This window comes from Leptonotus elevatus, chromosome 15 (genome assembly GCF_054856555.1).
Source record: "Leptonotus elevatus isolate MCC_2025b chromosome 15, RoL_Lele_1.0, whole genome shotgun sequence".
NCBI classification, from domain to species: domain Eukaryota; kingdom Metazoa; phylum Chordata; class Actinopteri; order Syngnathiformes; family Syngnathidae; genus Leptonotus; species Leptonotus elevatus.
The window spans coordinates 6,510,218-6,747,377 of NC_141253.1; the positions used below are offsets into that span (position 1 = coordinate 6,510,218).

The 237,160-nt window shown below is 38.2% G+C and overlaps 6 protein-coding genes across 14 annotated transcripts; 3 read left to right on the top strand and 3 right to left on the bottom strand.

Annotated features, from left to right (window-relative positions):
• Positions 1 to 13,467: 13,467 nt before the first annotated feature.
• On the bottom strand, positions 13,468 to 186,826 carry LOC147161782 (transmembrane protein 132C-like). Of its 5 annotated transcripts, XM_086096140.1 has the most exons (12): positions 186,767 to 186,826; positions 182,550 to 182,637; positions 155,949 to 156,102; positions 151,727 to 151,975; positions 98,511 to 99,435; positions 66,732 to 66,875; positions 38,991 to 39,180; positions 26,033 to 26,176; positions 22,465 to 22,673; positions 19,075 to 19,366; positions 17,144 to 17,335; positions 13,468 to 15,514 (listed from the first exon to the last, which is right to left on the bottom strand). In XM_086096140.1, exons 4-12 carry the CDS (start codon positions 151,770 to 151,772, stop codon positions 14,447 to 14,449), a joined length of 3,210 nt encoding a protein of 1,069 aa, XP_085952266.1. In that variant the 5' UTR covers positions 151,773 to 151,975; positions 155,949 to 156,102; positions 182,550 to 182,637; positions 186,767 to 186,826; the 3' UTR covers positions 13,468 to 14,446. The 5 variants fall into 5 exon arrangements, with proteins under 5 accessions (XP_085952266.1, XP_085952268.1, XP_085952267.1 ...); XM_086096142.1 differs by lacking the exons at positions 155,949 to 156,102; positions 186,767 to 186,826 and adding an exon at positions 184,935 to 185,027 and having other exon boundaries at positions 182,550 to 182,640; XM_086096141.1 differs by lacking the exons at positions 182,550 to 182,637; positions 186,767 to 186,826 and adding an exon at positions 159,711 to 159,814.
• On the top strand, positions 186,408 to 188,232 carry LOC147161783 (ubiquitin-conjugating enzyme E2 G1-like). Its single transcript, XM_086096148.1, has 6 exons — positions 186,408 to 186,618; positions 186,958 to 187,060; positions 187,155 to 187,252; positions 187,336 to 187,514; positions 187,600 to 187,696; positions 187,775 to 188,232. Exons 1-5 carry the CDS (start codon positions 186,576 to 186,578, stop codon positions 187,684 to 187,686), a joined length of 510 nt encoding a protein of 169 aa, XP_085952274.1. The 5' UTR covers positions 186,408 to 186,575; the 3' UTR covers positions 187,687 to 187,696; positions 187,775 to 188,232.
• A 320-nt stretch (positions 188,233 to 188,552) lies between these two features.
• On the bottom strand, positions 188,553 to 191,021 carry arpc3 (actin related protein 2/3 complex, subunit 3). The gene is made up of 7 exons (XM_086096147.1): positions 190,870 to 191,021; positions 190,449 to 190,548; positions 189,909 to 189,985; positions 189,580 to 189,648; positions 189,174 to 189,300; positions 188,893 to 188,987; positions 188,553 to 188,801 (listed from the first exon to the last, which is right to left on the bottom strand). Exons 1-7 carry the CDS (start codon positions 191,014 to 191,016, stop codon positions 188,739 to 188,741), a joined length of 678 nt encoding a protein of 225 aa, XP_085952273.1. The 5' UTR covers positions 191,017 to 191,021; the 3' UTR covers positions 188,553 to 188,738.
• Positions 191,022 to 191,045: 24 nt separating this feature from the next.
• gpn3 (GPN-loop GTPase 3) lies at positions 191,046 to 194,215 on the bottom strand. 2 transcript variants are annotated; one of them, XM_086096146.1, is made up of 8 exons: positions 194,047 to 194,215; positions 193,802 to 193,910; positions 193,519 to 193,686; positions 193,221 to 193,345; positions 192,848 to 192,963; positions 192,639 to 192,735; positions 191,849 to 191,977; positions 191,046 to 191,325 (listed from the first exon to the last, which is right to left on the bottom strand). In XM_086096146.1, exons 1-8 carry the CDS (start codon positions 194,092 to 194,094, stop codon positions 191,260 to 191,262), a joined length of 858 nt encoding a protein of 285 aa, XP_085952272.1. In that variant the 5' UTR covers positions 194,095 to 194,215; the 3' UTR covers positions 191,046 to 191,259. The 2 variants fall into 2 exon arrangements, with proteins under 2 accessions (XP_085952272.1, XP_085952270.1); XM_086096144.1 differs by having other exon boundaries at positions 191,046 to 191,977.
• Positions 194,216 to 194,731: 516 nt separating this feature from the next.
• On the top strand, positions 194,732 to 197,668 carry rnf170 (ring finger protein 170). Of its 2 annotated transcripts, none has more exons than XM_086096837.1 (7): positions 194,732 to 194,951; positions 195,048 to 195,222; positions 195,332 to 195,410; positions 195,670 to 195,784; positions 195,941 to 196,014; positions 196,133 to 196,264; positions 196,665 to 197,668. In XM_086096837.1, exons 2-7 carry the CDS (start codon positions 195,083 to 195,085, stop codon positions 196,932 to 196,934), a joined length of 810 nt encoding a protein of 269 aa, XP_085952963.1. In that variant the 5' UTR covers positions 194,732 to 194,951; positions 195,048 to 195,082; the 3' UTR covers positions 196,935 to 197,668. The 2 variants fall into 2 exon arrangements, with proteins under 2 accessions (XP_085952963.1, XP_085952962.1); XM_086096836.1 differs by having other exon boundaries at positions 195,067 to 195,222.
• A 1,099-nt stretch (positions 197,669 to 198,767) lies between these two features.
• On the top strand, positions 198,768 to 222,920 carry hook3 (hook microtubule-tethering protein 3). Of its 3 annotated transcripts, none has more exons than XM_086096715.1 (24): positions 198,768 to 198,933; positions 205,174 to 205,259; positions 205,434 to 205,506; positions 205,798 to 205,848; positions 206,763 to 206,895; positions 206,990 to 207,057; positions 207,231 to 207,293; positions 208,649 to 208,732; positions 210,957 to 211,120; positions 211,206 to 211,346; positions 212,091 to 212,178; positions 212,647 to 212,760; positions 212,867 to 212,977; positions 213,878 to 213,962; positions 214,073 to 214,142; positions 216,368 to 216,508; positions 216,726 to 216,813; positions 217,113 to 217,147; positions 218,162 to 218,244; positions 218,347 to 218,447; positions 218,531 to 218,635; positions 218,786 to 218,857; positions 219,148 to 219,284; positions 219,400 to 222,920. In XM_086096715.1, the coding sequence occupies exons 1-24, from the start codon at positions 198,877 to 198,879 to the stop codon at positions 219,410 to 219,412; spliced, it is 2,163 nt and encodes a 720-aa protein (XP_085952841.1). In that variant the 5' UTR covers positions 198,768 to 198,876; the 3' UTR covers positions 219,413 to 222,920. The 3 variants fall into 3 exon arrangements, with proteins under 3 accessions (XP_085952841.1, XP_085952840.1, XP_085952843.1); XM_086096714.1 differs by having other exon boundaries at positions 221,071 to 222,920; XM_086096717.1 differs by having other exon boundaries at positions 219,148 to 222,920.
• The last annotated feature ends 14,240 nt before the right edge of the window (positions 222,921 to 237,160 follow it).

Below are 237,160 nucleotides of genomic sequence, written 5' to 3' on the forward strand. Positions count from 1 at the left end.
CGCAGCTGCACCTTCTCAGACCGACATCCCTTTTGGGGCTCTGTTGCATTTTTGCTTAAGAAAACCCACATCGAGTAACGTCCTGCACCTTTTAGAAAAAGGGCTGGAACAGTGTGTGCTCTTCCTGATGCTCCGCATGAAACTGTCCTCTCCAACATCTCTTGGGGGGGATAAGTGGTGATTCAAATCTGACACAAATGCTCTTAAGTGAATCACACAGGTGAGCAACTACAGCGAGAAAAAAAAACGGTCACGCTCAATATGTAATAATAAAATGTCGAAAAGATGTAAGTAAAGTTTTTATTATTGTATTGATTTTTGTTGTTGCAAGTATTTATGTCCTCATGTGCAATAAAGATATATAAGTATTAACGCCTATCTGCTACCTTTTTTTTTTTTTTATATCACACATCTTTTGTTTGTTTTAACCACTACACAACTATTTTTTACTTTTATGAACATTTCAAGTCACAGACATCGCAGTCACGCTAAGCAAGACATTGAAGTAAAAAAAACAAAAAAACAGCGCAAGTAGAATCTCGGTGTCATTGCAGAAGAATCTCTAATCTGGACCATCAGATCCCCTATTGACAGATTTAAGGGATTGGGGTCATTGTATTGCAGGATTAGTAATGCATTAGTGGACCGTCTTTATGACAGTTTCCTGATTATGTGATCCAAGGGAGAAAATATATGCATACTGTATCTCTCGAGGGAACAGCCCCCCCCCCCCCCCCCCCCCACGCGTGGTCACATGACCATGGGCCGGTGTCTTGTTCAGCAGGGCCATTTACAAATGATGTGGATCTACTGTGTATCATATTTGACTAATGTAATAGTTAAAAAAAATACAACACAGAATTTTACTTTTTTTTTCCCTCATCACTTGGACGTGCGTCTTGTTCCACATTTCTCAACTGATTCTCACCATTCCAACCTCAACATAATCCAAAAATTCACGCCATGTGTGCTATTCATTTTCCTCATTTTCCTAACAATTCAGTTTTCCCTCAATTTCACCATTAGTCACCCAAAAAAAACCAAATCCTGATTCCAAATTTTTCACTAATATAGTTCCACATCATTCCACAATTTTCAACAACGGATTATATGATACCACATCATACGATACCATGTCATTCTGCAATTTTTTCAATGATGTGGAAAATCATTTCCATCATTTTTTCCCATTCAGCCTTCCATGCACTCTCTCTAGATATTGCATTTTCTAGGTAACTGATTTTTTTTCAGAAAAAATACTATATTACGTTAGAAAAAGAAAGCTTGATGAGTTGACATTTTTTGAGTCCTACCAAATATGGAATATTTCCTATCTTGTGTGGCCCAAAACGAGGCTGTGGAATCACAGGTGGCAACCAGGGAGGCCCAAAGAAGAAAAGTGCCATTTTCAACTCTTTTTGCTAAACTTTGCTGTGACTTAAAAACAACAACACAGACTTGTATTTGCCCTGTCACTTTGAAGAGGAATACACACGATGAACAGGCAATGTTTATTTGCTGCATGGACTTTCCTCAGCGACATTGCGGGCAAGGTGCAAGAGAGCATCCCCGAACGCATGCACAACATCTGTTCAACGCAACTTTGCACGCGCCGCGCGCGGCTGATCTTTGTGAGTCTTAATTTGTATATCAAACCCGCCAGCAATAACTCCACATCGACGCATCCTCTCACCCCGAGTGCAAGTGCGCACTACATCATGTTGCTGTCAAGACTGTCGGGATGCTGCCAGCGAATTATTCAAGCTCGGGTGACCCACCGAGTAGATCATTTGAACAAGTCATGCCAGGAAAAGCACAGGTATAATTGATAACAGGGATCCTGGCTGCATCCTGTTTATGCGTGCAAGTTTCATGAATAGCCTCCTCCAGTGAAGGATGCTTGCTTTTTTTTATCCGCAGAGCGAAGTGCCTGTATCATTTCTAATCTCATTTGACATGAACTCTGCCTGAAAATATGATTCTGATATTTCACGGAATCAAAATTGAGCTAAAGGAATACTACGGTAAGGAACGTAAACATTTTGTTGAGTTGTACCCTAAATGTTCCCGATCAGCGGTTTTCAGCGTCTAATTTTATGGGAGACACTATTACTTTACTACCGGTGATATGCTAATACCTGGTAAAAAAAATAAAATAAAATAAAATAAAAAACATTGCTAATGCATGCAAAATGAAATATCACGATTAGAAAGGTGATGATTATTCTGTCGTTTTATTTTGTAGGCTAACAAAATTAGCTACAGAATCTCAAGAAAGTCGAACATCAGTTATATAAGTAAAATATATTTTTTTACCTAGGATTGTTATAACAATGATAGAAATGTACAGCGTGTATAGGAAATAAGTGGCAAAATAAAAAAATAAAAAATGAAAAAAAAGGGGGAACATTTTGAAAAAATATGAAATATGTAAATGGTTGTACTGTAGTTAAAAGTTAGAAAAGAGAAAACAGCGAGCACACAATGAAACTTAAAGTGATAGAATTGTCAGCGCTAGTGTGTTTAAAACACTGAAAACTTCTCTGGGAGGGGCTGGGCCCAATTGGGTAGATGCCACGGACTTCCAACTTCCGGGTTTCACACATCAGCGCCGTTTCTGGCAACTGCTGGCTGTGTTCCAAAACTCGCACCTCCACCCCTGCACCCCCCCCCAACCGCACGCTCCCACCCATTGGCCACTTCTGAGCTCTCTGAAATGCTTCAGACAACCGAGACGGACACACTCGCATCGACGGGAACGCGCAACCGAGGGGCACATAGGCGAAAGCGTAAGTACTGGGACAAGGCCCACACGCGCAAACCGGAACCGGAAACAAAGTTGATGTGTGAAAACCCGGAAGTCGGAAGTCCCGCCTCCTCCATTGACACTGCACTGAAATAACACAGACATACAAACATGGAAAGTCGAAACACGTTTTGTCATATGGCATGACTCCTTCTTGAGATTGGAAGTCAGCCCTTAATCGTTAAAATCCTCCAAAATGTATTGCTGGAAAGTTAATCATTTTTGCGAGCAGAAAGTAACCCAATTTGCCCGCGCCTTCATCGTCATCATCACGCACAGCAGTGTTCAACCTGCCTATCGAATGTCGTATTTATGGCGCAAATTGACACAGGTTTGAACAAAAATGACATTGTAAGTGAGAAATGTATCTATTTGTATATTTTCCCAGCTGAAGATGGGAACTGTGCAACAATTTTGGCAGTCACTGTGGGATAAATAGATAAAGATAAACAGTCAGTTTTACATATAAAACATTTCAATTCAGATATTAGGCGCCATAGTTTGGACGTTGTATGACTCTCAGAAAGGCTAGCAACACGATTAGGTGATGTCATCTTCCAATGGATCTTATAAATGTATTCATGTCTGTCCAAAAAAAAAAAAAAAAAAAAAAAAGGCCCAGAGAAGAAAGCTTTATTTCGGAGTCCACATGTTCACCTCAGGCTTCCATCTGGGCACCATCTGGCATCGGTGCACTTGTCACCAGAAGTGATGGGTGCACTGTCTGGTCCATCTTTCGGAAGGCAAGGATGGCACTGTTGTTTTTGAGATATGCCATTTGATTGTCAGCATTACCGCGCATCTGAAATCGTGTAGGATAGGTTGCACCAATCACACAGCGGCGCACGGGGAGGTGCGCCCAGCAGGTGGTTGGCTTTCGCCTTCATCTGACAACTCGCAGATCGTCTTATTGCGGGCACCGTGTGACAGTATCAAACGGTGCCACCCTGGGTTGAGTGGCAGTGAGATGTAATTGCACAGTGTTGCATCGGAATTGAGAGTTTGAGAAACTGCCGTTGCATGTGCTGCTACGATTCAATGGAGGCGATTTCGATGGTGTGCTCATTTGGTTTTAACTTAGATAAGAAAGATAAGATTTGGTTTGAAAATGGCCTTTAGTTTTTTGGAACAAAAGATAAACAGAGGAAAAAAAGGACAGCTTATATAGCACTGTAAATGTATTGCTCCCTCAAAATACAGTCATTAACAGCTAAACCCCTGGCAACAAAAGTGAGAGCACCCCTACGTGAAAATTTTGCATTAACTCAATTGCTCCCAAAAACATATTTATACGTTTTTTTGTTTTTTTATTATTATTTTTTTATGCTAGAACAAACGGAAGGCTTTGATGCAGCCTCTGACCTGAAGAAGTCGTTTAAAGCAATTATAGTTATTACAAAAACGGCCAGCAGGTGGCAGCAGAGTATAAGAGATCATCTAGGGCCATTTTGCAACAAGCTCTTTTTCCCATTGTTTTAAACAGGTTTGTAAATAATGATGAAACTTAGCTATATTTTAATAATGCAATATTGCTGACTAACACTGGACTGGCCATCGCTTCTCTCTGGTTTTGTGTCACACCGATTTTTCACGCAACTGTGGGTGGTACAAACGTTTCATTTCTTTACCGTCACATTTGGAATTGTTGGATCATTTGGACCAGCTGCTCACAAACCGATACTGATTATGAATTATATTTGCCACTTCAGTTTACAAGCTTTATTGCTCTTTGTTAAATCAACAGCGCCTCTGATTTTTGTTGATATTCCAGTATAGGCATGGCAGTAGTTCATCTGGAAGGACTTCAGCTTTAAACAACAAAAACGTAAAAAAAAATAAAAAATAAAATAATAAAAACATCATGTTAAATTGCAAGTCATTTTACACTTGTCAGTTTTGCACTGACAGCTTTTTTTTTCTGTCTAACACAAATGTCTGAATATTTACAATGCATCCCAACAACAAATTGCATTTTTTTCACTCATCCTGTCAAAGTGAAAAGTACATCAGTTTTGCAAGTACACGCGGGTCTGTTCCGGCCGACAATCCTATGATGTATTCATAAATATTTCTTCCTCCATCTGTTCACATCCAATCACCAGGAAGGAGCTTGATTTGTTCAACTAATAGACTCTCACAGGGAGACGCCTCAGCTTGTCTGTTTGTGACAGTTTTCAACAAGCAGATGCTATCTGTCATGTAATTTTATTTGAACACTTTTGTGCTAGCACTCAAAGAAAGATGTTTTTTTTTTTTATAGCACGATAGTGTTGTGGCATGTTTTTTTAGATGCCCGCCATGAAGATAATGAGATATCAGTTTAATTACTTACGGTTACATGGCCTTAAGTGTCATGTCTGCATATAGTTATGCTATTATAATATATTAAATATTCTTACAGTCATACTTTTATCAGTTAAATTGTTTTATTTATTATTTTTATTTTTTAAACCTTCTCTTTAAAGGAGCACTTCCCAACATTCAATTAAGCAATGTATGTAAAAAAATAATGCTGAAAATTATCAATGGCACCTGGTGACCTGAAAAAAGTTCAAAACTAATAAGAAAAGCTTTAGGTCGCTAAATGTCCAAAAACATTGATTATTATCGAAATTCTCAACTCATTCATCTCACTGTTTAAGATTGACTGAAACACATCTGTAGTTGGAATTCAACGGCTGAACTGAAGCATATGGCTAACTTAGCTAGCCGTTAGCTGGCTGGCGCTGGCGCAGAAAAAGCAGAAGCTAACGTAGCAGTCTACGTTTTTGTTCAGCGTTCCTCTTTGTCAAAAAAGAATAAACAGATGGAACTCGCATCAAAGTCCTTTGACCACAAAAAAAAAAAAGGGTCAATATTGGCTCCAGTTGAGACGCGTTTGAGAGAATTACAAACAGGAAGTAGAAAACTCACCAATACAACAACAGAAGTAAACATTGCTGAATAGAATACGTTTTTCGCAGTCATCCACTTGACTAATGGTATTATCTCCTAATAATCCGCTTACTTAACAGTAACATAATATTTGTATTATTTTCCTTTTTTCCAATCACACCTCGTGTTGAAAATCGTCCATCAACAAGTTAGCTAATTCTTTGATGCTAGCTGAAATTAGCGAACGTGGTCTACCTACACGCTTTTATACACAAAAAACAAAAACTGTTACTCTCATGTTAAATTATTTAATACATATAGTGGCTTTTAATGCAAGTCTACAATAAGTAAAGGACATCAGTAAATTTGACCATATTGGTTGATTGCAATAAAAACAGATGAAAGATTTATCACTCCGCCGTCATGGAAGGTTTTAATGTAACTCTCCATGAAAATGCACATAGCACAACATATTCAAACCATACACGCTGTCAATCATAAGCTCCAGGTTAGGAACACATATGTATCATGAGGATAACAAGCTCACACACACACACAAACATTTTTTACAGTCATATAATTGTATGTTTCTTCTCTTTTCAGTATAGTGTGCTTAAGTACACACCTGTGTGTGTGTGTGTGTGTGTGTGAGTGTGTGTGTGTGTGTGTGTGTGTGTGTGTGTGTGTGTGTGTGTGTGTGTGTGTGTGTGTGTGTGTGTGTGTGTGTGTGTGTGTGTGTGTGTGTGTGTGTGTGTGTGTGTGTGTGTGTGTGTGTGTGTGTGTGTGTGTGTGTGTGTGTGTGTGTGTGTGTGTGTGTGTGTGTGTGTGTGTGTGTGTGTGTGTGTGTGTGTGTGTGTGTGTGTGTGTGTGTGTGTGTGTGTGTGTGTGTGTGTGTGTGTGTGTGTGTGTGTGTGTGTGTGTGTGTGTGTGTGTGTGTGTGTGTGTGTGTGTGTGTGTGTGTGTGTGTGTGTGTGTGTGTGTGTGTGTGTGTGTGTGTGTGTGTGTGTGTGTGTGTGTGTGTGTGTGTGTGTATCGCAACATTTACTGTCAGAAGCCAACCTGAGATGCACCGGCACTCCGAGGAGGTAAGGATGAGAAAGAGATGATTTTTTTTTTTCCCTCCCTCCGTAATTGGTCTTATTTTGTCCCCAAATGCTGCTTTCCTTGTCTGGTGTGTGAAGAAGGCTTGTGTTACGCTGGCAGACAGATGGTTTGTTTGGTGTCTGGAAGGAGACGAACAAAACTCCCTGCTGAGAATGCTCTTGGTTTAAAAAAAATAAAAATAAATAGAAGAAAAAATGAAGAAGAAGAAGTTTTTACAGTAAATGCAACTTTGGCAGCATAGAGTGTAGAATCAAGCTTATATATTTTCTTTTGGTTTATGTTACCGCTAGGGATGAACATAACATCTGAGTCAAGCTAATTAATCACTGCGAGTTGTAATGAATTTCATCTTTTTTTTTTTCTTTTTTTTTTTACAATAATATGTAATGTCATTTTCAGTCAAGTAGCAAAATGGCCGCCCCGAGATGGATTAAAAACAGGTGGTTAATTCATATTCCACAAACGTAACATTAAGTAGAATACCGTGTTAAGAGTAGTGGGGGTGCATAGAACACATCATTGCAAACTAAGACAATTTTCTACTGAAATGCTCTTTGCTTTATAGCTTTAATTCAGTGATTTCTTGGCGTACCACTAGAGGGAGCCTCACACTTCGAGAAACACTGCCCCTTGACTTGTGCCCGGCCGGATGAATGTAAATCTGGCACGTTGGGCAACTCTTCATTACTTGCAGGGCAGACATTGGTCCAACAGATGCAACTGCTTTTCTCCATAATGAACATTTTATATTCAATACAGATCAAAAATTGAGGCGACTGAATAAACTCACGTAGATACCATCCATCCATCTTTATAACAATCATTAATGACAAAAGTAACCCCCCAAATGCAAATTTGTTTTCATGTAACACCCTATTTGCATTTCAATAAACTGCGCGGTTGCTATCGTCCGTCGGATTTGTTCAAGTAAAAGGTTCTTGACACGGTGGAAAAGGCTGCAAAATTAATGTTTGAATGAGTGAGAACGAAAGGAAAAAAAAAAGCACGCCGACAATGTTAACATAATGGAGTTGGCCACGTTAACCGACGCACAAGCCACACACGCAAAAAATGGACGCCCCTTCACATTTGACGGTCGTACAACACAAAGAAAATGTGTCAAGCACTCTTCAAGAAAAAAAATCAGTGAGTGCATGAAATGTAGAAAGCAAGGATTCAAGGAGGGTGTTTTATTGATTGGAGCAAAAGGCATCCGGTGACACGAAAAATACAATGTCCTCCCTCTCAATTTAGTGCTAATGTTGCTTGTCACCTCTCGTAGGCAAGCCTATAATTTGATAAATCAATAAAGCGGCATCAAGATGAGTAGACTTGACATTTTGAAGGGAAGGGACACCCACCGTCTGATCAATTTGGAACGGAACATTAAACACAAAGCTTCCTTTCTCACGAGCATGCTGTAAAAATGGCGCAAAAGTATTGGGACAGGGACACATCTAACTGAGAAAGTCATTGTTTCCTGTTTTGCTGTCTATGTTATAAAGTGGACTAATGGGCTTGTCCCTCTAAATTGTGGGTAAAATGGAGGAACATTTCAAATGAAATAACACCGAATCGGCCCCTCAGGCATCTGCCCCCGTACGCCAGCTGGCCAGTCCGGCCCTGGACTCGGAAATGAATTGGAAGGTTTTATTTATTTATTTAATGTATTCTATATTATTGATTTATTACTTCCTGTCTTAAAAAGAGAAAATAATACAATCGAGTTGAATTTAATTTATTTATTTATTCATGTATTTAACATAAGCACAAAAACCTGGCATTCGGACAGGGGGGTGTGCAGACTTATTTTATACACTGTATATCTTTACTGGGATTTGCTTTCACCTTGTATCCGCGTTTTTCAAAAAATAAAAAAAATAATTCTATGCCACACTTTTGGCTTTTGCTCGAGTCTGAAAGTGATGAATTAACTGATTAAAAGGTGCAATAGTTTTGTGCATAAAGCTAAACCACAATTCTCCACAGATTTCAGGAAAGAATTTGGCATGCAAACATGGCCGTATTTTTCTCAATTTATTCTTTTTTTAGTCGCAACAAATCATAGTTGCTGAAATGTATGACACAAAACTGTGCTAACTAGATACAAGAATACTTGGCAAACAAAAAGCAAGACGCCTCACAATTCAATGAAATGCAGATCGTCATTTTGCATCTCTTCCATCGGTAGTAACACAAGTTCCACTTGTTTGCGAAGGTATCCTTTTGTTCAGAAAAACAAAAAAGTTCTAATATTTTCTCCCCTCAAGAGATCTCGTACCTACCACTGTGTGCGCGCATCTTCCCGTTGGCATTGTTTATCCTTTTTATCATTTCTACAGGCGGGAAAAAGACAAGTCAATAGTTTTTGATCAGCAACTCCAAACACAAACACAAACACAAACACAAACACAAACACACACACACACGCGCCGCCGCCTACTTAACAAAAAAGAAATGTTGTGCTTGCAATATTTTGTGGAGGAAGCAGAAATTCCGCCTTAAAAGACGACATGTAGTTTTGTTTGCATGCAATGCCTGCAATTGGGCCAAAAGGTAAGCAAAGATACAAACATCACTTCATGCTAAAGATAAAATGTCAATCCCATATATCCTGATGCTACTTCAGTTTACTCAGGAAAGCTTACAGAACCAACTAATTAAAATGCTACGATATGCAGCTTTGAAAGTAGATGACATTTTTGTCTCGGCAAAACACGATTCCGAAGTCATGTGACGAAAAAAAAAATGTGATGGAGGAAGATTATTGAACTGATAGCTCAGACCAATTTACATGCAATAATTAAAACTTATCTTTAATTAACAGACTATTTGCACAAACGGAGACTACAGAGTACAAACTTCTGATTGAACAAAAAATTTATGAGAGAAAATAATAGAAAACAGTAACATAATAAATTGGCATTTAAGATTTCATTCTAAAGTTGGTTTCTTTGTTAGATTAAAGTCAAGCTTATTAGCAGTATGTCTCAATCTAATCTTTGACAGTTTTTTGTTTTGTTTTTTGGAACAAAAAATGAACAGACTGACTGAAAATTAACTATCAAAAAAAAGAGCAGAGGACAAAAAAAAAGTACAGCTTATATAGCACTGTAAATTTATTGCTCCGTCAAAATAACTCAAAATACAGTCATTAACAGCTAAACCCCTGGCAATAAAAAGTGAGAGCACCCCTACATGAAAATTTAGCATGAACTCATTTGCTCCCAAAACGTATAAATACGTTCTATTTCAAATATTGCCATGGTCCCCAAAACATATTTCTAAGTTGTTGTTTTTTTGCTAGAGCAACCAGAAGGCTTTGATGCAGCCTCTGACCTGAAGAGGTCGTTTAAAGCAATAATAGTTATTACAAAAACGGCCAGCAGGTGGCAGCAGAGTATACGAGATCAACCAGGGCCATTTTGCAACAAGCTCTTTTTGCCAGTGTTTTAAACAGGTTTGTGAATAATGATGAAACTTAGCTATATTCTAATAATAATTTCTGCAAAGCTGAAACAGATACAAAATATACTTTTTTTTCCTGATGAAAGAAGAGACTCTAATCTTTCTTTTGGTAGGTTCCATGTTTTTATAGCAATAAAACACAATATTCTGACGACCTTGCAAAATCAGTTAAAATCCAGTAAAACAGCCAGGAGCGAAGGGGGTTGCTTCGGAGTGAAAATGGTTGGGAGTGAATGAGTTAATGTGAATAGTCCATGCACCATTTAGTACACAATCTCATTACATCCAATACAAGAGCTGCTTTTAAGTAACAGTTAAGGTAACAGATACATTAAAAATAACATTATAAACATGGCTCGGTATGATACAATGCACTACGCTGCTATTTAAACCCCCCCCCCCCCTGTTTAGTACAAACAACTCCATCCAAAGCAATCGTTTCCGCCTGGTCTGTCAGCATGACATTGTGCTTGTAATACCAAGACACACAAGTCCTCATTAATGTAACACACAAAAGGGGGCCAGAATACACATTATTACCCCAATGGACTCCCCCAAGGACACTGGAAAAAAAAAACAGAAAGTAAAAACAAAAATATCATCAGAGATAATGTAAGCAGAAGAGATGAGAGGTGGCCCTCAGTGTGTGTTGGCGGAGTTGCAGAAACATGTTTGGGAACAAATCTACGAGGAGCCGGGGCACCACGAGTGAAGCTAAAAATGACTTTTGTTTCCCATAATGATCGACGACTGTTATAGAATTACAGTCCGTGCCAGCGTTGTTAACTCTGGTGCTCCTGGTCTCGACTCGAAGAGAAGAAGAAAATAGAAGTGATGCAGTTTTTTACCGCCTCATAGTGAAGCATGTCGTCCATTTGGAGACACGCTTCCTTGTCCAATGGGTTAAGCAGTGTTGGTATAGCAACAGCAGGGAAATCAGTGGAACAGGTCGGCAACGGTGTGCCGGCACAGTGCGGATGGTTTGTACCGGTGACGGCCGTCTGATTCATTATAACTGATGAGTTGTCAACGTGTCGACTACCTGCCAGTTTTCCGACGAAGGCCCGAGTAAGAGTCGAGGAAGGTTAACACTGGAAGGAAACGAATACAAGGGCGATGTTTCAGACGGGAACATTGAGGCAGCAGTTAAGGATGGGATGTCTTTGGCACCGGGACAGAATTTCGAGTTCAGCAGACAGGTTGGGGATCAATAGGTGCCAAAGTATTTATTTTTTGGGGGGGCGTACTCTCTAAGTTGCAAGCAAAGTGTCAAAACAAGTGGACCTGATCCTGACAGCAATCACAGGATTTTCCGTATAGTGATGCAAAGAACTAACGTTAATTTTCATTAACGAAAAATATTTTCGTCAACACACATTTTTCACCGGGTGGAAACTAGACTAGACAAGACGTAAACCCTCATTAATAAACAATAACTGGGACTAAATCAGTATGCGTTTTCGTCGACTCATGAATACGAGACGAAAATGTACTTCACTTAATAAAAACTGGACTAAAAATCTATGGACGTTTCAGTTCATGAAGAAAGACGAGATGAAAAAGTACATTAATACAACGGCTACAATGTTCCAACAATAATGTTAATCTGACCGCTAACCAAAGTTATTTTAGTTAACTAAAACTAACTATATAACTAAAACAAAAATTCAAAAAACATTTTCGTTAACGGAATAAAATAAAAACGAAAATACTTTTTTTCAATACAAAAACTAACAAACTACATTTTACATTTACAAAACTAACTAAAACTAACATAATTATAGTGAAAATGTCCTTAGATTTCGTCTTTGGCAATTAATTTAATACATCAGCCTTTGGGGTTGATTTTAAATGTGATTTAACAATATTTATTTAAATATTAATAAGGACGGGTGTGTTGCGCAGAAGTGATGTCATCTAGCAGCAGCCAATCAAAAAGCACATTTCCGATGACGTCGCTCCCAAGTGCCATTTTTGCGTGTTTGACTTTTGGCTCCAATGGCTCACCTAATCCGAAACGCAATGCGAGGTAAGAGGGGCGTTGGCGTTTTTTCATTCCACCATGTTATTTATTAAATACTGCACACAAGTAATGAACATTAAAAAAAAACTAAAACTAAAATTAAAACTAAACTAAAACTAAGCATTTTTGAAACCGCTAAAACTAATAAAAACTAACGGAGCCGCCCTGAAAACGAATTAAAACTAACTAAATTTGAAAAACAAAACTCGAAAACGAAATAAAAACTAACCATAATGAAAATTCCCAAACAATAATAACCCTGCCGCTAACTAATGCTTGCTAACTTACTAGCTTCTACGCATTGGAGCCGTAGTAGCCACTGTAATTGTGTGTGAAGTTGTTTTTCATCAAAAAGATGAGAGAAATTTTCATGTGAAATAATCTTACCTGCAAAATATACATGGATAGTCCTGACTAAAACTCGACTAAAACGTTGACAGTTCTTGTTGACTAAAACTAGACAAAGACAAATAAAATGATGTTTTCTTGGACTCAAATAAAAAACGAAAATGCCAGATTTATAGTCGACTCAAATGTGCTGTTAGCCACTTTGTTCGTCATTTCTTGGGTTCACTTCACCTCAATGTTACGAGACTCGCATGTTCCATAACTAAAGGGGGCACAAGGTGAGTTGCATGGGAAATGCCACATTAACATGACGTCTCTAATTAGTTTGCCCTTTGAGAAAGAAGAGCACGTCTGTAATAGTCAGCAACGAGACTAATTGCCTGTGAAGGTTCCAAGAGTTTCAAGCGCTTGAGCAGTACTTGTGGCTCATACTTGGGTTAGATTATGGTAAACTTGATATTTTCAAATATTGGTTCGTGGTGGTGATGAGGTTCGACGTCACTCCGACCTTCCGCTTTAAAAGTCGACAATGTTAGCCTTGGCACAATATTCAACACTTTTTTTTTATTTTTATTTTTTTTTACAGTTGAGAAAATAATACCGTAATGTGCATTGTGCATACGGTTCGTGTGACCAGATTTTCAAAACTGGGCAGTTTTGTGATGACTCGGATAACTTCGTATATAACGTAAATAAACCAAAAATACAAGCGGTCAGACTGATAAATTATAGATAGGCCAATGAATCACACGTCAGAGTGACAGAGAGGAGTCACCTTCAGACACAATTCATTTCGGAAGGACGAGCTTGACGCGTGCTTGACAAGATGAGTGACGAGGCCACATTTCACAGTTAGTGATTGTTTGTTTATTCGCTGTCATGACATGTTTTTTTTTCAAGGAATCCAAAATTGTCACATACAGTTCTTTAAGTGCGCAACTTGGGCCATACAGATGGTACACCGGGACGGACTTATAAATAAGAGATTGTCTACGGTGCTCTAAAATCATAATCAGTTTATTCTATTCAATGAGTCAAATGAGTTGACTTCAAATGAGTGAAGCAACAGAATCAAAAGGAGAGAAGGGCGGCTAAGAACACAGTTCGAATCAGTAGCAACGTACATAAGCCAACCCAAAACTCTTTTTTTTTTTTTTTTAAATAATGTTTGACTGCAATATGACAATACCGACATGTCCCAAGGGTTATTCCTTATCTACACACCTTCATTCCAGGTACCAGATCCAATACACATTCCTTTCCCCCTCGACGCCATGCGTTGATCTGGTTTCTGGAGTCAAAGCAAAAATCGAAGAAAACGTATTCATACAAATTCTTACTGTACATATAATACCACTAAATAAAACTTTTGCCTTTATATAGGTAGAAAATTCCTCCAAGAATCTATAATTGCCGATTTGCAGTACAGGGCATACAGCAACTCTGCAAAAGCAAGCAGAACACAAACAATACAAGGAAAATATGATGATATCAAAAAGAAAATAAAACCAAAGTACAGGACGCACAGAATATGAAACGGAACCGCAATTAAATACAAAGAACAAACATTTAAGTTAAGCAACAATATCAAGTTCACATTTTGTCTTTTGTGGCGGTGCTGTGGCGAATAATTGATCGCGGGCAGTCGCTCTTCCTTTTCTCAGTGCCGTCACAGGTCCAAAGTTGTAGCCGCGGCGTGCGAGTGAAATACGACGAAACACAAGAGCCAGCGTCTGGTTTCTTCATCACCTTAACTTCCCGTCTTCATTCTGAAGGCATTCAGGTGAGTTTCGCTTAAAGTTCGCTGAATCACCGACCGGCTTCTAAGCGATGTTCTTGATAGCGTTCTCATTCAACTTCTCCATGTAGTTCCTAAGATCCTTGGAGTCCCCGAGCTCAATGTCTGGACAAACCCACTTGATCTCGCTGGTTTGCATTAATGCTAACGGGCTAAGGACGGGACATCCATTGCTGGATTTGATGTTGGAAAAAGTGGTGAATTTCACTCGCTTCCTCTTGGTTGTCGGGGAGTTAAGCGACTCGCTTCTGGGATCTCGACATCCTGCCGTGCTCGGATTCCCGTGCTGGGCGCCTCCGTTTAGCAGTTGGCTACCTTCCTCGGGGGTGCCGCCCAGCTCGTCCAGTTGCTGTTGCTGCAGGCACAGCCCCTCCTCTTGGCCCAACCAAACCCAGTCGTGGGAATGGGGCATGGTCTCCGTGGCCTCCAGAGACAGGTGCTTACTTCGGTACTTGTATGTGTAAGAGATGCAGTTAATGAGGAATACGAGGATAGCCAGGCAGAAGACCCCCAACAGGGCGTACATCCCGATCTCCAGGTCGGTCATGGCTCTTCGGGTCGGGAGATCGTCATCGGTGCTGCGACTACGCGGATGCTCAACCTGGTCCGGATAGTCTGCGATTTCACCTTGGATTTTCCCCCCCGTGTCTGCCGACAGGCGGCCCCCGTTGGCCCTCACCGGGACGTGGCCCCTGATGGTAGTAGCTCCACGGTTAATTAGCCCAGTTTCCATATCAGAGATGGATCCGCCATAATAAGGAGTATCGGGTCGGGTGCGCCGCTCTCCCGAATGTTTATAGAGCTCCTCGGGTCCGCCAAACCTCACCTGCACGTTGGCCATCCCAGTGGCTAAATTGGGGCGCCTCTTTCCATTCTGGCACATCTCGGACATGCTCATTTCAACGCGCACGAGCAAGCCTTGACCTTCGCCCTTTGCCACCACGACCGGCCAACTCCAAGCTGCATTGCGTTGCACCGCCACCACTCGCTCGTCCAGCGAAGTGGCTGTCAGGGTGAAGTGGGCTGGGTTGTAATTCTCGAGTGGAGTCATGGAGCCATCGCTAAACTGCAGCCAGGCACTGATGAAGGACTCCTAGAGAAATAACAGAGGAGGTTTTAGTTTTGTTAGAAATTCCACCTTTTTACTAAACATGTAAACAAATCATCCATCAATCGTCTATACCGCATATCCGTACACTTTGGGGCGGCATGGCTCAGTGGTAGAGTGGTCGTCTCACACGCAAGAGGTTGTGGGTTTGATCCCATGCAATTGTGACCACATCGAAGTACCCTTGAGCAAGGTATCGAACCCCCAGTTGCTCCTGATGCTGCGTCATCAGTAGGTGAATGAGTAGTCAAACGTAAAGCGCTTCGAGGTGGAAAAGCGCTATATAAATGAAGTACCCCTTTACTCGGGTTGCGCGTGTATTCGATCCTATCCCAGCGGACTTCAGGTGAGAGGTAGGGTACGGATATTAGGATTCATCCATTCATTTCCTTGCAAGTATCCAAGGTCGGGTCGCAGGGCCAGCAACTTAAGCAGGGAAACCCAGATTTTCCTCTCCCCAGCCACTTCGTCCAGGAGGCACTCAAACCAGATGTCCGAGCCGCCTCATGTGGCTCCTCCTCTCAATGTCCTTCCTGGATGACCGAGCTTCTCACCCTATTTCTAAGGGAGAGCCCGGACACAATTTGGGTCACTTGTATCCGGGATCCTGTTTTGGCGGTCACAACCCGTCGGTAAGGGTCGGAACGAAGATCGACCACCTCTTCTTAACCACAAAAGAACAATATCCCACATCCCTAGACACTTCTGGAGCCAGGGATTAGACCACCAAGGTCCCTGCCTCTGTCACCCACCACGATAAGGTGACGGCTCAGGGAGGGTGGTGATAGTGTGATATCATTATATTTCATTATGTATTTAACGTCAACAAGAAGTTGGTGTCAAGTAGAAACTTGGTACCCTATTTGAAAAATAACGGGAACAGTTTGGAGATAATAGCATAGGACAAACAAGATGAGGCAGTAACTACTTCTTGTGAACCCTCGCCAAGGCTTCAGTAACCCAGTATGCAAACAAACTCTGAAAATAACTCAGGAAAAACAATAATATGCACATTGCTTCAAAAAAATACAAAGGGAAGGAGAAACCGTGAATTGCAAGTGCATCCTAATTATATGACACAGAAGGAAATTGGAGAAAATATCTCCTGAAGACAAATATTATTTCCTCTCCAAGGGAAAAGTCAGTTGCCTGCTGCCATTTGAAATTATAATGATCACAATAACAGAGACGTTCACTGGTTGTCTATGCAAATCAAAGGCAAGCAGTCCCAATGTAAAGTTAATCATGAGAATAAAAATAAAAACACAGCTTTAATTACCGCCATGACTTGAACTTGTTCGCCAAACATAAAGAGCGCTTCACTACCGATACGGTACACACTATATATACCAAATGCGGTATTCTGTAGTGATGGCAAAATGAAGCTTCATGAAGCACTTGTGATATTTTTTGACTCCCCTAGATGGTGCTCTTGGTTTAAATATGAAGGCTAGTGCAAAGGAAATTGATTACATTTCCACTGCATCTTTCAACCAAGAGTGCCATCTAGAGGAGTCAAAAAATATCACAAGTGCTTTATGAAGCTTCATTTTGCCATCACTAGTATTCTGCTCTCACTACAATCACACTGAATAAAAAAAACAAAGGCTCTACCTGTTGGGCCGCTTCAATGACTTCCTGTGTGGCCGCAGTGGCGACAATGGCACTGTTGCTCCCTGGGCTGAGGTGCAGGGACAACGAGAGTCCGGACACCAACTGCACCCCGAGCTCTGTCACGCTCACTTTATCATCCAGCACCCTGATTGTCCTCTCAGCAAGGACCAATGATGTCAGAGGAGACAGTACCTGCAAGACACGGAACCAACACTTGCTTACTCCTACTTACAAATCAAATACAGTGTCTGAGGATTTCAGGTTGCAAACTAAGCCCAAGTTTGAGTTGATCTACGTGATTTCTACCGTCGTTTTAAATCGTTGAATTCTGAGCCACTCGGGGGGGAAAAAGTATTCCTTTATTTGTATCAGCGGAGAGCAAATAACATTGTTTAGCTGAATGAAAGGGAAAATGTGATGAAATCATGCAAAAAAAAAAGTCCTCAAGCTATTTTAAAATATGTCAAACTGACCGATACCAAGATCAGATGTTGACGTTTCAGAAGCGCATCTGTGGTTTTGGTGAATATCTTTCGAAAACATGAAAAGCTCACTCCTGAAGTCAAACCATGTGCTGGCTCAGCCTGGGGAAGCGATTTCAAATGTGCCTGTGGGCCTTCTGTTAGCATAACATTATTTCACATCAGTGATGATTTCGTCAATGCAAAATTTTCGTCACAATTATTTTTTTTTCCACGAAAATGAAAACTATTTGACACATTGACTGAAAACTTCGTGAATGGCTAAAATGAAATACACAGTGACAAAAATTCACAAAATCCAGTCACATGGGTGGGAGAAAAGAACCACTCAGAAACTGTTTGCTGCACTTTTTTTTTATGTTCAAATGTTTAATTTAATTGTGCAGCTGTAAAAATTAATCTCAGGCAATTATGCACCTTTTTTTTTTTGGCTGAAAACTAAGTTTAAATTTTTTTTTTTACAATTATTGTCAGTTCAACATGTTTCATTGACATAAAGTTTAATAAAGACACCGTTGTGTTAAATGTGTGTTAAACTACAGTTACATATAGGTGTGTTAATTTTCTGTATAAAAGTTGAAATGTATGCTGAAGTAAAACTGACTAAATTGTCAATTTAGTCAACTAAAATTGCTTTTCATTTTGTCGACTAAAATTGCTTTTTGTGGTCGTTGACTAAAATTGGATTAAAACAAAAATACAATCAGATGACTAAATGACTAAAAGTAATTAATTTTTGTCAAAAGAGCTGTAGAGCTGTCAAAATTAATCAATTAATCGACACGTAATTGATTATTATTAAATTAACTGACAACTATTTTATATCTATTTTATATCAAGTACTCCTTCTTGAAAGAAGACTGATTATCTTCTGTGTTTAACGAAAACAAGACATTTGTAAACATCTGTTTTTCCTTTGGAAAACAATGACCGAACCGGTAACATAGTACAACATTTACATTTTTTTTTTTTTTATCACTATACAAATACGAAATAAACACCAATCACTGGTTAATAAACAGTAATCAGAAAAATGTTTTTGTAATACACTTAATGCAAAATTAAAACAAATCAAATAAGTCGATTAATCAATTGAATAATCGATAGATTAATTGAAAATATTCGATAGTGACAGCACTAAAAGACTAACTAAAACTACATTAAAATTTCTTGTCAAAATTAACACCGTTTCACATTTAAAAGTTGGAAATATTATGCAATGGTGACAGTTTGGATAATGGATGCTCAGGTACGGTGGTGGTTATTGCTTGCGTGGCACCCTGTGCGAGACCCGCTTTGACCTTTAACTGGCCATGCGGCCACACACATGACACATATCAGAAACCACCACTAGGTTCACATAAATGTGGAATTCGCATTCCCTAGTAGCTAATGAGAAAATATGCCTAAAATACTCCAAGTGACATGTCACAAAAATGCCCACATTACCTGTATTTTGGTCAAACCGGCGCTCCGTCCAATTACGACTTGTCCCTCCCACAGTTGAGCAATCTTTGGGTCATCCAGCCTCAGCGAGTCCTTCACCAGTTGCGTCACGTCCACCTGCCAGTCGCTGCCTAGCAGGAAGTTCTGCTGGCTTTGCTCGTCCTCGGCGTCTTGGACCTCGTCACTTTCGGACACAAAATGTGTCAGAACTTGCAGGGTGGTGCTCTGGTACTGAGCTACGCAGGAGTTGTCGGTCCTCTCCTCGGCCGTTCCGTCATCCTCCTCCTCGTCGTACCTGGATATACACAAAGTACAGTGTGCCAAAGGTTGTTTTTCAAGGGATACACGTCCTTTAGCTTCTGTGGCATTTATTAGAGTCAAAGCTGCTGTGTTCCGTTTTGGTGCTGGCTGCATTTCTGACCACCCAAAAGTCAGAGGCCTCTCGCTATTTTCAAAAATCCATAAAAAAAAAAAAACAGCTTCAAGAGACAACCTGCAGCTGTGCTTGCATTCTTATTTTGTTCTAAAGGGCAGCTAATATTTTGCAATTTCTCTGTCATTTATTTGCTCGTGGCAGGTACCCTTTGGAAGACGGAAAAAAATGTTTATAAAGCTAAACACTGTGTTCCCTTGAGACAATTCTTGTTGGTTCTATAGGCTTTTTATCACAAAGACCTAAATTGGTCCTTTTAACCATCCCATCCATATTATAAATCGCTTAGCGTCACTATTTAACTCATTGTTTGCCATTGACGGTTACAGACGTAAAATATTCACTTTAATTATTTCTATTAGTTTAACATTTTTTCCCCGTTGTTAACAAGAGCATAAAAACCTACAGAACAGATATAAAATTTGTGATTAATCGGGAGTTAACTTGTGAAGTCATGCAATTAATTACGACTAAAAAATGTAATCGCTTGATGCTCCTAATTTTTAATAATCTTTTCTTCTTTTTTTTTTAATCGCGTCAGGCGATTAAATGTTTTAATTGTAATTAATCGCATGACGATTAATCATACATTTTATATCTGTTCTAAATGTACAATAAAAAAAATCTAGGTTTTCATACTCTTGTTAACAAAAGTGAATATTTTTTTTTTAAACTAATTTAAATAGTTCAAATGAATTTTTGACGTCAATAGCCGTCAATGGCAGTAAATGAGTTAATTGTGAAAATGTTTAAACGGCCTACATCTTTGGTTTATAGTATAAATTAGGAGTGGGAATCTTTGACTGTCCCACGATTCGATTCAATGCCGATTTTTGGGTCTGCAATTCGATGGACGGGCAAAGGATCGTCATGATCTACTCCAGTCTGACTCGCTAATGCTAATTAGCGTGCTACTCGCGGCACTTTTATCACTCAAAAGAATGGCCATTCATACAGCATCTTATCATTATTCACGGGCATATGCTCTTCCTACGCTGCAAAAAACACAACTTTTATTGGAATAACCTTATCATTAATCTTTAAATTAAGTCAAAATTAACGGACTCATTTTGACAACCCTAGTAAAACTATGTAAATATGTGTATTCGGAATAGACGAAATGATGGTATTTCAGGTTCTGCCTGCAATCTGGTGATCTCTCGCTATCAGGTGGGCTGGGGTGGGGGTCGGGGAAGCGCTGATGTGTGGGATGACGGTGACACTTTCCATTAGGTCTTTTTTTTCTTTCTTCGCTTTCCATTAGGTCTAACGAGTCGCAGCCAGTTGAGCAGAAAAAACAGGCTGACAGGTTAACATGCTCTGGCGCTATCGTTTGGCTTAAGTCCGATAACGGGGGCTCAGTTATCTCCTCCACATCATAGCAGTCGAAACCGAGGTACGATTTACGCCTGAGGTCAGGTCATGTTGGGGGCACTGAGTAAACCGGTCACAGATTCCGAGGGTTAAATGCATTTGTGAACATAAGGTGCGCATATGCGGCACGGGGTGATCCGTTTATGGGTTGTTCTTCGGCAAAAATGGACTCGTATGCATTCTCAATGCCCTGATGTGATCCCTGATCAGCAAGGGAGGGTGGGGAAATGGGGGGGCTGTATTTGTGTTAGAGTGCCCCCCAGTGGGGTCTGCAGCAATTAGAAATAGCAATATAATGTGATATGTCTGTCCGAGTGATACTAGTGTATTTTATTCATAAAGATCAATGAGACTATAAAGAATAAACATAAAAATGACATTAATACATTTCATAGATTACTTCAATGATAATGACTTCATTCATGACTACATTCTAATTGGCCAATTACACAAACTGAAAATGTTAAAAGCTTGGCCAATGGACAGGTCCAGAGCTACAATAGCTGTAAAAACTACAATAATGAGTGCTTTATTTACTACATTTGCATAATGCAACCATGGACAATAAGTAATAAATACTCTCAAAATCTTCATGACAATTAAAATCCCACAATTTACAATTTTATACCACTCAACTCAGTTCAACTTAACTTTATTAGATAAAAAACACACAACCACTGCTGTAATAAAGTATTTCGCGTGGTTAAATATTGCACACAAATCACACTACACAATAAAATAATAATAATAATAATAATTATTATTATTATAATTATAATAATAAAAAAACACTTGACCTTCCAAGTACCATCACAACCCCCCCCAAAAAGAAAATAAATAAAAATAATAATAATAATAATAATCAAAATACTGTAAGAGGCCCAAGTGCTCATCAAAAGCAAGGTGCAAGTTTTAGTCCTAAAAAGCACATTTATTTTATTAGCCACTGAAACATTATACAATTTGAAAATTAAAACTGTTCTTAAAGACTATAGGAAAAAAAAATATATATATATATATATATATCATAATTACATTAATATATTACATATTAAAATGAAATACAAATGTTATTATTATTATTTTTTAAACAAACATTTCTAAAGGAACAAATGTAAATGTAACATTAATAAGTTGAAAAAAACTCAAAAGTACTTAACAAATGTACTGAACTGGATTAAAATAGAGTTGTAGCCACTATATATAACATTATACCAGTGGTTCTCAATTTTTTTTCGACCACGCGCGCCCCCAATTAGAAGATGAAAACATGTCATGCCTCAACAATTTACCCCCATGACTAACGGAAAAAAAATTTGCCTGAAAAAAAACCCTGTTAAATGAGAGCGCCACTGCCACCTACTGTTGTGGATGTGCAATTATACTTTATTGTAGCACGACAAAAAATAACAATAATAAAAAAAATCTTAGGACTGCATTTATTTCAGTGACTAATCTCAAGAAAGCTTTTTGTCCAAGATGTTCCATCACTTCAGATGTAAAACAAACTATATTCATAAACAATAAAAGCAATTCACAAAATCTTTCAGAAACACAATCAATTTAACTCCGTAAGTGTCCCTTACCTCTTTTGTCCCACGGCGACAGGAACCCTCCAGCCCTTGACTTGGTTGAGTTCAGGGTCGGCCACGTCGATGAGCAAGGGGAGGCGGGGCATCCACACGCTCATCTCCAGCTGCGCACTCAGGAAGCTGTAGGCGAAGTTGAGCATCACCTTGCTCTTTCCTCGCGTCTCTTTCCCGTTTACGTACACGTAGTCGCATCTCTCCGACACCTTGGAGATCCAACAAAGCGGAGGGGTGGGAAGATGCGCACGTGAATACGCGTGTGTCGTGTTTGTGGGCGCAGGATGATATCATGGCAAAGAACCACGACGAGCGTCCAACGCGGCAGATGGCGCTGGGAAAAGAAACAGACGCGTCTGATCCCGCTAGAGGGAAAAACATAAGCTCAAGCTAAATTGGTGAGTGGTGGCATGAATTTGAGCGACAACCAGTTGGTTGATTTTCTCAGATGTACTTCCAGTATGGAGACGTACAATCCGCAACGTCACAGGTGTCTTCAAAACAGCAGAATCTCCCCGTCGGACGTTCCTTCCCGCTGCCAAAATCTGCAGTCAAATATTTAACAATCTGCCCGACAATTTGATTTGTCAGTTCATTTCGTCGTCGTTTGGACAACATTCACAAAAGTTTGGAACAAACGGGTGTTTCAGCGAGACTGTCGTCTGTCTTCCCGGCATAAAATTTGGCAGATTTACTCGGAGATGGTGTCACAGCATGGAAGAATTAAACTGACACCTTCGCTTCCACCCACTGTGTTATGTTGAGCTTTTGACAGAATGATTATTGTGCTTAACACAAAGGACTTTCAGAAGTTTAAGTTTGAAAATTGACATTTTGATCGCTAAAATTATGAGCGTGTCACATCTGAGGACGACGGTAACCTTTAGCTATACTGATTTCGTTCTGCTTCTTCATGGAATTAACATTTATTTTCATAGCCACATTTCGTTGTCTTCCATCATGTATTAGGAGGTTGCCGTCTTATATATATATATATTAGGGGTGTGAAATGCCTAGTACCTGGCGATTTGATACATATCACGATTCGTAGGTCACGATTCGATTCGACACCAATTAAACCCGATACAAATCTATAAATTGATTATTGCGATTTTTTTTTAACTCAAATTTAGAAAATATTAATCAGTAAATGTGACCATGTACACTGTAAGTTTTGTATAAACATGTATTTATTTATCCAAAAATTCAGGCTTATAACAGCCACTGCATTTAACAAACAAACTTGTACATGTACACTAAGATTTGTATGAAAATTATTTATTTATCTGAAAATTCAGGTTGCTCTCTGTTTCATGTTTGAACAGCACTGAAATAAAACATTATGGCTTAATGTTCCATTCATATAACATTCTTCCATGCTTAATGTGTGAATCCTAACCCTAAGTAAGACGTTTTTCCCATAAAAAAATTGATGTTTAAAAATCGATTCGGCCGCATATTGAATCGATTCGAGAATTGCGCGCTGTAATATCGCGATATATTGCCGAATCAATTTTTTCTAACACCTCTAATATATATATATATATATATATATATATATATATATATATATATATATTAGGGGTGTAACAAATATATATATATATTAGGGGTATTAGAGAAAAATAGATTCAGCAATATATCGCGATATTACAGCGCGCAATTCTCGAATCGATTCGATATGCGGTCGAATCGATTTTTAAACATCAATAAAAAAAATTATGGGAATATTCAACAAAACGTCTTACTTAGGGTTAGGATTCACACATTAAGCATGGAAGAATGTTATATTAATGGAACATTAAGCCTTAATATTTTATTTCAGTGCTGTTCAAACATGAAACAGAGTGCAACCTGAATTGTCAGATAAATAAATAATTTTCATACAAATCTTACAGTGTACATGTACAAGTTTACTGATTAGTATTTTTGAGGTTTAAAAAAAATATCGCAATAATCAATTTATAGATTCATATTGAAAGTAATCGGTATCGAATCGAATCGTGACCTATGAATCGTGATACGAATCGAAAGGTACTAGGCAATTCACACCCCTAATATATATATATATATATATATATATATATATATATATATATATATATATATATATACACACATACATACAGTATATATCTTATCCTGGCAATTACATATTCAGTAGCTCAGAGAAAGTAACAATGCAATGAATCCGCTGACAGAGCTTAAGTATATGCAAGTGAGATTTTAAATGCAAGATAGCAAGGTCACTGTCATTGTGTGTAGTGTTACACTTTAGTGGATGATTAAACCCTGCGAGAGAGCTGCGACTTCTCTCTGACACGCAAATCAGTAATTCCTCGTCTGCAAACACATGCTAGAAGGGCACTGGAAGAGCTCAGCCAAGGGTCATGAAATATTCAGCTCACGCTGGACTAAAATGCTCACATATAGACGTAGAGGGTTCAAAAAGATCCAGTGGGAAGAACATTTTTGGTTTTGAAATGAAAAATGGATGTAATTGAATAAATATGGTGTTTCATGTAAACACAGAAACTACCACATGAAGATTGGACTCTTTTTTTTCGTCACAAAAAAAGGTTCTACCTTATTCAATTTTTGAGTAATTGGCATTAGAACATGGGCTGGTTTCGTTCAACTCACCTATTATGAATCCCAAAAAATAGAGGAAAAAATATATATTTTAAGTGACAGCTTTAGGATGCCTCAAACTTCGGAATAGTACCTTTGTAAAAAATAATTAATTACAAATAATCAATAATTTTAAATTTGACAAATTTTACAAATTATTTGCAAGCTATATAGTAGTTGTTTTTAGTTGTGTTTGCATGTGTATGTACGTACATTACGTCGTCGCTTCTATTTTTAAACTTAATTAAAACTTAACTTAATTCTTAACTACTAAATAATCTCTGTCATCATTTCCCTAATTTGTGACACTCTTGTGACAAACAATTTGATTAATTACAAGCTGCTTGTAACAATCAAATTTCATCTGCTGGCTATAGTTATTACTATTATTTATTTATTTTTCCTTTCCCAGCTAAACGTTCAAAATGAAGCTGACTAAAACTTTTCTTAGCCCATTCTCATAAAAAGTATAAAAAAAAAAGGTAAAAAAAAAAAAGGTAGTTTTAGTAGAACAATTTCCGTCACTGGCGCTTCTCGTTAGGAATCCCCTTGATGACAGTTCTTGCAACAGATGCATGACTTTTTAAAACCCCTTCTACTACATCTACTACTACTAATGTATTCAGTAAGACGCATTCTACAATGATTCAATAGATGATTACATGACTCATGTCCGCGGCGCTCAGAATCTGTCTGAAAATTCTACGAAAAGACAATCCCTTGTGTTTCTATCAGGCAAGAAAAACTATTTGGTACATGAGTGGATTTCAATAATCCTGATACTATTCCTCCTGCCTAAGACTATTTCCCATCATTTTTGTTCAATTCAGTATATTCATCTCTTGCACAAAATAACCATGAAAAAAAGAAATGAAAAACTGTTCAGTGCCAGCAATAAATAACGACGTTACACAAGACGGCCACGCACCACAGTTACCTTAATAACCTGCTCATCGGTTGACCTGCATTCCACCGACTCGGTTACATCCGAGACCGCCCCGTCAGTTCCCACGGTGACAACCTTTACAGGCACAGCGACTGTACGACCGGTGAGGACGGCTGTGTTAAGGATTTCCGTGTCCTGTAAAACGAAATAGAAATATTGACATTTTAACGATCTTAGCGCATTGTGACATGCAGCACTGAAGATAAGTTACCGTCTTACGGTATAGTTATATAAAACATGACATGTACACAACTTGTGTAATACAGTACAGTTACACTATCTTGTCACTTTATGAACTGCATTGCGTATTTATTATTGGTGTATAGGCCTAATCAGCCTCAGGAGATGAGCATAGTCTTTCTGCAGCAATCAGCGGGAGCTCATTAAAAAAAACTTAAAAAAAAAAACGAAACAATAATACTGTCTGTCAAATTGCGCTCATTCCAGCGATATCACAAGATGCATTAACAAGCAGAAAGCATTAAATAGGTTGAATGAGATCAATTAAGACAATGGCGTTAATCCTTGAGCCCACGGCGTGATGGTGGGAGAGGATTGCCGTTCGCGGCTCAGTTTCACTAAAAGTTCTCTAAAGCTTTGAGAGGAAATCATTCTGACAGCTCTTTATTGTGTGCGAGGGTTTTGTCTGGTCATTAAAAAAAAAAGAAGGATTGCATTCAAAGCTTAAATGCAGACAGTTTGACTCTCGTTATTCATAACGGGTAGTTAGAAGCAAAAAAAAAAAAATAAATATATATATATATATATATATATATTATTATTTTTTTTTTTGCGACAGCCATCTTTTGCATTGCTGCGATTGGGTGGAGACCAGCCCAAAGTGACCCAATACGGGCGCGCTCTATAGAATATGAATGGATCTAAATGTATTATTGCACACAAGATGTCGCCATAGTTTTGAACGCTGCTTTTTACAACATCTCTTTTATTGTTTTAAAAATGTGCAGAATTTCACATGTTACTTCATGTTAAAAATGAGATAGCTCTTAATATGAAAATAAAAAAATGCACCAAGCTGTCACCAATGTCTTACAAATGCAATTATGCCATCTAGTGGCAGAAAAATGCCCTCCATCAAAATCAATATCACACTCGTTTTTTACAGTACTGTACATCTTTTTAATTTTATGAGTTATTATGAAATTACTGTACCAAAGACTAAAAGATGCAGCCATATTTCTATTAGTTTAACATTTTCCCCCACTTTCATGTTAACAAGAGTATGAAAAATTATTGTAATTTTATTGTACATTTAGAACAGATCCAAAATTTGCGATTAATCGTGAGTTCACTATAAAATCATGCGATTAATTACAATTAAACATTTTATCATCGCCTAACATCCCTTATAAGGAGTATGGTATGAAATGTAGCGGAAAAAAAATTCCCCCTTATGTTATGTAATGTTTATCATTATGTTTTCTCAATTAGCAGACTGATGAGTGAAAATCATTGTCACTGTATAATCAACAAAATAACTTTTGGTAAGTAACAACAACAACAGTAATATTATTATTAATATTAATAAAAATTCTAATAATAATGGACAGTAATCATGCATGTCACAAAGCACCACTTTTTTTTTTTTTTTTTTTTTAATATTATTAAAAAAAGAACCTGTACCCTTCTATGTTAGCTTCTCACACTTACTGCTAGCTAGCCGCTAACTCTTTAGCCATATACTTACAACCTGTAGAGGTATATTGTTATAAAGTACGAGTGTGGTACGTTTAAATATTTGACATAACCTTAATTCTCGAGTTCATGGTACGAGCTGCATCAGAAAAGGTGTCACAAAATATATCAATGTCAAGCTCAAACAGAGTACTTTTTCCATGCACTCATGGAGGATTTTTTTTTATTTTTATTTTTTTTTAATATATCAAACTAAAAATAATATTGGAAAGGTCAGGTAATATTGGTGCCATTTACTATGAAAGAGGATTTGTCATTTGTTTCAACTCTTCAACTTCCACTTGTATGACAATTAATAATCTCACTTAAAACAGTACCGTTTAAATGTTATGTGATAGCAGTTTTGCCTTTGGAGCAAATTAATTCCAAGATATTTGAACTCCATGGAAAAATTTTGATTTACAGAATGAAATTAGCAGATGCCTTCTTTCAAGTTTTATCTAAAAGAAATTAAAATGTTTTTCTCAAACTAAATTACAATCCGATACCTTCATAACAACTCTGCTCCATTTTCCCCCGGTGAACAATACACCCATTTTCTCATAATTACTTTGCAAGACTAAGTGTGCACATTTTTCTGTGTGACTATTAAGCAACCTATGAGAAAGTGCCCCTCATATGCGGCGTCTTATCTCTTTGTGATGGCTTTTTTGGCTCAATAAGCCATTACTGTTACGGAAGAACACAATGAAAAAAAGAGCCCCGGTAACGAGCATTCAATAGCGGCGTTTCAGCCAGGCAAAATATTTTTGATTGAAGACTGATATAGTTGATGTAATAGCCGGCACATCATCTCGAAATTAAATGAAATTCAGTGAGAGAACACAGTGGAGCCTTTTTTCTTTTCTTCTCCAATCTCCCCTGCGTCTCACTGGGCTTTGTCTGCCTGTCTGAAGTAAACCCCCTTCCTTGCGGTTTTGAGGAGCAGACTTGCGCGTCCGATTATACTCGAACCCATGATAAACACCCAAATTGGTGTATTATCAACACACGCGCAGCACCAAATATAAACCACAGGACCCCTTAACAACGACAACAAGAAGCAAGTCGTCTTCCTCAGCCAGCAGCTTATCTTAACAACGTCGCGATCGAGACTGCAGTTGATAAAAACGCCACAATGCCTCGGCGTAACTGGGGTACAATGGTGGAGAGTGTAGGGGTCGTATTGTTAGAAGATAAAGGATGTGTTATACTGACAACCGGCGGCGGGGCTACGGCACTTGGAGAAACGTCACTGTGAGAAGACGGCCATAGGATACGAAAGTCGTAATATTCAAAGCACTAGAATTGCTTTAATTCGGCAACGCTGGAGGATTTTTAAGCATGAGAAACCTTTTAATGGTTATGTGCAGATTCAAGCCTGGATTTCGACGAGGCCACTCCAAAACCTTTATTTTTTACATTTTTATTATTATTATTTTTTTAAGTCATTCAGAAATTGGCTTATGGTGTGTTTTCGACGATGGCGTATTAGGGCCACGTATGAATATATTTTTGGGTGGGGGGCAAATATTCCGATAAAAAAAAAAAAACTCGCAAATTTTCCACTTTAAAAAGTCATAAATTTGCGACTTTATAAAGTGGCAAATTTGTAGGAAAAGAACCCCCGAAACCGAAATTTGTAACTAGACTGATAGATGTCGGTTACTTTACTTCTAAATTTCCTTTCCATTTTTGGGCCGACTTTCATTTTATCAGGCAGATTCTATTTAGGTGATTTGTGGATTGGACAGGTCGGGACCTTATAAGGCTTGTGTGTCGTCTCGCCAGTGAAAATAAACGGAACAATTTTATTAGCCACAATAATTCATGATTTAAACATGGGGGCAAGTACTTTTAACAGAGGATTAGTTAAATATGAATCCCCTCCTTAATAATGTCAAATCATGGATCCTTGTCAGATCAGCTGTTTGCTGATTTTAACCATTAAAGTGAGGAAACTATGTGAATTATTATTTTTTTTTAAAGGGGGCAAATACATTTTTATGTCACCGTATAGCGTAGGGCAATTTCAAAATGGTCTTTTGTACAAGACAACCCCTTTATTATTGGATATCAGGCTACACTAATGTAGTGTCCGAGTTGCCTTTCTATTACATCACCTTTGTGCTTCACTCTCCAGAAATCTATTTACACAATTGTGTTACATTAATACAACAATTGAATGTAGGGTAATAAAACAAGAAATGGAATGACCCATTATTTAAAAAAAAAAGGTACATTCCTAACCATACAAAAATGTCAAAAGCAATCTTGGCCCTTTGCGATGTGCTGGTCTTCTGGTTTAGTTCATGCAGTGGCTAAAATATGAGAACAATTAGGGTTTACATCTGAATGTTTTTTCATATAAAAAGCAGAATTATGAAACCGCTGCTAAAAAAAAGTATATGAAGTCATGTCACCTGCAGATCAGTATTTGACTTTGCACTTAAAATGTGTGCTGCTTGCTGTGAATTTGCGAACCAAAAGCAGCAGGTTTGGCTTTGAGAAGCCCGTACGATCCGAATCTCAAAACGACAGCTCGGATTGTGGTATGTATAGCCTGCTGTGCTAAAGTGGCTTTCACCTATTCAATTCAAATCATTTATCAAAAAAAATAAAAATAAAAAAATCAATTGCTTCCTGCTTCCTACACCTACACAGCCCCCCCCACGCCACCAGTATCAAACAGAATGGCAACCCTCAGCCGCTTTCCGCAGATAAATGAAAGCAAGGGCAAGCGTATGGATCAAACCTATAAGATTAGATTTGATCTTTTGTCAAAGACGGTGATGCCACAGCGGGGGAGATAGGTGTTTGCAGAATGTAAGCACTGCGGACTCAGAAAATGGTGGCTAAGGCCATCCTGTGTTGTCCCGACACTTAGCGAGTTTCCTCCGGCTTTCAAGCCAAATGCAAAAAAAGAAATACAAAATTGACTTCCTGGGTTTGCCACACTCGTGTTGTACTTCGCCCCGACCGTCTGATAGTTCTGAGTGACGTCACTAGTTTGAAACAACATTTAGCTATTTGCTAGCAAAGATACAGGAGCGGATTGGGTAAGCTAACGTTAGCATGAGTTGTGTTATTTCCAAAAAATTTAACGCTACAGTAAGCATGGGCAGATATTAGATCTGGACGGTGTGATAACTTTTTGAAATATTATAAAAACACTTCAGCATTTTTTTTTTTGTTATTGAACACAATCTATTTTATTTTTAAACAAAATGTTGAATATTTGGTACATTAATGTGTACCATGTTAGGTTTAAATGAAAGAATAAATACATTTTCACGTTTGTCTTATGTTTTAATTTATATTAGTAAGTCACAGTGTCCCGTCACTGGTGAGCTATTTTTAGAACAGACCCGTGGGCAACTCATGTTTTCATTGGGGCTAACTAGTACCTGCTAGCACCAGTTTTATTTATTTAGTTTTTAGCTAATGCTCACTAATCAAAAGAGTCTCTTTCGTCTTGCGCCCTCCGCTTCTGGTGTGAAACTGCTCACCCCACCTCCTCTTTGGAAAAAAAAAAGGTAATTCATTTCAAAGTGGCGAAAGTGCAAGCAGCCTATCACATTGGACCTCGCTTAGACGTCCTCTCTGCTTCACACATGACAACCAGTATTTTTTCTATAAGCTCCCAGAAGTGGCTGATGGAATCCACATTGTACACAATTAGTGGAACGCCGACTCCCTCTTGTGGCGGTGTGCTAAGGAATCACTGAATACAAAATCCAAACCGTACACAATGAATTGTTTTTCTTATGTTTAAACTCAGCGTTGACGATTACACGCTGCGCATAATGTTGACAATATGTTAAATATACTTTTAAAACTTGATTTTGATGCAAACTAAGGGGCACAACGAAACTGCGTTTAATGTTGATGACAATGTGGTAGAAGCGCAAGGATAAGAGGTGCGGGCTGGAAAAGACACATCCGTGTTTCCCATATCTTTATAGTAAAAAGCTGAAATTATAATGCTACTCAAGACGAGTAGAGACGGATGGCGTAAGCCGCAATCAGTTTAATTAATTACCCCGGTTTCAGACAGCTTTAAATACAAGAAGCTAAGTAATTGAAGAATTCATATTTTGTAGCATGCTTCTGCAATTAAAGCCTCTTTGCATACATCATGTTCATGTTGTATACATGTTGCATTTTGATGAATGTTCAAAAGCGCGCTTACTTCTGAGAATGAAATCAAGTCAAAAGCAAACTGGGAAGGCAAAAAACACTTTTGCAGTTTGAGACACGAAAGGCTTAAAAAGCAGCTCGGGGCACTCTGCCTTGACCAGGAATAAGAAATACCATTATTGATTACTAAAATTAAATCAGGAGCTAAAGTGATTTTTTTCTATGCTCATTAATTAGATATTGATCCAAGACAACATGTTGGCCTAGTTATTGTATTCTGTGAGTTTTGGTTGCATTTACAAAGATTAAATATTGAGACTATTTTTTTACTGCACTGAGAGCAAGGAGGAGGTCATGTGTTCTCAAATGTGTCCCCCCCCCCCCCCCCCCCCCCGTGTGTATGAAACTTATTGCCTTAAGTTTTTGATAAGTTATTATCAGCATCATTTCTACCAGGCAATACAGTTCACCTCATTTAAATAGAGTATTTATTCGTGATTATATAATTTTTTTTCATTGTAAAGGGTGTCAAAATGGCAAAATGAAGTATGGAGCTAGGGACGCTGCTATCCGATGATTACGTTAAGTGAAAGAAAGAAATGGGAATAATTCAATCAAGCTATCAATAAGAACTTTTTTGGAGGCTGAGGGAGGCAGAAATACACTTCAATAATTTGTAATGGGTGAACTTTAAAGTACATCTGCATGAGAATCAATTTAGTACTGCATTTGTACACGGCGTAGCTGTAACATTTTTAGGTAACATAAAATCTGAACTGATCTGCATTTTAAAAGAAAACTATTTGACGATTCGGAGGAGGTATGTACTTTCTGCCTTTTTTTTTCTTTTTTTAAATGCTAATTGCTTAACATAAAGGAGGGAACTGCAGAGGTTAGCAAAGATAAATAAGTTGCTCCTCATAAAACCTGTCCACATTCAGAGTGCTCCACTGTGCAATACGCGCCTGGTTCAACAAATCACCGCCAACCTCCACTGACAAGACGCTGGAAAGAGCGAAGCAAAGCCAGCCAGCAAAAAATAAGCAAACAAACACAACTACAAATTATGGGACGGACAGGATTAACTCCAAATTAAAGTCTGATTGACGTTTACTGGGGCTGCGTTCGTGGCCTTGACGGAAGAAAAAAAAATGGATCATGTGGATAGGCCGTGAATTTGGTGTGTGGAAGTCTCTCCATGCGATTTATGCTGTCGAGATGTGAAAGACGCCAAATAGAGCTATATTAGACACAATGAGCGGAGTAGAAAAAGATGCAAACCTCTATTTATATATTTTATTGAATATAAATATTTGTAATTAATGAGATCTAACTGCAAAAATGGGATCAACAGTAAAACATAAATGCAAAACATGTGTTTTTTTGCTCCCATTTTTCGTGACCTTCTCAACCTGAATCTGTGTTAGTGAGCACTTCTCCTTTGCCGAGAAAATCTATCCACCCCAACGGTGTATTGGACGTCCTCCCAAATGATCTGAAACACTTTTGGAGACAGCTTAGTTTAGAAAATGATTAGCTCACGGGCAACAGCTGTGGTGGGCATTCTTGCAGTTCAGCATGCCCATTGGAAACAACCAGGAAATTTTACAATGGCCGTAAGGCACACCTGTGCAATGATCAGCAACTCCTCCTCTGTCATTTACAAGAAGTCGATTAATTGAAATTAATAAGTGAGCAGTACAGATAGTTAACTCATTCACTGCCATAAATTTATTAAAAAAAAAACAAAGATTATAAAAAATTAGGGGTGATTAACATTTTTAATTTTAATTAATCACGTGACTTTAACGAGTGAAGTCATTGTTATATCTGTTCTAAATGTACAATAAAAAAAAAGGTATTCATACTCTTGTTAACAAAAGTGGAATTTTTTTTTAACTAATTAAATTTTTGACGTTTATAGCCGTCAATGGCAGTGAATGAGTTAAAATAGACTCTCGAACCTGTGTCCCATTGACAACTATTTTTTTTTTATTTATTTTTTTTGCTGCTTTTCAAAAGAGTTTTTCAATTAGTTTGTTTATGGAAGTTTGATCTTTTTGTCAATTAGGCTTTCAGTCTGGAAATTGACTTAATCAATCAAAACTTCCACTTTTTGCCTCTGATGAAATTGTTTGTCATTCTGGCACTGCGTTTTGGGTTATCATCTTGCAGCATGATGTACCATCTAAATTGGAGCAGATGTTTCCGTAGACTTCTGGCTTCATTTTTTCTGCTGCCAATGAAGATAAGTCTGTTCCCAGAAGAAGCCATGGCAGCACCTCGGCTGCGTTTTACAGACGACCTTGTATGTTTGGGATCATCAGCACATCTATTTTTTCCCCTTAAAGCGTTAGCTTTTCCATCACTTTGGTAAAGGTTAATATTTGTTTCTTCAGTTCATAAATAATTTTTCTTCCCAGAGCTTTTCAGGCTCGTCTCTGTACTTTTTTTTTCTCTCTCTTTTTTTTTTATCTTAAAAAAAACAAAACACAAATATGAAACCTTCACTCTTGCCCTCTCTAACAGTTATTTGTAGCTTTCATAATGTGCCTGTTATCAACCTGTCCAACACAGGTTACTTAGTACACACTTTTTTTTTCTTTTTTTTTTATTGCCGAAGATGGGCGAGTACAGATACCAGGTTTGATTTGGGCTGATACCATCCTTATTTCAAGTTATCGGGTACCTGCGATGGTGGCCAATACCAATATCGGACGAAAGATGCCATACAATCACATACTGTATTTTGGTTGGGATTTATTTTTTTATATGCCACTGGATTATTTGTCTCATTTTATTTCGTTATTTAAATATCTTTTTTTGTGAGTCCTATACAAAACATGCATTTGAAATGAAAAAGATGGTAGAAGATTGTCAATAATTTAAGGGAATTTTAAAGAAAAAAATGCTACATTGGTGATATAGATATTTCTTTAAAATTATCTGTCATTGTTTTTTTTAGGGAATTTTTTATGTATCAAAAGTATTAGCGGTACTTGGTATTTGGTACTTGGTATCAGTGACTAATCAAGAGTTGAATACTAATACTGGTGTCGCTCTGAAAAAATCTCTAGTACACTCTAAAAAGAGAATTGTTGAACCAATTTTAAGATTATAAATTGAATTGTTGCCCAATTAAAAAAAAATCACTTCAATTGGTAACACACGATTGAATTAAGTTAGTCCAAAGTGAATATATTAAGTTTAACTAATTAAGAGTTCATTAAACTTAATATATGTACCTGAATTAAGTTAATCAAAAGTGACTCCAATCCAAAGTAATAAGTTTAATGAACTCATAATTGATTACATTTAATATATTGGCTTTGGACCAACTTAATTCAGTCATGTGTTACCAATTGAAGTGATTTTTTAATTTTTTTTTTTTTTTTTTTAAAGTTGATCAACAATTCAATTTGTAATCTTAAATTGGGTCAACAATTCTCTTTTTAGAGTGTATCAATTATATGAACACAGCATTTTTATCTTAGAAAAGCAGAATGCATTTTTTGGTGCAGCTCTTGCATTGCCATTCATCATTAAATGATGTCACTGTCCGGTGATAATAATGACATTACGGTGCATTACAGGCTTTCTGCATTTATAACCACCCCCAAACTTTTTGGGCTTCTAATTCAATTTCACAAATAGGGGTCACCAGCAGGTTTGTGTGTGCTTTTAAAAAAAAACACTTAAATGGCTATTACATCTCCACGAGGGGTTTTAAACGCTTAATGCACCTTTCATTTTACATTAGACACACAAAGGGCCTTTTCGGCTGATGAAACAATCTCAAGCAGCTCCGCTCATATTGTGTCAGACGTTGTCTTAACTCCCCGAACCCGCCGCGCCCAGAAAGTGAACTGCGAGGGAAGGATGAAGTTTACAAGTGTCCTCGTTTGCTCTCTTTGTCTTCATCTCGCCCTCTCAGGACGTTTGCTGTTCAGGATTATCAAGAGCGCCGACGAGAAACAAGCTTAGCGCGCATGAAGCTGCCAACCCGCCCAGAGAAAAGTGAGAATTAACGTTTCCAAAATAACGGGCAAAAAAAGATAGAGGTAAAATAAAGCCCTGTGTAAGCACAAGAGGATTTAATTAAGCTTTAAGTTGCGCCGAGGTCGCTGAATGCTGACTCGAGGGCACTTAACATGCAAGAGGATAATCTCACCGCGCAGCCCATTTATGACGTGTCCTTTTCAAAAACAACTGGTGCGCAATGTGATGGAAGGCTGCCAGAATATCAACGTCCGAGGTGTAAATTACACGCATGTGGAGCCGTCCCCCCCCCCCCCCTTTGGGCTAATCTGGCCCGCAGAGGACTCGGCCGCCTGTTAATTACGCTGTCATCATTGCTTTAGGCCATCCCGATTATGGCATCAATCTTGTGCAGGCGGCCTTTTGGTCGAACCACAATTATTCCAGATAAAGCCCTCTCTCAATCAAGCCCTGAGAAAACAAAAACACAAATGCTGGGCTTTTCTCGCTAATGGCTCTGATTATATTATGGAACAGCCAGCTGGCATCGATTGAATTGGAAAACGCAGCTATTTTCCAAGCTAGGAATACAATTCTAACGATAGCATATGGGGATGCGCAGTCAAATGCTACGGGGGCCACGCTGGATGTGTCTCCTAATGAGAGAGCATCGCACAGCACAGCAAGAGCCAGATCAAAAATTCATGGACGGACGTGATAAAAGCAGCTCACTCTTCACTTGCCGTGTTCTCCGCATGTTCCCGCCTTTTAAGTTGGTTACTAAAAAAACGCCCTCGCCCGGGCTCCCCCCCGCTGTCCACCTGATTGGCGCTGCGTCACCCTCGCTGTTGTTCTGTTCAGATCTCCCGCCGCACAAGGCAGGTAACGGAAATGTAAATTATTGTAGCTAGAAACTGAAAACCGGTCCTGTTACACTCCATCCCTGCAGGTGAATCTTCATCCTTGAAAATGCCGCTTTTCCACTGCGCATTGCTTGTGTTTTCCTTGGTTTCGAGTGAGCGGGTTTCAACTAGAAAATACAACCACAGAAAGCTGCAAAAAAAAAACCAAGAATGAAGGTCTCCTGTATTTACTTCTCTGCATGTGGCTGTTAAGAGGAGGAGACTGAAGGCAGCCAGAAAATGGACAGCTAAAAACATAATGGCGGCGCATGCAGCATCCAATTCAGGCGCAAGCCAAGAAGCACCCGAGGTCCTCCTACACCACTTAAGAACTTCCATCAAACTCTATTCCCATGAATATTTTATGAAAAACAACTCCAGGCCATAAATATAAAACAATCAAATGGAAAACAGCATCTTTTTGATGACATATTCTTACGCCGCCGCCGCATGTTGTTCATGAGTTTGAAACCGCTCTCCCGATTCTCCCGTGTTCCCCACGTACGTGTGGTGAAAGAAAGGTATAACCGGGGGAGGCGAGTATCCCGCGCCTTCAAAACGTTTGATGGTAATCCATCATTGTTCTGCAACAATCTTGCTAACAAAAGGCAATACAAAAAAAGAAATAAAAGAAGACATTCAAACAGATTTTTTATTTGTATTTTATGGAGCCACAATACTATTTAATTTTAATAATAATAATAATAATAATTATTATTATTATTTATAATATTTATATATGTGTTTATTTAGTTAATAATAATAATACATGTATTTATTTATATTTAATTTAAATATATAAATAAATAACATAAAATAATATAATAAAATCTAAAATAATATTATATATATATATATAATTATTTCTAAAATTATTATTATTATTAATTACTATTAATACTAATAATAATTAACAAAATGTATTTATTATAATATTAATATTAATATATATTTATTATTAGGTCTCAAGTTTCCTTCCCAATTTTAGATTTTAATTTTTCTTCTTGCCTGGCATTTATTTAAGAGAATGTCATCGATCTTTGTGAACTGTGGGCCTGTTAAGACCTTTGAGACTCTTGTTATTAAGTGCCATAAAAATGAAACTCTCTACCTTTTTATGTCCAGTCTGAAGATATTGCTTAATTTAACCATTCTTACGTATTTGATATTAGGGATTAATGAGTATCGATACCAGGTATCGGTATCAGGCCGTTACCAGGATCGGTCACCCTCTTGTAGCCATATTATAATTAGGAACTGGAAATGAGAAGAATATTAAATTGCCTTCAATTTCATGCAATTTTAAGGGAAAATTATATATTGGGATATATAGGTCTTTAAAATTATCTGTCATTCTTTGGGGGGAAATTTTAGGTATCAAAAGTATTGTGTTATCAGTACTTGGTGGCTTATCGAGTACTCGTACTAGTATTCGTCTAAAAAAGTGGTATTGAACATCCCTATTTAATATTTATTTAGGAACCAACATAAATGTATTTCAGAATTTTTACTTCCTTTGAAATATGCGAACAAATTGAAAAATTCAACAAAAACTGCACTGTCGTAGAGTCATATTATATTTGTTACCATCAAATTGTAATATATAAGAAAATAAATCATTGCAGTTCCACACCACTGTAAACCATGACCACAATCATCAACATATTGCTGTATTTTCCGACACTGTCAATCAAAAAGTAAGTGTATTTTTTTTTTGTATGTTCTCATATCTTGTGTCTCAGGATACATTATTTTAACAAAGCGACAGGGTGGTTAACAAAATAACTACTTCCTTAAAATATCAGTAGATCAGATTCATGACAGTTGCCTTGATTTTTTACAGAATGAAAACCCGAGTCGTGACTTTTGCCCGTCGAGCGTGTGGCAAAATGAAGCCAGGAGCAAAGAAATGTATTGAACGAGTTTGTCTGGCCTTCTCGAGTGACAGAACGCCCGAGACGCTTTATGTCTCCCGCTCAAGCCCTCCAGCAAACGGGATAATTGATGTTACTGGTGGACATCAAACTTTTCTTTCCTGACTTGGCGTTCCCCCACTGGCCGAACAACGCTATGCAACCGGATTGCGTCATGTTTCAATTTATGGGCAAAAAGTATTGGGACATAGGGTAGAACTCGTTGGACCATGTTTTGGACATCGTCTGGGATATGAATACTTGAAAAGGTAAACAAAAGAAGCAAAAACCAAGCATGCTCTTCATTCATCACCGGCTTACCATCGCGAGTGGTACGATGCCGCCCAAGTCTTGCGGTGCCAGGCGGATGAGCGTCTGCACTTCACTCGTCTGGGTGCGGGTGAGCGGATACTCCACCTGCCAAGTCACCTCTCTGCCGCCCTCGGTCACCATCAGCCCGTTCACCTCCAGATCCACCTGCAACACTCGCTGGTAACCCGCCGCCTCCCCTCTGGATATAAACGAGAAGGAAAAAGACGGGAAGTCAGGAGAGGATTTGGATTTCGACAAAAAAAAAAAAAGAGGACGGAGGGTGAACGATGAGCGAGTTACGCCGGTGACAATGGAAGATGGCAAGTCAAATGCAAAAGTGAAAAAAAGCATAATGAGGTAGAAATAAGGTGAGAGTCAAAACGGGGAGAGGAAATAACATGGGAATGGATGAGGTGAACAGACGGGCAAAAATAAATCGCGGATTAAGTGGAAGGCGACATGGAAAGATAAGAAGAAAGAAAAGGTTAGTGAAATAAATGAAACAAGGGAAATTGAGGAGAAAGCAAAGTGAGACATCCGGAGACGAGGAGGACCAAAATAATTGCTTTGAATGTGAATTTCTGAAAGAAAAATAGATGAGACCTTGGGACTAATGGCTTCAGATTGCCCTTCAAAGTAAACAACAGAACACAAAATTCTTCTAAATAACAGACATTTGCAATTCAGTGGCAAAACCATCAAGTTCGTATAATAGCCGGTTGTTGACAGGAAATGTATAAATTTATATCATGTAAGGTTGAACGACTTCATGTCATCCACAGTAATTGAATTAGGCGACTCATGATTTTGTTTATTAGAACAGTTAGACACATTTCAACCACTGATCTGTATATATGACTTGATAGCCCCGAGGCCGCCATATTACTCGATATTACGATCCTTTACATTTACAGTATTGAAATTGGAAAACATTTGAGAGAGTACCAGGGTTTTTCCTGGGATAGGCTCATGCCCCCCCCCCCCCCCTCGACCCTTGTGAGGACAAGAAAATGGATGGATGGATGGATGTGTATATATATATATATGTTGTTGTTTTTATTTCCATTTATATGTATTTTTTTTGTATTTAATTTTTGAATTACATTTTTTATATCTATATTATTTTCTCTTTTATTCATTCATTTGTTTATTTAGTCATTTATTTATTTCTAATTTTGGCAGCTTTGGTCCTCCATACACGTGTCCCACTGGAAAGAAAACTTTTACCATAGAATTCAATACGGTCAAAAAAAACATGCAAAAAAAAAAATAGGCAGAAAACAGTCCGTGCAGTGATCAACATGAAGTGGAAAATCCTGTTCTGTTTTTTTTTTTTTTTCTTGTTCAGTGTCATAGCACAACAAACAAGGTAAAAGAAGCATTTCAAAAGGAAAAAGACACATTCAATTACTATCTGATACATTTCAACCTGTCATAGCAAAAATAAATAAAGAGCCGCACCATAAGACGTCGAAGAGGAGGATGAAAGTGAGGCAGACAAACACAACAGGCCTGTTAAACACATTGAAATGTCCCCCCCCCCCCCCCCACACACTCCTAACACCTTAGTGGATATCTGCTGGCTCCGTGAGAAAGCGAGTGAAAAGAAAAGTCGGATGCGTCTCTCGGAGACCTGAGGGTTTTTGTCTTTTCTTTCTTTCATGCAGCAGTGATTTTGTGAGACTGGCAACAATGATACATCAAAAGGCATGAATATAATCTACAAGAGAGAAGCAACGTTGGGGGGGGGGGGGGGCATAGGTGGAAGACATGAAGTAGATACTTTTAAATTTATGGTTTACCACTGGGACGGTTCTATGTGTCTCAGTTTAGCCAGGTGGGCGTGGCTATTCATTTTAATGCTGGGATTTTGCTTAACTACAGTTGCACCGCCATGTTGTGGTGCTCAGCCATGTTAGTCAGCTTTTATCATACAAATGCCCTTTTAACGACATTTTTTCTTGTGGATCATGCACGATATGTGCGCGACCAAAATAGAGATACACCGATTATCAGCCGGGCTGATTATTAGCGCCGATATTCAGCATTTTAACGAATATCGGTATTAGCTTTTATTTTGTTTGTTTTTTTATCTGGCAACCGAAATTTTGGAAAACTTTAATTACTGTGGGAAACTATTTAATTATTTAACTTTTCTGCTAGAATTTTAAAATAAAATAAAAACTCCAATATTTAGCAAATCTTAAAATTTCTTCTATAAACACAATGCTAAAAACATTTCAATAAAGTTCACAGTTCGAGTTTTTTTAAACGAGTTTTATTGGTTGTTGGCATCCTTGACTACTAATAATCTGCATCGCTATCGGCCCTTAAGAAAACATTTTGGATGATCTCGAGACAAAAATATCAATATTGTGACATATCTTACATTAGCGATGCGCCACCTTCAAATGTCAGTATTAGCACTTTCCACTGAAAACAAATTATGCAAAATTTGTTTCCACCCATGCTTTCTGAAGTCTTAAGTCATTTAATTTGCCGATGTTAAGGATCACTGATTCCGTTGTCCAAGTTATGTTTTTATAAAAAATAACGATTGTTGTTGTTGCCAAATTAATGCTCATAATTCCCCCCCCCCCCACCATTTCATCCAGTAATTTTTCTGCTCAGGAATTTGGCACCGTTGTAAATTTCTGAAGATGCAAGTGATCACACAGAGCCCAGTTGAGTTTTCAAGTTAAAAATATGCTGATTGACCAATTCTGCTCCAGATGTGGAAAGGCAAAGTGGCTAATATGATTGATACAGTCTAAGACAACTTATTAACTTTCCACCTTTTTAATGACCTGGGTGTCGTGGTGTGTGTTATCGTCATTCAACGACATAAATAATTGCTCTGCAATAAATATGACAGCATTATCATTTACTTTGTGATTGACAGGCTTCCTGCCACAAAATGCAGGTCAGAAAGAAACAACAAGGGTGAAAAAAAGAACATCTGTGTGATAATGCTGTTTCAAGGAAGATGTTTAATTATATAACGTGCATGTAGCAATGTAATGAATTATGTAACTCTACCAACAGCTGCTTCATCTAAAACTTGACAGCCGCCTTTGCACCATAACTGATGTTCCCAAATGAACAAATCTGTCAAAGTCAGTTGTACTTTCACTGAACATTGTTCAAAGTATCATGTGGACTTTTTTTTTCTTTTCTTTTCTTTTCAAACATGTTTACTTCCAAACACAATTTCATCCCGACTCAACTTTCTTTGCACCTAGCAAGATAGTCATGGAGAAATTATTATTAACTCATTCACTGCCATTGACAACAATAGACGTCAAAAAATCATTTGAACTATTTCTATTAGTTTAACTTTTTTTTTTCTCCATTTTTGTTAACAAGAGTATGAAAGCCTAGAATTTTTTTGGGGTACATTTAGAACAGATGTAAAATTTGGTATTAATCGTGAGTTAACTAGTGAAGTCATGTGAATATTTACAATTACAAATTGTAATCGCCTGCTGCCCCTAATTTTTAATCTTTAAAAATATGTATAAATATTGTTTTTTTAATTTTTAAGAAAAGATTATTAAAAATTAGGGCCGTCACGCGATTACAATTTTTAATCGTAATTAATCGCATGACTTCACTAACTAACTCACGTTTAATCACAAATTAAAAAAAAAATTCTATGCTTTCATACTCTTGTTAACAAAAATGGGAAAAAATTGTTAAACTAATAGAAATAGTAAAAAAAAAAAAAAAAAAACCGTCTATAGACGACAATGGCAGTGAATGAGTTAATAGTATTGTCCTGTCAATTTAAATGTTGAAAATATACCAGTAGTTTAAATTCTTCCTTTTGCACTTGACTAAAACCAAAACCTGTTGCAAAACGGCTAAAAATAGACAACCGGAAGCACAGGCTGTCTAGTTACTAGAGATGCCAACAAAGTAGATGGCCATGGCGAGGGTACAAAGAACTCCTGCTAGCCATCTGGCAACATAGAGGGGGGGGAAAAATAACACATTTTTTAAAGAGCAAAATTTAATACACATCAGTTAAATATATCCGGTGGCCCTAGAAAATAACCTTAAAACCTGCATGCTGTTACAGGAGACCTTTATTTTGGTGACATTCGAGTACTTAATAGATCAAAGAAGAAGCATGCATCTAACAAAAATATGTGCTCCTATTTCAAACCGCAAGATCTAAGATGCTTTCTTTGTACACAAAGCCCATTTCAAACGTCACAAATATGTCTACTATAAACCGGTGTCTGCTTCTTCTTTTTTTGTGTGTGTGGCCAAAATCCATTCTTCTCAACCGGCACAGACGACACAGAACCACCATTGTGTCAAACAAATGAGCAAAGAAACGAGTAAAAATGAGTAATCTATACTATATTTGTACGATACAATGTACAGCTAATAATAATAATTTATTAACTTTACCTCCATGCACAAAGGACTGCAAAATCAAAAGTTTTATGACATAAGGATATTGTAACAGCAGGTTGTACACCTGCACTTTCTCTGACAGCCATTTTTCTCCCAGAAATCATGCTGAGAAGTTGTTATGGAAACACAAAGCCGCTGTAAAAAGGTGTGGGTGCAGTGCTGAAAGGTTTTCTGTACTTTTTCATATTTGGAGTAATTTGAACAAAGCACATCACAGGCATTTTATGAATACACCTGGGAAGTAGTTTATTAGATCTAGGTTGTTTTAGTTAAATATCTAAAACAAAAATTGAGGGGGGAAATCGTTAATAAATAACTAAAAACAAAAATGCTTTAAAAAAAAGAAAGAAAACTAATTGAAACTATATTTTACGTTTAGAAAACAAACTATAATTATAGTGAAAATGTTCTTTTGTTATTATTTTTGGCAATTAATTTAATACATCAACCTTTGTGGTTGAAGTTGTATTGTTGCCAGTGCTATTGTTGTAATTCAAAGTCTGTGGACTGTTTGTGGATGGTTGTTTTCAAAATAATATTTTTGTTCAATTTTTACTACACAATACTTACATTTGTGGAGAGTAAAAGAGATCTGACTTGTCTTCGTCTTCCCGTTATTTCATTTACCGTATTTACACAATTGGTGACCCAGATGTGCGCAATAATGACCTCAATGCAATAGTCATGTTTTTTTTTTTTTTATCTTGCACAAAATACACACACACAAAAACGAATACAAAACTACACAGTAAATTCTGTAGAGTAAATTTGACTCTATTTAGAGTAATTTGATTCTGTGGGCCGACGACTCATTAGCAATGAGGAAAATTGCTTGAAATTAGCAGCCGGTAGAAAGCAGACAAAAACCCAGTTTGGCATCTGATTCAATTTCAACATTATTTTAACTTTCATATACAGTTATAATTCATGAAGTGAAAAACTGGTAAGCGGTCTAACAAAAAGATGTACTTGACAGACCTGTCCAAAACTGTCCGAATTGAAAGCAGAGCGTTCCTAATGTTAGCAACGTTGCCTTATGGCAATGTTCTGTTCTGCTAAAACAAACGCTATAAATGATGAATGTTTGTGATCTTCACGGTGATTTAAGCTCACTGACTTCCAGCGTTATCTACACAGTGACAGCGTAGACCGGGGCTGTGCATTTGTTGTTTTCTCAGGATGTAATCACTGTTCTCTCTTGCTTTCTGAGCACGGTTTTCTGTGATTACATGGGTCATTTGCAATTGCAGCTGTTCTAATTACTTGTAGTTCATTTTGCACAGCTGTGACACTGTAGAGTCCTTCAAAAACTTTGCGAGCAGCACTCTTGCCTTTAACCATCGACGAAGTTACTACCTCTGCCGAGCAGGTTATGTTTTTCGACTTGAAAAAAGACACCGTGCCAGGATTTTTTTCTCTGTTGGTGAAAAGGAGAGCTTCACATATAGGCGGGCTGAGAAAATAATTCATAAATATATTTGAAAGTATTAAAGAAAAAAAGAAAAAAAAACGCAGGACGGGCTTAACTGGAGCAATACATTTCCGAAAAATCGCACTTAATGATCAACATTTCGTAATGTTAAACTTGGGTTTAAATGTTGCATTGAAATTTCTGTATGCGGCGCTCAAATACATTTTGGGGGACAACCCTGGCGTAGTTACTCAGATATACAATTTTTTATTATTTGTTGTCATTTTTTTCAAGTACCTTGTGTATGATGCTAGTATACTCAACACAAGTATAAATGCAACACTTCTGTTTTTGCTCCCATTTTTTTTACGAGATGAACTCGAAGATCGAAAACTTTTTTACACATACACAATATCACCATTTCTTTCAAATATTGTCCACAAACCAGGCCAAATCTGTGATAGTGAGCACTTCTCCTTTGCCGAGATAATCCATCCCACCTCACAGGTGTTCCATATCAAGATCCTGATTAGTGCACAGGTGTGCCTTTGACTACCCACAATAAAAAAAAGCCAAGTCAGAAACTGCACCTTTCAGAGTGGCCTTTGAGTTGAGTTGTTAGGGACGCAAATTAGTCAAACGGCTATAATCCCATACATATTTACATTTGTGAATATTCATTAATATGTCCTGTCCCATTTAAAAAAATAAATAAATAAATACAATTAAATGAGTGTATATGACAATATTTTGATTAGGTTGTCACAATGAGTGCGTTCATTTTGAGTTAATTTAAAGTTCCTTTAATGCCACTGATTTTCTTACACAATTCCACTCGCAAGGCAGCAGACACGTCCACGTCAAAATTGATCAGTAATAAATTTCATAAAAATGCATACATTTGTGGAGACTGGCTTCAAGTTGTAATTTACAAATTTGAAAACGTGGAGAATTTCACAAGTTACTTCATGTTAAAGATTAGATAGCTCTTAATATGAAAAGAAAAATGCACTGAGCTGTCGCCAACATCTCACAAATGCAATTATGCCATCTAGTGGTAGAAAAAGGACCTCAACACAAATCAATATCACACTTTTACAGTGCAGTACATCTTTTTAATTTGAACTCAATTTTATGAATTATTATGAAATTACTGTATCAATGATGTAGCCATATTTCTATAGTTTAACTTTTTCCCCCCCCACTTTCATGTTAACAAGAGTATGAAAACGTAGAAAAAATATTTTATTGTACATTTAAAACATTTGAATTCATACAGATTTTTCCAGTAGCAATTTTGGGTAAATAAACCCAAAATCGTAGCTAATTCCTCATTGATAGAGCAGGACACAAATGTCATTAGCCGTGCACTCTTGACCAAGACAACATGTTAGGCCAGAGCTCAGGTGGTGCCAGCTGCTCCATTTGGATCAGGTCAAATGTAGATTTGCATCTACATCATTACCTTCTTGTTACGCGGCGGATACGAAGGTCGCAGCGCGTTAATTGTGGAGTTCAACAGTCACTGACCTCACTTTGTGAGTATGAAATGAGATCACGGTGGCGAAGGGGGTCATTATAATGTAATGATTAATAAATTACAATCTTCGGGAGCAGAAACCTTGCGTGAGTGTGCATCTGTGTGTGCGTGCGTATTTCCCATGGGGATCGAGGCTCCCATCTAATGAGTTTTACCACATCGGGTCTAATATCTGTCTCCTCCCGCTGGTGATTCTGATCTGAAAGCCTATTAGAAGTGTGAGAAGCAGCCTTACCACCGCTTCTATATGGCCTGTGTTGATTTAGAACAAAATAGTTCAGTATGGGCTTTTTAATCAGGCCTTTATATGCCCTGGTGGGCTTTTGGAGGATAGTAGAGCAAAGTATTTAGGCCTGCTCGGAAAGTGGGACGTTTACTTTTTAATCGGTCTCGTTATCGGCAACGAAACAACAGAAATATGAACCACCAGGCGGTTGTTCCAAATAGTCGCAGACGGCTCACGCGGTCCTCCTGACCTTGTGTTTATCGAGAGGTGGGGAAGGATTTCCATCCTCCAGGGATTCCTGTTTAATGCCGAGACAAACATAAATGTTGACATGTGACAGATAATGAAGGAGTTCATTCAATTGAAACCATGTCAACAGGCAAAAGGAATAGAATAGAGTAACCAAATTATGAATGTTGGAGATTTCCCTTCGGATCCATCAAAGCAATTTACTTCAGTCTTGTCCCTGTCAGTGTGCATTAGTTTGCTTTTAAAGGAGGGCTGCAATGGAAATATGGATGGGATCAGGGATACACCGATACCACAAGTATTATCATCACCGATGCTAGTTTTGGTTCATTGCATCGTGTGGAGAAGAAGAAGAAAGGAAGCTCAGCTAAATTGGATGTTTGGTTTGTACTGTCTTTCTCAATTTTAAATGTAGTGGAACCTCCAAATTCAAATGCCTAAATGTGGTATGTTTTGGAATTTAACCGTGATTTATTTTTATTTTTTTAAGAATATGCTTCTAGGGAGTTGATTTCCTGTTGGCAAAGTAAGCAAAGCCCAAGGTATGTTTGAGGAACTTTTTTTTTTTTATATAAAAATTATAAAAGGCATTAAAGTATGTACTGATTAAGATGTGAGCGGTCTGTGACATCTATTCAATTTTGCATTTATGCACGCTATAAGATCTTGTTTTGTGTGCTTCATTCATTGTACTCTTTACTTTTTTATGATTTCTTTCCTTTTCAACCAATTTCTCATAGCTTGGTTTGTCAAAAGCATATGATATAGCTATATTGTTTAAGTAAAAAAAAAAAAAGGATGAGTGTAAGACAGGAAGGACACAAGAGTGGTGTCAAGACGGAGAGAGAATGTAAAGTATGGCGTTGAAGGAGAAAGGGAATTATCAGTATGAAGGATAATGAGCAGTGGAAGCCACAAATGAGAAAAGAATGTGAGCACGGATAGAGGATTCCTTCGTTATTTCTGTCTCCTCCTCCCTTTCCTCTCTTGACCAATTGTCCCTTCTTTCCTCATGCATCCAGCCTTCTTGTTTCCTTTCTTTCTCAATGCCATCTTTTTACAATACTCCTCTCAAACGGTGTGTGAAATGAATGAATTAGGGTCTGTATGACACAGCTGCGGCTCAATGTAGCAACCACTCAAAAGACAACTTTGCACCATTGTGCACAAACAGTCAATCATCGCTTAAATAGGAGCATCCAGGCAGCCATTTTGATTCGATTGAAAATGGGAACCACCAAATGTGGAGAAAACAGCTTTGACCTGGCTACGTTGAAATGTACTGAAAAGTAATTGGAACGTATTGTTACAGTCGTTTGAACATCTTGATAAAGTCCTTTGAATGTCGGGATAAAGCCGTTCAAATGAATTGGTAAAGTCGTTCAAACGTGTTGGTAAATTTGTTCGAACGTCTTGATAAAGTCCCTTGATAAAGTCGTTCAAACAGAATGATAAAGCCGTTCAAACGTCTTTGCAAAGTCGTTGGGACATCTTGATAAAGTCCTTTAAAGGTCTTGATGAAGTCGTTCGAACGTCTTGATGAAGTCATTCAAACATATTGGTATAGTCGTTCAAACGTATTGGTAAAGTCGTTCAAAAGTCTTGATAAAGTCCTTCAAAAGTCTTGGTAAAGTCGTTCAAACGTATTGGTAAAGTCGTTCAAGCATCTTAATAAGGTCTTGCATGTCTTGATAAAGTCGTTCGAACATATTGGTAAAGTCGTTCAAAATTCTTGATAAAGTCGTTCAAAAGTCTTGATAAAGTCGTTCAAAAGTCGAACGTGGTAAAATGTAGGCCAAATGGTAAAAGCAGCATTTTTTTCCCCCTATCGCATTAGGCCAAAGGGTATTTTCCCATAATGCCATGGGGTAATGCGACAATTGTACATGCACAAGTCAAAACCCCGTGGTATTGACTCCACCAGGTATGAATTTTTCGTCCTTTGAATGATGACAAATCTGCTCATCCGGTGAGAGACCAGCTGTGGTCTGATGTCCATTTTAGGGACATTTTCAGGCACACTTAACGTATCGGGTATAAAAAATAGTGACTCGTACTAACTGATTTTTCCAATTAAAAGGTGTCAATAACAACACTACAAAAGGGGCCTAATAGAAGACATGCTAGTGAAAAAAAAAAAAAAAAAAAAAAAAAAACACTATAATGAATCACACGCAATGTGCATTTCCAATGTACAAGTCAAACATAAAATTTAAACCTTCATCACCACACAAACTGTATTCCTTTGGTACTCGCCACAGTGCACATTGTCACACCCTTAATCCCCTTGTCATTCAACGGGGGAAAAAAACACTTTTAACAAAATGTATTTGGAGCCGCAGAGCCACCAAAGCCTTTTAAACGCTGGCCACTACCAGTCACGCTAAGGAAAGTGATTACAATAGCCTATAACACAATCAATCACTGTATAAACACTGCTTATTCCCCTTTATTGATTTCTGTGAGCCGTCAGAGTGTTAGTCAAATTCTCGAGAGGCGCTCATCCTCTTATCCCGGACAATAAGATTAAGCGGTATAACTGGCTAATCTCCCACATAGAGCGCTAACTCCCCACCACAAATGTCACTTTTTCATACATATAGATAACAAAGGATTAGATTACCATGTCCTCACCGTATTTACCCTACAGTTGCCGCCTGCTGCTATAAATCCCGTGATGTGCACGCTTATCAGGTCTCGTCTGTTATGTCCCCACTTAGCTTCTTTCAAAAAATCTATCATCTCCACTTGTAAGACATTACATGACGTTCACCATAATATCTAGAACTGTGCATCTGTTGGAGCATTTGAATCCACATTTCACCCTTGTTGACACACGCACACCGACGTCAAGAACAATCCGGCATTGCTTTGTGGAGAGAATTCCGAGAAGGACAACAAAAATGTAGGTATTGGTCCCAGGCACTGATTAGAATGCATAGCATGTAATTGGAATACCCCAAGTTCAATTCCTTTGCTCTGTATCGAATCAAGATGAGCCTCTTCTATCCTGTGTATGGTTACAGAGTAGATGCTATTGAACTGAGGCAAAATCTGAAATTAGGAATCTGTTCAAATTGATGTTCCGAGATAAATGTACCGATTTGTCTCCAACTTTGATGGGAAGATGTTTAGGTCACATGAAAATGGTAAATATCCGTCCATTCACACACTACAGTTCCTGCCGTTATTACGCATAGCAAGGTTCTTTCGAGTCAGAAAGAAACAAGCTGATAATGAAGTATTGGAAGAATACAGACACCATCCAAATCCAGATTGAAAGTAATTTACTTGGTTCAGTTATGTGACAATCACTCATTTGTGAGTGCTTGAATTTTATTTAAAAGGAAATAAAAAAAGAACAATAAAAATGCATTTTCTACCAATTGTGCTGTTCTATGTCACATGTGAGTTGCAAGGAATGGTCCATGGTTCGTGTATGGCGCACATTAAGCTTTGACTTTGAATAAATGCCATGATAGTGACCCCATTGTGTTTTGATTTACAGTACAGTACAGTTTTTTCTTTGTCAGGGTAGTCTGGAGAGCAGTGGAGTTCAAGACCTCCCTCAGATTACAACAACAAACCCCACACGCCCGTGCACAAACCAACATAACCCGATATGAACCTGCTCTCAGTTGTGTATATCAAACCTGTGCACAGTATCAGGAGAGGGTTAATAAGAATTCTGAACCAATCATGACCCCTTTATGACCTGAACCCTTACATCTCCTTCGCCTCATTAATCTACCACGCAAACAGTAACCAGACATCTTCAATAGACACACAGAGAGAAAAGCACATTCATGACGGTGGAAACTCAACCCTCAACAATTTGAAGCATGACCAAGATTTGATGATGGACATCAAACCATTATTAAGTGTGACATTCACATTAGCGAGAACTGAACATAACATACAAGCTTAGGTGATGATTGAACTGGCCGAGCAGAAATGTAACAGCAAATATCAGACACGCAAGACGCACATCAGGAAAATAATGGAAAAGACAAAACGTAGAACAAACAAAATAGGATTAAACAACCGACAAAAAAAAAACCTACAAAACTGAACAGGTATCAGAAACCAATCACACTTTTGACAAGAAGCAGCAATAACTGAAATATTTGCTATATTAGCTTCCCTAGCTAGCAGCTAATTGATGAGCTGCTCAGGGTTTAAGCGGGACGGTATTATTTTGAGACTTGTGTCCCGAGAGTCCTGGTGGTTTTATCCTGCTTTTACGCAGGTCCCGTCTCACAGTCCTAGTTGCTTTTTTTACAGTCCAGTTAGCAAGCCAATTATTTGGGCAGTGTGTATGTCAATCACACAATTGCCATGGCGATTCATACGACTAATCACTAACAGGCATGTTTTCGTCACACCGGAATTAGAAATACTTCTGGCTTCAGTGTTTAAGAATCATGGGAAATGTAGTCCTACTAGCCCAATGCTGCAATCAAGACCCAACGCAAGCTGAGCTTCTCTGACGCCATATCACGCATGTTACACTGCGGGACTGGCGCAAGGCGCATTGGCTTAACCATAGCATTTAGCATTAGCTAAAGCAATAACACAACCAACATGTCACCAAATTGACTAATGATTGAATTTGCTATGAACAGTTCCTGGTGAGGATTTGATTTTCAGCAACATTTTTGTGCCCCAGATGTTTTAGTTTTGAAAATCTGGTCATCCTATAGCTGCTATATCCTTGTCGCTTGTGTTCAGAAATCTTAGCGGACTGGACCAATGGGGCATTTTGGGGCATTGCTTAAGGGAAATTGAACTCAAGTCAAATCAGCTCCTAACCACCTTCTCTGTCTCCATTTCTCACATTAAAAACACCAGAGCCTAAAACATGAGCTTTGCGCTGTAAGAATTTACCAACTTGAATTTCAAATTTGACGTCTAAATTCAACATCACACACACAACATGAGGAAATTGAAGGTGGATGTCCACGCGCAGAAAATTCCATAACAAGTTATCGACTTATAAAGCGCAGCTAAAAAAAAAAAATGTTTTTAAAAGCTCTGAGACACGAACTGTGGTCCGTGATTCAGGAGCTTGATTTATCGGAAGATGAAGTGGATCAGACGATCTGAGTCTAAGGTTCCGGGGGCAATAGACCCTGCCTTATCAAACAAGACCAGACTCCCTGGCCAATCTCCACTTTGTCTGTAGGCAAGGCCTCACACCAGCACTGGCTTTGGCTGCTGATAAAGTGCAAGCGAGGAGGCACAGAGCAGCTTCGATAGGCTTTGATTTGACTATAAAAATGGCAAGTTCCAGAATAAATACCCCGAGAAACGAGACAATCTGCTTTTAAAATCGCTGCTGCGCAAGTACAAAGAGAGTTTTCTTTTGTCAACACCAGCCTTTCCTCGATCTGATTGCGGGTCTCCGCTTGAGTCAATATTGGACATCAAAAGACTGTTTCATAAATGTGGCTGCACGACACAGCCGAGAACAAGCCGGCAGATGTAAAAAGATAAAGACAGAAATTGACTTCCTGACTTCACACTTCAGCCTTACCTGGATTATACGGGCGTGCCAAGGTTGAAGTCTGAGTCCCGAAGGGTTCAATCAGAGATGTTTTACTTCACACATGCGCACAGTTCACTGATAACATTTGAGTCCATGATATGATAGAACCCACTGTAAATATCTAATTTATGTCTTGAGGTGTTCAGGGAGAGACTCATATGAGAGAAAATGAATACAGTATATCACAGTATATCCGAGAGGGAGGGTGAGCTATCAGTCATTACGCTGAGATTAGATTAATTTTATTTCATTAGTGGCAGGGTGTCAGTCTGGATTTCCATTAAAGATGACGGCCCGGGTTGCGGGACAAGTCTCATGTGTTGCATTTCTGATCACACGATGACACGCAGGATTCATACGGCACTCATTCAAATTAAATTAAACACGATCAATAGTGCGATTCCCTCACGTAGTTGCAAAGCACAGACTGAACATTGAAAGCTTTTCAAATAGAATGGAGGGAGTCAGAAGAGAGCAATTCTGAATGCATTAGTGGCCTTAGCGGTAAACATGGGAAAATAAGATGCCATGCCATGGATGATTGCTTTATAAAGGATTATGGAAGGTATTTAAATAAAGTATCAGGTAGCATATATATATATATATATGCTACCTTCACATACAGCAGACCACATTACATTTGTCTTAACTGAAAGGGTAATTGCTTAGTCTCTCTTATCTACGGTTTCTAAAGTATTTTTCAAAAAAGGCAGCTCACGTCACTTCAAGGACATTCCGGAAAAGGAAATATTTGGCCGCTCGTCAACACAATTTTTTTGTTCACTGAAAAAAAAAAAGAAAAAAAAAGAAGGTTTCATTAAAAGTATTCACTGACAATCTAGATGAAGGCAATGTTTTAAAATGATGACTGACAAGGGAGTAGTTTTGCTGAATCAATGTGCAGCGATCTATGAACGGAGGTCAAAATCAGGTGAATGAATTTTATGAATGAATGCAACTTGGTTTGTGAACATCATACTGTGGGGTTTGTGGTAAAATATTTTACATTGTTAGGTATTGTTAAAAGCTGAACGAGCAATAACTGCATCGAGCCTTGGACCCATAGACCATCATCGAACTTTTTCATTCTTCTTTTGTGGTGCTTTTTCAGCCTCCACCGCAGCCTCTTTCAGTTCTTATTTAAAAGGGGAGCCAGGCCCAAATTATTATTATTATGTTTTTTACAATTGTTCTATGTGCCCCTAGTTTAAACACAGCATTGAATACCGGTAATATCGTGTTTGGAGAATAAAAATTAAGCAGCAAAATCCACACGTTTGTATCCATTTTAGGGGGGCGGCCATTTTATCACTTGCTGTCATCTGAAAACGACATCACAGTTAGATGCTCAGGGCTCAGGTAACGACCAATTACGGCTCACCTGTTCTTCTGAGTATGGTCATGTGACGTTCACAAACTGAGCCGTGACTGGTCGTTGCCCGAGGCCTGAGCAACTGTGATTTCACTTTTCACTTGACAGCAAGTGGCAAAATGGCTGCCCTCTGAGATGAATACAAATGACAAAAAAGGCAGCACCTGCAGATATTTCACGGACGAAGATAATGGCCAGTGAAGAGGGTAAAAAAAGGTTGGCAGGATTATGACTTTAATCTCAGAATTGTGACTCTAAAGTGAGATTTCTGACTTTGTGACGTAGAGCTATGAATTGTGCGGGGAAAGTCAGAATTCTGAGAATTAAGTCAGAATTCTTACTTTGAAGTCAGAATCCCGCCAACCTTTTTTTTTCCCTCTTCACTGGCCATTATCCTCTTCCGTAAACAGAAATAAAGTGTTCATCTGTTTCCTATCTTGTAAAATAATCGTTGATAATGAATCGGCTATGTGTCTTCACATAGATGAATGTCATTAATCATCGCGCAACGGAGCATTCGTACGAACAGCAGGAAAGGTAATTAACGTTTATGCATCTTGCAGAGGCATAAGGACTTTCCACGATCGGCATCCGATTGCAACGAAGGGACCGTTGATTTAACTTGAGCTGTAAACGCCGGCCGATTGGTCCTGCTCGGCACCGCCATTGATTGCAACGCAGTCACTCGCCATTTGAGTTACGCTCGGCGCAATCAGAAAGAACAGCGCCAGGCTCCCTGACCGCGCCGGCGAACCGAAGAGAACTGAGTATCGGACTTCTTTCTTGTTCAATCTTCACTCATCATTGTTCTGTCAATGACTCCAGTTCCTAATTACTCTCAGGCATGAAATAAAGCGGCCTTATAGACACATACTCACTAACCTAAACAATGCATGTTTGCGCGGGCTTGCATCTCATTGCCTGTCAGCAGTGAATAAACACACCCTTCTTTATTTGAATCTACGGTTATCTCTGCAACCGCGGATTCTCAAATTATACAAGAAAAGCAAATTTGTAGAGCATAATTCCATTATCGAATATAAGGTGGCAGCGCTGCACATAGTAATGCATTCATATGTGAACAAAAAATGTCTCCAAAGGCGGAATTTTGACGAGAGAAGCCCAAAAGTAATGGTCTTGCATTTGATATGACAAAGGGGGGAGAGAAAGCTAATAGAAATGGGAAGGAGTGATGAGACTGTTTCCACAACACGTACACAACGCAGCCTCCAGCTAGAGTATTATTACCATGTCATGGGAAAAATCAATCAAACAGGGTGACCGTGTTTGTGACGATTCAATGCGTCATTCATTATGAGAACATATCGCCAGATGTGTTACATAAAGATAAAGGAAGGTAGTCAATTGTAAAACTTCAAAGAAATGATTCGAGTGTTCCTAACGAACATAATTCTGCGATTTTTTAAAAACTCATTCACTGCTATAGACGTCAAAAATTCATTTGAACTATTTCTATTAGTTTAACATTTTTTCCATTTTTGTTAACAAGAGTATGAAAACCTAGATTTTTTTGTACATTTAGAACAGATATAAAAGTTGTGATTAGTCATGAGTTAACTAGTGGAGTCATGTGATTAATTATGATTAAAAAAAAATAATCGCCTGACGCCCCTAATTAAAAAAAACATCTTTACATTTTAATTTTATTTTTTTTAATTTAAGAAAAGATTAAAAAATAGGGGCGTCAGGTGATTATTTTTTTTAATCGTAATTCATCGTATGACTTCACTAGTTAACTCATGATTAATCACAAATTGTATGTCTGTTGTAATAAAAAAAAATAATAATTTTGATTTTCATACTCTTGTTAACTAAAGTGGGAAAAAATGTTAAATAGAAATAGTTTAAATGAATTTTTGACGTCTATAGCAGTGAATGAGTTAATCAAAAATTTTCCGACATTTGACCCCGACATACTGGCCCACAATTTAGGAGGGACCAGTCCGTTAATCAATTTCGAATATAGATAGCAAATGGAAACATTATCAGTAAACATCAATGTTAGAATTAAATGTTAGGCAAGAGCCGACGGGCCTATAGTCTAGATTTTTTTTGTCTCGGAGATGTGAAAAGGAATGAGAGTTGGCGCTAAAAAGCAAAGTGAAGTGAGAGAGATAATTAAATGGGACTGGAGAATTGAACACATCTTTGTCACCTCTTGGCTGTTAGCACACCATAGTTGCTTGTTTACTTTCAAAGCCAGCTTGTTATGAATGGTTTGTTCTCAGATAAAAACAATCTAACTAAATCTTGTCATTTTGACAATATTATTGCATATGTTTTGCTACATTTATTGTGGCTATGCCGGCAGCATACAATTAATACTTTATCTTTCAATTGACTTTGTAAGCATTCCGCTTAGCATTCAGCTTCCAGCATTCCCACGCAATTTCTGCAGAAATTGCACTTAGTCTAGTTTATTATATAATTGATTCAATATACAGTATACTTGTATCTCTTTTATAGTTTACTGCATAAGCAAAACTAGGCTACAAAAAAAAAGTAGCGTTTCATGCTTTGAATACATTTGCACAACTGCTACTAACTGGATTGAATGTCACATTAGTAGATATTGTTGTTTATAATTTGCAAAACAAAAATGGAAATATTTAAATGTGTTTTACCCTAAGACACATGAGGCTTGTAACAAGAGATAAATGAATAACACACTCAGTTAGAACTTAAAACAAGACAGAGCTAAGGTATTTACGAAGGATTTGTTGCCCAGAATGTGTTTCTCCATATTCATTAGGTGCTGCACTACAAGGTGTTGCGCTAGATAGACAAGAAGAATAGTGGTGGCGCTCAATGTTGCGTTGCCGTCTTTAGGCTCACGCAATATGTATTTGAAGGTGCTCGGAGCTGCAAAAGTGGGAGGAGAAAATGGAAATACATACAAATATGACCTGGAGAGGCTCTCTTGAAGGAAGGAGTGATAGAAAAAGTTCACAAATAGTTCAGAACTCCACATGGAAGACAACGTACGGTGAGGTACGGGCACTTTGTTTATAATATTCACAGACCTCTGTTTTGTAGTTTTAATGCATATATATTGAACTCCGGGCTTTATATATTTCTCTACCGGATAGAACTTTCGGGATTATTGATGTTATACAGTATGAAAAAAATGCCATTGTTGTAAAAAAAGAAGAAAAAAAAACAAGACCATTTTTGATCGTAAAAGTGGGAAGCAATGAATGATTGTAACAGGCTAAAATGTAATTCCAAAATTATGTGGTTTCCAAAACATGTCAGTAGTTACAAGTCAACCCTCAAATTTACCTTACACCTTTCAATCAGCTGTATTAGCAAGGTCAAAGGTCAAAATTAAAGGCTTTTAAGTGTGCCTTACAGTGCGGAAAATACGATATATATATGTGGTATTTTTGCTGTAAAAAAAGAACATACAGTGAAAATTCCGCAGAGAAATCCCGCGTATACATGTCATCCCTGTACTATAAAGACCAAGATTCCAAAATAAGAAGAAAAAACTATAAGAGCATAGACTAGTCAGGTTTTTTAATTTGGTTTGATCATAACCTGTATAATTGTCTTCGAGTATTAGGAAGATAAGGACTACAATGCATTAATTCCAACTGTGGCCCATTGAAAGTGAATAATTCCAGTCGGCAATTTGCACGTGAATGGTTTCTCTGACTGCTTTCCACTGACATACCAAACGGAAAGATGGTTAACTGCAAGGATCTTTAAAGGAATTCTGCCTTTCTGCTGTCAAAGTATGCTAAATATTTGAGACCAACAGAAGCTTCCAACCTATCCCACTGATACTCGCTTCCTCTGTTTCGGCGAAAGACCCGCAGAGAATTACAGTGTGTCATCTCTCTCAACAGATGGCTGGGGCCAACACAGAGCCTTGACGACACTGACGCTTTAAAGTGAGCTTCAACCTGCCGTTGAACCTACTTTACTCTCTTTCATGCCAAGCCACCAGTCCTCAAAAGCTGCATTAAAAAACGAATTCACGTAACATCAAGACATAATTTGACTGGAGGTGAAAGTGGGTTTCATGACATCTGCCAAGAAGGTGTTACATACTATACAGAGTGGCCGAAAGATTGTAGTGTGTGTCTATTTGCAATTTGCTTCTTGTAAATTCACTTTTTTGCTTGTTGGTTTTTTTCACTGAAAAACTCAACTTGTCTACAAGAGAGGGATTTTGCTCTTGTTGAACTGTACGGAGGTGTCAAACTGTCAATTACTCGAGATTTTTGCTTTTCGCAACAGGGCTCTGTCCTCTGCCCTGATTTTTTTTTCAAGGACACACTCAGACAAAAACGACTCGAGAGGCACCTCACGAGTTTAGCTTGACGGCTTGTTTGTTTTCTCCATCATCTGATATTTTAAACTTGTATTACGATGGGTAATTTATTTGTAGATGTTTGCAGACATTTGGGTGACAATTCTAAAATGTAAAAGGCAATAACAAAATCAGATCACAAATTCAGAATCTGTCAAAGTGAGATCCAAAAAGACCCTTGGTTTCCACAGGCCCAAAATCTTTGACACACCAACATTTAAGACTAAAATCACTTAACGCCTGACCAAGTTTTGAGGTGAATTGGTGTAATTCAGCTCAAAATGACCTGCTCTCTATATACATTTCTATCCAATATTCCAAATTCATAGTTGATTAAAATGATTTAGATTATGCTATTTACAGTACGAAGATCCCTGGTGCATGAGTAATTCTCTAAAGATTCATTTTGACTGAAAAAGTAATTTGGACGGATAACACTGGGGAACACCATTTTTGTTTAGTCAGGTCTGACAGCTGTTTTTAACACATTTTTGGGTGCAGAATCCAAAACTAATCTCAGTTTTTCTCTATGACGTCAAAAATTGGAAATATAGATCCATATTTTCTTCTTCTTTTTTTTTTTTTAAAGTGAAATAACCCAAAGATGGAATTGTTTCAAGCTTTGAAAAGTACATATACAGGGAGTTATCGGAATACAGCCGAGTTCCGTTCCTACGCTGGCGATGTAACCCGAATTTCACCGTTAAAGCCGATATTTACATCAAAATACTTTGGACAGTAATTTTTTTTACGCGACCCGAAAGAGCCTGTACCAATATTTCGTGTCTCCGCACGAACATTCATTGCTGACGGCTAATGGCAACTTAAACACGGAAATGTGACACGCCTAATGGCCGATGGATGTCCGTTGCTGGAGAAAACAATAGCACAACTTTAAATAACTTTAAAATGGCGTGATTACTGTGGGAAATTACCAAAAAAGAAGGTAACATAAAGGAATAGAGCTGAGAACAGTATACCCTTGGTTATAAGGTTAAAAGAAAAGCCAGCTAGCATAATTCTTATGCTTGCGTTCCGTTATTGATAGTACCGCACTGTCTCAACTGTGACAGCGTTGCCAGTAGCTGTAGCTGAGTCTAATCATAATCTGCTCTTCTTACTACAGTCTTTCTGCAGCTAATCAGTGGAATTTTGCTGATCTATGGAGAATTAGAATACAAATCTAACACAACAGATTTATTTTTCAAAATCTTCCCTAATGTGATATAACCTTAATGCTTAAGGTCTGTTCAAAGCTTAGCCAGGTTAATCACATTTGACATGTTAATCCTTCTTGTTGTCGAGTCTTTTTAAACTAATCTTCCACTATGACTTTCTCGCAACAGGAAACCTGCCTTGCCAGAGCAGGTTATTTAAATGTGGCGGCTCACTTTTGTGATGTTAGTGACTTTGGAGCCATAAACATGCACGAGCATTCTATTTGTTCACTTGTTTGTTTGAGTCCAACAGCACAATGCGACTACGAGCATGCACGCAGATGGGACTTAGTCCATATTTATTGTAGGAAGGAAGAAAACATTTGAACACTGCACATTCTTCCAGCCTAGCACTCACTGGCATAATTGCAGTGTCAACTTCTGCATATCTGAATAAGCACCGAGGGGCAGTTGGGAGGTGTGACCTGAGGTAAACCATAATGATCAGTCTCAGACATCCTTGTTACTTCTTCTACTGCTGATCTGAGTAAACATAAATTAATTACCAGTTGAAATAAGCTCAGTTGCTTTTCATGATAAATCGTGTAACAATAATAATTGAAACGAAAGGTCAGTCAGACATTCAGAATTATTTCTTTACTAGGCTCAGTTGTGGTTCAGGGTTTTGCAATAAGCAAAACTGCATATATTGCAGACTTGTCCAAAAACTTCACGGCTCGTCAAGGCAACAGTGTGTCTGAGAGGGTCAGCAGCCGGAAAAAAATATATTGTCCATTTCATTTACTTTAACTCCCATGGGTCTTTCCTGATCAATATGTCCACTGAAGATTAATGTGGAGACTTTGGAAAGGGGATAATAAGGTCAATGTTAGACTGATTTTGGTAATTGTACATTAGCTTCACCTGCTGACGCACGTTCATCTTTATGAGGGGGCAAGTTCACCATGTTTGGGAATTTGGCAGCTGTAGCGGAGACTCCAGACCAGGTGAAACCAAGTCTAAGTTGTGGCGCAGTCCATGTAATTTGGTTTCGGTGGATTTGATCCAGACGCAGGCAGACAGGCTCAGCGCTGCTCTGATGTGTGTGGATATCGATCAGGGGTTTAAGACGGTTTCTACGTGTCCACTTTGCAGTGGCCAACTTCACACCATCCGCAAATAGAAATCTTCTTGCCGTTCTTTATAAACATACTTTGCATGTTGATCTCCTGCATTCCGCCATGTAGACCGCATACCTCACAGTCATATACCACAATGGCGTAACCACCCCTTTCTAACTACTCAGTGCCATTCAATTTTATTGTTTGAATTGATCTATTTGAAAGGATTAAAGTCAAGGTTAGCAGCACAGTTGCGCAGTCAATAGCGCAATATCTTCCACACAATTGAAAGTTCTCGGATTCAAATCTTGGTTCAGGCATGTTCGTGGGTTTTCTCTGAAGGTGGATCTGAAGCTCAAACATGAACCTAAAACATTACAGATTGCTCCATGTCAGGACGATTGCATCAGTTTGCTTACAGGCAACAAGACACGTTAATTGACCTTTTTCATCTTCCTGACTGAGCAGGTGCTTTTTACCCGATGACCAAGGTGCTGCTTTCATAATGCATCAGCTTGCTTTATTACCGCCTGGAGACCCAAGCGGTCAAGCAGCAAGCTGCTTGGAGATAGATGTGCTTCAAATGGAACCCTCCGGAGAGACATAAATAATTTGATTACTTATTCTTGATCCGGCTTGTGATATGTTGCCTCGATGTAATGCACACTACCATTACGTGCTGAATATTAATAACACAGCAGTCGTTATTGGTATCTCTGAATGGTTGGAGTGAGTAATTCCCCACATGGGAAACTGGAGAGACATTTTAAGCACGTTATGGAGGATGGACGTGTATTTGAAGACACTGTGAAAAACTCAAACTTATTTTTTTCTTTCACAAGTGTGAGATTCAAAAGTAACCACTAATTTAAATGTAAATTTGAATATTTAGGGATGTTTGATACCACTTTTTTTTTTCAGATTAGAAGAAATTGATATCAGCACGGGTATTCAACTCTTAGTCACCGATACCAATATCACGAGTACTTTTGATACATAAAATTACCCCCCCAAAAAACGAAAATTTTAAAGACGACCTATAAATCACAATTAAGAATTCTTTCATAAAATCACATCAAATCAATCATTATCAAAACATTTTTTTATTGAACACATACACAAAAAACAAATGAATTTAAATAAATACATAAATTATTAATAGACATCTGTCAGACATGTGTGCCTTATATTCCTGATCGCAAAACGTCCACTCTCGGATAACTTTGAATAAGGCCGGGTATTGGACCGATACGGGCGAGTATTGGTATTGGTACTCGCCCATCCAATTAATTTTCCATCGTAGTTCTTTGACTTGCACTTGACAGTGATTTGTTTTCATATTGGGTGGTTCTTTATAGGACTTACAAAAATAAAATAAAATCACTGCCCCTAGAAATGGCATAAAAAAAAACATCCAGTCTTAAAATTGCTTACATTTTTTACCCATTGAAATCAATAAACATTATTTATTTAATGGTATTAATTTGATATTATTCAGGGACACCTCTGCCCACAGCAGTGTTAATTGTTAATATCCAACTATTTGTAATATTTTCTCAGACCATACCGTACCAAGAACAACCTTGCAATCCTCGCTGTCTGCATACAGATGCCCTCAAATAAAATTGCTGACCACAAACTTTTGTGACCGCAATCAGCATTTTTGGCTGAAAAATGCTGGATTGCCGTCTGAAGAGCCTCTATGGGCACACTGGGGTAATGAAATCCAAAAGGCCCGGAGAGGATAAAGCACAGTCATACTGGCTACACATCTTATGAAAAACAAGACTTTAACTGTATTTACTAGAGACAGGGAATTGACATAATTTCAAGTAAAAGGTGAAAATATTACATTGTAGGCACCAGAAAGACATCAACCATTGAAGTGTGCTGTTTTGAGGGCCTTTTCAGTTTTGGGCCAATAGAAATGCCCATCACAATACCCTATGAGATAATGATAACTTCCTTCTTTTTTTTGGGACATACAGTATATTCAAAGGATACATGGTAAGAGAAGGATTCTGTTGCTCGGATAGGGCCTCTCCTAGCATGTACCCTCACAAAAAATATATATATATATCCGAGAGCTAATTAAAACTGTTTAAAGAAAGGATTTGTTTATAGGAACAAAGATACAGGTTCGCATGGATGTATAAGACAGTTATGTTCCTTCGGAGGTGGCGTAACGCAAATGAAGCGTCATGAAGCTTCATGAAGCACAACATTGGTTGGTTGGCCCACTTGGTTCAAAAATGTAGTAGAAATGTAATCAATTTCAATTGCACTAAGCCTTTTCTGTTTAAACCAAAGGCACCATCTAGAGGAGTGAAAAAAATATCGCAAGTGCTTCAATGAAGCTTCATGAAGCCTAATTTTCCCATCATTATACTGCAGTCTATTATTAACCTATGCTAACACACTAATTAAGTCAGAATTGTAAAATAAAACACACACTTTTAAGCCATTAAAATAAACTACCAAACGAAAATCAGTAAGAATTAGACTAACTAGTTGAATGTGTGCCATTCTTATACTCCAAATATCATGTATTGACGCACAGTTCAGTGTAATGTCTTGTACAATTGTCTGCTAAAATGTGGTTGGACCACTGGCAGTGAACAAAAATGCCTGTAAATTTAAAAAATGAAGTCAGGCACAAACTTGAAAACAAAATGGGGACAAGGACAGATTGAATTAATATGAAAATCAGTCATGAAAATAAGCAAGTATGCAAATATGCTTTTTTTCCCCCCCGTGTCCAGCCAGCCAACGTCATTGAAATTCGGAACGTGACTTTGCGATTCCATGCGGCGTAACCTGGAAATGTTGTAATTACAGAAAATATTTCTATGTAAATCACTTCTAGGCCGCCACCCAAATGATTAATCTCTTCAGAGTAGCCATTGTTTGCAATCATTTTAGATTCAGTTCTTCACACGCAAACACACCTGCAGCTGTGGCTTTTGTCTCCTCAAACTAAGCGACGTGGTTCTGTTTGTTTTGACAGGCATCAATCGTATCAAATTTGTGAGATTGAATTCCAGCATTCTCAACAATCCCACTGCCTCAATAGTTTTATCTAGAAGGAGCATAAACTTGTTCTACAGTAATTGTTTTCCTTTCATGGCAAAACTGAATTTCGAGCCATGTTTGCTGCAATAAATTCGCGTCTCATTTATTTTTCAGTCCTAGTTTATTCACATGTCAATGTTATGTAAAGGACCATGCAAGAAATTATGACTTAAAAATGCATAGTCGTAGTGAAATTTAAAATTGTCAGGTCATGGGAATAAACATTTTTTTTAAAGTACACCTGGTCGGCCAGAAAACTGTACCATTTAACCGTTGTTAGGATTTGACATGTTAATTACTATCCTTCCTTTATGAATCGTAACAATAAAACTCATGAAGCCTGACTGTGAGATGACGCTAACACCATTATGTCTCACTCATCTCATCCTTAAACTCACAGGTTCTGGCAGTCGTGCAGCTTTTACTGCGGACAAAATGAGCTTCAAATGACATGAGTCATTAGCCGTGCTGGAGGACTTGTCTTTTCAAAAAAAAAAAAAAGGGGCTGCAAGGCTTCAGATCTTTTTAAGCCGACGCTAATGAGATCAAAGTCAAATCCATAGTGACTACTCGATGACGCCATTGATATTTTTCAGTACAGTACATCTTTTCAGATGAGACAATGACATGTCTCCCAGCCGTTACCTTGTAAACATTCAAGTGCTATCAACCATAGGCACCAACTCAGTTGCAACATTTTACGTATAAATAGCATTCATGTTATGTTACTGTAGGTGTTGCGAGTTCTCTTATGACACAATTGGCACCTGTGAACATAACATTTTGGCAACAGAGATGGAGTGCACCTCGCTCCTTTCCAAGGGGGCGATCACAGAGATGATCTGACCAACCAAAGTTAGCGACGTAAGGCTAAACTTGGGTGACTTGATTTTTAAAATTAAAAACCGGGACACTACAATGTCACTGAAAATCCAATATACAATAAATTCTTACCAGGAAGTACTTATAACAAATTTAGTCGTTAGTCAATCTGGTGACCGGTGGTTGTGGTTCGTGGTCTTTAGCTAATGCTAAAAGCTATCTTGGTTGAAAGTTCAGTGCTAACCATGTCGATGCACTCATCATTGTCATTTACCTCGCGGTCTCCAATTGTACGGTAAAATTGTAAACGTGACACCAGAAATGCTCAGCTCGTGTTCGCAAGTAACTGTAGAATTATGCTCGTAGGATTACATTTCCCAGGATTCTTAGACAGTGCTGGAGGTAGTTCTAGTTCCGGTATTATGAAAACACGGATGAGTTGCGGAGGAGAATGAGAACGTGAAAGTAAATAGGAAGGAATTTTAACATTGAAATTACTTTTTAATTGATTCATCAAAACAAGACTGTCCCGGTTAAACCGTGACGGCTGGTAACAGGCTAACCGCTATAATCAGCCACAACACTAGCTAGCAAAAATCGGCACATTTTTCATACTCTCGGATTTGCGCAGATTTATGAAGACTGCTTCACAGAGCTTTATAGTCCAACCAACAGTGCTTGACTAGCCTCTGTAAATGTGTCCGTTTGGAAGGCGAGATGCTCAAAACACATGAGTAGTCAAACTTGAAGCTCTAAAAGTGATTGTGAATAGTCTGTGTTTTGAACCAGTAGCCTTTATTCTCCCTTCGATTCCAACAAGTGCGGGCTAATTTAGACCCCCCTACTTAACCTGAATGATGGCTTTTCTTTACTGAGCATGAAATGACACTTTAAAGTTTGAATTACTGATGAGAAAATTGCAGAACTGTCGCACAGGATGTTATTTGGCAATGATTAAACGTTTAATTAATTTAGCTAATTGAAGGCTTTCAGACTCAATTGAACCAATTGTTGGTGTTCCATGTCCAACCTGTCGAATGGCTTTAGCAACCTAGCTGGTTACAGTTCAGAGCTTGGCTCAGGTTTTACTGTAAGGACATTTTCACGTTCTCCCTGAACTTGTACGTCTTAAAAACAAAAAACATGATGATGTCGTATGAGAATTCAGCTACCGCCACAAAGACCTCCATTACTGCAAAATTTTAAAGAAAATAAATATTTGATTAAATGTCTCCAAATTGATCAAAGAAATGCCAGGCACTATATAGATAGAGTTTTACTTTTCCAACTTTTGACAGAAAAAAATTATCTATTTCAGATGTTCTAGAACAAATGCATTTTTGTATTGAAGACAAAAAAAAAGCTGACTTTTGTTAGATGTCACATTATCATCTCAGTGCTTGAGGAAGTCTTTTGTCGGCCAAAAGGATGTCAGAATACAATACCAGGTTCAACGCGGTTGACCTTCATTTGAACAGCTGTGTACCGTATGACTCATGGCCTCTGCAGAGGAGCTTTGAGGGAGATGCATGTAAATGACAGGAAACCTTTTGTTCATCAATGTCATCTTCTGGAGGCCATCAGATCAGTCGAGGTTGTTCCATTTCCTGTTTTCACTTGCCATTACTAAGACGTCATCAATACAATGTATGACTTAAAATGCATGTCACCACCATTGAGGCAAAAGTAGTTTCAGGTAATAAATCAGTTAAAACCGCAAAATAACAGAATACTGTAGTCTGTTGTAATATTACACACCGACTCGTCTAAAGCTTCTTCCATTTCTGAAAATGCACTACAGTTTAAGGAGTTTACTTTAATATTGCTTTTAGAAACTAGCATGGTAGTTCACATTGCAGTCGATAACACGCACTCAATGCGCCATTCACATTGAGTGATAATTGAGTGGTTAGCAGCCCATGGTGTCGTTTACCTTTCGATGGATGGAAATGAGTCTTTCACAGCCTTTTTTAGACTGAGCTCAAAGAATACAAAAAATATCTGATTTGATGACTTACACTTATTTTTCTTACGGACAAAGTCGTGCAGTGCTGTAAAGTGTCTTTGTATTTCTCACTGTATTTTGGAGGGATCTTACCAATGCTTGCTATTTCATGGTTTTCTAAGGATCATTACACTACAAAGAATTTTGAACAGACAATAGGGGCAGATGTTCTAACTACTCATAGACCTGTTGCTTTATTCATTGATGTTGATGATGATGATGATTTGTCTGGCATTTTGTTTGGGCAGACCAGGTGATATAGTCATTACTACATGACCCATTATACTCCATATACTTGAGAAGTTACATTTGAATACGGTACCTAGGAATAGGAATAGCAAGGAATTAATGCAGAGTCATGCTCCCTTTCGGTTGTAGCTCCTCACAAATTGAAGAAGTCTTGGCATTCAAGTATCTCTGACTTCTATCGATTTCAGAAGCAGACGAGGTCAGTCAGACGTACCTTTGACCGAAGCCGTTCTCCTTTCTTCGGCAGTGCAGGGTGACGACTCTGTGACCTTCACTTCTGACATCCTGACTTACTGTCCACAATACCGGATTACTAGCTCTGGCCCCCAGGAATGCCACACCGTCTTTCAGTTTCACCCTGGAAAACAAATTAGTTCACATGGTTGGAAACAAATACACAGAATAATATGTGACAATCACATTAAATGTCCGTGAAGCATTCTGTGACGCAGTTTTGGAAGCCTCTTTTACATTGGCTGGGATGGGGAGTTGAAATCAACCAATACATTTGCCAGCTTCTACCGTGGTATCAGAGGCAGCACTCCGTGTTTCAGGTGATAGTGGCCACAACCAGAGTGTGACGTTTGCTACCAGAGACTATATTTTCATATTTACGCCATTCGGATTTACGTCCGCCATAAACACAGAGTGAATATGCACTTCGGACACTGCGACGAAAGAGGAGATGCCTTTACTAAAGGTACAGAACTCACTGCACAAACACTCATCCTACTTTAAGAAAGGAAGACATGAAGTCAGCAGTTCCACACTTATTTGATCCAACAAACATTAATTCATGCAAAAAGTAGCAAACTGCTGCCAAAAATTCTTTCTACGCTTGGACCACATCCATTTTGGACTACATGACGAATCTTTTATGAGGGCTTCATTCAGACATTAATTTGGTTATTCGTTTGGAAAACTGAAGCGTGGAGCTGCAATAAGATAAAATAAAAAAAATCATGTTTACAACTTAAAATAATTTTTATTCAGTTTTGAACTTTGTTTACTTTAAACACAATCGGTTTAATCGGTTTAATGTCTCAAAAACTTGTAAGTGGGGTCATTCCTGAGTCAAAGTACCACCGTACAAAAATAAACTCCCAAAATGTTGCATCCCAATCTCAACATTTGACGTTGGAAGCTGGTTACAAATGTTTGCCTTATAATGAAACCCCTCATCCTTAAGAAAGAACTTGACACGAGACTCGACAAAACAGTCAAGAAGATGGAAACGATAAGCAAGGCGGATGTGAAGACAAAGAACTAGAACAAGAACAGAGTGAAGATTAAGAGATATCTTTTCACCAAACAGGAATGTTGGGTATCTTCCCCCGCTACTTTTAAATTATTTGAGTCTGCCCTTATTCGGGAGCTGTAAAAGACACTAAAGTGAGAGGAGAAGCTCAACATTAATAGGGACTAATGATATAACCAGAGTCTTCACATCCTCTGTGCTCAACCTGGTTTCTTTGATGGTATCCAGGCGACAGAGGCGATAATAACTCACGTGTCGCTCACTGCTCCTGATGGATGTGTTCAAGCTTGTTGGCGTGGAGGAGAAGGGAGAGCACTGATTAGCGTCTGGCCTCCTTTTTTTCAAAAGCCTTATCCACCTTATCCACAGCAAAGTAATCATCGACTCACATACTTAGCTTTGGTGAAGGACTACAAGGGGATTGATCATCTAAAGAGCTGAAGTCTTGTTTTAACTAACCCTGGAGTCAGAGCTGTTAGCTGACTTCTTAAACAAGTCAGAGGCATTGATGGTCTCAAGTCTTTGGTGTATTTAAGAGTGTGGCTTTTGTAACTAAGTGCTCAAAGTGCATGCGGTTCTACCAGCTAGTAAATAAGGATCCTACAAAACAAGGTGTTGTAAAAATTTAACTTACAAAGTCTTCCATCGTTCGTCTATGTAAAGGCTGTAATGTCAACTGGAGGAAAAATGATACCAAGCCTATACAAGCCATAGTCCCCAAAAGTATCTTGACCTACTGTCAAGTAGAACCTCCATTTTGCCCCATTTACTGTAAGATTAATCAACAACCAAACGGCTATTTATTTTGCTTATCCGCGATTGGGTCGCAGGGGCAGCATCCTAAGCAAGGGAAGCCCTTCCCCAGATTTTCCGGGGGGGGATCCAGAGGTTTTCCAATGGCAGCTAAGAGACAGTCTCTCCGCTGTGTCCTGGGCTGTCCCTGTGGCCCGCTTCTGGTGGGACGTGCCTGGAATACCTCACTAGGGAGGCGTCCTGGAGGAGCCCAAGCCAACTCATCTGTCTCATCTCGATACGCAAGAGCAGCGGCTCTACTCTGAGCCCTTCTTGGATGACTGAGCTTTTCATCCCAACTCTAAGGGAGAGTCAGACAACCTGCGGAGTAAACCCGTTTCGGCTGTTGTAGCCGTGATCTTGTATTTGAGATCTTGTTCTTTTGGTCACGACTCGCAGCTTGTGACCCAAGGTAAGGGTGCAAATGTAGATCACTGCAGAAAATCAAGATCAGCTCCTTCACCACCAAAGAGTCTGTATACTTGAATTCCTCCACTTGGGGCAGAACTTCCACCCTTTTCCAACTGATGACCATGTTCTCAGAATGAACAGCTGATTCTCATCCCAAACAGCAATTCTACACCATTAACGATCAATTATCCAAATATCACGTCCCTCCCTATTAGAGTTTGGCAGGGTCCTAGAATTATGACTACAAAATGCACTGAATGGCGAGCGCGTCTGTACCAGGTAGCAAGAATCGAGCAGAGTGTGCCAGGGATGTGCCACAGGCTGCCCCATTGTGCATCTGGGAAATGATAGAGTGAGAGCTTGGTAGACTAGCAGGGGAAAAACATGCATGAAAAATGCATACCCTTGTCAGTGTCATCTGTAGACAAAAAACAACATCGCTCTATCGCAACACATTGAGCCAAGTATGAGCAGCCAATGTGCATGAGCTCTAAATGATCAAACAGAACGTCGTAATGAGGTTGGGCTCTCTAATGTAATTATTGGTGAGGGAGGGCGCAGGCAGAGGCAATAAAAGGGATGGAATTTGAAGGGAGGTCCACTTTTCACATGCATCAGCATATGGAGTTGCATGATTAATTCCATGAAATCCCGCCTCAGTGGGATGAGTATTTACACACGAGAAGAGATTGTCTGGAGCGACAGTTTGCTCGGTAATGACACACTTGGGTGGCAGCTGCCCAAATAATAAGTCGACAAGTCACCTTGCTGCCGGGCATGCTTCTCACATGCCGAATGAAATACTGGTGCACATTAATATTAATGTACCGTACACAATGGGAAATGAAATGGAATATAAACAATTATTTATGAAGTCAAACACTGACCAAGGGTCCTGCATGCAAATACATTACACAGCGTAGGCAACGCTCGTTATCATTGTGCTGTTGCCGTTTTTTTTTTTTTCCAATCAGTGCTTATGCAAAAAACGAATGTAGGATTAAGACCTTTGCTCTGATTATGCTTTTACTTTTTGTCTTTCAGCTTGGAATACAGAAGGTCAAAGGAAGAACAACACATATTGCAGTAATGGAATTACTGGAACTCGTACTGTATTATTCAAATTTTAAATCTATCATAACATTTCTGTTACTGCCCAAAGCCAGCTGGGATAGGCTCCAGTGACCCCCGCGACTCTTGTGAGGACAAGCGGTTAAGAAAAGGGATGGATGGATAACATTTCTTTGATTCTCCAGTTTTACGTAAAAGATGTGGGTGCCATATCGCTTTCCTTACTAAGTAGCCGTCAGTAAAAAGGGTAATAGCCACACTGATTGTCATAAGAAAAAAAATCCTTGACTAATGGGCCCTTTGATAAGAAGTTAGCGTGGGATTGAAAGGCCCACTTAAGAAGAGTGATGGACCAGAACCAGAAGAACATAGTTTGATTGTTAGGGCTCTTTTTCCGTGCCCACTGCAAGTCTATCGGTGACGATGAGTGGAGTTTTCTTTCTTTTGGCATTTTGCACGGGTAGAAGTCGAAATTTGGTCTGTTGTGCGCCATTGTGTGATGGAATGCAGCCAAAGAATATTCTCTTTGCAACTTTTGAATAGCTGTCCACTGTAGTGACCACTGTCCCCGAAAGGGTTAAAATTGCAAAAAATAAAAACAAACTTAAATTTAAGGCCCAATTCATTCAGACAAGGAGCATAAACGGAAGGCGAATCGTTTCCTGTGCAGACATCCAGAAGATGGGAGGATCATTACACAAAAAGCCACACTGGAGAACAGAGAGGGAACCAGATATCTTTAAGCACTCACAAACAGCCACAGACACACCACGGCGCGTGTCTATATCTGATAAAAAGTTAACACACTGGCGCGGAGTGGGACCGCCGCATTGTGCTGCCCTTTCGGAGAGATAAATGGAAGTGAGAACAATTGCTCTGGTATCAGCTGTGTCACAAAGAAAACCACTTTTGGTTACTGCATCAGGTGCTGACTCCAACAAAAGGTAGAGATGGATGAAGGGGATAACTGCTGTGAGATTAGCGACAGCTCATTCATATACAAATTGGGCTTGGGCTTCTTTAAAGGGGAGACATGGAAAATGTTGTTTTAATTGCCTGTCTCCGAAATGCTGGCCGAGCCTTCAAAGTTTGAAACAACACAAGTCAAATTCTTGTGAGCTGCTGCTGTGACGTTAGAAAATGAGTCTGGGAAAAGCCTTTTAGATTTTGACCCAATTGTTAAATCACAGTCAGGTTAATTAAAATAATCCCACCAAACCACTGTGACTTGGCAGCTATCTTGGTAAAGACTAAAGAGCCACCAGCCAATCAGATGACATGAAACCGTTTGTGCTAGGGCCAAAAGCTACACAGACTACAGTATTTGATGTGCTGTATTTTTTTTGATCTTGTATTTTATTATATATATATTTTGACTGAAACATGGCATTGCCATTGCATTACAATAAGTTAATTTAAATTTGCTGAATATATGGCATATGTCTCCTTTAACTGAAACTGAGGAAACCGTGGAATTCTAAAATCAACACATGTAATCCCCTCCGAAAATGGGACATGCGCTTTTAGTAAGAGAATGACAATACAAACAAACAAAAAATACTTTGATGCTTTTGTTATTTCAGTGGTTTAACTCCACTGAGAGATGGCACTGCTCTTGATAAACAGAATACTTGCTACAGTCTCTCCCGCTTCTCTCTCATGTTAAAAAATAATAATCCTCTTCAATATTTACATAATGGCGACTAAAGACAGGTGAACAAGCCTAAACATCAGTGCAATTAATTTGCGCGCCACTGGCTTTGTGCTGGAAACACTGAGTCAATTAGTAGTTGTAGGCGGGGAGTATTTCAGGCAGTAGACAGATGCTGAGATAAAGAGTGCGCTAATTCAATTAATGAGTTTGAGGCTGTTCCACCCATTATCAGGGCTAGTTAAAAGTGCTGGTGCGTAGCAATGCGTCTGCAAAACTGTAGAAAAGATTCATACTAACAGATTGAAGCGGGTACGAAAGACAATGCGCCTGCACTCGTCGTGCGCGTCGCAAACATTTTGTCCAGTTCACCCTCTTCCAGGTTTCTTTACCTCATTTGATCAACAATGTAACGTTTGAGTCGATACATCACGACCTCGAGTTTGAAATTGTTTTTATATGACAGTTTTACGCGCACAAAAAGGTGGTGTTAGTCACCCAGCTAGCTGTTAGCGTGTTATGCTGCATGGTGTACAGTTTCTATGCCTCTAATGTGGGGCAAAATTCCAACGAGCTTGTAAGTCAAAGTTGAGACCTTTCTGCTTGACTACTTTTTCCTGAATTAGTGTACGTATTGTTTCTTTTGTTGTTTTAATTCCGTCAAATGCAATGTTATATGCCCTCTTTTTAAAATCGACGGTTTTTAATTGTGCATTGACGACGTTTTTAGCTTACGTTACGCACAATACATTGTCCTTGCCTATGCCCATGAGCTAAAGCGTCAGTGTCATCCGGTGTCAACATTGATCCCCCCCCCCCCCCCCCAAAAAAAGAGAAACAAATTCATCTCTTTTTTTTTTCGGACAAAAACAAATTCATCTTGTTAAACTGTTTCACTTTCAGGGAGCGAGTTGGACGATTAATCCACTTCGCGCTACAAAATGACTTCATTTAGTGGGCTCCACGACGTGCAAAAATGCTAAATGAAGCCAATGGATGCAAGGTGTGGACTCATTAGCCGCATTAACTTGATGGTCAAGTGGGAGCTGCTGTTTGCACACTTAATATGTGTCATCAATGTTTCATTTAATCACATGAGCACACCTGGAGGTTTGCGGTGACATCTCTCGGCTTCTCTCGTTCTCTTCGACAATTTTTTTTTTTTTAAGATCTGTTTTTATATACATTAAACATGTTTAAAGATAAGTACTGGAAATGTGTAAAGACTGACAACAATTAAATACCGAATTATTGAACTTATTATTATTATACTTCTCAGTTGCCCGAATATTGTGGGTGGGGCTTCTCAAGACAGAAGCAGGAATGTTTTACATGTCACCAACAGGTTTTGTATTTAAAAGTAGTTACTGTTAATCTTAATACTATTGAGATTATTATCATATTTCATTATTGTTTTATGGTCGTTCCTTATGTAGAGCACTTTATTTCAGCCATGTTTTATAAATAAAGTTAAGTTAATGAGGATAGATTGCTCTGATGCACTCTAGTGATTCCAACTAGTGTGCCGTGCAGCCACACTATGAGAGACGGGAAATTATACCTATTTCTTTTGTAAGGTTTATGTGTTTTGAAATTGACATATGACTAAAAACTAGCAGATTCAATCCATACAAAGCACTAGTTTAATCATATAGACATATTATATTGTTTTGTTTGTTTTTGTCCCAAAGTAGCCAATCTTCTGCATGTGATGGATGGCCAAGCTTTAAATGAACAAAAATATTATTTTTCCAAGGAAGAAATAAGCAGATGGATATTGATGCCAATGACAAGAAGCAGGAAGGGATGATGACACCTATGGGCGTGACAGCGAAACACCCTTAGCTTGGCTCTGATCATAAGGATGGAAAATGTAGAGAGAAAAAAAAACATTAAAGAACATGGTCAGTCTCGTGGCCTACATTTAGGATGCGATGATCCTGTTTGATGTTATGGGATTTGGAGGCCAGTCAGAGGATTTCAGATTACCATTTTTTTCCCAAGCGCGTGTCATTATTATGCCTAGATAGTTGGGCGTGTTTGCTGCAAACTTTTTTTATTTATTTATTTTTTAATGATGTCCCCTTCTGTAGATTATCTGAAGGAATGAGGTCATGCAACAGTTTATTTTTTAATGGAGGAGGCGGGGATCGAACCCGCACTGCGAACATGTCTCCGGTTTCGAGGCGCTATTAGTGAGCTAAAATTCTGCACCGCCGACACAGCTCAAGGAGCTTACTTGAGCTCCCAGGAAGTGAGGTAAGTACAAAGCTGACCTACTTATTAAAATATATATAACAATTACAAAACACGCCCACAAAACCGATGTTTTTGTTTTCCTTAAATCGACTTGGGAGTAGTCCGAAGTCTACTTTTCGTGGTACCACGGTGCACTCTACCTCCCATTTCTCGTGGAGGTTTTCATGAATTTATATCGTAAACCGAGGACCCCCTATCATTTTTCAATTCTTGTCCCACTGTTGGGTCCCGACCCATCAGTTGAGAATTACTGATCCAAGGACCATCGTGTTAAACAGATGAGCCGGTTCTGATCCCATATTTGGACGTGAGCAGAAAGGGGCCAAGCATTTTTAATCTCAGGATGCAAAAGCGACAGATTATAGTCAATTTGTAAACCTACCGTTGGATAGGAGGTACAGATTAGCAATGATCCTGTAGGCAGTTACGATATCGTCGGCCATAAAATAGCTCTTTTGCGAATATTTAAATCAAATTAAGCTGTTTAGCCCAATTACAAAGTTGCCTTAAAGGGTTTTAATAACGTGCACATTATTTTTAGATCCTTTGAGTTTGATGAGAGGAAAGAAGTCTAACGCTTTATTAGCGTCATGTTGAGTCTTGGTGAATGTCTAAAAATTGTGAGCTTGAAAACATGCCCTCCTTTATTAAATATGAGATTAAATCCATTTTAAAATGTGCTACAATGTTTTAAGCTTGTTTTCAACATTTCCAAATGTGCTGAGCTGTCAAAATAATCAATGAATCTACTACTTATCGTTTATCAAATTAATCATTAATTTATTTTAATAATTGGTTAATAGTTTTAGAGGCATTGTTCAGCTACGGAAGTGTGTTGCATTCACTTGATAAAACAAAAACAAATTTTTTCAGTTTTTAATTATACTCTGAAAAACCAAATATATATATATATATTTAAAAAAACTGAAAAACTATTTTTTATTCTTTTTTTTTTTTTTTTAACCTCTGAACTCCTTAATTACTTTAATTGAGCAAGTAAGTGATATGATTGAAGGTACGTTGGCGGTATGCGGAAAAGTGTCTGTCATTTGCGAGTCTGCAACAAATCACTTGGAGTTCAGAGATAAAAAAAATGAATAAAATAAAACCCAGAAAAACAGAGCACCCGCTTCTATTTTTGCCACCCCCCCCGCGTTTTTTAACTATTTTTTTTCTGTTTTTCAAAATAATTTTCCTCCTGTTTTTCTGAATAACCCCCCCCCCCCCCCCATTAATATGCAAATAATCAGTAAAACTGAAGAAAAAAAATACACCAAAAACAAAGCTTCCCCCAAAAATAAAAAATAAAAATTTTTAACAGCTCTATTTCCAACTAATCATTGGTAATCACGTGTGTTGCAAATGGTTGATGATTTATTACATTAATCAGAATTGTTGATCTGGGAACAAACACATACATAAAAACCTTCTAGTACTAATGCTGCCTTAATAGGGCTGTTGCTGAGTGACACTAAAAGGACCAAATGCTTGCTCAACCCTGACTTAATCTCCAAGTGATTTATTGACTGACTGACACAGTCGCTGATACTCGCTTTCAGCCTGCAGAGGTCTAGTCAGGTAATCAGGTTCAGGGGTCAAATGTCAGCATGCGTCATTTGGATGTCCAGACAAGGAGGATTATCAATATTCCTGATGGATGGATGGGCGGGTAGATTACGAGCTGGTTCGAGCCAGCTCGAACCTCTGGCAGCCGGCGACACCCTCTTGGTGCCGTTTGTGACATTTATGCCAAGGCGTGCCGGGAAGGCAGCCAGTGACACAAGTGAGATGGCGCAGCCTTGCAAACATAACATTTTCGACAATGTCCATGCAGAAAGTGTCACAAACTGTTTGCAAATGGACCTGGAGAAAACACACTGAATAAAATAAATGGTCATGCTCAAGGTTGTGCACGCATGCATGAAACTAGAATGGCAAAAACAGAAATCCTATTTGAATTGACGATATAACAAACTCACAGTCATATAGTCTTTATCCTCTGTGAAAGATGACTATTATCGCTGTACTGAGAAGTTGAGACGCTGCATTTTAATGAACCAGAAAGTGACAAAAATTGTTTAACAATTTTTAAATCCCATTTAATTATGTCATTCCTATGTTTTAAATTCATATCTCAAGGCACTACTGTATATATATATTGCACAACATCCATTATCATTATTTTCATCATCATTATATAAAGGTATCATGATGTCATAGGTCGTTAGTGCATCCGCCTGAGAGGACCTGGGTTTGAATTGCCGCTAAACTAAACCCTGTGCATGCATGCGTGGATTTTCTCTAGGTACTCTAGACAAGCTGTATTGATGAGTGATGGAAGGATTATTACTTTATTAATTTATATATCATTGTGGTTCATAGTAGACGTGCACTTGATGACGCACAAAGGGAAAATAATCCTAATTTGGATCAATGCAGATTTGTACAGACATGTATGTCACTATTTTTTATTATTTTTTTTTTATTCACAAGGTAACAGCAAGGCAAACACAACTACCTTGGTGGAGGTAAATCAAATCTTTAACATGCACACGCTCTGGACTGGAATGTTCAGGATAAATGCTTTGTACAAAACATTAAGGTAAAGGTTTGCTGCTGAAACCACCTGAGCGTGATCAGTAGAACATACGGTGTCTATCTAGCAGTGCATTAGCCTCATTTGGACTTCATTATATGCTTCAGTAGGCTGCAATACACATGGAGAGAGATAGGGAATGGACACCAGTCATGACACATGCGGCAGGTGAAATGTGGTTATGTGTGCGCATACGTGCGTGCGTGAACACGAGAGAGAGAGAGAGTGAGAGAGAGAGAGAATGTAAGAGAAGCTGCAGGGATAATTTGAGGGTTAAATGATTGACTATGATTGGTACCCAGAGGAAGGCCACAAATATTATTTGCTGGCTGCTGTGTTTTGTAACAGTGAGAGACTATTCAGTAAGTGAGAGTATATACACAATACGATTCCCCACTCTTCACAAAAACAAAAAAAAAATTAATCCATTTAGCAAACGTGTTGGAGCACATGACTGATAAGCAAGCAATACAGGTAGCAGTATAAGGATGGAAGGATGGATGGATGGATGGATGGAAGGTTTGATAAAAGGATGGATAAATGAATGATGATGATGGATGAATGATGGATAGAAGGATGGATAAATTAAGGATGGATGGATGGATGGACGGACGGATGGTGAATAATGGTGGATGGATGGAAGGATTGATAGAAGGATGGATAAATGAATGATGATGATGGATGAATGATGGATAGAAGGATGGATCAATGAAGGTTGGATGGATGGATGGATGGACGGACGGACGGTAATTAAAGGTGAATGGATGGATGGAAGAATGGATGGATGGAAGGATGGATAAATGAATGATGATGATGGATGAATGATGGATAGAAGGATGGATAAATTAAGGATGGATGGATGGATGGACGGACGGATGGTGAATAATGGTGGATGGATGGAAGGATTGATAGAAGGATGGATAAATGAATGATGATGATGGATGAATGATGGATAGAAGGATGGATCAATGAAGGTTGGATGGATGGATGGATGGACGGACGGACGGTAATTAAAGGTGAATGGATGGATGGAAGAATGGATGGATGGAAGGATGGATAAATGAATGATGATGATGGCTGAATGATGGATAGAAGGATGGATAAATGAAGGATGGATGGATGGACGGACGGTGAATAATGGTGGATGGATGGATGGATGATTGATGTATGATTGGATGAATTATGGATGATGATGTATGGTGGTGGATAGAAGGATGGATGATGGATGGATGGATGGGTGGGTGAATGGACAAATGGTGGATGATAATGGATAGAAGGATGATAAAAGGATGGATGAATGAAGGATGGATGAATAATAGTGGATGGATGGATGGATGGATGATTGGATGAATGGTGGATAGGATGGATAAATGAAGGATGGATGGATGGGATGGTGGATAGAAGGATGGATAAATGAATGATGATGGATGAATGATTAAATAAATTATGGCAAGAAGGATGGATAAATGAAGGATGGATGGATGGACGGATGGTGAATAATGGTGGATGGATGGATGGATAGATGGATGGATGGTTGAATGGACAAATGGTGGATGATAATGGATAGAAGGATGATAGAAGGATGGATGGATAGAAGGATGGATGGGTGAATAATGGACAGATGGACGGACTGACTGACTGACGTAAGGAATGTACTAGGACTATGCTGTCCCTCAAAGACAGAAGGTCAGCTAAAAAACAAACCCAAATTAGTTTCCCCCATTTTAAGAGAATGAATACGAAGGTAGGCCAAGATGTGACTGGCACATCTGTCATAGTGTCAGTTATGGCCCATTCAGTCTGTCTTCCTACTTTGTGCAAAGAGGCAAACCAACAATTTCTAAATCAATCTGCATGACGTCTGAGCGAGCAGCACCCCAATTTGATCGTCATTTTTGCAAGATGAGAATAGGACAAAAGGAGCTTTCAGTCGTGACATGTTTGCTTCTTGGACAATTTGTCATATGTCTACAACGTGGTCAATCACTGCCACTCCTTCAGTTGCAGTTTGCCAAATTTGTTATTTTTTGTTGTTTTTTTGCTTTCAAACTTTGGGGTTTATTCGCCCAGTTCAGGTAGCTTGTTCATTTTTATTGGCTCGATCTTCAGACAAAAAATACAAAATTAATATTTCTCTTCCGATGCACATTTTCTTGTCAAAGCGTTTTCTTTTTTTCTTTTTATTATCAAAGAAAAACAAAATGAGGCCGTCTTATTCAAAGGAGTCATTTCACGACAGTCTCCTCTGCACACCTGCGCAAGCGTGTAACACCCCAGCGGCAAAGTGTTACTTGCCAGCAAGCTTGCAAAGCTTTGAAGGGAACGAAGGTAACGAAGGGAACAGTTTCTTTCTTCTTCTATGCAAATACACGTACAATATTAGCTTACAAATATTACAAGATGGAATGGGAAGGGTGGTGTATCTTATTATCATCATCATGCTTCATGCCTAACGTGCAGCACGACTAATCGTATCAAATAAGGATGAGGCTACACGCAGGGGAGGGGCGGCTGTGAACCAGAAAGGTGAAATGTGGGATGACAAGAGGAGTTATAATAATTTGGGAGTTTTAATTATAGGTAGTTTTTTTATTTCATTTTGACTTATTTTTTTTGTAATTCAGTTAGTTTATATTAGATTTTAGAGCAAGTATGTCAGTTTTTAGTTTTAGGTTTTTTTTTCCGTTTTAGTCTTATTGTTATTTGTCAAAGGCCAGATAAATATATATATATATATTTTTTTTTTTAAACGTCACTAAGGGTTGTGTAATATTTTTTTCTGAAAATGCTTTGTTTTAGTTTAGTTTTGATCAGTTTTAGTTTCATATTAAATATATGCCATATTTGTCGAGTGCAAAGTAAAAATAATTAATTTATTTTTCATTTTTTTTAAAGCACTCAGTATTGTGTATTATTAATTTATATTTTTTGGACAATGATTCGTTTTAGTTTAGTTTTTATTAGCTTTAGTCTTAGTTTTATTTTAAATACATGGTGCTATTTGTTGAGTGCAATATAGGAAACATGTAACTAAGTATTGTAAAATATGAGTTTAGATTTTTTTTAATGTTTAGTTTTAGTTTAGTTTATTAGTTTTAGACTTACCGGTAGTTTTATTTTACATATATTTTGTATTTGTCAAGTGCAAGACTAAAACATTTCACTAAGTAATGTGTAATAGTAGTTTATATTTTTGGAGATTTGTTTTTGTTTTAGTTTAGTTTTTATTAGTTTTAGACTTAGTTTTATGTGTATGTTAAATATATGGTGTATTTGTCAAGAGCAAGATAAAACAACTTACAAGTTTTAAGTTTTGTCTAATACTTTGAATTTTTTGAAAAAAAGATTTGTTTTAATTTAGTTTTTATTAGTTTTAGTCTCAGCTTTATTTTTATTTTAAATATATGGTGTATGTGATAAAAGTCACTAAGTGTTGTGTAATAATAAAGTAAACTACTGTTACTTGACGCACAATATTACCAAAATAAATGCATTTAAAATGACCCCCGAAAGTTCATGTATATTAATTTACAAAAATGGAAACCATTATATTTGAGATATTTTTGCAATCATTTTAGTTAGTTTTATAAACATAAGATCTAATTGCAATTATATAAAGCACTCACATTTTTGAGAAGAGCAGTTTTGTGGCATCTTTGAATGAAAAGCACTCATTTTCATTAACAAAAATTGTTGTTTTTCAATTTTAGCTCGGTTAGTTTTTGTGAAACTGGAAACGGAGGGACATTTTGATACCTAATAATAGTGAACCACTGAAACGCGCAATGTAAATCAATGTTCATTTCCGTTTTTAACAGGTGTACAAATAATATATTTCTTTCTCTGCCTACGTAACTCCCTAAAAATCTTGTCATAAGTGGACTTTTTCACATTATGATGTTGAAATCCGCCGTGCGTGTATCCCGCCACTTGGGCTGCACCATCGCCGCGAGCACTGCTACCACTTCACACAGCAGGGCCGCCAACACGTTGACTGCCACTGGATGTTTATACTGATCCCTTCATGGAGTGCTCATATGCCTGCGGGACCCCCATGGACCCGCAAGCTATTTTACTGCACTGCAGTGACCATGCTGAGGTGGAATGACAGCGAATTTCCACAGAGCGTAAGAGAGTGGCGCCCAAACCACAGCGTTGAGAACCACAACGTGTCATTTGAAACCATTTTTATTTCACTGGAATCTTTTAGTGGCACACGAAGAGGAAACAAGCACAACTTGCCATTGTTTGAGTCACAAGGATAAGTGCTTTTGCTTTTCATAGCAAGAGAATGAGACTACATTTGACCTTGTTGGCGAGTGTATTAGCTACACTTGTATAGTGCCACAAAATAATGTACAAAAGCTGCTTGGAAAATTCTACCTTCAAAAAAAGAAAAAAATGATGCTGTTTTTTTTATCGACACTTATGAGAAGTACTGATACCCAAGATAGATGTTATGTCTACATAAAAAGGAGCAAAGGTGTTTTGGACTACTTTTGCTTTAACCTTCAAGAGGTCATTCATACGAATGTTCATGTTTCATCTGACAAGTCCCCAGCATGTGGAAAGGCATCAGATAATCCTCGGAGACCAGAAATGATTAAAGCAAAACACACTGGCGAGTGGTGCGTCATTAATTAAGTAAATGAAGCATACCCAGGTGTCGTTATGGATGGAGAAGGGCACAGTGTGAAAGTTAAGCATTTGCACCACCATACAATGGCAGAAAAATATTCCATTCCAAGTATCCGTGACGACATCTGTTGCCTGCCATGACTGGCATACGCTGCGCCTAATAACAGAACCACAGACTCTGAACAAGAATTCCATACAGATTGAAGCGTAACTGAGTCATGTCTCTGCAAAATGAGACTGCTTATAATGTGCCAAACATACGGCTGGCGGGCCAGAATTGGTCTGTCAGGGAGTCAAATCTAGCCCGTGAGGACAGAACACAAACTGCAGTTTTTCACTAAAATTAACTGTTATTGCTTATTTTGTCCACTGGGTGACACACTGGTGACCACTTAGGTGACATTCTGAAATGTGGCTGTTACTCAGGTTTTGATGCAAACATTTTGTGCCAATTTTTGTTAAGAAATTACAGATGACTGCAATAAGATTATTATTATTTTTTGCACTGCCTGAAAATGCACCAAAAAACAAGACAAAATATTTGTACCTGTTATTTATAGATTATCAGGCCGTGGACATACTGGTGCGGTCTACTTGAGATCAAATTTGGGTGGAATGTCCTTGAATTAAAATTTGTTTGACAGCCCTGGTATACGTGATCTTTGAAATCAACCATGCTCCACTTAAAAACATTTTCTTTTTGTTCTATAGTGAAATATTTGATTTTCACAGTCTTGAACGATGTACACTAGAAGGCCCCAAAATTTATTATTTATAGATTATAAAGCTGTGTGTAGGTAGAGTGGATCAAAAATCTAAACCAATGTGATCAATGGGGAATTTCCTCATACAAGGGATTTTTTATTTTATTTTTTTACATTATTCCCTTTAGATTTATTGCATTTAAGAAGTCATTCAGTTCGATTTCAAAACATGTCCAACCTGTCATGCCCAAGGTCCACCCTGCTGTCTATGTCTGAATAAGGATGTGTAGCCTACTGTACATATGTAATAATGGCTTCCGGTGACCTATAGGTTAACAATGATTTTTGATATTCAGGTTAAGGTCAGAATTCATGTTTGTTTACACCGGCTTGAGTATTTCCGATGGGTTACACGGCACGAAAAGAGGACGAATAAGAAAATAGACCGCATGCGCACAGCGAAAAACAATGCGCCGTTCAATCGAGGTATTCCCAATGCGTTTGTATGTGCAAGAATTCGGGTTATGAAATCGGTCATATCATTCGGGTTTTAGCATATTGGGGTTACTGGGCGTGTTTACATGGCCTTTTATTGCCCGCGTGTAAACGTAGTCAGTGTTAGTTCTGCTCCTCCTAGCTTGTGTATAAAAAAAGATAACAACATTTACTCAAAGATCACATTGTTATGTTTAGTGTACTTTAATAGCTTGTATATGGACCACAGCAAGAGGCCAACGCAGCGCAGATATTAAAAGAAAAATATTAAAGCGAGTGAATTACTGTTGGTGAATTTGTGTCACTTTGTGATCTGAGAAGGGAGACAAAAGAGAATTAAAAATAAGTCCTCGGGGATATTATAACACAGCTTGTGCAGACAGAAAAATTATATGGGGCGCTATTGCCAGAAAACCCCCCATTTTGTTGTTGTTTTTTCATCTTGGGGAGCAAACTGCAAAAAAACTAGAGGGTGAACGGGGTGAAATACTGGTCTAAGGGGTCTATAGTATCACAACGCCAGAGGAGCCCGGCATGCATTGTAGTGACACGGCCATCGGGCTTTTTGAGCCGCATGTCAACTCAAGTGTTTGACACAGATGGTAGAAGAGCCTAAAAAGCTGTTGAGGAAAAAAAACAAAAGGGTCTTCAGTCCAGAGTAAAAGCACCACCTTTGCTCCAACAGCCTCAAACAAACGTAAAGAGACAATCATTGCTTCAGACAGGAGACACAGGCAATCAAATCATACTGGACTGGATTGTGCTTCTTTAGCAATGAGAGACAAAGTCGTTGACATTTTTCTTTTACATCATCTACATGATTAAATAAAAGTTGGTGAAAAATAGAAGTCAATGTTAAATGACTGTATATTAAGGGTGTAAAAAAAAAAATGTTTTGAACCGAAAATTCTTTTTGGGATTTAAAAGATGTGAACGCATCAAAGTGAACGGAATCGTTCCACACAAAATATACCTATCAATTTGGATTTAACTTTAAAGTACTGACAAGTTAATTTTGAATGTATGTAAAATAACAAAAAATACATTGTATCATAGCCTTCGGAAATGAGACGTACCTTATCGAATGAAGTCAAACTGAATCGAATCTTTCTACTCCTAAATAGAACCGCTCTTGAATCCGTATCGAAAACAAAGTTACAGCCAATCATTTTTTTTCTTTGTAGCGTTTCTTTTTGTGTGTGAAATGTGCCTGGAAGAGAATGTGTAAGAGCCTAGTCGAAGAAGAATTTGTCACCATTTGTGTCAGACAATAAAGTTTTCTATTCTATTGAACAAAATGCTCTTGATGAGTTATATTAATGTCTTTTCATCAGTTTGGAAAAAAAAAATCAATGACTTGACCTATATGTAACCTTTATTATTATTTATTAATAATTATTATATTTAAATTGGCTCTCAAGAAATCTTCAAGGAAAATATATCTTCTATTTGGGGAGGTGGGGGGCTGCCATTTGTTTGAATGACCCTATGAACAAAAAAAACACCTACTTCCTCCTTGACATGTAAAACTTTTTTTTTTTATGTTTAATTCATGCATGTATTTGCTCTCATCTGACTCACCTCTCTTAACCGGTACTAAACGATTATTAAATGTACCACGTTTTGTTATGCCATTGACTAAGACGTCTGATCAACTACTCCAATCTCGGCAGATGTTTTGGATCTCTTCAATGTAACTTCAATGTCAAACTAGTTTTAATCACAACGTTCCAAACCTTTTTCAGGTCATAAAGTATGCCAGGCTTTGCATTTGTATTAAACAAGAAAAACATACCAACAGCGGTGGCTGGTCCTTGTATGTTCAAAACCCCCCCATTTTCTTTTTATTCTCAAATTGCTGCATTGCAATTTTTTCACTCTTCCATTATTTCGACACAAAGAGCTGAAATTATATTTGTACAGCAAGAGTAGTAGACCGTAGACAAAGTCCATGGAGATCAAATAACCGTTGTTTCTCAGCATTATTGATTTATTGCTTGTTCTCGACATGGCCGACTTGAGATTTTCAAAACTGAAATGTTCAGCACAACTTGAATAAAAAGAAGGATAAATGTAGTGCTTTGTCTTTGTCACTATCTTCTTTTGATTCAGCTTTTTGCTTATTTTTATTGTTACCCATTTGTTCTTGTTATATAACACTACGTGACTAGTTTTTTGATTCACGACATTTTTACATCATTACGTAGACCTTGCTAGAACTGTGTGGAACATCCTTTTCTCATATATATATATATATATATATATATATATATATATATATATATATATATATATATATATATATATATATATATAGGAACTGAAATTTGATGAATTAGATTAGACATGTTTTATACATATATATATATATATATATATATATATATGTATAAAACATGTCTAATCTAATTCATTCTAATCTCTCTTGTGTGTGATACTCGCATATCAGAGAGTTGTTTGTGTCCCTTGCAGCGCAACAACAGAAAACTGAACGCAACCGCTGTCATCGCAGATCCAAAAATCTCTATTAGAGTCCCGTCGCGGTGTCAATTGGCGCGGCGGACAATTTCAGCATCGCGACTTACATCTTTATCTCCCTGTGGGTATTCAGCGGCATCACCAAGGTGCCTACCGATGTTTACATTACCACGGCAATCCCTGCAGTCAGTAGAGAACGCTCATGTGTGGACACAACAATTTCAATATTATCACTGGCAGTAAGAGCTTCAGGATCCGCTGTGAGCAAGTCAGATGTGCCTGCAGGGTTGATGAAGGCCTTATATTACCTTCCCAGCTGTCTGGGGAAGCAACAGCTCACTTCGTAAGGACGTGGCTCAGGGACTGGAAGGTCCTCGCTTCCGATCTTGCCATGGATGGGAAAAATAAGCACATTGGGAGTCGTTTTCAGATACATGGAGCTTATCTGCTGATTGAGCACTGTCAATTTGCATTTTGACCCTTGCCATTAAAAGGACCAAAACTCCCAAAACCGCTCAAGGAACATCATTAAAAAAAAATAATAATACACACACAAGCCGGCACTTGCATCATTCTCTAAACCAGTACTGTACACACAACCCCACGCACACACTCGAGCAGATCAAGGCTTATCCACCCACATTGGTGGTAGGCCCACAGGATGATGAAGGCTTGGATCCAAAGTACCAGCTTATATCTCCAGATCAATGGCTGACCTCCCAGCCATCAACAGACACACTGACCAATACTACACAGCTCAAAGCCCAGCCAGAGGCGCTGCTCCAAAACACACGCTGAATATCACATCGCTCTAATGATCCCTTCCCGGAGGGCTCCTTTTTGCTTGTCCCATTTCTCAGCCGCTCCCTGTAGATTTATTTTTCATTATTATTTCTGCTATGTCTGAAAAGGGTGGACAACAAGAGTGATGTAAGAAAAAAAAAAAGATGGAATGTAACATTTTGACAAGTATATCAAATGTTCAGATATCAATAACATGCTTTGAATTCTTTACAAAAATGAAAATGTATTTTTTTTCTTTAGGATTAGTGGGCTTTATTTCAGACTGTTGTCTGATGTCTACTGTGCAGTTTTTTGTCCATTTCAAGCTCCTTTGAGCTCTTCTTATTCTTATTATTGATACTCTGTAGTGTCGTAGTTACGACCACATCAACCGAGACTATATTGAGACTAGAGAGTAATGAGACCGAGACAAGACGAAGACTTTTGGAGGTCGAAACCCGAGACAAGACCAAGACTTTTGAGCTGGTCGAGACAGACAAAAGACCAAGACTTTTGGAGGTCGAGACGGAGACAAGACCAAGTCTTTTGGAGGTCAAGAATAAGGCTTTAAAAAACCACGCACACAACATTCATAAATTCGATTACATTATATTTCGCTACAGCCGGGTGGAAAACAATAGAGGATAGAGTTGTCTTTATCGTCACTGTGGCAACTTGCTTATTTGACTGTTTGAATATATGCAACTTTCTCAGTATGTGTGGGTGAAGAAAGTTAGGGCGAGTTACTGCATATTTTCTTTTTTTAGGGATTAATGTCAGTCCAAAAATATTTATTTCTAAAAGTCTATATGACAAGCACAACATTTCATCATTTTTTTTCTCCCTTACACGCTCCCTATTTCTTTGCCTCAAGTCTTGCATTAAAATATGCATGATTCGGAGTTGGTGTAACAGCTGTCAAGTCGGGGTGATCAAACTAATCAAAACAAATCCTTATGAGAAACATGGAGGATAAACAAGTGATTAGAGGGACAAGCTTGTGATTGTCTGCAGGAGAGACAGAGCGGCAACTCGGAGCTAGCCGGTAGAGCTTATTCTGCCGCAACATAATCCATGATTGTCAGCCCCCTACAGCACTCCGTTCATCATCTGCAGCTCGCCGTGTACAAGCTCAAGTTAACTTGAGCATTTGCCTGTACACATTTGTGTAAGAAATGTTACAAAAAATGAAAAATAATTGTATTTTTTGTCTTAATAGTCTACTCAAGATGCTCGCCGTTGTCTGCTAAAATCGGTTATATACTTGGATAAACAGATCATTCAATTCTAATCCTGATCTGAAATGATTAATAATAGAAATAATAGAAATATAACATATTCTGTGTTTTTTTTGTTTTCTGAAAAAAATGCTAAAAATAATAGGGCCCTTATTTTAGGAAGGTAACAAACTACACTTACCGATCAAAGAAATGTAGTCAAGTACCCTTTCCGAATATTAATAACTCATAGTAGCGTGTCCTAGTTCACGAATCAACACTCCATTAGCTCTATGACGACGTTATTTCAATCCATGTTGCCATACAGCTCTTATTGCAAGCCCCACTTGCTTTAATTGCATAAACTAATAAATGAATGAATGAATGAATAAATGAAATTGAAACTGTTTAGTTTCATTATTGAAGCATATTACTGTCTATATAAATAAATAAATAAATAAATGTGTAAATAGCACATCCTCAACATTAATGACTGTTTTATTAGTGTTCTCCTCTGGGGAGGATTATTTTTCCTTGAACCAGAGCTTTGTCCACACTCGTTAAAAAAATAAAATACAATAAATATAGGAAATTGAAAAATGTCCGTTGAAATGTAATTGTTTGGATTCAAGCTCGTGTCGGTGTCATTTTCTGTCTCCAACGTTTGATGGTAAATATTAGTATTATTGCGTTCCGATCAAAATTTTTGCAATAAAGAAATAATAATAAAGAAATAAAACAATAGAACTAAAACACCTAAAGTTTTGCAATAAATAAATATATATATATTTTTTTTTAAACAATATAAATAAATAAAAAACACCATTGGGCGATAGAGTCTCACTGTTTAGAATGCATTTAATTACTGCATTTATTTTATTTTTGAGGGCACAATGTTTATCTTCACAAGGTGTGCAAAATCAATCAAGGTGATTTAAACTTTGGGATTTTGTGCAACCGTAAAGGTTTATTTTATCAGAACATATACAATCATGTACATTGTGATGAGCATATGAGAGTAATTTACAACCCTATTTGCTTAGGCTACGCATTTGCATAAACCGGGGAACTAATAAGCTTCCAGTTTCACAGCTAACCACCCCCAAGTTCTGATATGCCCTAGCCTATTACAGTAAAATCCAGTGAACAGGACATTTTTTTCGATATGCAACTATCGAAAAATGTCCAACTTTATTATATATGGATTCATTAAAAAAAAAAAAAAAGGGAAAAAAAGCGGGTGTGCACGGGATTTTATTATATATGCAGTTATACTAGAGTGTACGACGCCGTATTAGGGCCACGTATAAATATATATATTTTAGAGGACGGGGCAATATTCCGGGTAAAAACCCCGCAAATTTGCCACTTTATTAAGTGGCAAATTTGCAACTTTATAAAGTGGCAGATTTGCGAGAAAAGATAGATGTAGCGTACTACTCGGATGTTTGTGCAAATACATTTCGGTTGGATTTTCAAATAAGGAGATAGTAATTGCTTTAGCAGAGATTAACCATATGACGTTAAGCATTTACACTTTGAAGCGTTGGGTGCTTCCAGCGACAAAGACGCCTTTGTCCACACATCCTGCGGATCAAGCATTTAAGTCAATTTGTTAAAATGTATATTTACTTGTACATTTATGTTTCCAGAATTATTATTTACACATTCATACATTTTGGCTTTTTTTTTTTTTTTGTAAAAGTAGTTAAGTTGATGTGTCGAATCTCCTGCTCTCCGTCATTCACTTGCATTTACCTAAAGTATGCTAGCTTCTAATTGGTTAGTGTTTAGTCAGCAGATAGGGGATCAGGAAGTGTTGTTCTAGCTGCTGTGTATGACGAGTTTAAATTAAGAATGAATCCATCTCCATCCTGCCTTTTCATTTTATAAACAGTGTCCCATTAACCACCAACGAATCCTCACATTAGACTATAGCTACACTATGTGTATTTCTCGTAAGTTTCTGAGGGTTTGCTAATTTGCTAATTTGCTACTTTATAAAATCTTAAATTTGTGACTTTATAAAGTGGCAAACTTTCCAGTTTTTCCTCTTAATATTAAAGCCCCCTCTTCCCCGAATAAAAAAATAAATAAATATATATATATATGCTGTTGTAAGAGTGAACTTTCATATTCATACTGTGAATTTTTGACAGTTTAAAAACCTCTCCAGTCATCCACAGCAATCACGTTTGCCCCCTGTTTTTCCGCAACTATCCCATTTTGTCCACAGTAACCTGACACGGGCTTGCTGTGGCCACCAAGAACATAAGCGTAAACGTAGCTCCTGAAGATTTACTCTTGAAGAGCGTGATGTATTTGAATATTTCATATATTTGAATTGTGAATTGCATATTCCTTACCCCAGTGAGGGCAGAAGGCGTAAAGACCGAAAGATAAAAGTCAGAGTCCATCAAAAGCGAATTGACATAGTTAGGCATATTTCCACAAATCTGAGGTTGATCAAACATGCAGCCAGGCGGAAAGCTAGTTTCTTCCCTACATGCTGGACATGCTTCAGTAATCCTTCCACACAGGTTTAAAATGGGAATTGAGCCAGTGCCGGTCTGCGTAATTCGCGCTACTGCCTTCAGAAGGAGCATGAAACACTTTCTCAAGTTCAAAGCAATACCAGAGCAAAAAAAAAAAGGAATAAAAATGTCACCTATGACTCTGTCGATATTCCTAGTCTTGAAGGCAGGTCTAACTGAATGCTACGACACATTCGTATGACCCTCTGTCAGCAGCATACCTCTGGGACAGGCAGCTTTTTTTTTTTAAAGGACGATGGACAGAGTGTGAACAAGAAAAAGAAGACAAGCTACAGGGAAATGGCAAAGCAATAGATTCTAACCTTCCAACATTCAATACATTCATCAATTTGAAACCAAATTCCAGAAAAGAAATGTGACGGAAAATCATTAAGTAGAAAATACAAGCATTCAAATTACTTGCTGCAGGCAACGTGTGATTGCTTTGGTGGCAGCGAGGTCCGACGGAGGGTCGGATCTACATAGCGAGCAATCCCCCCCGGGCTGCAAACTGCTAATTACTTATTAATGAGTGCATGAGAAAAGTTGGTGTTTTCATCTGTAAACACTAGTGAAGGGGCCGAGTGAGCAAATTGTGGGGAGTAAACAACGTAAATGAAATCTTTAGGTGATTACACTGACAATGACTTGTAAGCAGGTTATGCAGATAACAGTTTTCAAATAGTCACAGTTTTTTTCCCCCTAAAAAGAAATTGTCACTTCCGTCCTTGCTGCTCCTATAGAATGTAGTGCACCTAATAACTAACACACCACACACTTAACGATCTGTGAACCAGCAATCAGTCTCGTCGTCCAACCTCAAGTATCATGCAATCAAACATGACCTGACGCAGTGCTCGGATTAACCCGTGAAAGGAGAGGTTGCTCAGTAGGCCATTCAGACACACTGGACTGGACTAGCGGTTATCTGGTACTCCCTCTCATTGATAGTTCGATTGTGAGACTTGGAGGACACATAAAAACTTTTCTTTCTTTTTTTTTCTGAACTTCTGTTTGGATGTCATTGCCATGCGCCTAAGTACAGTGTTTTATGCGTTACTAAATGGGATCAACTCTTAATTTGGGGAACAAGGAAATCTTATCCACAGAACAACAGTCACAGTTGAACAATTAACAGAGGCACCTTTTAAGAGTGTAAAAATGGTTGAAAATATAAATACAGATATAGCTGTGGACAAATCAATAGTGATTCCAATAGAGAATCAGAATTTTTGGATTCGCATCAAAACGGGTCATAGCATTGTCATGTCACAGAAGAATGTTGAATGGCCACACTCACATCGGAGTATGTGTGACATACTATAGCTGTATGTGGAAGTGTCACATGTTGTCGTGCATGTACTGGAATACTTAGCTGGCCCAGCTAGGCATCTAGCTTCTCATGCCGTCACAGCAGCATACGACAGATTAGTTTAGCGCTAGCTAGCTTGTACGTCACAAAACAGATTGATTTACCGGACCAAAGCAAGAAAAAAAAAACTGTATTCTGGATCGGCGAAAACAGGTTAACTTAGCAATAGCTAGCTAGCTGGTAGGCTACGATACAATACAGATGGATTTACCAGACCAAAACGAGAAAAACACCCTGTATTCTGGATCGGCGAAAACAGGTTAGCTTAGCAATAGCTAGCTAGCTGGTAGGCTACGATACAATACAGATGGATTTACCAGACCAAAGCGAGAAAAACACCCTGTATTCTGGATCGGCAAAAACAGGTTAGCTTAGCAATAGCTAGCTAGCTGGTAGGCTACGATACAATACAGATGGACTTACCGGACCAAAGCGAGAAAACACACCCTGTATTCTGGATCGGCGAAAACAAGTTAGCTTAGCAATAGCTAGCTAGCTGGTAGGCTACGATACAATACAGATGGACTTACCAGACCAAAGCGAGAAAAACACCCTGTATTCTGGATCGGCAAAAACAGGTTAGCTTAGCAATAGCTAGCTAGCTGGTAGGCTACGATACAATACAGATGGACTTACCGGACCAAAGCGAGAAAAAACACCCTGTATTCTGGATCGGCGAAAACAGGTTAGCTTAGCAATAGCTAGCTAGCTGGTAGGCTACGATACAATACGGATGGATTTACTGGACCAAAGCAAGAAAACCAACCTGGATTCTACCATTGGCCAGAGTACAAAGCGAGATTCTGGAAATTTAAGTAAGACAGTTTAAACTAGAAAGGTAAAGCTAGAATGACGTTGCTGCATTAATGCACCAGTGTACACTCCGGTTCAAGCCAAAGATAGTTACGTATTTAAATAAGTGAACGAATGAGGCTTTGTGAAGGGCTTTGTGTAAGCACTACATAAGTGCACTTCATTTACCATTATCTTGTGAGGTCAGTGGGTGGGGACGAAAATGAGCACCCAGTACCAACCTCTGTTGCGCCTTTGAGAACCAGCTCAAAATTATTATAAACATCCCTGCCTCTAGCTACCTCACCAGTCGAATGCTTGATGCAAACCCTTTCAGGCTGGCACAGCAAGAAACACCTCATACCTTCGGCAGTCCAATATTAGCTCTTCATTTGCATTCATCAGCAAAACCCTCCCCCTGCCCGGGGGAATCTAGGGAAACATGTTGGATTGTTTAGGCAAAAATTACAGTACAGCTGGGGAAATTTATCGTTTGAAAAGCCAGCTAATTTGTTCAGGAGGAAATGGTGTTTTCATTTGCATGTCGAATGAGGAATAGCTTGGAGAACCCTTTCCAACCTGTTGCGCCGTTCTCTCCGAGGCTAATGAGGCACGGAGCAGGGAATTGCAGATTCCGCTGGGAGCCTTTAGCGTGATAAACACACCATGACTTTACAGTTGGCACGAAGCAGGTCCGAGCATGTAATGAATTGGGGTGTCACTATACTGTATGTGCGCATGTGTCTGCAAATCTGAGTGAATACATGTGGGCAAGATTTTTGTTCAGCTGGAATCAAAAGCCTGTAATTACATTCACAATAATTGCATTTATTTGGATTAGATCAAATACATCCAATTAGCCAATAAGCCAGGGAGAAAATTGTTAATGGAAGAGCCTTTTGTTCAACTGTGATGATTTTCAATGAGCTGATGGGCTTTTCATGGACAGTCATACTCTTATTTACAGCCTTTATTATGATGGTATTACCGAATGGCACCATCTCGGAAAAGTTATCATCAGTAAGTACTTATGTAACATTTAACCTACACTACTTTAGCCATCTAATGCCGTCCCATTAGGAATGAGCTCTTATTAGGAATGTGGATCGATTTCACATTTCCTTTCTTTTCTTTGGTCCTTCCTCGGGTCTCCTGACAGCCTCACGACTCTGGCTGGATTCTGAAGTGTTCGGTTTAGGTGAACGGTATGGGATTTTTTTTATAGGTTTTAGGTGAACTAATGCATACACACTCACACGCACGCACACACGCACATACAAAATAAAAATGTATAAAAAAAAAAAAAAAAAGAGAGCTATGATGATGACATGTCAAATCGGTAAAATTACCAAATGAACTGAGCTCTCCAGAAAGAAAAAAAATTAAAGAAAAAAAAGGAATGTGGATCGTAATCAGGTAGTCGATTAACTGATCACTGATCAACAATTCCGTCACTTTTGTGCAAGTAGAGGTTGATTAAAACTGTTTAAAAGCAAATGAAACAAAATGGGGTGCACTACTTGGCCTCAAAGACTGCGGCTTTCACTGAAGCAACCCACTTCGCTCCAGGATGTTTTACTTTATTTTGACTGATTTTGCAAGGTCCATAAAATATTGTGTTCTATTGCTATAAAAACATGGAACCTACCAAAAGAAAGATTAGTGTGAAAAAAGTATATTCGTATCTGTTTCCGTTATGTAGCAATTAGCATTCATATATAGCTAAGTTTCATCATTATTCACAAACCTGTGGAAAACACTGGGAAAAAGAGCGTGTTGCAAAATGGACTAGGCTGATCTTTTATACTTGTTTTTTGTAACTACCATTGCTTTAAGCGACCTCTTTAGGTCAGAAGCTATATCAACGCCTTCTTGTATGCTCAAGCAGTCAAAAAAAAACACAAAAAAAAACACAAAAAAAAACCACAAAAAAAAACACAAAAATAAAACAAAAATAAAAAAAACGTTTAATTTTGGGAGTGCAGGACAAAGTGTTAAAAAACATATTTATACGTTTTTGGGTTTGAATGAATTGAGACAATTTCAGGTATGAAGAAAGTTCAGTGACAACTCAGACAGCGGCAACTTCTCCTGTACAGCCGGTACTGGTAATTACCAAAACGGCGAAATTCCCTTCACTGGGCTGCTATGACATACAGGCATCAACTAGAAAAACAGCAGATGTGCATGCGGACCACAGCCATTAACCTTAACTAGGCCTGTCCGTCTTAGTATTCATTTATCACAAGTAACATTGTGCTCGAGGAGGAGATGCATCAGTGGGAGTGAAAAGACAATGGGGATGAGATGGGAGAAGGTCCAGACAACATAGTGTAAATTGTTAATGATGCCTTCACTGCTGGGAAAAACAGGACGCAGCTATCCGTCTATGGTCACACCCACACAAGTCCCAATCGTATTAAATACAACACGTGGAAAAGAGAATGAAGACAGAACTTGACAAATGACGGCGGCTGAAGGACCGCATCATGGAGAGTAAGCACACACACAGTCCAACCCCCACATGCAGAGATAATGCACACATAGCATTTCCAACATCCAGATCATCACAGGGATTTAGGCCACATGTACATCTAGGATAAAAATAACTCAAGCCTTATTTGACTTAAATTCAGATTTAAAAAAATTATTATAATAATAATGATTTTTTTTTTTCAAGATGTCTATACTGTATATTTAAGTGTGTTATTTCCATCGATATCACAATCAGATTTACTGGCGAAATATGTAAAAGCAGACAAGGAATTTGTCTTCACAATCACAACACGTCAGAGAAACATTAAAATTAAGAGGGAGTCAGATAGGGAAGCCTGGCGGCTCGCTAATTAGCGCCCCGAGTTTCTTAGATGGAAAAAAAGGTGACATGAAGGATGGAAGGAGGTATATATATATTTTTTTTTTATAATTAATTCTGCGTGTCTGTATGATAAAAGATAAAAGTAAATGCTCAGAATGAGTAAATATTGGATTATCCACGAGAGCAATTACCGAATTTGGTAAACTTGCAGTCAAGTACTGTATAAAGTAGTCTGCAATGTTCAAACACTTTGAAGTTGAATGTTTTGGCTGCTAATGAGGTAGTTGTGTTTGCATTTGAAGTGTTCACTTTCCCAAAAAGGGAAAAAATAAATAAATAAAGGGTAACTTCTAAACAACTGGTGGGTGCTAAGGACACCAAAAGAGCTGGAGCAAAAATATGAACCTTCAAGGTCCAATTTCCAGGCGCGCGGTGGAGAGTGTGATTAACACACGGAGAACGCTAATACGCGGGAGTTCATCATCACCGGAGTGAGAGAAAAAGCAATGAGGCTTTTTTGGGCAGATTTCCTGCTCACCCGGGGTTGACAAATTGCCGAGGCACCTTGTCACAGCACCACTTTGAGGACGCTAACGGTTTCATCTTTCATGATTTAGATCTCAGGCGTACAGGAAGCCCAGCGGAAATATTCCGTACGCCTCCATTTGCATCAAACAACGCGGAGCAATTAAAGTCTGTTGAATATTATTCCATACAAGACGAGGCTCGATGGATCAATGACAGCCGCTTTGGTGCGGAATCACCTCAAACAGAGTGCGCTGAGACAGGAAAATTGCAAGGGGAGTGCATTAAGCAATCCTCACAAATTGCACAAAGCTACAATCAAGGTGTTGGCCAGTCAAAACAAATCATTAGAACACGTTAAAATGATTTGTTAGGTTATGACCGCACAACTTAAATCTTCATTTCTTACAATAACCACTATTATCCACGAAGATTATTGTTGCAGCAATGTACAGTTGTGTTCAGTAGCAATACAATTAAAAAGCCTGTAAAGTGAATTCAGAGATTTGTTTCTAAATACATTTCACGTGTTTGATGATAATTGCTGCAAATGTGCAAACACTGATAACTATGTGGTACTTATTTGTGGAGAAATAACGTTAAAACTGTTTTTCCAGATTTTTTGGGGGGGGGGGGGGCGTGGCTAAAACAGCGGCGAGAGATGCAGTTCGGAAGTGGTTAACCGGCACAGTTACGATTAAGTTTGCTAGCTTAGCTAGGCATACATATAGGAAGAGATTTGTCTCAAAATTATTCACATAAATATATTCGTGATTTTGACATCCACAATTATATCCGTGATTTTCACGTGTGCTTGTTTATGGTAAATAGCGTTTTAAGGCGCCCAATGTGCTTTACAATGCCTCACATTCACACATACCAATGGCCGATTGCTGCCTTGCAGCATTGGGAGCAAATCGGGTTTCAGTGTCTTGCTCAAGGACACCAAGGGTGAGGCTTGAACCCACAACCTCACGGATGGGAGACGACCACACTCTACCACTGAGCCATGCCGCCATCTTCATGTATGTGACTTACCATTTGTAAAAGCTAATTTCTGTGAGTTGCTAAATGTGCATTTGTGGAACACCGTGCACGTGCATTTAATTTTTTTTAGACAACCATCACGCTGTTTCAAGTCACACACACAAGTTCACACATATTTCTCCTTCTGTTCTCGTTTAAAACTTGAAAATTAAAAACAATGAGGTTGACCATAATCCGCTGGGAACACTATGCAAGGCACAAAAATACGGAACTGTCCCAGAAAACCGGGACGTTTGGTCACCCTAGGCAGAATGCAAGTAAATATTAGTTACAATTACAAGCGCCGTCTATTTTACCCCCTACTTGATTTGCAACCCTACGTTTGCCGGCGTGGTAGGTGAAGTACATGGGCCAAATAAACAAACAAATGCCAAGCAGGAGACTGGTTGGTGTCATGGCAACGTCGCCAGCGATCGAGAGGGTGCTGTGGCAAATCAAAAGCTTATCATGCGCACATATTCTAATCTCTAATGCCACACACTAATCCCCAAATTTGTCCACTACTGATAATTCGGATGAAGCACACTGTAATATTTTCAAAAGCAGTTTAGTATGTTTAAGTTTTATGTGTCTACATTTGGTGACCCGCATTTTACGTCTTCATTGACAGTTTAACAACCACTATAATACCAATCATTTGTGTTCTTGGTTCAATTCATTCTCACGCCATGAAGAGAAGATGCCACTCTTTGCAACGGAACCAGGTTTTTTTCCCCATATCAGACTTTATACCGCTTGATGGAAAAATAAGAATAGGCATTCAGACTCATTTGTGTTTGTCAGCCTCGTATCGCACCTACACACATGCAGCCGTGGCATTAAATAACCCGATTAGTTCCGCACTGTCCCCTGAGTCATTTTACATGAGTCACAAGAAGCATCAGTGATTCTCTCATATGAATGAGTCGCAACAACACCGTTCCACGCACTGATAATGCTTCGAAAACTGTAAATGTCACTGGGCTTGGCTAAATCTGTGGTTGTTTTTCTAACTCCTACTAAATCATTTTTAATTGATCGTATTATGATTACTGTTGAAATTAGTTTGGAGGATCTGAGTGACGCATTGTTAAGTTGAGCATGCAGACAGTCAGTACTAGTAATACCAGTAGGTACCGTTAGGTGCCAGGTACTAGTAGGTACTAGTAGGTACCAGTAGGAACTATTGAATACCAAGTACTAGTAGGTACCAGGTACTAGGAGGTAGGGATGTAACGATAACAGTCACAATATTAAAAGCAACACATCTGTTAAAAAAGTCAGGTTGATTTCCATTTGTGCAGCTCTAGCACCCTCTGGTGGCTAGTTTTTTTTAGTGCAGTTTAATTCTCATTGGGGATGTTTTGGCCCTTCTATGTTTAAAATCCACGCTAATTGTCAGATGAAGGGGAACGTAATATACCTGTGGTTCAAGTCAATATGTGGAGGAACTCAATGTGTGCGTGCATTAGCAAGTAAGTGCCTCAACATTAAGTACAGGGAGTCCTCAAGTTACGGCGGAGTTACATTCCTACGCTGGCGATGTAACCTGAATTTTGACTTAAGTCATATTTCACTGTTAAAGTCGATATTTTCATCAAAATCCTTTGTACAGTAATAAAAAAAATAAAACAGTTACCGGAACTAGTATTTCGTGTTTCCACACGGACGTTCATTGCTGACGGACGGCAGAGCGGAGCTAATATAAACTTAAACACGGAAATGTGACGCGCCTGATGGCGAGCCGACCTGCTCGATGGACGTCCGTTGCTGGCGGTAACAACAACACAACTTTAAATAACTTTAAAATGGCGTGATTACTGTGGAAAATTAACGAAAAAGAAGGTACTACGGACGAGGCACTGGCGCCATAAAGTCGAAACGTCATGGGTCGCATATGGAGTAACTTGAGGACTCCCCTGTATTGTTAAAGATTGTAGGTAGTTTATTTACATTGTGTTAGATACAGAAGCACAATCAATATGCTTTATTTTAGTATGAGCTCTTTTTTTTTTTTTTTTACAATATTGTGATGTTTTTTTTAATATCGCCAACCTCCCCACAATATTGTGATAATTATCGTATCGTGGGCTTCATATCGTGATAATATTGTATCATGATGTTTGTATATCGTTAAATCCCTACTAGAAGGTACTATGTTCTGTAAATTATTATGTACCAGGTACTAGGAGATACTAATAAGTAGTGATGGACAAATGAAGCTTCATGAAGCAATTGTGATATTTTTTGACTCCTCCAGATGACACTCGTAGGTTTAAAGATCCAATGTAAAGGGAATCACTAGCCTTTATCTTTAAACCAAGAGCACCATCTAGAGGAGTCCAAAAATATCGCAAGTGCTTCATGAAGCTTCATTTGTCCACAGTTCAGAAAATGTGATTATAACTCTGAAATTAAAGTCCCTTTGATTAAGGTTTCATATGAGACGAGGCTCAATCATCAATCAATCAATGCTAGCTGCTTTTGGGTAGAATCACCTCAAACGGAGTTCCTTGTATAATGCACAACAAGCGACACACGACAAGACTCGAAATCGGCTTCAAACCGCTTACCTGAGGGTGAAGATCTGCACTGAAGAAATTGTCGACAGAGCCAGAAAAGCAGATAGGGTTTCTCTCTGTCGGATGGGTTTGGAGGGCACCATGACCAGAAAGTTACTGTCCAGTTTCAGTTCCGTTAGTGGCTGAAAAAGCCGGACACTCCCAATGCGTTGCATGGGTGTATGCCCCGCAGAATAGCCCCTGGGACCGTGCTGCTCCGTACGAATAGCGCTACCTTTCCGGGAGTCTTCAGCGTTGCAATCCCCGGCGTTGGTGGTTTGAACCATGTAGTAGAGCTCCACGGGAGTGCCTTGAGCCTGCTCGGATACCCTCTGCCTACCTGGCCTGACGGTGGGTGGGCTGAACCAGCTGGCAAGAGGCTCCAGCTCAGCAACGCAAATCCCCAGTTCCCCTTTCAGTCTGCACGTCCCCCGCACCTCTTGAGTCTCATGGAAGGCAAACATCCTGATGCATGGGAGCTTTTGGATGGCGCTGTAATCATCCCAGTCCCTCCCTGCGATGTAGAATAAAACTTGGACCTTTGGCCAACTGGGGTGAATCCTCTCATTGATGATGTATGTGTGAATCTTCCAGTTAAATGTAAAGAGCGGTATCTGTGACGGGGATGTTGGCGCTGATGATAAAGCGAAAGCGGGCCAATTGAACGGCCCGGGTTGAGTCTGCAGCATCTCCAGCGGCACGGGCTGCTGCACAGACAGCGGCCCGTAGCTAGCGTTGACAAAGGGCATCTGCCGAGCCTGGTGGATGAAGAAAGACTCTGTACGGGCCTGCAGGCTGGAATTCCTCATTAAATCCTGGTTTGCCTCCTGTAGGAAGAAAGCTGACTCAGCATTAAGGATCCGGTAGCTGACAGGCAGATAGATTGGCATTGGGTTGTACCTCTGCAGGCCCTCCAGAATCGCCTTGCTGTCCACCACTAAAACAGAGAAGACACAGCAGCAAAAAGAGACGTTATCTATTGCTCCGGTGTTCGGATAACTGATACTTGATAACACATATATCTGTAATATAAATAATACAAGACAGCCACGGAAATGCTTTTACAGGCCTTTTAACTCAAAGAGCCTTTTTCGAAACCTTATCAACAAAACCTCAGCGAGCCGTGAAATTAAAGTATAATATGAGAAAATGGGAAAGTAACACACGACCTTGTAAGGAGCAATTCACAGCTACCATAACATTTGCATGCATTCCCTACAACCTGAGGCAATCATAGCGTTCATTAATTCTATTGGAAAATGTTAAATAGTCTATAGAGATTATTTTCTTGGGATGCGGCACGTGAATGTTTCAAAAACATATATCCATCGTCATCTCAACGCTTCTCATTATAATTTTTTAAAGCAATGTGTTATTTTTAAGTTATATTTTTTTAGGGCCCAACTAATTAATCGGATACGCACTATCTATACTTTTTTAATTAATCTGCTGATTAATTGGTAATCAGTATTTGTTTCCTCAACGGCCTAAAACAAAAAAATTCATTTTCTTCCTGTATTCTCACCAATCTCTTTGTATGGTCAGATTATGCATGGTCCCCAATATCTTAAAACCTATTGCATTTGCACAGGAAACGTGATCGACATAGAAAGACAGTCTATTGTTTTCCCACAAGGAAACTCGGAGCTGATTAAAACGCAATCTGCGGAGAGGCAGTTTACTAAAGATCCATAGGAGAGATCAAGAAACCCTTTCTCACTCAGAATATTTAATTGGCCGCTTGCAGCATATAAAATATGGGAGTTTGATGGATGCCAGCAAATGCATTTTTATTCTCAAACAGACAGACATACAATTTTAAACAGTTCCAAAGTGAAAACAAAAGACTTATGTGTTTCAAGTAGACGACTCAGCAATCAATTAGAACATGACCTCAGAGTTTGAGGAAATATGGTTTAGATACAGAGCATAACAGGTGTGAAATTATAAACCAGCGTAAATGTGTTTGGTGATCAATAACATCACTAACAGCATTTCTTTGTCCATCAACATCATCAGGTAACATAGTTCCATGAAATCTTTTTTGCAAAACCACATCAGCACCAGCACCAGCAATCATGCTTAAGGTATATGAACTGACGAAGAATTGTAGTCAAGACCACACCAACAGAGACCAAGACAAGAGCGTATCAAAACCGAGACAAGACCAAGTCTTTTGGAGGTCGAGACCCAGACAAGACTGAGACTTTTAGAGGTCGAAACCCAGACAAGACTGAGACTTTTGGAGGTCGAGACCCAGACAAGACTGAGACTTTTGGAGGTTGAGACCCAGACAAGACTGAGACTTTTGGAGGTCGAGACCCAGACAAGACTGAGACTTTTGGAGGTCGAGACCCAGACAAGACTGAGACTTTTGGAGGTCGAGACCCAGACAAGACTGAGACTTTTGGAGGTCGAGACCCAGACAAGACTGAGACTTTTGGAGGTCAAGACCCAGACAAGACAGAGATGTTTGGAGGTCAAGACCAAGACAAGACCGAGCTTTTGGAAGTCAAAACCGAGGCAAGACCGAGACTTTTGGAGGTCGAGACCCATACGAGACCGAGCTTTTGGAAGTCAAAACAGAGGCAAGACCGAGACGTATGGAGGTTGAGACCGAGACAAGATTGAGCCTTTTGGAGGTCGAGACCCAGACAAGACCAAGACCCAGATAAGACAGAGACGTTTGGAGGTCAAGACCCAGACAGGATCAAGAATTTTGGAGGTCGAGACTCAGACAAGAACGAGCCTTTTGGAGGTCAAGACTAAGAAAAGGCAGAGACTTTTGGAGCTCGAACCCAGACAACACCATGATAAGTGACATTTTACAAAGACAATTTTAAACAAAAAGATTCTGGTTTTGGAAATCACACTTAATCATGGACGAGTTTACCGACATTTTTTACAAATTTTTCAGAGGTGCTGCGTCTTCAGTCATCTTCATCCACCCTCTGTGTGCAGGGGGTACACACCAGGAATGCAGCACCTGGTGCGTTTCTACTGCAGTAATAGTGACCTGGTCTTGATCAAAAATCCCCAGTCCGCCCTGTCCGACACGAGACAAGACCAAGTGAAAATGCCTTTGATTCCGAGACTAGACCAAGGCCCATAAAAAGACTGATCTGGAGATCTACAACACGACGAACGGAGCAACCAAAAAGTCACAGTTAAAGAGTTTTCCCAATGTTAATAATAAACATGATTCATTAGGAGACTATACTCTCAGTCCACCAGGCTATTCAAGAGTTCATCTTGGTCCAGACATGAATTAAAGAGACTTCTTCCTCTGTGCTTTGCAGCAATGGAGCCAAATGGGTTTCTTTGTGGATCAATTAGAGAATAAATATCTTAACCTTCTGCATCTGTTTTAACTTGCAATTCTAGGCGTAATGGAGCAGCCAAGACTTTTTTTTTCTAGTTTATTACACAGGTCAGGCCCTGGACTGAGTTTGGCTGGCAAGAAAAAAACTTTAACTTATTTCCCAACAAATGCGCAAATAATGAGAATATGGCCTTTGTCTCAGCCACTGAAAACGCTCTTGCTTTATGCATGATAATCAGGCCTCAGGCAGAACCTAATTACAGATCTATTCAATAAAAAAATATGCATCAGTAATACATGTCAGACGTGAGTGACTTAACCATGGAAATAATAAGCATGAATCATACATCTTTTTGAATCCGAATTCATGCCCGTTCTCTTTCTTCTAACTACTCGGACTAGAGTATATCTCCGATGTAACCATGGACTAAAAAGACCTTCAGTCAGACAGTACCCTGTGAGTAATGGCAGTTTAGACTTTGACGCCCCTGATTTGAAAGATGACAAAACGGGGCTCAATCTCAAGGGAGCAAACGGGTCCAGATTGTGGAGATGGGAAATTATTCCCCCCGTTTCCGCGTTTTTCTGGTGATTATGACACACTGTCCTAGTTTGTACTTACTATGACGCAGATGAAACGAAATGCCTCTTTACAGCTGGACACGAGTCAAAACAATTGTAACTCCAGATTTGGTCCATTTTATGACACCACTCGGGTCGTTATAAATAACACAGGCAAAGCCGGTTTGATTTGCCGCCGCGAGTTATCCTTGGATTTCGTGTCAGCAGCTACTGTACTTGTAAATCATGCATGCTGCCGGACTGCTTCTGCAAATGAAAAAGGAAATGATTTGTGAAGATAAGTTAACCCCCCCGTGGTAAATCTAGGTTGTAAAACTCTTGTGAGCAGAGGATTGCCGGGTCCTGACAACGCGCCAGCAGGCCGGCGAGAAGAGTACGATCATGCGTGTGAGCTGATCGCATTGTTTCTCAGAAGTTGCGTGGGAATGCTGCAGTCTAGTGCTGTCGCTATTGAACATTTTTAGAATCGATTAATCTATCGATTATTCAATCGATGAATCGACTAATCACATTTATTATAATTTTGCATTAAAGTGTGTTACAAAAGCATTTTTTCCCCCTGATTACTGTTTATTAACCAGTGATTGGTGTTTATTTCGTACTTCGTATTCGTATAGTGACTAAAAAAAGGGGGGATTAATGTTGTACTATATTTTGTATACTGTAAAAAAAAAAAAATATCTTTCATTTAAGGGGCGGCGTGGCTCAGTGGCCGTCTCCCATCCGTGAGGTTGTGGGTTCGATCCTCCTCCTTGGTGACCATGTCTAAGTGTCCTAGAGCAAGACACTGAACCCCGATATATGTAAAGCGCTTTGGGCGCTATAGCTAAAAAAGCGCTATATAAATAGCATTCCATTCCATTGCCACCATAGAGCTTTCATATGAATTTTTTTCCGCTCAAGTCAAAGCAAAAAAGTCGTCCAACAACGGCTCATATTTCAAAAACTCACCAGTCGGATCACTCGTAAGTTACAGTTAGTTCAGTTTCTTGTTCTATGGTCATCATTGCACACAACTTGATGACTGTTCAGAAATGTGGGTTCGACGTTAAAGGCGTTTGACTTTGGAGGTTCCACTGTATTAAGTGTAGTAATAAAAAGCATGTCTACGCCCAAGGGAGATGTGTTTAGCTTCAAATCCAATCACCTGTTCTCCTCCCTTGTGAGCAAAGTAGAAATATAATCCTCTCATCTTTCCCGGCTCCTTCTCGTCCTTATCCTCCGCCACGTGCGTGTCTTTAAAAGCACTCCCTGATCAAACATTTGAAGTTGTCCCAACTTTCTCTGACACATTCGCCAAACAGATTTGGTTTAATCAGATAGGCGTGATGGAGGTGAGCGCGCAGACGTGGACGCGCGATAAGAGGAAGCAGGGGTGATTGGAATTGGACAGCGTGAAGATTTGATGAAAGGAACATATGATGCGTACATCGCTCACGCCTCGAGTGATCACTCAACAATTAAGTCTTGTTTTCTTGTCAAGACAACACAACCGTGGCGGAGCGGTTCATTGCTCGCCGATTGTGAGCCATATGTTTATACTGTCTCCCAGGAAATAACCCCGAGTGGAAGGAATTGGAAATGTATGTGTTTTCCCAGTGGCATTAATATCAGCTTCAATAACAATCAAAGCATTTAATGCATATTTTACTGCAAGCCGTTTTCAAAGCACATTTCCCCATGTTGCCAGACGTTTTTGAGCATTTTGACCCAAGGCCAACAGAATATTGTGGTCTGTGACCATGTACCAAAAATGCTACTCTCTTTTTTCACAAAAAAAAGTTTTGCTGATTGCTTATGAAGGAAATTGAAAGATAAATGATGCGAAAATTACAAATGTTGCATTGCAAAAATAAAAAAGTGAGAATAAAACGCTATAGAATTAAATAAGAATAAAGAATCCAATAAGATAGCATTCCCACAATTGATCGCACAATTTTCCGTAATTAATCGCGGTTAATCTACTTCTGCTTCTACTTTTTAATAATCCGATTATTTCCAACTCACTAATTGCAAATGAATCACACGTTTTATATATGAATTTATATTTGCTCCAAATGTGCAACTGTGTATAAATTGGACTTTGAATTTAACTGCGTTGCTACATCTCAATTTTTATTTATTATTATTATTTTTTTTTTGTGGGACTTGTCAGTTCTAACGATTATAACAGTGGTCCGGTATACTGCATATGAGTTGTAGAACCAAGTGTCAATAACAATGCTTAAGGTCTTGGACATTGGACTGCACTGTTGATAAACATAATGATGCTTATAGTTTGACCCAGGAAGAGAATATAATTAAATCTCTTCAATATTATACCACGTTATTGCTACAATTTTGTCTCATCATACTCTGAACATGATTGGCTTCACCTCTTAACTTTCACCTTGTAAAAAATAGACAAGAATTTACTGAAATATTAAATTTGGTGTTTGTTGACATTTTCCTCGGAGGCAACTTCATTTCTTGTTCAGAAATACCTCAAGGGACCTTTGAGTCATGCTCCTCAGCGGCCCCTCCGCCACTCAATTTGAGAGGAGACATTTCACATTTCTTACCTCAGGACAATTGAATTTCAGGGTATGTTGAAGTTCATGGAAAAATAAAAAATAAACATATATAAATGTCAGCAGCTGATCACACAAAATGCCGTCGGCAATGTCAGGACGTTTCATAAACTTGTGAGACATTTGAATAAAATATCAAACAAAATGGAGACATCACTTGAACCACTGAAAACCTGCCCATATTCGAACTCTAGCTTTTCACTTATTATTAATCCTAAACAACATGAAATTTGGTCTTTCAGGGTCCTAACTTTACACCCCTCTCAAGCACCTTAACATGTCAATGCTGGGAATCATCCTCTCGTTGTTGTTCCACAAGAATAGAAACACACAGGGACACTAATCACCCTAAGAGACCAGCAAATGCACCCGGACACAGCACGAGTGCCGTAGCGGAGCAGAGCGTCCAATCCAAGCAGGAGGTTAATCGGATCCCATAAAAGCAAGGCACACCTCGTCTTTCATCGCTAGGCAACACGTTTATGCACTGATCGATAGGTGGAATCATATTTTCCCTTTCAGAGAAATGAAGGGAAATTAAGTGATGTCACCAGTAGTGATGGACAAATGAAGCTTCATGAAGCACTTGTGATATCTTTTGACTCCTCTAGATGGCACTATTGGTTTAAAAAGGCAGTGGAAATGTAATACATTTTCATTGCACTAGCCTTTATATTTCAACCAAGAGCACCATCTAGAGGAGTAAAAAAATATAGTAAAAGTGCTCCATGAAGCTTCATGAGGCGTCATTTTCCCATCACTAGTCACCAGACCAACAGAGATGAAGCATGCGTCAAACTATCCCAGCAATCAATCAGCTCAATCCGTTGCCTTTATGGAATTGGAACTAAGGCCAAACTGGAAATCTCTTTGATAGTTTAACATCTAAGCAACTTGTGGGTGAATAACTTCTGGAAAGTGAACAAAAAGATGCGTGTTATTTGAATAATTTTTGGTTGAGCAATGTTTTTACGTACAGTATAATTTAAACGTTTTACTGGATCAACTCGAGTTTTTATCCATTTACACTTGAACTCTATTATGATGGTGGCAACATTACCAGAATTTTGACGGTTGAAAGTTGGACAGAGCGCTGGAGAAAATGGAGGAAAAAAAATATTTATGGTAAATAAATAAATATTTCTTTTTAGAACCAACCCCAAATTTTTCTTTAGAAAACGCTGATAAATATTCACTATATGTTTTCCACGAAAAATGGGGGGGGGGGGGGAGATCCCAGAGGGGGAAAAAACGGGGAAAATGAAAAAAACTAGAAAAAAAAATTGGGTGGTGAACAGCGATAATGCAGGGGGTCAATTGTAGTTTTAAGGTGTAATATCACCATTCACCACTAGATGGCAGACATGACACACTGGGAAATTTAAAGAATAGAAAATTACCATTAATTTCATGCAATGTTAAGGAAAAATGCTATATGTTTTTGGAGGTGGAAACTTAAGGTATCAAAAGTACTGTTCATTGATCATCACTTAGCATCTATGTATTGGTGACGACTCACAAGTTGAGTACTCATACTGGTATTGTTCTAGAAAAAAATATCGAGCATATCGAATATTAAGGTCAGTGAATATTAAGGAATTAAGGACAATTTGCTGCCTGTGCCATATATTTGTGATCTGCTAAGTACTAAAATGTCAACATTTAAACCCAGAAGACTGTTTGTCATCAACGGATTATCCTCAATATTTCAAATGACGCGAATGAAATATGTCAAATGACAGCACAACTCACCACGGAAAACAGAGAGTCTACATTTGCTCTTGAATTTTCCTTGTTGAATTTAAGTTGGCATGGTTAAAAAAAAAAACAATGTTGAATGTGATGTTGCCTCCGTCATCATCTCTTTTCACTCCTTGGAATGAAAATTCTCTGCTTCAATGAATCCTGAAGACAGAGCAGTGCGTAAAAAAAAAAAAAAGAATAATAATAAAATAAAGTAAACCTCCCTATTGGGCATTAGTTAAGCCAAACTTGGGAAGACTTGCAGCAGCTTCCAAGCATCTCTTGCCGTTTCCCACCGCTCATTCTGCATCGTGTTCGGCCCGCAGGGGTTACCCGGCAACAGCGCCTGCACAGGATAGCTTTCTCCCTTTAAAGACCCATCGGGGACATGAATGGCCTTTTTATGCCGGTTCAGCCCGCCGCCTGTGGCCGCAGTGCGTGCGCATTTATACAGTGTCAGGGAGACAGGAGGTGAATGGCGGCGTGGGGACACACAATAGAGCCATAGGTTGTTTAGAAAGGATGAGCCATGAGACGTGGGCTCTCCAACGAAATGCCGCTAAATGCGCTGAGCAGACCAAAGGAGCAGTTAGGATCGCAACCAAAGCGCCCAAAGGGCTAATCCAAGGCAACACTAAAACCATGCAGACCCATTTAACACCTTAGATTACCTTGGAGAATTTATCAATGTGACTAACTCCTTTTTCCCTTCCCCAGTTACTACTCTTTAAAAACGACTCAAATGATGCGGGGAGGTTTCTTAGATGGAGAGAGACTTGTGTCATAAATAATAAAATCTCCCTGTGCACAAAATTCCTATCACTTCTTCACCTGTTCCATACGCTGGGGATGTTTTTCAGTGCAAATGTTAAGTAATCAAACCAGAGTTGGTGAGTATAATGCAATGAGTTGGCAAAAAAGGAGAAAGGTGAGCAATGGGCTTGGCATTTGAAGCAAGGTTACGCAGTAAGAAAGTCAATAGACTCTGGACAACGGCCACTTCCTTTAAATAATGCAAACCTCAATGTTTTCCCATTTGGTCCGGACGAGGGGCTGGGCAGGAGTTCTATTTGATTGCTTACTATGTTGAAAAACAACACGCACAAAAGAAAGTAAATTTAATTTGCAACAGTACAATTCAAAAAGAGTTTTCCGTGACTATTTTTCATTAGGCAGCCAAACAAGTCTAAAGCAATGGTTAAAAAAATTCATCTTGTCTACAAATCTATATCGTCCTGTGGTTTTTCCTTTTCTTTTTTTAAAGAAGCAATGGAGATCAGGAAACAGGGACCGGACACACTAAACAGGGACGAAGGAACTTTTCAACTTTACCACACATGGGATCCACTTTGGAGATCATCGAGCGACAGAGGGCGTAGGTACATCAGCTGATAAGACACGTCACAACTGTCGGTTCGACAGCTTCTGAGGAAGGCGGCATTCGTCACCGAAACTAGTCAAGGTAAAGCACAGCCTTTTTTTGACGTAAAAAAAACAAAAACCACAGGACGAAGCCTAAAGCAACTTTCCAACGCCAAATAATTAGATGATGATTCCGCATTTAATCAGGCAACTCTGCTCCAAATCTATAAATGACCATAGGAGTCCAATTAGTCGGCAATCGGAACACCCTGAGCTGAAGCTCTACACTGCTATATGTGTAGATTAGGGATGTTTGATGCCACTTTTTTCCAGACCGATACCAGTACGAGTACTCAAATCTTGAGTAGTCACTTATACGATACCAAGTACCGATACTAATAGTACTTTTGATACATAAAACTTCCCCAAAAACAATGACAGATAAAAAAAAATTAAAGTCCATTATCCCACTATAGCTTTTTCCTTAAAATTGCATGAAATTAATGGCAATTTTTGATTCTGCAAATTTCTAATTACTGATCGTTACTGATATCGGCCAACGGTAGACATGTTCATTTATATTCATACCTGCACAATTTTGCATTTTCAAAAGTATGTGAAATATGTATATGGAATGTAACTTTTTATAATTGTGTGAATGCTGAAAACACATTCTACTTTTTCTTATTTCGCCATTTTTGATCCAACTGCTTCTACATTTTTTAATCAATTAAAACCATTCGAACTTAAATATGTTCTAAAAATTTGTGCTTCACAGGTTATTATTTTTCTCATTCCAAACATTTACAGTGTTCCCACAATTCAGTATTTTTTAACCCAAAAATCCCAATTCATTTCCAGTGAGAAAATAAACAATTTGCTTCCATTTGAAATTCAAAACATTGCCCCAATTCCCACATCGTAAAAATATATTATTTTTTTAAAACTAAATATTGCACATTTTTCACCAACAAAATTCCTCCTCATTTCTGAGGGGGAGGTCACGGCTATAGCTCGCATCGTTCCTATTCAAAATTCAGTATCTTTGCTATTCAAAATTCAATTCCGCTCATTCAATTTACCTTGCCATTCAATCTGCTATATATCACCCGTGCAAAACCTTTCCTCATAAGTAATTTTTGACATGTCATATTTTTGATCCACAAATTTGCCATTTATTACAAATGACACATTCAAGAAATTTGTTCCCATTCTACATTCAAAATGTTCCACACCTTCAGTTCACCTGGGAATCATTTTCAAAATTCCCACATTTCCCACAAACCAAAGAATGTCATATTTTTCACCCATCTGTTGCACTTTCACCAATATCATTTTACCTAATTCTGTAACTAAATAACATTCAATATCACATTATTCAATGCATGCATTTTAACTACTACCATTCAAGATCGTTCTGTATCATTTAATATCATTCCAAATCAGTCAATACCATTCGACATAATTCCATATCTCTCAACAACAATCCAACTTATTCAATACGATCCCACGTATATTTTTTTCATTCAGCATTTCAATATTCACACACAATTTCTCCAAAAGTAGTTTCATCTAGTAAATAACTTTAATTATCAATCATCAGATTAGAGCATAAAATCCATTGTCAAAGGTTTTCTGCAGTAACGAAAGAAAGTAAGGACGATCGGCTCATGTGTCGACTTGTGTGTTGTAAACGTTGGCTCGTGTCCTCGAGTAAAATGTAAGGTGTGAAACAGCTGATCGTGAAAAACATGAATAATATTAACATTCGTAATAAAACACATTTTCATTTTATGGCAGTTTTGACAGTACATGGAGAAGTCTTTGGAGCCTGCTATATTAAAAAGTCATAATTCTCATAAAGAGCCTGACAGTGATTTTATGATGATGTACTGATATTGTACCGTCAGGGGATAACAACAAAATATATTGCGATATTTTGTACGCACGTCAATTTCCAAGCAGATTCAGCCAGTCTATTCATAAAACATACAATTTGTCCCAGAGTTGCTCAAAAAAGGCCAAAACACCAACGATACAAAATGGAGCTGGTAAAGATGTAACAAGTATGCATGTTGTTAGTAGAACACACGTCAGGCGTTGCGCTTCTGGCACAGATATAATGCAGCGTGTTGATGGGCAGCACCGGAGGAGAGATGCATAACAGCGACTAGAACGAGGCGCTAAACAGCGCGGAACGGAAGCGCCCGCTCTATCACGGCCCGCAGGAAGTCAAAGGCACGCACCAGCACCGGCTCGGGTAAAGAACAGAGAGTCATTTCGCAGCTGCACAGAAAACTCTGAAATGAGATGAACTCTGAGGTCTCCTCCTGCAGCAAGAGATGCTCACGGCACATATTTCTTTATCCACGTCTTTCCCACTCCCCCCCCCCAAAAAAAAAAAAAAAGCGCCATGGAGAATTGTGTGTCTTTTAGCAAGTGTGCCGATTGGGAAATGCGAAGAAACTGGAAATAGCTATGCCAGAAAAAGGCTGTTGATCATTCAGTTTCAAAGCTCTGGTGCCAGATTTTGTGACAGAAATGTAAAAGAAGTTTAGTCAGACAGAAACTTCATGATCACTTTATGTTTTGCAGCAGGGAAAGAAAACATTCAGATGGAGACACAAATTTTGTTTTTCAACAGTTTGAAAAGTTGTTTCACTTTCACAAAAGCTAAAACAGCAAAGAGGACAAAATGGTGGGCAAACTCGGTCCTCGAGGGCCGGAGTCCTGCAGGTTTTGAAGGTTTCCCTCTTCCAACACAAGCTGATTCCAATCAACACGATCGTTATCAGGCTTATGCAGAGCTTGCCGATGAGCTGGTCATATATCAGCTTTGTTGGAGAAGGGAAACAATCTAAAACCTGCAAGAGTCCGGCCTTCGAGGACCGAGTTTGCCCACCCTTGTTCTAGGTTGATCAGGTATGATATCTAGTGTTGTAGTCAAGACCACACTAACCAAGACATTATCGACACTAGAGACTATCGAGACAAGACCAAAACCAAGACCTTTGGAGGTCGAGATCGAGACAAGATCAAGACTTTTGGAGTTCGAGACCTCGACAAGACCAAGACCTTTGTAGGTCGAGACGAGACAAGACCAAGACTTGTGGAGGTCAAGAGCGAGACAAGACCAAGACCTTTGAAAGTCAAGACCCACACAAGACCAAGACTTGTGAAGGTCGAGACCGAGACAAGACCAAGACCTTTGAAAGTCAAGACCCACACAAAACTTGTGAAGGTCGAGACAAGACCAAGACCTTTGAAACTCAGGACCCACACAAGACCAAGACTTGTGGAGGTCGAGACCGAGACAAGACCAAGACCTTTGAAAGTCAAGACCCACACAAGACTTGTGAAGGTCGAGACAAGACCAAGACCTTTGAAACTCAAGACCCACACAAGACCAAGACTTGTGGAGGTCGAGACCAAGACCACATAGAATTGATGAAAAATCACCCCCAAAAAATTGTACACCAGACTTCCAAGATTTTGAAAGCGCTTTTATAAAGTCACCAAATTCACTCACACTTTTGGGGCACACACATGCAGTTTTCTGGTTGAGAAACAAACACTCTATAAAATAAGTTAACACTTGCAGACACTTCATACCGAGGATAGCGGTGCTGACTCTGACCATCTGAAATGTTTCCTAGCTAGAAAAAGCCATCAGCTAACAACATAAATGATGTAATTCTGTTTAAATATTACATTTCGACAAAGTACTGTATGTTATCACACTTCTCTAGCTTGTTTTAAAATGACATACATAAAAAAAAAATAAAAAAAATCACATCCTTTACTTTTAAGAGGTGATGTGATTCAATTTACGGGGGGCTTGAGCACCCTAAAAAATGGGCCATAACCACGCTTTGTTGTTGTTGACCATCACAGCTCGTCTCCGCTTCTAATGTGATCTCTTGTTAAAACAAACTGTTTACTGTGTACAATAAGAATTTATAGTCTCAAACACCAGTTACAAGTGTTTTTTCCAATTCAACCTGAATTTCTATTAAATCAATCTTGGTTCTATTTGGCGTGAAATAGACATCGAAGAGAGGTCCGTTTAAGGCATGGCTACGATGTGATTGATGTGGATGCCGCATCAGGATGGAGGCCGCCGCCGCCGCTCGCCCCACACTGTCGCCCACTCACAGTCACGTCCACTTCCCAAAAGGCCAACATGGCAGCTGTCAAATTTCCAAATGCTAAACTTTCAAAGCGTCAACACAATGTTGTGGAGGTGAAACAATTAGATTTTAAAGCACTAACATAAGAGCAGTTTGGAAATGCAGTGAAGCTCTTAGTAATGCGATTGCTATATCTCAAGACCTTTACTTTTACAAAAGGTTGTTAGACGCGTTTTACATTTATTGAAAGAGAGCGTGAGAGGAATGTTTGTTCTTCTCTTGTAAATGCGAAGGCCGCAGAGTTGAGCTGTTTACCACAAGCAGCTAATTTAATTTTTAATGCTGAGGCCGGGTGCATTTTCTGAATATACGGTTTAATCTAAAAGTCATAAACTTTTGTGGTTTGTTTGCTTGAGTGATGATGATGGTTTGTTTTGGTTTCTGCTGACCATTTATTTCCACATCCAATTTGAACTCTCGCATCTGGTTGGCGCTCCAGCTGTTCATCATCCAGATGCCATCTCGTTTGCCTTTTCTGAGTTCGCAGTGTAAACTTCTTCATCTCTTAGGGGGTTATCAGGAGGGTACTGTTTTGTGTGCTTGCATTAAAATATTAATGGTACTAAAAATGGGCATAGGCTGGCACAGTAAGAAGATCAAATGTCTTGGGCTATGGTTGACCGCAGCTGCTAATGAGCACTAGCGTAGCGTGGGTTGCCATTATCAGGCCTCCAACATGTCAGCGCTCTGAGTGTCAATTCGAGCAGTCCGCTACATTACTACATAGGCAAAAGCACTACTTAAAAGTAAAACATGTTGTCTCAAATGTGCTGTTGAAATTGTATTTTTACCTAAATGTAAAAGGAAGTGCAGTGGAGGAGGATAGGGAATAATGAAAAGTATAAATGCAATGGACTTTTTTTTGTTTGTTTTTAAACCCCAAAATTCTTGGGGAAAAAACTGATAACTCTACAAAAAAAAAATCCATGAAAATAGGGTTTCAATCCCTAAACAAAACTAAAAATAAAAATAAAACTAATAATAATTAGTTTTTTTTTTTTTTTTTTTACAGTCAGACTCCTCAAATTAGGCAAATAAAGAAAATACCTTTGTTACTACTATGAAAATGTATATTTGCATATATTTTTTTAATACTAGTATCAGGTATCGGCAATTTCAGGAGTTTCCCTAATGACCGGTCCATTTTCAGTACCGTTGCATACCACCCACCCTACCTCCCATTTTTGGACCAGTTGTCCCCACCCCCCTCACGTTGATAAATATTAATCGGCGCATGTGCCCAGCCGCCGTGCCCACTCCTTCCCCTCGGCAAAGAATGACGAATATTAATCATATATATATATATATATATATATATATATGTATATAAATAAATAAAACACCACCGTATGTCCGCCGTCGATGAATAGGATTCGCCTAATCTCTGTGACTGTGCTATCGGTGCATCTATAACATTTTTAATAATTAATTAAATGTAAATATAAATAATACATCAGCAAAATTTAAAAATTAAATAACAACAATGAAATCTAAAATTGTAAAGTTCAAATTGAATGTACAGTCAATCTATAGTTGGAAATAATTGGAATTTGTCCTGGTTCAAAAGTAAAAAAAAAACAGGTGGTATGTTATATTTTGATTGAAACTGTCAGACAGGTACACACTTCACATGGTCTCTAATATTTTCACTCAAGTTGCCCAAAAAAAGTAGAGTGGACTGTCAGTTTGTCAAAAATATTTTTGTCAAAAATATTTTTCTCAACTCTTACTTTTAAGCCGTGTGTCCACCCTGCGCGTTCCTAATGAGCAGACTTACACTTTTTTCCTCTTGATGTTTCTCTATCAGCAGGTGCACAAGCACATTTGTTCCAACACGCATTAGTATTCATATCATGTGTTTGGGTGTCCGGCAAGCCGAGCAGGCTCTTAAGAGAAAAGCACTCTGTTGATGAGAAACAGATCAATATCTAAGCAGCCTGTTATCGTCCAAATCCAAACTGGCAACCCCGTAAGATTCTCCCTGCAATGATAACGACCTCTGCTAAACACAGACGCGTAAACAGGCGCCTGTTATGTAAGCGGAGATGTTTATTGTGTTCACATCGATCACGCTTAATAAGAAAAGAAAAAAAACAATACGCATATTCAAGAAACACAAAAGAAAAATAGCGGTCAAGTTTTTCCATCAATAGCTGCAGTTGATAAAAGACTAAAAAGGCGGCGACTCAACGGCGACTTGTAATTTAACAACCCAGCTGAGCCGTGCTGTGGCTCCCTTGACTGCTACCGAGCTCCTGTTTGGGTTTTAAATCCTCATTCGTGCAGCAAGAGCAGTCAAAGATAAAAGCACAGTTGGTCTTTGTCACACCAAGACAACAGTCATGAAATGTTAACAGCTTGAAGCGCCGCCTCATGCTTCGAGAAGATGAAAGAGTCCCAGAGTAGGACTCACCTTCAGCAAGCAAATGAAATGCAGACATCAGTTACCTGTAAGTGGGACGATGTTTGTCTTGTAATGTAAAAATTTATACAACAATATAATAAACATCTACGTGTCTTTCTGCTCCAGAGAATGTTATGACAGTACAAAAAATAAGTCATAATATATTTGTTTAAAAAAAAAAAGAAAAAGTATTTGGATTAAAGAATGTAAGCAGATAATTGGAAGTTTCAAGAAATCAGAACTGGCTCATCCATTAGGCAATACAGTATAGGAAAATGCTAACGATGCTATGGCCTTCAGGGGGTGCCACAAAATCGAGTAAAACAAAACTGTTAAACAATTAGTCATTAAAGCCCAATAAGGCAGCGTAACAACGTATTTGTCGCTACTTCACTGGTGACCTCTGACACTGACCTAGCACAAGTTTGCAAACTTGGTCGTTGGACCGCAGAGACAAACCATCAGGTTAGCTTAGCACTAGCTTGCTGGTACAATAAAACACATATTTATTAAAACTTTACTAAAAGGAAGAAGAAGAAAAAACACTCTGGGTTCTGGCGTTGGCCAGTGTATGGCGAGGGATCCAAGAGGTTAAAGTAAGTTATTTTAAACTAAAAAGGAAAACCTTTCCATAGGTTAGCGTAGCTGCATTAGCACGTCGATGTGTACTGAATACAACGATATGAGGTTTGGTACCAACATATGGTGTAGATTACTATTTACCGTTCCACATTATGATCAAATTGAATTTGTCTTTTTTTTTTTTTATTATAATGCGTTTTTCGGCAAAAGTACATTTAGTAACTTATTTGAGTTGATTCAGGACTCACTGGTTAAACGGTAAACCAAAAGCTTTCGGGTGCGAGTCCGAGCGCTGCTGTTAACTCATAAAATGGAAACGCTAATTTAGATTCAAATTAAGAGCAATGTCCACTTATTTCTACAACTAATGATCATTTCAAATAGATTAAAATTAAACGTGAGAATTTTTGGGGTATTTCGATGAAAGGGTTGCGTCTAAACATTTGTAACTCGGTGAAGTTTTTCTCTGTATAACCTCAGTGGGCAGTTGACTGAAATGTTCTGACGTAAACCTTAGTTTTCTCTACGTTCTGCATGTAAAAGAAATCTCAACAATTAATAAAAAAAAACTGTATCCTGCTGGGATATAATTATGTCAAGTACGTACTTTGTAAGATTACCATGAGGAAAGTAGCAAAAGTGAAAGTAAACAACCCAGGAACAAGAAATTATGTTTTAAAAGTTAACTTCAGCCCGGCTGGGTGCAGATTTTAATCAACCCCCCACCCCCCACCCCCCACTTCCCAAGCAGCCACTCGTCCCTTTTTGGCAGTCTGTCATCGGTTCCAGAACTCTGGCCCGGAATCTCAGCAAGGACACTGTTCATAGTTGAGTAATCTCTCCAGGGCTCTCATTCTCAACTCTGCGTCAGCGTGAACTCATTTCTGAGCCACATAGGATGTTTCTGGCTCCTTGTTGGGAGCTGAGATGAGATGTCTTCAAAGGTCACAGTGTTGCCCATATAAGGGAAGAGCTTGCGGATCCTTGTGTGTTTGTGTGCACAGGGTAGTGCAAGCGCCGAAACATGAATCCTAACTCGCTTTTTGTGTACATGTGGATGCCAGCAAATACCTCAGAACATAAGATGGTCCTGCTTTATAGGATTTGTGTGTGTGTGTGTGTTCCAGATCTGAGCTCAGCACCCCCTGCTGAGAGCAGCGGGCCGTGCCGAGGAGGGCGGCACGTTTAGCAGTGCACACATTGCTCGGTGGCATTGGCTATGAAAAAAAAAAAAATTGTTTTTTAAACAGTGGGCAGATCAAGGCAGGGGAAAGGAGGGCTGAAAAATGTCCTCTCAGAAAGCTTCATTTGAATTTAAATAAGCAAATCTCAATGTGAATTTGACCGAAGTCTATTTTCTTCCCATGAGGCACACCAGTTGCGAAGACGAACTATTTTCTCTCAGCTAAAAGAGAAAGAGGTTTCAAAACACCGACCAACAGCTTCCACTGGCAAGATTTAAATAAAAAACATAATTATAACATTTGTCAAGTTCTAATTCGTTTTTTCTCGTCCACCACCTCCATATTTTAACCTGCAATTATAGACTTCTAAGCGCTCGGTGGGCGGCAAATGCTGTAAACACGGTTGCTCCCATTTTCACCTTCTTAGATAATGTGGCGGCCCGCGTGGTTAAGTGTCGTACAGCCGCCACACGGTACACAGCAGGTGAATGTTCACTCAGAATAAACCGCCGTTTGATGTATGAATAAACAGATGAGTTGCAAAGAAGAAGAGTGTGGGACGCTGCACAAGAAAAAGCAAGATGAAATATATACAGTGGTCGCAGTAGTAGTACTTTGAGTAGAAGAAAGTGATGACACACACACACACACACACACACGCTTATGGCATCTATAAGCAATTATGATCCTTACAGGGGGGGGCGTCAATTACTTGTGGGTTTTTGTGGTCCATGCCAAAGCAATAAAAATTGTGATTTGCCACCATCTTGTGGCATTTTAGTGCCGAGAAACTAAGTGGAAGTGAGTTGTGGAGATTCATTTAGACAAATGTAGTGCTTTGCCACCCTCTCATGGAATCTACAGGCAATTATAAACATTTTGGGCGGGGCATACATTTTTTTTGCAGATTTCATAGGGTTTACTGCTACTACTACTTGCTTGCAGACTCAATTACTGGTTCCGAATTTTCAAAGGAAACATGGTGGAGCAGCTTTTCATTGTTATGCTGTATGAAAATGAAATAGGTGGCCAACAGAAGTAAAGCCAGTGTCAAGTATAAATACTTTTTAAATCCAGGTTAGAAGCATTGCTTTTTCTCCAAATTCCTTTTTAGACATTTAAAAAATAAATGTAACTATATCGTCTTTTAAACATTTCAGAAAGATGATTGTCTTGTAAATGTATTAAAGTGGTGTCAATGTACATTATTTTTAGTAATTTTAATAAGCTACTTTTGTTATATGAATTATGTTAGTTGACAAGGAATAAACTACGATGGCAGGTACGATTAAGTGCATCATTAGTGTGGAAAACAAACAAAATATGATTCCTCGCATTTTACGGGATGTTTTGTCACGTAAACACTACATGAATTTTGCTTTTGAAATAGATTAAGTTGGGCCGCACCAAATGACATTTACAAACGTGCACGGTTTGAGGTTCATTGCTCTTTTAAATGAATGTTTGCAACGTTCCACCCCGCCAGTTGTGCAGCCGACACTTAATTAAATCTAATTCAATTCACTTCAGTCAGTGTAATTCTTTTAATCCATCTAGTTTAAGTAAAGTTTGCATATTCAAATAAAGGTCAATCATGGAGCTCACGCAGTGTTGATAAAACATCGCTTTGCATCCCGACATCATTTTTTGTTTTTAAATTAACTTTTCTATTCCAGCTGTCTCACCCGCACTTCCTTTAATCCTAGCCCTCTTTTCGACTCCCTCTGCGCTCTAATCGCAGGGACGCTGAGACGCTGCGGTTCAACTCTCGCAGAAAAAACAAACAAAAGAACACACAGAAAGAAGAAAACACTCTACATGTTTACACCCAATGCCCTGTTATGAGTTTCTTAAAAGGGAAACATCACAAACATAACTGTAAAATCAAAACAAAAGACAATAGCACACACCAGCACTGCAGTGATCACCGAGGGAGTTCAAACAAATCGCTGCGCAGCACGCTGCGAGGAAGCGCACGGCGGCTGTCTCGGTTATCGTCACGGTCAGCTACCTTCCCCCCGCTGCGCTCCCTTCGCCGTTTTCCCAATCTACAAGCGTCAATATTTACAGGGCGCCAGAGAAGACGCTCCCCTACCAGCCTCCCGAAGACAAGCATCACGCTTGCACCTGCTGCCCGGCTAATTAGACGCATTTGGCTTTTATTTAAGGCAGACTTCAAGGTATCAGAAAAAGCGCAATTTCGCCGTTTCAGCCAACGAGCAAGCGCACGCCGACGTGTGGGCATCCGTTTATTTAGTCGAAGATCATACGGAGCATGGGCTTGTCACCGTTTCATCTGGTCATTAACTAACAAATATACAGTTCCATTTTCCTTCCCACCGCTTTGCTTGTTAGACATATACGGTACATCCATCCAGCTAACTTATCCTAAGCTAACCTTGGGCAAGAGCCAGGTACACTTTCCACTCTCGAGTTCATACCTTCAACTTTACAATTAGATGAAGCTAGAATTCGCCACACGCCGAACAACGCGGCAAAAAAACAACTGAACTGGATCATCTCGAACTGGACTAATAAAATGGAGTCGGCAGCTAACCTGCGCACATGTAAACGACCTCACTGGAACTAAAACCGAGACCCTGCTGAATGTTTTAAAGCTGAAGCCAAGATATATTTCGAATTTTCATCAGTGCCTTCCTCTGTTTGTCTAATGTGTGTTATTGTTTTTTTAACCTAGCAACATTGCATCGGCTAGCATCTCAATTACATTTTTTTTCAATAAAGATGGACTAAGCAAACTGCTGCTCAATCTTCTCAAATATGCATCCCTAGTGTTTGTTTTGATCAAAGATAACAGCACCAGCTTACATCATAACTGAATTCAAATCAAAACATTAGCCGGAGAAGCAGTCTTTAGCGGTCTCAAGGTTAGCAAGTTAATATGATCACAGCTAATGTTCCTTGAGGCGCATTCATTGCAGATGTGAGGAAATGTAAATAAAGACTAAATACACTGGAAGCTAACACCCACTCATAACTGAGACTAAACAAAAGAGCTACTTTCTTAAGCAACTAAATATGTTCACCAAAATGTATTTGTAGCAAAAGTGTGCATCTTTACCTTACAGTCTTTTGCATTCCATCGCAACAAACATTATATTTCCCTGCTAAACCCCCCAAATTCTTGATCCATGCAGTGACATCATGAACTGGCAGTTGTGGATAGAATAGGTTTGGTAATGTTCCGTTGAGTTTTTGTTTTGTTTAGTCCTAGTTTGGCGAAACTATCTGGAGCCAAAGCAGCCATGGCACACATGGGCGCCGCCATAAGCAAAGCCCCCCCTCCCCCAATCCTATCTTGCTAACTGCCAATTTAAAAAAAACTAACACAGCTGCTGCTAGATTTGTGATTGGATGCATGAGTCGTGAGCTGGAAGGGCAGCAAGACACACAAAAATCTTCTGCCTTCTGCCACGGAACTTGGTTGAGCACAACTTCAGGTTGACCAGACACTGAGTCCTCGAGTTACGGATGAGTTCCGTTCCTACGCTGACGTTGTAACCCGAATTTTGACTTAAGTCGGATTTCACCGTTAAAGTCGATATTTACATCAAAATACATTGTTCAGTAATTCTAAAAAAAAAAAAAAAAAAAAACATACTTGTGCGAGCCGGAAGATGCCTGAACCAATATTTTGTGTTTTCACAAAACACGGAAATGTGACGCGCCTGATGATGAGCCGACCTGCTCAATGGACGCCCGTTGCTGAAGGTAACAACACAACAACTTAAAATAACTTTAAAATGGCCTGATTACTGTGGGAAATTAATGGAAAGGAAGGTGCTACGGTGAGGCACAGGCACCATAAAGTCAACGTAGGTTGTGTACGATGTAACTCGCGGCCTCCCTGTACTAGTTTGAGGCTGTTTTTGGCGCAGTTAGGACCAATAATAACCTTTTGTTTTGTCTCAATTAAAGAATTAAAGAGATGCTACAATATAATTATATACATACTGAATACAATACAATAAAAAAAATAGTCAATACTTTTTTTGACTGAAAATCGTGAATCTGCAAATGTTCCCACAAATAAACGAGTACGGCTTCAAAAGAAAATGTATGCATATGTGAATTTGCAAAATGGCTAAATAATAAAATTACTGTCAAGCTAAGACACAATAACATAACTGAGGAGCCTGTGAGTACCGCACCCTAAATAATGCAATCACCTTTCTCCCCCCTCCCCCCACCCAATTCATGTATTTGTCAACTACAGGAAAAAGTTAGTCATGCCTCTCAGAATAGTAGTGGTGGGAAAATGAAGCTTCATGAAGCACTTGTAATATTTTTTGACCCCTCTAGATGCCACTCTTGGTTGAAAGATGCCGTGGAAATGTAATCAATTTCCTTTGCACTAGCCTTTATATTTAAACCAAGAGCACCATCTAGGGGAGTCAAAAAATATCACAAGTGCTTCATGAAGCTTCATTTTCCCATCACTACAGAATAGATCATAAAAATAACTCAAGAGTAGTATGAGTTATTTATATCTGTCGGCACATGAAACTTGAAGAAAATATTTAAAGGGGGACACATTATTACAGTTTGTATTATTGTCCTGTGGCAGGTGCTTAATATTTTTGAAAATTTGAGAGGAATCTTGTCTATTTCTGCTGAAACATTTGTATGCAACAAACATTCCAGAATGTCTTTGAGATGAGCAGAAAATGGAAAACTGAGCTACATCCACATTTCTCATGTGCCTTTTCAATACATTTGTAAGCTATAACGTGTTGTAAGCTCTCCGCCTGAATGAGCGCACTTGTCGCCACGCATTCTTTTCAATTTCATTCATTTCACCTGTGTCGACACTGGCGTTTTTTTTTTTCTTTGCTCCGCTCACATCACAGGAGTTTACCGCTTCACACCGCGGCTAACAGATACAATCTGACATGTTTCAAAACATCTCGTCGGTGTGCCATGTCAAATTCTGTCGTCCAGAACCTGCTCACGCTACAGGAGAATCTGTCATGCGTTTGAGGCGGTCCGGGGGTTTGCCGTTAGTGCTTTGGATTGGAGGACTATGGTTTTTCCTTGGGCAGCATGGTGGTCTAACTTTTCTAAGAATATTTTTATCTGGTTTTATCATTTGATTTAAAATGAAATTGAAGTATAAATGCAAAACAGTAACCTCCCATTGCCTTAACTTCATCCAAACAAATCCAAGCTTGCGAACAGTTCAACCTTTTTGGATATCTGTGCTAGTCTACTTCACATTGTATTATATGTGCTATTTTTTTTTTATCTTAAATTCCCTTCATTTATTTATGACTGTGTTCTGAATCTTAATTTTGTTATTGAGGAGGGAGCTGTAGACGTTGCTAGTTATGTATGCCTGGGGGAGAGCGCGACTGTCAAGACCAATTTGAGCTCTTCGGAGAAGGAGCAAAACAACTTCAAAAGAAATTCCTCATTATCAAAGATCAATGTGTCACCACAGAACAATTAGCAGAGGTTACCTGATTGTTGCAAGCAATTAAATATGTGAAATTGCATGTTCCAATGGAGCTGGGCACTGGGATTAGACTGGGAACAGAATTTAATTCAATTGCTCTGTAGTGGGAGAATTACCTGCTGCCTCGTGGTATGTAGGTAAGGATGGATGTTTGACTCTTAGGAACCAACAGGAACTTTGCTTTTTTTTTTCTTTTTTTTTTTACAACATTCCCTTGATTTCTTTACGATCTTGACTTACTTTGATTGCTGGTCTGTAGCTTTTGAAGGTGAAAATTTGGTGCCAGCAAGAATACTATGAAATCACAAATTACACACTTTCTCCTCTAAAATTATAGCCATTATTAATATTAACGAGGAGGAAGTGCTTGTAAAATCACCGAAAGGCAAACGTACGATCTAAGTCTTCAATAATAATGACTGGAGAAAGGTAAAGTACACATTGGTGCTAGGAGATGAAATGAAGGAAAATCTGAGAAGAATTATGGTAAAATCGCGTCAGAGAAAAGAAAAGAGAGAAGGGGAGAGGGAACTTTGCTGTGTTTTGTTTTTAGTGTATTTTATTATTTATTTATTGATTTGTTAATTTTTCAACCCAGTAGTGTCTAAGGAAAATAATGCCACTTTATATATATATATATATATATATATATATATATATATATATAAACACCTCCAGCTTCCGAATTTTGTGAGCTTTTTAGCCGAGTTACGAGTTAGCCACTTTTGTTTTGTTTGTTTGTTGTTGTTGTTGACTGGTGAATTGCACACTGTCCAGCTGCTATGCTATCCCACTATTTACAGAGCTCATATAGCCATCTGTTATGCTTATCTGCCATCAGCGACATGGGTTTGATTCAAATGAGACTAAACCATAGATGAGAGCCAAAAAAAAAAAAAAAGGACATTTATTTTGGGGACAGGTGTTTACTTGTTCTAGTGGACAAAACAAAACTGTTTATTGCAATTTGAAGATATACAGTGGTGCTGGGATGATGGTTTAAGAAATTGTAATGACAATTAAGATAAAACGATTTAATTCAGGGAAGATTGGGACTGTGATTCAGGACACGTGGCAACCATTCTGATTAGCAGCCGGGCGGCACCTTGCGCGACATTTTTTTGATGTAGGACAATCTCAGCCGTTTTCAATTACACACTCCAGCAGCCCTCTAACTACCAAAACCAAACTCATTTGCATGATTGAAATATAATTATGTTGTGTTCTGTTACAATGGATCACCCCCAAAGTCCGGCCCCCACCCTCAAGTCGAAATCAATCATCAGTAAGCAGCCAACACAACTTTTTTTTTTTTTTTTAAGTAAAGGTTTAAACTTCCTTTAAAAGTTTTTCCATTTTACCAATCATTGCAACAGATAAATGCCTAACTGATGCATTTCAGTTGACGACATATAGAATTTTAATGCAGTAAAACCTTTAAAAGATCTTCGTGCGCTTGCACAAAACACACAAAAGCCTCCAGGGGAAAAGAGACATGCTGACTGCACAAACGTACTGTAGAGCGATTACGAGACTAGCGGGGGTCGACTGGATTTCTCAAACGCCTCAAGGGGTTGGAGGCTTTTATCCAACACTCTTCACAGTTGTGGAACTTCTTGTACCTACGACAGTCGTCCGCCGCAAACATCTGACTTATCCACCTCAGGACAGCTTGTGAGGCCACAAAGGAGTGCTGATAAAACAGTTGATCTACACAACAGAGGACTTTGTGAACTCCTTTGGAAATGTTGGCCTCAAGGGGAAGCTCCTCTGTGAGCTTAACATACACACCATGGGTGTGTTTTATTTGTGCTGCTGTCCAGTCCATCGACGCGAGTGGGGTAAGAAATCACACCCGATGGTAACCGGCGTGCCGGAGAGCTCCCCACTAACTGGTGAGTCAGTCACCATTGCAACAGTTCAAAGCAGATGGTGGCCAACTTGATGTCAACGTGGCAAGATTCGTGTACATAAGGTTTCCGTTTGGTTTGTCACAGATGTTTTGTTAGCATTCAGACATTTAACATTGTGGCATCATTATTACGATGACTTGTTATTTCTTTATTGCATGCCCACATCCTCTCACGTAGCACACCACTCCACAGTCTTGCTGGGTCACTACTTGGGTCAATTTGACCCAACTTTGAGTTGAACAAAAACATGGGCTGTTTTGTACAAAACAACCCAAGTAGGGTTCAATTCCGGTCTTGAGTTTGACCCCTGTGACTTAGGCTACGTTCACACTAAAAGGTCTAAATGCTCAATTCTGATTTTTTTGGGTGAAATCCTTTTTTTGGAGTAAGCGTTCACATTACATGTTAATTGCAACCTCAGTCTCTCTGCTTTGTGAATGGTATGCGACCGCAAAGTAAAAAAATAAATAGATACGATGTCACTCACAACGCTGTGTTTGCGGAAGTGATACGTACGGTCCAGCTTGTCATGTCCACGGGCTTTTATAAGTCGGTTGTCGGTGCTCATATTTTTACCATCTCATATCTACAGAGGAATGATGCGGGAGGAGGTAGAAATAATACCTCTCCTTTTTTTTCCTCCCCTAACGATGACGTCACGTTATTGCCGCGCATAATTTTGGTTTAAAAAAACAAAACAAACAAAAAAAGGACCGGCCCACTATACTTGACCTAACAAGACAGTAAGTTGAGTCAATTTGACAAGTAGTGACCCAGCAAGTAGTGACCAGGGCCTTGAGTTTGACACCTGTGATTTAGACCAAAACACCCAAATTTGGTCGCAAAATGGACTGACCCGCTACTTGGGTCAATTTGACCCATCTTTGAGTTGAGTTGTACAAAAATAATGGGTTGTTTTGTACCCGTTACTAAAAATCAATGGGCTTCCCGTCATGACAGCCAAATGTGTGAGTTTAAAAATCAGTGTCAACATATACAAATTTGAGCTCCAACTTAAATGACCATCTTACAGTATGTTAAATACTTTATTTGGCTTGCAGTTAGGTTGCATAGCTACTTCTATGTCTGCCTTCTTAATTTAAGAGGTACTGTATACCAGATGGCTGCTATGATGATACCATCAACCTTTCGTGGGTCACCGAGCAGCACTCTGACATTAGTCTGCTCCCCGTTAGCAACATGCTGGTCACATACCTGCACCACACACACTTGTGTAAAGGTGACTTTTTTCCCCCCACCTGATACACAGATGGTATTTACCCATCCACTCAATTATTAGTGTCTGGGGGCACCGCAGTTGTAATCATTCAGCAAGTGGATTCTCAATTACTGGTGTGTATGTGTGCACTCGTGTGTGTGTGTGTGTGTGTGTGCGATTTAGATGGTTCTCGTGATGCAGCACATTTGAAAGTGTATGTCGACTGTCCCTGCATGTTTGACATAACAGGTGGCCCACCCCGTTGCTTGTGCCAAAACATGTCCCGTCTAAATAAATGAATGCTACATTAAAGGAACATTTCCATTTTTTCTGCACAGCACAAGTCTTCACAAACAAGATGCAATACTCTGTGCCTTATGGGCAACTTTGCAAAAGTAAAAAAAGGCCCATACGTGAAACAGTACATGGCTATGAATAAGAGCACTATTATTGATTAGGTTTTCAGAATATTCTGCTGAGTCGTACTTTGATTGTGTGGCCATCTGTGCAAAGAGCCCGGAAGGTTGCGCTGAGGAACAATACAGTGAACAATGTATTGCCGCAAGCTCCTATTACCACCTTCAACTATTTACTCAAATTTACAGGAAAGGTTTACTTACTGCTGCAAGGTTGGCAGCTTCTGTATTAATAACAAACATGATGGTAAATAAACTTATAGATTATACGGCAGCTTGCTGAAGTATTTTTCTTAGAGCAAAGTGTGTGTTTGCATATGTATGTGTGCGACTGTCAGGGGTCGTGTGAGTGTTTCTGCTCTCAAAGGGAAAAGGGAGTGCTAAATAAATAAAAATGCAATGCGGTATGTCACCTGCTCCACGTGGAAGCAAACAAATGTGAGCCGTGAGGAAATAGAAGGTCCTCAGAGTAATACAATGTAAAAACAACTCCCCACCGGAGGTAAGTATTAACCCATTATTGTGCAGGCTGTGAAAGAATCACTAGGTACATTTCAGTTGTATTTAACGTTAAAGTATAATACATTTAAATAATTGCATTGCATTTAATCTTAAACTGTCGTATGGTGTTCCACATGGTTCAATGCTGGGGCCTCTGCTGTTTTCATTGTGTACTTTTTAGGAACCCCCCCCCCCCCCCCCACCACCACAATCTCATTATTGATAAACACTTGGGCCTGTGTTCATGTCGGTCATGATAGGGGTATTTGAAGAATCGGAATCAGATGTATTGGTCAAGTATGAAAAAACACACAAGGACTTGGTTTTCATAGTCACAACCTGTCCAAGAAACACAAAATGTAATAATAACTTACCGAAGGGAGGCAGAATGGGAAGCCTGGCAGTCTGATAAAATTGGTGCCCCGGGTGAAGAACTAAGTATTTTTTATATGGAGCAGACCTCATCAAAACAATGACTCTAAATTGCCCATGGATGAATATATTTGTGGTATGTATGCCTATATGCACCTTCTTTATGTTTACTTTTTTTTTTTTTTTTTACATCTTTTCCAATTGAATTGTGTACCCGATAAAGTGGGCGAAGAGCTCCCACTATATTCCTTAATTATTCTTCACATATCTGCCCCTCCCATGCTACACAATGCAAGTAAAGCACATCATCTATCAAGTATGTTTTTGCATTAGTCTTGCCAACGGACAGCTAAAGCAAGGGTTCCTAAAACACAGCTTCCTCTCCAAAAGGTAATGAGGTGGTGCTGCTGCGTGCGCCGAAGCCGAACTTCCAAATTTCCAGCAGGTTTCCCCAAAGCCCGCCGTTTGTCAGAGTAGACAGCGGGGTCTCTTTGTGCTGCTGCTGCTGCTGCTGCTGTGAGGCTTCCTTCACAGCTCACTAAAATATGGTTCTTTAATGCATTTGGCTTTGTAGCAAGTCCCTAACTCGCCATTGGTGCAGAGAAGAAATGATACTTATTAATTTGTTTGCTTAATAATTGCCTCGTTTGCATTTTTTTTTCTCCCTCCTCAGCTTCGGTGTCAGCCACTGATCGATTTCATTTTGCTTCTCTAATTCACTTTTGGAACTCAGTAGCAAGCCACACTGCAGCATAGTTGAGCTGCTTATTGAAATGATTCATCCGTCTTCAGACTCAGCTGAGCTGTAGCTTATCCCAGTTGACTTTTGGCGAGAGGCGGGGCAAAGAGAGGCCAGTGAGGCCATTAAGTGAGGGCCCAACGTGTTAAGGTAGATTTTACTTGTTCCAAAAGTGTCAGACTTTTATAAGAAAATGACACAAACGCACTGCTACACTTGTTCTCAATCTTGGGTCAATGATTTCAAGGTTATAGTAAATCTTTTGTCTTTCCTGACTTGCCACTATTTTTCATCTGTACTGTCGCAGATATTTGGGGAGTTTTCTATTTCTTGCAAGATTTTTGTCCCTTCCATTTATCCTCCATTTTATGAGGAAAACATATACCTAATATTTCTCAGCATTTTTTTTTTCTTGAAAATTCATCAAGTGTGGTCGAGGGCCACCAGCTGCCATCACTGATAATGTAAATGAAAGCAGCACGCGGACTGTAGAAGTAGTAGAAGAAAATATATGTTGCATTTATAATACTCTGACAACAATTTATCCAAAAAGTTACGTAAATATAAAAGTAAAATAAAAGCATTACTACTCACTTTTTCATAAATAGAACGTGTGGTCACCCAAAATGTGTCTTTTTCATGTTTTTTTCTTTTTCTTAAGTAAAAATGACTCTTTTATTTTGAGAGAAACTTAAAAGATTCATGCATAAATGCATTTATATAAAAGCATATGAACATTTTCTTTTTTTATATATATACATAAATTGTCTAATAGATTAATAGTTTCATGTTATCTCTGCTCAAAAAGTAGGAAAAATACAAATTAGTATTGTTAAAAATATGTATGACTGCATGATTGAAATATAAGAACATCTTTATGTACAATTAAATCCCATTATTTAAAAAAAAAAATCCATTTGCTACCCATTGAATAAATATTTGAAAGAGTGAACGTGTGATGAAAAGCATATGATTCAAAGACATCAACTCATTTCGAGAGAGTTTTTCTCTATGATGAGCTTCTTTCCCAGTTTGTAGCGCAAATGCCGGGGGGCATTTTAATGTACCACCCACCTCACTCACCGCATTATTTTTCACTATAATGCTATAACACTAAAAACATGACCTGAACCAATAAAATGTTCCATTATACATTTTTTATTTTTTTTTAATCAGCTCAGAATAGCTTATCCTGCGATCCTACTACTGAGACGGGCTTTCAGCACAGCTCGATGCTCTAACCTAAATTATTATACAAAAGAAATGATATGAAAAAAATGGATTTCTTTATTTCACACAGCTCCTCATCAGACACTTGTGGACACAGCACAGCAGCATCAAAGCAAGAAAATCCATTATTTCCCATTCTGCCTTCTTCAGTCACCACATACATTCCCCCAAGTTTTTGAAGGCACAAATTATAATTAGTCTACAAAGACTCGCTGAATATTCAGTGGTCCATTCCCACTGTGTCTTTTCACCACAATGTACAATGTAATGGAAATAGATGGGTACATAACACAAGTCGGGGGCAGATTTTTGATTAGCCGGGCTGCATAAAAATAGATTAGTATACATTATGGAAATAGATTCATTTCACTTTCACTGCAGAGCTTTGAAGGACGCTATTATTATTATGTAAACGTACTCAGTCTCATATAATAACATAATGAGCATGTTAAATAAGATGATGCTTAAGTCAATTTTGTGCTATACAGTACTGCTACTGCTTTGTTGGGATAGTAAATGACTTTTTCTTTGCTTGCAAATTTTAGTTTGTGTCGTGAAAGAGGGAAACGCAATTAAGCATTTTTTTGCTTATATTTTGAGTTAATTAGTATCTTATATTTTAGGCAAAACACTGTTATTAATTTAAATATGCAATATTTGCTCTTTGTAATAGACTTTTTACTAGGCATGTTCGATACCACTGTTTTTCAGACCGATACCAGTACGAGTACTCTTAGTCACATATACCGATACCAAGTACCAATACCACTAGTTATTTTAATATTTAAATTTATCCCCCAAAAAAACAATGAATGATCATTTTAAAGAAAGACCCATATATCCTAATATAGCATTTATCCTTAAAATTGCATGAAATTAATGGACATTTTCTATTCTTCTGATTATAAAACGACTACAAGAGGCTACTCATTGTGGTCATCCACTATCGCATGTACTGATACCATGAAATAAGGCCGGGTATTGGCCCAATGCCGATAAGAAAAAGAATCCACGCCCTAAATGATTAATACAGTTACAGTTGATTAGACCGATCAAGTAATTGGAATAACACTGGAAGTCATGATAATCAGAACAAAAGGAAAATGCTTATACTGCTATTGGCCGCCATCAGTCCGATACTAATACATGGGTAATTGTAATGTTTTGTTTTATGTCACCAATTTGCCTAAATACTTTGATATTACACGGCAGAAAAAACTATGGATTTTTATTTTTTTTTCAATAGACAATGTGTAAATTAAATTTGGCTACAGAAAATGAGTGTTGAGTTCCAACAGTGCTACACTCCTACTTGTGTACCTCAGATTTAGGCATACTATTGCACGGTAGCCTGGCACCACACTAGCACAAAGCACCTGTCAGTATTGAAAAAAAGTGCGCTGTGATTCCATGCAGAAACCTTTGCACCGCAAGTCCGATTCTCAATGAGAAGCCTGTAATGCTGCACCTGCAGAGTTAGATTAGCCCTCAACCTGCTCTTTCCCACTCCCCACACACAGACACACATTCTATTCTCCTCTGTAATACCCTATTGGGAAAAAAGGAAAGAAAAATATCATTATAAAAAAAAGAGCTGCAAGCAAATTGAAAAACAGCGTCAATTTTAACCATGAATATTAATGCACATACCTTATCTCATACAGTTTTCATGCTGTGCGCGGCGGCTAATTCATCCTTTGATGATAAAGAGAGGGAATGAATGCGCTTAAAGGAATGCCATGATCCTAATCGACTCACCGACGACACCTTTGACAGCTGACGACTTATTTCACAATAAAATTCAGCAGCGTGATTGCTGCAAATGCAACTCGACAACATGGAAACAGGGGCGCTTGACTGACAACTACATGTCTTTTTTTAATTCTCCCTCGATTAGATGATTCACTGCTTTCTTTAAAAAGCGCTAACCTAAAACAGTCACTCATTGTGCAGGTTTAGCCATTGAAAGCTCAGCTCAAAGCCCCAAGATAAATAATGGATGCTACTTTTCTTTATGTAGAAGTTAAACGGCAAACCGCATTTTTAGAGGCTTTAGAACTTTAATTCCACAGGACCTGTTAGACGCTGCTGGAGGATCAGCTTGCTACTGTTAGCTTAGCCTCAGTCGTATAGCTTTACTCTTCAGAGTTATTAGGCATAAGACACAATAAATTAGCTAACAGTATTCATGTTGTAGGTGTTTAATACATTCTGCAACATGAGTGTGAATGTTGTTTTTGGTTTATAAGCCCCATGATTGGTTGGGTGTACCCTGCTAGCTAAACCTGCTATCGAATAAACCGACCAATCAACAAATGGCAACTAACGCGATACTTCTCACAGTCATGCTTTTCATGAAGTCAAACCCTGGCAGCATGTTAAGTGGCGTACCCTTGACCAAAAAATAAAAATAATTACAGTCTTCGCTCAAAGGCTACGAGGTCAAAAACTTCGCCCTTACCAAATTGAGGCCTTTCAAATGATATCTGACCAACTTCATTAACCAGCTCGACCCATTTCAAAACCACACGAAGGTTTAATATACTGTAGCAAAGTGACTATGAATGTAAAGCAGCGCGGTGCCAGCCGGGGCTTTGATGAGGAGACACGACTTTTGGAGAATATGTCGGGTCATCAGAATCCTGTGATTGCGGCGGAAAAAATGCGTTAGGAGGGTCCAGGAGGGGCAGAGCACAAAAAAAAAACATCTCTAAATGTAAATGGAAATCTAATGAGCTCACCAGAGCATAATTTAATCGCATCTACATATGAAAGCATCTCTGCACTGTACAATATCAGGATGGGAGTTGTCGTAATTAGCTTTATAAGATTGAAAGGTACAAGCCCATTTTTGAGGACCAAACCAACCTCAGATACTATACATATACATATATATATATGTATATATATATATATATATATATATACATACAGACAAAAGCTGCTCTTTAAGCAAGGTCAGTCTCTTTGGTCAGATTATAATGTAAAAACATTTACAAGATATGAGTTATTTGAACCGCACTGATGCAATAAGTTGTCACTTGTTTCTTCAAGCGTCTGCTCCATGTTAAATATGAATGAGGTTTTTTTTTTGTTTTTTTTGTTTTCATGAGCAACCACCAGGTCAAACTAACAGTTGTTGCCATTAGTGGGTGGAGAATATATCAAAGATGACTTACTGCATATGTATTGTGAAAAATAACTTTTTAATTGATGTGTGGAAATTCATTGGGTCTCCGGAGTGCCTGCCCACCCATCAAGTGTAAACTTGCAGGGGTGATAATCTCCCACTCTAGAAGTCTGAAGAAGTTCGGTAACATCACAAAAACTTGCTTGATTTGTTGCTAAACACATGATATACACATTTTAAGAATCACTGCTCTAAAGTGATAATGAAAAGTTGCTAAATATAGCAACAAAGTCGCCCCGTTCACTATTATAAATCGGCATTTGCAAGCGCCAGAACCACTCACCAAAACAGCATGATTTGAACATGGACAGTTTAAAGTGGCTATTAAGTGTCCTGTAGTTCTTTATCCTCTGTGCAGTTTGACCAAAGAATATCAATGACATTTTATTACGACACCCGGGAACTGAATTACACATAATATGTTCCTTTAATATCTTACAAAAGGCCATATATCACCCAAACAGCAAGCCCTTGCAAAACCAATCCCTGGCTACAACTTGGGGTACACCTGCACTTTTATAATGACATCCAGTATGTCGTATAAAAAAAAAAACATCTCTGGGTGCAGAGGACTGCAGAAGACTCAATGCATAGCAAGTCAACACATATAAAAAAAAAGCTACGTGCTGCTCACAAGGAACAAACAAACCAAGTCTTGCTTTAGAGTATTTTTTCTCTCTCTCTTTAAAAACCCTGATCAATTAAAACATTGTTAAATTGTCAGATGAACGTGAACATTTCATTCAATTTTATCCTATCGAGATATCATCTAACCCTTCATATCGTCTCATTAAAATAAAAAAAAATCAATACCAGGCAGCAGATCTCCCGGGGAGGCTGACTCACATAGGAACTAAAGCAGAAAGGATAAGGAAAAGAAAATGAATGTGCTGATGAAAGTCACACCCTCACACTGTGAGGGTAAAGACACGAGGGGACCAGCGGGCGAGCTCATCCGTTAGCTTAAATTAAAGTGGCATGTGTCTTCCCCGTGCTTTCTTGAATCGGGAAGCACACGTAGCGCGGGTCCCAGTCGCAAACGCTGGAGAAAATCCCGGCGCCCCGAGAGGCCGCCAACTGTTACCGAGAGCCCTCACCAGTGTTCACTCACTCAGCTTCAAGTTCACAGTGAAACCAAACGGATTTCATGTCTCTGTTTAAATCCTTCAGCTTTGGATACACTTGGCTCCCCACCCTTGAACAAACCTTTTAAGAAGTAATTTATCTTTTTTTTTTACAGAGGCACTGGGGCCAGATTTCACCCTGGACATGCTTAAAGCAGTATCGAATTGGTCATTTGTGGGGAAAGGGGTGAGAGCCAAACAAGAATGACAACGGGGAATCATGTATAAGAACAGTGGAAACTTGACCCGGTTCCATTTATGAACCTGGTACGTTTAATTTTTTGTTTCCGAACAAACATTCTTCATCTTAGCATGACCACGAAAGGCTAAAAAATACATAAAGATCATTGGCTCCAACCTTCGGGTATCTTTCTTTTTGCCTAAAAGGGCCACCACGATGAAACGTAAAAGCTGTGCTAAGCACAGTCAGCATAAACACACAAAAAGGCGGGGCACGGTGATTTGCTACTAAAACTAGTGTTACTTCACCATCAAAAATTCAGTTTGAACCTATTTCTTAAGACGTCACGTGACTATTCACAGAGCATTGCTCCACTGTGGCAGGATAGTAGCGGCGCAGCATGAATGGACGACAATGGGGAGCAGGGATAAAACTAAATGAATTCACACTCACTTGGATGAAAAGGACATGGTATACATGCGCAAGATGGGCAGGTTGGAAAATATTACCGTTGCCTATGAAGCACCAGGAGTGCTTTTTTTTTTTCTTCCAACTCTTAGCAAAGACTGGCGGAATTTCCCCCTCACCTATTCTGGTGAGTGCTTGCGATTATACAAAGGCTTTACAAGTTTGTACAGTCCGTACAAAGTGAACAGCTTTACGCAAGTCTTGCAGTGTTATTAAGGTATGTTAGCAACTTAGCATCTGCTGATTCAACTGTGTAATGCCTATTAAACCGTAGCAGCACAAACGAACGAAACAGAGTATTTCACCCACATGTTGCCTGTGGTGGGAGGCTAGCTTCGCGCAGGTTAGCATCTGCTGGTTCAGCCAACGTGTCCAAAGTCACAATCACGTTTTTCGCCATCATTTAATAACAAGACAATCAAGCTACATCTAAATGACTAACTGATTCAGTAATTGACTCACCTGATATGCAGTGATGGCTACACAAGCGATATCCACCACGATGAGGAGGACCCTTTCTATGGCTGCTATGATCCGTTGGCTACACATTTGTTCCTATTTTGGTAGCATGTAGAATGTGCGACCCTTCTTTTGCCTCTTCTTGTTGTTGGACCTGGTCCACAACAGTTGCCTATCATTGTAAAAGTGTGGCGTTTGCGTTTTCTGTCCTGCCAAAATGGTGGAGTTTACGTTTTACGTTCGCATTGCATTGTGGGATGCATGACGTCAACATCCAGATCTCTATATTGCACAGAATTGTGTTCAATGGATGGACTAATCAGTCAAATACCAATACAATACATACAGGTAATTATAGCTTCAGTATTTTTTAATGCCTCTCAGAGGAAAGAGATTTCAATGCAGTATTATGTTTTAGATTAAGATATTAGTTTGGAAAGGGTGCGTAGAAGTGCTTAGCATAGATTAAAGTCTGGAAACAGACATTATGGCCCACAAATGATCAGATATTTAAGATAATCTGATCAGACAATTTGCCAAAGTCTTTCAATCAGATGCATGTTTACAAAATGATTGAGCTGCAACCAGATTTGGCAACGGCGAAAGCCTTGAAAATTGGAATGAACATAAGTGTAGCTCAGTAGCCCCCCACTCGATGTAGGACGGGAAGGGAAGGCACAGCGTGACACGCTTCGCCTTCTTCGGTTTGCCGCTTATTCGAGGGCATGCGGGCAGGCTGAGCAAGCGGCAGATTGGCCATTCCTTTTCCATTTGGATTGATCCCGGTGAGAATGAATGTACGCCGCTCTGGTAATTAAATTCGAAAAGAGAAGAAAGGCCACAGATATCTGTAGATTCTAAGTAATGGGTTTGAGGGCGACGGGACAGAGGATGCAATGGACAAAGTGGAAATGTAGATAAAGGATTCTATTCAGGATAAAGGGTACAAAGCATGATGGGTCAGCACAACCTGCTGGTATGAGGCCAATGTCTTGTTGTGGACGTTGGAATGATAACATTAAACCAAAGAGTTGAAGGACATCATTAAATAAAGTGGAACACCCTTTGTATAATCAAAAATGTAAACCTATAATAAAGATTTTCCTATAGCGGCAATGCAATCGTTTGTACAAAAGCACACAATGCATCTTCATAACATGTACTTATATAAGGTTTAAACCAATTAACATTAGCATTCCGTAAGAAGAAAGCATGTGTCCTTTAAATAGTTCTGAAAAGGTAATGAGCAAAAAAACCATTTTGATTTCCACATACCATACACAAACACCAAACACACACACACAAACACACACATATCTTATCAGTGGAATCTATGACATGATTTGTCCTCATTGGCTGATGACATCTGCTCCTCCGCTCCACAGATTGCAATTTGGGGACCTAATAAGGCCTAGCAACTGGCCATCGGTACACTTTATTCTAACTAGAAATTGTCAAATTGCCATTTTCAAGGCTTCTCACAATTTTCAGCTCATGCCTGGCCTCAAGCCCACAGGGTGGATCAATATCTGTGTCTGCTTCTCCTGCCCAATGCATCACCCCGCTGAGGAAACACGCTCGCGCGCGCGCACACCGCTACTGGAAAGCAATCGACTACACCACAACAACTATATGAATGTGTATATGGCCCGCCGAGCTATATCGTTAAAGTTTGGGGAGCAGCAGTCTGATCTTCACGGCTCTAATAGATGCAACTCTATGTTTAAATAAACAAAAACTATTTAAATTATTTTGTCGCTTGTGTGTGAATGCTGTGACATATTGTCACAAGGTAGAAGGCCAAGGTAAAAAAATAATTTGACAATGACAAGACGCTGAATCTATGGATAGTATGCATATTACACACAAAACATATTTGTATATTTTCCATTTTTCTTTTAGTTTTACTATTCTTATTTTGGCTTGAATATCTGTATTGAAATGTGTGGCTGCTATGACCAGAGGTGGGTAGTCACACACTACTCAGTGGTAAATATTAATTAATATATATATATATATATATATAGATAATATTTATATTATTTATATTTATATTTATATAAAATAATTCACACAAACCTCACTGGTTTATAAGCAGAGGTCAGTACTGACGTCCGTTTTGCTGATGAATGACGAGAACCTTTTTTTTTTTTTTTTTAATGACGGACGAAGCACTGATGAATGTGGCTTTTCGTCCGTCAGTATAATCGTCACTAACCAGGTAAAGTACAGACAGACCTCTCAGTCAGTACTGATGAAATGCCCACCTCTGTCTGTTGGTCCTAAAATAGTGATGAGGAAGTGACCGAAGCGTACCGGTAGTTAAAATAAAATAACGGAATGATGGACTGACAATTACATTTTGGTGTGCCTTTTAAAAAAATAAGAAAAAAGAGGGACTGACGATGACGGAAGGGTGCCCAGGGTGCTGACGAATGACAAATGACGGACTAGGAAAATTGTGTAAAATGCCCGCCTCTGTTTTTAAACCACAAATGTAATGCTAATTGTGCAGGCCTTAGCCTGTAGTGTGACGCTGGCAGAGTTAGTTGATGAAATCACTAAGACAATCTACAAACAAAAGCTTAACTCCATGAGTTCTTGTTTTCCCCCCTACAGACACAGCTGTGAATATTGTTGGACATTTTCTTTGTCTTACTTTCATGTTTATGCTGAACTGGCGAGATATTTTAAAATGACTTCCAGAGCTAATTTCTGTTAACCCTTCTATAGCATTTATAATAAGAGAAACAAAGCTAAATATAAATAAACATTGTTAGGATGAATGTACATACATGTATTCCACATTTTCTCTTTTAAGCATTGTGAAGCATTTATTCTGTGAAGAAAGCAAAATGGAGTATGACTCATGCTGTAACCTTATCACAAGATGACAACTGGAACATTTTGCTATTGAACTGTTGAAACTCTGACTTTGAAGCTTTCAGTGTTGAAGAAAAATATGTCTACATTATTATCTGAATGATTATTTGTATCCGTGACTGCTTTGGGGTTGCTGTTGTGTGTGCATCCCCTTCCCTTTAGAACAGCAACCGCTATGTAACTAGGGAATATCCAATAAAAAGAGAGGGAACGGCGAAGTGTGTCCAGAGCGCAATAAGAGACTGTAACTGGGCACATCTCTTTCCGTTCTCCTCACGAGCAAAAATAATTTAAACCTCTTGTCTTCCTTTCTGATTTGTTGTTTATTAAATGTTCTAATTTGCCAGAACCTGGCAAACATGGTAACAGCACAAAGTAGCACACAAGCAAAAATACTACATATAATAAAGGTTTTCCTATAGTTTGAGGGAATGTGATGCCATTTAGCAAAGAAGACCATAATCAGAAGAAGAAATACACTAAATACAGTAGAAGCACAAGTCAGCTTGAAAAGTGCTAAAGACTTTTCACTATGGCATGGAACTATTCTTTCAGATTTCACTGGACTTTCTGTCCTTCTTCACAGTACATCCTGCATAACAAACATTGGAAGTATTTTTTGGTGACAGCCTTCTGTAATGTTTACCTCTCTGGAAAGTAGTGCGTCTGCAATTGGTGAAGCAATTGCATCCTGCGAACCACTTCCCTATGGGTTTTGAATGTGAAGTGTCCATCAAGTCTAAAATGATCAAGTCGATGATTATAATCATCCACAATCCCACCGTGGCGGGATTCAGTAGAGAGAGAGGTTGTTGACAAATTGGTTTGGCAATTTTCTACACAGACACTCAACTAAGATTATCAAGGGTTTCAAACCCACTTTTTTTTTTTTTTTATATACACCGTCCTAACTTTTGTATGTGCCTACTTGTTGATCTGACTGGCCTGTAATGGATGAGCCAGATATCAGATAACGACATTCAAACGTCTCGTCTTTGCTCTTAGAAAGTATTTGGTAGAAAAACATCTAGCATACCATCTTACAAACATAGAATAATAAGATGTCACTGTCTACAAAATCAGAATTGATCACTTTCCAAAAATGTATTTGAAACAACAACATTATGAAGGAATGCCCAATACAAGGCAAATGCAAGAAAATATTTCTGGCAGGCAGATTTATGTCCTTAATTGAAGACGCTACGCTCGAGTGCCTCTGAGAGGAAGGTTGACGTTTGCAAACATCTGTTCCCGTACGACTCCAGCCTGCTACCAGTTAACCTGATATGACAGACGCCTCTCTCTCAGATAGCCCGTAGCTAGTTTTAATGGCATCTCCATTTAAGCAATCAGCTCAAACTCAGACAGACTACATACTAAGCCACCCACCAGTGCTTCGTTAGGCTGTTTGAGATAAACATGGGTTGACACATAGACTGATTCAAACAAACAAAATCATAATAGGACTAACGCAAGTGAAACCTTGAAAGGATCGGTCACGTAATCTAAAATTCAACCACAATGGTGGAAAAATCTGTTCAAACCACCCGTCATATACGACAAGTGTGTTTTGCTTTTTTCTATGACCCATTTAATCCTTTTGTGATACATACCAGGTGCATCAGAAAAAGTTCCAGGACTGGCGTAAACTAAGGGTGACAGGCGATGAAAATTTGTAATTGTAATTAATCGCATGACTTCAATAGTTGACTCATGATTAATCGCAAATTTTATATCTGTTCTAGAGGTACAATAAAATGTACAATAAAATATTTTTTCCTAAGCTTTCATATTCTTGTTAACATAAAAGTGTAAAATAATGTTTAATAGAAATATGGCTGCATCTTTTAGTCATTGATACAGTAATTTCATAATTCATAAAATTAAGTGAAAATTAAAAAGATGTACTGTACTGAAAAAAACGAGTGTAATATTGATTTGTGCTAAGGTTATTTTTCTGTCACTAGATGGCATAATTGCATTTGTAAGACGGTGACGGCTCAGTGCATTTTTCTTTTCATACTAAAAGCTATCAAATCGTGTTAAAAAATTAAAGAACTTTAAATTAACTCAACATTAATGCGCTAATTTTGGCACCCCCAGTGCAAACATATTTCAAATTCAATCTATAAAAACACACTTTCCCAACCCTCTCTACCAGGGCTTGACGCACTCCAAAAACGATTCTTCTAGGATCTTCCGCATTTCATTAGTCCTGATCGTTGTCTACGTCTGCCAAACAGGCTTACATTGTGACACAGCTGTGTAATGCTCCAGTCTCCACTTTATTGCAGAAGTCTGTTTTCTTGCTTCTTCTGCTGAGTCTCCCCCCCCCCCCCAAAAAAAAAAACAACTCTCCTCACCATATACAGGAGACCATCATTCTCCTCCATGTGTTCATCAATAGCCTGTGGTTTACGCCTGTGGTTTTCGCAGACTCTCAAGATAAAATTCTGATGCCGAAACCGACTGCCCCAAAGGCAAGTACAGCCAGTTACACTCATGGGAATAAAAATAGAGTATGTATGTGTGTATGTGTATTCTTTTAATATAATATAGAACTGAACGTGGCTGCTGATGACAGTAAAGCAAAGCCAACAATAATGAAACAACAGAATTTTCAACAGTAAGTAAGTCTTTGGTCATTATTGGGCTCCCCTTCTTCCTCATCTTTCTTTTTTTCCATCTAAGAAACTCGGGGCGCTAACTGGCAAACCGTCAAGCTTGCTGTTCTGTCTCCCCCTCTTTCATTGCAATTGTTTGTGTTTCTCGGACGGATTGAAGCAGTGAAGATACATTCCTTATGTGTTTTTTCTTTAAATCTAAATTTGGTCCAAGTATAAGCAGCTTCTTTTTTTTTTTACTTACTGAATATAATACCGTATTTTCACAACTATAAGGCGCACTTAAAAGTCTTAAATTTTCTAAAAAATAAAAATAGAAAATAAAAAGCGATGGTGCGCCTAATATTGAGGTGCGCCTTTTGTGTGCAACGAGTTCCGTAAATCTGTAAATGTTATTGTGCGACTTTGGTAAGCGCCCCGCTTGACCCGCCGACAGACAGCGTAGCAGTGCCAACATATTGCCTGAATACAGGAAATCCGGCCCTGGTTGAAGACTGGCAGGCATGAGAACCTGAAAGACTCAACTGAAAGATGATGTGAGTCTATTGAGTTCTCATGCCTGCCAGTCCTCAACCAGGGCCAGGATTCCTGTATATAAGATACAGTAGGACGTCTTGGTGCTCATTGCTTTCGCTTTATGGAACTGCTTGACTAGTGCGAGTTACGCCACAATTTGTGGATGGATTGTGCATGCACGCTTGGGCTAAACGTGTCGTCTTGCACTAATTGTGCTTTCCCAAAAGCCGGCATCATTTCTGAGGAGCCACACACTAACGAGACTGACTGAATACTACAATGACGAGTGGGAAGCTGGCGTGTTTGATTCGTGGAAAAGGATTGATCAAAAGTAACGAGAGTACATTATTAAATACTTCTTGTACAACTAAACTCACTGTTTACATCAGGGGTGGCAAACTCAAATTAGCTCAGGGGCCGCATGGAAGAAAATGTATTACCAAGTGGGCCGGAACGGTAAAATAATGGTGTACAACTTAAAAACAATTGCCGTCAATTATACGCAGATTTTTGGTATTTGTGGGCCAGCCCTAAATTACGGAGCTCAACTGTAATCATATTGTTCCAAAAAAAACAAATATCACAGAAATGCAAATGGAACACGGCAACACTTTGCCAGTATGAGTTCTGGATGTGTTAAATCTATCTGTTTTGCATACATATTGTTCCCAAAATTGTGTGCCGCAGTTAATGAAGTTTTAAGGACGTTAATCCTTGTCATATGTATTTGTGTTACCAGTTATTGAATTTGTGTCGTATTTAACACCTTTATGTCGGTACATTATTTTTTTACTTTTTTTAAACAAACCGTAACTTTAAGTTGTGTGTAAAATAATGGCATCCAGGACGATTCCGTGCACAAGTTGCATTGCTCATCTGAGCACTGCTTGCGAATGGTATGTTTTTATTGTGGCCGGCTGAATAATTGGTCCGACATTACAAAAAAAAAAATTACTTTACAAAATCATCTCGCGGGCCAGATTAAACCCCTTTGCTGGCCTGATTTGGCCCGCGGGCCGTATGTTTGACACCACTGGTTTACATTGTGGAAAAACTTTGATAAAGTACAACCAAACTCAGTTTTCTTGAGCTAGCGTATATTTAACCACGCCTAATGTGTGTATTAAATACAGAAATAGCACCCGTAACTTAGACTGCGCGCCTTTTATTACGGTGCACCTTATGGTCGTGAAAATACGGTAGTAAACAACGCCAAAATTAAATGTCCCTTAACAGGTTTTATGGTAGCATGTTTGACCCCTGAACGTTTATTGCTATTTCCATTATCTTCTATGGTAAGAAAACTAAATCCAAAGAAGGAGTTTCCCTCCATTTTGGTGAACTGGCAGACAGTAGACATATGACAGATGAACTAAAAAGTTGTTATGGCAGCAGCAGGAACAGATTTTATGACAGCGCAGCCCACCGGGGCTATTGTTGATGGAATCAATCATGTTCTCCTGATGGACCAAACGGCACAAGGCAATAGCTTCTTGCTCATAAAAGTGGCGGAAGTCTCCTATCACTACTATATTTGGCACGTACGACGTTTACTCACACGAGAAAACAAAAGAAAACAAAATTTAAGAGGCCTTAAAGCGATGTCGCGCCAAACCACCCAAGTGACAGAGTCGTGAAATCAGAGGGCATGAGCTCAGGGACGCGAGCTGGTCATGCGAGATATGTCACTGTGCCATTCTGTTTGATTTGCAGGGTGTGGGGGCGAGCTCGCACTTGCGAGTGTTACGTTAGTTATGCTAATCGTCGAAAGACCTCCCGCTGATTTGCGATCCCTTCCCAGTTGGTGCCCTGTGAAGATGTCTGCCCGCAGAGACGGATCTTGTGTGTTCGTCGCAGAGTAACTATGTTTACAGTTGGGAGCCACGACTGGTGGCTTTATCGGGGGATGGGGGGAGCACTTCGCGCGTCGAGGGACATTCATACAGCAGCCAGGGTTTGATACACCGTGTACACACTCAGAAATATTTCATGGAAATTTTTGCCATGTATTGGATATTGTGTATAAGGCTGTTTCCCCACTTTTGGGGCTTTTTTTTGTGTAAAAAGAAGGGATGGAATAGCGCAAACAAAGCCCATCCATCAATTTTCTGTACCTTTTGTCTTCTTAGGGCAAACTGGAGCCGATCCCAATTGACTTTGGGCGAAAGGCAGAGTCTAAGTGCTAACGCCAATTTTCATCTTTTATTGTGTCGTGCTGTGTATATTATCTTAATAATGGTCTTTTTGTACATTAGAGATACTACTCTAGGTAATAACTCTGCCTTCAAGTGAGCCGTGGCACTCGATATGCACTTAGAGTGAAATCTTTCTGACATTTAAAGTAAATATCCTACTTGTCACTATGCGTCACTGGAACAGAGAAAAGAAAGGATAAACTATTTGTAGTAAATAAGTAATGTTCAAAGTACATATTATGTGAATTTGCATAATAACCCGCGGCTTAATTGCAACAAATCTTGCACAAACAGGATTATGATAATTTTGGAATTTTTATCGTAGTTACTTTTTAGGCCAAATTCTAAAGTGGATTTGTGGTCAGAATTTCTGCTGAGAAGTATTAAACCCATTTTTTTTTTATATATATATATATATATATATATATATAGCATTTTTTTTTAGTATATATAAATAATAAACACTTTGGGAATATGCCAATATGGTTGTTTCATTCCGAGAAAAAAAAAAATCCATTATTACACATCGCATTTAACCTTTCCCATTAACACACTCAATTGCTGACGTTTAAATCTTTTTTTTTTCCCTTGTTGTCGTTTTTCTCCTGGCAAGACTGCTCATATTATGTCGTCAAGAAAAATAACACCTATAATAATTGGTTGTTGTTCTTAGTGAAACACAAATATGCTGTAAATGTGTAAGATACTGTAAAGGGTAGAGTGATGACGCATTCTGTGGATATTTGGAATTGCAATTGAATACTTTAATGTTTTATTGTTTAAATTTTATATATATATATAAGTTGTTCTAGCCGTTAGTTTGTTTGGTTTTTTTTTCTCTTTTTTTTTTTTTAAAGAGCTCAGTATTGTTCATTCGGAAATAACATCATCATTGCTCCTTTTTTTTATATATATATATATATATATATTTTTTTTTTATTTATTTATTTATTTATTTTTTGTATGTGGGTGAGTATGTGTATGTGCGTGCGTGCTGTTCACCTCAAGAGACCGTTATGATAATCCTCAATAAAATGACTGGCACTGTCAGCTACTGTAATCATTTAATGTAATTAAGCTAATTAAAGCCCTCCACGACGTCTGCAGTTTTATGCTCAGAAAAAGGTGGTTTTAAAACACAAAATATCTTAAATGCACATTTGCATGCGAGCCACAATTTTTCCATTTCTGCAATAATACGTTATTCTTTTTCTGGGTCAATCCACACATTGGACCGTTTTGAAAACCAAATGTTCTCACAATGCATAGCACAAGGATATTATTCCTTTATGAAATAATGGTCCCATCTCTAGATACAATATTCCTTCCCAAGATTAATATCTTTACAGACTACATGACAGAAAATCGTATCCATCACCTAGGAGGAAATTTAAATCATATAAAAGTATTCAATTGCAATTCCAAATATCCACAGAATGCGTCATCACTCGACCCTTTACAGTATCTTACACATACACTGCATATTTGTGTTTCACTGAGAACAACAACCAATTATTATAGGTGTTATTTTTCTTGACGACATAATATGAGCAGTCTTGCCAGGAGAAAAACGACAACAAGGGGAAAAAAAATTATTTAAACGTCAGCAATTGAGTGTGTTAATGGGAAAGGTTAAATGCGATGTGTAATAATGGATTTTTTTTTTTCTCGGAATGAAACGACCATGTTGGCATATTCCCAACGTGTCCTTCAATTAATACGACCATGTCCAAAGTGTACTTCAATTTTTGTTAGGTCCCCATGCTGCCCACTAATCCATATTTTTTATTACCTTTATTTTGAATGTTTGTAATTGTTTATTATTTTTAAGTATGTTTTTCATAACGATGCCCATGCATGTACTCACCGTTTGAGTAGAAACCGACACCAAGTACCGATACCACTAGCACTTTTGATACATAAAATGTCAAATGACAAATAATTGTATTTATTTATTTTTTTAATTAATTTCAGCACATTCCTAACGTACATTTAGTTTTTGTTTAGACTCCAGCCTTTGTTACGAGCCATCCAACATGACATATGGCTCACTGGTGCAGTGTTTGCTCGTACTGCTCCCTGGAGCCTGCTGTACAATACTCTGCTGCACACAGGCCAAGCCAGCCTTCATCCATCACTGCATGGTGCTGCACTTCCACTGGAGTTTGGAAATTGCTTGGAAAAAAGTTCCTCGGTTACATCTCTGTGCTAACAGGGACTATGATAAATGTAGTCAGTGAAAATAAGACATCAAATTGTGATGCTGTATTTAATATGCTCGTTTCCGAAGCCATGGCCTTCCTGTGTGGAGTTTGTATGTTTTGCCCCGTGCTTGTGTGGAATTTCTGCAGGCATGCCGACTTCTCCTCCCACATTCCAAAAACATGCATGCATAAATGAAGGGATACTTGACTCAGTGAATAATAATAATATTGTGTCCAGATTGAATTTAATTATTTTTTATGTACAATTAATATAATTAAAAACATTTTTTTCCACTTGCTGTCGACTGAAGATGACATCACCTGTGCTGAGGAAGTAGGTAACGACAAATCATGACTCAGTTTGCTTACCAAGCCCAGAAAACAGGTGAGCCACGATTGGTCGTTACCTACTTCCTCAGCACAGGTGATGTCATCTTCAGTTGACAAGTGGAAAACAAATGTTTTAAACATAGTAATTGTACTTAAAAAATAATGAAGTTATCAAATTAACTCTGGACAAAATATTAACTTTTTACTACTGAAAATGACTCGAGTCAAATGTCCGTTTAAAGGGGAGTTGGCAATTGTCAAAAAATAGATACAAAAAAAATAAAAATACTTTCAGTGAAATAACCCAAGAATGAGATATCTTTGCCCCCATCTTGTTTGTCGAATTTGCTTTACTGTACAATAAACACCTTGCCAGAAGAAAAACAAAAACCTAACCTGTGTCTTTGTACTTCATTAGCTAAGTAAGCTTTATTTAGCACTTTTCACAGACACAGGTCACAAAGTGCTTTACAGGGTTTTAAAAAAAATAGCATAAAACATTTCACACAACAAAAAAAACAATAATATAAGACTATGGATGATTACCCACATCTAGAAAATAGAAAATTACAACAACAAAAAAGAAGAAGTAAACAAGGTTGAACATAGAATTTGCCCTTCGGAAGTGGAGCACGCTGAGGCAGCTGCAAGGATTCAAAAGTGACGTGAAGTAAGTTTATTACCTGTATTTTGTTTTTTTTAATTGATTGTACATTCTAAAAAATATACATTCTTCCCAAAGTAGTTAGCTTTATGTTTTACATTTACTATAAATGTTTTAAGGCTCTAAAACCCTTCACCGCACAAGTTTATAAACTTTTGTCTTCAAGGAATTTACATTTTTCTTTTGTTTAAACATTCTCAATGTTCAAACCTTCATACATTTTATAAAATAGGTACGTTACTGTAAAAAAAAAAAAAAAATGCATGCAAATTTGCACTAAAAAAAATCCGCAAAACAACGAGACCACGAAAAGTGAACCGCATTATAGCGAGGGAACACTATTTTAAACCAATAGCATTTAATGTTATAATAACAGTCCATTACGAATAAGTTAGCGACCATGGCTAACGTCAACTTGTTTACAGTGCTAATGCTAGTTTAGTATTGTTAGCGCTGCTGTTTTGCGGAAGCTGGATATGCGTTCTCTGTGACCATGACAACTAACGCAGTTTCATAATTGCTGACCATAATGAATGGCCGTATTTCAGAAACATGGTCATGTGACATGTTAGTGACGGGTGTGGCTCTCGTAAGACGTAGTGACGCGAGGCTTCAATCGAGTATTGCACACTCCGCCTTAAAGCGGCCAAAAAGAGGGTACTTTATTTTATTTATTTTTTGCTCCATGCAAGAATATTTCAGAAAATCATCTTATATTTCAAGCTTCAGCTATAATAGCAAACCCCCCCTTCTTCAAGTTGAGGAGTTGTTCAAGTAATATCCCCCAAGACTTTAACCTCCAGAGTTTATATTTCACAGCTGTAATGTTGGCATAAGATCATCTGTTTTAAATCTCGGGCTTTCCAACTCTTTCGTCAGTCTCCCACTGAGCTAACCCATGTGAAGCAGCCTGGAATAAGCATAATCCACAAAATCCACTCCAGCCTTAAGAAGAAAAAAAAATGTATGCGTAATAACTCCAACTGAAAATCAAATAAATAAAGATCTAATTCGGGAAGATTCCAAGCAAAGACGGGGCAGGGCAGTGAACTGCGAGTGTGAATCCAACCAAAGCACATTAGCGAGAAACAAAGCTGAACAGACAAAATCTTAATGTACGATGCAATAAAAGAAAGCACAGTGAGCTCCATTATGCAAGGCTGATTTGACTGGGGGCTCGTTGGAAATGTGTTAATTGGGGCTCATTAAAGCCTTTTAATTCAAGAACGACCCATCAAACATAAATGGCCTCCTGTTATGGTACTGCAGAAAACTAGTCAGGTGTTGCCTGAATACCCTCTCTGGGTCGATCGCACCAGGATTGTTTTTGTCTCATCTTGTCTGTCTTAAATTAAGACTAAAGCGGACAAGGCACTCATTTTTTATATTAGAGGGAGAGGAGATGAAGCAGTGCTCAAACATACGCCACTTAAATAGGCCGCATTTAAGGAAAATTGTACCAATTTGTTTGGATTTTTTTTTTTGATCCAAAAAAAAAAACAGAGTAACAAATAAATAATAAACCACACGCATATTTTTTTTTTTACGCTTTTAAACACTTTTTAAACATTGGATTAATCTTTTGACCACTAAAATTAGGTTTAATAAAACATGATACCAGTATCGCGAGCCCTCTTGTGGAGGTTTTACGATCAGGAACTAGATATTAGAATAATAGAAAATTGCTATTCATTTTAATGATTTTTTTTTGTATTGATATACATAGGTCTTTCTTGAAAATTATCTGTCATTGTTTATTGGGGGGGGGGGGGGCGGGGGTGTTATGTAAAAAAAAAAAGTACTAGTGTATCTGTGGTACTCAAGGGTTGAGTACTTGTACCGATATCGGTCTGAAAAAAAGTGGTATCGAACATCCCTAATGTAGATGTTCAGACTTTGAGGCTAAGCGTGACTTTTTAAGAGTTTGCACTTTAATGTAATGAAAAGAAATAAGAAGAGCGCCACCTACTTGTTCTGGTTAACTTTCATGCTATGTGACGACAGCCGGTTTGTAAACAATGTATATATTTTACGCGGAATGGAATCAGCGTTCTTTTTTTCGTATCATTGATTGTTTATATAACACTGAGAGACACGTCACTTAATCACAGCCAATGTAGTCTTATTCTAATTTGGAACAATGCCCTTTCAACAAATGCAGTCAGAAATTAATTAAAACTATGCAGCATTCAGAAGAACAGGAGAATATTTGAAATCCAAATTATGTTTCTGTTACGCTAATGTGTTAAGGATTGGAAGACTTGCTAATACAAATGTGTAAGTGGAGGATTGAGAGAAGGACTTTTTTTGTACCGGTGAAAAGCCTCGTTCGTCCTCATTAACCATCCTTCGATTTCTGCCCTGCTGAAAAGTCATACCTTGGCCAGCCTCTCCCCCTCGAGACCTTTTTCTGTCCAACAAAGAAGTGCCCGGCCACCAGACTTTCATACACCTACATATATGACAGCTGACAGTGTGGCAAGTCATCTTTATGGGAACATTTCCAAATGATTTGACGGCTTGTGTGACAGCATGCCTGAAAGGATCCACTCCGCAATTCGCCTGTCAGTGTATACACTTAACGGAGAAACCTACAATTTGGCATATGGTGCTAGAATTACATTCTTGTATTATTTTCCTTCTCTTCTCTACATTGCTCTGTATATCGTACATGCAGGTATCAAAATTTGAATAGTGGTCACCGTGTGTTTAGGTCAGAAAAGGCGCGCAAACTCTTGTGTCACTTAAGCACCTTCATGAAATGTACACCTAAAGTAAATATTAGGAATCGGGAATAGTTTTCCAAGAGAAACATTGACAATATAAAGTACAATTTCTATTACCGATCAGCGGTTGAGTTTGAAGAAAACAATAACCGATCAGCGATTCAATCAGAAGAAGGAGCAATGTATCTGTTTAACTCATTCACTGCCATTGACCGGCTATAGACGTCAAAAATTCATTTGAACTATTTCTATTAGTTTCACTTTTTTTTTTCCACTTTTGTTAACAAGAGTATGAAAACTTAGAAAAAAATGTATTGTACATTTAGAACAGATATAAAATGTGTGATTAATCGTGAGTTAACTAGTGAAGTCATGTGAATAATTACAATTAAAAATTGTAATCGCCTGATGCGCCTAATTTAAAAAAAATAAGAAAATATTATTAAAAATTAAAGGCATCAGGCAATTAAAAATTCTGATTTAATACAATAAAAAAAATCTAGGTTTTCATAAACTGATAGAAATAGTTCAAATTAATTTTTGACGTCTATAGCCGTCAATGGCAGTGAATGAGCTAAACAAGTTTTATAATTAAATCCAATTTAGTTAAAAAAAAAAATGTTTTTTTAAAGTAATTTAAAAGATTTTTACTTTTACTTCAGTCGACGACCACCCTTTGTGGGGGATAGGGACTGAATTGCTTCAAAATTTCACGCCTTCCTGGGAATATATCAGTTGATTCCACATTACTTACAGTTTTTTCATAATTTGTTAAATATCAACGTTTCTTTTTTTGATTCATCATTCACACTACAATTAATGATTTGTAATTTTCACATCATTTATCTTTCAATTTACTTCCTTAGCATTCTGCATGCATTCAAATGTTAGCATTCAGCTATTAGCATTCTGCGTTCAGCATTCCCACGCAATTTCTGTAGAAATTACACTTTGTCTAGTTCATATTATAGTTTTAACAGAACCTCTCGTGTTCCCTCTTGCAAATAAAAAAGCTGACCAGACAGCAGGCTGTCCTTATTTTGACAGCAAGCAAGCAACCAACAGCAAGTGCAAGTCGTAGGGCACTCCATTTTGAATCACAATCTATTCATCATAAAGTCTAAGAAATTGAAGATACCTTTGAGAGAAAGCAAAAGTCTGCTTGGCTTTAGTCAATATTTGCTACGGGTTATGAAAACATCACAGTATAGATCAAAGATGTGAGATTGGTTGTACCAGAAAGTCGGGTTGTTGAAACGATCAATACGTGGGTATTTCGTTCGCCGCTCACTATGCTTTATTAGCTATTCACTTTTTGGCGTAACCGCAGACAAAAAGGTTGGAGCTATCTTACGAAAGCTTTCAACTTGCACTTTGAATACCTCCACCATACGGTAATGTCAAAATGTGGCCTCAAAAAAAAGCAGCGTTTGGAAATGTAATGTATCTATTTGCTACTGCAGGCACTCAAAAGAACATAAAAAAAACAATGAAGCAACAGAGAATGAAGAAATGTCACAGCCAACCACATTTTATTTCACTAAAGGCTCTCAAATCATTTGTGATACTGCATCTATTAAAAAACGTATTCAACAAACTAATTTGACTCAAATACCGTCAAGCCATCAATCAAAGCGTTTAAAGAAAAAAAAAAGGATCCAATTAAAATTGTAAGCTGCCACAAAGAATGTTGTTGGTGGCAGACAGCGATGAATTCAACATCTCCAAGGTTACCCGGGAGCGAGCCAACAATGACGAAACGTGACAACAACAACTCCAGCAAAAGATGAGGATCCAACAAAGACTCAACTGAACCAGGAAACAAACTCATGTTAAGTTAAGTTAAGTAAAATTTTAGAAATTCTAGATCAACACTAGACAGGACAAAGACGCCATCGCCAACTACTGGCCTGGCATGTATATTACAGGTCTTCTTCATGTACCAACTCCTTGCTGTTGTTATTTTATTTTCTAAGTTATTCTAAATTAACTCATTCACTGCCATTGACGGCTATAGACGTCAAAAATTATTTTTGAACTATTTCAATTAGTTTAACATTTTTTCACTTTTGTTAACAAGAGTATGAAAACCTAGAATTACTATATATATATATATATATATATATATATATATATACACTATACTATAGAAAAACTAGTGAAGTCATGCGGTTAATTACGATTAAAAATTGTAATCGCCTAGCGCCCCTAATTTTTAATATTCTTTTCTTTAAAAATATAAAATAAAAGATTATTAAAAATTAAACAAAAAATTTGGTGTTTTTTTTTTTAAAGGAAAGATTATTAATAATACAATTTGTAATTGACTGTAATTAATCACAAATTTTATATCTGTTCTAAATGTACAAAAAAATCTAGGTTTTCATACTCTTGTTAACAAAAATGGAAAAAAAAAATTTAACTAATAGAAATAGTTACAATGATTTTTTTAAAGTCTATCGCTGTCAACGGCAGTGAATTATTTAAAAATAAAACCTCTGAATGAGGGAAGTGAAAATAACTTTGTAAATGTATGATCCAGACATATAAGCTCACTTATATGGGCTGATTTGGCAACATTGGATGACAATACGTTCAATTGACAATAGACAGCAAATCATCTTGGGATCTGACATTCAACTATCCCGCAGCCAAGATTATTCCGTCCCTCCCAGTCTGCATCTCTTGCACACTCAGCCTTCAACAACTCGCCATCACTCATGTTGGAGACAGTTGTGAGGATCAAGCTGACACACAAAATATTTGCGCTACAACCGGATGCTGAAGTGTGCTGGATTAGTTATTGGCCAGGGCTGGAGGCTCCCGAGAAAGGTGTCATCGGGCTAATAGCAGACCACGGTGAAGTCTGTAAATGTGTTTTAGTGGCCAATAAACTGCATATCCACTTCACAAGACAAAACACGCGTACAAGAACGACAACAAAAAAAGATCTGTACATTTTCTGTATTGCTTGGTCTTGCATCTCCAATTGACTAGAAGTGATAAAAACGAGACTGGACACGTCAACCTCTTGTTCATTGTGCTGCATACAAACAAATATTTTTAATTCAATTTCACGTTTCGACCACAAGCAAACTGCGTTTTAGGAAACAGGAACAGACTTTTGAATAAACCTGCATATTTGTTATTTCCATGCGTGCCATTTAACGACAATTTTGTATGTTTTTTGATCGCATGATTGACTGTGGTCAGTCCAATCTTGTCTAAATCGGATTTTGCCCACCCATGCCATGACCCTTAAAAGGGCAGCATACAAGAAAGGATGAAAACTGCATGAATGCTTTGCCTTATCCAAAAAAAAACTGTTTTCAAGAATTTAGAGATGAAAATGCATGCAACTTTATTACCTCACATGTCAAAATGTTCTAACCATGCAGTAAAAACACAACCTGCCCCCCCACCCAAAAAAAAAAAAGTTAAACAGGTAGGCTACACAACCAAACCACAAATTTATCTTATTTCTTTTCTTTGCAGCTTTCTGAACTGCAGCACCCTGCATCACATTTCTCACACTCACGCACGCGCGCACACACACACGCACACACTCCAGGCAACTGTCACAGCGCATTCATGTTAATATTACAAGTCATTTTGTATTCTGCCACAACAGCTTACAGCTAATTACGAGGCTCATAAATTATCTACGTCCGCTCGGCTGAAAGGGAATCATTTGCATTTCATGATTGTTCCCCGCCGACTCCAACGACTCCATTAAAGTTAAATCACATGCACTATTCCTTATTATGTGGCCATATATTTTTACGCGCCGTTCTTTGCTAAGTAACGTGCACGCAAGTGTTTTCCGAGCATGTGTGGCATGTGGCTGAGCTTTCCTTACCTGTGCACAAAAGTGCTGCGAGTCCCACGCGCCGAAACAGCTCCATGTCCCTGGGCTTTGTTGTTCTCTCGTCTTTTATTCGGGAAGAGCCGCAGGATCGCTCCCAAAAAAAAGCACCGAAGCTTGACTACTTGGCACGGAATTTATCCTCTCCCGGAGCTGGTCTCCATTTGAAAGTGAGCAGATCTTCTACCTCGCTGTGCCATGTCACACGAGCGGATGCAAGTGGCATTCGGCGTCCCCCGGTTCCTGAAGTCGGAATAAAAAAAAAACCCACATGCATTAAGTTAGCCTCTTTATCACATGCATTATTATTTATTGAACTGATGTTGGAGTTATATTTAGAGATAAGTAGCTCAGGAGGGTGTTTTTTAGGCTGTGCGTAAAAACGCACTGGGTTTTTTTGCAATTTACCTTCCCGTGTCGATTGCGTACGTCGACTCCCCTCTTGTCACTTAGGAAAATTAAATCGGATCCACTAAGTTCGCATTCAAAAGTCAATCGGTGCCCAAAAAAAAAGAGGTCATCCGCACTCGCAAAACAATGCAGGGTTGTTGGGGTTTTTTTTTGGTGGAGGAAAGACTCCGTCAACTTTCCACGCGGGGAACAAACAATTCGTGCACAGATCCGTGGGTTTGGATCCTCCCTGCACCCTGTGGCGCTGAATCGGAGAGTGCGGGTGCTCAAACTGAGGGCTTGAACGCATTCCAGGCTCGGATTGGCAAATTGGAGCGCCACGTCATTGGGCCATTTAATTCGCGGCTAATATCATCAAACGGCAATCTTTGCCTTTGAAGTCTTTTATTTTTTTTTATGTAGATCTTAAAATTACATTTAACAGAAGCTAACATCTTTTTCGTGGCTTTTTTTATTTAATTAATAAAAAACATATAAATTAATTGTGCATAAATTGCCTTTAGGCCTACATCAGAAGATGTTTTAATAATATTATATGTTGATATCTTGACATAAAACAGGCCATATTATTGATTTAACTCCAATCTGCCATCTCGTACAATACTAATTATTTTAGACAGTATCATAACTGACCGCACTCTGGGTTAAATAGAAGACAATGACTCATGGAGAAAAAAATATATATATAATAACACTCCCTGACTCCCATAACTGGATGAATCATTAGAATCATTATGAGAGAGTGTTGCAACTGGTTGGGCCAATTGTTGTATCGTGAGAAGCAACAGTGCCCCCTAGAGGGAAACTCTAACAGCAAGCAGCTGTCCTCCGTTTGCTCCAATGACTCATGACAGAGACAGCACTGTAAAACCCTACGAGCCTGGCTTTTGAACAGAGAGAGAGAGAGAGAGCGAGAGAGAGAGAGAGAGAGAGAGAGAGAGAGAGAGAGAGAGAGAGAGAGAGAGAGGGAGAGGGAGAGAGAGAGAGAGAGAGAAAGAGAGCGAGAGAGAGAGAGAGAGAGAGAGAGAGAGAGAGAGAGAGAGAGAGAGAGAGAGAGAGAGAGAGAGAGAGAGAGCATATTGTTTGTTTGTAATGAGTCATTTCCGACGCCGTCCAAAAGGTGGCTTTGGTTGTACCTGTGATATTGAGAGTGTTTTCACATTTTTGAGAGGGTGACTCACAAAGGACATTCATATGTAGATGTGAATAACGTGCCTGAGACAACAGCACAGGTGACTGACTACCAAATGCAAAATAGATTTAAAACAATCGTGACAAAACAAATGGGACCGCTACTTTTATACCTAAAGGTCCCCAGAAAATGCTATTTTCAAATTTCAGCATCGAAATAGTGGGGCCCAACACAAAGTGATATTTTTCTTCATGAAGTCCTAAATTCTTCACTGTGTCCGTACTAAAAGACACGGAAGACGTACACACACACACCGACATCGTAACTCCAGTGTTGTTTGCCGGTGCCTGGGGAAAGTCAGGCTTTAGTAACTTTCTTTCAGTCTCTTCCAGCAGTCTCGTATTGAACCTCGTTTGGAACTATTTAGGCCCTTCAGGGCCACCATATTTCCTTGTCTTCCGCAATGCAGAAGTGAGCCAAATAAGCCAGTGTCAGCATGTAACAAGTCAAATTGTCTCTTTGTGGCATCACTCTGTCCATGTCCACCATCCGTCCATGTTGTGCTGACTATCCTGCTCGGGGGGTCACACGTGAGGTGGAGCCAAGCCTTTAGTTGACTTTCGGAGGGAGGTAAATTTGAATATTGCCCCCCCATTAAATTTTTTTTTTTATATATTCTATATATTTATATATTATTTAGTGTTTTAAATTAAATTACACAAATTAAGGGAAACATAAAAAATGATGGTTTTATAATTAAAGAGGCTGAGTGCCTCAATATTTAACTCGCTAAATCGTTGGTGTTCAATCTATGGCCTGGGGGCCATTTGTGGCCTGCCAAGCATTTTTAAGCGACCCACAGCATATGCTAAAAAATGAATTTTGCTTGTAGACTGTATAACTTCTTTTTTTTTATGCAAAGAGGCAAAAATAACTATTTACAATGACACAAGTAACCACATTTCTATCCATAACACTGTGGTGAACAAAGATTTAAAAATGGTCAATTTATGACAGATTGTGCCTGCTTTGGTTCTGAATGTATGGATTGGATTTGGCTGCTGCTCAGTCCAGGGGCAGATATTTTCTAGTGTGTCTCTAGCCACCCCAAAATCGTATCTAATCTTATAGTTCTGTAAATTCAAAGTGGCCCTTGCATCCTTCAATTTTTCTGTATGTGGTCCCCAGACTGAGAAAAAAAAAGTTTAGTTACGACCTTCGCCTTGTCCAATCAGGGGTTACCACAGTGAGTCACTTCCATGATGGGAATCGAACCTGCGCTATCTGCAGAAAATATACAGTCCTAGATGTAAACCTTCCAAGCACTGTTATATATTATCAGATATTTTACTATGTAACATGCTCAAGTCACAATGTAGACTTTTGAGTAGGCATGTAACGATAACGGCAATATCATGATATCGCGATATTAAAACTGCCACAATATTGTCGTCGTCATGTCACGATATTAGAAAAAGTTTAAAAGGTCAGGTTGATTTTGATTTTTGAAGTTCTAGCACCCTTTGGTGGCTAGTTTTTTATGCAGTTTAATTTTCATAAGGGAAGTTTTGGCCCTTCTACGTTTAAAATCTACCCTAATTGTCAGATGAAGGGGAAGGTAATAAGATTGTGAACTGAGCCAACACGGAGGAACTCAATGTGTGCGTGCATTATAAGTAAGTGCCTCAATATTAAGTGTTATTAGAAATTGTAGGTGGTTTATATGCATTGCTGTTATGTAGAAAAGCACAATATTGTGCTTTTTTCTAGTATGAGCTCTTTTTTTTTTTTATATCGCGAACCTCCCCACATTATAACGATAATTATCGTATCGTGAGCTTCATATCGTGATAATATCGTATCGTGGTGTTTGGATATCGTTACATCCCTACTTTTGAGTATGCAATGAATGAATGTCCCAACCATTGGGAAATTCACTTACGGCAATATGTGCGCTAAACAACAGTTAAAGGTCATCAAAGGAACACAGTGACCCAGCGGACGTTGGCGGAGACGGGTTCTCCCTTAATCCGCCTCTCAAACTTGCAACACTCGACTCCTTCGGCTCAATACAAGCAGAATGAGATATCAAATGCGTATCGGATTCAGAATTCCACTCTCGGAAGACGTCGCTCGAGGAAGTTGAGTCAAGCGGAGGAGTGGATGTAAAATATGAATTATGACTGGTTGCTCTTTCATATACTGACATACAATACTTAAGCTGCATTCAGAATAGCGCATTTTCACACAAGCTGTATTATCATATTTGCTGTACACTTCTTTCATAGAATATTGATCTTTTAATAATGGGAGGGTTATGAGAGATGATGGTTGATAACGCTGATATGTTTCATTCGTATATGTATACTTAATACCATATTGACTTTGTAGTTCCTCACTCATTACACATAATTTTTCACATCCACAATGAAGATATCCAACATTAAACATGTAAAGCTGCAGCAACCAGCCCTTGTCTATTGACATATGTAATCGCTGTTTCCTCTTTACAAGCCATCTGTTATAGACGTGTTACATGAACCCGCGTCATGTCGCAGTGTGTCGCCTAACAGCTTAAAAGCCTGCGTGGATTCTCTGTCATTAAGGTCACGGTAACCCAGTAAAGTTGAATAGCACACAACAGAATTCTTTTTTTAGTTGAAGACATTTCACCTATTATATCCGTAGCGTTTTTGGCAGTTGTACTTGTCCAGCGGAGAGCCATCAATAATCCAAAGCGGTCACATGTGAGTCCTTTGCTCCGAAATGTGTTTGGCAAGTGACCGACTTGCATAGCAATGAAGTCATTGAAGAGTTGTTCACTTGACTGAAAAAAAAAAAAAAAAGAAAGCTCGTAAGAGGTTGGAGTTATGCTGTGAAAAACAAAATAACACATAATAATAATAATAATAATAATAATAATAATAATAATAATAATAATTTCTCCACACTGGTCATAGAAGAGACAATTCATACCAATTTTGTTTTGGAATTTTTGGGGGTGAAATTATGGTGTTTAAAAAGTACTGTATTGTCACGTCGATTTGCATATCTGTAAATAAACTACTTCCTGCCATCAAAAGCCCTTTCACAGCCTTGTTTTAGTTATAAAGATTGTGGTCACAAAAGCAAAAAATTATTTGCGTCAAAGTCACTGTCCTGCTTGATGTACTTTTTTTTTTTAAGGGAAAAAAAGGCATTTATTTTTTTTGGTTTTGGGTCAAAAAGCAGTGTTTTTGGTGAAACCAACACATGTTCTACTCACTGTAAAAACAAACTGTAATATAGCAAATTTGTTACTTTTTATTTTACAGTTTTTTTTTAAAAAAGCATCATTCAATTTACAAAAATGAACTCTGATTTTACATGTCAAATGTACCGCTTTTTTTTTTGTTTTTTTACGAGGAAGATATTTTCTATTATTTCACAGTAATTTTCTGGCACCCCCGTTTTTTTTAACGTTTTTTTATTTTTATTTTTTTTACAGAGTACTGGTTAATTCTTCCGTAATACAGAAAATAAAACTAGAAACATTTTTTAAGTGAAAGTGAAAATATTCTGTGGGTCTTGAAAGATCAGTCAAAATGCTATAAAACTGCTAGCAGTAAATTAGTTAACAAAAGAGCGGGGGGATGTGTTGTCCAATTGTTTGTTTAGCTCACAGGCTATTTCTTAGTTTATGGAGGATGATGAAAGACAGCATGCAGTTCCATTTTCTAATGTGGACACTGTGGATGGTTCCATTGACAGGATAGCGACTCAAACCGTGAAAATCAATTGCTGTGGCCACACTTTCATCAGGATACTTTCCCAAATTTAATGAGCTCTTTCTTGGCAAATGTGCCAATCAGCGACGAAAGTTCATGACTTCTGGTAGTAAATGGGAGCTATACTGGAAACTAGAAGAAGTGAATTTTCATTGACGGGTAAAACGAATCTTGTAGTGATTTGTTGAAATGTATCATATCCTCAACAAAAATCACAAGAGGCCTTAAGATATGATGTAATGCAAAAAAAAATATCTCATTAGTAGGGATACAATGTACCAGTATCAGCCCGATACATTTCAAGGTATCGGTACTCACAACAGTGGCCAGTATTGGCTGCCCTTTTATGGCCGTTGACTAGGAACGAGAAATTAGATTATTTTGGTGGGAAAATTATTTGTCTCAAAAGTACTAGTGCAGGGTTGTTTAAAAGCATTAAAAGTCATTGAATGGGTTTTGCTAAAAATTAAAACCTTAAGTTAAATAGCATTTAATGCGATGTCAAGAGACATTAAAAATGTAAACACTATTGATATAAAAACATTGTTGTTAATGTTTTATTTAACATACAACATTGTGCATAGGATTCTCTATAACACAATTTAGCATTAATAAATGTAATAAAAAATATATATGTTTACTGTCACCAATGTCAAACATGAAACATTAATACTACCTAGTGGCAGAAAATTACAACAACACAAATCTGACTCTTCTTTTCATTCATTTCAAATAACTATGAATTAATTACTTTCAATTTGCTGTGTCAATATTTTAAAAGATACAACCACATTTGTATTTGGTAAACATATCTGTTAAATTATGTTAATTAACAAGAGTATGAACATCTTGGGAAAAAAATATTTTATTGTATATTTAGAACAGAATTAATTTGTGATTAATGGCGAGTTCGCAATGGAAATTGTGATTAATAAAGATTCAAAATTGTAATTGACTAATAAACAGTATGCATATACAGTATGTATGTATGTCGTATGGATGTTTGTGCGTGTGTAGTAATATGACGTGGGAATTAGATTAGTTTAAAGTCTAAACCCTATAGCGGTATCGGTACTTGGTATCAGTATCAGTGTAGTCACTATCACCAACCTGTGCTAACATAGTAGTAAAATCACAATAACAGTAAATATTTGTGTGAAAAACTTCTACTGTAGATCTCGGATAATGGATAACGATGCCCATTCGACTTAGATTTCCTTACTTTACTTCATAATCTAAATTATTGTTGCGCTCCAAAAAATGTCCCTTCTCCTTGAAATGCAAATTAAGCGTACTGTGTCAATGTAATGAAATGTAGCGCGCCTCATCGGGTGATGTTTGCTAAGTAGCTTGTCCGCACACAACAGTATTATGACGTGCACTAACAGCTCATCCCTCTTTGAGCCGTTTATCAGAACACAGCACGAGGTGATGTGGAAGCAATCCTAAGAAGCTCAGCAGAGTAAAGCAAAGATGAAATATTAATCAAAGTGGCGTTTTTTTTTTCTATCAAATTTGGAATTGGGCAGATTTGCATGAGAGCAGCTGACCTGTTACATTTCAAAACCAGCTCACTTCTCTTTTTTTTTCTTTTTTTTTTTTTTCTCGAGTGTAGTCACATTTCCGTTATACTCCAACCTATTTATTAATTAAAGGTCATTGCCAGAGGTCAACTCGCTTATGAATTGTGGTTGGAAAATTGTCGAGTGTCCTTCACACGGCAGCGGCATCGCAACCGAAACAATATCGTAAAGCTTGATGAGTGAGGTGATGCAGGGGGGGGGGGGGGGGGGCACACTAACAGCATGATGTTGTAAATAGAAATAAAGTGCTCCAGTGGAACACATTTTCGCTCGCTGTGTGATGCACCTTTTAGATAGCATTGAGTTCACACAAAGGAGCAAACGCAACCGCGCACCAACGGGAAAAAATGGGAGCAGCTGGGGGAAGGAAACACATATTGTGATTGAGCTTGTGACAAAGCTAATCACGACTACAGTGCAATTTATTCATAAGGCACGGTTATAATACCGAGCCAGGGACTCGTTTCAATGTCCGTGAGGATTCTTTGTCATTCTGGTCACATAGCCACCAAGGGTTGAATTGGGGGCAAATAGTCTCGGGTGTTCCACCTCTCATCCGAGCTGTAACTGGATGGAGGTTGAAAGTTCATTGGGGAGCCATTTGAGATGTTTCACTTTAAAAAATAAAAATAAAAAGTTTAATAATGTACTTTTTTCAGAGATGGTAGATTTGTACTCGCATAAACATGTCATTAATAGTTTTAAAAATCCAAACTGTTTAATTGCTAGCCACTAGTTAGCATTCAGAATTCAGATAGCTTGGGCTAGGTTATAGCTAGCTAGTATATTAGCCTGCTTATTTTGTATATCAAAAAACACACGTAATTCCTGACGGGGAGCTATTTGAGCTGTTTTACCTAAAAAATAAACTTAAAATTATGCACATTCTTCAGTGACTGTAGCTTTTAGAGTTAGAAATCCATCCGGCAACTAACATGGGAACTCATTCAGCATTCAGTTAGCTGGGGCTGTGTTTTTGCTAAAATAGTATATTAGCGTATTAATTTTGTTTAAAAAAAACAAAAATAAACAACAAATCTGATAAATAATACATTACCAAGACATTACATACGACTGAAATTTACCTGACAGTGGCAACAAGATAACCTCTCTCGTGAAATAGGACAAGCAGGTAGCATTAGCATCAAGGTAGGGGCTTTCGTGAGTAAAGCACACATCCATTCGTCCATTTGTTTCTGATTTGATCACAAAAGTGAAAATAACAGTTGCCTGGTTTAAAACGGAATTATGTTTGATTCTTGGGCAGGGGAAATGGTCAAACTAATACTCCTTTTGTAAAACTGAAAAATCATGGAGAACAATGTTTGGTATTTCCTTGTATAGTATGTCTGTCTGTTTGTTACTGAAGATGACTATTTACATATATCACTCGCAAAAAAAAATAGCGGTATAGAAATGTGATGGATAATTGCATAATCTTGTTGAATAACAAACAAATAAAAGGCAATCATGACAATATAACAAATTAATACTGGTCCCCAAGTAGATGGGATAAGTGCACCTAGCATAACAACTGCTGTGTTGTTGTTTTTTGTCATTTTTAGTCATGATTTTTTTTTTTGTTTTTTTAGGATGTCTGACCGTAAAATATTTGTCAGAAACCAAAACGACATTGTAAATAAACTGAGAGGTCACTGCTGAACCGATAGAAGCAAACTATTTTCTTCACCTGTCTGGTACTTCTGATAAACAACAACAACCACACAACAAAAAAAGCCTTATGATAAGCAAAAACCATAAAAAGCATGCAAGGGACACTCACATACATACATTAATACACACACTAAAACAGCCACAAAAACAAAACAAAAGATACTCATCAGTAATCTTTAGCTTTTTTTGTTATTGGGCCCTCTTCTTGGTGCCAGCTTACGTTCTCTGGCTCATGTCAGAGTGGAGTAATTAACATTTATCAGTCTCTAGCAGACCTTTCCCACACAGGAGAAAATGATATGTAACCTGCAACGGTCCTTTCTCTCTCCCACTGCAATGTTCTCTCACCCTTTTAGCCTTTCGGGGTGAGGGTTCCGACCAAGGCTTCCTCAGCTATTCAGTAGCGAACACTGATTCACTGGCAAATGTATGATGATGTGCTACCTTCAAAGTTTGCCGTCAGCTATCCTGCGGATTGACTTAATGAGCAAAATTCGGATGTATTGCCATGATTTTTAATTGACTGTTTATTAACAACCCTAAAAAAAAAAGTGAATAATCAACTATATTTTATACAAAATATTACCAATTTCTCAAAATTTTACCAATTTCAAACATTTCTAAGATGTCTTCAGGACATGTCTGACATGCTTGTGTCAAAATACCGCAAGGATCAAGAATCACAGGGGACCTTTCACCCGCTATGCTTTACAAATTAGCCCGTTTTGAGGGGGTGGTTGACTTTCATGACTGTGACAATCAAGGGCGGAGCTAGGTGGTTTCGGCCAGGTGAGGACTAAAAAGGTTTTCACTCATGGAGGCGGCACTTCGTCACCGAGCCGCTGAATTACACATGGTGATTAATGCAAATGTTTTCAGTAACTGAAAGAATAAATTAGGGGAAAGAGTACAATTGAAAAACACACGAAAATTAAAATCTTTAGAAATCTATTGTTTTGTCATTGTTTACTTGTTTATGGTCACCATTCTGATTTGGATTTGTGTCACTGTTACCTTTGAAGTAGGGGTGTTCCATATCATACCGTCTACGATATTACCGGTGTATTTTTTGGGGTGATAAAAATGAGAAATTGTTTTTTTTCCTTTTTCTTTTTTGGTATGTGCGTGAGTATGTGCGGGAGTATGTGCATGTGCGGGTGTGTGTGTGTGCATGTGTTTTATTATTTCATTCCATTCCGATTGCTATATTTGCAATTTGTTTACATTTCAATTGTGAAAAAAAAGGTGTCTTAAATATTGGCTGCAATTAAAGCGCTATTATTCCGAAGCACCAATCACAAATCTATTGTTCAGTAATTATTAGCAAGATCGTCAAAAATATCGTCACCGCCAATTTCTTTGAAATATCGTGGTATCACTTTTAGGCCATATCACTACCTACTTTGAAAACTGGCATATCGGCTGCTGCTGTTAATCGTCACTGATGACAACATTAACATGAAGGCGCCTTTGCTTATTGAAAATCAAATACGCTGCGGTTAGGAAATAAGTCCCTCCTTTGATTGAAACATTTAGACTAATGCACAATTCATTCATTCGTCGCATTGCCTCTGATATGAATTATCACATACAGCACAGTCAACGTTGCATGATTCCAAATTTCAGGTAGCAGCAAAATGTAGACACTTAATTAGAGAACACTGTTAGGGAAATGTTTCTTTCCACTGTTGGTTAGAGGGCATGGAAAGGTCATCGCTATTCTACCTTCTGTTATATCGATTAGCATAACTGCGCTATGAGCCACAGGTTGAACCCGAGTGGATCGTTTCACATAACATTTAGATACTTGATGTGCTGTTTGCCTCTCAATTATTGACTCGTCGAGTGTGTAGGGTACACACATACTGACCCATAGTTGTGTTATTTTTATACACTCTAAAAACAGTTGGGTTAAAAGTAACCCAATTATGGGTCAAAAATGGACCGATCCACTTTATGGGTCAATTTGACCAAAATTTGAGTCAAGACATGAGTCTTTTAATGTAAAACAACTCGTAAATATTGGTCAGATATTGGGTCAAAAAAATCGGGTTTTTTTGGTATAAAACAACTCAGAAAGTTGGGTCAAATTGACCCATAAAGTGGATCGGTCATTTTTTTAAATCCATAATTGGGTTACTTTTGACTAGGGGTGTTAGAAAAAATCGATTCGGCAATATATCGCGATATTACAGCGCGCAATTCTCGAATCGATTTGATATGCGGCCGAATCGATTTTTTAACATCAATTTTTTATGTGAATATTCAACAAAACGTCTTACTTAGGGTTAGGATTCACACATTAAGCATGGAAGAATGTTATATGAACGAATCATTAAGCCTTAATATTTTAATTTCAGTGCTGTTCAAACATGAAACAGACTGCAACCTGTTTGTTAAATGCAGTGGCTCAGTTATAAGCCTGAATTTTTAGATAAATACATTTTCATACAAATCTTACAGTGTACATGTACAAGTTTACTCATTAGCATTTTCTAAATTTGAGTTTGTAAAAAAAAATCGCAATAATCAATTTATAGATTTGTATCGGGATTAATCGGTATTGAATCGAATCGTGACCTATGAATCGTGATACGAATCGTATCGTCAGGTACTAGACAATTCACACCCCTACTTTTGACCCAAATGTTTTTTGGAGTGTGTAGAAAGTTAACCATGTTCAAATTTACAGCATAAAGAAAAAGTGGCTACCCAGTAGGATGTTCTTCTTGAGTGAATTGAGCTCTTGTAAAGTTTTACTGCGAAATGACACATTGCCACACAATGGTTGCTATTTTTGTGCCACGTCTAAGGATACATTTTCCCGAAATTTTTATCCAGGTCAAAACTGTATCACCTTTACGGCATTCAAATTTTGAGGTTGCACTGCATGATTCCTATTAATGAGTTTCCACTCTGCTTGTTTTTTCCCCTACTGTATTCTCACGAAAACAGGCTCTGTAGTTGAATACCTATTATGAACAAACTAAACACCTTTGTGTGGTCGAGGACATTGGACATTGGAAAAGTGTTGAACTGCAGAAGCAGCACGTTTCATAATGAGTCTGCAACAGTAGAGCGCACTGCAGCAGCATAAAGAAAAAGGAGCCCTGTTGCACATTAACGTCTGGAGTGGTTTACGGAGCAGATGAAAGCCTCAGACTAATCACATTTGCCAGGAGCTCACTATCTTTCAACCAATACAATCTCAGGGATTTACCTGCATAAACAGCATTTCCTCTTTAGCGAGGCTCTCATCAGATACAAACATGTAAATTACTTTGATACAGTCATGCTTGATATGCAAAATCAGAATGTTGCTTTTGGGCAGGTTTTGTCACATTTGCATTAGAAGAGGTTTAAAGCAAAAAAAAAAAAAAAACCTGCTTTTGCCAGCAAAATACGAAAACAGATAAACGACAATCCTGCCTTTTTGTACCGAAGACACTGTCGCACTGCATTTGTGACACAAACACAGCAAGCCAGTAACACAATAACACATTAGATGAATATGGCCACGCTGGATTCACAGCAATTAAGATTCTCATTAATTACAAGGAGCTATTGAAAAGAAGAGCACATGGAAAGATTCCTGCAGCAAGATGACGCGGAATTGCAAATGCAAGATTTAATCAGGTTATTCTGACTGGAAGCACCTATTAGGCCCGTCTTGCGGAACAAATCTACCTGCTTGTTTCATTCAAGAGGCGCAATGCAATAATGGATATTTTGATGAAACATAATTGCTTCAAATTGGCAGCTGCACCAATGCTAGTGTCCTTTAGCCTCCGTTTATTACGTGACAATGGTGCAGGCTCTCACAGTGTGGCGTTTTATTTAGCAGAAATGCTCTGACCTGCTTATACAATCCATACATACAACCGCAAAAGCACTGAGAACTAGCTAGCGAAAAATTACAACATACAGTAACGTACCATTAAAAAAATAATAATAATGAAAATGCCTTCAACTCTTTTACCGCCAAAAACGTTTAGTGACGTATACTAAAATCCCAATGAATGCCGCCAAAAACGTTAATTGACGCTAACTACGTTTTTAGTTTTTTTCTCAATGGGCAGTGCAACGTCTTGTGCGCCGCTGGTTTGTAAATGGGCTGGAAAAAAACCACCCAAAACACCCACTAACTATGGCCAGCAGGTGGCAGCTTTGTATCTCTTTTCAATGGGCCCCATTAGTATGGAATTACACTGAAACATGACCAATCTGATGAAATAGAATGTTTTCAAGGATGACGTGAATGATCAAAGCCTTTGTCACATTAAATCTAATTCACAGAGCGTCGCTAAACAAAACATTCGTGTCAAAGTCACTGTTGCGCAAAAAATGTATCTTAACAAAAAGCTTGTTTTCTCCTTGTTTTTGCTATTTTCGCTTGATGTCACTCAAATTAACTATTTTCAAATGGTGATTACTAAAGACATTATTAACATTTAATTAAAACTAATACTAAAAATAAAAAATAAAAAACAAACTAAAATTAAGCATTTTTTTAGCCCGGACTCAAGAATTACAATATAATTATCCTAATATTTTGGAAAATATTTTAACATTATTCCTAATAATTTATTTTTGTAATACTATTTTTTTTAGTGTTTAGTTGCTATTTCTCCTTCAACTCTCAATACATGTTTTCTCGTCTTTAAATACCCTTTGCTGTAATATTCATAATAAATCTGTAAAATGTGCTCCTGTCCTTTTCTTTATTTTCACTGCTTTTCTGGTGGATTATGTTGTTCATAATTTTCAAAATATAATTACTCACATTGCAATGGAAATAAATAGAATTATTTAATACTGTCTGTGCTTATATAGACATAAATTCACCAAAGCCATAAAGAAGACTTTCATTTGTTGTTACTGATGATGCCCACTTCAAGATATATCACCACTTATACAGTATAAATGTAAAGGTACAGCAAAAATGTGTTGCATACTTTATATTTATATATGACGACGATGAGTACAGTATATTAATGTTAACATTTTAAAAAAAAGCCGCTACAGGTGAATTTATTTCAAGCATTTGACTGTACGCATTTTTTTAATCAAATTTTTAAAGAAAACTATTTCTCTGAATACGTTGACACAAAGCCTCAAGCTCTGTGCCGTCTACTTTATGTTATTATGGGAGGTTTGGCCATATGGTAAATATTTTAGAGATATTCAAATGTGCATCCTAAAGAGCCGCTCAGTTCAATGGGGAAAGGCGGCATCTGCATCACGACGGAGTCAACCATCTCACCCTCCAGCGATCATTAAGGAAAGACAAGCGAGCGCTGCACCTTCCGCCCAGCAGGGAACGTTCAACATCACATGCACAACCTCCAACAAAAGGTAACGGGAAAAAGCACCGAAATTGGACTGTATAGAATTCTAGGAGCGAATAAGTAAGCCAGAATGTTCATTTTTCCTCTAGAAGAAAAGTTAACACCAGATGAAGTACAAAGACATCATGCATAATGTTGAATAAATAATGTAGGAGACATCTTGGGGAAGAGTGTAAAGCTTAAATGACAAGGTGCCGCAACAAGAAAGCGAAAGTACAGGAAGATAATTGAGGGCATGGGGGGGTGAAAGCTCCCTGACAAGATAAAGGAACTTTTTTCTTTTTCTTCCAACCATTTTAGTTGCATGTCTGTTTCCTTACGAAAGGAATCATTGCAAAGGTATGATGACATCAGGGTTAAATGCATTGTGCTGCACATTAAATGTAACACTTCATTAAGCACTCTAGAACAGTGTCATTGAATGTCATTGGTAAGATTATTACCAATATAGGGCAGAGTTACATAATACAGGTTGTTTCTATAGTTTGTTTTTCATTTGGTTTGACGATTCGGTTTTTAAATTATAAATAGTTTTTTTTTTATCGGAACAGGTTTGTTAGTTTATGCTAGGTTTTTTTTTTTTGAAAGAAAACCGCTTCATTTAGCTTGTTTTGATTAGTTTTAGTATTTGTTTTTGTGCAAGATAATTTTGATAAATAAAAAATGTAGCATTATTTTTTTTTGTAATTATTTTTATTAAAACCACTCTTTTTTTTTTTAATTGTGTCAACATTTTTTTCAATTTTTGTTTTAGTTATTTAACTATTATATATAGTATATGTATAGTATAGTACACGCATATGCATAGTTACAAAACTACGCAACCAATTTTATATCTGGTTTCCAGGTTAAAGCTAATCTTCTTCTTTTTTTCAAGGTATTCTAAATTTATTTCATTTAAGCAATTAAATGTCTGTTTTCGAAAAACAAATCTAATCTTTATTGAATTTCATCACAAAACTAGACAACTCCAAGATATACATTTTCTTAGATAGATAGATAGATAGATAGATAGATAGATAGATAGATAGATAGATAGATAGATAGATAGATAGATAGATAGATAGATAGATAGATAGATAGATAGATAGATAGATAGATAGATAGATAGATAGATAGATAGATAGATAGATAGATAGATAGATAGATAGATAGATGTTTCATTTCATTAAGGAAGAGAGGCCTCCTCAAGGCCTTCATGTCACAGCCGCAGCCACAAGATCCATCATTCTTCTCAAACTCTGCTACAGTGGCCGTCTGATCAACGATACCGCTAATAATAACTGCCACACTGCCACCCCCGTCTCATCATCCCGACTGACACAGCTAGGGGCACCTTTCCGCAGATTGCCTCTGCAGATTAGAACTGCATTAGACAGGCTATTTACAAACCTTAAATCCCCCCCGGGCCCCCCCTTCATTTTGTTTGCCTACCAAAAACACCCCACGGACGACATCACAACCTTTTTCAAAGTGAGAAATCACTGCTTCGTTTATATTTCTCTGGTGGATTCTGATCAAAGCGGACTCGGGAACGGTGGTTTGTTGAGGCAACCCTGCAGAGAAGATGGTCTTAGAAGTTTGAGCTTTGGGAACACTTTTCCCACTTGGTAAGCACCATTTATTACATTGCTCCGCCTATACCCCTGTGGCATCATTGACACATAGTTAAAGGTTAGCTTGGAACAAAACCACTTGCCCTTTTACTCTAATAAATATGCAGGATCCTTGACTTCGCAGCAAGGAAAAAGAGTAATACCCATACACACCTATATGTATCATGTGTGAATATCTATTTTACACACAGCATGTCTTCAGCACCATCCGTTCCGCTAGAGGCTCGCAATGGTGTGACAGAAGCAAAAAAATAATATTTTTTATTTTTATTGTTTATTTTATTTTTTATTTTATTTTATTTTATTTTATTGTATTTTTTATTGTATTTTTTTATTATTATTTTTATTTTTATTTTTTAAAGACCCATTAATCACCTAGCCTGGCATCCCGGCCCAGTGCAGCTCTCAGTTATAACCATCATTAGAACAAGCAGGCCTATTGCATCCCAGCCCTCCCCTTGACTTTAACACTTAAACATTCATCACCTACATCAACGAGGACTTCTCATTTAAACTGAAACAAAAGAATGTGTCCTTTGTAATGAAATTTAAACGATGGTGACAATGAATGTTACGAATGAATGATGACGGCTCCCATTATTCTGCCGAATTAAGTGCATGATCAGCTGCAAACTGCATATTCATGATGAAAAATTTCACACTAACCAGTTAATCAGGAAGGATGACATTCCTTTACAATGAATATTCAATATGAAGACCATTGCACGTTCTTGTTCATAGTTTAGATGTGGAAGAGTGAAAGTGACCGATTATTTTGAAGCAATTCCAATATAGCATTTTTATTTTAATTGTATAAAATTAATGGCAATTTTCTATTCTTCTCATTTCTAATTCCTGATTGTAAAATGGCCACAACAGAGTGGCCAATACTGGTATCGACTGCTCATGACGTAAAAAAAAACATCACAAGTGCTTCATGAAGCTTCATGAAGCACTTGTGATGTTTTTTTTTAGCTCTTCTTTTTTCTTTTTTTTTTTTTGTATGTGGGTATGTGTATGTGCGTGTGTGCATGCGTGTGTTCATGCGTGTGAGTGTGTGTGTATTCATTAGTTCACCAAAAAACTATTAAAAACTCTCATACCGTTCACCTAAACCGAACACCGCCGTCAGGAGACCCAAGGAAGGACCAAAGAAAAGAAAGGAAAGTGAAATCCAGCACCGACCAGCTCTTCTAAATGGCACTCTTGGTGCAGTCGACAATTTCCATTGCACTATCCTTTAGATTTAAAACAAGAGCACCATTTAGAGGAGTAAAAACAATAGCTGAAATGCTTCATGAAGCTTCATGAAACATTTGTGATTTTTTTTTTTTTTTACTCTTCTAGATGACACTTGGTTTAAAGATGCAGTGGCAATTTAATCAATTTACATTCCACTATCCTTCATAATTCAAACAAGAGCACCATCTAGAGGATTAAAAAAATAGAACAAGTGCTTCATGAAGCTTCATGAAGCTTCATTTTCCCATCGCTAGTGTTCTGTTGATAATTTGGATAAACTGAAGCCTTGTAAACATTGGCTGCACCTGAAAAGATAAGAATAGAGATCCGTTTTATCAAAACAAGTCTCAAAGGTTTTGGACCTTTTTAAATCCTTTCCGTCATCTCTTTTCCCAACGGATATGCAAAACAAAACATTTTTTGAAACAATGCATATGGCATAGTAGATTAATTGTCCAAAAAGCAATATTTATTCAGTATGGAGCGGCTGGCGTAAAAAATAACTTCTCCTTCTATGCAATAGGTATTTAGATAGAAATGATCTGTTATGATAATGTAATTCTCTTGTTGTTCATATTTCCCAAAGGGCAGAAAAGGTTGTTTTGAATTTTCCAGTGCCAATCTGTCCGTGCAAGAGGAGAGAAATTACTTGAATGAATCTCGTCTCGGGCAGTCTATTATCGGTCCGGCTCTCTCTTGGAGATTTCACCGCCCTCCGACTCGTCCCGATAGACAAAATGGAAAAGCAAAATGTCATATTTCCTCCACCACTCTTTAATTCATGAGTCCTCTGCCTTATCAGACCACTGGAGTCTTAACCTGTTTTACTTTCCGCCTGCGTCCATTGTGTGTGGGTGTTCTTCCACCCCTGAAGACTTCTGTCTTTCCCTTACCGAACACCGCGCGGGCCAAGGGTCCCTTGGTTCCCCTGTGGGACTGATAACACCTCACACGTCCTGAGTAAAGGGGATGGAGTGGGATAAGGCTTTCAGAATTCAGAATTGCTTTTCTTAAATTTGATTAGCATTTCGTGGCATTCCATTTTCTCACCGTGCTCCAAGGGCAAGAAGTTTGCGGATTATGCGGTCTACTTCACATGTGCCCGATGTACGTAACAAATGCATTAAGCCAGGGTTGGAAACCCGCGGCTCTGGGGCCGCATGTTGCTCTTTCATCCTTCTGCCGCGGCCCTCTATGACTTTGGAAAATAATATCAGAATTTAATTTTATATTGTTTTTCTTTTAATTTGTTCATTTTCTTAGTTCGACAATTATTCTGCTCTTGTAACATTATGTTTTCTAAGTGCAACATCTGGCGCTGAGATTTATTGAGCGATTCGCCTGCCAGTAGGTAAACAAAAGATAAAGCCAAGAAGAGAACATTTTGGGTAGCAGATGTAATGCAATCATTTAAAGCAATTGCAATATACTGTAATTCTTTCACCTACCACTAGAGACAGCCAACACTAGGTGCTCGTACCACATTTTGAGACTTTGGCTGGTTTAGACCAGGGGTCACCTAACTCGGGTCCTCGAGGGCCCCTATTCTACAAGTTGTAGATGTTTTCCTTCTCTAACAAGCCTAATTCAAATGATCAGGATCACTATCAGGCTTTTGCAGAGCTTGCTGACCAGCTAATCATTTCAATCAGGTGTGTTGGAGGAGGGAAACATCTCAAACATGCAGGATAGGGGCCCTTCAGGACCAGAGTTGATTATGCCTGTTTAGATGTTTCCTCTTCCAACACACCTGATTCAAATGATCAAGCTCATCAGCAAGCTCTGCAGAAGGCAAATAACAATCTGAATCATTTAAATCAGGTGTGTTGGAGGAGGAAACCATCTCAAACATGCCAGATCCAGGCCCTCGAGGACCAGAGTTGTGACCCCTGTTTCGATGTTTCTCTCCTCTAACACTCCTAATTCAAATGATTAGCTCATCAGCAAGCTCTACAGAAGGCAAATAACAATCTGAATCATTTAAATCAGGTGTGTTGGAGGAGGAAATCATCTGAAACATACAGGATAGGGGCCTTTGAGGACTGGAGTTGGTGACCCCTGTTTAGAAGTTGCCCTCCTCTAGTACACCTGATTCAAATGATAACGATCCTGATCATTTGATTCAGGTGTGTTGGAGGAGGAAACCATCTGAGACATGCAGGGTAGGGGGCTTCAAGGACCGGAGTTGGTGACCCCTGTTTCGATGTTTCCCTCATCTAACACTCCTGATTCAAATGATGCAGAAGATCGATAACGATCCTGATAGAGGGGAATCAAGCTGCGACAAAATGTTTTTCGGGGGCATAAAAAACGGCCGTTGGCCTCGGGCATCTAGCGAGCTTCACACGCCACTGCCGCCGCCCGCATTAAGCAAAAGTATTGAGTACTGCCGGCAGCTACAGTGCGGTGGTGTTAACCTTTTAGTCTCATTATTGAGGTCACATTTTCAAAGTATGGTCTACAATTTCTATCTGCAGCATTATTAAGATTAAGAGCCGACAGCGTGAGAAAAGACAAATGTGTGATCATGCCGGTTTCGGAGAACAGCCAAATAATCCTGAGGGTGTTTGGAAAAGAATGAAAAAATATGGTATTGCAAAATGCAAGCTGTCAGTGGAAAATATCCCACACTCACAATTTTCAAACAGACTTTCTGAGTCAGCATTGGCCTACTCCACTTGCAATAGGGAACACACGAAGTTTGAGACGCTGTCATCTTGCGGGTAGCGTTAAATAATCGGGTTGATGTTTTCACCAGGATGCCAAATGAGCGATTAGCACATATGCCTCACAGTTCTGGGTTCGAATCTCAGCTTTGATTGGAGGCACTCCGACTTCCTACCATCTCTCGTCCAACCCGGTTGGGATTGACTCCAGCTCAAATGGTGTCACAAACGACCCACGCATAAATTGTATTTTTTTTTTTTTTTACTTTTTAAAATTTGTTTCTACATGCCTCGTAGCAGTAATGATAGTAGACAGCATACCAGAGGTGGGAATTCCCTTGATATTGACGGAATGTCCGTCAATCCATCAATAATTGATGCCCTCTTTGTTAACTAATAACGAATGACTGAAAACTTGAGAGAAAAAAAATGTGTCCGTCAATATAATCGTCAATAACCGGGTCAGTACTGAAGACTGAAGTTGGGTTTGTGACGCGGCAAAATTCTGCCATTTCATAGCAGAGACCGCGCCAACTGCGTTCGTTGTCCGCATTTTTCGTACCGCGCACCTACGAGAATCACGCGGATCATGAACGCACAGTATATAATGTAGCAAAAAACTTAGCATATAGTTCTTAAGATCTGTAGTTTCCTATGGTCTGAAGGGGCCGTGAAGGCAACAGGTAAAAGGATGCTGGAGTGCAGGGGTGAGGGGAGAGGAGACAGACTATAAAAGATATGCACCCGAAGTGGCAGATTGATGACCAGAAATGTATCTGACCGGTGACATTTACTGATCCTAAAATAATAATTTTGCAATGACTGAAGCATGGTTTAAAATAACGTTGACGATTAATGGATTGACGACTATAGTTTGGTTCGGCTTGAAATAATGACGTGTTAACGATAACGGACGAATGACAAATAGCGGATGCACAAAATTCACTGAAACGCCCTCCTCTACAGTAAACATTAGGGGTGTTAAAAAAAAATCGTTTCGGCGACATATCGCGATATTACCGTGCACAATTCTCGTATCGATTCAATATGCGGCCAAATCGATTTTTAAACATACATTTTTGATGGAAATATTCAACAAAACATCTTACTTGAGGTTAGCTTTTAAACCAAGAGTGCCATCGAGAGGAGTAAAAAAAATATCACAGATGCTTCATAAAGCTTCATTTGTCTGTCTGGTTAGCTGTTTAGCTAGCTAGCTAGCTGGCCCATTTAAACCAAGAGTGCCATCGAGAGGAGTCAAACAATATCACAAGTGTTTCATGAAGCTTAATGTGTCTATCACTACTGATTAGTATTTTCAAAATTTTGAACACAAAAAAAATCGCAATAATCGACTTAGAGATTCGTATCATGATTAATCGGTATCTAATCGAATCGTGACCTATGAATCGTGATACGGACCGAATCGCCAGGTAGGAGGCAATTCACACCCCGAGTATACATATTCCGATTTACATAAAAGCAATGCAGTTAAATGAGGATTCAGATTTAAAGATGAGGTATGGACTCCAATTTAGCTCCAAATGCTAATAAATTGATTGCAGTAACAAACTGCCAGCCAGACGTTAAACTACCACAATTACACCAAACCTTTTTTGACAGCCAATTTGGCAAACAGGAATTTTGCCCCCATAACACGACTGCAGAATATGTTTAACGCCCTCAAATTTGTTGTCCGTGACGTCAATAGACTTCTTCGGATTATACTGCCACACTAACATGACACGATTTGACATCGATGAGACACGAGCAAACCGTTGATGTCTCTGCTGGTCATCGTTTCTACAGCGCTAGTCTTAATTAAGGCCCCGGGTGGGCCCGACCTTACCCCAGATGACTTTGGGCAAGATGCCAGATACATCTTAGACTCGTCACGAGACAATCAAAGGGATTTTGAAGTAACCGTCACCTTACATCCACACCAAACTAGAGTATTTAGTTAACCTAACATTCATGTCAACCTTGAAATTAACTCATTCGCTGCCATTGACGGTTATAGACGTCAAAAATTCATTTGAACTATTTCGATTAGTTGAAAAAAAATCCACTTTTATTAACAAGAGTATGAAAACCTAGAATTTTTTTTATTGTACATTTAGAACAGATATCAAATTTGTGATTAATCATGAGTTACCTCATGAAGTCATGCAATTAATTAATTATTTTTAATTGTAATTAATCGCATGACTTCAATCGTTAACTCGCGATTAATCATAAATACAATTTTTTAAAAATCTAGGTTTTCGTACTCTTGTTAACAAAAGTGGAAAAAATTTGAAACTAATAGAAATAGTTCAAATGAATTTTTGACGTCTATAGCCGGCGATGGCAGTGAGTGAGTTAACTGAAGCATAAAAGTCATTAAAAATAACAAACCATACATGCTATTGAAGACTTATTTCTGTCCACCTCTCTATTTTCTGTGAGGACGCGGGTGCCAATTGCAGATGACTCGGGGCGAGGGGCAGGGCGCACTCTGGACTGATTGGCACTCAGTCACACTGTGATTGCGACGGCCATTGCAGCTGATTGTGCATAGTTGAAAATGACCTACCGTTTTTCACATTGCTTGTCTTTAACTGCCGTTTCTGATGACTGGCTGGCTTTGGCTGCTGTACTTTATTTATCATTTGAAACCTCAACGAGGACTCTTTGCCATCACTGGTAATCTTCTGTGGTTTTACATGATCGCAGAACTGAAGTATCATGAGATACGTGCAATCTAGAAGATACAGCAGCTCCAACTTTGAATTTTTCTTCAACTGTATCTTGAAAACAACGATAGAATTATTTTGTTCGATTTAGGAATGATCATGTGCGACCAAAAATAAATCTGTGACTTTTAATTTGATATACATTTAAAGACAGGAGTTTGTATCGCCCACAAGACCGCCAAGAGCCCATGGAAGCAGAGATCGGGTTTGTGCCGTCTCACAACTATTAGAGCTGGGTATCGATTCTAATTTCCTTAATCGATTCGATTTGCTTCAATACAATATTGATTAATTATGGAACATCAGTTCTTAAATATCAAAGACATGATAAAAGCTCCGCAAATTAAATGTTGCGGAGGCAGTAACTGGTTAAATTATTTTGTTTATTATTTAAAATAACACATTATAATCGTTTGTGTTACACAAACACTGACATCAGCACGGATGGGATGAACATATTTTCATAATTCTAATTCAATCATTTTAAATATAAATTAAAAAGATTCTGAAATGTCTTAAGGCGCAATAACAAGTCAAGTCTTTCATAAATGTAAGAAAACTTTTTTAAATTCATGTGAAAAGTAAATTTCAAGAAAACAATGAGATACAAAAAAAAGTCTTTAAAATTCTATTTTCTTATGAATGTATGAGAAAAAGAGATATTAAAATAATCGATTCATGGTTTTATAAATCGATATCAGGCTCAAAAAGGAAAAACGATTCAATATCGATTATTCGATATATTTTTTTAACCCAGCACGAACAGCTATGTAAAAATGTTACGCTAGTATGTAGTTGTTATATTTTGACATCATGTGGTATTTATGACCTAACAAATTATTAATAACTGTAATTATAAAAATCTATAAAAAATCGATACAAAATTCCTACAAATATATATTTTCCTTAAAATTGTACTGATGTGTTGTTTTGTCAAGATGGGTGATTGTTAGCCTCATAACTTTGAATTAAATATGTGGTGCGACCATTGTAAAAAGCTTTCTATGATAGATGTATGTCCTAAATTATAAATGTCCTAATTTAACGTTGAACGTAATAGTAAATAATAATAAAGAATAAATACTTTAAATGTTTTTATAATAAATTAACTTTGCTAGGTCTGTCAATGAAACTCATGTACAGTAGTAAATGATATTGTGTTTTCCACATGATGGCTTTAGTTTTTAGAGGTGGCAAATCCAAGTCCAGAAAGTAAAAACACTGCCACAATTTGGCTTTAGCCTCAGGTGCCATCTAGCTAGCTAGCTAGCTAGCTAGGTATCTCCCTAGCAGGGTAGCTAGCTCCCTAGCAGAGAGCTAGCTTACCAGTAGCTGATGAATCATAGGTCACGATTAATATTCTACAATATTGCCATGTGCGCGTGTGCATCCAAAGCTGACTGCAGACACAATAACGTCTGGTCTTAACACTTAATAAGAGGACAACATAACATCATGTTATTCTTAATATGATAATGCACGTGATGATTTAAGCCGTTTGCTTTGACAGCTGCATGCAGGATGAGGTGGCAAGTGTGAGCTATTATCGTGGCACGACTTCCCATCAATCATAGCAGGCGGAGTCATGTTTCAAATGATAAGAGGCACGGCTGCCACGACCGCTGAGCTATTTGTCTTGTCCTTCATTATTGTCCATCTCCATTTGCATTGATTGGCTGCGTAAAAAATGAATGACGGGAAAGAGACCACGCTCGGAACTCAAATCGCTTCTATCGTAAACCATCTTTCCACGTTGGAAATGAATGTCAAATCAAATTTGTAGTAATATTAGTTGTTCTTCGCAGTCTCGCAGAGGATAAAAACAATATGGGCATATAGTTTGTCCAAATGTGTTGCCTCTACAGTTTGTGTTAAAATCTTATTAGCCTCTCTATGGTGTTTCCCATTTTATGTTAGCATTAAGCTAGCTGACAATTTGTTTGTTTACAAACTGCTTGTTTAGTTTGACCGTAAAATTAAACTGGGAATGGCAATAAACAGCTTGTATCTCAAATTTTTGCTCACAAGTCGACGTAAAAAAAAAAAAAAGAAGACTGACACTGATGATTAGGGGTGTGAATTGCCTAGTACCTGGCGATTCGATTCGTATAACGATTCTTATGTCACGATTCGATACCAATTAATCCCGATTATTATTGCGATTTTTTTTCACCTCAAATTTAGAAAATACTAATCAGTAAACTTGTACGTGTACACTGTAAGATTTGTATGAAAATGTATTTATTTATCTGTTTCATGTTTGAACAGCACTGAAATAAAATATTAAAGCTTAATGTTCCATTAATATAATATTCTTCCATGCTTAATTTGTAAATCCTAACCCTAAGTAAGACGTTTTGTTGAATATTCCCACAAAAAATTGATGTTTAAAAATTGATTCGGCTGCATATCGAATCGATAATATATGTAATATCGCGATATATTGCCGAATCGATTATTTCTAACACCCCCTACTGATGATATTTGGTAGCCTGTCTATGGTGTTCCCCATTTTGTGTTAGCATTAAGCTAGCTGACAATTCGTTTGTTTAGTTTGACAGTAAACTTGAACTTGAACTGGGAGCGGCAATAAGCAGCTTGTATCTCAAAATGTTGCTCACAAGTCAACGCAACAACAACAAAAATCTGCCAAACAACAGCTCTCATCTCAAAGTAGACTCGCTCGTATCTCAAGGCACCACTGTACTGTGTTTGAGTTAAGAGGACCTCTTAGCAGTGAAATTAAACAGACGCGAATAACGACCCAAGTTTAGGCCTGAGTCCAGCCTCTCTCGGTCACAAGGAGGTCAAGCGGGCCACATCCATCAGCATGAAAATACCGGATAGACTCCTAAATGGCCTCTTCCGAGCCCTTGACCAGATCCATTGGCGTGATTTGTGGACAGTGGGGCTATTTCAATACCCGTCTGTGGCTTGATAGATGGGGCCTCAGCTTGATAAAGGGCCAATTTACCATGGGGCCAATAGCTATGAAATTGCAGTACCCAGCATTCATTGCAAAACAAGGCTGAATGGAGGAATAGCTCGTTATGCAAAGTAGAGACGCAGGCTGTGGCAGAAACGATGACTGCGTTTGATCGGAACGCTACATTCAGTTTCTTTAAAAACAACATTTTGACATGTAAATGTCAGAAATCAAAATCAAAATAATCCAAAATGTGCCATAATTGATATCAAGCACCCAAATCAATAGGCCCATTTGAAGTCAAATAGGGCGATTCACTTCAGCTTTATCTGACAGCTTCTCTCTCTCGACTGGAGTGCCCACTGGATAACTGCCGACGTATACGGGGAGACGCCGTAATCTAAAAATCAGTACACACAAAAAAGATTTGAAGCCGAGTCCATTCTCGCTGCGCGTTGTCGGGTGGAGAAAAAAAATCTGCCTTTTCTGCCAAAGTACCTGGATCAATCTTTTAGATTTTAAATTACACCAAAAGCACCTGCACATTGGTTGAATTCTCCCGGGAAATGTGTTGTCTTCGGGGCTGCATATATATCGTTTCAATTGTATCGAGTCAGGATCCCAATATTGGCTCAAGCCGCAGGGAGCTGCATCCTTCCTGGTTCGTTCCTGCAGCGCTTCCATTGTAATTAGGAACATATTTGCTTTACCTGGGAGGTTTGAAGACAAGGACGTGTGGCCACAGGCAAGACAATTCATTTGGTCATTGGTCCTTGTCGCTGAAAAATCCACTTTGATTTAGCCGGTTTGAAACGATTGCCGCGCCACAACGCCCGATGAAAAATACTTTTCTATAAAATAGGGGTGTCAGGTAATTTTTTTATCGTAATTAATCGCATGACTTAAATAGTTAACTCACGATTAATGGCAAATTTTATATCTGTTATAAAATGTACAATAAAATAGTCAAAAGTTTTCATACTCTTAAAATAATAGTGGGGGGAAAATAATAGAAATATGGCTGCATCTTTTAGTCATTGATAGTCATTTCATAATAATTCATAAAATTGAGTTAAAATTAAAAAGATGCACTGGACTGTAAAAAAAAAACAAATGTGCTATTGATTTGCGTTGAGGTCATATTTCTGCCACTAGATGGCATATTTGCATTTGTAAGACATTGGCGACAGCTCAGTGCATTTTTCTTTTCATATTAACTCATTCACTGACAGCCATTTTCACTGAAGCAACCCCCTTCACCCCTGGCTGTTTTACTGGATTTTGACTGATTTTGCAAGACCCACAGAATACTGTGTTCTATTGATATAAAAATATGGAACCTACCAAAAGAAAGATTAAAGTCTCTTCTTTCATCATTATTGTGAGTAAATTAGGTTGTTTTTTTTTCAACATGGCCCTCGTTGATCTCCATTGCTCTGCTGCTACCTGCTGGCTGTAATATCTACCATTTCTTCAACCATTCTTTGCCGTTCAGAGGCTGCATCAAAGCCTTCTGTATGCTCCAGCATAAAAAACTTAGAAATACATCTTTCGGGCACTTAAACAATTTAAAATAAAACGTATTTATATGTTTTTGGGAGCAAATCAGTTAAGAGCCATCTCACATTTAACATGAAATAACATGTGAAATTCTGCACATTTTTAAAACTGTAAAATACCCCAAGTACTGTATATGCATTGTTATTAAATGTATTACTGCTAAATTTTGACGTTAAAGGAACTTTAAATTAACTCAAAATTAACAAATTAACACACTAATTTTGACACCCCAACTATAAAATGTTATTTTTGTATTGAAAAAAAAACTGTAGTTTGTTATATGTATGTGCACAAATTAGAGGAAAAGGCAACATTTAAGTAAAATGACGATGTAGAAAAATCAGGCCAAGATGCCAGAAAAGGAGGCAAGCAGAAGGTGGGAGGTGGAAATGTAAAATGTGTGATTTCCATCAGTTTTGTACAAACATCGTGAATAAGTTGAGTGCCAAGGCTTATTGGCGTGAGAGCCTAAATGTGATTATGCTAACCCTCGTTCTGATTGCAACACCTGCGCTCATCATGTTGTCAAGTAATAACCTCAAATTCGGCGTCTCAGACAGAGATTATCCATAATCTTATTTGTGCCCCTTGAGTCTCGATCATACTTGGAAAATTCCCGTGTGCACAAGCAAAAACGGTAAATTAATTTGCATGGGTTCTTTTTAAGCAAACACCTGTTTAGAGCAAACACTGAATCCTTTCGCACCAAACGAAATTGGACATCTTGGAACAATTAATACCCGCCCAAGCAGATTTCTGATGAAACCTGTAGCAAGAGTAAGAATCTCTTATGTCATCTTCCTCATCATTAGCAGGAATTTCAGCAGAGGTGATAAAAGTACTCACACTCTGTACTGATCTAGACATACTGTACATACATATTTAAAAAAAGACTGATTCAACTAGAAGTATTACTTCAACTCCTAGATTGAAGTAAAAAAAAAATCACAACAAATGTATAATGTCAAGAATATAGAATACTAAATTTAATACATTGGCACACTATTATATGGTGTTCAAAATAAGTACAATATAAGATAAACAAATCATGTTACAAGTCACATTTTGTAGCAAGGTTATTTCATTTCATGGTACAAAAATATTTTTGTTTGTCATGTGAGGTTTGGAATTAAGACCCAAAGGCAGACAAGACAAGGGAGGAGTCTTTATATACAAAAATACAAAGTAACAACAAGTGTAGGGATAAGAAACCCTGTTGTGCTGAGAGAAACCTTGGTTAAGGAACCTCAACGTATTGACAAAAGTGTCATTCACTAACTCTTGCTATGGCAAGGCACAATTCTATATTAAAAGCATATATGACAAAATAAGAGTGCTAGACAAACTAAGAATAGCTAATAGCATAGCAACTGACAACATTCTTATCATAAGGTACATTTGCATAAGACCAGACAAACTAAGAGTGGATAACACATCATCATCAAACATTATCATAATAATAATAAAACGTCTTTGTAGCAAATATGGAATAAAAATGAGTCAAAATGAATCAAATAAGACTAATACCTCCCATAGCAACTGTATCACAACTATTAAATAAAAGACTAGACAAAATAAGATTGGCTAAGACTTCCCATAGTAACTGTGTAGCAACTACAAAATAAAAGACTAGACAAATCAAGACTAATACCTCCCATAGCAACTGCATAGCAACTAAAAAATAAAAATGACTACACAAAATAAACTAACACCTCCCATACAAACTGTATAGTAACTACAAAATAAAAAAAATACTAGAAAAAATAAAAGTGACTAATACCTCCCATAGTAACTGTATAGTAACTACAAAATAAAAAAAGACTAGACAAAATAAAAGTGACTAATACCTCCCATAGTAACTGTATAGTAACTACAAAATTATAAAAAGACTAGACAAAATAAGACTTATACCTCTCAAACCAAATGTATCACAATTACTCAATAAAAATAACTAGACAACTGATGAATACCTCCTATAGCAACTGTATAGCAACTACACTAAACAAAATAAGAATGGCTTTTCAAGGCAAGCCTCTCTCAGCCTCTCTTTCTCTCGTCTCTTTTTCTCTGTTTATTCTGTCCGCATGGATGATCTGTGTAACATGATGCATTAACCAGGGCAATTGTGTTTTCATCCTGTAATCTTGCAAATCAATCTTGTTGTAGCTTTTTACGCGCACGCATAAATTGGAACACCGATAAACACCGAATGGCGTTCATTCATGACCAGCCACCAACTGAGAGGACAACAAGGGCATCTATTTCAGGAGCCCGGCCCGAGGGGCCCATATTTTATTTTACAATGTTCTGTTTTAAAACAAACCAAACACCACGCGTGGTGTCATTAAGGGCCTGTACTGAAACAACCCCACAACACACATTAAATGGAGGTTTTACGGAGACGTTTCATTTATCTGAAGTTAAACATCAAAGAGGGCTCCTCAGGGTGGGGACATAATGTGCACTCAAGTTGGGAGCAGTATGATTTTACTTGTAGAAGGATTTACAATATTTCCTGTCCTCTGCTCTAGTTAACATTGTGCAACTGTGACTATGTTTTCCCCCTCGGGAAAATTAATGATTTGGGTTCGATAGTTTGTTTTTATTTAGATTTTTGTTTTTGTAATTTTAGATCATTATTGACTTGCTGCACAAGTAAAGCTATGTTCAAGTAAATGGCACACATTTTTTTTTTTCGGGAGGTGTGGGGGTCAATGTTTTCTAATAAACCAATAAATCTAATGATTGCTTAGGACTTTTACAATGATATTCCATATTAAAATCACATTTGGTGTTCCACAGGATTCAATTCTGGGGCTATTTTCATTGTATCTGCTGCCCCTGGTTTTTATCTCTTTTTTAAAGTGATCGCTGAGCTGAGACTTTTATGTAAACAGATATTCCATGTGGATGTGAGATGTGTTGGTTATCCTGACCAGAATCCAAGTGAATTACCAGCTATTTGTTAATCATTCTTGACTGGGCCCATCATTTCCGGACAGTTCGTGGATTTCCATCTATGCTCATGTGGGAGGGGGGGGGGGGGGGGGGTTTACATCAAGGCAGGATGCAATCAGTTTGGCAGGGGGTTGCGGTCTCCCCCTGCAGGGGTTTAATGCTCCATTATTTAAATGAGGGCATATCAATGGGAAAATAAGCAAAATCAAGGGGGTTATTAGACAGGTCAATCAAATAGAAACACCAGATGTACAAAAACTCACGAGGGGTGATTGGGGCCTTTCAAAACATGCTCATTAGAAATGATAGCTGGTCCAGCGACTGAATTATAAATGTGTCGTTTTTCAAAATGCACTCACTAGAAAAATAAGCCCATAAATCGTAATGTTTAACTAAACTGCGCGTATCAGGTTTTGTGAGGTGACTTCATGCGTTATGAGCCTGCATTTATATTTCTATAAACATCGCGGTCTACATCCTGACAGTGAGAAAGCAGTGAGACTGCAGTGTTGCTGCGGCACTCTCCCCAAAGATTATACTGGACGTAAAAAAGTGATGTTCTTATCTTACATATTTACTTTGCAGGGGTAATGAAAAGTGTTGAGGGTGTTGGAGTTTTCCCTCCTGTGTGTTTGACTTGTACAAATGTGGAGAAATCTTTCACGCTCACCAGCCACGTTTGGGATGATGGAAAAAAAAAAAGGAGATAGCAAAAAGTGAAGTTTCGGGCAGCACGGTGGGATTGGAATTGCTTGCTTGAGACGAGATTCCTCCTATTTTCCAAAAAAGATTGAAGACTTTCAATTGTCCGTAAATTTGGATATGAATTTTGTTTGTCTATAGTGTGTTTACATTATTTGAGTAGTTTATACAAAACAAGTGCCCCACTCAATGACAGAAAGCTCTGGAAAAATGAATGCATGGATGTTGAGGTGAAAGGTAATCTTGACTGTTTGAAGTCGCCCGCTTTCTGTTCAAAATCTGTGAGACACTGCCACCTATTGAAAGATGCCAGCAATGCAAGCTAAATCTTTTCAAAGCTTATTCCATCACTCACGTGGCACATAATAACAAATAAAACTCAATTACTAGTAATTGAGTTCTATGCACCTTGACCATGGCCCCAGTTCAACCTTGGTTTCATCAAACTATGACATATTTTCCCAAGCACACAGCTCTACATTAAAAGGACACCATACCTTCAGTGAAGCCTGGTGGTGGCAGCATTGTGCTTTGGGGCTGTTTTTCTTCAGATAGCAGTCAAACCAGCACAAAACCTCCAAACTTCTGCTAGGAGGGGGGGGGGGGGGGGTGTAATCAGAAAAAGTCTACAAGAACATCTGGAATTGATTTGCAGTTGTTTGTGTATACATATATACACACACATACATACATATATTGCATTCAACAGGTTTTCAAGATGTCATTCACAGTAGGTTATGCAATATAATACCATATTTAAAATAGTTAAGATAACTGCCATTTTTCCTGTATTTACTATTGACTCATTAACTGCCATTGACGACAATAAACGTCAAAATTTCATTTGAACTATTTCTATTAGTGTTTTTCCACTTTTGTTAAAAATCTAGATTTTTTTATTGTACATTTAGTTTTGTACATACAATCTATGATTAGTCGTGAGTTAACTAGTGCAGTCATGTGATTAATTACAATTAAAAACTTGAATCGCCTGACGCCCCGAATTTTTAATAATCTTTTTTTAAATTGCTTTTATTTATTCACTGCCGTTGACGGCTATAAACGTCAAAATTTCATTTTAACTATTTCTATTGGTTTAACTTTTTTTCCACTTTTGTTAAAAATTTAGATTTTTTTATTGTACATTTAGTTTTGTACATAAAATGTATGATTAATCGCGAGTTAACTAGTAAAGTCATGCAATTGATTACAATTAAAAACTTTAATCGCCTGATGCCCCGAATTTTTTATATTTTCTTTCTTTTTCTTTTTTTATTCACTGCCGCTGACGGCTATAAACGTCAAAAATTTATTTAAACTATTTCTATTAGTTTAACTTTTTTTCCCACTTTTGCTAACAAGAGTATGAAAACCTAGAATTTTTTTATTGTACATTTAGAACATATAGAATTTGTGATTAATCGTGAGTTAACTAGTGAAGTCATGTGATTAATTACAATTAAAAACATTAAATCTTTTTTTTGTATGAATTTTTGGCAGTGAATGAGTTAAGTGATGATAATTGTTGCTTTTGTGAGTCTAAGCGAAAAATGTTCCTTTCTTCCAGGGTTCTTCACCCATAAACACTGCCCGGCTGAAGTCCAAATTCCTATTGATTGGGGAAGTAATTGGTTCCAGGCAATAAATCACGGAGGCACTTTTTACAACTCTATCATATTCCCCAGAGCAAATCATAAGAAAAGCTCGCTGTAGCAACAACTGACGGAAGTCCTTTTCATGTTTGTGCCTTTCTTTCGAGCAATTTTCAACCACAGATGCTCTTTTAGAAATTTAAAGAAGTTATGTTCCATCTCAATGAATAAAATATAAACTAATAGCTCCGAGGTCATGCGGAGTTACTTTTTTTTTCAAGAGTCTGCAATTGATAAGACACTTCAATTAGAATGGTCAATAAAGAATGAGCATCGAAGTAAAGTGTGATCAACTTGAATGAAAATAGTTAATTTCTTCTTGTTCCTTCTTTTGCCATAAAACAACATAGTGCATTCCACAAATACTGTATAATGAAATTCATAACACCAACATACTCCCAATTTAAAGAGCAAGACACTTCCAATCCCAGCAAATTGTTTTACATTAAAGCGATGATGATTAACGGCGGTTACAAATGAACAACATTCAGTGACCTTTGAGACAACCTTTATTGAAGACGCCTAACCTTTTCTTTGAGAGAAAATTCTCATTCCCTGAATCTGTCTGAAGAATAATAATGCGCTAAAGTTTTTGCCCTCGAAACACCAATGAATGCTCTAAGTCACTGCTAAAAAGGTGTTATACTTAGCCAATTAGGAGTATATTTGGTTTTGTTTTTGTTTGTTTGTATTTATGTTTTAGAATTTTGGTACGTTTTTTATCCAGGTAAGGCAATCAGCAAACTCACAACAGATTGTACAATGCTGCCCTGGTAGTGCACTCGGCCCTAAGTGAAACTAGTAGTTGAAACAATATTGTTCTACTCATGCTCTGAATTGTTTTACTGGTGAGGACAAAAATTGTACCAGTACCATAAATTGGATATATCAACAATATCAAATTAATTAATTATCCAAAAGCTTTCACAACAGGCAGTGAATCTGACTGACAACGTGAGCTACTAGCTAGCTAGCTAGCTGCTAACTAGCTAGCTGCTAACTAGCTAGCTGCTGTCTTTCTTTCTGCTTTTCATGTTGTCAACTAATTATTACGCCTTTCTTTATACTATAACAGTACACTATTTAATATATATATATATATATTTTTTTTTTAAATGAGTTGAACTTTTCGATTCATTTTTTTAGGAAAATGATCAATACAACATTTACATCTATATTTTCTATACTGTACAGTAGGTTTGGTGTGAACAAAAATGTACTCCCTCCAACCTTCGAGGCTGCGGTCGTCTGGTCTGCAGCACTGACAGAGGAAACCCTGCAGTAGATTAAAGCAGCTGGCGGCAAGAGAGGGCCCCCAAGGAGTAAGTAAAATATTTTCTGATATATATTTCATTAGAGTGTTGCCTTTTCTATGAATTCGTGATTGGGTGCCTGTAGGGGGGGAAGGGGGGGGGGGGGGGGCAAACTAACAAGTGAAGACATCTCTTGAAGTGAGTGGAGTGCCACTGGAAGCTTGAAATTCCCTGAGGAATCAGAAGTTGTTATATGTGGGAGAGCTTTGTTTATGATGCAAATGTATGTTGTTGTTTTTTATTCTCCTGTGCGTGCATTCACAGCTTTGTTCATGTGTAGTATATCCTGTTTCTTTCTTTTGCTAGTTTTACTATATTGTTAAAAACCTCCACAAAATAAATAACTCATTCATTCATTTAGAGTAGTGCCATCCCTGTAGATGAGGCCATGAATGACATCATTGCCATATCACTAGAAAATAACAATATAAATACATCGTTTAAAACTAAAAATGGTGTAAAAATGCCACACATTTTTGTCCATCATTAAATTCAAGGTAGCTGACGCTGAAGTATGACTGCTTAGCAGAGGAAAAACAAGCGAAAGAATACATTTGACATCTTAGTTATATTGAAAGATGAAGAGCACGCACATATTATTATATTATTGGATTGAATTGTGTGTTTTTTAATGATAGAACATTGAAAAAATCCATAACTTCTACATATTGATATAAATTTGCCCCATTTTTTGGGGGATCTTACAGGCATGAATTTACTGTTGTATTGTTGTTAAAAGTACACTTCTACAAACACACGCACACAAAATATTAACCTTTTTCTGTTTATTAACACAAAGCTCACTAAAACTTGTGACTCAATTGGTATTTCTCACAAATTTCTTCAAAATACTGAGGTTAGGGTTAGTCCGTCTGATGTTAGTTTTCTAAAGTAATTTTCGCGATCCTTTTCAGTCAGTCGGCTTGTGGACGCCATTCTTTCGGCTTCGAATATGCGCGCGCAACCCGATGACGTCCATTTGTTTAAAACAGGAAAGGAAATAATTAGCGATTACCTGACCTATGATTTTATTAATAAAATGTATGTTGATGTGATAGAACATATTTTTGGCATATTATTGAAAACAATTTTTTAAATATATATATATTTATATAAATTAACATTGAAAAATCAATAATTTCTACATACTGCTACAGATTTGCTCCATGTTTAGTCTTGCAGGCTTACTTTACTGTTATATTGTTAAAAGTACCCCCCACCCCTGTTCCCAACATACACACACATAAAAATATTAACCCTTTTCTGTTCGTCAACAAAAATATGACAAAAAATTGTCACTTAATTGGTATTACTCACATATTTCTTTAAAATACTGACAGCGTGGTGACCTGCTAGTCATAAATGAGAGAAATTATTTCGGTCATCTCAAGCTTCCTGTGAGCTTTTTTTCACTACTAGCTCGTGTGATCGGCGTCATTAGAGAACGACGAAACGTGGATGTTGTCAAATGTCTTATTTATCGGCGTCTGTTGCCTGACACCGTTTAGAGAAAGTACCTTAAAATAGCAGAGTGGTAACGTTTTAGTTAGGGGGGAAAATGACGGGTCAGTCGGCATTGTTGCTACGTAAACAATTAGCAGGTAAGTTAGCAAAGCGGTGCTATCGCCAACTAGAAGCGCAGCTCTGTGTGATGCATTTTAACTACAGCATATACGTTTTAAGATTTTGTTTGGTTGAGACGCAGTTTTGTATAATAGTGCGATAGCTAACAAAGAGTGGACCACTTACAAGTTAGGCTAGCTGCTGTTGCTCAATCACTGGCTCACACGTGAAATTCTCACTCTGGGCACGAGGACCAGTGAAAAGGACTCGATCACAAGCTGTTATAAAGTATTCAGCATGTGTTGTTCACGTGCTATTCGCCAGTATATTATCACATTACCGGGGCCACGTCTCAGCAATCCAATATGACCTTTCAGATCTGAACAAGAACCCAGTGGAAGGCTTCTCGGCCGGTCTTGTGGATGACAATGACATTTTTCAGTGGGAAGTGGTCGTCATTGGACCCCAGGACACACTCTTGTAAGTGACGATCCTCCAGTCATTGGCAAGCAAATTGAAGTGGTTTAACTACTCAATTTCAACTGATAACTTCTATGTTTGCATTTTTTTGTAGTGAAGGAGGGTTCTTCAAGGCCACTTTAACCTTTCCACAGGATTATCCTTTAAGACCACCTAAAATGAAGTTTGTCACAGAAATCTGGCATCCGAACGGTTTGTGTTCTTCAGCTACAGTCTGCTTCGTACACAACCTGGGTTCACATTTTAACCGTCATACATCCATTTTTTTGGGGTAGTTGCAAAGAATGGTGAAGTCTGTATTTCCATCCTGCACGAGCCCGGAGAAGACAAGTATGGCTACGAGAAGCCGGAGGAGCGCTGGTTGCCAATCCATACAGTGGAAACCATAATGATCAGCGTCATCTCCATGTTGGCGGACCCCAACGGCGACTCTCCCGCCAACGTTGACGCAGCTGTAAGTTCGTGCCTGTTGCCAAAGTCAAGCTTTGACACCTTTCAATATAAAGACTAAATTCTCATATTTTGTGCATGGCTTGCAGAAAGAGTGGCGTGACGATCCCAAGGGTGTTTTTAAGAAAAAGGTTGCACGTTGTGTGCGGAAAAGTCAAGAGATGGCTTTTGACTGACATCTCATAAGTGAGTGCAATAACTTGAAACGCGTTGGAGTTACACTCAAAATCATGTTAAGTTTGATTGGGTTGTTTTGTGTTTCAGATTGTAGATTTAACAACTCGCGGGAGGGAGAACAGAGTCCACTTCTGGCCCGTCAATGAGAGATGCGTTCTCCAGATTTCAAAAGATGCAACAACTTCTCTGCACAAGTCATCTTTTTTTTTTTTCACTCTCCTTGATACATGCAGCATATTCAAATTTTAGTTTGTCTTTATAGGGCGTATTTATTTTGAAATGAGAACCAGCAAAGAGGTTTTTGTCTTTTTTGAAGTGGGGGGGGTTACAGTACGTCTGCCACACTGAGCCATACAGCCTACAGTGCCTTTAAAAAAAAAACAAAAAAACTGAGGGCTAGTGTTGTGGAAAAATAAAAGGGCATATTAGAATATAATGTAGCTTTATTTACCATTTTTGCTCGGGCAAGTGTTAATAGAATAGTTGTGTTTTACGTTTGAGAGGATAGTACAGTGTGAAATAAAGTGAACCGTCGTTCAAACTTGTTTTTGCTTCCAACTTATTTGAGCGTGCTTAACGTGCATCAGTTTTAACTGCAAAAGGCTTGGTGGGGAAAAAAAATCTGGGCTATACACTAATATACAAGATTTACAGTCATCCTGGTTAATCTCTCATTTCTGGTTCCATGTGATGAAAATATTCAGAAGTTTCTCGACTAAAAAGGTGATAAAAAGCAATCCAGAGGCTCTCGATTAGTGTGAAGGAATCTGTGCCTTAAATTATGACAAAAATAAAAATGCCTTGTACAATTTTACAGTACCGCAAATGTGACTTTCCTTAAAACATTTAACAACACAGAACAACATTGTCCCACATCCCTAATTGCTTTATTGAATTAAGCAACAGCTCAATTGAACGTTCACTTTTAAGTGAGGACACATCCTTATCAACTCAAAGAGTATAAAATTGCACCACAAAAAACACAACTCCGACCTTAAGAAATAAAGCATCCATCTGTCAGGCGCAGACGAAAACACTGCACACTGCTCGTTTACTGTCCTGGAGCAGACAGGCTCTTGTTCATGAACTGCTTCTTGACGAAACACATCCACCACTGAAAGAAAAGAGACCAGAATGGTCAGAAGTTTTTGAGAGCAAAACATCTGGACTACGGATTTCCTTGTATGTGTACAAAGTAGACTCACCTTGCTCGGTTTGTCTGTCTGGGGGTCGAACACACGCTCACATAGCCTCAAGCCGGTCTCCTGTCTGATCTGCTGGAGGTACAACCTCATCGTGTCTGGACAAGGTTGGAGAGTATTATCATTCATGTGCTTTTGTTTAATCGTTGGAAACGTTCTTATCTGGATCCTCTTTCATGCGCGTAAAAAAAATAGCACCACAATCGCAAACTAGACTAACCAAACTGTACAGTTTGCAATTTATTGTCGGTTCCTCGAGTGTGCTTTTGAGCCCCGTGTCTCACCATCTTCCTGCCTGTTAGCTGGCTTGGCATACATGGCGTTGAGTGGAAAGCCAGGCTCTCCGGGAATGGGAAAGTTGGTGATGCCGAGCGTGTACATCTCCTTCTCCCCTTGGCCCCTGGAGCTGCACTGCAGAGTAACACGCAAACATGTCGACTTATGTGATTATGATTATCAAAAAATGGTTACATTAAAACACTAAAAATGAGTCTGTGGATTTTGTGTCCATATCAAAAATGTATCAGACATGCCACACAAACAGACCATAGAAATGCATATTTATATATTTGCATAGAAATCTTGAGGTCCTTTGCATTAATTTGTTTATGATAGAATATCTTTGATTGTGTTCAAATGTTTACATTTTAACTTAAATGCAAAGAAATATCAGCTTTGAATATGATTTACCTTTTGCAGCTTCTTCAGACACTCGGAAATATAGAGTGTGATGTAAATCAACGTCCTGTCTGCCTCATTCTGGGAGGGGGGGGGGGGGGCACACAAAGTAAACATTTGATTTCATTCACAGAGGAGTAGTGCAATTCCAAACATTTTTTCAACTTCCACTCCTGCCAATAAGAGGAAGCAAGCTTGGGCATGTTAAGGAATTAAGTGCACAGCTACTTCATCGCAACATGCATGAGCTGTAGTCAGTGAAGAGCTGTTTTGTCCTTTCACATTCTGTGTGATGGCTTGAAATGTGGAGTAATCGCACAGTGCTCGTGCAACGTTCTCACCTTGATCTCGTAGTTCTTGAAAAAGACATTAGCCTTGAAGTAGTAGATCGCCTCATCAATAATGTCAGAATCTATGCCTGAAATGGACAAAAACATGCTATAAATTTCTAAATTATGTGTCAGACTCATAAGACAACACAAGCACTTTTAAGTCATTTAGGAAGACTATCGGGGCCACACTGGATGGAGGAAAAAAAAGTACATTTTTAGGGTGGGGATGAGTTGAAATCAGGCATATATGGAGGAACAAAAATGCCAAAATACATAAATAAAAGTGAAAATAAAAACTTAGATAAAAAACAAATCAAAAATTAAATGTGAAAAAATATATATAAATGGAAATAAAAACCACAACAAATATATAAACGCCGTGAAAAGGAAGCATTTGCATTGCGGAAATATCAGAAATGCCCGGATGTTCAGAACTCTCAATACAGGAAGTTACCCACAAACGACTCAATTTAGCTACTTTGAGGAAGAAATGGCTATCTTGCGAGCAAATAAAATCTTTCAAGGCAATGAAAGGGCGAGCTTACTCACCATCTCCTCTCGCCGGTCCCTTAAACTGTGTTTTCAGGGGCAGTAACGCCATGTTCCCCACCGTCCTGGTGTTCTCCTCCTGCATGGTCGAATGATACGCCTGACAAGAGAGGTTCAACACAGCTGCTGACATGTTCCAAACTTACAGCGGCTGCTCGCATCGCTGTCGAAAAGTCGCACGTTTTGCTGCTACTACTTCGGAATAAAACGTTAACACTAACATTCCTAACAAGGTTCATCATCACTAGATGCTGACCGAAGCAGTTACAAGCCTTTTTTTCATTTAGGGGCGATTGCTAACCTTGCTAGCCTATGATGCTAACATCAAAGCTAGCGAACTCAACACTGTCTTGAGTTCGGTACATTTTGAGTTCAGAACTGTATTTACTGCCTATGACCACGAAAAAATGAATGCACTTACCGGCATGGTGAAGGACAAATAAATGAATTTAACCACTCGGCGACCAATTTTAGAACCGTGCGATGCTGCTTCCGCCTTTCCCACCCTTCTGATGAAACAGGAAGAGGCCACGCAGCACTTTACAAAATGGTCGCAAAGGGGCGACATAAACGCTTATTTACTCAAGAACGGGAAGATGCAGTTTGGATATTTATTTATTACTAAAATATAATATTTACAACGTATTTTTCAACAAAGCGTCATGATAACATCCAACAGGATAAAGGAAAAAAGAAAGAAGAAAAAAAGACAGCCACTCAACAAAGTATTTTATCTACTGGCCACACTTCCTGTTCTTCATTTGCCTATTAGGGAGTTAAATGGCAAAGTTAAGTCCTGAAATGACATTTCTCAGCTTTCCACTTGGCCTTGGAAAAACTCATCATAATTTGTGTCGCCAAGGTCTTCATCGGTGTCCTGTGAAAGAGGATAGAATGGGAAGTGAATGCCTATTTCATCAAAATTGTACTTATAAATGCGGTCCCGGATTTACAACGGCCCAAATTGACAGGATTTTCAGGACATGAATGAGGCGCAGCATTATTATTTTTTTATCTGGTAGCAGAAGAAAGCACAAGACACCACAGCTCTACTTAATGTTTTTGTTTCATTTTCAAGACAAGACTTTTTCATGCAAATATTATAATTATGACATGTCAAAGTTACAAGCAGCATGCAAAGAACTAGTTTGCAGAGCTGTGTACGAATACAAAGTCGCATCTTACAAGGAGACATGCTTAATTACCAGCATACGTAATATTTTCAACTTAATTTATTTAATTGATTGTCCTAAAATTATTATTTACTCCAGTGTCTTTAATCCTGCATTCGCGTAAATTAATCATAGGCTACAGATTCAGATAACCTCGCCCGCAGTGTGACCTAAATTCCGTCGTAAATTAAGGACTCGTCTCCCTATAAAAGGAATTATAATTATTACCTTTGGCTCCTTGACTTCCAGATCCTCTCCGTACTGTATAGAGAAGTCAATATGTTGTAGTACAATATTAATACCTTCCTCATCGGTCCGGTCAAAGGGCATAAATCGCACCAAACTGTAGTCATCAATCTGGAGACAAACGGAGAACTTTCAACACACGACCGCACGTCATCCTCTTGGGATGGAATCAACTCATTAAGTTAGATTCTGTTCCAAATCATGGGTACTTTGTGCAACTTAATTTCTAGAGCAGTAGCCACTTGCGTGATCAACCAATGCAACAAACGTGATTCTGGCAAATTATAATCCGAGTAAAAACACAATCACAGCAGAGGTGCAACGAATAATTGACATATAATAGCATAAAAATAATTAATTTTAAGAATCAATTGGAGACTTTCCTGAATTTAAAATGGTTCATATCCTTGGAAAAGTAAATATTCTCAGATGTATGTATTCCTCAGTAAAAAGCAGACTGTTTATTTGGGGAGGGGGTGTCCTCAAAATAAACGTTTGCAAAAATCAGATTTTACTTTGGAAAACAATGATCAACTTTTTTGCTTATTTTCTGAAACATTACAGACCAAGCCAGTAATTCAACCAGAATTATTATTATTTTCTACAGTTATTTTTATTTATTTTTTATAATGAATTGTTTTGAAATAAAGGCATTGAAATGAAAACTTTTTTTTTTAAATCCAATTTGCCAAAAATAATTAACAGATTAATCAATTATTAAAATAATCACCATTTACATCCGTAAATGACAGTATCAGATAAACTGCCTTACCAGTTCACAAATAGCTTCGGTCAGCTTCTTGAACTTTTTACTTGTGATGCTGTCAGAGTTATCCCCCATCATGGAGTACATATCTGGATCAAGGTACCTTGGGAAAACACAAGGCTGCATTTAGGGGACAAACCTTAGTAGAGTTTAACGTACTACAAGGTACCACGGTGCATTTACTTTACTATTTGTTTCATGTAAATTGCATTTACTGTTCAATTTCTTTCTTGGCTTTGGGACTGAGCAGATCCATTTTTGTCATGATGTTTATTTGGGGAATCTCCAAAGACACCATGGCACTCAGTGCCGCCATGACTCCCGAGATGAACTGTAGTCAGAAGAGACATTAATGCAAATACACACACGCACGCACGCACACACATACACACAAAAAAAAGAGCAATGATGATGACATTACCGAATGAACAATACTGAGCTCTTTAGAAGAAATAAGGAAAAAAATAATAATAAATAAATAAAAGAAGACACATTAATGCATTTCACATTCTAATCGTGTCAAACTAAGAAGAACATATAAAATGGTGTTTTTAATCTAAAAAATCTAAAAAATAAATAAAACACAACCTTGAAAGACTCCACCATGAACTGGGAATCCACCAGGAAGACACCACACACCCGGAATTCCCACTGCTGTAGCTGCTCCACCAGCTGCCTCATGACGGGGAGGTGAGTATACAGCTCAATCTGACCTGGAAAAGGCAAAGATGTTCATCTTAAAAATGCACATCTACAATAAATGTACTTATAACCTTGAAATGATGATTTGTGTATTACCCCCCCCCCCCCAACAAAAGTCAGAAACCTTTCATTAAAGACACCTGGGAATGGATTTAACTAGTGGTGAAAACGCATTGCATGTCACCTGGGCAGTCAAACAAGATGTAATCATCTTCTACGTGACCCAAGGCTTCCTCCAGCCAGTCAAAGTTGTTGGCAAAGTATTCCATACAGAAGACCAGACCACCATTAGGGCCAAATCTAAGAGATTGATCTTCCATCACGTCGTCTACCTGGATGAGTTCACGGATGTCTGACAACAGAGATACCGGGAGATTTTCATAACACAAATCATATTTGGTCCTAATATCAAGCTTTTGATCTACTGAGTACTGGTGGAAAGTGTGTGATGTAGTGGAATTACTCACCTGCCATAACAGGGTAGTCAAAATGTTCTGCCGCGGGGTCAAGATTGACCACTTGAACAGAACGGTTCAAAGACTCAAAGTGTTGGATCATCGTGGAGCAGTAGGTGCTCTGTAAAGTCAAACAATAACAAGTAAAGCACGTGTATCTTGAATTGTTGTTAGCTGAAGTGCTAACAAGCTAAGGCACGATGCCATCTCGAATATGTGCCTCAAACTGGTATTTAAAGAATCGTCTGATAACTTACCTTACCGCTACCCGCGGGACCCATCACTATCTGAGCATAACGAGGCATTTTTTTGCCACGAATAAATAAATATGTTTGTAAAACTAGTTCCCTGTTCGAGATAACAGCATTGTTTTTGCTACGAATGAAGGCCTGGTACTTCTTCGTAACAGTTTGATGAAAGTAATATTACTGATGAGGCAAACTACTGCCATCTAACGTTAAAACGGTGAATTGACAGCACCGCAGCTATGACCAGAGATGTTCAAAGAATAAGATTACATACTAGGGAAATGCGACGGTGTAACAAGAGCGACCCGGAAAATATCCGTGAAATGGTCCAAAGTGACGGACGTCACCTTATCAAATTAAATTAAAATAATTATTTTGAGAGGTTCTACTGTACTGTATATACAAATGCAATAAAATCCAGACATCACATTGAAAAATATGTAGAAGACGGGAATAATAATAATAATAATAATAATAATAATAATAATAATAATAATAATAATAATAATAATAATAATAATAATAATAATAATAATAATATTATTATTATTATTATTATTATTATTATTATATATATATATATATATATTTTTTTTAAACGGTTTTACTAACGGCGCTATGGGATTACCTCATACTTTCCAATGGACGTCGTGCTCCGCCGAACCAGAAAATCTCATTCACAGAACATCTTCGGTAAGACTCAAGACGCTTTAAAACGATAGTGGCTTGCTAGCAGCTAGCAGCAAATGTAAATGATTTAGCGTACGAGGTCTTTTGCTATGCTTACCAACGATTGCCATTGTTCAGTTGTAATCCTAACATCACAAGAGACTGCATTTACTGGCAGGCAATGCCTCATAATCCTAGAAAGTAACGTCTGTACAGACCAACACTTGGGATAGTTTGTTGCAAAGGTGAGTAGAATTAGTAAGAATGCCAACCTGGCGCACTTGCATGTTGGTATGTAGTGTGATAAGCAATTGCGCAATATTTATGCTTATTCACCCCAGTAATTGAGTTAATGATCAGGTTATGAGTGTGGGTGATGGAGGACAATCAGTGTGGGGACGTCAACTACCTCATCCAAGATGAAGACACGTTAATAGAAGGTGTGAGCAACCAAGTTCTGTTTGTTGTGGTGCTCACCATCACCTTCCTAGCAGGCATCCTCACGCTGCTCTGCAGGTAAGCAAATTCAACTAAAAACAAGTGTTTTTTTGCATGATTTGAAGTCATATTGCTCAGTTGTTTATGTTATTGACGACATCATATTTATTACATATTGACATTTCAGAGAGGAGCAGCAGCAGAATATTCATCCGGAGAATCAGGAGCATGTACGGGCTGTCCGACAGCAGCTTCAAACGGAGCAGGTTTGCAGGCACAATAGGGGATGCAATAAATATGGATGTCATACAAAAGCGGAAACAGTAAAATCACATAAGTAAAACAAAAAAACGATCAGTAATAATAGTTGTAGGATTCTATTTGAATTGGCTCCTTATTTTCAACACTAAAAACTGACATCAGCAAAAATGTCACTGGTGTAATATGACATTTGTAATTCTAGGTCGTCTGAATTATAGCAATGTGAATCTTTACGTGTTTTAATTTGAATTTATGTATCCCCAGGAGGAAAATCCCCAGCCGGAACCCAGGCAACAGTATTATAGAGACATGTCTTGCCCCGTGTGTTTACAACAAGCTGTCCTACCCGTTGAGACCAACTGTGGTCATCTTTTCTGCGGTATGTGTGATATTGTACCGCCGCTGTTTGGTGGAATTGACCCCGTAGTTTTTACCTATGGATAGGTATAAGAGGAAAATGTTCCAGTTGTATTCAACGCTTAACTTGCCTTTGCTTTTATTGTAATTTTAATGTAGCTGTCCCATCCCCATGTAGGTTCCTGTATTATAGCCTACTGGCGGTATGGCGCCTGGTTGGGTGCCATTAACTGTCCCATATGCAGACAAATGGTGAGACTTGACACATCTTATTTCTTTTTTTTTTTTAAACATCTTTTAATCTTGGATTTTCTTCAAAGTAAGCTACCGTACAACTTGTATCATTTTTTCCTCTCCTCCCTGTGTCCAGGTGACATTGCTCTTCCCGCTGTTCCATGAGAACGCCGGTCCTCAGAGGGTCCAAGATGGCGAGGCAGAGCCTCAGCTGATCTTAAGAGACATCAACGACTACAACCGTCGCTTCTCTGGCCAGCCGAGATCTGTGAGTTTTAGCAAAAATAATACACAGCGAGGCCTCTGGCAGGTACTCTTAATACGCTTATTGTACAGTAGTAGAACATCTGACGTCAAACAGTTCTAAGGTCGTCGCATTTTGCGGTCAGACGAGTCTAAATTACTTTCGTCTAGCATCACTGTCAAGCACATTGTTGCTTAATGTTGTACATAATAGTATGTGTTATGGATATGGATGCATATCAGTGCCCTTCACAACTGTGCTCGGCATATCGTCTCGTTGTCGTGGAGACAACCTTCATCTGCCGGCTGTAGAAAAAAAAAAGTCCAGACATCAGATGTTTTGGGAGCAGGCCAACAATAATAACTTAATAGAACCGAATTATGAATTTGTGCTTATTGTCCTCTTTTCCTTCTATTTCTCTCAGTTAATGGACAGGCTGCGTGACGTACCCACCCTCCTCCGCCACGCTTTCAGGGAAATGTTCTCCATGGGCGGCCTGTTCTGGATGTTTCGAATCCGAATTCTCCTCTGTCTGGTCGGAGCCCTCACCTACCTGGCCTCGCCGCTCGACATCCTCCCCGAGGCGCTTTTCGGCCTTCTCGGGTTCATGGACGACTTCTTCGTCATCCTCCTCCTCTTTGTCTACATCTCCATCATGTACCGGGAGGTGGTCACGCAGAGACTGAACGGCTAAGGCGGCGCTCGCCGCTAAAAAAAAGACGCTCCCTGCGCTTTTCGCATCCAGGAAGTCCAAGCTCATTTTTTTTTTGGGGTGGAGGTATACGCACGTGTGTAAATGACAAAAGGGAAGACTTTCAAAACTGCTGGTTTGCTTTGCTTATTTGGTAGCCAGCGGGCTCAAACCTTCAATGGAGGGGGACGAGAGAAAAAAAGTACTAATTTACTGTATTTCCTCAAATTGTGGCGGTGTATGAACATCATTGAAGGTGTGTATTTAAAAAAAAAATTAAGCTGTGGGGTTCATTTTTTCCGCTTTGGCCAATACAAAAGGGTGATTGAAAGGATTTGCTTTACACAAAAGGCCACACAATTTGAGGAAATGCAGTGTTATCATTTTGTTTGGGACTGTGGATTATGTTGTGATGGGGCTTTTTTTTACAGTGGATTCAACACCAACAAAAACATGTAGTATATGGGGCTGGTCAATTTGTTGAATTGGACAATTCACCCACCAAAATGTGCGACTCACAACCTGTTAAGCATCTCTACAATTCTTAATTTGATTGAATATTCAATTCATGTAAAATCGCCAACTATCCTAATCAATCCTATGTTTCTACTTGCATTTTTTTCTATGATGTCGCACCTGTGGCTGTGAGCTGGTGCTTTCGGTATACTGGACAATTGGTCTGTTTTGTAACCTGCAATTGAAAAAATAAATGTGATGTTTGAGCAATGTGCAATTAATACATTTCTGACATATTCTTTTTAACTGAACATGCCACACCAAGTGGCAGTCATGACGAGTTGACAATAGTTTCGTGGCACACTCAGGTTGGTGGGAGGTTGAGAGGGGTCCTGACATCTGAGCTGAAAATTGCTGCAGGGTCCATCTGTTTTGTAGATTAGTGTGGTAACATGTAGCATAAAATCTTTCAAGTGATTCCGACTTCTCTGATGACCTGTTCCTTGAGGTGTTTTGGATACTGTGAAGTGTGAACTGGTTGGGCAAGAGTCTGTCGACACTGTGACTCGAAATATGTCAAAGCCGTGGCGCATTCCGCACCACAATTGTTACAGTCCAGCATCAACCATTTGATATTGTACCAATGATTAATAGTACAACTCATCATTTTGGAATCAGCTATGAAATTCCTGCTCACTGGGTATGATACTTCATAATTGAGAAATAAATTGTTGCAATAAAGCAGAGAAGATAATACAGTTCCAATGCCTTTTTTTAAATATATTTTTTTAACGCCGTGTTAGAATAAGACAAAGCAAGTAAAGTACAGATACTGTTTTTCAAATGTGAGTAAGAAAAATAAATATTCAAGTACATATTACTGAAAAATCTACTGACAGTAACAAAGTATTTGTACTTTATTACTTATCACTGCTATACATTACTTTTTATGATATTTTTGTTTGGCAAATGATGTGTAAAGCAACATAATTTATTACCATCAAGCATCCCAAATAGATTTAATGACAGTGATGGATTTGTTTTAATATTTATTTGTATGTTTCTGAATATATATATATATATATATATATATATATATATATATATATATATATATATATAATTTTTTTTTTACATATTATTTTTCTCTGTCGTAGAAAAAAGAAAAAAATATCCGAAAAACAGAAGAAAAATATTCTGGGAAAAAAATGAATATATTATATAAGAGAAAAACATTGTTACGAAAAACTGGGAGGGGGAGCTATTCTATGAAAAAACTAAAACCAACAAACAACTAAAAAATTCATACTGTCCAAATAAATTCTAATCATTATTCAAATTGAAATAGACCCCGCCCACCCAGCCAGCCTGAGGCAGACGCCGGTGTCGGATTGTGAGACACCCAGAGAGCGAGAGACCTCGGCAGCGTCTGAGGTTGCTAGTAACTTTAGGCTATTCATCATCTAGATTCCGTCTGCTTTTATTTACGATGTCTACATCGGGGCCCTTGGATCGAATGGAACTCTGTGAAAGCCTTCTGACATGGGTAGGTCATCGACCACAACGTCCGGTATTGTTTTTTTCCCACCCTCTCCGGTGCTAGCTAGCTAGCATGCGATGCTAACGTTAGCTGGCGAGCTAACAGTGGGTGTCAAGGAAAAATGACACGAGCTCACACCGCTTACGTATGCAGGCCAGCTGTTGGCTGCCTGAGCTGCTGATGTGTTGTGTGCTAGCCGCTTGCAAACCGTCTAATCTAGCGAGATTTATCGTTTCGGTCAGGCGGATTTTTGGCCAGGTGTCATTTCCGAACAGATGTCATCCAGTTTTGTGACAGCCGAGTCAAGAGATTCAGAAAATAAACACGAAGAGTCTTGCGCTCTTCGGGATCGATCGTAGGACGTTTCACCAATCCACCCTGTTTTTTGTCTTTTGCTTTTTCCTCCCTTTAAGGCTCCAGTCATGCAATTGCTGTCTTTTGTTTAAGAATAAGAACCAAGTGGCAAAATTAATCTTTAAAGCAGCATGTGAACCGCTTATGCTCATGTTTATATGACTTAACTTTAGTTCCGAAATAGTAGCACTGACAATAATAATACTTCCCACTTACTTCGCAGTAATGGTAAAAAAAAAACTATTACTAATAGCATAATAACACTACATTTATTATGTGTTTTACTCAAGTGTACCCATATTTTATAATGATAAATAAAAGTAAAAAAAAAAAGTAGTAGTCCAAATAATTACTCGAGTAAGTAGTACTCATGCACTGAGTAATTGGTGAGTAACTTCTGAGGTGTTATTTATTTTTAATTGGAACAAAAATGTAAATGGACACAAATAGAAACGAATATGCAACAGATATTTTGCACTCCATTATCACTTTAAATGCGCATACAGTAATCACACAAAAAATGGCTTTAAATCAACCTTTGTTTACACTCATTAATCATCATAATAATAAACTCCCCAGGCAGGGATTCCATAGAACACTGCAACATCTTTTGTCAAGTTTGTGTTTAGCCGAGTTCTTGTGGGCTGGAATGTGGACATTTTATACAGACACAGATATCAGTGCATGGCAATGGCATTGCTGTTTGTTTTAATGGTGTGTAAACGGGAGGTCAGGGGTGTTTTGACTTTTCTGACCTTGATTCACACGTTCGTTTTCTTTGTTCTTTCTTCCATGCTTCACTTAATAGTCATTTTGAAATGTTTCTTCTGTCCTCTATCCATTTAATTGGTGAAATTAAGTCAATCATTTCAATCAGTTTGATAAGTGGAACAGAGTGACTGCATCCAAGTCTCTCTGACAAACCAAAACAAATAGATCACACAAACAATTGATACAGATGAAAGTAGCAAGCGGAATGTAACTGTGACAGAGTAAAAAGTAGTGGGTTTTTTTTAAACAAAAATACTTACGTAAAAGTAAAAACCTATAACAAAATCTCCCAAACACGTTGGAAAATATATGTATATATTTTTCCCAATAAAACAAATGCTGAACATTTTGGCCTTGATTTGAAAAGGTTTGTCAGGTGCAAAGACAACACTAATCATCACCAAAAGAACACCATACCTACAGTGAAGCAGTATCAGATCTATATCAGATCTATAAGTTTGGCAGTATCATGATTCAAGGCTGTATTTCTTCAGTAAGGTGGTGGGAATTATGAACAGTTTGAAATAGCAGTCAGTGTTAGCACAGAACCTTTGTCTTTTGCTCAGGAGAATAAACACAAGTCAGGAAAAGCCTACTAGAACAATCTCAAGGTTATTTGGGATTAATCAGGGGTGCTTTTAATTGTGGCTAGATGCCCATTTAATGCCCACGAGTTAAAATTAGAGTTTGGTTAATTTTTAACACAATCACATTGAAGTTTGTATAATTTTTAAATACCACAAAAACCTGCATTGAGCATGGGTGTGTAGACTTTTTATATCCGCTGCATGTGCAATGCAACAATAACACCATAAACAACTCCCATATGTACATCGGGGATTACAACAAGAATATATTGCCACTACCAACAGATAACTCTTGCCTTGTCAACAGAGAAGTGAAATGGCATGTTTTCAATAATACACTGCCTGCATTGTCTGCAGTTTACAGTGCAAATATGCACTTTGTTAAAACGGAGCTTTGTCCGGCACAGTGTGCTGCTTCTGGACCAAGACGCCATGTTACCATGCATCCTTCAATATTACCAATTGTACATTTTTGATAAATTCATTTTTCATCACCTGATTTTTGTCCCATCACAACAAAAACGAACAAAAAAAGGAATTTGCCTACCCATTAATACACTTAAAAGCAGTGGTAAGATTACTAAATTGTACGTAAAACAGCGATAAATATCATTGAATTGCACTTCAAGTTTGAGTTATGAGTTCGATAACCGCGTTCCACCTCCTCAAACAAACCACAAAATGGGCAAAAACAAACTATTGGTGCAGTTTGCTGCGAGTCCTGACTTACGCGCATCTACTGTACTTCACCCTGGTTGTTAGTAATCCACTTGAGTCCGTTCATGAATTTAAGACTGATTTAATTACTAACAAGACAATAAACACACAGTGCGACACGGCAAGCAAACCGTGTGTCTCCGCAGCTCAACACTGCCTGACTGAGCTTCTTACTGGACACAACATACCGCACATCAGCATAAAGAATAACTAGATCATCATAAAGGAAGAATAGCATCATAACTAGCATTGTGTATGACTTGAATGACATATCCTTTGGCCTATAATCCATACACAAACTAACAAAGGGTGCTAGTGTGATAGCAACCTAAACTAAAAGGTAGGGCCCGACCGACCAATATGCCTTTTTTGAGGACAAATGGCGATAACGATTTGTGGCAGAAAAAAGATTACTGATTAAACTGCTGTTTATTTAAAAATATATATATAATACATACAACTAACCAATTCCTTTTCAATGAGTATCACTTGCGCACAAACTTTCGCTATTAAGATTCTCTGCTTTGAATGACAAGTCTTTAGTATGACCTTATCAAAAAAATTCATGAAGTACAGTATACAAGGTTATTGTATAGCTTTATGTGTTAATAATAAAAACATTCTTGCTTGTTTACAACTGCTGTAAAGCATTAACCTTTTTTTTTTTAAATATATTTTTATCTTGTATTATTTTCACGAGTCTTGGGACTTACTGGGCTAACTTGGGATCTCGGGGATTGTATTTTGTGCCATGTCAAGAGGAAATTTATGTTAAGACAAAAAGAAATGCTTGGATGTTTACGTCCTTGAATTTTGAGAAAAGGTCTTTGAATCCTTGAAATATCAACAAATATAACTTGAAAGGACAATGACAAAATAAAACAATAAAAAAGTGAAATGCGAATAAAATATACTCAAATAATAGCAACTGAAAAAACAGTAAGAACAAATGCTGTTCCTGTGCATTTTGGCCTTTTGGAGGCAGTGTGGTGCCATGCATCCATGGCGTACACACTTAATGTGAGTACAGAAGAAAGTTGTGATTGAATTCTATTAAAATAACTCCTTTTTCATACATTGGGAAGAATTTGTGCCTTTGCGTAGTGTTAGCTCACCTGTGAGTATGTGTTTCCACAGCATTTGTGTGTGGATATTCGTTATTTGAAGGAAAAACACCCCCGAAGTTGATCACCAGCCGCGTGGTGGGGTTAAACACTGGGAACGGAAGAGATGGGCGGGAGAAGGGAGCTCCGGGAGACGGGTGGCACCCCGGAACCCCAGGCCCAGCGGGGAAAAGTCCCGGGTCGCCACGCCAGCGTGCCTAGTGAAAACTAACCCTGTTACTGAGTTTGCCAGCTCGCCGAGTGGCGAACTCTCCCCCTACACCGTGGATGTGACCCTCCCAGTGTATGTGTGTGTGTGTGTGTGTGTGTGTGTGTGTGTGTGTTGCATTAAAATTGGGAGCAGGTGAGATGGAGAAGAGGCAAATTATATGCTCTGACTTACATTTGAACTTAATAGACGCAGCAAGCATTGCAAATAAACACGAGCCATCGTTGTACTACAAAAGTTATTGGTTTTTCACACCTAATGCAATTACAATGTACATATTTGTCGTGTATGTGTGTCGTAAATGGGGGTGGCCAAGTTATGTCATTGGCATGTAATCTGTGGAAGTCTTGTTACCACAGTAATAACAGTGACTCACCTCGCACATCGACTGTATCGCATCAAAACGAAACAGATCAGCCTTTCTCAGGCAAACATTCCTCACATACCTCTGAACTACATTGCCCAACCACAACTTGCGGAATATAAAGGTGTCCCATACAAGAGTTGTAAAACAGTTCCTCACGTTGTTAATAATTTCGGTTGCAGTCTGTTGTGGTAAAATCGTAGATCTGTTGTGTGTTTTGCTTAGTTACAATTTAAATATTAAAATCACCTCATGATGCAGCCCAGTTCAACATTCTCAAACAAACCGTAGTTTGTATTTGAAGTTGCAAGAGAAGTGAGCCCAACATTGGTGTCAATGTCAGGGACCTCTGCTTTTGAAATGACTTTGCTGCTATCAGAACAACTGCCCTTCCTGTTGGATAAAGCAATATCGGAAGTCAAGGGCAGTTGAGGGGTTTCTGGGTGTCATGTAGCAAAATTATTATCACATGTGATAAACCAGCAACAAAGTTTTGTGAATAGAAAGAACACCCTGTCTTGTGAATAATATTTCTTGTTGGGGGATGGGTGTTGGGAAAAAAAATAAGTTTTCTGGAAGTTTTAATTGTTTAGCACTTTGGGTTGCATTTTAATGTATGAGAGGTGAGCTGCTATATAAATAAAATTTGATTGATATATTTCAAATCAGCCCTAACGTTTATTAAGTGGCTTTAACCCCAACTTTTGTTCCATGACCCAATTTTCAGAGCCCCTGGTGATAACCCCCAACTCTGACCTCTTTTTAAGCAAGCGAGCCAGTTGTTAGTAAATGCATCCAGCATGGCCTTGTGTATCTGTTTCTGCGTGAGATTTAGAAGGTTAAAAAAATAGGGTGATCTATTACATCAACACCGCTCCAAAATAAGTGTTGCCATCATGCACCCGGTATATTACATGGTGACGGTCATCAATCGTAAAGAATGCTTAACAGTCTGACGGCAGCTGGGAAGTCTTTAGTTTTAAATATCATTATTGTCTCTTAGGGTTGTCCTGTGTGTGTTGGGTTGTATTGTATGTTTTCTTTCTTGTTTCCTGAGAAGGGAAGTGAGCAAAGTGACAGCAAAACTGCTCAGACAACCATTTTGACAAATCAAGCCACGCAAGTTATGCTGTTTGTAATATAGAAAAAACGGGGACGACACCAAGAAAAGTGACAAATCTAGCATCTTTATGTCGAAGGAACACTGCTGTACATGCAGTAATGGATAGTTTTGTGGGCTCAACGGTGGAATCAACCCAAACTTCTTGCTACACAGCCAGTGTTATGTAATAAAGGAGTGTTGTTTGGGTTCTGTGTGCTGGCAGTCTTCAGATATTTATCTGCCAGACAGAGATCCTCTCAGACAAGCTCTTGCAATCCTTTTTTAGATTAGTTGAACCCTTTTCAGTTCAGTTAATTACGTCAGTGCAGCACAGTCATACAATACTATGTTCTAAATAGTACCTATTCGTTGGTAGCAATTTTATTGAGATTTTTCTGGGTTGTCACTGTTAACCATATGCAACATCCTTTAACGTTTTTAACAATTCCTTAGAAATTAATGACTATATTCATTTTAACTACAGTCTGCTTTTTTTCCCCATGATACTTCATAGTGTTTTTTAATCTTGTTGTTAAAAAATTGTGAAAGTGATACATACAGGCGTTCCATCTTGTCATTTCCTTCTTGTTAAATTTCCAACATTCCTCCTCTCAACTCTACCGCCTGTCTCACATAGACTGTTGGCATGTGGACTTCCCATTCTGGGCAACAGATTTTTTTCAGCTGTAACTAAGTATAAGTAGAGAAGACAACTTGGTGAATGAATGAATGAATGGCCTTGCACCATTTTGCGTTAGAACTTAAATTTAAATCACGTAATCCTCTGTATTATTAGTTTGGCATGCACCCCTTAGCCGTGTTCATGGGCGTAAACTAAAGTTTTATAGCTATACTATATATATATATATATATATATATATATATATATATATATATATATATATACATACACCATGAAACACTTATTGCTTATCTCATGGGATTGTTTTTACATACGCTCTATCTACAGTGTTATTATGCACAGTAAAGGCAAAATAATAATTTGTTTGTTTGTTTAGGTTCAAACATTTGGGGTGGAGGCTCAATGCAAGACTGTAGAGGACATGACGAGTGGCATCGTTATGGCTCAGGTCCTACAAAAAATGTAAGTTGAGAATTTCAAGTGTTGCATTGGATGGATTTTCTTATGACTTTCCCTTATTTGGTCGTATCATTGGCTGCTATTTTACATTTGCAATGGGAACTGAGCTAAATATGAATGAATCCTACTGGAATGCACATTTGTTATTCACGTCAATTCTTTTTGTTCATTTTGTAGAGACGAAGTGTATTTTAATGATGCATGGATTAGTCGAATCAAGCCTGATGTGGGGGACAACTGGAGGTTAAAGGTAAGGATGCATTTCTTTGCCTAGCTTTTGTTTCGAATGATGCACATGTTAAGTGTTGTGTTTTTGTCTGGTGCCCATTTCTTTGTTTTCTATCCACTCAATGTCCTAATTAACTTGTCTCATAGTATTATAGTAGTTTATATTAGAATCATGACCTCAAACAGTGACTGTTATATTATAACCAAATGCACACAGTGGCGGTGTTCTAAATATTACTATTAAGAGAAAAAAGTGTACTCAGACTGAACCTGAAGATGTGACGATGTTTGCATAAATTGTTATTTGTTTCAGGTCAGCAATCTCAAGAAAATTCTCAAAGGCATCCTAGATTATAACCAGGAGGTAAGAAGACAGATCTATTTGACATTTTTTTATCCTCCTATTCAGTTTCCAGCCTTGTTAGAAGAATCATTTTACTTTAACAGATATATTAGTATAATTAAATCAATGGGATTATTGTGTTACGATCTTAACTCATTCACTCCCAGCCATTTTCACTGAAGCAACCCCCTTCGCTCCCGGATGTTTTACTGGATTTTTACTGATTTTGCAAGACCCGCAGAATATTCTGTTCTATTGCTATAAAAACGTGGAACCTACCAAAAGAAAGATTAGAGTCTCTTCTTTCATCAGGAAAAAAAAAGTATATTTCTATCTGTTTTCGTTTTTGCTGCAATTAGCATTAGAATGTAGCTAATGTTTCATCATTATTCACAAATCTGTTTAAAACAGTGAGGAAAAAGCTCGTTTGCAACATGGCCCTGGTTGATCTCGTATACTCTGCTGCCACCTGCTGGCTTTTCTTTTGTAATTACTACCATTGCTTCATGCATTATCTTCAGTTCAGAGGCTGCATCAAAGCTTTCTGTATGTTCTAGCATTGAGCTAAGTACGTCTTTGGGACACTTAAAACATTTAAAATAGAACATATTTATAAGTTTTTGTGCGCAAATGAGTTAAAGGGGCGGCATGGCTCAGTGGTAGAGTGGTCGTCTCCCATCCGTGAGGTTGTGGGTTCGATACTCATACCTGGTGTCCACGTCGAAGTGACCTTGAGCAAGACACTGAACCCTGATTTGCTCCCAGATATAGCAGTACCCTGCATGGCAGCAGTCGACCACTGGTGTGTGAATGGGTAAATGTGAGGCGTTGTAAAGCGCTTTGGACACCACACGGTGTAGGTCAAGCACGATATAAAAAGCAGTGCAGTCCTTATAAGGAAACATGGCAATGACTAGTCTGCTCTCCGTTTCAAGATTCTCGGCCAACACATAAACGACTTCACGCTACCTGACGTCACGCTCATCGGAGAACACTCTGACCCGGCAGAACTTGGGAGGATGCTTCAACTCATTCTCGGCTGTGCTGTCAACTGTGAACAGAAGCAAGGTGCACACCTGATCGGAATGACAGTCCTACAAAATATAGTTATGCTTTCAAGCTGATAGTGTTCAAATGTAGCTCATTATTTTCTTTCCTCTAGAATATATCCAAACCATCATGATGATGGAGGAATCAGTCCAGCATGTCGTCATGACAGCCATCCAAGAGGTACAGTCGATTATCATGCCTTTATGAAATCGTGTTTGTCCATGAGTGTTGCAGATTTAGTGGAAATCAAATGCATGCACTGTACGTGTTAAATATGTGGCTGCATCTCAATTGTCAACATTCCTAAATCATTTTATCATACCTTCAATCGTGTGTTTTTGTGTTTTTGTCAGCTGATGAGTAAAGAGACGCCAGTGACAGGAGGGAATGACTCCTACGTGGATCTAGACAGACGGGTATGCACACCTGTGTTGACTTTGTGTCTTCTCATGACCTGCTGGCAGAACTATTTGTTGAATAATAGCCTTCATGCTGCTGAGCCTGCATATTAATGAGATGTAAATGTATTATGTTCTTGAATATGTCTGAACAACAGGATTTTGACGAATTACATAGTGCTTGACTTTTGGATAAATTGATTTAGAGTGTTGATTGAGGATTGTTGTTGTCCAGTGGGAACCTTGTCTTTCCAAATATGGTTGAATTTCAAAAATGTTTCCCCATCGTCACGCCCACTTGGTCTGTTATTTTTACAAATTATTAAACCAATCTTAAATGTTGAAAATAACTTGAGAGCAAATCTCTTGGACACTTCAACTGTCTGAGGAGTGTCTTATAACTAACTATACGTCTTCTTGATTCAGTCGGAGCCTCATGGCATTATATCGCCTCAAGATTGAAAGTCTGTATGTCTCTTAAGGAAGAAAAAAAAGAGTGAATATAGTTAAGAAGACATTTGAGGTCTGTTTATTTAGAAAATAATATTTGTAATGCTTCTTTGAAGAAGGAAGCTCATCAGCAGTGGGGTTTCCATCCAATTGTTTCAAAAATTTTAAGCTAATTTACTGAAAATGTGCAAAATGGACATGCGTCTTATGCCGGTTTCCATCTGTTCTTCTTTTGCGAATATTGAGTTTTCTTTTGTAATGATTGATAAACCGTTGCGTTTCTTTGCTGTTTTCCATCTAAAATTGCAATAATATTCGCTACTTTAATTAATTCCAAAAAGATTTCTGTTTCATCGTCCCCCCAAACATACCTTACTTTATTGTCCGCCATTGCTTTGTGACTACAACCGTACGTGTGATGTAATATCCGGTCAAAACGTGCGACGTGTATCCGGTCTTGTCAGCGTTTTTTTGCAAAACCTGTTTCCATAGCCAAAATTATCATTTTCCTTTTTCCGATGCGCTTCAAAAGCCACCCGCTACAAGCGCAAAAACTTTTTTTTGCCAATTTTGGGCCCTTCTTTGAATTTCCATTCAGTTTTATTTTCGCATTTCTTGAAAATTGTAATAAAATTGGGTGGATGAACACCCCACTAGTCACAAAGGTCATCATCGTTTTTTTAAATTAAATGTATTGCTTAATGCATTGCTTAGCATTTTCTCTTTTTGACAGTTTGGCTGTACTGAGTAAACCCTCTACCTACATCTTGAATTTTGACACACACAAAAAAATATATTTTATTTTGCAATTAAGAAGAATTTGGTGAATATGCATCACAAACTGGTGGGGTTCAATGGCTTCAACAAGGTTAAGAACTGCTGGCCTAGAATGAATGAAATGAACCATTTCTTTGCATTTTTAGTTGAAGAAGTCTGTTGAGGAGCTGAATGAAGCTTTGGCCACGAAGGAGGAGATTTCCCAGAGGTGTCGTGAGCTTGATATGCAGGTTGGTTTCGTGTAACTCTAATTTTGTATTATTTTTTTTTAAAGACATTTTGTGTTTGTAAATCACATTGAGGGGGGGAGCAGTTAGCTTTTTCAGTCTTACCATTAAATTATGTATCCTTGAACCCAAACCCCCCCCCCCCCCATTGCTCCCCCACCGCTATTACAATTACATGGTATCTTAACTTTCTTTCTTCATGCTGGTTCTTATCACTTCCCTTTAAAAATGCTAATATGCATTCAGTATGTATCATCTTGACAGATGATCCAAATAAACTTTTTTTGCATGCATGGATATCCCGCCAGCTCCAGAAATGAGCTGTGGTTTAAAGGATTTTCTAATCTCCTGTTGTGTTTCCTCTCATTTCCTGACTATTTCAATATACTTTGTGCCTTGCTTTAAAGGCCCTCCATGTCCAAGAGGAGCGCGATAGACTGAGGTTAGAGTTTAATGAGCTAGAAGAGAGGGTAAATCCAACTTTATTTCTGCCTCTTTCTTCCATTCATTCTGTGTGGCGTGTCTAATAAGAGTCCTGGAGGTTTTTTTTCTTCTTCTTCAGTTTGCTTGCATCAGATTTCCCCTTCCGTGTTATCTATGTGTGTGTACACGTTTGTGTACAGTTATGCACACGCCTGCACACCACTTGAGGTACACTGAGCAAAACAGCAGATTTGTGTCATGTTTCAGCCCTTCACTACTAATCTCCTGTCTTTTCCCCTGTATCACACACAAAAATATATATATATATGTATATATAATATTGCATACATACACCTCTGCATGAATACAGGTATTTATCATTTATATATACTGTACAGTATGGTTTTAAAATATTTTTGTAATTTAATAAATATAGTTTTTTTGTATCTGTTCATCCATTTTCTGAGCAATATTTTGGTTGAGTAAAATTGTACAACTATTTATATTTTATGTGTTGCGATAATAATAAGGTATGACATCAGGAGTAACTCCATTGTCATTTTTTGGGGGGGAGGTCTCTTCTCTCATTACCAAATTTCTTTCTTTTTCTAAAAATACTTCTGTTTGTGTGGACATAGCTGTAAATTCCAAGATAAATCTATATTTAGAGATGTGCAGCATAGTAGTCATGGACTAAAATTAGGATGCAGCTTGTGCTTTGCTTGGTGTGGAGTTTGATACCCTGTCTATCACACAACAGAGAAGACAACATCAAACCACATGTAACCCTCTTTGTTCATTTGCCCTGTTGAGGATTTGCCGTGTGTTTGCCGTGTTACCAGACTTGATATTGCTAACTTATATTGCAGTGTAGACACTCTTTTTGGGTGTCATCTAGGGCTGGGTGATGTGGCCGTTTGTTTTCACAAAAATCGGATTTAGATTTTACTTTTCTCCCCATTCACCTTACAGAAAAAAGCACATGATAGTTCTTCCAAATAAGTTTTACATTTTTTCCTCCGCTTTTTGAATATGTTTACTTCTTGTACCAAAGAGACTTTGACGACATTTCCCCAAAACATCATTTGCATCAAGTTCCACAAAAGTAATACAAATAAATAATATTTTCACAGACGAGGTGAAAATAAGTGCTTCCTCTCAGGACAAAATGTTCCTCTACAAAAAATAAATAAATATGGAAACACATTTTTTGATAAAACAACATTTTATAATGTTAATAATTAAACATCATTAAATGATTAGGCTTGTCCATATGTCTGTTGTCGCAAAGCCGCGGTGAACTCCTTAACTACTCTCTCATGCTCTTCTCATCTAGATTAGGGTCCGACCGTTATGCATTTTTTCAGGCCGATGCCCATACCAATTTTTGGCAGAAAAAAAAATACAGACTAATCTGCCGATTATTATAATTTTTTTTAATCTTGTGTTATTTTCACAAGCCTTGGGACTTTCTGGGCTAACTTGGCGATTGTATTTTGTGCCATGTCATGTGGAAATGTGTGTTAAAACAAAAACAAAAAATCCTTGGATGTTTTCATCCTTGAATTTTGAGAAAAGAAAGTCTTTGAATCCTTGAAATAGCAACTTTAAATATAACTCGTAAGGATAATGAAAAAAATAAAACAATAAGAATAGAATAAACTGAAATAATAGCAACTGAAAAAACAGTAAGAAAAAATTCTGACTGTTCCTGTACCTAAAACTGATTAATCGCCCAGCCCTAGGGTCATCTGTCTTGCATTTATTGAAATTGAATGACATTAATTTCACCTTTGAACTTCAGGTTGCAGCCCTGCAGGAGGAAAAGAGTAGTTTGCTAGCGGAAAACCAGGTTTTAATGGAGAGACTCAACCAGTCAGACTCTATTGAGGATATAAACAGCCCGGCTGGCCGCAGACACCTCCAGCTACAGACACAACTGGAACAGCTCCAGGAAGAAACATTCAGGTGCGGATTTACCACAAAAGGTTACTGGTCTGTCTTAGGAAATAATTAGAAGTTATATATTGTTGCTGCGGTCATTGTTTTCCAGGTTGGAAGCGGCAAAAGACGACTACCGGATTCGGTGTGAGGAGCTTCAAAAAGAGCTCTTGGATGTGAGGTCACAGAATGAAGAGCTCACATCTCTGGCTGACGAAGCCCAGTCACTGAAAGATGAGATGGATGTGCTCAGGTAAGCAACCTATTTGTATGCCTACCATTTTTATCTGTCAAGATTAGAGGTGTCCAAATTAATCAATTAATCGATGATAATCGATGATCAAATTAACAACAGTAATCGTTTGGAGCCATTTACAAACATTTTAAATAGTCAAAATCCTCAGATTTCAGCACATCAACTGTAATTGTTCGTGGGTTTCTGTAGTCCTTGATGAAAGAAGACTGATTATCTTCTGTGTTAAATCAAAATAAGACGTTTTTACTTTGGAAAACAATGACAGAACCGGTAACATAGTACAACATCAATCCCCCCCCCCCCCTTTTTTTATTATTAAATCACTATATGAATACGAAGTACGAAATAAACACCGATCACAGAATGAATTTGATAACTTCATTATTTTTCATGTACAATGAATACCTTTAAAAATAAACATTTCCACTTTTTGTCGACTTAAGATGACATCACATGTGCTGAGGAAGTAGGTAACGACCAATCATGGTTCAGTTTGCTGACCAAACCCAGAAAACAGGTGAACCATGATTGGTCGTCAAGTTGATTCAATAATTGATAGATTAATCGATTCTAAAAATATTCCATCGTGACAGCACAAGTCGAGATAAACACATTAACGGTGGAAAAAAGTTTGGAAATGACTTATCTTGGTCTCATTTTGTTACCACACCCCCCACCAGCGTGTTTTTATTTTATTTGAGTATCTGATGGAGACTAAATCACATATCGTTTTCCAACCAGGCATTCATCAGACAAGGTGTCAAAGCTTGAGGGCACAGTAGAACACTACAAGAAGAAACTTGAGGACATGGGACTTCTCAGGAGACAGGTACGTGTTTGCTGTTTTAGTCCTATAAATCCAATTAATTGTGTTTCCATTTCCAAATGGTTGCGTGAAACATGTTTGTATACATAACTTGTCTTTTTGTATTAAACCGCCACGTACCAAAAAGAAACGACACAATGGATGTCCCCCATTGTTGGTCTTTGTCTACCTTGTCTCATTACACTTGTATATTATTATGGGTTCTGCTGTGTTGCACTCATATAATAACAATAATAATGATTTATTTAGCTGAGGCATCTTTCACCATCCTGCTACAAAACCACTTGTATAAATGCAATGCAAATGAGGTTCTGAACTGCTTGGTGGAAACTTGAATCGCAATTACACTATTAAGATTTTGTGTTGTGGAACAGTTTTCATCAACCTACGAGTTGTTTTATTTGCATAATGTTCTACACATTTACAAAAAAAAACAGACAATATTTCTCATTTCTGTTTCCGTTTTTTCAGAGTAAGCTTTTGGAGGAAAAGAACACTGTGTTAATGCAGACCAACATCAGTTTAGAAGAAGAGCTTCGAAAGGCGAATGCTACCAAAGGCCAGTTGGAGACATACAAGAGACAGGTAACTCAAAACGCCATACCCGTATTACCTATCACATGTGCAATTATACACGTAACATACACGGGCATTGTTGTGACAGTGATAATCTCTCTTCCGCTTTGTGCAGGTGGTCGAACTTCAGAACAGACTGTCAGAAGAATCGAAAAAGGCTGACAAGATGGAGTTTGAGTACAAACGTGTCAAAGAGAAAGTCGACTCTCTACAGAAAGAAAAAGATGTATGTACAGTATTAAATACTTGTATTCTATGTGTAAAATCCAAAATGGGATATTCTGTCATTACATTAGAATTAAAGTGAATACAAAAAAAAAAAAGTAAAGTTTGTCTTATCTTAAAGTGTTAGTCAACCTGAAACATTTCTTGACAATAATGTTATATGTGACCTCACTAGTCTAAACATGACATTCTGATTAATATGATGTCAGGTTCAGGCAACCTAGAACATTTAATTTAATTTAAAGACAAGAGGATTCAATTATTTTTGCTCGCGAGGAGAACGGAAAGAGATGTGCCCAGTTAGTCTCTTATTGCGCTCTGGATACACTTTGCCGTTCTCTCTCTCTTTATTGGATATTCACTAGTTACATAGAGATTGCTGTTCTAAAGGGGAGGGGGATACACAACAGCTACCTCAAAGCAGTCACGGATACAAATCATTGTGCAGATAATAATGTAGACATGTTTTTCTTCAGCACTGAAAGTTTCAAAGTCAAAGCTTTAAAAGTTCAATCGCAAAATATTCCAGTCGTCATCTTGTGATAAGGCCACTGTTCTTGTTTTTAAAGATGAAAGAAGCATGAGTCATACTCCCTTTTGCTTTTTTTCACAGAATACATGCTTCACAATACTTACATGAGAAAATGTGGGATAAATGTATTGTACATTTATCCTAACATATTACATTTGTGGAATAATAGTAATGAATCAAAATCCAGGGGGCGGCCATTTTGCCTGTTGCTATCGATTGAAGATGACATCAATGTTGCTCAGGCAACAACCAATCACAGCTCACATATTTAGGCCAATGGAACTGCTTAGACCATATAGTCACATATTTTGTGGGGGTTGACTTTATCTGGAAAAACAAACAATTCACTGACCTAATTTTTTCATGTAGCGTATGCGAACGGAAAGAGACTCTTTGAAGGAGACCATTGAAGAGCTGCATTGTGTCCAAGCTCAAGAGGGACAGCTTACATCAGGTAAAGTGCTAACAATGTGCTAACATTTGACTAGTCTATTTAAAACGTAAGCATGATTTTAGCCAAAATAGACAATAATTACCTTTTTTTTCTTTCTTTTTTTTACCCAGGTCTTCTCCCACTAACCAGCGCTGATGGCTCTGATTCATTAGCAGCTGAGATTACAACGCCAGAGATTCGGTATGTTCTCTGCTATGGAGGACCAAAACTGGCAAAATTCAAGATAAATAAATGACTAAATGTATGACTAAAAGTGAATATAAAAATGGATTAAAAAAATATATAATTTGAAAATTAAATCCCAAAAAATAAATATAAATGGAAATTTAAAAAATATGTATAAATGCATTTGTATTTAATTTTTGAATTATATTTTTTGTATTCGTTTTAGACATTTATTTATGTATTTATTCAGTCATTTATTTATTTTTAATTTTGGCAGTTTTGGTCCATACTGCCAGGTTGAAATGTTATTCAAATGAGGGTGCTGTCCTCAGCTTGCCTTGGGTTGGACTCCGCCGTTGCAAACTACCTTTCATTGGTCGAGTGAGCGGCTCGGCAAACAAGAAAATCTCGCCAGCTTGCATTGTAGAGCTCCAGCAATGGACGACTATCTTGTCCACTGTCACCTCAACTCAAGTCACAAGTTGACAAAAAGTGACAAAAAAAATAAATAAATGATTAAATAAATGACTAAATAAATAAATGGCTAAAAGTGAAAATAAAAACTGATATAAAAAAATATAGTTCAAAAATTAATTTTATTTATGTATGTATATATAATTTGTTTTGTTATTTTTTTCCATTTATATATATTTTTTTTATTTAATTTTCTAATTATATTTTGTGTATATCTGTTTTTATTTTCACTTTTAGTCATTTATTTATTTAGTCATTTATTTATTTTGAATTTTGGCAGTTCTGGTCCTCCATACTCTCCACCTCATCACTTGTGACGATGAAAGATACTGCTCATATGATCTTTTAGAGAGACATATGTTCTGAGCTGCTGTTCCCTTTGCAGCCACATGCTTTTTTTGGTCATTCTGCTTTTCAGCCCTGCTGGTGTACGTTTTACGAGTTTGGCCTAAAAAGCGCTCCTTAACTGAGTTATGTAACAGCAACATACGAGTTACATCAGCCTGACTGCTGCTTTCCAAGAGGGCTTGATTTTGTGCTGGTTGGCTGCAGTTTTTTTATTATTACATTTTTTAATACACTCCCTACACATGTGAACCCTAGAAAATGTTGCTGTTCCCTCCTTCAACTAGTGTTTATTTTATCAGCCATTTTAAAATTTAGTCTCAGTTTTAGTCCAGTTTCAATCACACTTGTTAGCTTTTAACAGAGGTGGCAAATCCAGGTCTAGAAAGTAAAAACCCTGCCACATTTGGGCTTTAGCCCCTTGTGCTAGCTAGCTAGCTCCAAGGGTGCTTATTTCCTAGCTAGAGAACTAGCTAGCTAGCACTTGGGGCTAAAGCCAAACTGTGGTAAGGTTTTTACTTTCTGGACCTGGATTTGCCACCTTTGGTTTTTAACCTCATCCCGTTTTTATTTAGTCAACTTTTAGTCTACTATAATTCGAGCATTTTAGTCTTTATTTCAGTCCAAGAAAACATAATTGTATTCGTCTAGTTTTAGTCAACAAAAACTGTCGACGTTTTAGTCAGGACAATCATTTACCCCTGTGTATTTTTTGTCAGCGGGTAATGTTGACCATTTCGGATCGAAAACTATTTCACATGAAATTTTCTCTCACTTTTTGATGAAAAACGACACACAATTACAGTATATCAACAAGTGGCTACCATGGCTCCTTGCTACAAGCTAGTAAGTTAGCCAGCATTAGTTAGCGGTTGGATTAATATTATTGTTGGAATGATATACCCGTTGGATTAATGTTACGTTATAACTATAATGTACTTCTTTTTTTTTTCCTTTCACCGTTTTCCGCCTCCTGTCTGTCCCATGTGTTTGTGCATGTTGCAGATTTGAAGGGAGGGGGGGGGGGGATGTCACTGTGTGTCATGACATGACATTTGACAAAATCGTATCATTTTTGTCTCATTTTTGTTCATGAACTAAATTGTTCATATATTTTAATCCAGTTTTTATTAAGTGAAGTACATTTTCGTCTCGTCTTCATTAGTCGACGAAAATGCATACTGATTTAGTCCCAGTTATTATTTATTAGTGAGGTTTTTAGTCTATAAATTATTTTTGTTTAGTTTTGTTGACGAAATTAACACTACCTTCAACACAGCCTAATACCGATTGTTGCTTTCAGTTTTAATCCTATCAAACGGGTACCAGAGAATGAAGTGGTTATAGACGGGATTACCACTACTCACTGAAAAGAACAGAGTTCTCCACTTCATTACCTTTCTTGATGCATTTTCACACAGGGAGCATTTAATTCGCCTACAGCATGAGAACAAAATGCTGAAGCTGGCTCAAGAGGGCTCGGATAACGAGAAGATTGCACTTCTGCAGAGTCTGCTGGAAGACTCGAATAGAAGGAAAAATGAACTGGAGACTGAAAACAGGTCAGCACGGGACACAAACACATGAACGCTGACGGTTTATTACAGCTTTCTCACAAAGTGATTTCTGTCAAATGCAAAAATTCTTTCAGAGAAAAGTTGACCTTTTCGCCTCAAACTCATCTCTGTGATATTTAATCTAATACTGTCAGACTGTCAGCTCCGTGCTGTGTTCAAAACGATGTTGTCCAACTGGTCTCTGTGCTTTGCATGTTTGCAGGTTAACCAATCAGCGCTTGATGGAGGAACAGAGTCAGATAGAAGAGCTACAGAAGAATCTTCAGGAACAAGGCTCCAAAGCAGATGATGTACGTCATGAAATGTTCTGTTTAATACCCAGATGTGTGTCACTGGATTTGAGAGACTCAAATTAAGTTCCACAATAATACTTATTTAAACTAAAACTTTTTTTAGTCGTTTTTTTTCTATAAATTATTAAATGCTGTTTGTCCTATGCCCAGTTGGATGCTATGAAGAAAGTACAATAGGACCTTTTTTACACAGATGCTAGTTTTTAAAGAAACTCAATAATTAATTGAGTCCATTTGAAGATGTTGTACATACAACCCGATGTTAAGTTAAACCCGATTTCTCTTTCACGTTTCAGTCGTCCATTATGAAGAAGAAATACGCGCAGCACATGTAAGTAATCGTTTTACAGAATCAGAACTCTGCACTGTTCATAATTCAGTATTCAGATCTCTGGTCTATTAGGATTTTTTTTTCCACAGTGAGTTTAAACTGAGCTATCAGTACAGTATAGACTAGGGCTGGGTTTAAAAAAACGAATAATCAATAACGAAAGATTTTCCTTTTCGAGCCTGATATAGATTATTTTAATATTTATTTTTCCCATGAATTCATAAGAATATAGCATTTTAAAGGCCATTTTTACCGTTTTCTTGAAATTTACTGTTGACGTGAATTCAAAAATATTTTCTTACATTTATGAATTGACATTTATGACCTGTTCACATGACATTATTGCTTTTTTAGACAATTCAGAATCTTTTTAATTTATATTTTCAATTGTTGAATTTGACTTGTGAAAATATTTTCATCTCATCCTTGCTGATGTCAATGTTTGTGTAACACTTAAGGGATTATAACAAGTTACTTTCATTGTAGGAATGCTTTTAGGCATTCCCACATATGCTATTGTGATTTTTATTCTCCACACTTTTTTGCCATGCAATAACTCTCACATAATTCTTCAGTTGGTAAAGCTTGAAGCTCCTTAGCATTAATGCAGTTTTCTTTTTCTTTTTTCAAAATCCAACAACAATTAATAAGTAGTAATTTTCACAGAATTTATCTTTCAATTTAATTTATTAACATTCCACGTGCATTCAGCTTTTATTAGCATTCAGCTTTCAGCATTCCCACGCAATTTGTGCAGAAATTGCACTTTTTCTAGTTAATAAATTAAATCATTGTGATTTAACCAGTTACTGCCTCCGCTGAATTTAATTTGGAATTTAATGTTTGTGGGAGTTTTTTCATATCTTTGATATTTAGAACATTTGATTTTCCATAATCGAATCGAAAAAAATAATGTTTTAATCAAATTCTTGTGAATCTAAATCAAATCGATTAAGGAAATTTGAATCGACACCCAGCCCTAGGCTATATTCAATTCTTTGTTCTGCTCACCAGGGAGAAGCTACAAGACGTGAACAATGAGTTACTCAAGAAGAATACCATCATTGATGAGATGGAGCCCAAATACGCGGCCAGCTGTGAGTTTGCAGCTTAGTGCACCTGAACTTGTGGCTGCTGTCGTCTTTGAATGTTGTTTAAGGACCCGTGGCTGCATCCCGTTTAATGTGTTGTCCTCTTAGCTCAACGAGTGGATGAACTGGAGGAAGCTTTGAAAAAGAAAGATGACGAGATGAAACAAATGGAGGAGCGATATAAGAAATACTTGGAGAAAGCCAAGAGCGTGAGGATTTAAAAAAAAAATGTTTTACCTTTGGAACTATTAACAGATGCATGTGTGTGTGACTGATTACATTGGGTTCTCAGGTGATTCGTACCCTGGATCCTAAGCAGAACCAGGGCTCGGGTCCAGAAGTCCAGGCCTTGAAAAACCAGCTCCAGGAGAAAGAGCGGATGTTGCACTCGTTGGAGGTAAGCAAGTAGGATTTGTTAGAAATGGGGTAGCCATTTTGTAGACCAAAGAGTTCTGTGTGACTCTTTTCTGCAGTTACGTTTCATTCAGAATGTTTTTTTAATGTGTCAGACTGTCAGTGTTTTTTTTTTTTTTTTTGTGTGCAACAGAAAGAGATGGATAAGACGAAGAGCCAGAGGGATTACGAAGAGAAACTGATTGTGTCGGCCTGGTACAATATGGTAAGACTGGATGATTTATTTCAGGGGTTTTGGGAGCAAACCTTCCATAGTCAGTGCTTTCAATGTTAACATAATATATGGGTTCATCACTAGATGGCAGTATAAGGCTAAACATAACAGATGTTTGCTAACTGATGATGTTTCTTAAATCAACACTCATGTATTTTTCCCTCCCAATTCATCAACATCGGCGGGCTGCTGATAATAGATTCCCTGCTGTGGCGTCTGTTTTAAAAAGGATCAATTACAAGTTGATTGTGCTGATTCTGTTTCACGCTCATCTTTCCCAGGGAATGACTTTCCAGAAGAAGGCGGCTGAAGACAGATTGGCCAACACCGGCTCGAGTCAGTCTTTCCTGGCCCGCCAGCGGCAAGCCACCAGTTCCCGCCGCGCCTACCCGGGCCACGTCCAGCCAGCTACCGCAAGGTAGAAAGGCAGGAAAATGCAACAGCAAAACTACCTTACAAAAGCCCTTGAACTGTTCATTTCAACTTCTGCCTATTGATTTTCTTTTTGTTTTTCCACCCTTCTTCCTGATTAGATCCGTGAGGTAGAGATGCCAGGCAAGACTGCCAAAAACTTCCACCACTTTTATTCCCGTCTAAACGTTTTGTTTTTTTTCCCTGACTCAAGTGATGGCAGACCACACGCAGCCCAGCATTATTCTATCATCAGGCGTTATTAATCACCTCGGATGCATTTCTCACCACTTAACCTCAACCTTTACATGCAGTAACTCATGAACAATTCTGCCTATATCAGTCCCTCAAAGTTTCCATAGTTTTCTGCTACCACCGACTAACAGTGTGTTAGCTTCTTTGTTTACTTATATTCATTTATTATGGTGAATTAATTTTTACACCATCCTCAGAAAGGAACCAGTCAGAGACATCTTTTAATTCAGAAACGTCAAAGACTTCACCAGCGTACAGTTTAGTCGGTTCTCTAAAAAAAAAAAACATTTAGTGCCAAAATGAAAAATATGCATACAAAAGTGTTGGGACAAATGCATCCCCTCGAAGTGGAACTTAAAGAAAGGATAGAGCGACTTTTATTCAGAACAACATTCACCCACGATCTTCATTTCGAACATATTTTTATGCTCAGATTTCCGAAAAATTACCAATTAATTAGTCATCTTTGGAGACCCAGACGTGACATGGGGAGATTTTTTTAATTTTAATTTTATTTATTTTTGTAGCTGTGGTTAGGAAGTACTTATTTGTGCCATGAATGAGTCATAATGTACGCACAAAGTAACTTTAATCACTCCACAAAATACTAATTAATATATTTTCCTGAGCAGACAGGCGTATCTTAAGGTGTGCTCCATTTTCTTACCCTGATGTCAAAGTTAATCTTGGGATTGACGCTAAACAAACAAACTCATTGCTATTTTTTCATGCACCCGTTTCATGGCCATAAATGATCATTTTAGGTCAGTGGTTCTTAACCTGGTTTCAATCGAACCCATGGGTACGGCGGAGCTCAAGACACACACCCGACCAACTCATATGATGCATGATTGCCTACCTGTGCTGAATTCGACTTGTGGCTGTTGTGATGTGATTTCTTTATTATTGTAATCCCGACGTACTATGTTGAGCAAAAAAAAGAAAGAAGAAAAAGTGGTCGAGAAAATATGAGCAATATGAATTTACATATAACGGAACATATGGTTGTTCCACAGGGTTCAATTCTAGGACCTCTACTGTTTTCAGGTTAAGAATCACTGCTTTAGGTGCATGTTATATCTAAACTGTGGCCACAATGAAAAATGTTTTTCCCCACATCATGTCTGGGAGACAGTTATGGAGGACCAAAACTGCCAGAATAAAGAATAAATGAATGAATGAATAAATAAAGTGAAAATAAAACCATAAATAAGAATATAATTTAAAAATTTAATACAAAAAGTAAATATAAATGGAAATAAAAGCAAAAATATATACAAAAATAAAAATGTTTGAATCAAATTTTTAATTTGAGTATTTATTTATTTATATATATATATATATATATATATATATATATGTATATGTTTTTATTTTCACTTTATTTATTTGTTCATTCACGTATTTTTTATTTTTATTTTGGCAGTTTTGGTCTTCCATACACGGTTGTCATCTGCTTAAATCAGAGCCAAAATCTGCTGCTAACATTCCCTGCTATCTGACTGTTATCTCCTGTTCTCCTCCCTCCCCCTTAACAGCAATATCCCAGCATGATCGGCACACCAGTGACCTGATACGGCCTGGCCCGTCTGTGGTCTGTGCTGGCGAAACCCGAGGCGCACGATGCATGAAATACCTGCCTGCTGACTCTTTGCATGACTCTGCATTGACTGTGAGTTAACCCGGCATAGAGCGACAGACAGCAGCATGAGCACTAACAGCCCTGTGCAGCATTGCAACCCTCGCGCGCGCCAGCAGGGGGAGCCGTGGGAAAAGAAAACACTTCACTCCTCTCCTCCATGTTACTTCATTCATTCATCTCTTTGTTTTTCCTCTCCCATCACTGCTACTTTCTTGCTCCTCATGGACGTGCCTGCTCGTGTTTCTAAACGGCATCAGGTCTGTTCCAACTCCGCCTGTTACGAAGGCCTCAGATAGGGCCAGAACAGCACAGTGACTTTTGTCCTGAATACCTCAACAGCATTTTTCCACATGTTCAGTCGTGAATTGATGTCAGTATTTGAGAGGAAAACAATCTGAAGAAAAATCTCCCTTTATATCGATAGCGCCCCTCTCCAATTTTGGGCACTTTGTCATTGTATTTAAAAAACAAAACAACCTATAAAATACATAACCTCTCCTTAACATGTGAACCGAGGGCATGCTAGCCGGGCTTTTACCTCAAATTTTAGCAGATAGGCATAGGATGGGAAAAACGTTTGTATACAGCATAAAAATCACAAGTCCACTTTGAAATATTTTTCTAAGCTAGAACATGTCTGATTAGTATTTTGTGATGTAATGTTTATTTGATACACATGTATATATTGTACTTGAACATAAAGCAGGCATCCTTTTGCGTCTTACAGTATATGTCCAAGGAAGTAAAACAAGTATTGAGCCAAAAGTATTCACACATGTCAAGCATCTGTGAAAAATGGAGAAAAATACATTAGCTTATGTAGGCTAATGTTTAGTATTTTTTTTTAATTTTTTTTTGTAATTAAGAAAAACTAAGCAAATGAAAATCCCTCCTCAATAACTTTTTTTTTTTCTATCAAAATCATAAGAAAATGATCATAGGTCAACTTTATCATGCAGCATCATATTGTACATTTTGTGTCGCTTTTTAACGCGTGTTTATATTTTATTTGCAGGGCTTAATATGTCAACATATTTAAAGTGGTGGTGACGTTATGCATGTTACAGGCATAAATGCATACTTTTGATTGACGCACGAGATGGTTGGATCCTCCAGTTTAGTGCCTTTGTTACTGGTGCGATAATTTTTAAGGCAGTGTTGCAAGCTGACCTTAAACTTCAGTTTTGTGTCATTTCGAAAAGAGAAATGGGAAATGACCATCAACCGCCTCCATAGTCATAGTTGATTATAAACTAGAGTTGATGAGGGCTTGTTTTTTTTTTCTTATTTTACTCAATCATGTGTAACGGTTTATCTTATGCAGTGCGTTTTTTTTTTTTTTAATCTTACAAAGTTATTTATTATTTTGTGTCTTGTGTGCAAGTGTTAGTAATATGTTACAACATTAACAATTCATATGACATTAAATTACTGTTAAATAATTGTCTTATTCAATAAGGAGATGGTGTCCTGCAATGTTTGTCTTCGTTTAACGGAATGACACAAAGTTAACTGAACATTGTATTATTTTTTTTACAGGGATGACACAGTTTCAGGTCTTAAAAGGATTGTTGAAATTTGTAACAAGTAAAGCACATTTTAAACCTCTAATTACCTTGCTTTGAATTTACTCTGATCCTCCAAATGAAAATATTTCATACTGTGTGGCTGTTTCCTCACTTAGGAATTTAATTTGTAAAAATTCTCTTTGGTAAACAGTCATTTGCAGTCAATAGAAAGTATATATATATTTTTTTTTAAATGCAGTGGAACCTCTAAAGTTGAAACACAGTCCTCAACCTTGACAAGGGTTGACTTCCAAGTTATATATATCATACATATTATATCCTAGAACATGATTTTACAATAATATTTTAATAAAAAGAAGAAAAATTGCATTCTAAAAACCGATGGGTCAATTTGGCCCGACTTTCTCGGTCGTTATGCACAAAATTTGGTATACAAAATGACCCAATTTTGGGGGCTGAATTTGTACAAAATGACCAATTTTTGGAGGGTTGTTTAGTACAAAATGACAACATTCTGTGCAAAAAAAACCAACAGAAACTTGACAACAACAGAAAATTGTGTCAAATTGATCCAAGTAGTGGATCGGTCCTTTTTTAAAAAAAATTATTACTCAAATTGGTTTATTTTTGACTGTTTTTAGAGTGTATTATTTGACAGCCAAACTGCTTTTAAGTCACTAAAGTCCGTGGTTATCACCCCCTGTTTCCCATCTACCTATCTAGTACATTTTTGTGGTGGCATATTTTTCTATTGTAGTTTGGTGGAACCCCACATTTGTGCCATTTTTGGTGTGCTTGACTTTGCAGGTTCCACTATATTTAAATGTCGGCAATTACTTGGGAGTCAGGACAATTTGGAGTTAGGCACATCCTCAGAGAGTGTTAATTTAGCTAAGCTAAACAAAAAAAAAAAAAGTGATGCAGATTGTTTTTAACTCGTTCACTGCCATTGACGTCAAAAATTCAATATTAATACTATTTCTATCAGTTTCAATTTTTTTTCTACTTTTGTTAACGAGTATGAAAACCTAGAATTTTTTTATTGTACATTTAGAACAGATATAAAATCTGCGATTAATCGTGAGTTAACTATTGAAGTCATGCGATTAATTACAATAAAAAAATAATAATCGTCTGACGCCCCTAATTTTTAATAATCTTTTCTTTTTTTTTTATTAGGGGCATCAGGCGATTAAAATGTTTAATTGTAATTAATCACATGACTTCACTAGTTAACTCACGATTAATCACAAATTTTATATCTGTTTTAAACGTACAATTTATTTTTTTCTAGGTTTTCATACTCTTGTTAACAAAAGTGGAAAAAAATGTGAAACTAAGAAATAGTTCAAATAAATTTTTGACGTCTATAGCCGTTTTAATGATCTATATAGTCTTGTTTATAAGCACCTTTTATTATTTAGAATTATTCTGACGGAGGAAGTTACATGACACTTGATCTGATCAATTTATTTGCAGATCAAACTCTAATTGAGGCAATTTTGGTGCTCGATAATCCAATATTTGTCTCAATTTAGGAGTTGATCTTATTTATCAGCGGACAAAATAATTAAGCATTTGGTGCAGTACTTACATGTCAAGCTAAATAAGCACCCAGTGTCCATTTTCGTGTTACTGTACAGAGAAGAAATGTACTCTTACACTGTCAGACTGTATGACGTTATGCAGTGTTTTTATTACTTTTTGTTTGTTACTCATTTGGACAATGAAGTTGAAACAAATTTTCAATTGCCAAGTTTTCTATTGCTTGTATGCAAACCCACTATGTACATAATCACGTCTTCCGACTGCAGTAAGAGGAACCCTTGAACGCTATGCTTTTAAGCGGGGTGATAAAAGTGGTTTAGATGGATAGCATCTATCTGATAATGTGCTTCCGATGCTGTAAAATTTGGAGACGACATTGTAAATAAAGCTTATATTAAAATATAATGTGCTTTGTCTATTATGGGTCTTACAGGCACGTGAACATATTTTTTTTTGGTGGGGGGGGGGGGGGACAAAACAAGAAAAGAAACAGCACCTATCTGTGCATGTGCCGGTGCCATATAAACCACTCAGATTGTAAAGAGATGGCTAAAACTGGAGTTTCTCATTGAATTCAATCCGAAAACATGAGCTCATGCCTTCAGTGGCAAATTTTTGAAATGCCTTGGATAACTTTTTGCTGTTATATAGAACTTTTTTAAGCCTTCTGGCCTTTTGTGAGGTGATATATACAATTTATTAACGAAATAAGTTTGTTATACCAACTGGATATTAATAAAGTGCACAGTAAATTCTATAGAGTAAATTTTGTTCTAAACAGAGTTTTTGGTCCCTTCTAAACTGTTGTAAGAGAGTTAAAAAAAAAAAAGTAGCTCAAGGGTTCAGGTTGGTAGACAGCCAATCAAAACTTCTGTCTGTTAGTATATCGCTCGTCAGCTGGAATTTTCGTAACTCCAAGAATCTTATTTTGGATATAAACAAAACAGTGGGAGTGGCATAGCTCAGGTGGTTGAATTTCTGAGTGAAATTGTTTTAATAGTTTTTTTCGTGGGATAGGTCAAATTCTCTCGTACACACTAAAAAATACTTTGAGTAAAATTTACGCTGAATATTTTACTCTTACAAGTGTACATTTTACTCTGTTTAGAGTGGGACCTAATAGACTGTTTAAAAGTCAAATGGACTATTTTAGAGTAATATTTACTCTACAGAATTTACTGTGTGTTTTTAATAGTCCGCAAAAGAGACCACCGTAAAGAAATGTTTTAAACCAGCCGTTCACGTACTACTAATTGCACTAAGCAAAAGATAAATGCCAGTTTTCATGATTCGATTCCCTGATAACGTGCGGGCTTATCCTGTCCAACCTTGACAACGAATCCTGGATTCCCTCTCGGCTCAGACATGGAAAATGGAAACTTGCCTGGGTCGTCATTTATGTAGTCTTCATTCCGCAGAGCTTCTTTCTGTCTCTGCTGCCTCTGGGTGCGTCCTCTTGGCACGTCAAAGCAGCGGTCCATAGTCAATAAAAGACACACTCTTGGTTTTTCGCATGTCCATCATAAACAGTCTTATTTTATTTTTTGGAAACCAGCCTCTTGCGTTTTTATGTCAGTGTATGTCAGAAATGGCACTAAAATGAGACTAGGGGGCTCCTTAGCCCTGTCAGTAATCTGTAACCTCTTAAAGACTCTCCAGCATTTTATTTTAAATTCTAAAATATATTTACAGTATAAATTATTTTCTCAGCCCTCCTACGTATCGAGTCAAGCCTCAATTTAGCCCCGGGAGGAAAAATAATATTCTGGAACCATCCTGATTTGTGTACCTGAGTCCATTCATACTCTTAAAAAAAAATACGGCTGGAAGCATTTCACATATTTTTATTAACAAATTTGGCCTAAAAAATCGGAGCATTCATATATAGATTTTCTCAAATCTATTATTTTCCGTGGTCAAATAATTACATGGATTTTTCCAAACTGTAAATGTCAAGTGTCAAGGGTGCAAAAGTTGTCTTGAACATACTGCCGCAGTGACTAACTATTGTACCAAAGGGCCAAATTATGTACTTAAGTTTTGTGAATACTTTTTGTGCAGCACACCTCAATTACAGCAATTACCATCACAAAGTTGAGATGAAATATGAGCGTTTACATAAAAATGCGTTTGAGAGGAGAAAGATGTTTCAACCAAGGGACTGTTTAACCCTCTCATGCAAATGGACTCTTCATATATATATATATATATATATATATATATATATATATTATTTACTGTAATTGTTTCCCCCCAAACTATAAAATCAACTGATAAAAAAAAAAGATCTTATGGGCTGCGGTAAACAAAACAAAGCCCTTATACTTTTACGGTTCCTCTCAATTCCAAATGCGTTGAGCCACAGAGAATCATAATATTCATCAGAAGAAGAAAAAAAATGACAGTGAGAGACATTTATTGAACGCATGAAGACACCACAAGCAGACAGGGACAAATATAAATATAGTGACTAGAACCACTGCCACGTTTCCTCAAAGGGCTCTCTTTTTTTTTTAGCGGCTACTGGAACTACTGGAAGCACCACAAAAGTCTGTGTGTTCCATTATCACGTGCTCAGATGTCCTATAATGGGCAAAAGTAATGGGACACCGTTAAGCAAGAGGAAATGAAAGAAAATATGCGGTGGTCTAACTGGCAAATTTTCTAGAAAGGCTTTTTTATAAGATTTGTCCATTCATCCGGAATCTATGGAACTTGCTTTGTACACGTGACTTCAATCATGCTGGAACAGAAAAGGTTCTCAACTGTTCCCACATGGAATTCCCACAAATGTGTAAGTCTGGTTGCAAAATTTCCGTGAATTTTCAAAGCAGAAACTTTCCACAGAAATAACTAAAAGTAAAATGTTTTATAATCTTGTTGCAAATAAGCATCTCTGCAAAATTCTGCACTTTTCTTTTCAATTTTGCTCTGAAATGCCCCACCTGCAAAAATTAGAGCGGCTACCTCTATCAAAATGTTTAAATCTTAGTTTAAGGCCTATGTTTGCACTCGCGCATTAGCTTAAACCACATCTAGCATGCAACTTGCCTCTTGCCCTACCTCACCCACTTACATCCAGATTTTGGCCTGTTTAGCTGCCGCTTCCCCTCTCTACTCTCCCTTCCTTTACTGCTCAAAGAGGGTTTGTGGTGAAGTGAAGCTCCAGGTCCAGGACAGGTTTTGAGGAGAAGACACCTACCTAGTGGTGTCTCGACCAGGGTATGTTTATTTTTGTGAACTGTGAAACTCTTTTGTGATTCAGGGCTGTACAAATACACTTGACTTGACTCACTTAAAATATAAAACAAATCCCACTCAACGAAAATAAAATCGGCATTCGTGTGCGTATTGGCAACACCGACAATATAGTTTTCATCCCCCAAAACAAATGGCTATTGTAGTACCAATCCTGACCTGTGAGAGGCAGTATTCATGGCATTATGCTAGGTCCCTATAATAGCAACGAAACGCTGTAGTAGAAGAAGAAATAGAAGCTAGGCTAACTGTTAGCACATCTGGTAACTAGACTGAGATTGTGAATGAAAAACAAGTGGTTGTCTTAGGGTTCAAACTCAATTTTGTGCTTTTAATAATGGCAGGCAAGCAAAACACCCTCAACAGATGATAGCATAAACGGCTACTCAAGTCACTTCAAGATGGCTCCCAAGAACCAAGATGGAGGCAAAGCAAAACACTTTAATTGCTTTGACTATAACAAAAAGATGGGATTTAAACAAATACTGGCAGATAGGTTCCAAAACAAAACAAGCAGAATTTGCAAATTCACTAAATATAATATTTCAAACCTAATCCGTTTTCATTCCCATGGACTTTGAATAGTTCCAAAATTCTCACGTAGAATAAAAAGGCCCTCGTTGGACTCGTTGGAGATAAAACATTAATATTCATGGAAAATGATGAGGTCTAGCGCAACTTTATAAGTAAATTAACGATGAGCAAGTGTGAACCAAATTTGCGAGAATAAGCGCAAACACTGCAAAATCCATCTTGATAAAAAAAAAAAAAAGCGTTGGCACTTTTGACCGACTTAAAGAACATAAATAACCAGAAAACTGTCGCGCTCGCAATTTTGCTTTTTGATATTTCAAGCAAAAGTTACCATCAATGCCAGATGTTCTTGTTATTTCAACACTCCTCTTTCCAAATATCAAAGTAATTACTGAAACATTCCGCCGGGAAGAAAATCAGAGCAAACGAGGGAGCCTTCTATTATTTCTACGCAACATTGGCCGACAATGTGGCCTTCACGGCGCGACGATAACACAATGCTCTCATTGACACGCACAATCAAGACACTCCCAGAAATGATGTTTCAGCACTTTTGCATCTGACACACACTCGCACATTTGATCGCACAAAGCGTTCCCTCCAACACAAACACGTGGATTGCGCCGCCGCCGACGCTCGTGATCATTTTTTGGCGCCGCTTCACAAGAGGCGCAGGTGAAAGAAACTTAAACCTCGCGCCCGGCCTGTTGACACAGTCGGAGTCGAGAGGAAGACAGGCGCGGGCCTCTTAGGATTCGATTGACCTCCGAGAGCACAGGCCGGGCTGGAGGACGTGACTGACAAACCGCCGCGGACGAGAGACGCTGCGCTCGGGTCGAGTTGGGATGAGATGTTATTTTCAAGACAAGAATCCCTTTCATTTTTTTTCTCTCTCCCTCTCTTGATCCCTCCTGCTGTTTAAACACCTCGAGCGGAGGTGTTGATAGGATATGATGGGCCGGTAAAGAACAGCGATCCGATTTTTCCAAAGTTAGGCACTCCTGCCATGTTCACATCCCTCTGGTACGCTGATAAGTTTGCCATTAAAAAGCATGAGGGCGAGAAACAAAAACAAAAGATAACATTAATCATTCGTGCACTCTTTCAACACATTTCGGGTTCGTGGCTAAGTGTGTTCTGTGTAACGTTCAATCACACTCTCCAGTGCACTTACACAATTGTACAGTATGAGGTGGAACCACAATGAAATCTACTGTTCTCACATGGATTTTTTTTGTTTGTTTAATATAATCAGACGGAGACGATCCTGGGGCACGGTTTAGTTAAAGCAGTGCTCCTCAACTACCGGTCCACGTTTCCAATACCAATTGAAATGTTTGGTAGTTTTTAGTTTTTTGGTCTGCTTTCCTCTCACCTTGGATGACGCCGCTTCATATTCACAAACGTGCCAACAAGTAAAAAAAAAAAATGATTGTGACTTTTTCCTTCTACTCTCTAATGTGGCTACAACTTAATAGTAGAGGTGTTAGAAAAAAAATTGATTCGGCAATATATCGGGATATTACAGCACGCAATTCTCGAATCGATTCAATATGCGGCCGAATCGATTTTTAATATTCAACAAAACGTCTTACTTGGGGTTAGAATTCACACATTAAGCATGGAAGAATGTTATATTAATGGAACATTAAGCCTTAATATTTTATTTCAGTGCTGTTCAAACATGAAACCGACTGCAACCTGTGGCTCAGTTATAAGCCTGAATTTTCAGATAAGTAAATACATTTTCATACAAATCTTTCAGTGTAAATGTACAAGTTTACTGATTAGTATTTTATAAATTTGAGTTTAAAAAAAATCGCAATAATCAATTTATAGATTTGTATCGGGATTAATCGGTATCGAATCATGACCTATGAATCGTGATACGAATCGAATCGCCAGGTACTAAGCAATTCACACCCCTACTTAAGAGTATATCAGAATGTGCGGAACCACACTGCCCCTAAGTGGCCAAATCGGGTACAACATTAACAGCACTCCCAGTAAAGGCACACACAAACGAGGAGAAGACAGTATAAAATTATTTAAATAATATCGATTTTGGGACATTTAAAATCGATTCTGAATCGTACTAAAAAAGAATCGCGATTCTTATGAGGATCAATTTTTTTTGGGGGGGGGGGGGGGCGAGGCACACTCTTACAAAACACTGGGTCCTAGGGCTACAAAAATTTGTTGATTTTTTTTTCTTTCTTTTTTTCTTCTGGAGTAATCTTTTGACAATGTTGGGATATATTTAAATCGTTTTACTTGTGTTGACACCGTATGCATTTTTTCCTCTCCCCACAATCCTGCCTGGAGGGTGTACCGCCTTGTGATACATATATAAAACCTAATATTCAGTCACCAAGTGTCGAAAGCTTTTAAACAGGAGCCAACAAACAACAACAGATTCATAACTGCTAACATGATGAGCAGACTTGTGCCAATCATACGAGCACAATTTGTGGTAAGACAAATTGGGTTTCAATTGGAAATGTTTAGTTTGCTTCTACCACTCAATTATAGATTTAAATGGATTGTCCTCTGTAGTACTTGACAATCAGCTTGAAGCCGCTCTTCATAGAGCCACAGCAGGGTTTTATCTATGGATTGATGAATGTTTAGTTTAGACATGGGGACAATAATCATCTTTGATTGGGGGATAAAGGCCGCGTTTTTGTTTTTAGGCTTGGCTGGATGCAAGCACTTTAAAAGTCATCTGGGCTAAATTCAGCTCAATGTAGCTCAAGATGTCACAGGGCAGGCAATCATCTTCTAGACAGGCGGGATTGATTGGGCTGATATTAGCTCTAATTGGCTCCAGCCTTCCAAAGTGGGATAAAAAAATGTAAACGCCAGTCAACGCGCACACGCACTCAATACAAAAGGGAAGACGTGGTTTGAAGAGGATTTGGGGATTTTGACGATGAGATGGAATAGGACGGTGATTTCATTTGTTCATCAGGAACGCGGGGCACGGGGGGCATCAACCACATGAACAAGTCACTTCACAACATGCAATACACGCACGCTGAGGGATTGCCGCATAAATTCAAGTCACACATGCTGTCACGGACAATCAGTTACAAAAGATCTATTTAAAAGGTTCCTGTTTAGGTTCATTAATTGGTGTTTCTGCACAATTCAAATTTTCTGTATATTAATTCAAACTTTAATTTTTGCTATCTAATTTTACATGACTTTAAAGGATAAACTGGACTGCATCGCTAAAAAAGAGGTCATACCATAGATAGGCAAACCATTGAGTGAAATATTTTTAATACAAAATAAACCACATTAGACAAACTCAATTGTATGCTTTTGATAGTTTGAAACAGGTGGAACAAAGGAAAAACAATTCAAAAATCCATCATTAATCTGGTAAAAAGGTGAGGTTTTATTCCATTTGTGCAGTTCTAGCGCCCTGTGGTGGTTAGTTTATTAGTGCAGTTTAATTTTAATTAGGAATGTTTTTTGCCACTGTGGCGGTTATCTCTCATATGAAGCAGTTATACCAGCAAATATATTGGCAATATTGTAAATTTGTACACAGTATCGTGAGGTATTTTTTTTACATCACCAACCTCCAACAAATATTGTGATAATTATCATATCGTGATATTTTGATACGTTGCATCCCTATTTACAAACGAGTGTAAATATTGAACATTGAGCGGCGCCAATTGGGGGTAGGTGGGATTTACTAAACACACCACAGGGTAATCCCTCAGTTTAATTCATCACTCTTTCACATACAATTGGGCATTTTCTGACTTTGATCAGAAATGTGCGTAGATGTGGGATGGATGCTTAAATGGGACCCGTTTATTGGTATGTGTGTTTGCACCTCAACTCGTAGGCAAGGCTCAACTTTTTTGCCATTCAACTCACGTAGTGGTCGCCGACTCGCCATCTGGTCATCTTTTGAGTTGTTTTAAGTGTTTTTTCTTGGACGGGACTATTTCCTGAAATGGCTCCATCTTGACAGACATTGCCTGAATCATGGAACCAATTCAGACCAACCACAGAGTCGAAACATGGCTTGGTAGAGTACCAGGCTTGATGAGAACAGTGAGTGAAACTTTAAACCCCAAATCTTAACAAAACGGAATTGTGGCTAACACAAAACATGTTATTATTATAAGCACCGTGACAAATTTGTCTGGCAAGCAAATCCAGGAATTCGCAAACGTGTATGTTTTAAGAGCGACAAAAGAACATGAGGTGTTAGGGTTGCCCTAATTAACTAAGCCTAGATCAAACCCTTGGCTCCAATTTACGTGGCAAGTTTGTCAGACCACAAAGCACCGGGACATGATGGCTTCCCGTAAATGTTTTTGTACCGTGAACACCACTTTGGCTTTGATGCCATGACTAATACTGCAGTCACAAAACCACTTCCATACCATCTGACTGAAGTGTCAGGCTTATGATCTTAAATGTCACGTTGTTTTTCGGACCAAAAAATACGCTTCTGCCTCTGGTTGTAGGATGGTGCCCCTTTCCTCAACGAGTATGTGTTGTTTGTAGACACCATGGTTGTGTTGGTCACTCTAGCAGAAACGGCATACCCAAGATGACCGGACAGACAATCTTCTCCAAACTTAAAATAGCTCCTTAGGTTATCAAGCAAATAGACCATGAGTGACTATTCCTTTTTTTTAAATTACAGTAATAATGCAGTAATACAGAATAGTAAAATTAATCTGTTTTTATATTAAAAATGGTGATGTACAGTGGCTTTTTAAAGCTTGTACCCAATTACAAATATGTTACTTTTAAACATTTTGTACAATAATTTACATTTTATACTAGTTAAACTCGGGTCTGGCCAAGGGAAGGTTAACATCTATAAATAAATGCCAGAGGCTAGCGAGCTGGCTAGCAAAACAAATAAACAAAAATAAAATAAAATTGAGTTTCGCCTCCAACTATTCATCACCAACAAGTGCCAACCTTTCCTTTGACCGTTTTTTTCTTCCGCTGTCTTTTTCTTCCGCTGAGATAACTTCTTTTTGACGCCATTACAGTATCTGTTTTGTTTAGTACTCTCGCTAACGGGAAAGGTAGATGGGTAGCTGTCAATCATTCTCACACAGTTAGTGACGTAGAGCCTCCTATGTTTATATTTGTAAGCATAAAAGGCATAAACAAATATTAGAGACAGATAAAGACAGGACATTTTTATCGTCTTCGGGTAAGACATATAGAGCTTGGGGGCCCCCTGGTGGCTTGGGGGCCCTAGGCAGCCGCCGACTTGACCTATAGCAAGAAACGGCTATGTATATAAAAATTCATCTATTGCACCTTGGCGTCAAAAACAATCCAGAGGCAATACACCGTCTTCCCAAAGCGTTGCTAATGTGATGCGCTTGCGCGAGAACTGGGGACGTCTTGATTTCAAATTTTGCGGTATTCTGGGCCGTCTGCGTGGAGGAAATCAGTCTCACTTGTAAGGAACCGCACACACTCGAGCCACGGCTTTTCAATCAGAATTTAATGCACCGTGAAAGAAGCGGGACACGGTCGATATAACTAACCATCTGTAATGGACTGACTCATACGATGTGGAGCTGTTGTTACTGGAAGAGACTTCTTCTCTTTTGCTAAAGTCATGTCCTCATGCGGTCACTTGTGAGGATCATAAAAAGAAAACTAGGAATGTGTAAAAACGGGAGTGCGTGCAGACACAACGGTGTAATCAAGAGATAGGAATCTAAACTCTCGCCCACAGAAACACATACGGTATCCTCTCCCTTCGCTTATTGCTATGGTGGGCACTTTGCTTTGGGTTCAATCAATCAATATTGGAAAATGTGTCACAAAAAAAACTAATTCAGGCGTCTTTGCTCAGGAGAAGTTGTTTGAGCTTGACTAGTTTCCAGCATAAAGAGTAAAAGCGGGCCTATACTCCAGAATGCACCCAAAAACTACGTGTGGTGCTAAAAATGCTACGCTGTGAAGGAGGCTTGGGTTGGACAAATTCTTATTTTTAAAATTGAAAATACTGCATTATGGACACGCTAATGCTATGTTCTTTCCATCCATCCATCTTCTATACCGCTTTCCTGATTAGGGTCGTGGGCGAGCTGGAGTTCAATACACTTAGCTGACAGGTATGTCCGCATATATAGACAAACAATTTACCTCTATGGAGAATTTAAGTCTTCAAAAACCACAACTCCACACAGATTTGAACCCAGAATCTCAGAACTGTATGCTAGATATGCTAACCACTTGCTTGCTGTGATACTACTATGTTTATTTTCATTGTCATAATTCTATGGAGCATAAGGTTTAGAATATTAGAAATCAAATTATTTCAAGCTGCGCAAAATAATATTAGCTAGTTGCGCAAAAGAATGTTAGCCCAGTTGCGCGAATGTTAGCTAGTTGCGCAAAAGAATGCTAGCAAGAGTTCTAATACAAATAACTCCTTGTTTCATATTCTTAAGAATTCATATATTTTTTTTAGGGATGGAATGGTAGCAATCTTACCATAAACAACAAAACTGTTATATTTAGACAGAAATAAATGCTATATGTTCCTTTAGTTTAACTCTTGTTAGAAGGTTCGTTTGTTCGGACAATTTTGTTAACGTTGATTTTATTTATGTATTTATTTATTTTTACTAGTATTTTTAAAATAACACAAAAATATGTTATTGCCTTTCATTATTTGTTGGTTTTAAATTGAAAAAAAAAGTCAGCTATATGACTTGGTAGAAATGGCAACTATTTGCTCTGCCTCTGACCTCGGGTAAGTCTCTCTTCTACCCCCCCCCCCCCCCCCCCAAATGTTGTCAGTTGTAATGGACTCTGTCACTCAAACCAATGTTTTACTCATTATCAGAAAATTGCGTTAAAATTACAGCTTTGCTTTTTTTAGTCTGCTAATTTTTGGGGGATGAATTAGCATAGCAGCTAAACACAGCTAGCATATATGCTTGAACAAAAAAAAAGAACATTCAAATTACATATATGATGGATTATTACACATATTTCTTGAAAAAATATAACATAATCAGTTGGTCAAAAATGTTGATGACCCAAATATATTGAAGTTCAATTTTGTTGTATGTTCTTCTGCATTTTCAATATGAATATAAACAAGTGGTGATAATTGTAGAACCAATTTAGAGGAAACCTAGTACATTAAAAAAATAAAATAAAAAATTATTTGAATGTACTCAAAATTAAGACCCGTCACAACAAGCACGGTGGGCATGACAATGCTGTATCTTTCCACAAAACATTCAAATTTAACTTAAAAGTAAGCCTTTTCCCGTTCTATGACATCCAACTAAATTCTTTAGTGAGCAGGTTCACTTGTTTAGCATGAAGAATTTTGTGTTCTCATGGCATCGAATGCTTGCGGGGGTCACCTGGGTCTGACGGGATCAAATAGGTCCACTTCCCGGCCCGTATAAAACAAAACATATGTGCTTATTTCCATATCGCGCCAGCCTTTTGAAGCTCCCTCCCATGGAAGCAGGCCGAATGAGACATTTGCACTGGACTCCTCTGAAAGATCTATTTGATCTTCGCTTAGGACAGTCGCTTTAATGTGGAAATGTACGGATGGAGCGGCGTATCAGTATTGACAATGTCCTAAAGAACGAGGTGGACTTTGAACGCACACGCTTTCAATCAATGGAAGACGAAATTAGATGTGATTTTCCGATGGACGTTGATATTCAGTCGCTCATCATCGACACTTGGCTCTTTACTCGCGATACAGTCACACTATCTTAGCACAGCCGGTTCCTTTGTTATAATAACCCCTCATGCAGCTGTTCCATATGGTTTTGAGCCAAAGTGACATTTTGTCTCACCCACGAGCGAGCAGGAGCTTTGACATGAAACATGTGATATGCCTGCTTACTGAATTCTTCACCCCAAGAATGGGTTTGCAACTTCTGGATTTCCTCACAGGCCCTGACCCTGCTCAAAAATGGAGGGAGGGGAAAAAAAATGGAGGGAGTCTTGATGGAAAGTTGCGGAGAGCATAAATGGAATATGCATGCCTGCTTGTATGACAACGTAGCCAATTTGTCCTTGTAGCTGAGGGAGCAAAAAAATAGTAGCCTACTCCTCAATTAAATAAAATTAAATAAATAATTATATATATTTATATATAATAAACATAATATAATAATAAATATATATATATATTTATATATATAAAAAATATATATAATTAATAATAAATATAATATAAAAATTAAATAAATAATACCCAGAAATATCCATTTTTGGTGACAGCTCATGGACATTTATGATTTGCTGTTGCATCTGTGACGTCGCAGTGGCCTTCACCAGTGATTAAAACTTTATATATCGCAACAAAAGCAGTGCAATGAAGCTCAAGAAAAGAGTTGGTAAGAGTCCATTAATTCAAATGCGCAGGGGCCAAAAGGCCCCAAACCAGAGTTTGAAATGGGAGGAAAAAATATTGGCAGTATAAGTGTTAAGTAAGCGTGAAATTGACACTAGCAGTTTTTTTTTTAACTTAGATTTTTTTGTTCAGACTTAAAAAAAAGACTTTTTGACTTCAAAGACTTCAAAAGAAAAGTATCCAAGACCCACAGCCAAGTACAAAATGCCTCTTGTGTATTACCTAATATGCTTGTTAGATTTGTTGTGCCCATTGCGTAAGAACATGGCTAAGTAGCGTGTCTTGCTTTTTCTCCCCCTAAGAATTAAATTGGGAACATGAAACTGGGCCAAGTACTATAATATTTTGGAAATGATTCTCTTTTATAGAATTTGACCTGTTACAAATCACACATCATATTGCAAATATGCCAATACAAGCTATTTGAAAGTCTCTTTTCTTGACCAAAACATGCTCAAATGTAAATTATGTTCGAAATGGATACAGTTGAAGCATACATTGTCGTTTCTTGAGGTAAGAGAACATCACTTGCATTAAATAAGTGTCCACGAGGGGGAGCTTTAAGCAGACTTGGCAAAAAAAAAAAAGTGCTCCATAATTGTTTTTAATCATCCACTTGCTTAGTGTGTATTGTGTGCAAACATTTGAACGCGTTGTGGTGATACACTCTCAAATTTGATGGAGAAAAAAAATGAACACGTTCATTGATAGTG

What these genes read in the sequence shown, in the direction of transcription:
- arpc3 (XM_086096147.1), bottom strand. Translation starts at nt 191,016, where the DNA reads ATGTCGCCCCTTTGCGACCATTTTGTAAAGTGCTGCGTGGCCTCTTCC. An exon ending in TCAAGAACTACGAGATCAAG is followed by an intron (nt 189,649 to 189,908) that starts GTGAGAACGTTG and finishes CCCCCCTCCCAG; the next exon opens with AATGAGGCAGACAGGACGTT. An exon ending in GTCTGAAGAAGCTGCAAAAG is followed by an intron (nt 189,301 to 189,579) that starts GTAAATCATATT and finishes GTTACTCTGCAG; the next exon opens with TGCAGCTCCAGGGGCCAAGG.
- LOC147161782 (XM_086096140.1), bottom strand. Translation starts at nt 151,772, where the DNA reads ATGGAGCTGTTTCGGCGCGTGGGACTCGCAGCACTTTTGTGCACAG. An exon ending in GAGAACGGCTTCGGTCAAAG is followed by an intron (nt 39,181 to 66,731) that starts GTACGTCTGACT and finishes GTTTATATCCAG; the next exon opens with AGGGGAGGCGGCGGGTTACC. An exon ending in CCGGTTTGACCAAAATACAG is followed by an intron (nt 17,336 to 19,074) that starts GTAATGTGGGCA and finishes CGTGTCTTGCAG; the next exon opens with GTACTGTCTCCTCTGACATC.
- LOC147161783 (XM_086096148.1), top strand. Translation starts at nt 186,576, where the DNA reads ATGACGGGTCAGTCGGCATTGTTGCTACGTAAACAATTAGCAG. An exon ending in GCTACGTAAACAATTAGCAG is followed by an intron (nt 186,619 to 186,957) that starts GTAAGTTAGCAA and finishes ATGACCTTTCAG; the next exon opens with ATCTGAACAAGAACCCAGTG. An exon ending in GGACCCCAGGACACACTCTT is followed by an intron (nt 187,061 to 187,154) that starts GTAAGTGACGAT and finishes ATTTTTTTGTAG; the next exon opens with TGAAGGAGGGTTCTTCAAGG.
- hook3 (XM_086096714.1), top strand. Translation starts at nt 198,877, where the DNA reads ATGTCTACATCGGGGCCCTTGGATCGAATGGAACTCTGTGAAAGCCTT. An exon ending in CAACTGTGAACAGAAGCAAG is followed by an intron (nt 206,896 to 206,989) that starts GTGCACACCTGA and finishes TCTTTCCTCTAG; the next exon opens with AATATATCCAAACCATCATG. An exon ending in ACTTGGAGAAAGCCAAGAGC is followed by an intron (nt 218,448 to 218,530) that starts GTGAGGATTTAA and finishes TTGGGTTCTCAG; the next exon opens with GTGATTCGTACCCTGGATCC.
- rnf170 (XM_086096837.1), top strand. Translation starts at nt 195,083, where the DNA reads ATGGAGGACAATCAGTGTGGGGACGTCAACTACCTCATCCAAGATGAA. An exon ending in AGCAGCTTCAAACGGAGCAG is followed by an intron (nt 195,411 to 195,669) that starts GTTTGCAGGCAC and finishes ATGTATCCCCAG; the next exon opens with GAGGAAAATCCCCAGCCGGA. An exon ending in GTCCCATATGCAGACAAATG is followed by an intron (nt 196,015 to 196,132) that starts GTGAGACTTGAC and finishes CCCTGTGTCCAG; the next exon opens with GTGACATTGCTCTTCCCGCT.
- gpn3 (XM_086096144.1), bottom strand. Translation starts at nt 194,094, where the DNA reads ATGCCTCGTTATGCTCAGATAGTGATGGGTCCCGCGGGTAGCGGTAAG. An exon ending in GCCAAGAAAGAAATTGAACA is followed by an intron (nt 192,736 to 192,847) that starts GTAAATGCAATT and finishes TGTTTTCCCAAG; the next exon opens with GTACCTTGATCCAGATATGT. An exon ending in CCGAAGCTATTTGTGAACTG is followed by an intron (nt 191,978 to 192,638) that starts GTAAGGCAGTTT and finishes GTTTGTCTCCAG; the next exon opens with ATTGATGACTACAGTTTGGT.